Consider the following 288358-nt stretch of genomic DNA (forward strand, 5'->3'; position numbering starts at 1 on the left):
TGATTTCCACTCGTTGGGACAAGTTCTTTCCAGGAAGAGCAATTATTTCTTGTGGGTTTTCAGTGGCACTCAAACCTTAGCCAGAGGCTGATCTTATGCTTATGTGGGTGCAGATCAGACCTAGAATGAGAGGGAGGTGTGCAGGGTGGGTGCTCAAATACAAAGTTAAAATTATCTCATCTGTGCTAAGAACTGTTTTAAGAACAGCTGTTCTCATCTAGCCTCTCTCTCCATTTTCAGAAGACCAGATGAATAAAAGGGTTCAAATATTCAGAGGTTATGAAGCTTTTGAGTTTTTGGAGGTAAACCTGCAAGCTTTGTGGTTTGCTGATATCTTTTTGGACAAATGTGTATTGTGTATTATCAGATTAGAGTTGCTCAGGAAAGAGGAAAAAAAATGACAGTTTTTATTGTTGGAAATTCCAGCTAACAAGATCAAATGTTCCATAATTTTTTACTAGTTTTAGAAACAGTTCTGGCAGAGCTTGAGTTTGGCTGAACCCTGCCCCATTTTCCGCCATCTCCTCTGCCCACAGGGATGCTGCTCCCTCCCAGGATGAGCAGCAGCCTCAGGGGTTTCACTCCAAATCCAGACAAAACCTGCTTTGGAAATACTGAAATCTCCTGACAATGGGATTAACCTGTCAGCTCGGCTTCCACTGTTTGATCTATGCTAGCAAAGAGTATTTAGATAAAGGCTTTAAATTACAATTCATATTGAATCTCCACATGGCTCAGTCCCTGGGCATTGGGGAGTGCTCTCTGCTCCCCATGCTGATGTATTGAGGAAACAAACACTGCCTTGAGTCAGGTGTCCAGGCTGGACACGGCAGAGGTGCTTGGGGATGTCCCTGAGCCTTGTGTCCTTGCCAGATTCCTTTAGGGAGAGCCATGCTGGTGCCTTGAGAGGCTACCTAGAGCAGAGGCTAGACAGACTTAAAGAAATCAAGTAGGTCTTTATTAAAAGGCCTTCAAAGGATACACCTTGGGCAGAACAAGACTCTGGCCAGAGCTACACCCAAGATGGATGACAGGTCACACATTTTCACACTTTTATAAATTTCGGTCCATTTACATATTGGGGTTCATTGTCCAATTACAGCTTCAGGTTATGGAGTCCAATCTTCCAGTTTGCTCTCCTCAATTCACTGCTGTTTACACTTTTTGGGCCTGAAGCTGAAACAGTGTCCTTGGTTCTCAGGCTGGAAAAGGATTGCTTTGTCTAACTAAACCATGAGGAGAACTTGCTAACACTTCATGTGAAGTTCAGAGTTATATACTAATGCAGTACAGAATCTGGAGAATATGAAAGCTAAAGCTTAAGGTATCAATGCCAGGTCACAGCCAGTTACACTGAGAGGCTCCCAACAGGGATAAGAGTAAATAAATTAGGTTTTTCCATGTCTATGGTGGTTGTTTCTAGGCAGGCACTCTGCACCTCAAGGTCCCACAACACCTTAGAGGAAGGAGGCTGGAGCCCATTATCCATATGGAAATGCATAGGTAGCTCCTATGATGCCTTTTCATCCACAATGCTCATATAAGACTTTAGCATCATTGACCTCATTTTACAGTTGAGGGAAAACAAGGTTTGGGCCTGAAGTGAGTCTCCCCCCAAGGTCACCAATGAGCCGGTGGCAGAGGTAGAAATGTTCCCAGCTCCCTGAAACTCAAGGTGGTGTTCTGTACATGAGAGAGCATGTATTCCCCCAAAACCTTTTCATTGCAGACATACAAGCCTCCCTCATGTCTAGGCTGCAAAGGGAAAAAGGCAAACAGAGCATCTGCAAATTCCAACTTTCCATCATATCTCTCTGAGGTGTGACTTTTGTCTGCATCATTTTTCATGAAGGGATCATACTCTAATAGAAAAGAGCATTAAAGCTGATCTGAATGCTGCTGAAAGATGACAATCCAGAAACAATTAGGCATCTATCCACCCTTCTTTGTTAAAATCATGAATAGCACATGTGGGGAACATACCCAGTCAGATGACTGGAAAAATAAATTTTCTGGTTTTGCAGATCTTTTATTTAAATCTTGCAAGTAGCAAGAGAAGCTGTTTTAATAAAAAATGCAATGCACAGAAGAATTGCTGCTTTTCATCTGAGAAGTGAAGAATTTTCTTTATTTTTACTAATTTTGAATTTGATGCAGATATGATTCCAATGCTAATTATGCCCCCCACTGTCTCTATGCTCCAGTGAAATGTGACTCCCTGATGTTTCTCATTGTCTTTTGTTTACAATTATGAGAAGTTGATGGAAATCATCTGGTTTTTGCTTCTGTACTGCTGTGGGATTTGTACAGCAGCAACCTGTCAAATTAATGACCTCTAGCACGAGAAGCTGTGGCCAATTCAGGCTGCAGCCACAGCTGAAATCTTAGCATTGCACTGTTTCTCTCTCATCCCTCACATATCTATGAGGAAATAGTTCCTGCATCATGGAAGGGTGATCTCAGAATTAAAGGTAAACAGTAGGATCTTCACAAGTATTGTCCATACCCAATTTTGCTAAATGCTGCCTTGCTCAAGTCTTCTTTTCCTCAATTTTCTCCTGAAAAAAAAAAAAAAAAGAAAAGAGATAATAATGCAGATGTGTTCTGAGCATGATCTCATTAATGTTTCCAGGGCTTTGGGACAAACTGGAGACCAGAGGGTTCTCTCGGCACCTACACACTGAATGAAAATACCTATTGTATAATTTGCTGCCCCTGGCCTGCTCATGACAATTCCCAGTCTGGATGCCTGTGATTCTGGAAATGTATGGGTCTATGAGGCATCTGTGCATCAATCTTGCTTCTCAGGGACATGCAAAGCTTATGTTTTAGGAAGATAAATAATTTAATTCACCGTTGATTATATGTAACATATCTGAACATCTTGTGCATGGAAATACAATTACAATCTTTGTACTGGCAATGAAAGCATTACCAGGAAAAGCATTCTGGATTTCAGAAACCAGGAGACAAATACAGCTCACTATCTAAAGGGCTAGTTCAATTAATCCTTCAATCCCAATTGAAGTGAAATATCAGATTTCCTTCTGCGCAGAGGAACAAGAGAAGGCTCTTTTCCCTATTTCCTTGGGGGTTTTGTCCTACTTTTCCTTAAATCCCATCCTCTTTTTCTACAGTTCCCTGTTCTCCCACTGCTCCCAGTGTTGCCCTTCTCCCATCTGAGCTCTGGGCTGGGTGGTGGCCAGCAGACAGTGGTGGCACTGGTGCTGCTGATGCCATTGCTGCAGGGCCAGCAGGTGCAAGCTGGGCCAGGGGATGGCTGGCTGCTCCTCTGGAGGGAGTGGGAGCCCCAGTTACAGATGCACAATGCCAGTGGGCCTCTATTCACCTTGCTTCTGCATTCTCCCACTGACTTTCACAAAACAGTTGGGAATTTATCCCATTTTAGTATCCAAAAGCCATCTCTAAAGTTTCATCTAACATAGCTGAAAAAAGGCTAACTTTTTGGAGAGTAAATAATAGTTATAAATGTGCATCCTGACATTCAGCCTGCTAGTTCTACACTTTGTGGTATACACCAATTTATATGAAGTCCAGCAAAGGCAAAAACTGGAGGTTTGGACACCAGAATTGCTTAGTGGGAATTTGTCTCAGTTCAGCATCTTCAGCCACCCCAATGGGTCACAGTTACCTCACATAAAATATTAATAACATTTAATAATAGGAATAATCATGTCACCATCTGTATTTCATAGGTTCAGTTGGGAGTGCAGATAGCTTGGGTAACAAAGTCAAAACTGGATAAAGGTTGCAACTTACTGGAAAATCGTGGCAGTCAGCATTGAAAAGTAGACAGATATCCACATGACCCTCTGTTTTGGCATGTTCCTCCTCTAGAAGAAACCAGGGACTGAACCAACATGGCAAATGAATCACTTTAAAATGCTAGAAGGTAAATCTGAAAAGATTTGAATTTTATATTGCAACTTGCCATCACCCATACTTTTCCAGTGCTACCCTCCCTGAGACCAAAGGCACAGACCTTAAACTCTACAGTTTCAAACTGGTGGTATGAATTTTACTTCAATGTATATTTGAGACTTAAACTACTATAAATAAGAGAAAGACACACACCATCTTAAGCATACCAATGTATAAACATTTATGCTATTTTTTCCAAGGACTAATTCATGTGACAGGAATTTCTTCATAACCTGAATTTTATGTCTGCGCATTTCTGACAAATCTACACTTCTGTGCTGTTCTACTGTCATTTCAACCAGTTAAGAGTAATGAATGACCAGTTTTCTGCAACCTCTATCCAGGTAGCATCTTCCTTCCAAGCACTAAGGATGCCAATATTCCTTATTCTCCAGCTGATTCTTCTCCTCATTTTAAGGCTGCCAGAAGTGGCAGGGTGTGTGTTTCACTCATAATGCACCCTGGTCAGCAATTTGACCTTCAGAAGCCCTGTCCCACCTGTCTCTACAGCTGCTTCACCTGGAACCATGCTCAGTGAAACTCACTGTTTTGTGTCCCACAAACATGGATCTGGAGCATCTTCTGTCTTAAAGACAGTACAGCAAAACTGGGCCTCCCTGCAGTACCCAAGCATCACAAGATAGATTGTCTGCAAGGAGGGAGGTGAAATAAAAAGGCAAGTGGCAAAATCAGTTCTGTTGAACCAGGCTCCCTGCTGCTGGTAACAACTCAAAATATGTGATATTTGAGGGAAAAATGACTTCCAGTGATCAAGTGTTATCAATCCCTGCTGCTGTATCCACCTGCTGCTGCCCTCCTTCAGGCCTTTTCACCTGCTGGTGCCCTGATGCTTTATTCTGCAGTCCCCAGCACCTGCTGGCAGCTTGATGTGAACCTCTCCTACCCTGTTTGCCTTTCTTCTTGAAAAACACGGCCTGTTTTTGTTGGGAAACAACCACCTAGGAGCTGCTCACATAAGGAGGTGTGTCCAATTTCAGTTCTGAAGTCCTAACATCTTCAGGTCAAACCTTTTCAGTTTTTGGAGGCTTTCATGTTGTCCAGCACAAGCACCCAGGCAAAGCCTCCTAATACAGGCTGGGCCACAAAGGGTCACAAAGTAAATTCAATTGCAATGGGAGACAAAGCTCAGTACAATCTCTTCTGCAAATGTGTGAAGTGGTGGGGCAGTGGCTGATGAGGGAACTTAGGTCATGATCCCAGTGGGCACCTGAGCACCAGAAGTGCTCTGGGTGTCTGCTCAGGGTGTGCAGCCTGCTCCAAACAGGCACAAAGTAAGAAAGACAGTGCAGAATGAATGTTCTTTTAATTCACTCAAAATTAATTCTTAGTGAAGTCACTGAGCATCCAGGGATCCCCATTCCAGCAACTGACAATGTCTTATCTTGTGAATCTTGGGCAGGACTTGTCCACGTCTCTGTTAGCAAACATACAGTGTACAAATGGGATATTTGTAGTTCATGTGAAGCAGAATGTTTCACAAAGGACATGGAACATGATGGTTCTCACTTGACATGGGGTAAAAGAGGCCCAGAGACTTTAAACCAATCGCCCAAGGTCAAACAGGAGCCTGATGGCACATCTGGTACAGCAGATCTCCAGTCATTTAATAATCCTGTATTCACGAGATGGAATTGCCTCCCTAAAGCCAATATAATGATATTCACTAATGAGGTTGTTAGGTTTAATTAAAGCTGGTAGAGCACATTACGTAGAAGGAATGAAATTATTGTTTCATTATTGTATATTACAATAATTACAGAATAACTAGACTTATACATTAACCACAGAAAAAGCCTAGCCAAATTCTGTATCATATAAATTTTTTTGACAGATGACATAGGAATCGCAATGGACAAAAAACCTCATGTTCCCAATGTCATCCTTAAGTGCTTGCATTCTTCTGGCTTAGTAATCACTGTAATTTTTAATAAATAAAAATAAATTTTAAATTAAAAAAAATAAATTTTAAATAAATTTAGATCAAAATTAAATACTACTCACTTAAAAGGTTGATTCCCTGAATTTCCAGCTTGTTACTGATGGTCTGTTATGCTCTATCTTTTGCCACATGACAAAATATTTAGGGGTGGGAAGACTTCAAACTATTGGAATCTGAAGATTGTTTCATTCTTGAATAAGATATTCTCTTTTGTTTCCCATTCAAACTGAGACCTATCTGGAAAACACAAAAAATTTAGGGAAAAGCTGAAGATAAAATGGCTATAATTGAAATAGAGTTTTTCTAAATTACTCTATTTGGATCTGTTTAGACCTCTATTATAACTTTACAATTGCATTACTACAGAGTGATGTGTGTTCTTTTGCCAGATGGGTTTCCCCTAGGACCAGAGTTTGATCCTATACATGTACTTTCAGAGAAGATAAATATAATTTGCACAGGAAGATCTTCAGTCCTTAGCTCCTTGTCTCTGAGAAGCACCTTTTTCCACAGAAATTCTACTTGAGACCTTTTGTGCTCCTTTAAGTAGGAAAAGGTGTCAGAAACAAGTCTATAACTTACTGTCTTAACAATTTGCTCATCTTTTGCCCCTGAAACTTGATCCATCAGACAGCAACAGCAATACTCTCATTCACATATTTTCTCCCTCTCCAAAACAGTCAATGCGAGGACCATGAGCTGGGGGATCAGAAACCATCATAATGGTCATGCTTAGGTGTAGCCACAGTGTTGAAACACTGCAATGCTGCTTGAACCATCTTCAAATTCAGTGAAAAATGGCATGAAAGGGAACAGAATAGCTAGTTTAGACTCAGCAGCCTGGGGATGATACAAATAGCATCTGTTTTTCCCTTTCCTATCTCTTCCATACACAAGAAAACCAGGAGCAGGCACAACAGACGTAAGAATCTGCAGAATTGTATTGCTCAAGTCCTATTTTCCTTATGGCAGCTAACAGCACAGGCAGTCAGATGTCACTGCTGAGATGACATTGGCCCTGTGCAGTGTCAGTGCTCACACACTTCAACCCTCCAAAATAAGGCAATATCCCTAAAGCCTAAACATACTTCCCATATTCACTACCCTTATTGTTCACCTCTTTTCCTCCCATCTGTATCGACAAAACTTCCCATTTTTGTATGACTGCTCAGACTCTTCTTGGTTCTCAGTTGAGTCACAGATATTTGTGGTTTATCTCAGGACTTCTTTTTAGCAGATCCCTTAATTCTCCATGCATATTAGACAATTTCAGTCTCATGCTGACTGTGGTCAAAAACATGCAGACAGAAGCATTCACAGGCATGTGAATGAAGAAATTCATATTTCTGGGTTCACAGAATAACCGCCTGCTCGTGACAGATAAGGAAGTGTGCACTAGTGTCTACTGATGGATTTGCTAGTGCAGTCAGGAATTTGGGTGTGCAATTTCCCAGCAGCTCTCTTGAAAGACCAGATTGAAACCCAAATAACCACAGCAGAAAAATTTTAACTTTCCTGCTTAGGAATATGCTGTGTCCTCCGTTTTCTTCAGAGAACTTTGAGTTCAATGTAAATCAACACCTGGAACAGAAATGCTCCATAAATAACAAACATCTTATAGACCACTTTGCAGAAACTGTGGGAAGTCTGAGACTGTCCCTGAAAGCCACCAGGAAGCAACTAAGGAACTCTGTGTCCAACAAGTGGGTTATGTGAGGGTGCAACATTCAGGTGTGTCTCTGCAAGTTTGAGCCTAGGCTGCAAATGATGATGATTCAAGTGTCACACTGATGTTTCCATCATCTGCATACCAAAGCCGGAGTCTCAAAACCTGCCCAATGTCTCAGTACTGGGTTTTTTTCCAAGCTAATATCCTCTCCCAATTTTTTTGGCACAGATAGGGCTGGTAAACACACCCTTGGGAGGTCAAAGTTCTTCTGGAATATTGAAAAATATCTTGTACATGGTTGTTTTCCTCGGGCACACAGGATCAGGGTTTTAAACAAATGCATCTTCCCCTCCTGAGCAATGCATGCCCACAGCTTTGCACGGCTCCCTGAATTACATGGTGCTGAAGATCCAATGCCAGTTTCCCCCATCCACCTGATCAGGGAATCCACAGGAACACAGGAGAGTCAACACCTGGTGCCATGGGTGTATGAAACCCAGAGCAGACCAGTAAAAATTAGAGGGAGAGATCCTGAAAAGATCTGTCCCTTGTGAGTGGTGAGGTCAGACAAGAATTGCCTGGGAAAGGTGAGACACGTGGTGCTGGGGGCTTTGGGAGCAGATATTTGTTCCTGGAAATAGTGCTTCACAGGGGGAAAAAAGCCACAGCTTTCTGCATGAAAGGGCTGATCTAGCTCAAGGGCTGAGTTCACAGATAAGCTTCATGCCAGATCCACCCTCCTTCCTCAGCATTTTGTTTCCTACCATATAACGCTGATCTATGTCTGATCAGCGTGCTGGCATTCACAAATCTCATTCACAGCTCTTTCCATGAGTTCAGACCTCTCATGGAGCTTCTTTTCCAGTGCAAGAGGCTGTTCCTTGGGCACAGGGCAGGAGCCAGGCCACAGCACTGTGTGGCAGACAGGGTGAGAGGTAACCCCAGAGAGAGCTGCAGGGCTGGAGGAAGCTCAGCCTGACTCTTGCCAGGTCTCTGCATCCCAGCCCTGAATTCCAGAGGGCACCTGAGGTTACAGCACAGAGCCCAACCACCTGCTCCAACTAAACCCTTCTTTCTGCAGAGATCAGTATCAGCCAACACACAGCCCATATGAGTGATCCCTGCATTTAATCCTATTACCTAAACACAAGGAGTTGAGCAGTGTGTCACACTGAGCCAGGAAATGGGGGAGCTTTAACAGTTTGTGTTTGGGCAGGAAATGTTTCTGTGCCCATGGCAAATCCACATCAACCCACAACCCAAGACAAGCTTCCAAGAATGATGAAGATAACATCTTGTTAGCAGCAAATACAAAGACTTAATTAAATTATAACGTAGCAGCTTTTCAAAATGTCTGGGAAACCTTACTGGAAATTAACTACAATACAAAAGATAGAAAAACTAAATCTGTAGGTATAAAGCAGAGGAAATTCTAGGTATCCACACTTTTCTTATTCTAACTCTGTTCATCCTTCCCCTTACTTGTTCTTCTCACCTTCATCTTCTCTTGAAAGTGTTTGCACCACTATGAAGATGAAATGGAGAGAGGGGGGGAAATGGTGAGAAGGAGATAGATTCTCATAATCTGGGTTTAGCTTCATAGCAAGGTTGTTCATAACGAAAGTGTTAATCTGTGGCCTGGAGGAAAGCCTGGAAGGAAAACAGGCAAAGCAGGCAAAGAACCAGTAAAGCAGTTTGATTAAAGGTGTAAGAGAAATATCTTGAGCATTATTGCAGCTCCAAATAAACATGCATTCTCGTTCTTATGCTATTCAAGGAGTTGTTTCTGGTTCCATCCTAAGACTGAGAAGAAAACTCTTCTGTCAGATTTATACCTCAAATATTCAATATCTTGTTCTTCAGTGCTTCATATTTATAGAAGAAGAAAATATTGCAGTGGAGATACACTGTGTGGTAAGGATCCAAGAGGGAATTTAAATTCATGACAGCTGAGATACAAGAAATGTATTTTGCTTTTATAGCTGGATTTATTTTTCTCTTGAAAGGAAAAAACAAAACCAAAAAAAAAGCAGAATAAATTGCAGGCAAAAATTGCAGTTTTTCTAGAACTGGGCCACCAGTAGTTATTTCTTCCAAGCTAACCCCTCACTTACATACACTATTCAAAAGAAGCACAGAAAAAACCTTTTCTTACATTACACAATGTAACAATTTCTTGCAAATGGATTACTTTGCACATAAAACAAAATTCTTACGTCCACACCGTAAATTCTGAATAGGATTTTCTGCCCTCCTATTCTGTATTGTGGAGCTCAATGATGGCAATAATGAAGCAGAGCACAAAAATATTATGACCTTTGGTAGGGACTTGTTTTTGCAATGTGAACCACATGTGCTGTTTACAGACCAAGCTCCTGCTTGTGAAATGTCACCAGATTAATGGTATCAGTAGCAACTGGCAAAACAATGAAGGAGTCTGCTCTTCAGCATACCTGGAGGGCAGCTTCTCCAAAGCAGAGTGAAGACACATTACCAGAGCACCAGCTGGCCCAGAAAAAGCCTGCTGGGCCGTGTAGACTCAGTACCTAAAAGCTAGGGTCTTCACTCAAACACTCTGGGCAATTCAGCACAGTCTCTTGCAGAACATCTACATTTATCTAAATACATTTCTTAGACGGGTCTCTCACAGAATTGCCAGCTCTAGGTGTAATTCAGCAAGGTTTAGAATCAGATCCAAGCTTCTCTCCATCCTTATTATTTCACATTTTCACACAAGACTTCGTGATTATTGGTTTGGAACATTAAAATGCAAATGATAGAGGAAGCAATACATATTTAAATGTACAGTGTCAGCTTGGTATAAAAGCTCTTCTGGAACAGAATGACACTGTTTTCTTCAGTTACTTCTAAAAGTGGCAAAATAAAAATGAAAGGAGGGGAAAAAAACTTCAGGCCTATTTGCATTCATGCTTTATTGGTCATGCTGAAAGAAAAAGCTTAGTAAGCTTGGGGGGGAGGCGGAGGGAGAAAAACAGTCATTAGTGTAAATGCAACCAGCAGCTCTCTGAGACTTCCCAGGCAGCAGAAGGAGGAGGAGGAGAGCATGCCAGGAGCAGTAGATTTGGAACAAGGCTGACCTCCTCCCTACAGAAAAACAAAGAGGAGCTTTAAGTTACCTTGCCTCTGCCACTTCTGGAATCAATATCCTCTTCACGTAAACACAAAGGAGAAAAAGTGAAGAAAGGGCAAAACCAGGGCAGAATACAGAAAGCCTCTCTGCCTCCTATCCCATCCTTGTGGGATGCCCTGTTATTTTCTGAATTTAACTTCTGGCTAAAGAGTGACAGGAGGTCACTTATTCTCATGATGGTTTCTACAAAGCTTGTATGGTTACCAGGGCAATGAAGAATGTTTCTCATTTTACTTTTTTTAATAACACTTACCCACTGCCATATTCAGTCTTTCCTGAAGAGGCAAAGCAAGACTTTAAAAGTGTGGAAGATATTTTTCATAGTCTAAAGTGTCAGCTCACAGCTGTGTGCCTTTTCATTCCCCATTTTCACTCCAGACTCTGCATTAGGACTTCAGTGTTACATGCTGGTTTTTTGGGGGTAAAGGACTCAGGTGGCTGAGCTATCACTACAAGCAATTTCTGCCCCTCTTTACTCATGCTACCATAAAATATCCATGCACTTACCACCATGGATAGACTTCTGCTTCCCAAGGAGAGACTGCAGAATTGGGTTCTGCTTTAGGAAGAGCAGGTGTGAATACAGATTGCAGACAGTCCCAAAAGGTAGCTCTGTATTTAGTCTGCAGCTCTGTGAAGCTGAAGAGCATCTGGACACAGGCCTGGACTGGCTCTCTGTTGTGGAACAGCATGTCTTGATGAACTGACAAACTCAGCAGAAAACCTAATTCAGGCCCCTCTCCTGCGTGCACCCACACACTCAGGTACAAACAGTCCCTCTCAGGTATAGCTTAAATCAGTTCCCAGAATTTAGTCTTAACATGTCAAAAGTGTTTTTGCTGGAAGACTTGTGTCTGCATTAGCTTTTGGCAGCATAGTGAGGAGAGATGGGAAAGTAACACCCTTGGTTGAGGGAGCTAATGAGTTGGCAAAACTCCTGTCATGTGTACCAGCCTCTGGTGAGAGCACAATTAGGAGCTTTGAAACTTGTAGCCTTTGCAAGTATTTACATTTCAATTATCACAGGATTGGAAGCCAGAAGATTACAGTAAAATAGAATTGAAAGAAAAATAGAAAAACTTCCTCTCAGGGAGCTAGTCGCTCACAATTTCTTAGCTGCACTTGTTTCTAAGTTGTGGATAATCAAGTTTCAGAGTGAATTAGCTTGTTAGAACCCACTGCTAGCATTTCCCTTTATTAGCACTTAGGCTGCCTTGTGCTCACTCCAAGGATGTGGTCACTTCAGCTGGGCTGTGGCCAGCAGCTGTGGGTGGGTGCCTTGCTCTTTTCTCTGCTGTTCTTTCCCTTCAGTACATGGAAACCTGAAACCCTTTATGTCTCTTACCCTTCAAAAACTCATCTTCCGTGATGTGGATTTATTCTTTTAAATGGAAATACATTCCAAACAGCACCATCCACTCCTCTGCCTCATCCCTGCTCTGGCATTATGCAAGTGAAAGGCCAGCTGTTCCCTGCTGTCTGAGCTCCAGTCCTTTCTGCCCCCAGCTTGAGACAGGCAAAACTTGCTGCTCTGTGCCAGTACATGAATCACGCTGGAAATTATGATAAGTGTGAATTAAAATAGCCCATGAAAATGCAATAAAAACCTCCTCTTCATTAGCTGAATGCCAGCAACAGGGTAACAGTCACCAAAGGGAATCCAAGGCTACATCCCAAAGGATCCAGCCAGTTATCTAATGTCTTTCTGGAGGCGAGACTGTCCCAAAAGCAAGTCAGTCACTCATTTTTATTCCCCTCAGTAAGGGTCAAACTGGGTAATCGCCATAACTGTTTCCTTTTAAACTAATAAACCCCTTCCAAAACTTGCTTTGGTTTAGCTCGTTCTGGATATCTTTACAGTCAATTTCTGGTAATAAACTTCTTTCTGAGACATAATTACAAGCAGTACTGCCTAGACTGAAGTTTATCACCAACAGAAGAGGTTTCTCCTGCTTTCTTCATCCTAGAGCCTTCTCACCCAGTAGAGTGTATGGTGGTATTGCCCTTCATTTGTACTTGCACCTTTTTTCTTTATAAGCTGAGCTTCTTTTACATATATATATATATATATATATATATATATGCATATATGTCCATGTGACCATTATCGTTTTTACATATGCTTATATGTTTGACTTTTTTCCTGGATGTTCCATAGATGGCTGAGATGTAATGCATCTGCTCTATTGAGTGCTTCTGCAGCATTTCTCTCTTCCAGAACTCAAATCCTAGTATTTGGATTCACAACTCTTGACCTCTGTAACCACTCCATTATATCCTCTGCATCTTTTTGAAGATCTGTTTTACATTGTGTTTCCTACCTGCTGTTGTTCTTTTCAATAAATAACTAGCTTGCAGTCTACAGAGTGATGAAATTTAAAAGAATCTACCTTGTATTTAGCTAAGAAGTCTCCAGAGGTGCAGTTAGCAGCTGCGTTAGTGAAGCTAATAAAATGGAGCAAACTAGTATTGACTTGAAACACTCTGAAATCCCAGTAAGGAAGAAGACAACAAGGTTAATTGACAACCAAAATGTAAAATTGAGGTGTAGGTTGCTACACAGAGGAGCAAAGAGAGGTAGTACCAATACTGTTACATGTCCTTGTTCCAGAAAATGCCTGTTTTCACAGATATCTCATTGCAGTTACTCAGAGAGAGATACTGGTAAATCTCATCATCAGAGTACAGATCTGGTAGAAATATCATTTAGCTAATAATTAAGCTTAACCAGAATGCAAACAAGATGTTTCTCTTTAGCTTTCCAGGATATGGGATGCATAGGACATCTGAAGCTGCTGAACAAAGCACTAATTATGCAATATGCACAATAACCTGATAGACATCTAGTCACATTGCACCTTGATTTTAAAAGAAAAATATTCTAGATGTGTATATGGACTATAAAACCACTCAAAGTTACTAAAATTTGAATGTTGGGGTTTTTTTAAGCAGGAGTACACAGGTTTATGTTTCTGTGGAGAAGTTTCAATAAGAGTAGCTACAGTTCAATCACAGAGCACAGGACCTACCCCCATTGTGCCTGAATGCCAGAGGGTAAAAATGATGGTATCCTTTGTGACTGAGGACCTCCAGGCTTGGATGGAGTGGGGATTGCTTGCCTGTATTAATCATCGGTGCTGTACTTCTCTGTCTCCAGCCTCATGTGGCTGCTCTCAGGTGGCTTATGCTTCCCCTGGGAAATACACCCAAGCCCATTTTTCTTTTTCTTTCAGGATCCAGCTCTGTGTTCCCAGACATGTAGGGAATTGGCCCAGTGTGTCACAGGGAGACACATCAGCCTACACATTAGGTGAACAAACGGGTTGGCTCAGCTCCCTCTGCTTCTGCTTTAGTCAGAGGAGACACCCAGGCTCAGGGATCCCAGGATCAGTGTTCCCATGAGCCAGGGGGAGTCTGGCCCCTCAGCCAGCACACAGAGGGCTTCACCTCACCCAAATTTACCTGGCCAGAAGTGAAGTCTCTCAGCTGAACTGGTGTCTGTACCACCTCTGTAGCCAGAGGCAATGGAGGGAGGCAGCTCTTGTTGATTCATCCCTTTGTATTCCAGGTACATGGGTAGGTGGGATGAATCATTGTCTGGCACCACCTCCATTGACTGCAGAAAGAATTAGGCAACCAACTTAGGTGAGATGCTTAATTTCTAAATGAGTAAAGCGAGGTTAAATGAATCGCTCCCTGTGTTGCACTCTAATGGGGAAGGCTAATGACTGCACATTATTTGAAGAGAGAGGCTGTTCCTCACCTCAGTAAAACAAAATCACTTTGTTACTTGTCTTCAAGCTGTGCTATTTGTTCTGATGGGTGGTTCACCGCTCTCTAATATAGCAGGTAAAATGAGGGGAGAGGTCTAAATCATTGATACAATATTGCCAAGTGCTTGTATCTTCTGCTGACATCTCACAGCATGTTCTGTTTCTTGAAGCCTTAGGCATTGAAAGCAAATGAGGATACCACCTTCTTTTTTTTTAATATAAACCAGAATTTTATGCTTCTAGTCATGCAGAAAACAAGGATGAAAAAGCATGATCTCAGTATGCCATACAAAGAAAAAAGTTAAAAACAAATAAAAAGTACCAAGGATATACTAAAACTAACAACTTGCTCATTTTAACCTGTTTTCCAAGTCCAACACAAGATTGTCTTCTTTCTGCTTTCAGTAGTTTTGTTCTATAATAAAACAGAATGAACCCTACACTTTTTCGCAAACTTAGAATTAAAAAAACCCCAACAGTCTCCAGCTGGAGTATCCACTACAGCACAGTCAGTGAAAAACACCAATGACATTGGCTTTGTCACCTGTTTCTTCACCAGCTGGACCCTCCAAGAGTTTCCTTCTATTTTCTTTCACATACAGGGGCCACATGCAAAGTTCAGAGACATCTCTGGCTGTTGCTTGTTAATTGGGCTGTTGTGTGAAAGTTGAAGAGAGTTCAGAAAGGCTGGGCTGTAACAGATGCCAGCGAGGTTTCACGGGTCCCCGGTCACATGGAAAACTCACACACTTGTGGGCCAGACAAAATGCTTCTACTTCAACTTGTTATCTCATTAGCTGTCCATTCCTTCAGGCCACAGGTCTCCTATAGTCAGCTGCAGGTCAAAGCCTTTGTCCTACCCAGATCAAGAAAATCTATTCTATTTCAGCATGTAACAGGGTTCTTTCTAAATCTTGAGGAAGACAATAGAAGCAAGGCTTTAATAATGGGAATTAATGAAAAAATGCACTCTAGATATTGAAGGATAATTCAAGAAAGCACAACCAACCCCACAATGAGCAGGTTCTTCACTTGGGGATTTGGCAGAGGAAAAACACATAGAAGTGCAGTTCTCAATTTGGAAGCAATGCTGCATAAGCATGGGGATGATGGAGTAGGTGTCAAAGAGCTTTCTGTTACTATTTTTCTAACTTCTTAGTAGGGTTGTTGGTACATGTATCTTAAAATGAAATTAGGAAGGGACTCAATGCAAAAGGAGTGTTTATATCACCCAGTAGTTGGAGATTCAGGACTCAAGCCTTGGCTGTCAACTTCTGTCTTACCTGGGCAAATCACTGCTCTCTCAACCTTCATTAAGTAGCTACATTTGAAATGGACCTATTCCACTTCATCTTCCATGGATTGTGGATATTTTAAATCATCTTTGAAAAACTCTTTGAAATTCTGCAAGGCAAGGAATTATAAGCAGCGCAAAGTATGACTAATGTTTGTGTGAGTCATTGATCGTGCTACCGAAAATAGTTTTAGAGAAATGAATATGCACAAAATAAGGCTGATCCTGCAAATTTCAAAGATCTCCTGCCATGTGTAGGGTGGATGTGAGTACATCAAACAAAGTGCTGGGATTTTCCCAAGTGCCCCATGATAGCCTGCTCCAATCTGCTGCCCCGAGAGGGAAAACACTGACTGCCAAGCCAAAGCTGAGTGCTTTGGATGCCCCGCCATGACCTGTGGGAAAACAAGGAAGGCTGGAAGAGGAAAAGTGCATCTCCTCCATAAGCAGATGAAATTTTGGGAATACTGACCTAAAATGCCCTGCCTGGCCACACTGCCCGCAGAAGCACTGGTGGAGAGCTGACCCTGACGAGCCAGCCATCTGGTACACACAGCGTGCTGCAGTGGGAAGAAAGGGGTACTGTGTTCCAGCAGCACTGTGGCCAAACAACCAGCAGCAGTCAGGGAAATGGCCTTATTCTTTTGGCAAAAGCCTCTCCATGTATACATGTGTCTGTTCTCTCACCCACCCCCTGTCTGAATGAGAAATCAGGGCCTTCTTGACATGAGGCAGCACATGCCAGATGCCGAGCAGTCAACAAGACAGATGCTGCCAGGAGGACAAAAGAGGTAATCATATAAATACTTAAAAGCTCCTTTTAATCAAAATGTTCATTGTCCTTTTTAAAAGGAAGGTACTTTTTAATAGCTATTTGATTCCTTTCAAAGGCAAGGAAGGGGTGGAGGAAATATTTCTTTAAGAGGATGAGGCATGCCCTTTTTTCTCCCATAAATATAATAACTTATTTGAAACTTTCATCCTTTTCTTTTCACAGTGTTTTTTCCCCATGGGAAATTATAACAGAAGCAAACTTGGGACTACTTCTTGCACATACATATTTCAATTTTGTGTACGATATGAATGGTGTGTATTCTGAGGAAGAATGTTCTCTGGACAGGATGGGAGAGCCTTGGTAAGAACTGATCCCCCACAATGCCACCAGTCTTCTGCAACACCCAGAAACCTGCCAGTGGCATTAGGCCTGCAGAAATCTGCCTAACAGTCTCCACTCTCTTCTTTCATTGTATATATCTGTATTTCTTTCTAATACTTCTATTGACTCACAGTCCTGATTGTAAGGGCAAATAAAAGGCTTATGCCTTTCCTCAATACAGAGTAAGCATGAAATGGAAAAGCCTGCCTCAACATGAAGTGCCCAGACCATCAGCTGTCAGCATGGCCCCTGCTGTCCTAGATCCTACAGGCCAGTGCTCACTGGAGTGGGATTCTTTGGTCTCCCATACCCAGGTGCTGTTGCAGTCACTGCCTGGGCTGCCAGAGAGGACAAAGGTTTCACCAAATAAGTGGATACAAGACCTACGCTCGCTGTTCCCTCACTAGAGCACCTCCTTGCTCTGAGGAAGGCAGGGCAGCAGCTGTCTAAAAGTTCACTTTAATTTTAAAGCCCAGCTGCCCTCCTAGTCCTTGCGAATGGCATCATTGCCTTTGCCCTTTTCAGCTGTGTGGAGAAAAGGCGAAGAGGTACAGCGGCAGCAGGACGTGGCGTCTCCAGACTCCCAGAGGCTCCTTTCTCCCAGCCTCTCTGCTTCCCTCCCCTCTCCCTGTGAGGATGCTGGCATGGATCATGAACGGGCTGAGGTCCCAGGGGATGGCACCATCTGCAGTGAGGCTGATGAATTAGATTCTGCTCACCAGTGGCAGGCGGCACAGACAACACCCTGCCTACTCAGCTGAGGCAGAGGTAATGATGGGGGAAGAAACCTTGTTTTGTCATTGTGTCTCTTCCTGAACACATTCCAGACAAATGTTTCCCTACCTTTTCTCATTTGTGAAGGCAGTCTCTGCAATGACTCCCACAGCAAATTCGTTGCTAGCTTCCATCTTTAGGATCCTGCAAGTCTTAACCATGTTCTGTCACACTTTGGGTACATAAATAGCATAAGACCAGAGTCGTGTCTTTTTCTCTTATAGTCTGTCTCACTTTTAAGTACCTTTTTCATGCGTCACAAAGAATTCAGAAGTAGTTTGGTTGATAATCACAGTCATGTCCAACACAGGTGCTCTTACTCAGGTTTTACTTTGCTTTTCTCTCAGAAAGAGATGCCAGACTTTTATCTGGTGATGGATGTTGTCAAACCTGTGGAAAGCTTTGCAATGCGACCCCAGATGATTACTCAAGAGTGTGTTCCAGATGTGGCACATCTCCATGACTGATGGCTGCCAGATGGCTGCTTGGGAGAGGGCAGAAAAAGGTACCATTTTAACATATTTTTGTCTAACACCACCCCTTGATCCTCAGGAGAAGGCAGACACAAGAGGCAGTATTCCTGGAGAGGCCAGATTAAATACAGAACCTCAGGAACACCTTGTTTTGGCTCACACCACGGTCACTTTCTATGCTGTGTCCCAGATCATAGGGGCTGGTTTCCTGCATAGCTAAAAGCAGAAAAGCAGGGAGAAGAGGGAAGCCAGGTTGTTCCCATCCTGACAGGAGCTGAGTCTTTGCAGCACACAAATCCCCACAAAACCCTTTACAGAAATCTCAGTGAGATCACTGCTGGGGCAGATGCAGCCCTCGGGGGCTACACCTCTCCTCAGTGATCAGGGGATGTTCAGGTGATAGGACAAGGGTGCTGCCAGCTTGTCAGGGTCCTGACATGCAGGATGGGCATGACCCAGTGACAGGTCCAGGCTGGCCTGAAAGGCCTCAGTCACTGCAGTTCAGGTTTTCTCATAACATCCCTCAGTCTATAGGAAATGTCATTCAGGCCACTTTCACAGAGCAGAAAAATACTAGGAAAATGCCAGATGATATAAGCATGCCATATTTAACAATTGCTGTTCGATTTCACATGACACCCTCTATTCTCAGGGACAGCCCCTCCTAAACGTCTTAAATTCTACATGAAAAAAAAATGCAGAAAGTTTGGAAAAAAATTATTTGATTTCTGTTCAGACTAATTGTGATATCTAATTGTGATATTGCCATTAACAATGTCAATAATGAAAAGCAGTTTGTCTTTGTGCACAAACCTCACTACCAGCAACTCAGCTGAAGAGATCAAATCAACTTGTTCCAGTAGAGACACCATGAGTTAACAAGGGATAAACCTTCCTGTGGCAAAACTTCCTCTGCCAAGCTTTTTTCTGTGCCAGCTAAGTACACAAAGAAATATTTAATGCTCAATGAACAGCCTGGTTTGATAGAATAGCAAAGAGCTGAAAGGTGCCTGTTAATAGCAGAGAACCCTACTGTATGGAGGTAGCACAGAGCTGTTCCCACCAAACCTTCCAGAAGGGTGGTCCTTCTACCCACCCTAACCTACCTCTTTGTGCTGGGGCAGGAGAGAGCTCTCACCTCCTTTTTGCCTCCAGATCCAGGCTGCTGGTTAAGTTTCTGGGGTAGCTTCCTGCAGGGTCAGAATTCAATCCCTCTAACATGAACTGTCAGGACTAGAGCACCTTGAATTATTTACTGTTACTAATCTATACAATGAATGCAACTTTTTGTTCCCATTCATGAAGTTTCTCAAAGAGGAAGCGACTTTTCAAGCATGGGCTTTCTTACAGGAGTTTGCATTGGTTCAGGGCTTGTTTTAGAGTTAATGGCTCTGAGCATTAGAAGTCTTTTGCTGTGCAAGCTGTGACCAAAGCTGCCATCCAAGTTCTTCTTTGGTTGGGAAAATCAAGGAATTGCATTCTCTCCCACTTAAAACACGTACCATGATTTTTAGAGGTTTTTTAAAAATAGATCTAGGAGTGTTATGTGGGCACAGCTTTTTTTGACTGCTGGTATTTATGATGCTTGGTTTCTACAGTAATTCTGCAAGTCAGAACCCATTCATGCCTGTAAAAGGCAATAAAATGGACGAGAGGCACCAGCCATGTGAGTCAGCAGCTTTTATTTTTACAGGCATTTTTGAATACTGGTTGGTTGTATTAACCAAAGGGCCTCTCTTGCCAACTAAACAAAATGTGGCATGTTGTATGGTAGAGGAAATACTGTCAAAGAGGCTGTGTGCAAAACCAGCCCAAGCAGAGGGCCAAGTTAGGTGTGTACTCAAAATCTTTTGTGGTAGCTTGAGATAGCATTGCAAAGTGAGCATCCCTCCAGCCTTTCTGTCCACTACCTGAGTAATGAATGGGTCAGCAGAGGAGATCCAAAATTGCTGCTTTGCCTCATAGAGCTCTTGATGGTTGGCCACACTCCCCCATTGCTGCACACAAATGTGGAGGAGGCAGTTGGATACTTCTTCAGCAGTTGTCCTGGTAGAACTGACAGGATTCAATGCACACAATCCACAGTTCCTACTTCTTCAAACAGCACAAGTGATGTCAGTGACTCCTATAGTGTCCTGACCTGAACACTGCAAAATCCCCAATGACATCTCATTGAGTTCTGTGGAAACTGGATCAGTTCAGACTTTTCCCTGCTATCAACAGCCTTTCCCAGTTCTGAAATGCTTCTCTGAAGGCCTAATTTCAGGTGCTTTTACATTTTCAGTGTAAAAACAAAGAGACTGCAGATTGAGTGTGCCTGCAGTAGCACGTAAGATATTCAGCTCTTCCTTGCAGTAGGAGGCAGCTGATTCATGCTTCATTAACCTGAACAAAATTTGTAATCTCCCCTCTATCCCTAAGCAATAATTAACAGCTGAGTGCTGTAATGACTTCATGTTTTACTAAGACTTCATTTTTTACTAAATATAAACCAGCACATTTACTGGCACATTGAGGAGTATTACCATTAATAATTAAAAACTGAACTACAACTGTCCAAATAAATGAAAAGAGCATGTTTTATAATGCATGATTTTTGCTCCTATACTGCATTTAGTCACTTCCTAATTTGCAGCATCTACTAGTTAACTGCAAATTAATGCTATTCTGATGCACATATGTTTTAGCAATGAATTTTTAACATCTGTAGTTATTTTCTCTCTATGAAAAGTATCAGTGAATACAACTGGGAGAGAAAGTAGAAAAGAATGAAGGGTAAAGAGAACAGAAGAAACCCACAAAACACCCAGGAAATATCCTACTTTGCATTTTGTCTTTTAATCACCAGAACTCACCAGAAGATCCACTCAGCGCAAGCATGTATTTTGCTTTGCAGGATTTCTGAAATATTCACCCTGTGGAAAATCACAGCAGCTTCCTTAGGACGAGACCTGATTTTGCCCAATTATTTAGAGAGCAACACACAGATTAACATGTGGACTTGAGAGAAAAAATGAGATAGAAAAGAAGATTGATAATCGTAATTAAAGGTCTATGAGACACTTATATTTGATGCTTTGTTACTGAGGTTGGTTGTATTGTCTCGGTGCCAGTGGAACTTAACAGCAAGTCATTAAGCATCAAATCACTAATACTGATTTTAAATCAAATAATGTCTCTTTGAGATTTATCTGTAAGAGCTTGGGTGTCTGAAAAATAATGTGGTACTTAATCATTAGACCAATTAAGGGCTGCAGGTTAAATATGCTCCGCAAAAGAGAGCCAGTGTTTTCTGCAAGACAGAAAACTCTGATTCTGATTTAATTTACCAAGAGAACTCCTGCTAAGTCAAATATCTTAAGTCAGGTCTATGAGATCAGAATTAGACCCAGCCTTTCAGATTTTTACCTTTTTTTCCACCAGGAGATTAAAGACAAGACTTCATTACATGTGATGAACTTCTGAGTGTGAGAAAGAGGCAAAAACAAAGTGGATTGAATAAAAGCATGTGTCCTTCTTTTTTACCTTCTAGTATCATTTACATACACTCATCTTCCTGTTTACATTGTAAAAATAGCCAAATCAATGAAAATAAAATCACTTCCTAGCTAGAACTTTAAAGGAAAGCTTGAGCCTGGAGGAAATTTCACAGCTGAGCTGTAGACTCATGGGGATAACACCAGTGCTGCTGACACAACCTTCAGTGCAGAGATGCTGGCAGTTCTTACCATGTGTGCAAGGTCTTTTAGTTTAAGAAGTGATAAAAAAAATTGAAGGCAGCTGCTTTCAAAGGCATGACTTTAGGTCTTGCTATGAGCGGGTTGCAGTTAGGGGGATATATAATTGCAACGCATGATACCTCCCTCTCTCTTTCTCTCTCTCTGACCAAACCCTCTTTAACACTTTTTTTTCCAGACAGAATTTCTTTTGCAGTGAGGAGTAGAGAAATTCTGAACAGAGTATTATAATATATAGCTGTACAGCAAAGCCCAAATTGCCCAATATAATGGGGAGGACCATAAAAGCTGCAAACACCAGAATTAAGGAGGAAAGAGGAGTCCCAGATACAATTGCTCCTCTGCTTCCAGCATGGTAGAGATTCTCTTGCTTGCTACAACTCCATGGAAGAGTCAAATTAGGATGGCAATGCAGCCAGCTGTGTTCCTGTTCACTTGGGCCATACAGTCCCCATGCCTCCAGTGGAATGACAGTTTTTTCTAGGAGACACTGCAGCTCTCTTTCTTTGCTCAGTGGGAAAAAAAAAACAAAAACCAAACCAAACCAAACTAAACAAAACAAAAAACCAAAGGAAAAAATAAATAAATAAAAAAAAAAACAACAAAAAACCCCACTTAAATATTTTATCCCAAAGGTCAAGCCCAGGGAGAAACAGCAGAGTGAATGAGGACATGGATTTACAGATTTTCCTACTGTGGCTGCATGTGCTTTCTTACAGGGCAGCTCAGGTTAGCACAAATAAGGCACCTTTTGGTGCCTCCATAGAAATTGAAATAGCAATGATTGGCACTTCTCATGCTCTTTTCCTGGGGGTAGCTCTAAGCTGTTTAATGTCACCTCACTGAAAACCCACAGCAGTTCTCTCTCTAAGATGCATTTGGCTAACCTTTTACAGCGCTCCAGGCAGGGAGAGGGGCAGGAATTCGAGGTGGGTGGCAGGGGCACAGAAGGAATCTTACGTGATTTTACGGTGGAGGATGCAGTTGGGTCTCCATGATAAAGAGTTGCACTGCTATAATGTGTGCCAGAGTACCAGGAATGGTTCTTCCCACACCACTGCCCTGCAGCTCCAATGACAAACTGCAACACCTGCCACAGAGGGATTCCTGTTGCCCCTGGGCTAATTGGTTTAGTACTTCGGCATGAATCATCATGATTATTTCCCACTGGCACCTGCTTGTTTGTGGCATGTCCTCATGAGAAGCATAATGAAGGAAATGCACCCAACCCACAGCAGTGTGCAGCACATGGTATTAAACACACTCCCTTTAATGCCACTCGAGGGACTCTCATCAGAATACCTCGCAATACATCAGCCAGAAATATTATTCCAGGCCTTATTCTTGTTGGAAGTCTTTGAGTCTGAATAGAGAGCTGAGATTTCTGAAATTATAACTACCCACTGCCAAACCCACACTAATTTTCATGATGTGATCTCTGGGCCACATTTCTAGATTACATGTTTGTAATCTAGAAAGTAGAAATCAAACATCTCCTTACCTGTCATTTAGCCTCCAGTTTCTAAAACACTAGCTTTGGTTCTCTACCCTGTTAACTGTTTCCTCACTATTTATCTGTTACAGGACTTTTGCTGTGGGGAAACATTCATCTTTTACACCAGAATTTTGCAGAAACCAGTGTGGAGCCTTGAGGGTATGTCTGGGACACAGGCAATGTCTGCCGTGTCACTTGGTTTCACATCTCTGGGAAGTCACGAAGCGGTGAAGGCCTGAAATGGAAATGCTCTTTCCCATGCCTAGGGGTTATGACCCAATCTGCTGCCTAGGCCACTGACCTTCCACTCCATACCATGAATGCCCAGCTCTGCTGGAGCTCCTGCCTCAAGGACTTGACTGCAGATGGTCCATAGGAGCCATCCTGCTTCCTTCTCCTCTTGCCTCCATCCCTTCAGGGAGGAAACGCTGACTTTGAGCTGCAAGAAGAGTCAAGGACATGGTTCATCCTTACCTTAACTGGAAAATGCTGGAGTGACACAGCCAGCCATCTGGCTTCTCCATCAGGTTGTTGGCACTGTTTCACAGAGGAGTCTTTAAAGTCAGGAAGTGACCCTGGATCACTGGTGAGGAAAGGAAGGGGCTACCGGCCAAGCATTTCTGATTTCATCTTCTTGTGATCCCAAGAATACCAGAGATCTTTGCTGAGGGTTACAATTCAGCCCATCCGAGAGAAAATTTTTATTCAGAGACCAAAGTTACTTTAAAGATCTGGATTTTGGAAAGGAAAGAAGCAGAAGTGAAAGATTCATTCCTGTTCAGCATTTCTGTCCATCCACAAGAAGCCCAGGAGTTAGTAAATCTGTCAGAGTTGTTTTGATAACTCTCAGCTAAAGCCTAATTTGCTAAATCTGTCAATACAGAAAAGCTTTATTGCTGTAGAAAAGTAGATCCACTCAGTGCAAGCATGTATTTTGCTAAATGTGGGAGGATTGTGGACATGGATAATCTCCTACTTTTGCTGCCAGTTTATATTGTTTATTAACTGTCCTGTATTCCAGAAGTCTCTTCCCATTTGCCAGAATTTTGTAGTGTATGTGTGTAATTACACAGAGACATCTATACACACAGAGTTGCACATAAATGTGAACCTACATGGAGAGTTTTCCACATTCCTCAAAGTGCTGCCCAGGCATCTCCATGAAAAAAAAATTATATTACTTGCTGAAATCTTTCTCAGTTGTAAAACTTTCTGGCTGAATTGTGGCAGAGCTGAGCAAGTTGTTGTATCTCTCTTCTTCGTTCTGTGGCTGTAAAATTGGAAGAACAGGCCTACATATACAACTCTTTAAGGTATCTCAGGTGCTGGAAGGAGGATGGAAACTCCCAGGATAAAAATAGAGGACATGACCTGGGGCATGCTCAAGGTTACACAGAAGTTCCTGATGACTGATGCAGGCGTTTCATCAGGCTCTGCATGAGGCACCAGGCTGTCCATTTTCTGATAAGGCTAGAAAGAAAACCAGAACAGGTACACTGTTCATTGCACAGCTGCACAGTGTCCGTCCTTCCAAAGGAAGAGCTAAAGCTTCTGACAAAACAATTATGTGAGGGTGAAGTGAAAATCTGTGTTTGCATTGTGTACATGCACACATGCATGCACAGGGTTACTGGTGTAAATCTCCAAGGCCAACTCTATCACAGTCATTTCCCTGCAGCTTTGCAGCCATGAAAACCTAAATGCTCTTCTAATATTGGACTTTTGGTATGGTGTTTTATGACTTCATTTGTCATGTAGTTTTTTCTGAGATACTGCCTTTATTTTTGCTTTAAACTGGAGGATATGTTGAGAAAGGGTGATAACTTGCCCATAATAGGGGGCAGAAAGAACAATTTCTCTGCCTATTTTTGCACAAAACAGAGGCAAAATATTCAGTGTAAGAGAGTTTTGATGATACCATATCTTTCAAGTCTTTCTCATATTTTCCAGTAATGGTGCTATTATGTACCTTTGATTCTTTTTTATGATTACAGCGTGTGACATCCTAGTGCAGTGCATGAATTTATCCTTTTGCAATGATATGAAAGCTTTCATTTCCACTTCAGTGCTTCCCTTATCTACCAGCTGCCCATCATTCTCTGTCTCTTTGGCGCCTTCTCTTTTTCCTCACTCCTTACCCTCCTTCCCCTAAAAAGAAGAAATCAATTTTCCATTGAAAAATAATCTTGGTGTGATAACTTTCTGACCCTGGGTGGAAATACTTGTTATAAATGGGACCTGCTTGCCCCACATCTGTGAAGGGGAGATGAGCTAGACAGCACCTAAAATGGAGAGTGTGTAGAAGTCCCACAGACCAGCAGCAGGGATACTCCACGCGGGACTGGGAAGGTTGGAAAAATATCTGTCCCTTTGCTCACGTGGGTGCTGCAATCACAGTGGCCAAAACAGCAACGATTTCCTTTATAGCATGGTAAGGCCACAGGTGGCCTGGGAAAATGATTCTTTTGGTGATACACAGGAATGACAATGACTGATAGATCAGAGAGCTCTGATGTGTCCTAACTAAACCCATATCCCTTAACACCCAAAGAGTGCTCTGAATGCTGGGGAAGGGGAAGGGGAAGGGGAAGGTGCCATCGATGTGGCCCATGGACATGGTACTGACCTGCTTCATGATGATCACACACTCCAGCTGCAGGCAGCTAGTGGGATGAATTTGGATCTCTTTTTTTGAGGAAATCCTCTCACCTCTCTGACCATAGACAGAGTCTAGGAACAGGTCTCTAGCCTTGGCAAATAAATTAAAACACTGTGAGCATTTACTCTTTCGAACATCATTCTTCTTTCCCACATGCTGAAATTCTTTTTAGAGAAATGGTTTATTTTCATTATATGGGATTTTTATGTTTGCTTGGGGGGGTTTGTTTGTTTGGTTTGGTTTTTGTTTGGCTTTTTTGTTTGTTTGTTTTTAAAATAACATGGATAAAAAAGACTGAGGCAAGAGTCAGGCACTTCTGACGTTATGCAATGAAAGCCACTGAGAAATTTAACTCCCTGTAGGGATGTCTGCAGGCCTGAACCTCAGTCCTATAATCTGCCTGCCCTGAGCTGCAGAAAACTGCCAGTGGTGGCTGGGCTTGTGCTTCTGGGGCTGATGCCCACTGCTCCCCATTGTCACCTTGGCCAAGTCCCTGGAACACTCCCAGTGCCTCTCCTTACTGCTGTTTTACTGGACCCCGTCTGCTTCCAGGGAAGGGGAGGATGGTGCAAGCCCCAGAGGACAGAGTGACCACCACATTTCTCACCCAGGGAGGTGCCAAAGTAAAAGCAACCATGATACCCTGGCAGTGGAGCTCCTCTGCTTCTCCTCTCTCAAATAGCACTCAGCAGCCTGCAGACCACAGCCACCCCTGCTGTAAAAGGCTGCTCCATTGATCCCAGTGAGAGGATCTTCAATCCTCTCCACAGTTAATTTAACCACAGGTGTGTTTTATCTCCACATACTTCCCTGGAGTTACACAAGGCCTTCCCAGAAGCAAATTTGGTTCATTGGGTTTTATCCGTTGATATATCCCCTTATGCAAAATGTAGCTTAGAAAATATGTATTTATCATGTTCTCAGTAAAAGTAAAGAGAAAAAGCCATAATTTCTTTGGGGAAAAAAAAGAAAAAGCTGCCCAATCTTCAAAATTTCCTGGATGAAAATTAAATAATCAGCTTAAGTTCTATTTCCTATTACCTTCCCCAGAATAATATTGGTTTCTGCTTTCACAAAGCACATAGATCATCCTCAGCAGGAAGCCAGGTAGAGTACATTAAAGAAGAAATGATAGAGTGGAATAGGGTTTATGAAGAGAAGAGCAGTACCTGGTGGTCTAACCATGAAACATTGTCTGACTGAGGTAGGTTTAATCTTCTGCTACACAGACACCTTCTAAGCAACTTATCTTCTTATGGGATACTTTTAATAGCTTTTTGGAAGCAATGAATAAGGTCTTTCTCAGTGTCATGCAGTGATCCAGTATACTGCAAATAATTCTAGCTAGTAAAGATGCACAGGCCTCAGGATTTTCACATTTAAAATAAATATTTGCTCACTGAATCTTGCTGAGAGCTAGCCACAAAGCAAGGTACTAGTCCAAACCAGAACTTTGTTAATACAAGTCCAATTTACATAGATACAAAAAAAAAACCCCAAGAAAAACAAAAACAAAAAACCAAACAAACAAAAAAAAAAACAAAAAAAAAAAGAGAGAGATAAAATTTGGATTCCTGTCCAGATCAAAAGCAGACTAAATTGAATTATTTGAAGGTCCCTTTAAAAACATGCAGTAACCATATATTATAGTTCATATATAATTTCAAATAGATGGTGGAAAAAGAGAGATATTTATGTCTAATTCAGGCCTAACATTCAGATTGGCCATGTTTCTGATGAAAGGCATATCCATGTTGTAGTATGAGCTGGGAGTGTTGTGGAAGAAGAAAGCAACAACCCTTATAGCAAACCAGAGAGGTTGTCAATTAGGAAATGTCACCCTGGGCTGTGTCTCTGCTTTTCTGTCATTTACCTCCTCCAATGTAGATCTGAAGACTTGACTCCAAGAAGAAATCTGGGATACCAGCCCCTTTCATATCATGTCCCAGAAGATGATGAAGGTGCTGGGTGGATCTTGCACTTCTACCTCAGCTTGTGTGATTCACAGGGACCTTGTGCTGGTGCTGACAACACACCAGCCAGAGGTGCAAGACACTGTTGGAGAGCTACCAGCACCAAGGTGGACCACAGACACACTTGGGCCACAGCTCCCACCTGGCTGGTGAGCTGGTGGCCCCCAAGGAGCAGATCCATTTGGTTACAGGCACCAAGCACCCATGGTCACCTCGTGCAGAACTGTTACCACACAGTCAGGCCTGGAAGTGTACTTTTCTCATCAAAACTGAAAGGGGCATTTATAAAATCAGCCTTTTCTCATCTTTCTGCTGTTTTGGGCCATGATACAAAATCAACCAAAAAATTGCTGCAGTTGGATACATCTGAGTCAGCTTCCCTTAACTCTCTTTACAGCCCAGGGAGAGAAGAATCCATGTTAGGTTAGCTAAGCTTCCGCTGCTTCTGTGTGTTGCACGTTTGAAACAAACCATTGGTGACAAGCTACTGCTTTTATTGCCACCTTCAAAATGGAAAAATACTGTTGCCTGTCTCCATCTCCCAAAGGTTTCACAAGACTTAATTCATCCACTCCTCTGCTCACTCCTCTTGTAAATGGCTTTGAGATTCCTGAAGAGTGGGAAATTAGCAGATATATGTAAGGTCATTTTAGCTCACCCACCCTTTGTTATGATGTGGCTCTGTGTGATCAAGTTTAAGAGGAAATATTGTGCTCAAACCAGTGCTAAACTCAGCAGGAGAGAAAATGTTGCACTGGTTAAAAAGTAATGTTTCTCTTTTGGCATACTCTGGTATACTCATTCCTCATAAGTGTTCATGTTATCACTTCTGCTTGCTTTGAGATCTCAGCTGTAAGTAAAATCATTGCTAAAAAAAAAAACAAAAGAGCTTTCTGGACTGATCTATAATTCCATTTTTAGCGTTGCAGTCTGTGTGTGTTGAGGTGTAGAGGTTTTTCTCTGGAAGCTGATTTGGTCTGAGGAGTGCCCTTTTTCCAGCTCCGTCTTCATCTTTATGACTTGTTGTGCTCTCCCACTGCCAGCCCAGGGACTGCCTGAGTGCCAGCAACACCTCAGCAATGCTTTTGTTCTGGCAGCCTCCGAGGCCCGGTCAGCAGGGTGGCAGTGGTAGGACACATCCAGCAATGGCCCAGACAAAGTGCTATGGTCAGGAAGCATTTTCATGTTTCTTTTTTGGCTGTGGTTGGTGGTAGGGACACAGGCACTCTGGTGAGTGAAGCACCTGCTTCACTCTCTCCAGCTCCTGTACCTTTCCCTACCTCCCAGTCCAGGTGTTTCCCAATATGGGAAATGAGGCTTGAGTGGCCACACAGGAAGATGTGGGATGCCAGGGATTGCCTGCATTCCAAGAGACCCCGCAGCTGCCAGCTGTGACGTGCCAAATCCAAACCTGAACCCGAGTTCTCCCAAGGGGGCTGGCATGAGGACAACTTGTGCAAAGTGTCCAGATCCCTTGCTCCTCAAGGGCAGGTGGCTTTGCCCCAGCAGAAACCCTTCACAGAGTTTCCTTGGGTCTTGGTGAGTGGTGTGGAGTTCCTTCCTCCTTCCCAGCATTTAAAAAGAAGGAAAATAACAGCATCATGTTTTTAACTGAGGTGATTCTGCCTTGGTATCAAGTTTTACTGTCATCCCTGTTGTTGGTTCTTATGATAGAGCCACTGAGCTGGATCCTTCACTGCATGCACACACTCAGCACTGGCTTGGCTGGAGCTCTGGCTGCTGCCCTGAGCATGGGTTCTGCCAGAAACACAGCAAGGATGCAGTCACAAACCTTTACTCTTTTGCACCTCCAAGATAAGAAAAGTTTATAAAAACTATTTGAAAATGAAATGTGAACATTGTTCTATTTCTGAGAGCTTTGTTAGTCTTTTCTTCCAGCAGGTTCCACATAATGTAGTTAAACTGACATCAGGGAAACAAGAAAGCACATATAGGGTCACAAAAAAATGGCCAGGACAGGGCTCATTCGTGTTTTTCTTAGCTTTTCCTGTATGTGTGTTACAGTGCTGGTCTGAGAGCATCCATTTCTCTATGAGAGCAGATATGTACTGCTTGGCCACAACTTGCCTTTTGTAGGAGGGCACTCTGGTTCTTGGCAAAGCTCCTAGAGTTTGGCTTGCTCTGGGGAGCACTGCTAGTGCACTGAGTTATTTCTAGGAGAAAAAATCTTTTCAGCTGAAATTACCATTAGGAAACTTCTGCTGCCAGGCTATATAAGTTTATATGTACACGAATTTAAGGTACCACCAAAAGCAAATCTATTGCCATGAGGAAAATGTCCAGGGAGATTACAATGCCCACTAACAAGGACCCCATTCATTAATGGTAAGTGGCACGGGAAGGAAGGTTTGATGCGGGGCCATCTGCTCGGAGCTGCGGCAGTTCCACAGCGTGGGGCGTGCGGAGCACGGGAGCCGTGAGTAAGCAAGGGCTCCCCGCTGCCCTCTGACGCAGGTGGCCCTGGAGCTGGGAGAGGAGGGGTTTGAAGGACATGGGAGTTTGCTAATTAAAAAGATAAATCTCTTGAATTGCACTCCTATAATTACATTGTCATTACAGCAAACGCAGCTAAATTAACTTACAGGAGCACGGCTTTTGCCTTGCCCCGTTGTGTTTATGTACAAATCCCTCCATGTAGCAGCCCCTCAACTGCTTTGTTGGCTTGTTTAGTACCATATGTTTCATCCTGTACACTCCAATGGGCAAATAGAGTCATCTTAATAATCCCAGTAACTATATCACAAAATCCAGAACATTGTTTTTGGTCATATGGTGCTGAGTCTCCGCAATGACAGGAGAGTCTGACTCACTGCCTGAGTTCGGGTCACCTGTCAAAACTCATCTTTTCTCCTTAAATTGTTGCATTTGGTATTCTTCTGCCACAGCAATACACTCAGACGTTTTCTTCCTGCAGAGATCAGGCATGATTCCCCACAACTCACAGCTGTGCCTTGGGATGGCTGTGCAAGGTGGCTGTGATTTAAGTGAGGGTGATTTGCACCATGGGAGGCAACACAAGTTGGTGTTGAAGCTGAGGAGGGAGGGAAATGTTCCTATCAGGACTAGAGAAAAGGAGCAGTAATACTAAAATCCCAGGCTTTGAAATGAGAAACACAACCATGGTTAACAGTCCATTTTTTCCTCCTGTGCCATTTGGGTGATGCTGTCAGGCTGTGAACTGGCAGGAGGGCATAAGGGATATGCTGCCAGGAGCACCATGTGGGACAGAGAAAGGCAACACCTTGTAAATGTGTTTAATATCAAATGCTAGGAAATAAATGCATCTGACTTCCACAGAAAGATATACATGAGGCAAGTAACAATACAATTCCAGTCCTCTTCCCTCTAAAGATAACTTTTAAAAGCTTGATAGACTTAAACAACTGTTTATCACCACAAAAAAGGTGCTAAACTAGTATTGGCCCAAGATGGTCCTGTAAAGCAGGGTTCCATTGGAGGATGCCAAACCCACATAACCTCTGTAAGAGCTGGGTTAGCTGTGGGCTGCCTGCTCACTTAGCAGCTCACACATGCTGGGGGCAGCACTGCCTGCCCCAGCTCAGGGAGCCCACAGTGGATGAAGCCTCTACTGATGCCCAGCATGGTCCAGCTACATCCTCTGAGCCAAGAGCAGAGAGCTCCCAGCACTTGTGGAGTCACTGTGAGGGCAGAAACAAGCTCCCCAGAGGCTCCTCCACTGCCAGGCACAGTTTCAAGGGCACCAATGGATGTGCTGGCCAGAGCTGAGCTGGGAGCCAGGCAAGAGCAGAGCAGAGGTGAGCACTGCCTCCCTGGCAGCCTGAGGGCAGTGGCCACAGCTGCCTGCCACTGCTGTTGGCAGAAAATAAGAGGCCTGGGACTGAATCCTGCCTCCCCATCTCCCTTGAGTAGATTTCTGATGTAGTGGAGAGGGGAGCCACTATTCAAAGGACTTATTAAACTATCTGGGGTCACAGAACATAAAAACATGAGGGGTTAGGAGCCACATAAATTTCTAATCCCAAGATTTTTAAAAGCCTGGCACTAGAGAAGAGCCTTTCATTTTGTGTCACTTTGTGGACTAAAATGTCAGTGCAACAATAGCTTCAAGTTCCTTGCATGTCTTTGCAAATCTTTCTTCTCTGAAATGAAGCAAAACAACAGGGTGGTAATTCTCATTGTTTGGCTGGCTCAACATCCACCTACATGTCAGAAATATCCATAGGTCAGCCAAGTCACACTCGTACAGGGGAGACTCCCTCACTGTCTGCACTCTTTTATAGGCATAGGAGCTTGGTTCTAGGATGCAGGATTTTATGCCTTGCATAACATGCTGTTAGTAATCAACAAGGTCAAATGTTCCACTAGGACAGGGCTGTGGAATAATCATGGCCTTTGGTAGCCAGGTTTCAAGAGAAGTGACACTACTCTTCATCCCTTCTGCTGCCCTGCAGGAAGTGTGGGTGGGTGGAAAGGAGAGAACAGCAGGAAGGAGGACAAGGAAAGCACCAAGGTGTCATTGCTCATAAAGGATCTGAACCTGCCACACCTTTTCCAGCATTTGGCCTGCTCTGAAATGGGCAAGTTTGATTGTGCCATTCGATGGTTCAGGCTTCAGAGGATCTGAAGCTGAGAGCCAGCCTGGGAACTTCCTTCTGATAGTTTTATTTCTTCAGGTTGTTTTATTCCTAACTTCAAGATGAGAAACAAAAGCTGAGTGTTCAGCTCTGCCCCTGGTATTCGCAATGGCATTTTGTCTTGGGTCACTTTTGTCTGGTCCACTGTCTTTGAGAGCTTCCCTTTGTGTTCAGTGTTGGCAATTGCAAATAATTTCTTCTTCCATGCAGTTTTTTCCTATGGGATGCAGAGAACAGGATCATCATAAAGAAGAACAGGGAGGTCACCACCTTTCCTGTTAACTTGTGGACAAGTCTATACATTGCACACTTCATTGCCCTTCAGCGTCCATGATGAAAGTAAATAAATGAAGCTTTGCAGCACTGGAGGTGCACAGGTGCACATAAACTGGAGACTCAAAAGCACAAATTTCAGTTCCCCTGTTTCCAGGAGCCACACACAGAAATCAGACAAACGATAGCTGTGTCAGCCTCTGGCTTCATATTTCTCCTCCATAAGTGCATCCAAACAGGTTAACAACACAGCCCAGCACAAGCTTTTCAGCACTACCTGTAAATAACCTGGAATTACCAAATTGTCCTGCTATACTCATTCCTCACTTGGCAAAGCAGGGACCTTTGCAGTTCCTCACACTGCCACTATGATATATTTGTATCTCTGCATTGCCATCAGCTCTCCCCATGAATCCCACATTGTTAGCACCATATGGATATAAAATGAAAAATGATCTGGCATACAGATGAAAATAAAAGAGGCAATCACAGGTGAAAAGTCTGCAGCAAGGATAAAATAGAAATAAGAGGCTGGTCTGAAAGCAGTCACTGATGGCATTGTTCTTGCCCATTCTTCCTGCCTGCTGTGAGGCACGGGCATCACTTCTGATTCCCCCTGGGCTGCAGGGCAAATAAGATGCTATTCTGAATGAGGAAGTGCCTCAGGGGACAGTCTACTCCCTATCTGTCTCTAATCACTGGAGGACCCATTCTGCAGCTGTCCTTGGCCAGGAGGTGAGGGATTTCTCCTCTGCTCAGCCCTGCTACCAGCTCAGCAATGCTGACTGCTGTAGGCAGTGCCAACACATTATTCATGACTGCTCCAGCCTCTCCCCACCTGTGTGGCAGGCTCAGGAGCCAGGAATCAGAAAGGCAGGCATGTTCAGCACAGTCACCCTCCATGGCTTTTTCCTACATGGCAGCATGGTAGAGGCTCATGCCCTTGTCCCATCCTCATGTGATGGAGCTGCAGAAATAATCCTGGTGCCTGGCAGTTCTTATGGTGGCTGAAACCAGATTCACCCATTAGGAAACTTGTGCAAACCCCCATTGCAGACTAGGGGAAGGGAACTATTTCCTAAGGGAAGTGTCCACGTACTGTGGCATGTGTATACTTCTGTAAATACACAGGCTAGTGTTACATACATAGTTACTATCAGCCACAAAGATGGAAAAGAAAAAAAAAAAGAAAAAAAAAAGGGCAGGAGAAGAAAAGCCAAGCATTTCCATGCCCATCGCCATCCAGTGAAACAAGTCATGCATTCAAATATGGCTTCAGGCCTGGGTATTCTCAAAACAGATTTTACTTACAGCATTGCTCCATTTTTATTCTCTATTTTTGTACAGTATCCCTGGCAATGGAAGGAGGGACAAGTCCACGTTCCTATCATGCTACCTTGAGTTGTTTCAGAGATGTCCTGGAGAAAAGACTTTGTTATAAACCTTTGCTTTTAAGCATATTTTACTTCTGGTTTCTTTTTTTTCCCCCCTGAAATGTGTTTACAAATTACTCCTGAAGAATGCACTGCTGGCATGCAACAGATGTCCTTGCAGTCTGATCTGACCAGCACCAAGCAATGTGCTGCTGTATCTACACAATTACCACTGCTATGAGCTGCTCAATCCAGTCCTGGCTCAGGAATTGCACACTGAACTGTGCTGCCTGCCCCAGCCAGGTACTGCAGGAGGGCACTGGGAGCATCCCCACGCCAGACTCCTGGCCATGAGTCCTGAGAGCAGGGTTATCTCTAGTAGATGTGGCCATGGTGGCCAGGTGTGGTCACCTTTCCCTTCCCTGAGGGAGGGAAGAGCTTGTGATGTAACAGTCAGACAAGTGAAAAAGGCACACTATAATGCAGATTTCCAGCACATCCATGAGCTGCCCCTTGTGGAGACCCAACACCACTGCCAGAGCTCTTCAGCACATTGTAGGGGTCTTTGAAAAGCCCCAGGAAAGAGTTTCAAGCATGGACACAGCCCTGCCAGGAATATTGTCTGTAGTTACTGTTTGCCAAAGCACACAAAGCATCTGCCTGTCCTCAGACCTATTCAGCTCTAGTTTTCAGCCCATATGGTCACAGCTCATGAGAATATTGATAAGCTGTGGTGCCCTTCCTCATAAAGGTTTTTTAAAGACAAAATGCAAAAGTCTGGAATATGCTGGAGATGGATGCACTTGGAAATTAAAAGGCTAGCAAAAGAGCTGGTAAAGTTTCACTGTCTTAAGTTTTCAAAGGCAAAACCACATTTTCATGACTTCATTTCACTTAGTGAGCAGCAGCAGGCTGGAAAACCTTTTTTTTAAAATGTATTTGCAGCCAATGTGCAGAGCTCAATAGTTAAGAACAACACCATATTCAAGACACATCCAGCAAACCTTGATTACTATAGATGCTTCTCCTCAATTTAAACTCAGTTGAATCTATATTTAACAGGTTTTGTGCTATTGCTATTGTCATAGAAAAGTTCTTGGCAGTTGCAGGGATGGAGAGCTGGATGACTGAGAGCAGCAGGAAGGAGTTGAGCTTTTCTTTCACGTTCTCTCCTGCTAACTCTTGCTTCCTCTGTTGCCAGAAACCCACACACTTCTCTGAGAGGTAAAGTACATTAGTACTGTAGCAGCTTAATCTAGCAGAGTATATGAGGCCTTAAAAATATTTTTTAGATGTATTTTAAGCTGAACTGGTAGAATTATTTATTGTTGAGACCACTTATGCTTCATGGTATAAGCCCTTTCTGTCTGCTGCTTAAAACCTCAATAAATGCTTTAGGTCATGAAATTTTCCATGCTCCGGTGTCCTTGCCACAGTGAAGGAGAGATTCAGCAAAAAAGTCTTCTCTGTTTTTAAAAAGAACCTCCAAAACCAAAAAGAGCATAGCCAAGCAAATACCTTCCTCTAAAAAATTACCTACTTGGGGTTTGGTTTAAAGAACCCACAGCATCCTAGTTCAAAGTCAAACCCTGAAACCTGCAGCAGAGGTTGTCTTTTGTGAGGGGCAATTTCCATTTTATCATTCCCATCCAAAGCTGCCTCAATTTGACCATCATGTCAGTTTGATGACTCCCATTAAAGACTGCTGGGTCTTGGTTAGCTGTGGCAGGGTCTGGCCCAGGGAGAGCGTGACGCCCCCACTGCGGCCACTCTGTGCTCCCAGCAGCTGTGGCAGCTGTGGCAGAGCCCTGCCCTCCCCCAGAACATCTGCCTGCCTTACACCAGTGTCCTGCCCCAAGCCAAGTCCCCTCCATGTGGCCTCAGAGGGGCTGATGGGGCAGAGCTCCTGCACAGCAGGTTTTGGTGCAGAACCTCTGCACCTCAGGGACTCTGGAAGAGCTTGCAGGACCCTGTGGTGCCTCACAGACCTCAATACATCCTCGGTGCTGAGAGGGAAAGCAGATGGCTGGGCTGTGGCAGCCAACCCTTTCAAGCCTTCCTGGTGGCAGCAGGAAAACCTTTGCAGGGCAGTGCAAGCTGTGCTGCATCTCTGAGCCTCTGGCATGGGCAATGGCCCCAGGCTGCACAGCTGTAATTTCAGTGGTGCCACTGCTGAGTGTGGGCAATGTGAGGGTGCTGCCCAGCTCCAGGCAAGATGGGCAAGGAGAGTTACTTTGGAGAAGCAGGAAAGGCAGGGGAATGAGAAAGGTTGAACAAGTCACCACACCTGTTCCCCACCATACACCCTCAGTGCAGAAAAGGGGATTCAGAACACAAATTGCAGGTACTCAAGGACTAGAAGATGCCTGTATGAACCCAGTTTTTTGGTTCTGTGCTCTCATTAATAGCATACAATCTTTGGAGCCATTGATTTGACCCCTGTAGCACGCAGTATGTGGATATCTTGTGGATGCCTCACGGCCAGAGAGAGAGAGGGAGGCTCCTTTGGTGAAGAAGCTGTGTAGTGAATGAGGGAGGGAAGGCACTGCAAGAGGAGAAGGAGCAATTTCATGGTGGTTAACTGCTCTGAATGTTGCCTAGGAGCACCAGATGTCAACACTGTCTTTGCCACAAGGTTCCCACACAAAGCAAAGGTCATTGTACTTCCTTGTTTTCAATGTGCCTGACTTGAAATTTGGGCCCGGTTTGCAGCAGAGATGAGCCTTCAGAGGCACAAAGATCTCCTTTTGTTTCCTGTTCCTTATTCTCACAGAGCTGTTCTGGGAAGAATTTAATTGATGTCTGAAGTTCTCCCATGTCATACAGATGAGTCCCATAGAAAAGCCTGGAGGAAGCAAATAGCTCCCATTTGACAACAGTGCTTACACAGCAAACTGCAAATAAGGCACTGGGCCATGTGCTGCACAAAATAGCAGTCTTCCTTCTGAGACCACTCCTATCTTTTCTGTGCACTCAAGCAGGCAGGGGTGTGTAAAAGCAATTTAAAATTTCTCTTCCTTGCAATGCCTGCAGGAAATTTGACAATGATAAGGAGACTGGTTCTCTAGGATCCTGGCTTGCTTGCCAAGCTTTCCTCTTCTTCCCCTCCCTCTCATATTCAGATCCATCGCTTGCCTTTTCTACCACTTTGGGGCAGGGATGGGGCAGGAGATGGCTCTGTGCCAACAGTGGCCCCAGCTAAAAACAAGTTCCAAAGATTATTTCTGCTGTGATTCATGGGTCTGTCCTGTGTAGGGCCAGAAATTAGACTTTAGTGGGCCTTGTGGGCCACTTCCAACTCAGAACAGTCTATGATTCTATGATTCTGTGCATATCTCTAATGACTGGGATAATATAAGCATGTACACAAACCTCATGCCAATCTTCTCTCTCATGTGTAGTTTCCTCTTTGTCTCCTGTTTTCTCCCTTTGTTTCAGGGAACCTGCAGTGTTAAACTTGGATCATCTTAGCACTCTGGCTTACAGCCAGACAGGGAATAAGTTGTGATGGGAGAGATGGCAGGGAAGGGTGGGCATGGGAGCAAGAGCAGCTCCATGTGCTGCTTAAGGCAGCATGCAGGAAACCCCTGGAGTGAGATTTGAGTCTGATATCTTGACAAAGATTAAATGAGAGCCTCAGATCTTGGCCTAGTAAAACTTAACATCACTTTTTATCTTCAAAACACTTAATAAACATCAACCAGAACACCATCATAACACTACCCTGCTCAGGGTGAGGAAGTCAAAGGCTCAGTAAGGACACAGATGAAGGAGCTGGGTGCTTGTAATTGATTCCTAGGGTTTCTAAATAATTTAGTTCCTCTGAAGTGCTTCACCAAGAGTCAGATTTTGAGATGGGCACCGAATGCAGCTGCAAACCTGCAGCAAGGCTTCAGCAGTTCCTCCTTCCCTCTGCTGGAAGATACTTCTGGGACTCTTTGTCTCCAGATCAGATTTGCGCAAGGAGGCAGCACTCCCACCTCTCACAGAGACAGCTTGTCCCTTCTCAGGGACAGCTCCTAAGGCTTTCTTTTTCCTTTAGTCTTCCCCAGTTCTCAAACTGAGAGCCCTTCTGGTTCCCCCAGACGGAGGGGCATTGACCCCCCTGCCAAGCACTGCCCTGTGCTGAGCTTTATTATGCAGGAGCAGTGCTGACACCAAAAAGGCCTCTCAGCATGAAAAACGTGCCCTCTGGCCTCTGGCTCACCCTGCCCTGGTCATGGCAGCATTTCCTCTCCACCACTGAAGCTGTTGCACCAGCAGAGCAGAACCTCATTGTTCCCCCAGCTTCCTGCAGCCTGTGTGCCCTCTTGCAGAGCTTGGGCAGTGAAGGGCAGCTCCCTCCCCTTGTTCAGCCCACTGAACACAGGAGCATGCTCATGCCAGAGAGATCCAGGGCAACAAGGGCTTTGCAACCCTCCCCAGCTTGTGAAGAGGTGAGGAGAGGGCGAGTCCAGGATTTTGGCATTGGCAAGAACTATAATACCTAAATAATTTTCCATTTTGTGGAGTACATCCTGAGTGTGCAGCCCAGCTCAGGGCTCCTCATGTAACATCTGGGGCCATTATTTTCTTCCATTCTCATCCCAAGAGCCTCTCCAAAGTCCCAGAGAAACAGCCAGGGAGGCTTTTCAAGAGCCTAAGCATGCTTTTAAGTGGAAGCTACATTTTGTCTGCAGTTCCCAGAGGTTCAGTGTATGAGAGCTATTGCACTGAAGAGGAGAGTAAGCTGGGACACACAAAGAGCTGCTGGCCCTTCCCACAGAACACAGAAAGGAAAGACACCACCAGGAGGTACACCTCAGTGGGACACAGCAGGTGGGATGGGGATTTTGGGAATATTGCAACATGGGCAGGGGTACTAAGCAGAAGGGGAGAGAGCCTGCCAAGCCTCACACATCCAGTAGCAATGCATGGATCCAGCAGTGAGAGAGGCTCCCATATTTTTTGGGTTGCATACAGCGACCTATTGCAAATTTGGGAGGAATGAGACAGTCAGGCAGAGAGACCTGCCTTCCCTCCACAGAGAGACCAGGAAAACAGCAGTGGGAGGCAGGGTTCTCCCTCCCCTTGCAGGGATCTCAGTGCTCTCAAGCAACCACCTACAGACAGCTGTGCTCACTCTGCTAAGGCACCAGCTTAATTGGTGACATGGCTGTTTATCTTCAAAAATACACATTTACCCTTCCCATGCAGCCTGATGTCAGGGAGCACAACAGCTCTGACCTGACCCAGAGATTATCAACAAAAAGCCCTTCCCTTGCAGTTCCTCACTCTCTGCCTGCCTTGGTGAGCGGTTCTGTCCTGGCAAGCCAAAGCACAGTCAGCTGCACCACTCCACAGGGAAACAATCTGGCTGGCACTCATCCCAGTGCTGCACCCAGGAATCACCAAGAACTCTGACATGCCTTACATTAATGGTGCTGCTTTCACCCAGCTCAGGACTTAAGGATGGATTTTCAGAAATACAGAAATACATAAATATTGCACTTTGCAGATAAGCAGCACAAGTTTTCTTGAAAATCCACTAGGCACCTACATGCTCTAAACCCTTAGGTTTCTAAATACTTTTGGAAATACTGGCCCAGAGATGTTTAAGCAACATCCTTAATAGCTCTCCCTCCCCCTGCTACCCCAACCAGCTTCCACACATTTCTCAAACTGACCCTTGCAGCTCCCAAATGGACTGAAATGCTTTGCCCAGGCTGAGATTTCTAAGGAAACAAAACAGCAGCTGAGAACATCAGTCACAACAAAGCCTGTTTTGGCAACATAGAGAAACTCTGGGTTAGGCCATGTGCAAATGCCACATGTGATTGCTCTTTTAGTCACAAACTGAAATTTATGTGTCTCATACAAAAACAACACCACTTTCCCCCTTTGCCCAACTCAGCATTATAGGAGTTTTTAAGTTAAAACAGCAGAAGAGGAGCTGATGTGAGGAGAGTTTTCAACATGTAATTAAGTTGTGGTCCTCTCATGTGTCACATGTCTCATGTGAGAAGATGGTGAGAAGGATTACATGGCAAAAAACTCTCAAGAGGAGACCACATCCCCAAACACAGCCAGGCAAATGTGTGTGTGCATGTGTATATTTGCCTGTGCATAAAGCACTGGCAGGATCCAGCTGTGCCTGCTGATCCTCCAAGAGGAACTAGAGCAAGGTTTTTAACCAGGAAAATGACATGCCTCTAAGCCAAGGGAGAGACAGGCAGGCATGGAGGTCAGGCAGGGCAAGGGAGATCCTTTAACAGAGAGTAAAGGGAGAAAAAGGTGCTTTGCTTTCGTGTCTTTGCAGGAAGATTGGCCTTGCACAGTGCAATGTAATGAGATTCTGCACCTCTTCTCTTTTCCTTTTCAGCTTGGCTAGTTTTGCTAGTTTTTGGTAGGGAAATGGCAGGGAGCAGACAGCACTCTGCTTACAGCACAGTCTGTGATACAGCCATTACAGAGACCCTCAAGGATCCAGGGTGTGCAATGACATCTATTAAACCATTGCAGCAAATGTGAACCAAATACACACCAGAAATCTTCTTCACAAGGCTATTCCTAGCAAGTGCAACTTCTGTCTCATTGAAGTCTCATCAGTGTTCCTGCACTGTCTTCCTGCTACTCAGGAAGGGACCCTGTCTTTCCTCCCAGATGCACAGTATGGTACAGGATCATGGGAAGTGTTGAGAGGCAAGGTGGAGGAGAGAAACAGGGTGTGTTTCCAGTCCCCACAAGAGCCACTGCATGGAAAATTCATCTCTTCCAGTCCTGGCATGCAAAGGACAAAGGAACTGAACTATTCCCTAGAAAAGTGTAAGAGAAAAAATTACAAGTAAAGTCACTGCTGTCAGGACACCTCCTTAGGATGAGATTTTTGTTTCATTTTCCTTATTTATTTTTCATTATCCAGGTTTTGTTTTTATTTTACACCTGCTGTGTTGCTTCAGCAATGCCTTCCTGCTGCAGGGATCAGACTTCCAGCACCCACTCCCAGCCTCCATGGCCCCACACTTACACTTGCCCTGTGTGTCCCAGGGCTCCTGGGACACACAGCTGGCCACCAAGGATCACCAATTTTCCTGCTGGGGGTGTGGGAATCAGTCAAGTTGTGGCCCAGGACAAGCCCAAATCCAAGTGTTTAATAAGCAAAATAGAGGCTCATCAAGTATCTGATGTGAATAATTCAATACCCAGGCTGTAAACCTGCTGCTTGGATAATGATGCTCTTCCTTGCGTCTCAGACAAAACACCGCCGAAGTCTCACAGAATCAAATTACTGTCTAGTGCCCAGTTCTTCCAGTGCCCAGCTACAAAAAGATCCAAGATTGCTGGAAGGACCCAGTACTGCAGCCTATAGCTCCTTTCATTAGGAGTTATTTAGGATTTCTGCCATGTGACTCCTGACAGGAAAGCAGGCCACTTGGGCTGAAAGGTTTCCAAGCATCCAGCTCTAAGCTACAGCTCCCCTGAGGTTACATATTCAGTAGCACAGCAAAGGAAGGAGTGGTAGAATCACCAAAAGGGGACAAAAGGGTTAGAGTGGGGGTCAACATCAGAACCCTACCAGAACCTCTGCCTGGTTCTGTATTTCCCCCAGTGCCTTGTGGTAACACAGCCACCTCTTGGGCCAGGAGTAACATTCAGGTTTCAGCACTAAATTGGACTGGAATGAACCTCTGTCCTTTTAGGGGTTTAAGGTTCAATCTGCATGGGTGCCCTTAAAAGTTGTGGGAGAACAACAGACAATGCCTTGTAAAAGTCAATATATGTCACCTATTTTATGACATATAAATAGACAACGTATTTATGAAGACAACCTATTTTATGAAGATTACCCTGGGTGGGCTGCTGAGAGGATAAGCTTCAGAAAATAGATCCAAGAAGCTAAAGGACCTCTGTAGATAAAAGAAGATCAAACATGAGCTGTATCTTTCAGACCTTCAGTTTGCCACTGGCCACCAGCAGTATCATGAGAATGTGAGTCTACAGTAACAAAATGAGCTCTCTATATTGGACTGCCTTCTTCACCTCCTCTAAATTAAGGGGGAGCAATTAAATGACTGAAAAAAATCCATAAATATCAAGGAAAAGAGTAGAGGTTTCCATTTGTTCTGCTCAGTAGAAACCTCAGGGATACTTATTGCATTAGTGATGGATGAAAATGTTCTCTATTTGTCTTGGGAAAAGGGCATCACACAGCAGACAAACTTATAAGAGCAACATGTGGGAGCTTAGCATTGCCACTGCAGTGACACTGGCATGCACAGGAGAAGAAAGTCATCAGTAATTCTGCTTAAGGGGAGAAAGGCAAAATCCAGGCCAATTAGCTTCTGAGGTAGCTGAGAAAACCTGGCAGCTGCACAAGGAAAGCAAAGAAATCAAGAGAAACACCAGGCTGTGAGGGATCAGCCATGAGAAACACAAGCCAGGTCCTCAGTCCTTCTCTAAATAATAACTTTGGAACAGAGTTAATCTCTATGATACTGATCTAATGTAATACTATTGCTGCTCCTGAGCCCATAGCCAGAGATGGCACTGCATGGGACTGGAAATAGCTGATGTGAGCCCAGATTGTAACAAGGCAGAGCATGGACCAGCTCCTGGTCTGGACAACACCAAGGTGCTCCTGGGAAGAGCTGGCTCCAGAACTGGAGATGAGAAAATCAAGGCTTTGAGTTCACAGATGAAGTAAATTCTTGTCACCTGGAAGGTGGCAAGGCAGAAAAAGATCCTTGATATTCCAAAAAAATCCTTGATATTCCTCTCTGACTTTGATCTCCTAATATTCTTTTTATAGCACAGTTCAGTTACACCAAGTTTTTCTCTCACTGGACCATCACTGAGTGTAGACACCTGCGCACAGAAGGCCGCCTAGTTTTCCTGGTGGTGACACAGCCTTCCCTCCCCTTTGCTTTGCTCTCACTGTGAGTTTCCATAAAGCAGCTACAGCAGATATCACTGCAAAAAAAGAGTAAACCCTGTGAGTGATGCTCTCACTGTCAGGCAGAAAGAGCAGGGAGAGCCCTGTCCTTGCTCTGGAAGGACATTATGTGGCATTATGGAAGCCACTGCGACATTTCTCCATCACTGCAATGCTAATCATAGACAAGTTTGGCTTGAAAGGGACGTTTAGAGGTCATCTAGTCCAGTCCCACTGCAATGAGCAGGGACATAATCAACCAGATTATATTGCTTAGAGCCTAAACCTTGAATGTTTCCAGGGATGGGGAATGGGGAATCCACAACTTCTCTGAGCAACCTCTTCCAGTGTTTTACCACCCTTATTGTAAAAACCTCCCTCTTTAAATCGAATTTCAATCAACCTTCCATCAGTTTAAAACCATTACCCCTTTCCTATCACAACAAGCCCTGCCAAAAAGTTTGTCTTCATCTTTCTTTGTGAAAGGCTGCAGTAAGTTCTCCCCAGAGCCTTCTCTTCTCTAATGATGAGCTGCTGTCTGCATCTCAATCTTAAAAATACTGGATATCTTCAGTTCCTGAGTAGCTGTTATATCACTTTTATGGGTCTCACACTTGTGGGATGCTGGGCTGCAGCATCCAGCCAGAGACAGGTACTCCACACCACTTACCACCACATGTCAGAACAGGTGGTGGTGCAAGGAGATGTGACTCAGATTGAAATTGAGGTGTTTACCTTAGGGGAAACTGCAAGGAAAAAAAAACCCACCCAGATTTAGAAAGCTTTTAACACCATAAATTGAAGGTGAGCTCACCACAACAGAGCTTGGGGTAGGTGCTGGCTGTGGGAATGTCCCTGGAGGGGAGGATGGCAGGCAGGGGCAGCATTCCAGAGGACAGGTGCAGTGTTTCCCCACTCACCCCACGCAGGAAGGTGCAGGCAGGCTGCAGCTGTGAGCAGCCTCTGACTCCCAGCAGGGCTTCCTTGTCCCTGGGATGAGTAGGAAAACTGAGTAAACAGCTTCTTGGGTGGAGCAGTCTGTTAAATAGTATTTCAAATGAAGTAACTGGGGAAAGCTTTACCCTTTTTTTGCTGCTTCCAGGACATCACCAATCACAGAGCCAGAGCCTGACTTGCCGTGGTGGTGTTAGCTCTGCCCAAGGACTGTTAACTCTGCCTGTACCTCCAGCTCTGGATGATGGCAGTTCCCTCAAATGTTTCAAGGATCCTCTGAAGAGCCCCAGTCCTGCTCACCCACTCCTTGGTGCAGGGGTTAAAACAGAGAGCCTGCCATGTCCCCAGACTCTGCTGAATTAGCACTCTGCCTCATCCCTTTCCCGAGGACAATCTTTGCTGCATTTAGGAGTGCTGTTTCCTTATGAGCACAAACAGCTGCTGTGCTTTCCAGGGGAAAGCACCAAGCTGCGCCTGAAAGCTCTCAGGGGACAAGAGTCTTGTTTCACAGAGGAGAGGCAGACAAGAAAGCAAAGCTGTGAGTGACAGCCCAGCCATCAGGCCTGAGGAGGGAGGTCCCTCTGGGCCTCGCTTCAAAGAAATAGCTGAGAAAAGACCAAGTGGAGAGCAGAAGCACTGACCCAGAAGGTGCCTGGCACCTCTGCAGGGGCTGGATTGGTGGGAAGGAGAGAGCAGAAGAGCCTGAGAAGAGCTTGGGGAAAGCAGACATTTTCTCACACTGTGTTTAAATGGTGTTTGGTGCCTCTGTAGCACTGCATTTAAAATGTTCAGGACTCTACTAATGTTAATATCTTTGTCCTCTGTTAATGAGCTTCACGCTCCTGGTTATTGCAGCCTTCTCCTAGAGCTGAACAAGCACCTTTAGGAGTGGGATGTGTGCATTCCTGGTGAGTGAAGCTGTGTTGGCTTCTTGGGGCAGGTTGGGCTGGAGGAGATGGCAGCACCTGTGTGCTGTCACCATGACAGAGCAGGGGGGCAAATTTCAGGTTTGCCATCCCTGTCCCTCCCACACTGACACCTTTCCTTTCCTTAGGAGAGACTCAAAGCTTGTTCAGGGGGAACCTGGGACAAACTTAATGCTGCTGTAAGTGTCACTGCTTTCTTCTCCCAGAACCCAGCAGTTTTGTGGCTTGGTTGAGGGTCAAGGCCTGTCAGCAGCTGGAATAGCCAGGGGATAATATTCCCCTCTTTGTACATGCCTTTATATGTATATTTATGTGTATCTTCATCCCATAGTGGGTATCATTGAGATGCATTTGGCAACCAAGAGAGGGTGAGGGTTTATGCAGATGCTGAGAGAGAAGAAAGCACTGTTAGACTGAAGAAGTATAGGCAATAGTAATTTTGAAGAAAAACAATAACAATTTTAACAGTAGCTGACACTCTGTTTGAAAAGACAGCAGGAATATTTGTTATCTTTTCTGCCAGAGTGGCCAAGTCCTGCTGTATTGATATTATCTTGAAGATGACAAAAAACCATATTAATCTACTTGAAATGAAAACCTGGGCTTTGAGAACAGCCATAGACACTTTCTGAGGGGTGAAGTGATTGAAATCAATCATATTTTATGACTCACAGCAGTTTCTGTAAGCAACTTGAAGATCCAGCTACCCTGCTAGTACCAGGTTTCCATGAATGGCTCCAATCCAGCTGCCAGAAACAGCTTCTCAATTCAAGTTATCCTTGCAGTAATAGTGGCAAATGGATAGAACCATGTGACCTCTCCACACAAATGTCAGGCCAGATGTGCAGTATTGTGAAGATGCAGATCTGACTGAAGACTAAACAGAATTTTCCATCCCTAGGCCAAGGCATACAAGAAGGTACTCCTGGCACATGAAGGGTGAGCTAGAGAAAGGAGAAAAGGCTGCAAGTGGAATGGGAAGTGATAGTCCAAACAAGATAGCCATGGAGTAATTTTTTGTGGAAGGAACCTCTGGAGTTCACCCACCTCTCAAAGAGGCCAACTTCAAAGTAAGAGAAGGTTGCTTAGAGCCTTGACAAGCTGACCTCTGAACAGCTCAGTGGCAGCTGGCACAACAGAAGGAAGGGATGCCATGCAGGGGGACCTGGACAAGCTTGCAAAGTGGGTCCACATGATCCTAATGAGCTCCACCAGTCCCGGTACAAGGCACCCTACTTGGGTAGACACAGCTCCAGACAGGAGTACAGAGGGGGAGAAGAACCCATTGGGAGCAGCCCTGTGGAGAGGGACTTGAGGGCTTTTAGATGAAAAGCTGAACATGAGCCAAGAGTGTGCACTCACAGTCCATCCTGGACTGAAACAAAAGCAGCATGGACAGCAGGTTGAGGCAGGGAATTCTGATCCTCTTCTCTGCTCTGGTGAGACCCCACCTGGAGTGCTGCATTCAGCTTCAGGGTCTGCAGCACAAAAAAGAGCATGGACCTGTTGGAGGGGGTTCAGAGGAAGGCCATAAAGGTGATCACAATGCTCTCTTCCAACCCAAACCATTTTATGAATTCCACCAGAGAAGGAGGTCCAGCCTCCTCAAGGGGCAACATGTTGCAGTGACGAAACACTGTCACTGCAATTTCTTTTCATGACACTTAAACCAAATGTCCCTTGTTGCATCTTGTGATGGTTGCATCCTGTCCTTTCTGTACCTTGTAGAAGAGTCTGGCTCTTTTTTCTCTATAACTGTCCATCAACTCATGGGATCCTGTAGTTATTTCTCCATCTTAACTGCTCTTACCCAGGCTGCACAAGCCCACTGCCCGTATCATTTAGCCTCTCCTCATTTGTTATGCTCTCCAGCCCCTTAATTGTCTTCATAGTCATCTTCTGGCCTTGTCCCACTCTGTCCAAAACTGGACACTGCTTCTTATGTGCACTCAAAAGTGCCAATGTTTGGCACTTTTGAGGGCACATAAGGCACAATGTTCTCCTGAGCTGCTGCAATGCTCTTGCCCAGAGTGTGGTTGCCCTCCATCTCTGCTGGGAGGTCCTGCTGGCTGCTGCAGCCTGTGCTCACAGGGTCCCCAGTCCTCTTCCACAGAGAGGTTCCTGAGGCAGTGGGTTCCCAGCCTGTTGTATGAGCTTGTTCTGTTCTACATGCATTTCTGTGTTGGTCTTCATAAGGTTTTTATCAGCCCATTTTCTTTGATAGTTGAAGTTCCTCTGAATGACAGTCCTAAAGTCCAAGCAGGTGATCTCCCCCCACCAAGATAATTTGCTGTCATTCACATCTCTTCCAATTTCTATTTTCCTCCATGTGTAGTCTTTTACTTGGTTAGTATTGCATGTGAAGCTGGACAAAATGACTGACAGAATGTGCAAATGTATCCCAGCATCACACATTTTTCCTGCAAAGTAGCATCTCCATTTGTATGTCTGGCAGCACTGCCTGTGCAATTCCCGTCTGATTTATTAACACTATCAGCAGGAGACATCAAAAATTCCTAAGAAATACAAAAACCAAGACAGTTGTCTCAGCAGGTACCAACCTCACATGCAATGCACATACTCTCCTCTAATGCTAAAGCCAAAATGTGGCTGATTATTAGTTCTTATCAACTTATTTGCATATAGATGCACAGATGTCCCACTCAAGAGACTCAAAGAACAACATTTTTGTTTATCATACGTCCAAGGACAGCAGAAAACCACCTTCAGCTCTGAAACCCAGGGGCTGTCTAAAGCATTCAGCTCTACATGACATAGGGTCCCACAATTACACGGTCATTAATCAGTGCTTCACTATCATGGTGATGTAGGGCAGATTGAGGAGAGATAGTGGAAGATGAAAAGTGCCAATTAGTGCTAGGTGAGGTACAAGCTCCTGCCCACCACTACAGGGACTAGAGCTCCATTCCTGCTTGCCTGTTTAAAACTTTGACTCGTTTTACCCGTTCACACAACACGTGTCTTGCCGGGTCTTGGATGGGGCTGATGGCAATCTGAGCTGTCTGCTGTCACATGTACAGCCACAGCCTGAGCTGATGGATCTGATACTATACCTCTGACCCCTTCTGTCAGCAAAAAGTGACAAGGACAGCATCATGGTAAATCGAGAAGGTTAACAGAGAGATAAAACACCATTTGTGTATGTCAGCTCTTTACTGTATACACTTTCCATGTTTTTGCTTATGAAGTGCAAAGCACGAAGGTACCAAGCACAAACATCTTGTTATTTCCATAATCTTCATCTTATAAAAAGTACACCTGATTTATATTGGCTGAAATCAGAGACTTCAAGGAATTAATTTTAAGTCCACACTGTGCTCTGAATCAGTTTTGATTGAGGAAAGTCTCTTACGGCAGGCCCTCACCCTGGGTGTGCAAGGACAAATGCAGGAGTATGGGAGGGAACGAAAGCCTCCCCATGCCTGGTGCACATTCTACAGCCAGTGGGATCGAACACAACCATCTCATCAATGGTGTCTGCTTGGTTGGCTTTGAGGCAGCCCACTGGAATATCAAAATACTTGAATCAGGAGAAGGTAGGAGCAGGGAGGTGAGGAAAGTAATGAAAGCATCAGCATGCTGCTGCAGCTGCCACAGTGCCAACCTCAGCCAGCTCAAATCCACATGCCTGCTCTCATACTCAGCCTGAGAGCTCCTCTGAGCGAGAGCCACATAATTAATTAATTAGCCAAAAAATATGCACTTAGTTATTGTCTTTTGGTCACCAGTCATCATGTGGAGATATATTTACCCCATTCCACTGGAAAGATACCACCAGAAAGCCTTGACCCCACCCTATTGACAGCTGACCTCAGCAGAGATCAGGTTTAGGGACTGCTGCATACCTGTGTGACCAGCTGTTGTGCCTTTTGGGAATGGTTGAACTGATCCAAACCTTTGCTTTGAGGAGATACTTGGCTGAGACATAGGTCTGTTTTTCTTATGCAAACTGGTTACCATTTTCCTTTTGAAAAAGTTAGACCCAGCCCTTTATTTCTCATGATGTTGACAAAGGGATCCCAGAACTTCTTCATTTTCCATCAGCAGGAGTTTGGCCAAGTGGAGTTGATCACCCACTTGCCAAGTGCTCCCTTTCCCACCTGCACAGGAGTGTCAGCTCCATAGCTGATGAACCTAGGAACTTCGTATAGGATAGAAAAAACTGGTTACTTTTGTGTCCTGGTGCCTCACAACTGAGGCTGCAGTAAATAAACATTTTACTACTTCCTATTATCTTTGCCTTAAAGAATGTTGGAATATTCCATAATCCATTTTAATTTGGATAGGAACAACATGGTCCTGGAATGCAATGCTTCTCATGCTCTAATGTCCTCACTCAACTGCAATATTCAGAGAATTGAGAAAGAGCAGCAATGTATAATCCTAATACAAACTATGTAGTCGAAGGGTAATCTAAATTGTGTTTCTTAACAGGTTCTTCATTAAATTCAGGTAGGACCGAAAAGAAATTCTTGGCTTGCTGCACAATAGCCAGGCCAGAACATGGCCTTATGTGTTTTGAGTTCATTTTATCCTGAGTGAACAGGAATTTGTTGCTCTTTCCAGAGCAGCAATGGTTATCATTCGCCCTCTGTGTTTTCTGATTAATTTATTACACCCAAGGTAGCATTTTTAATATATGACTCAATTTTTTTTCCATTACTTTGTTTCTGTCTCATCAAATGGACTTGAGCATATTATTTATGGCTCAAATCCAGACAGTTTTCAGTGTGTGTTACACAGACTTGGTACACATGTAGTAATTAAGTAATTAAGTGATTGCTGTGGATGGAGCATGCCTTCAAGCATTATGCTTGGAGCACTTCTGCCCACTTTGCAAGCCTCATCATACATCAACATGCTTTGTCACACCACATTCAGAAATTGAAGATGCCTGTACAAATTTGGAAGACATATCATCTGTGCCTGTAAGCACAGCAGAGGCTTAAACTGACCACAACTCACTGGATCCAAGGCAGGAGAAATCTTTTAGCCCTGTTTGACACCAGAGCTCAAATGTGGCAGCTGCTGGGCTCCATTTGAGTCTGACCATTTATGAATCAGGTCTCTCTCCCTGCGGAGAGCCAGGCCTGGTCAGCCTGCAAAGGAAGAGCAACACAAGTGACTCATAAGAGATTATTCACTCCTGCTGAGAATACAGATGTCCTCATGGAGATGCTGCAAGTGCTGTACTGTGGAAAGCCCTTAGTTCACCAGAGGTTGTCTGGATGCTCCAAAAGAGAAACTCCAGACCTTACAGTGCATCTATATCTACAGTGTTTTCTGCCTCTGTAATCCAGGGTAGGATTGAGTCAGAGCCAAAGCACAGCTGGTCTTGTACCTGTTTAGTTTGTGCTCACCACTTCTCTCCTGAAAATAAAGGAAGGATCCCTTACCCAGGCACACTTTTTCTCACATGCCCAATTTTGTGTGTCCATTACACCAGGTGCAAAGCAGCATGGCCACCAGTGCCCTGAGAAGAGTCTCTTGCTTTTTCTTTTGGGGTATTTCAGGTTCTAAGGTGGTGTTTTAGCCTGAATCTTAATACTTTAAAACCCCTTCTTGGACCCCTGTTTCAAACACCACTGCAAATCCTACACTCTGCTCTTCCCTCTTTTACAAAGGGACCAGTGACAAGATCCAGTACAAGATAAAACTTACTGAGTTTCCTGGTGAGGCATTCCTGCTACAGCAAAAGACCTAGTCCTTGGATGCTGGCCAATCTGAGAAGAAGCACAGGGTGAGAATGTGAATAAGTCCCCACAGAGAAAGAAAACAATGTTCTGAAACAGCAAGAGAACAGAAAGAAACATTTATTAAGGTGCATGATAAATTGTACCTGTAAGGTACTCCCATTGATTATTGCTATTATCCCACTGCTATCCCTTCAGGTATTGCATGGGAAGTTACTTGAGAGATGATTATTTCTGAAGTTATCCTGCTGGTTTCATCCACTTTACCATACTGCATGCTGTCCAGTCATCTTGAAGACAACTGTTTGTGTTGTACCACAAAGTCATTAAAAATCAAATAAAAATACAGAGCCTGTCCTTAGCTACATTATTTCTGCACTTTTATCTGGCTAGCCTCCTACTGCAGGAGGCAAAGGTCCTGGGACAAACCATGTGTGACCAGACTGCTGCCTCTGGAAGCCAGCCCAGATGCCCAAACCACAACCCAGCTGCCTGGAAAGTTTGAGAGGTGTGGGCAGGGTTTAGCTCTCTCATCCTTCACCACCCCTAGCACCTGCAGGTGCTGAAACCTGCACCAAGCAATGGCCATGTTCCCTGATTTTTTGTGTTGCTGCCAACTTTGGAGAAGGTTAATGAAGGAAAACAACATCTGTAGCAGTTATAAGTGAGCTAATTCTAGAACAGAATGTGGTGGATGAAGACAAGGTATATCTGTAGATCAGCATCTCTCCAGATGCCAAATTCTAACCATCTGCTATGGGCAATTACAGAAAAATAAATCCTTAAAAAAATATAATCTCTTGTACAGGGAAACTGCAGCAGCCCAACTATATAGTTAGGTATCAGCAATCCCCAAGCTGTACTATTTATAGAAAGCTTAGGAAAATGAAGAGGAAAGCACCACACAGAACTCTTGCTTTATTTGAGTTCCTGTTTTTCCAGTACCAGAAGTAGAATGATATAAAAACCTGCCAGTAAAAAGTTACTTGGATATTTCTTTTTGAAGAAATTCAAGTCAAGCTACTGAATGTGTTGTCTTTGCTGGCATGCAAATATTATTCCAAGGCATTGCCATGTAGATTTGAATCTTTCTTACTGCAGCCCACTGGCTTTTCTCAATAGCCTTTTTTTGAGTTTTCTGCATGCCTGTGCATTAACTGCTGGGCAGCAATCCACACAAACCCTATACAGGCAGCACTCCTATGTAGGTGCTGGCAAAACTCTCAAGTGTTCTACAGGGCTTTCACTGTTGCAGAGATGTCTGAGGTCAGAGACCACAGTGCTGAACTAGAAAACTGGAGAGGAGCTCTTCAGGCTGGCAATCAAGAAGGCCAAAAAAAAAGAAAAGAGAAACAAAAGAAAAACAAAAAGGAAAATATTATTGTGAACTCTACCTCACTGAGCACTCAACAGTATTTTTAATATTTTAATAAGGGCTCCTATGACATTTGGGACAGATAGATCTTTCTTCATACCCCTCCCCCCAACACATAAAAACACACACTTTAGGACACTGGGCAGTATTTTTCTGTTGTCAGATCTCACTGAAGATTAAAACAAGCATCTTTACTAATATATTATTACTGCCATTATTCAAGCAATTCCCTCTTTAGAAGTTATGAAATATGGATAATAAATAGAATCTGAATAAGCACATATTTTCTTTGTTATGTTAATGGCCTGGCTGAAGTCCACCAGGACAGCCTTACGTGTGTGACTGATGGCTTTGTTTCAAACCTCTGGATACTTTATAGGAATGGGCTCAAAAAAGGGCACTTTGCACAGACCTGCTCATTTGGTGCTACCTCAGCCAGGAGAAGAGCCCAGTCTGAAAACTACATTTTTAACCAAGACATTCTTACAGTAATGAAAATAAATTCATAATTGGGACTTGGGAAAAAAAAATTCCTTGCAATAGGAAACAGGAGAAGTGTCTTTGGAATTCTCCTATAAAATAGTTTATTTCTTACGTTTATCAAAGCCCAATCCACGGACAAGAGATGATTCATATAGATGAGCCAGTTACCCAAAAATGTCCTAGTTTCTGGGATATGAAAACTTCACCTGACAATGAAAGTACAGTTAAAGGACAAGCTAAAGAAATGGGTATAATTCCTGGAAGGGACTAGGAATTTGGTCACTAAATTTTTTCAAGCTATGCCACCACCTTGGTTTAGAAAAAATGTTTATTTATTCCTCCAAGATTCACAGCTTTTTTTTTTTTTTTTGCTGAATTTGAATAACACAACAGTAAGAATATTCTCAGTTTTTCTGCCTCCCAGTTTGGTCCATTTCAGCCTGTCCCTGATCAGCATCCAGGTCTATAACCATGTTTTCTCAGACCTCAAGTTTTTAAGAACCTGGCAAAAGACCATCATGAACAATTTTTTCCCAAGGAGCTGGTCCAGTCATACAGCTGAGTCCTGTGCAACGTTCAAACACCTGGAAATGGAGGAGATGTATACGGCCAAAAAAATATAACTGCTCTTCAGTCTTTGAAAATTTCCAGGTGGAAGTGAGATCATTTCCTGAAGTGTTTAAATGGCAAGCTCTCTTCATCCACAAAATAATCCTGTGAGCCCTGGCAATTTGCTTTGGAATTTGCTTTGCTTTAATGAGCTGATTGCATCCAGCAGGATTAATAAGAGAAGCTACCCCAGATAATCTCTCCTGCCACGTGTGATGTTCACCTCTCTACATGCACTTACAATGAACTACTAAAAACATCTTACCAGAGCCTCCAGTTCCCACTGCTGTGTGAACTCAGGCTGGCAAACTCTCCAGCAACCTTCACTTTTGTTTTACTGACATGGACCCAGAGCCAGCCCTGACACAGCAGGACTGCACATGGTCACACAGGACATGTGGGGCCTGAGCAGAGAGAACAGAGTGAGGAACTCCCTCTCTGTGCAATGACCACACCTCATGTCTGAACTGGACAAGAACATTTGGGTTGTGTCCAAGCACATTTGGGTTGTGGCCTGTCTGTAAGTCAGCTTTTAGCCTCTCTTCCAAGACTGACAACAGAAGTGCCACTAGCATGAGTTGTGACATTGATACCTGGTAGAGGCATTTCTAGCACCTAGCTGGAGCATGAAAACATATTGCCTCACAAATCTAGGCTACCAAAACCCTGCTGCTTTCTGTGCTCCCCGAAGCTCAGGGAGGAGCACTGGAGTGGGGCAGGGAGGAGGAGGCAGGAGTGTTGCTCTTAGAATGTAAGGCACATTCAAACTCCTTGAAATCCTCCTCCTTCCCTGTCCTTTACTTTATTCTCAAGCCAGGAGTAGTTACTGTCTTTCTGAGCACAATATTAAGTCATCAAAGGTGTTGTGCCTGCCAAATTGTTCACTGAAGAGGGAGTTCCTTTGGGTGATGCTCCTCTGAAGCTGTCTCCTCAAAGCACAATGCTGACACCACAGCAAGTAACCAAATAAGAGAACTAGTTCCCAAGGATTTGCAGGTTGTGAAATCTGACTCTGCTTTTGCATCCCTGTGTAAATCAACAATAATGTCTGTGTGACCTTAGATCCCAGCTCCCAAGTGGAGACATTCCACCTCAGCTCTTAAGAAGAACAGGTACAAACCCTTGAGCTATAAAAGTGCAAGCCATTTGATGAATTTTCCCATACAAAAGTTTCAGAAGACATAAATACAGACCTGTAGTTTCCCTTCAGGCTGGACAGATCCCATGTGTCCAAAGGAGGCACCTGGAAGTAACAAGAGAGAAGGGTGAGCCCATGTTAGACTTTTCACCCAAAGCAAATGCTGTCTGTAGTGCCAAAATTGTTGTTTCACCTGCCATGTCCTGCCTGCCCTTTTCTTCTTTCAAGATCCCATGCTGGAGCTGGCGGAGACAAGTGAAACTCTCTGTCTGAGCCATCCTGTGGGTGAGAAGCTTTCTTCAAGGAAGTTATTCTACTCAGGGAATCTGGCAGTCCATAAATCACAAGACTAATGCTCGTTGTAAATTAATGCAGGATCAGCCAGGCAGAAAACTCCAGTGGCTATAACATTTCACATGATATAAATAGGAGTAGTTGCTTTGTACAACATGAAATAACCAAGAAACAATAGAACATCTCTTATATTGTGGCTGCAAAGACTCCTTCCATGTACCTGAAGAAAGTAATAGCATCATTTATTTAATGATCAATGTTTAGGCTTCAAAGGAAAAATCAGCTTCTTCTTCTTGGCTGATCTCAGGTGAAATTGAGTTTGTTGTTCACCTCCTGCACTAGAGAGAGAACAAAGCTTTATGCATTGTTCATCTTTTGTCATCATGAGAAAAAAAGAAACAACAAATTTCTATATAACTTTTACCTGGCTGCAATTCATATCAAAGTGCATTGAGCCTGTTAACAGGTTGAGGTTCAATTACAGACCAATGGAACCATCCAAATCTGACCCAGGCTTCTCCAGGGTCAAGAGAGAGCCCTAAAACTCAGGTTGGAGCAGGCTGTCAATAGAATATATGATAGGGATGGCAGTGGCTCTGGCCTGCAGAATGGTCTCTCCACCTCCTGCTCAGTTTAATACAATTTCCCCTCCCAGTTCTGGCTGTCCAGGGCTCTGGCACAGGCAGAGAAAACACTGAGACAACTCTCATTTATAGTCCATCACTACCTCAGCTTCTGCAGCTTCAGGAAGCAGAAATCAGCTGTTGAGGAAAGAGGTATAGCTTGGGGAACAAGCTGGATGTCTGGTATTAATGAGTTGTGTCACTGCTTTTTCATTCTTTACACTAATTTGGTATGCCTTTATGCACAGTGATGGTGCTTGTGTCACACCTGGCTGGGGCAATCTGCATTTCGGGTGCTCCTGGGAGGTAGCACAGCCTGCTCCACATGGGATGGGAAGCCACATGGGACCCCCAACAGGGAGGGTGCTGTGTAAAAACACATCAGGCCGGAGCTCCAGGAGGAAAAACCGAGCAGACCCTGTCATTCCCATGCTCTCCATTGCCTCCCTTTTGGGTAGCTGTCCTTGCATTCCCCTAGCCTTTACCTTCTATTTAAAAAAAAAATCTAGACATTCACAGTCAACCGCCTTGGAATCTCCCCTGACCTTCCCATGTGTGCACAACTCTTGCCAGTGCCTTAAACAATGAAGTCAACATCAGCTCAGTAAAAACCCAGATGAACACCTGCAAACAGGCAAAATGGAGGCAGTGTTTGTACTGCAGAACATCTAGAGAACAGGTGACAGTGACTCTGTGCTGAGGAAGCTGCTTTCATTGCCCAGCTGTGGCTCTCTGGGTTTTGCATCAGCTGCCAGCTTGACCCCCTATCTAAATAAGTGATGTTATTTATGAAGGACCTAAAAGGCACAGCAAACAGGGAAGTACCCAGCTCCACTACAGTCAGTGGGGGCTAGATAAGGAGGAGCAGAGAGCTCAAATGCTCTTGCTGTATCAGGTGCAATGAGGCTTCAGGATCAGCATGGGGCTCCTCAGATCTCTTAGCTGACAAATGTGAAGGAGTTACTTGTCTGGGACCACTTGGACTGTGTGGCTGCAAATGCAGCATGGGAACTGCCTGGGACCCTGCACCCTCACACAGGACAGTACCTGGAGAGGTGGAGATGGCACCTCAGTAAATCTGATAGCTCACAGATTCACAGAGCAGAGGGTTTTTTTTTATCCTTACTTGCACTCTCCTTTGAGTGTCATATTTCCCTCAGCAGTGGTGCAGTTTACTCCCAGACTGTCAATGAGCTCTTCTTGAGGCCTCAGGAGATGAAGTCACTCTGTGAAATCCTACACTCTCTAAATCTAAAAGGACATTTGATAAATTGCTAGGGATTATTATAAAATATGCATGTCTGGTCCCAAATCTGGCCATGGAAAACTCTTGTATTCCTTCTCTAAAAGATTGGAACCTGATATAGACCAGAAGTCAGGTACAGTGTGGTTCCCCATACTCAAAACAGGTCTCCTCTACCATGAGACTTTGCAATGTGCATTTGTACTTAACAACAAAATGGGTGGGGGTGGGGGAGAATGGTGAAGATTTCTGCACTAAGAACCCAAAATATTGCATTCAGGCTTCAGCTGGTTTGGTTTTCTCCTGCAGCAGTGCCTGAAACAGCTTTCTGAAAATGGGAAATGGACGTTTTCTCAGTCATAATCAAAGAAACTCATGATTTCCCAGAGACACTGTGACTGTGGCTGTCATCTGTGTGCAATGAGGCAAGCAAGAGAAACACCACGTCTTTTGCTACTTATGCTTTCAGTGTGTCAACACATTCACCCATCTGTACCTTACATCACCCTGTGTATATTGGCTCAAACACAATTATTTAGAAAATCTGTGGAAAAGTTGTGTGACGGAAAAGCTGCAATGTGGTATAATCCTAATAACTCTTCGGTAACAGCACAGAGCTCTTATCACAATCTCTTCACGCATTTGATTTTGCCACTAAATCCCTCATGCTCTCTCAGGCTAGTTATCCTTACAGGCTGGAGGTCAGGTTGCATCCAGAATGGAAGATTCTTCTCTGATAGCATGTCCAATATGAGGGAGATTCCCTGCCTTCAGCAAGTCTTTTAAATGAGATTATTGATTTCATTTTGCAAGCGAATCAAAGTAGATCACCTGACCAAGAGTGCTGGGATTTCATTAGAGGGCTAAGGACAAAAGGTGAAAGTTTTTTCTCTGAAGTGGTGAGCAGAAAGAGCAAAGAAAGACTCCTCCAGTTTTGAAACTTTCAACTCTGCTCTGGACATTTTTGCAGAAAACCAAGAGTAACAGAACCTGTGGTTCTTTTAGCATCTCGTTGAGTTGCAGTTGCTTAAAATAATGTAAGTTTTTCCTTAAGACATTCACCTTATACTAGGTTACCTTCCCTACACTGGTTATCACATCTAGGCACTGAGATGTGTAAGTTCAAAAGGGCCTTCATCTCTGAAATGGTGGAGAACATGAGAGGAAGGTGAAATCATATGAAATACAGGATAGTGCCAGAAGGAGATTCTCCTGTGAGGTTTGACAGATAAATTGATGCATCCCCTCATAAACCCATCTCTGCTACTGGAGAAATACTCATAAACCAAGAAATATTTTATAGGCTAAAAGTAGCCTTGCAAAAAGGAACTCATTTTGGAGAAACAAATATGGTGTCTTCACAGGGGATTTCACACATATTGTTTCCATAATCACTGTTGGATTATGGATCATTTGTGCCTGGCACCAGTACACTCACCTGTGGGGTAATGGGCTCTACCAGCAAAAACAAAGATGCTCTGCCCTCTGTTTTCTGGAGGTAGTGACAGAACTCAGGCTCCACAGAGCTGGGCAAGTTTTCTTGCCCCAGCACCAGTGTACATCAAAGGCTTGATGGGGTTTCCTGCCAGACTGAAGGCAGCGCTTCTTGACGCCCGTTTCTCTTTAGGGAATGTGTGCAGTTCCCTCCAGGCTCTGATGAAAGGAGACTAAACTGCAGCAGCCTGGCCTGCCCCAAGCACAGCCCCATTTTAATGTCAAAATAACTACATTCCCAGCCAAAATCTTCCATAGGTACAAATGGGAGGGAGGGTGAGCCTTAACCTCTCGACATGTTGGTGGGTGAGTCACTCCAGCCTGCTGGGATTCCAATCCCTGGCACATATCCCAGCCTGCAGCAAGGAAGCCCAGGGCATGAAGAGAGGGAGGCAGGCAGACCTGTTGCTCTTTCAGTTACTCTGGCTCTTGTGATCCTGGCTCTGTTCCCCAACACAATTTCCATTACCTTGAAGAATGATCCAAACAACTTCAGTAACATGATCAACTGAGTATGAAAAAGATGCAGAGGTGATTCAGTATGTCGGTGCTATGGAGGTACAAATGTAATGGTGTATCTCAGTAGCTCCCCTTCTCTCCAGTTCCTGCACAGCCAGAGGGACTCTCAGCACCAGCCTGCCCTGCAGTAACAGAGACAGCACAACCCCCCTGTATTTGGCTGCTGCTGATGGCTGCTGATGGCTTCCTTTGGAGAGGGAAAACCTAGAAATGCTCCATTGTTTCACAATATTGTGCATTAGAAATAACCAGAGGATTTAACTTCAACTCAACACAGAGTTGTTAGTTTTGTATATTTTTGCTTTTTGGAAAGTTTTATCTGCGGAGTGTAAAACAAAGGCGTAGGTAAAAAATCCCTAGTATTGCCTATTTTTTTGTTTGGTGGTGCTTTCTCCTTTTGCAAAAAAGCATTTTGCTTTTGCACTGTCATTTACAAACTGATCACAACAATGAATTAATTTACTTGAATCATGTAGCATATTGAGTTTCATTACAAGTATCCAGAAAGCACTTTTCCTCAGATAATCCTTTATGGCTTTAATGTTTGAGGATCAATTTGTCTCACAAGATGAAACAGAGGTCAGAAATGCAATGCAGTGTGACAACACTCTGTTATTCCACTTATTATTATGGCAACATCCTCTGGTATAACAAGTGTTAAGACTTGCATAAAAATTCCAATTTGAAATCTTATTTTGAGAGATCTGCAGCTCAGTCATAGAGATTTGCTGTAGGCAGAACTTGTCATACAAATATTCAGCCTAGAACTAATTTTCTTTAACATGTTTTAACATCTTCCAAAACAAACAAAGACTCAGCACTTTTAAAAATACAGTTCTCTGTATCTTGATCAAAACACAGGACTTGATTCAACAATGAATAGCTGTAGTTTGAAGCTAGTTTGAAGCTAATATAAAGCATAGTAAGGTTAAGTGAAGTGAATTACTCTAGAGGCAAACTAGAATAACACACTAGTAGATCAGGCTCAAAGTCACTTTGTTTATCAGATACTCTGTTAGGGCCTCCACTAGATTTTACTTTAATATCAGGTTGAATCCAGCTGAACTCTGCTCCTCAGAACAATGTGTCCAAAAAGGATAGAAAACCTGCTTTGTAGAAGCCTGTTTCCAGGTGATTGTATATCATTTACTGAGGCATCCAACAATGCTTCAAACCCGTTTCAGCTAAGATAAATTGGGTGAGTGCATCTCACATCTCCTGTTTTCATTTACTCAAAGTGAAAAATCACCTTCAAGGGATAATACCTTGTGTCAAACACAAAGCAGGCTGACTTCAAATAATTCAAACACTGATCTAGCTTGTAGCTAAAGCAGGTCAGGGTGTTTTGCATTGTGTTCAAGATCTTCATAACATTCATTTAAACATCAAAGGCAACAAAAGCAATGAAAAATTAAGAACTCCAGAAAGCATACTATAGTGCTGAACTCCACACCTGTGCTCCTTTTCTGTGCTCCTCTTGTATTGAAGGGAGAGAGAAAGGAACTGTCAGTGGGTGACTCTGGGATATCATCCAGCTGAACCACCTTCTGGAAACCCTTGTTTTCCTTCTCCAGCTGTTAAGAAAATGTACATGGTGAGTTCAGATATAGGAGGCTTCATCCAGACAGATCTTCGAGAATCTGTAGCAGAAACATGAGAGGATTGCTACCAAGCAATCTTTCTTGGATTTGCAACAAATAGCAACAGCAAGTTTGGAAACAACCTTGAACTAAAGTTTATTTTTCTTTCAGTAACCACACTCCTCTGGGGAGTTTCAGTGAATGTGCATCTCACAGAAGGTGTACATATGTGTTTTTTTATTTCAACTTCTGCCCAACACCAACATTTTTGACTATGTCTATCAAGAGTAGGTGTGCCTCTGCAGAGGTGACTTTGTGGCCACCTCCACAGATGACATCAATAGCAAAGCATCAAAGCATCTGCTTCCCTCAAACCATAGCCAGACAAACTCTCAGAGGTAACAAAAGGAAAAAAATTAAAAAGCTGCATGTCCAGAGAGCATTGAGGTTGGTGGGAAAGAGAAGGAACAGTGCAGAAACTACAGGTATGCTGCATGTCCCTGGAAAATTGGGTTAAATAACTGTCTGGTAAAGCTTCAGCTGGAATATTGTGTTCTTTTTTGGTCTCCCAGTATGAGATGGATGATAAAAACTAGAGAGAGAAGCAGAAGAGAACTGCTAAAATGGTCAGGAGCCTTAAGGAAAAAGTGGCATTTGAGAGAATTGAATTTTTTAATCTTGTTTAACCTGATAAAGAGACTAAGGGATGATTTAATAATAGTCTACAACTATTTTGGGGGTATTTACACAAATGAAACAAGACAAAATTCTGGTATTGCCAGCAAGGGGGAACATTCAAAGATTGTGGCTGGGACGGATCTTAGAAAAAACTTCCAGCTTTTGTCGGGGATAATGCAGGGTACTCAGGGAGGTTGTGGAACCTCTGTCCTTGGAGGTTTGTAAGACTTAGCTAGACAAAGCCATACCTAACGTGGTAAAATGGCAGTGCTGCTTCAGGAGGTGGGACCTGAGGACCTCCAGACACTCCTTCCAGCCAAAATTTCCGTCACAAATTTTAAGTCCTGTTAATTGACAGTAAGTGCAACAGCTTCAAAAGGAAATGTGGTTCCTCACAGGGGAGGAAAAAATATCTCTGACTGTATGAAAAATGGACTTTCAACTTTCTGAATCCATACAGACCAAATGATGTAAATGCACTTGGAAATGAAAGAGAGCATTTACTTTTCTGGAAATGTTGTCTTAGCAAGTTTAAGGTCACCAGATTATTTTAAGAGAACAAAAAGCAGCCTCATTAAAAAACAGAATTCTCCATACTTCCTGCTCAGAGTTGGAACATAAAGCCACAGCTATAAAAGGTTCGTAGAGAAGGGCATTTTTAGACAGTAGAACACTTAATACATATTGGGAGTTAAATATATTTTCAAAGGGATAGCTATTCAGCTATACAGGCCACTGCTTTGGACATAGAAAAGATACTTCATGCACTTTAAATATAGATATAGCTCCTATGGTTACCTCCAAAATAACCTAGGAACCCTGAATTTATTTGTCTGCCACTAGAAAAAGTTCTACAAAAAAGTTTGAATCATCTCATAGCTTCTGCAAAAGTTTGTTTAAAACTAAAACCATATATTAAAAAAAAAGGAACAAAAAATCATGGTTAGCCAGTGAAGATCATGAGGCCAAGAATAAGTCTTTCCTCAAAGTATGTGAAGTTTCTTGTGCCACTTTTCCCTTTAGATGACTTAATAAGACAAAGCTATTTACATTTTTTCAAGCCCACTTGATTTCCTGCATTTCCAGCTGTGATCCACAGCTTGTGCTTAGTACTGGTAACACCAGGTTGCCCAGAGTTACCATTAAATGACCACAAGGAAATGTTTCAGAAACACTTAGGTAAGTGGGAAGGACATAATCTCCTGTATTTCACAGAATACCAGGTTGGAAGTGACCACAAGGATCATCTGGTGCAACCTTTCTTGGCAAAAGCATGGTCTGGATGTGGCACCCAGTGTTAAGAGTGGGCAGTTTGAAAGGAGAACAGCCCAGGGGCTACTGCTTTACTCCAGCATGCAAGTAAGCAGCTGCAGCACATGGGCCAGATGAAGCCAGTAGAGTAAGGGGAGCAAAAGAGAGCAGGGAGCTTGCAAGCCAGCTGGGCGCTCAAAACAGGAGTGGGAGACTTGTCTGTAACAAAAGGACTCATAAAATAATCTGCAAGATGCTAGGGAAAATGGCACTTTCCTCAGGTGCCAGATGGGACCATGCAATTTAGGAAGCTGCTCAAAGCTCCACAACAGGAGCAGGAGGGAAAAAACAGCCCTCATGAGTGGGGAGGAAAGATTTGATTGTGAACATTGGGTAAAAACAACCTGTCTCCATCAGAAGACCAGAGCACCTCTGCCAGCAATTACCTTGCTCTCATCTGTATTCTGATCAAATCAAGTATTAGACACTAGACAGCCTTTTGTATTTCTGGCATATTCCCTTCAAGGAGAAGGTGCAGGTGTATCTGCAACTGTGATCTGCATCTGCATTTAGCATCAGCACAGCTTAGAATGAGCTTAGAATGCTCACTCTCATTCACACCACCAACTAATGGATTCATGCCATCAACAGTAACTGAATATCTCCATATCACTCTAAGAAGTGCAGCTTGGGTATTTCTGAGAACTGCCCTAGAGATGAAAAATAGTGATTTTTGTGGAAGGAATTTGTAGCGTTTCTTGTAAAATGTGGAGAAATCATTATTACCATATTGTACCCATTCACTGCAATGGGGTTTGCTGTACACATGCTGTGACAGAGAAACTGTGGTGTGTTCAGGAATGATAGACTGGCTGTTACATGTGCAAGCCCAGTAATTTTTCTCTTCTTCTCTCTAAGAGGATTATGATAGCATCTCTGTGACATTATAAAAACATTTTAAAAGGATGTTCCTCTGTGTTAGTCTGCAGATTGATTTCATTCTCTTTCCTTAGGTTTCTTTCAGACTCTCTTCTAGTTCATGTTTTAATTTACTAAAAAAAAACAACCAAAAACAAAACAAACCAAACCAACTGAAAAATAATCAGCAGCTGAGCAACGCTAGGATGTTCTGCAATAACGAACTAGGACAGACTGGAAAAGAAGGTACTGACACACAGTCATAGCAAGAATTCACACTTAAAAAACCCAAGGGGATTTTATGCCTGAGCCTTAATAAGGCTATTTACAGATGATGAAACTCTCCTGTCAGCATCCCTTTAAAGTTTCTCTGTATACATCAACAATCCTGCTGGACAATTGGCGAGACATTAGGAGGCTTATGGCATGCTGTGCTGTAAAGCTATCTAGTTTTAAAGAGCAAATGACTCATTTAATAGATATGGTTCTGTTGAAAGAACATTCTTCAGAGCTTAGTAAGAAGTTCAAACCACATTAACATTAGAAATCAATAAGCCAAACCACTGTGGACTACTGAGGTCACGGTTAATAAAGAACGACTTCAATTTTATTTTCATATCCTGTTTTTGGTCTAATCACTTGACCTCATTTTAAAATATGGTCTGGATGTAATTCACCATTCCACACAAAGAGACTGATTCTTTTCCCAATTTTACTCTCTTCAGTAATTTCTATTTTATTAAGTCTGATTTACACCAGAGGAACTGAATACATTTTCTGATATTTTTAAAGGAAATCAGCCTCCCAGTTTACAAAGCACAGCTGAATTTAATGGTGCCATTTGGACCATTTCTGGCTACATGATATACAGCTTCTGTTTGCTATGTGACATAAAAATATGTAGGAATGAGCCTATTGTTTACTTTCTCCTTTTGAGTGGCAGGTAACTCGATTGTCCAAGCTGCATAGACTGCAACTGATGGAATAGCATTTCCCCCACTGGAAGCAAAGCTGCCTCCGGTCTGCATACAGTCTGAAAGCAGGCTGAACATATTTGTATATTAATTAGAGCTCATGTGGAAGATCCCCTACCCATACACAAGTATTTTGGTATTTCAAACAGGCTTTGAATTGTTCAAGTATTGAGCCACCCTGAAGTTCCTTGTTAAGCCTTCTGACAGGAAAAGACACAGAAAGGAACATCAAAGGATGTTTGTACCTTTACAAAACCCTATGTATTTCCTAAAAAATGAAGACATTGCTAGTCTGAAAGAGCTTTCTGTTTTGTGCTTGTTTTTACTGAACCCCCCCTAGTGAGAAACTCAGCTTTTAGCAAACAAAAGGAAGACCAAGAATCCAGAAACTGTGTGGCAGAAGACAGACAGTCAGCCTTCAGCACAAACAGCAAAAAATTGCACTACTGCTAGGATATACTCTTGGAGCTCTGGTCTTACACACAGGAGAAACACTGCTTGTTGGAAAGACACACTGTGTCTTGGATTTGGGCAAGGAATATCCATCATCTTGAATAGAATGTCTATGCAGAGGCAGAAACACAGCACTGACAAGAATGCAGATACCTCAGGTTTCCATAAAAATCCTTCATAAAATATTATCTATCAAAGTTATGCCTGAGCTGAAAGCAAGACTATAATTTAGTGGTAACAAGAATCTCAGATGACCAGACTTCTATTTGCTACTGGACAGCCCTGGGGTCATTTATTTATTCTATTACTAACAGCTCTTGTTACTCAAATAATCATGCATTTTCATATGTTTCAAAATAGGAATCAAAGAAAAAAAGGAATGAGTTTCTAACACTTTAAATTTGTGTTCGCTATAACCCCACAGCTTAAATTCAGTCATAACTATCTGAGTTTTACAGATGTTCTCCCAGGTTTCTGGTCAGGGCTAATACATGGGTTTTCTCAAGGTAAGCTCACAATTGTTTTCTGGGTTCCAAACAGTGGATTTAGAAAACAATAAACAGGTTGTGAAAATTGCCTCTTCTTTTAAAGTTACAGTCTTTGGACATAGAGTCATCAGTCAATATATTGCCCATGATTACTACTGCTGCACTTCACACATCCCACTTTTTCACATGGCGTGGTTTTGTCTCCTTACTTTCCCATAATCACTCAGAATTATTTTAAACACATCCAGCTGATGCCTACATACATGGGCACCTGAATTGGTATCAACAGCATTTTCAGTAACTTTTAATTTTTTAAAATTTTTTAATGACTTTGTTCAGAAAATGCTCGTCTGCTGTTTTTTGGCAGCAGCTCAAGCCGTGTCTGATAGTGCACTATGAATGCATGGCTTCATGGAACAAGACATCTGGGACTCTGTCTTGGGAAAGCTGGGGTTGAACTGATAAGGAAATCTGGTCTGACTGTGTGAGGGGGATGTGTGGGAGCCAGGCAGGGCACCTGTCAGCTTCTTGGAGCCACCCTTTGGAAGCGGCTTTGGTGCCAGCAGTGCAAGTCTCTTGGGAGTGTGACTGCCAGGGAACCTCATGAATGGGTAGACTGGGATGTTTCCTTAACAATGACCTCTACTACAGTAATTCTGTGATGCTGTGTAGAAAGAAGCCTTTAAATAGCCATGGTAAGAGGAGGACAAAAAAATATGAAACAAAGGACATAATACAATTTCCTCTGAGAAGTCAATAAAATAAATGGGATTCTAACACTAATAGATTTGAAGCCTTCCTGTGATTTCTGAACTAGAAGGCTATGAGCAATTTGGTCTCTTCATTCCATTCCCTGGTCCTGCTACAACCTTTTAAGACAGTGCAAGAGCCAGAGATGTTGGTTGTCTATCTGAAATCAAAATAAAACCTAAAAAACATCCTCTCTATCCCCCTCTCCTCCCTTTATTTTTAATTGCTTCCCTGGTGAAAGTTTTGGAAATCTGCTAGATGCAGTTATTATGGAAATATGTGTGTTGGTTGTCTTACCTATGAGTCAAAAATGTCTCCAGAAAGCTACCACTGTGTAAGACAGCAATTGACTTCAGAGTCTGCAAAAGACGCAAAGATCTACCTTGGCAAGATTGGATGAATTTGGATGAAATTGGATGAAATTGTACCAGCCTTGCTTTCTGTTCTGTGGCCACTGTGGAGGTAACCCAGCAAAATACTTTGGCCCCACCACTCTATGGCTGGCCAGACCAGGCACCTAATACAGAACTTTTCCTTCTGCCATTGGATTCTCCATGAGAGAGAATAAAGGCAACATGGTGAAAGACAGAAATAAAGGAAGTGCAAAGAATCAAAGGAAAAATAGCTGTGTGCATGGAGAAAAGAGCTGAGATCAGGATTTGTATTTGCTTTTGAGTTGAAAGATATTATAGTCTTTGCTGTAGAAGAAGGAAGATGGGATGAAGAATAACTTGTTTTGGCAATAATTCATGGCTCTGATGGTTTCAAATTGTACAACACAAATTCCTGAGTTTCACTGACTTTCTTCTATATTAGAACCAGTCAGCATAGAGCTCAAGTGCTGCAACGACATAATGCACTTAGCAATTCTCTTTTTTTCCATACCAAAAAATTTTTTCCTAAACATCTGTTCTACAATTAGCTAGTTTGCATTACAAATATTCTAAACATTGTCCCACATTACTGGATTTTAGGCACAAAAAAAAATGAACTATTCTGAGAATTTACATCGACTAACACACAGAGGACTTAAATAGCTTCCATATAAAGCTTTCATATGCCTAAATCAAATACACTACCCTCTCAGGAACAAACACTTGAAATGATCCCTTATGTTTGTAATAGTGGCCTCAGAAAAAAAACTGTACATACAGTGCACATTGTGATAAATGTCTCAATAAGGATCCCTTCAATAAAGATACGCAAATAAATCTTGATATGTCACTTCTAGGGCAGAAACAGAACATTTTGTAATTTTGCCTGATTGGTGTTTTTCCCTTTTACAGAAGTAAACATCTGCATCAACTTGTATTTGATTTTGGCCCCTCAGTACTGCATAGCATGGCTTGCTGTGCTAGGAGGGCTTTGTTGATGTTTTAAATATTTCCACATTACTGTTTAAATTCAGATCCCAAACACATCTTTGAAGTCAATTTCCCAATCACCTCCACTTACTTGGCTTCAGATCATACGGAATGGTCTTAAGAGCACAGAGCCTTCAGGCAGAGCCAACCCAACATGATTTCAGCCACTAAAAGGCATCCAGTCATGGAACTGGACAAGGAAGAGCCTGAAAGATCTCCGAAATCTGAGTTAGCCACACCCTGAATTTTCCTAGTGCTCCACACTTGTTGCTCATGTAAATGTAGTCTTTGCCTTCATGTGTCTAAACCAGGCTTTTTTTGTGAGTACAATGCTTCCAAGAGGATTATTCTTAAAAACCCCAGTTAATTAAAATGTCCAATTAAACGTCCTTTACCTATGCCAAAACCATATTATGGTCTCTGATAAATATTGTATTCCCATGTCATCAAAACACTAACAGCCAGACGAAAAACTTTTCCCCATGGTGAAGGTTAATTATAGAAGAACCATGTGCCCCCAACATGGCTGCTTTTGTCAGCAAAAGAAATAGGAGCTCTGTAGACAAAGCTTTCTGTCATTTTGGAAATCAAACATTTTCAGTTGGATGGGAAAAATGGAAAAAATAACGACTGAAAGTCCTTTTTGTGTATGTAGTTATAACTGCTGGTTTTCAATAACTGAGATAAAGAACTAAAATGAATATTGGACTATAAACTCTTACACAAACCTAAGTGTTCCTTCAGAGCCAGCTTACCCTCGAGTTCATTTCCGCTAGCACAGCTTTTCGAAGGGAACAGACCAATCCTCACAGAAACGTGTTCACAGACAAATTGCCCACATTGCTCAGCACTGGTATTTGGCAAGGTCTCCAGCCAGATGGGTTTGCTAATGACTTCTGTAAGGTGCTTAAATCAGAAGCTACTGTAACACATGACTGCCATGTCTAATTACCCTGCTAATACAGCTTAGTGGATATTGTTTGGTATGTAAAAGTCAGAGTTTTTGATGAAAAATACAGTACAAAATGGTCTTTTAAATTTCAATGTAACCAAAGGCTTGATTGTTTGCCCATATACAACCTTTCCTAAGAAGAGTCTCTCAGAACAATTGTTACAGCAGTGACAGACATTTCTTCAATTTATAAAATATTTCTCAGCCAATGTACACTAACAATAGACATGGAATTTTAGTTGCATGAGTTGAATATATTTTTTAATTATTCAATAATTTTCCATAGGTTTGCCTGAACACATTCAGCAGCCAAGAGAAAACTGGGATAAAACTATGGTCTTGGACTTTTTTTTCATCAGGGTAACTCAAATGTGCTCATTAGCTTCATTTCATTTTGCAAAGGTGTCCTTTTTTTCATGTAGACTTTAAGCTCAGTACTGTACACATACTGTTACATATGTACACATATGCTAACACTGCAATCAAATCCTCAGTTGCTGGCACAAGAAGATGGCAAGTTATTTCCTGCTACAACTAACATAAAAGGAAATATGAAGAAACTAAACCTCTTTTGAGCATTTTCTCCAGGATGTGTTTGTCAGCAAAGCAGGATTTTTTTCTCCTAGGCCACTAATCAATGCCTATGACCACCCCAAACAGCTTTTGTTCAGACTGGGGAAGCCAGCTCCTGGGTTCCAGGACAGGATACACCAAAGAAATTAACTGATAATGGTGATAATGGTGGCAAGCCCTCCTTGGTAACAAGGGATCCTGACAGCTCTGAGGGGTTGAACCGCCTCTGGATGGAGAGCCCGGGGACTGAGCTGAAGAGAAACCTGAGTTGTTACTAGTAACAACGACTTCAGATAATACAAGATAAAATATTTCAGGTTTAGATTTTTAACATTTATTAAAAAAGCAGGATGTATGTTCATTTCAAATTAAACAGTTAAAAATGTTAAAGCATACAAACAAATCAATTGTGTACTAGCAGCATCCAATTGTTAGAATTTTCTAGAACTCCTCCGTACAGTCTTGGCAAGCTCAAAATATTACAACTTGCAACCAACTGACTTCACCATAGTGCAGATAAAACAAACTTTATAAAAACAACAATTTAAGGTTAAATAAGCTTAAATAAAGGTGTTAAATACAAGACACTTGATCAAAGCTTCTGTACAAAGATAAACAAATTTGGCATTGTACAACTGATTGGCTGGCTCACAGCATACATGATTTCCATAGTTAAGCAGTGTAGCTGTTTAGCTGAACATCAACTATACAAAAGTAACTGAAGTTGGGAGTGGGCTAACCCCAGTGAGCCATTTACAAGGCATGTGTATTTTTAGAAAATCAGAACACTGTTTATATTCAGGCACCATTTGTTCCTGCAAATAAATAATCTCTAATGTATCTGCATCCAAACGAGTGTTAAACACGTCAGTGCTAACATTTTATAAACACAGCTCTGTGACTATTCACTATACCTCCATTCTTATTGCTATGACAATGTGGACTGTGGAAATAAAACTACTGTACATACAAAAAAATAGAGCACCTTTTAAACATTAAAGTATATGTCTGGTTATTCTTTTTATCTTACAATACTGAAGCCCAAGCTAATTTAAATTGCTTTAACATCTTCACCAGCACACCTGAAATGCAGGAACTAAAACCCCAAATATTCCTCTTCAGGCAAGCCCCAGCCAGAGCAACTTCTAAAAATGTCTAAAATGACACTAAGAATTTTTTACATTCATCTGCACACAAACAAGTATCTGCTATTCTCTGCTTTCTTCATATGAATTTAAAGACGGGTCGCCACAGTTCTCTCTCCTTTTCAGATGAATAAAGCTGGACAGAAAATGTAGCAGAAACACCTAAAATGGATTGTGAACACAGTGAAATTATTACCCCGCTATTTCAAAGATACAGCTTTTAGGTTGTTCAGATAACTATTTTGCAGGGCCCCAGCCATTAGGATTTTTTGTCTATCGTATTAAAAAACCATTCTGTAAATTTCCTCAGTTGAGCAGCTGCTGTTTGAGACTCCTCCTGAAGTCTCATGTTATCTTGTCTCAGGTGCTGCACCTCTGCTTGGAGAACTGCCTTGTCCTGCTTTTCCTGGTTAACAAAGATACAAGTTGAGCAAAGTGAGTGGTTATGATGACAACATTTATTTTTTTGTTAACATTTCTATGTAAGTCACAACAGTTATATTTTGGTGAGCTCCCTAATTCATTCTGACAACGGTTAACTGTAAGTTAATTCCCCAAATATGCTCCAACTACCTGATTCATTCCGAGAAAATACTGCAAGCTAAAAAGAAAACTAGATGTTAGTTTAATAGAAAAATTAAAGGCATTTACACCATTTAACAAAAGAAAAATAAAATTAGGCATTAAAAGCATAAGAAGCTTTTAGCTATAATAAATCATATGTGAGAGCCCAAGTTGTAAGTAATTGATTTCAAACAAGGAAGAACAATATCTAATTTCAAAATTTTTCCTTACATGATTATTTTCCTACCAAGAGCAGCCTCATTTCTATTATCCTGGCAATATCTCCAGCTCAGAATTTTGACAGCAAATGAGGCACAAATCAAGTCGCTGCTACATGAGCAAGGCAGCACAAGGCAACAAGTATGACAAAACTGGGGTGCTAACTACTTACCAATGGTGCCCTGTCCATATCCCTATCCTATGGTAAATCCAAAGTACTATAAATAAAGATGAAGTGTTTCCTTTTTTCTGGGGTATGACTATTTGTAGGATTGTTCTGGAGTAAAGAACCATAAAATACTTTGCCTTGGGCCAATGTCCTCACATAACCATTCCCACAGGACCTTCTGCACCTCAGTGCTCCGAGCAACCAAGTCCTCCTGTCTAATTTAACTGATGTACTTCTTTCAAGCCCTTGGTGATGTCTCTGTAAAAATAAAACTACTAAAACTGGGGAACAGTGATGGTGCTTGTGGTCTCTTACCTTTCTCAGGTCAGTTTGTAGCTGCCTGAGGATGACTTCCAGCTGGTTTACTTTTCCAGTCAGAGTACTTGGAGCATGTTCCCTGTAAAGTAAACCACTACCTTCACTCTGAGTTAGTGAAAAACATCTTCTTCCCAGCTTTAGCAGAGTTACACTTTTAGTAATAGCAAAGGAAATCAATCATAGTTAGGAAAATAGAGACAAAACCAGCATTAGTTAAAGACTATTACTAGAACATAAATCCAGTCCTGCAATATCTGAAATACAGCACTGCTTCTCATGCAAATCAGGCAGAAGTAACAATGATTTTAAGAAGCAATGTTTTAGGAATGACTTGCACATACCCTCACAGTGCAAGTCACACTCACTGCTCCATGGTGTGCAGGCACATTGGTTAACAAGCTGCTTTCTGATAAGCACTAATCTCAAGCAAGATGCAGCAGCAATTACTGCAAACCAAAAGAGCTGTAAAATGTTCTTTTGTCTGCTGTGCAATAGTGTCATTTGCAGAAAAGGATAAACCTATGGCTTAATGGAGACAAATATTTTGTTTAAAGGTCAAAACATAAAATATTGCCACAGGTTAATCAAATGCATGAGGGAAAATACTGAGATAGTTTCTATTTTCTGAATGACAGTGAGTACTGTGGGAGACAGTTCCATGTACATTATAGATGCAATTAGCCGTCATGTGAGTAATTGTGTCTAAAAGAGAGCAGGTGAAGAGAGGCTTTACATTCAAAGCTGAATGAGCTGCTTCATGCAATTGCACAAATCTGACAGGTTTGCCATGGCTAAAAGGGAAACATCTTTAACAGTCTTTTGTAGTCCTTACTGATCATTAGCCTCAGGAAAGATATGGACTTAAAAGTCATTACAATAAATGTGCTTTACCATATAAGCAAGCTAATTTGTGTAAAATTGGTTCAAATTAAAATGTGATAGTCTAACAAGCAAGAAGACTTTCCCTCTATTTCCCATTCTTCCATTCCTACAACTGAAGAGCAAAACTAATCAAAGATGTGTTTTTCTTTTAAAGTGTAGTGGTGGACAGATTATACTGCTGAATCTATAACAAGAATGATCTTTAAATTAACAAGTACACTCCTTAGACCAGGATAGGTGGAGAGTCAGGGGGAAAAAAAAGCAATCATTTCTCTCACAGCACTGGGAAGAATTTGGAGAATTGGGTAGTTTGGCATAAAATCTGCAATCCTCTGTTACAGATTCTCTTGATTAATTTACCTCCGTATAAAAGAAAAATTACAGGTTTGTAAATAGCAAATACTTGCTAAGATAGGATAGACCCTGTTCCAAGGTTTGAGACATTTGCTGCCAATTAGATTATTGCATCCTACAGAGTTGAGTTCCTGTTATTAGTTCTATTAAAAAGAAAACAGAAATAAATGTAACAAATATTATTATTGTAAAGGAAGAATACAGTAAGAAATTTGATTATCTGAAATTCTGCATCTAACCTTGATCTGCATTACAGACCAATTGCAGTGAGAGAGAAGTTGATTTGAAGAAACAAAATTTTTCAAAATTAAAGAAATTATAAGTCCAGGCAACAAGTCTGCCATCAAACAGCCATGAAACATGCATACAGGCAATTTGACATGCAACATTAAGAAAAAATCTTTCCTTAAAATAAGAAAAATGAAATAAATCATGCATTTTGAAAGAAACATGCTTCCATTCTGACATACCCTGCATCCTCAAGAAAATCTTTTCCGTCTGGGGGACTCTCATCCAAAGGTAACTCCTGTGCTCCTTCCAAGCCCTGAGCTTGTGGCATATCATTCAAGGTGCAAAAAGATGCTACTCTCTGATCTGTAAAAAAGTAACATAAGGATACCTCTAAAACTGCACAAAATAAAAGTCTATATTACAGCCATTATCCTGGTTCAGTTAGCAAAAATGGATGTAGGCTTCTACATCTCAGCTCTGAAGATAATCAGCAGACGTATGCACCAACTAGTTGGCTTCCCCACACCTGCATCCAAAGGCAACCCTAAAGCAATTTTTTTATGTCTATCAGCAGTATGACAGTTTTGTCCGGACCACTTAATGCTGATATGAACAGTAAATTGGTCTTGATGAAATATGCAGAAAGCCATTACAGAATTCAGGTCCACAACCAACGACAGTAATAATTCAGCAAAAAGGTTTGCATTTTTTCCATGGACTTAAAGCCCTCAGATTCCCCATAAATCTTCACTTTTCTTTTCATATTGCTTTACTGTCTCAAGCATTTGCAGAAGCTGATGGTAATCTGCATACTTGAAAACCAATAAATTCACACTATTTTTATCAATTGAGCTTTTATTATAGGTATTACTAAAGCACTCTATTATCTGCATTGAATTTCACTAGAACATAATCTAACAAGCACAGATGCAATTACCTATGGATATACAGTGTGGTTGCCAAAATACATCAGTCACCACATAATAGAAGTATGCCATGCAGATCATCATTGCACAGAACAGGAGTAAATGATGCATTCATTAGGACTTAATTTGTCTTCTTTAAGGAAAAAAAAAACAAAACCAAACAACCAAAATCCATATTCTGTGGAGATTGATTTAGCTTATTTCTGCCAAACAAAATCCATGTCTGTAGGCTTGTATGAATTCTGGTGACAACATGCCTGCCTTGCCCTTTCTCCCCTTGCTCTACCACCCCACCAGGCCCAAAGCTTGCATTATCATGCAAACGTGCAAACATAGGAAGTATCAAAAAAAGTTTACAAAAGGCAAAAGTCATCAATCCCAGACCATCACCTAGAAACGGCGTCTGATGACAGAATGGCCCAAATTCTTCATCTGAGTCAAAACCTGGAATAAGATTTAGAATGTTCCTATAAACAACAGGGTCCATCTCCACTGGAGCAGCTGTGGCCCTTGCAGCAGTGGGATGTTCCCGCGCGGTTCCTGCTGTGCTCACTCCCAGCCTTGCCAGGCCATTTCTACTCAACACCAACATTACAGTAAGTATGAGGTGCCACACCCCACGTTTCTGATAGCAACACCCAGTGTTGTGACACAGCCTGGCAACTTGGCAGGCTACATAACAGGACAATCCTTCAAACTCTTAAAGGACACAAACAGTAAATACAGGCCTGATCTCTGCAAACAGGAAGGATAAGTTCTACCAAACAAAAATAGGAAATCACTAAAATGCTCTTTGTTGGTTTAAAAAACCCCTTCAGCACAGCATAGATCGCCAATTCATTCTACAATACAATGAACAAAAGTTGCATTTCTGATTTTGTCCAGTTTCAAAGACTGCAGCACATTTCTCCTGCTTTTAGCCTTATTTCTGACTACTGATGGATCTCAACAAATATGAAAATGACTATTCCATATGTGCTGACAAAAAGGTAAGACTATAATTTTAAACACATAATCAATGATATCATTTGCAGATTTGAAACCTACCAAGATAAATAGATTTACTTTGTACAGATAAATAAACTTCGTTTCCCAGATCAAACACAGTATGTAGCCCAGAAACAAGACAGTGTAAACAAGTAGTCTGAAGTACACAGATAATTAATTTCACCTTCACAGTATTAACATTTTCATTACAACAACTGGTTTTTATAAAGAAAAATTAACTGTATTTCTGGGTATGATGCTGTAGACCTAGATTCTGTTTCCTCCAAATTACAGATACCCTTCCTATTCAATTGAATCAAAATGTACATACTAAACAGAAGATAATACATGTAAATCTCAGAGGTCTTATTTTTAAATGAGATGTCCCTGCCAAACTCCAAAGAGAATCCACCCACAGAAAACTATTTACAAATAATATATTGGTCTTTATATCAAAAGTTTAAACAATTGACTTAGCAAGACCAAAGATGAGACAAAAATTCATGTTTAAATTTACAGTAAAAGAGTCATACAGCTGTAACCACTAAGAGTTTGAATCTGTATTATCATTGATCCAGACCACTAACAGAGGCCAGAAAAAACTCCAGGCAATTTTGATGTACTGGAAGCAGAAAAGGCTAAAATGAGTATAGTGCATGAAGCCGCTCTCTCATTGTTAAGGTAAAGTCTACCCACAAACATATACTGACATACGCACTGAAGCAAAAAGAGTTACACATGCATGCCCTAGAAATCATCAAATGTTAACTAAATATTGTTATTTTTTCTTTTTTCTAGCAGTTTAACACACTACTTTGGTTAAAATAATTATCTGTCATGCTAAATGATCCACTTCTTTCTCATTATATTATGTGTAGCATTACATTTAGCTATGAAGAATTTAAATCAAAGTATTAAAATAACATTAATTATAATAGCACAGATGTTTCTGCAAAGATAAATTTGCATTAAGAAACACTGCATTTTGATTGGCACCAATAGACATTCATAAAAATCACCTGGAAAAAAATCAGGAGTTGAAACCACCAATTTTAATGAACAGGGATGTCAAAAGGACTATCTTAGGCTTTTAATGCTCACAATACGACTTATCAAACACTAAACATTTTTTTTAAAGCATAATAAACCCACTTTGAAGTAGAACAAATAGTACAAAGTTGTACTAATAAAAATATTCAATATTTGTATTTGTGTCAGTTGTCTTTTATGATTGCAGTAGCAGGTATGGACATCCAAAAATGCTTCTCTTTTTTGTCCCCAAAACATGGAAAAGATAGAAAAAATCATCAACACATGTTGAAAGCCAGTCCTTCTTCCCTAACTTGAAGATCTATTGGAAGGATAATGCAAAAAGAGAATTGAAAAATTAATCTCTAATTTTCCCTGAGTCTTTTCTGGGATTTCTCCTTTTTCAAATTTGGCGTTCCAATTTATTCTCCCATATCTTTATCTTTACTCAGTTGAGAGTGCTTTCTTTCTTTTTGGTTCTTTAACTTCTTATTTTTCACGCCAACTGCCTTCCCTCTTTTGCTGTACAGTCACATAGAGTCCTATCTATTTTTTATTCTTTGCTCCAGGGATAGATACAGGAACATTACAACAGAGTATTTCCATCATGTGAACTCCTCCCTGGTTATGTCTCTCTGCACTTCCCAATGAAATAAGAGACGGGAACTGGAAGTAGCCTGTCCATGTATGGCAGAAATGGGAGGATTCCCCCTGCTACTGACTGGACTGATGTTAGCATACATGCCAAAGATAATCTCTGGAGAGACATCAGAATCAAAACCATGTCTTGCAAAGGAAGGAGTGCAGAGTGTTAAAATAATGCTCCACTGTGCTCCCGCCTATGGGCGCTGACCCTCCACAGAGGCAGCTCAAGCAAAGAACCCTGCAGCTTCTGGAGCTTGTGGATTTAATGCATGCACAGCTCTCCATTACACTGTGAAGACCTGTCTTAGGAATAACAGAGGATTTTCAGAAAAAGTTTGAAGTAAAATATTCAGCTCTGCACAAAGGTTTTTCTCAAGCAAATGCAGTGAAAATTAAATCCTGACAAAGAGAAAGCATTACCACCATACTTTCATTTAAAAACAAAACAAAACAATAGTAATAGCATCTTCCATCAGGATCAAGGCTTCAGCTGAATAAAAGCTAATACTAATAAACAGCCTTGTCCACTCTTCCTCTGAGGAGAGGAACAAAGTGAAAAATGAGACTACTGCTCCTGTTACAACCACACGTAAACTCTGAGTATGGATGATGGTAGCAAAAATCTTCCTACTAATTTAGTTCTTAATTCAACTGATGGCAACAATATAAGCACCTAAAAAGTCTACATCTAACATTAATCAAGATATAAATGCTTTTTAAGACAGAGATGAAAGATCATAAGGCCCACATTAGGGATGTTGAACTGATCAAATAATATAAATTGTCAACACATAATCTAGAGAGATAACAAGAAAAAAACTCTGACCTTGGAATCAGATTGGTAATCCTGATAAACTCATAGTAAGAAAAGACATTGTACAAAGAAAAAATTAAAATTAAGACCAATATCTAGGTTCTAGAAGAGAACACAATTTCAAAATATCAGGCAAAGCCAAACTAGAGAAAACTTCTAATTTCACAGATTCAGTATTAAAAAATTATTATAATTTTAGTGATCCTTTCCATTGAAAGTGGGGAGGCAGGTGTTTGTTTACTTTTTGGGTTTTTTTAATATGGTCCTATATGAAATGTGATCCCATTTTCATCCAGTTAAAAAAAAAAGATCAAAGCAGTTTTATATTCAAAAGTGGACAAACTTTAGAATCATTCACTCTCTTTTTCACATTGATGGAATGCAGAACAGTAGTTCCAAGCTGTTTTTAAAAAGAAAGTTGAAGCAGCTGCTAAGTAAACAACATTAAAATACACATGGAAACTGCACTGTTAATTCATATGCAACACATTTCTTTCCAGTGATCTTTTATGACATGCCTATCAGTTATTCTTTTTTAAATTAGTTTCAAATTGCAAGACATAGGATGAAGTTGAATAAGGGTTTAGAAATTCCATTCCTTGAAAAGGTTTCTAGTTGCAGCACTATGAATTTAGTCAAAACATTGTATAAATCATCTACCATATACACAGATGTCACTACTGTAGAGTCCTAAACAGAAAAGAATTATATTCCTTCATATAAAAATAGATTGTTATTTACTACTCAAAATCTTACAATAAACCAAAAAACATATAATAAATAGCTTCTATCTTACAACTCAGACAATCAGTTCTTCAGCATTATCTACAGATATATCTAAGTATTTGCAATTAAAACCCAACAAGTTAATACCCTTCCTCCCTAGGATACAGCACTGTGGGTTAGCTGTATTGTTCTACCTCTCATTTTCAAATTCAAATGTAATTACACTTACATAACACTTACCAAGGTGAAATTATTTTAATCATGATACTGTGTAGTAAAAAAAATGAAAATCTATTAATTTTCAAAGAAAGCTAAAAATAGAGGAGCATAGCTGGTACAGAATGATCCTTCACTCAGCTGAACTCAACATTTTTATTAGCATTTTAAAATATTCTTCAAGTACGAAGTTACAGAGCTAGTCATTTACTGATGCAAACCTTTTTTCAGTAGTTGAAGATGTCAGTAACAAATAGCAGGGTGTTCCCTGAGCAATTGAACATAGGAATGCATGGGAAGAGCTGTCAAGATTCTCAGTGTCACAGTAGTTCCTGCCAGCTACCACAGCCATGTTTGAGTAGTATTGAATAGTAATGAATGCACATCAGGTCAAGAAATAATGCAGTTCCTCAAATTCCTAATCATTGCTGTTGGTTTGGGTTTTCACAATGCCATTTAAATTAGTGCAACAAGCAGTGCTGAAGAGCTTTTGGTCAAAGTGTACTATAATCACTTCACGCTTTGGGAAGGAATCAGAAAACTGATTTCCATGGTTAAAAGAAGTTAAAGAAAAGATCCAAATCACTAACTTCACAGACATTTTCACAAAGTTAAGACCTGTATCTTACACAAGGATGACTGTGGTAACGTCATCCCTTATTCATAGATTACATTCAGTAACACAAGCAACAGCAGTTAATGAGGACAGCACTAAACAAACACCTCTCAAACAACAAAACACAAACACTCAAATGTGTATATTCATATAAACACTGAAACCAACATCTGCTTTCTCTGCTTAGACATTAAGTGTAGGTTTAGCTCGCAGAGGCAGATGAGGTTTACTTCCTTGGTTAATCTGGTTCCATAATTTAATAAAGCACACCCGGTCTGTATCCTGTACCCCAAATCCTGCTACTGCAAAATACACTGTACATTTCTACTGGTCTTCAAGGGCTCATGAAAACTGACAGGGACCACAACATCATTTGGACTACACATGCCAGTTTATAAACACAACACAACAAACTCTGTGTCATTCCCAGTTTCATTTTAAACATCTAACTTAAACTGTTTTGAATCTCTCCTTCAAAGATCTGACCTTGCAATTGATTACAGAAGAAACTTAGGCACTAAAGTGGAGGAACTGCATCTAAAATGGACATAGAGAGTATCATGAAGACCCCAAATTTTCAGTGACAATCTTCCACACTGAGAATTGATATTGCCAAAAGAACTAAAGGGCTACAGAGGCAAACACTAGATTTCTGTAATTCAAAATGTGACTAAACAATATATATTAATAAAAAAGTTTGTGTACTGAACATTGATCTTTATTCAAATTTTCCTGTTACCTTCAAACGCTCGTGCAGCATCTACCAGGTGAGACCAGTCTAGCCCTGTGGCAGTGTCTGGCAGGGGCATCAGGCCAGGATCATTGAATTTGGCTTTATCAGATAAGGACCCATCTGAGAACCAGAATTCATCTAAACAATAAACACAATAATTAGTCTTCCTATAACAGTTATGTACAATTAATTTTGAAGATACTATAATGATCTGTAAAAAATGTATAAGCAAAAAGTGCTTATCTTCATTTCCCTTGTGTTTGTCTTTTCCTGTTCAGTACTCAGTAGGGGTGGAACAATCTCTAAAGTTGGCAAAGTAAGATGGTACAGTTTTAAGGGGCATTTTTTGGTGCCACTGCACATGGCATGTCCCTCACATTTTCATATGAATGCTGTATGAGTAGGCAACATCCATTCTAAAGCATAGCATGTTAAACCTGAGTTCTGAGCAGAAAAGTTGCTAGATACACCAAGCTATATTTGTGAAGCAACATGAAAGATATTTACATGCAGAGTTTTACTCTGAAACTGTAAATATTCCTGTTCCAGAAGCAATTAAATAAACCACCTGCTTTTCTTTTAATGCATTTGTAAATTCTAGCCTATATCCAAACCTCCCTTTCACATTGAAAATATTACCCTATTAGTTTAACATCTGTAGCTGTATCTCTGAGGATGTAAGACTTGGTGAGATTTCAGAGTGAGCTGTAACACACTGTAAAAGGTACACAGATCATATATTAAATGAAATGTATACACTATAAACTGTTCAAACAAACCTCTCAGTTATGCACATTCTAGAATGTACTACAAATATACATTTTATTATAGGAGATGCTAATTTTAATAATTTTCTTGAATATCTTTACATGTTCCTAATTTGTCCATCTCCACTCCGATCAATGTGAATATGTTAAAAAAAAAACCTGAACAGACACACAGTTTCTTAAAACTGATCATAAACCAAAACTACTATTTGCAATCACATTTCATCTTAACCATAAAGCCAGCAATGGAATATAATAATTTCATCACATAGTATTGTCAGGCAAAGAGAATTTTTGTTTTAAACATATCCACTCCAATGAAACAAAAAGGTCAAAATAGTAATTTTTCCTCAAATATTTCAGGAGGAAATTTCCATCTAGTCATTCCAGTGATTTAAACTATAATACTGAAGATGAGTATTTTTTCCCCAGGAAAAGACCAAACACAAAAAACAATGAAGGAAGAAATGCATTCACACAAGTGGAAGATACATTAGCATTTAAGGAAATGGCATGCTGTTATTGTCCTGATATTAATCTCCATTTGACTTAAAGATTCTGACTTAAAAATCCAAAGAGAGTAGGCTGTTACAAACCATTCCACTGCACAGAGCAATGATGCACACATATGATATGCTCTATTCTTTGCAGAAACCTTTCTTAAAAAGAATACAAAATATGAGGAAAAAAAAGTGAAGGAGGCTTACAAGCCTCTGTCAGAAATTAGGAGTCCCTGCAGAAGAGGTTGAAATTCTCTTTACTGTGGAATTTATCTTGTTCTACACTTTTATGAAAGATGCAGTATTGTTACATTACATTTGGAAGTGGCTTGACAAAACTCTGTAGAAACGTCCTTCTCAATACCTACTCTCAGTATGTAAAAGTGGATGTTACATGAAATGGAAAATATAATATAGACATATATTCTACTCATATATCTGTACTAAGATTTTATTTTCAGTTCTGTATAAACATACGTAAAGCCTTACCTAAGGCTGCCTTTGTGCAAATACATTCAAAGCTGAAAGTCAGAGCAGCCTCTGAGATTCTGTATATGACTTGGGAATGGTGAGAACCTTATTTGTGCAAGTACAAATGTTTCATACATCCCTGTTGTGGAAAATAGACAGAATACCTTATTTGAAAGACTGGCAAGCCAGCTTTTGGTTCTAGACCAGCAGGCAGGCCTGAAGGGACAGCCCTTGCTTTTGTGTGATCAGCCTGAGAGGCTGATTGTGAAACCTGTCAGGAAGAAGCCTGCTCCCAGCGCGATGCTGCCAGCTCTCCAAATTAAAGTGTAGGAGTGATATATTCACCAGTAGTCATCCTTCATTATGCATTGTCTCTGTGAGAACCTCAGTTCACCTTAGGGTGGATCCTATTCAGTCCTGCATAAGCCCTGACAGAGCCACTCAACTGCAGAAAGCCTGCCAGGGTAGAGATTTGAATATTGATAGCTCTGAAAATGCAAGTGCTCATGCTGATGGCTGAAAGTCTAAGTGGAATAACTGAACAGGCATAAGTATACCACCACAGAATAATTCATTTTCAAGGCATAAATTGTGTTCTTCTGCAATGGGGGAGCAAAAAGAGGGGGAAGAAGAAAAAGAATAAAAATGCCAAACATGAGCTCTAATGACATAGGCCTTGATGCCTTTGAATTTCAGAGAATATTGTTTGCATTCCAGGAGTGCTCTGGGTGAGATAAATTATTTGTGGCCTCCTGTATTTGCATTTCTTCCCTGCTCCTCTTTACCTTGCTGTTGCCTTACTCTGTCTGTGTAGGACTGCCACATCAGCAGCTGTTGCCTCTTTCCCTTTTTGATTTGTGCAAAGGTGGCAAGTGATGCTTAAGCCTTCCCACCTCTCTATGTCCAGAAGGACACGCCTAATCTAATAGGCCACTACTTTGTACAAGACTGACTTTTGAAGCAACACAGTTTCCTTTGAGGAAACATTTTCAGTGTTATCTTCAGTTTTAAAGATTATTTTATTTGCTGTACTCCTTTTGGCATAAAATTATTAGTCTTGTAGTTTCCAGTCTTTTCAGTTGTGTCACTTCCTACACTTAGGAATTCTATTGATTTTTATTACTGATGCATAAAAGTATAAAGCACTATCAAGAGTCCCTATTTTTAAAATTTTGTGGTCAGTTCAGTTTCCAACACAGCTCCTGAAATTGGTGGTTATTAGTCCCACATACATCCATATACAAAAAGTAACTAGTTATGCAGAAAGAAGAAGGATTCACCTGACTTAACCTATATTACTTCCAAGACAATTATCCTGCTTCAGTTGGAACTGCTACTTTTATGCAGAGACTGTAGATAATGAAAAAATTATCATCTGCTAAGTACTCCTTGCTTCAAACTAGACACATCATTTAACAAGTAAATTCTCTCCAAAGAAGCTGCAGGTGAAGAAATATATCAAACCTCACACAAATGTAAATCCCATACTCTCTGGGATGTCTGTTTTTCTTTCCTGCAATCAGTAATTATATCTCTATAGTCCTCTCAAGCAACAAAATCTGTCTGCTGAACCCTTCCCTTCTTTAGTTTTGCCCAGGGTTACCCTGCTTCAAGGATGCCAGCCTGCTCAAAGGCTCTCATGCACATGTGCTCCTGGTAACCGCTTTTTCCTTCCCTTCTCCTACTGAAGACAGCCTCATGTTGTAGTAAGGTGAACCATTCACTGTGTGAACAGGTAACACCAAACATGCTCTCCTTCACTTGTGTGCATTAATCAACAGCCTTTATCTGCTTGCTGACAAACTGATTTCCAAACTCCTGCCACTGCACATCACCAATATACAGTGATGCTCTTTCATTTTAATACTGCTTCTTATCAAAAAGTTTAGTTTTGGATTGAAGCTAACATGGGCAGTAAGGCACTCTGAAGATAAGACTTTCATCTATGAACATAGTTGCAGAGATAGCTCCTGCACTTCTGGCATCTTTTTCCCTATGCCATGTATAATCTGAGAACTTTCAGAATTTGTCAGTATATCACTGTAAAATATTCCCTTCCTTATGAGCCTCTTCACTGCAACAATTCTGCACCTTGCTCCTTTCCTCACAGCACAGGAACATCCTGCCAGTTTATCATTTAGGGCATTTTCTTTCCCTTCTCTTTTTGTGCATCATGATAGAGTGGACCACAGTGCCTGATGTGTAAGTCAGATTGTCTCCATGTGTTTCCCTGGGTTCCCCACTTAAGTTATTACACTAGTTCAGTATCAGTGGTTCTCATTGTTTGAATTCTTTCCCTGCTCATTCACCTGCCATGAATTTGCAAGAAGGGCATAGATTTGTACCTGCAACTGCATGTTAGAATCACTCAGTAGGAACAGCACTGTCTCAGTCAGGGAATCCTTAATGTCCCCAAGGTAAAATTACAGAGTTCTTACCTACACAAATTCTCCTTTCTGGTTTCATTTAAAAATAAGATAGAATTAAGTGAATATTTCTACATTTGTGTACTGTTTGCAATCAACAGCAAGATCTGACTGGACTGTCAGATCTTGCAATTCAGGCTTTACTGAAAGCAATTTGTTTTTTCATGTCACTTCCCCAGTGATAAAACAATAACTAAAAAGCCCTAGCCCTATAACTTCACTTTTTCCATCGTTTTCTTACAGCAAACATTACACACAGATGAAGTTTCTGTTTCTTTATTTGTGTGGTCATTCTGTCTCATAATTCTGATTTCCCAGTAAACTGAAAGCCTTCAGGGTCACCTATTACTCTTTGGTTTTGGTGCTGCCTTGCTTACCACCTATTAATCACACTCTTTGCCTTGCTAGAGGGGTCTCATGAGATTTGGTGCTGCCACAGTATTCCATGCTGGATAATGTGCAAGAATATACCTTTCTAAAATTGATTTCAGCCAAAACCACGCTATTTCCACTGATATCTATAAACATTAAATATCAGTAAAATTAAAATTCTTTGAGATCATACACAAAAGACATTATCATGACAGGATATGAATCCTGATATCTGAAACCACAACCTTATGTTAAAATTATAAATGAAAAAGAAACCTCTCACATCACTGCTGTAGAATGTAAATACCTACTAGGCACTGACTACATAAAACCTTCCTAAAAAGAGCCAAATTAGTTTCTCATATGGAGATACTGACTAAACTTATTTTTGAAACATAGGTGGGCAAGCTGTGATGTGGTTTTTTTTCAGAGTAATTACAGATAAACAAATCATCCTTGAAACAAACACCACAAAAGATCCTATATAGCTGGCATTGATAAGCACTTTTAAAACACAGAACCAGAAGCAGAAAATAGAGGTTGCATATGAAAACAGCATTAATTGCCTTGGACCAGTTTTTGACTGACAGAGTACTGATTTAATGGGGTTCTTTTTTTCCAGTTACATGTATGTGTATATATAACTTTCTGTATCTAAGAAGCAGCAAGAATGAAATATTAGGTGTCTAAGACAGAACTAATACAAAAGCCACTAAAATATCACTGCTGGAGGAGCAGCATAAAGCTTGGATGTACACAGTTAATTGCCTTGTGCCAGTCTCCTGAAGAAAAGCAAGCTGAAGGTTTGATCTCATTGCATGTTTACATGCACAAGAAATGGCTCTAAAAAACAAGGCGTAACACAGAGGAAAACAAAAAAAGAAAATACAAGCAGGATGCCTGTGTACTATACAGGTCCTTCACAGACAACAAAAATCCACTGAATTAATCTCCTGTGAAACAAAATGGATCTCCATTTGCTATCCATGAAAGAAAAGGATCCTCTCAGATTAAATTTATAGTAAAGAGTTTCACTCTGATAGAAGAATATTTTTAGAATGGCAAAAGGTACACCAAGCATGCATTCCCACCTGAGGCAGGAATTTAGCACTTGTCTGAGATACCAATTTAAAATTAACCAGTGGTTAGTGACCAAAACTTGGTCTCATGGCTGAGGCCACTCTAACTAGAAAAGTGTTTTGTATATAAAGCTTATTTCTCAAAGTTAGGAGATGACTGCTAGTTCCTGAACGACATGATGAATGACAGAGCCCTTTTTATTGCTACTTCTTTTAAATCATCTGGCCACATTCTCCCTGGACATGGGCCTAAAATCTCCTTAATGCTTTCAAGAAATTCACCCACAGCTTCTTAACTACAGACTTCAGAGTCCATTTTTTAAATTGCAGTCAGCTGTGATGTAAAATTAGAGTAGCTAAAGAAAAGAGGGGTTTTTTTTCAGATTGCACATCAACTCCAGGTGTCCACTATACCTCAGCCTAAACTAACTGAAAAGCATATATATTCAGCATTTTGAAAAGACAATTCACTCTTATTAAGTAAACAAATATAGATATTTAACCTAAATATACATATCTGTCTGTGTTGATTTGGGCTTTTCATTTGATTTTTTTTTTAATTACTACAAATACTACAAACTTCATAGTTCATCCTGGAATTATTGCAAGCTAAGCATTAATAAAGGTCTCACATACAAAAACTTCACAAGTAAAAAACCACATTCATAAAATAGCTTTAACTTAGCACCTCAGACTACTCTTCTGCTGCCATTAGAAATGAAATGTCATTTATAAAGCTTTTACTAGTATGTTTAAGAAAGTACTAGCAAATTCAATTTGGAAATAGAAGTCAAAGTCAACATTTATTGCACATTTCCTTTTAAGAAGTTACTAAAGGATCATCTAAACAAAAGCTATTCCATTTAGCTATTGTTTCAAATATATTTGTGAATATTTCAATAATTCAAATGCATATAAAATAAAAAAAAAAAACCAAAACAACAAAAAACAGGCCAACTTGGCTTAATTAGGTCACCACTGGAAAATAAAATGATAACTAGAAATATCTTCAGACAAAGTTTTTTGCATATCAGTGGTCTCATGAAAATTCTTTGGGAAGTAAAGTGAATATTGTCTCCAAACATGATAAATAGGAAATAATGGCAAGCATGAGCATGTACCACTGACCAAATATTTTTTTACTAGGGTAACCAGAGCAGTGACATTTCTTAATTTCACCTTAAAAGTAAAATCTCACATAATACCTGGTGATTTGTTTGAGCATACTACAAATATTCCAGACTCAGCAATGACAGTGACAATGACTTACTTCTCAGATTTCCCATTCCAGGAGTCAGGCTCATTCTGGGAGGCAGTGTGCTGTGGTATGGTGGAGTAGTGCTGAACAAGATGTCATTTGGCAAGGCCTGGTCTATCATGGAGCTCCGAGAGCTGGCATAGGAAGATCCCCTTCGATTGCTACATATGCTTTCATCAGAGAGCGTGCGGTACAGCGTCCTCCGGGGGGAAAGGTTTCCATAACATGAAAACTAAAGATAAAAATAAGAGCATGTATTGCTGGTTGAAGTGATTCATACAATCACATCCCCATCACCAGCTCTTGGGAGTGTTTTTCTGGACAGGGCACTCTGGAATTCTTGAACTAATACAGAAGATCAGAGATTTCTTCTGCCATATCAGATCTACTGGGGCCTCAAAAGAGTTACTGAATTGGATATTCAGACTTCCTCTCAACATTTTGGAATATATCACCATGAATTCATCAGATACTGTGCTGGTTTAGTAATCACGAAATGTTAAATGAAAACTTCATAGCCTTATGACAGCAGTGTTTTACAGAAATGTATATAAGGTTACCAACTCTGGCAATATGCATGCAAGACTATACACACAACTGTTTGATTTTAATTTGAAATGACTATGCTTTACTGTTAAGCATTCTGAACTGATATATGCTGCCACATAATTCATTGGATGATAAAAATTACTTGAAGCACTGCATCTCTCTGGATATCACATAACAGGCTTAGAAAAGAGGGTAACAGGGTTCAGTGAAAACTGCTTATGCATTTCAAAAAGTTACTTAGACCACAACCCAAATATCTACAGTAAAACAAGATGCTACTGTATTGTAAAGCTGGATCATTCCACTTTGTACACTTTGTAAGTAATTCCTCTGCACTGCAAACAGTTTTCTTTACATCTATAAAGAACAGTTAATGCTTTAATTATTCTACTGGTTTATCCTGCACACAATTACATGTTTCCTTTGTGATTAACTGTGTGTTCCATGTTTCCTATGCAGAACAAATACTTAAGAGGAACAAACACTGAATATACCATAGAATCTTTTTGGAAACACTGAATATACCACAGAATCTCATATATTCATTTCTGACTTCACTGTCAAAGGTAACTGGCTCACCAATACCAAGATTATTACCCTCTATGAAGGCATAGCCACAGACTGTACACTGCCAACTCCTGTGGCTGGGGCTCCTTGTGGGTTCAGGGCCTATGGTCTCACTTACTTAACTTTTGTTTAGGTGCCTTGGAGAGGAAGGGACAGCAGTCATTTATCTCAGCCACACCTCCTCTCTCTTAGTTGATCCTTATTTAGGCAGCCAGAAACACTGGCAGTTCTTGGAATCTTCACAAAAACCCTCCAATTATTGTATCAACCATAAATCATAAAAACCTCTAGGACATGACCCACAAAAGCATGTATAATGCACACATAACATCCCTCATATTACAAAATATATATGATCTGAAATTTAAATTCAACTCTGCACTTACAAGATTCCCATATGTTACTTTTGTTCAGACATGATGATTATGCTATTTAGCATATTGTATAAACACAGTGGGTTAAGAGAGCATTGACTTAATATGGAAGTGTGACAATTATCTCAAGTAATTTAATTGCTTTGTTCTTTGTTCCACATTAAGCACAGCATTTAGAACCATTTATTTTGGGGAGCAGCAAATTTTAAGATCACTATCCACTTACTGTGAAACTATTAAGCATTACCAACTGTCTTCATACTACAAGGATAAGATCCAGGCTCTCCAGTAGCACTGACAATTATGCCTTCAGAGCAGCTGCCACTGATACCCACATGAAACTGATTTGGATTTCTAGCAAATTGTTGGTATGAGTACAGGACAGAGGAAAGTGGGCTGCTTTTATTCATGCGTTTTAATATCACACAAGATGTACAAATTTAGGTCTCCTTCCTTGAAAATGTCACTTTTAACCTTTCAAATTATAATGAAGTTGCTCAACCTACACTGGTCAAGCTAAGCAAAGACATACTTAAACAAATACTGGATTTTATAAATAATCATCAAACAAGCATTTCCCATCCTCGTGGGAAATGATATTTTGGGATTTATGGTCATCCCCATAGAATAAACTTAGCTTGTACAAAACAATATTGCACTCTGTATAGTAATTTTGGGCATACCAGAAAACCATTTCTAAGGTTACTGAAAGATTGTAACACATGGAGCCAAAGGAAGTAGCCAACCTTTCTTCTCCCTTCCTCCATAGAGAGGCTGTCTGGCAGCATCAGCTTCAGAAAATCTTCTTTGGACAAGACTTGTTGGCTTTCAACAATAGCATTCCTGACAGAAGTTTGGAGTGGACTTGATGCAGACACAGCATCAATATCATCATACACTCTGTTGAGAAAATGGATGTTTTTAGCAAGAAATTGGATTTGAAAGACTGCAATCATTTTCTGTCAAAGTGAAAATTGTTAGAATATCTCCTGACACAGCACACTGTTTAGAAAATTTTTTTGATCTCTTAACCTTTATGAAACTGTTTGTGGGTACAAAATGAAATTCTTAAACCACTGAGAAATGGAGCTTAGGAATTCTAAAGAACAATTTCAAAAAGCATAATCCTTGTTTCTCCTAGCTTGCCTCTCTCTTTTTTACACACCACACTTCTCTATCAATACAAAAGTTATATTTTTTTTCAACATTTCCAAAGGTTCATAGCAAAATATTTTAACTTTTACTTCCTTAGCAAATAAACAACCCAATATTTTATAGTACAATATTGCATCCAGCTTCACAATCTGGCAAAATTACTATGGTCATCACAGCAATGTTTGAAGTGTACTGGCAATCAATTGGCCAGTGTAAGTATATTTTATTATCAGCAATTTCATAAAGCGATTTAGATAAATTAAACAGGTGTCTTCTTTAACTATCAGCACATAAAAATCTAGTTACAGACAACAAAGGACTGTCAAACTGAATTATTAGCCTTCAGCTCCTTCCAGTGAGAAAGGAGAGACAGGGCTTTAATAGGCTGAATGTAATGGAAGGAACTGGAGATTGCAACTCACAGAGAACAGACTGGAAGCCATTGCTCTCTGCCAAGTGCAGCCTCATCAGTGACTGTCTTCAGCAGACAGAAAATAAGCTTTGCTATGGTAAGGTATAATTCTCAGTGAATTATAACCTACAGTGGCACAACATTCAGTAATTGACCTGATATTCATCATCACTGCTAATTAGAGATGCTATTTTATTTCAACATAATTATCCTCAGAGAGATATTTCCTCTCTGTGATATAGAGAGCTTTCCTAGAAAGAAAGAGGTGAGGCAATTCTGAATGCCATGGAAAAATCTGAAAATATTTTTGATATAGGAAGTGTTGTCATATTCAATTAATAGTTCTTGAACAGAACTTTCTCTTGAAGATAATTTTTCAGTTTTTAGTCTAAATACCCCAAATCATGATGCAATTTTATTTTAAGGCTGCCCTTCAAAATAAGAAGACATTGTTTCAGTGTTCATTGATTTCAAAATCCAAAAATTTGTGGGAAAACCCTGAAGCTAGCCCACTATAATTTAAATACTACTATGACCAAACAATTTATGTAATTAAAACATTAATTAGTGGGAGAGAAACAAAATCATTCCTCTGTTAACACAAAGGAACACATATAACCAGAACATCTTCTCCTTTAAGAATTATGAATGTAAGAGCTTAACTTCAGATTCATATTTCATAGCATATATATTCTAGCATTCATTTTTAAATATTACTTTTGCTATAAAGTAATGCACACGTGCAAAATTAGGTATCAGATAAAAATAACCTATTCCTATTAAACATAAAATAACCCCAATTAAACATTTGAAAATGTTACATTACATCGATTGCAAATGTTACATACATTACTGCATGTCATCTTGTCAATTTATTGAGATAGACAGTGACTGGCTATGGTTTATTGAGAAACAGCACCAAAAAAAAAAGGAATCATGGACATTATCCATGAAGATGATTTTGAAGCCAGCAGGAATTTCAAGGTCAGATTTAAACAGCAGATTCAAACATTATTTATTACAGATGTACCATTGTGAAATTATCATCTCTCTATATTTGAGGTACTGTATGTTTTCCTTTGAGTTCAAGACTTTTTCTTCTACCTAAGAACAACACATTTCTCATGGACTATTCCAATGTTAAGTAGCATTAGATATATAAAGGTACAGAAAAAAAACCCTGAGCATTTAAAGGCAAAACAGAATTTGCAATTTTTTTCCATCCTATTTTAAAATTGATTTTCACTACCCTTCTTCCCTCAATGAAGTAAAACAGAGTGCTTACTCATGACATTCTGAAACTTCAGATTCTTCAGGTGTAGGACTTCCTTCCGATTTTTTCCATCCAATGACATATTTACTCACTGCTCCTTGTCTGTGGTAAGGTTTTGAAATCGACCCAGACATCTGTTGACTGCTATTCTGTGACACTATATAAACTTTGGAGGTATCTAGGGAGCCACTCTTTTTAGAGCAGTGTGTTGATGGGCTTCCTGAATGATGTGACCCACTGGAAAAGTGAACCAAACACACAAAGGGAAAAATTAAATATGCTATGCAACAACAAATCAGAAACGCTTTGCCTGGTATGCGGCAATAATTCCCACAGTTAAGTTTTTCTGAAGGTTAAAATCAATGAAGCAAAATTGGCACAGTAATTTTCTACACACCAACTGTGTACACATTAAAGCTCTTTGAAAACAGAATTGTGATGAGTTTCTAGAATATACAATGCATGGAATTCAGCCTGCTCAAATGCCAATGCAAACTGATGTGAATCGAAACTAAAAGCCTCAATTTAATATATATATTCAATTTGTGTGTGCAATTTTAAGTAAATGTGTACACACACATTTACATAAAGAACTACATAGAGAATTACTCAAATATCTCCCTAATCATAAAACCTATGTGCTTTTCCATTTCACAATAATTTTGCCAGTTGATGCAAGATTAGGCTGTGCCTTTCAATCAGACACACTAATATTAAATTACCAGCAAATTTAACAGAAGTAAATTTCAGTTCAACAAGACAATCCTCTGGATAATTTTAACAACCCCTTTTATTATGAGTAATAGCACTAGTAGGTACTAAGACATACTTTTAGTGAAGACCCTAAAACCTATTTCAAATAAACTAAATAAACACTTCCTTGAAGAATAAATTTCTCCAGAATAACCAAAGACAAATTCACTCATGTCAAGCATATAAGTAAATCAGTACACAAGATATTATCTGGTTATTTTCCTGTACTGATTGACACTGAAAACAGGAAAATCAGAGGGAAGGAAGAACAAACAATTTCCTTCTATCCTTTACAGAGTAAAAACCTTAACACATAGACCAAAGCTTCAATTTCAAAGTCACCATAAAATGGGAACTGGAAAATAAAGGCAACCAGCTATAAAAGTGTACTTTCAACAAGCTTTACAACAGATGTATCATGCACATGTTTCATTGGTATCAAAAAGAAAAGCTGAAAATCAATCATAAATGCCATTCAACAAGCAAAACTGTACAGCATACATTAGAATAATATAAATCTGGGGGGATGGTGTGCAATGCAGTTTCTTTGTATGTAAAAATTGTCCAAATTTTTCTGATTTCCCTCAGCAAAGCAAAAGTATGTGAAATAAGTTCTAGGTGCAAATGTCCATTTTACTTAAGGATGCTTCCCAATTTTAAAAATCCTTGCAATTTTCAAGGGTCATGTATAAGGCCTCCATCAGATCTAGGAGGTCTGGCTATGCTGTCCAGGCAGACTCACCAAAAATTGCTTGAAAACTGCTCATACAGGCATTTGAATACAAAACAAAAACATCAAAATCTTTTAAGTTCAGTTTCAAAGAAGGGCAAACAGAATCAAAACAACACAGAAGCGCTACCTGTATGTTAACCCCTACTCCATAACCGCTGTTTTGTAAGAAACACACACCTGGAATGAGAGGAGATTTCGCTCAGGTCTCCCATGCTGCCCTCAGCCGTGTGGCTGGCGGAGATAGCAGAGGCGTAGCCATGGACAGCGTAGATCTTAGCTGGGTCCTCGTCGGGCCCGGGAGGCTCCGAGGGCTCCGGCCACTGCTCTGTGTGGCAGTGCACTGTGGACCTGCTGCCGGCCAGGTGCAGCGGGGCCAGCAGCGGCGCCGGCATGCAGGGCGCCGTATCAATCCCGCTGTCCGTGGAAGCTCCCTTTATGTACGTCAACCCAAGCAGCTCGGGATCCATCAGGTCTCCAGAACCAAAGTGCTTCTCATCGCTGTTGCTGGATGTGTTGCTGGATAAGGTGTTGCTGCTGGAGTGGCTGGAACAGCTTTTGTCCCCAATCTTAACAACAAGAAAACAAACCAAAAGACATCCCCCTCAAATTAAATAGTAAGAGATCTATTTTCATATAAATGACGGCATTTGTGCTATTCAAAGACCATTTTATTTTTTTTTTTTACAGTATGCTATCATATAACTGCAAAGTATGAAAAGAGCCAATTATACCACCCGTTTCTGTGAAATGAATTGCACAGCTGGCTAGACACATTAAAGGTTGATGTCACTGCAAATAAAAAGGCTCTAGTTCCATCTTCTATCACAAATCTTAAAATCAGAATTGAATTTTCTGATTATAGGAGCTGCTTAACATCCATAAAATTGCATTTCTGAACAGTTAAAATAAGCATTTGTTAAAGCTAGAAGCCTTAGTAATTATTTGTTTAAACAAGCTCTACTGCAAATCTGAAAATCACCAAAGACTGAATTATTGTTGGCTTTTTCTCAGTGTGGCTGAAATATGCAGCTCATTGGATCAAATCCAATTGGATGTGTGGCTAGTTAAATTGAAGCCAATTGTGATGTATGTGTACCAGATGAAAGTAACTCAAGTTATAAGGCCCTAAACTAAGCATGGCTATTGAACTGGAATAATTACGTCAGACTTTTATGCCAATAAAGTCCAGGGGTTTTGTTATTTACCTTTTAAAACAAATTTTACAGAGAGTTGGATTAACTTATGTCTGTGACAGTAGCCAGAATAAAGGCAGATGGACTTCTACTAGGGCAAATGGGCTTCTTTTGGGTAGGATATAAATGGGAAGGGTGACTAACTTTTTCATGAGATCCTTCCCCTAGCAGATGCTAGAACATGCTGTTGCTCACACATAAAATGTAAGTTTACAGTGTACAGACTCCTACTACATATAGCAGATTTTCCAGGTAACAAACATTATGTACTTTTCATCACTAGGCTGTTGAGGATTTGGCCATTACTGAAGACAAGCTACTAAACAAGGTAGACTAGAAAATCTGTTCAGCATTCCCAGCACACAAGTTACATTTTTATAGTGCTTATTGATAATTACATTCCATGGGTATTTCACATAAGATGAAAAGCAGTATGGTAAATATAATTTTATTTTCTTTTAAAGGGTAATTAAATACTCCACATACTAAACAAGACAGTATAAAGGAAGCTATAAATTCACAGCTGAGTAGAGACCATACTAGTTTTATCTACTCAATGCCCCAGATCCAAGCTCTCTTGGAATTCTGAGTTTGTAAACAAAGATTAAGCATATTACATTCAACCCACATGAGCATAATGTTTGCCTCCCAAAACACCCAGTGGTCTTTATAAATTACTATAAATTTAGAAAATGTATTTTTAAGATTTATTTCTGTAAGTCCAGAGTAGTTTTTTGTTGTTGCTATTTTGGGGTTTGTTTGTTTTTAGAGTTCTGAATGACATCCAAGGAAAAGACTTACATGTGAAAGCTTGTTTGGCGACTCCTTGCCACTGCCTTCCTTCTGTAAAGCTCGCTCTTTGTAGGAGCTCAGGACTTTGGTTGATGGTGCATGCCACTTGGCTTCTGCCAAAAATAATGGAGAAAGACACACCACTCAGCATCAGCTTTCAAACCTGCACATTCTGCAATCAGACACAGGTATCTTTGCAGAATGTAGTAACTTTTACTGCCACATCACACATTCTGTGTGAGTCAAACCTCCACAAGGGGAGGTGGCTGCATTTCAACAGGCACGGCATTGCAAAGAACACGTACTGGAAAGATACAGTGGGTTTTATTACCAGAATGTCTAGTTCCTTCCAGAGTTTCCTCTCGTTCTCTGCCTCCTTCACACTCCAGTGAGCCTGAACCTTGGTGATGTTCATGGAGCAAAGGGGACTGGCATCTTTTAATGTAAGCAGAAAATTAAGCTGTTAAGGTTTTTATCCTGTAAGATTAGCTACATGATGACCTACACCACTTTTTACTCTTAAAAGCAAGTATTTTGTGACTTTTAATAATAATCATAATTCCCAAACATTTCCAAACACTGCATAGAAATATTTATATGCCATTTTTTCAAAAGCACACTGCTGTATCTGAAGTGTGAACATGCCAAGAAGACACTGAACTTTAAGAAGAAATGTATTCTTGGGGCTATAAACCCAAAAGCTTTTGCAGTAATGGTAATGGTAATATATGCTTAAACTCCTTGTGATCCAAGCCCCACAGAAAGTAATCGTAGTTTTGCAGGGTTTCACACTGAGAATATTTAAGTTAGTACCAGATCCACTGCTTTGTATTACACTGCAAAAGTTTAAACATTTCACAAAGCAACAAACTAAAACATAGATTTTTATTAGAAATAACTGTGCTGGAAAAAAAATGGCACAAGATGCATTTTGATGAGCTGACTGTCAAAAAAAAAAAAAAAGAGCTACAGTTTTATTTGAATTATTACCATCTATTTAGCTGCCAGAGATTTCACTGAGTTATGTGAAATTCCTTGAAGAATCTACAAGATACTGCAAATATATCTGCTACATGGAATATCTTATCCACAATCAATCATGCCAAAGCATTAATAAGCTTCAAGGAGCAAAGCTGATGCTTTCAATATTCACATTTTTTTCTCTGAAAAGTAGCTTCTGAAAGCCACTTGGCAAGTCTGGAATGCTTTTATATTACTCTATTGTAGATACTGCCATAGCTCAATATTTTATAACAGGAGTGTTTTCAGTAGCTGTACATACACAACAAAGTCATAAATTTAAACTAGTTTAGAACAGATGTCTCACATAATATTCTTATGAGATGAGTTATATTGGGGTGGTCTTTTATATACAGACAGCTAACTTCTGAAATTTCAGTACCAAGGGATTAATAGGGATGCAAACAGACCATCTATGCACATCCTTTTAGAAAGAAAAAACCTCTGAAATTCCTACTTTTTTGAGGACATATGCTAGGGAATGGGTGTCACAAAAAAAAACATAGCAGAAAACAAAACCTTTGAAGACCATAAAGATTTTTTTTATTTAGTCAAACACCTTCCTCCTGAGGCAGGAGGAGGAAGTAGTATTCTTTTATTCTAGTTCTGAGTAACTAGCTGATTTCTGGCCTTTTACAGGGAAAATACATCTAAGAACCATTTCTCATTTACCTGAATTTAAAAATATGATCCTAAAGAGATAAATTAGGATGACTTTAAAATTGCAGTTGCATGCATCTTACATCAAAAATCAGTAAACCTCTACATCTTAAAAGATACTAACAGTGTTGGAAAAAAAATACATCTAGAAGACCCATACAAATTTTGCTTAAGAAAGAAGATGCATAGGAGCTCCTGCAAGATTTAAATAAAAGCTTTTAAAAATCACCAATACCCGTCATATCCCACTTGCTGTCTCCAGTGGCTGCTCCCGCTGGGCCCTGGGTCACTGGATGAGGACTGGTTGCTTGGAGAACTTCTGTAATGTTGATTTTAGAGTCATTAACAGTGCACTGAGGTATTTTTGGTGTTTCAGATTTGAACTGGGCTGTGCTTTTTTTATCAAATACAATCATTTTCATAAATAATACAGATGCATTATGAACAATTAGCTACATCAATTTGGGGAATTTAAAAGGCTTATCTCAGTTTCATAAAACTTTAACAAGAATTTTGAAAGTATAGTATTTATTCACAAATAAAATGTTTCAAACTGAATATATAAAAAGGCACAGAAAGAGAAAGACTAAGTGCCAAATCCTATTTTCTCTAGATCTGGCTTTAGTTCTGAATAAGTGGGATTACTTAGGAGTCAGAGCAGCTGGATTAGGTCTCTAAATTCATGTGTGGGAAGCTCTCATAGTGGATCAAAAATGATTGTTAGTTCCTTGGCACTTATTCCAATTTTAAAGCTAGTAAAATTGGAAGAGGCAATTCTAATACTTTTAAAATTTTTATTTTATTAATCCTTTGACATAGAAAAGCAACAAAAAAATTTCTTGAAGGGTATTATTTTGTACTTAATTATTTAAACTTTTAAGCCTCATGTCTTAACAATGTCTTTAAGTAGTTTTGTTAGATTTCCAGACAGTTGAAATTTAATGCTTAAATTTGGATTTGATCACATCCATTCCTTCACTTCTGTGCAAATCATTCCATAACTACAACACAATTTCCTTCAATTATCTTGACATTATCTTGAATTCAATTCCCTGTGTTTATCTTTTTTTCTTTTCTCTCCCCTCTTTTCTTTTTCACGTAGAAACGAATGTATGTACTTAGGGAGGAAATGAAGAGGTGTTTTTTTTCTTTATGCAAAATACTTTCCCAAGAATGTGACCTTTTAATAAGCAACATTACCGCTCAGCTTGAAAATTTTAAAGACAGTAGCTATTATATTTTGCTTTTTAAAGACATTAGGTGTTACATTTTGTCTAATAGCCACTGTACAATAGTGTAGTACCTTATTTTTCAGCATATCTTTCTCTGAGAAGTATTGACAGGACTGAACCTCTCTCAATTAAGTGAAGTAGTCAATAGGCTCCAGCTTAATTCAGTTCCATGAATTTGTAATTACCGCCAAGAATTATGCATTTTGTGCAAAGATTAAGTGACCCAGTATTAAGGAATGGATAAATTATGATCTCATGGGTTTCCACCCTCCAGGCTGATGTTTAGGACATTGTCCTCAAAGCCAGGATATTGCTTTGTGCTGTTCTGCGGCTGAACAAAACATGTCTACTTCCCATTTGCTGGACAAGTGTGAAGCCCTTAGCTTCGTAAACAATGAGTGGCCACAAAAGGAGAACTACAGAAATCCCATCAATGACTGCCTCACACAATTCCTTCACACAAAAATTACAACCATCTGCTCTCAGGAATGGATTCCAGACTCCAGGTGATAGGATGCATCGTCAACAAGTGTGACTCAGGGATTAAAGCACACAGAGGCTTCTTGGTGCAAAAATCAGAAGAGTGAGTTCACCTAAAGCTTTACTTAGGCACATGCTATGAGTAGCTGTCACAGAATTAGCCACTTTGCAAAAACAGAAGAGCTTAAGGATAACCTTGTATTTCTAAGTAGAGGAAACTCCTTGAACAACACCAAAATACTTGGACTGCCTTCTCAAAGCACTTAATTCTCAGGAATTGTATTAGGAGCATAATCATTCAGCTCTCAGTCTCTAATTTCCCTCCAGGGAGTGGGCACCTAAGTATTATATGTCACAGCAGTTGAATTTTTGCTGCTTAAGTCTCTTATTGTATCTAGTCCACATTTTATTTCTAAACCAAACAATTTTATTGCTGACTTCACCCTTAGCTTATTTTCAGATCTGCTGTTAAATCTTCCCTGTTTTATCAACCTGCTTCTCCCTGCTTGCACTCTTTAACCAATACTGGGTCTTTGACCCTCTAAAAATCTCTTCATCGTTTTCCTAGCCTGAGTACACTTTCACGCTTGCCGGACTACTAATAAGTACTAATGCACCTTACTTCAAACTCTTCTGTTTTAAGCTCATCTCTCTGCCAAACCATCATATGGCTCTTCCCATGTGGAAAGACTTTGCCAGTTAGGTACCTTTCTTTACATGCTTCATGACCTACAAGCCAGAATCCATAATTTTCCTCTCTTTTCATTATTTATACTCTGAATCATGTCTTCCCCAGAATACCACTTCTGCTATTGTTTTGCTTAAAAGATACAGAAATTTCTTCATGACAAGAATAGACTCAATCTAAGCATTTTTTCACATGCTTTGCTGAGTGTTATGAGAAGCGCAGCTTATATTTGTAAAGTCTTTTTGGAATTGAGTAGCATGTTAGAAAGCTTTCATTTCTTTTCTGTATCAGTATACAATATGCTTAATAAAGTTTCATAAATGATGAAGTATTTCTAGACATTTGATACATTGTCCTCTTATGTTAGATGTTATCGAGAATTTAATTAACAAGATATTTAGGTGAAGGTTAAGTTCTGTAATGGTATTTAAATGCTTACAGAAATGCACCTCTCAATTTTTCAGGGGATAAAGATGGGGGTAGAGGAGAAGGAGAACACAAATAATCAAATAGTCACAACCGGGAGTCTTCCTTCCCCAGACAATAAATGAGACTTATTTTCAAATACATACTACTATTACTTCTGTACATTTCAATGTAAAAAGTCATTAATTCTTTTCTACTAAATAAGGTAGTCAATGTAGCAATAGTGGCATTTAACAATTTCATCTAGAATTGTTTTAAACCCATTTAAGACTAGTATTAAGCATTTCAGATTTTTGTATCATTCAGATATTTTCAACATGCAATAATTATTTCCTTGGAAATTAAAATTACATCACCCCATAAAGGCATAAGCTGAAATAATTACAAACAATAAAGGACACAGTTCTGCTCAAGACATATGGCTTTCCTAAATAATTCAAAGGTCAAATGTATTTGCAAATTTTTATCTTTAAAAACGAAGTTTCAGCTTACGAAGAATTATGATTAAATTAGAACAGAGCTAACATTTAAGAGCACCATCCCATCATCTATGAGGTGTTACATATTCAAATCACAAGCTCTGCTTTGTTTAATTAAAAGCAAAGCAAAGCATAAGGGCTGGTAATGAGTTACAGAACCCTTTGAAACTATGCCAATACCTTGGCAACGAGATTAAATAATTAATTTTTAAAGGAATGAGTTCATTTTATTTACACTCATTTGTTTAAATTTACACTATTTGTTTAAATAGTCTTCTAAAAGGTGGGGAACAGGGCATTATTAAGATTCAAAAGTTATAAGGCAGTTTCCCACTTCACTGATTTGGGACTAAAGGGAAAGGTCAGCTGTCCTCAGCAGTAGGATCCTCAGTACAGCCTACTTCCAACACAAGCACCAAAAGCCACTTGTTTCAAGCAGACTGGTCCAGTGAATGATACTTAATACAACCTCAGAATTAAAAATATGCCAAAACTCAGTAAAATAAGGTTTAAAAAAGAAGACACCAAAGTTCTAGAAAGCAGAGATTTCCAAATTAATACCATTAGGAAGGTGACAGGCATTAACCAGAGAGAGCATTACCTTGCACCATCTGGCAGCTTTCTATCAAAGGAAGTGCTACGAGGAATGGCTGTCTGAGCCTGCTGGAGAAGCTGCTGGCACTGCAGTCTGTCAGATGTTCCTAGGATTGGAGAGGCACGAGAGAGAGGCTGCCCAGCGGGAGTCGGCACCCGATGCCAAGTGGTATTCCTTCTGAAAGGGGTTTTATACTCACATGGGGTGCCTTCACTGTCAAGTTTGTATTCCACCATGGGTATACGACAAAGTTCTGAACAACCCCTGTGGGACAAAGGAAAATGCTCATCAGACTCATAAGACGGAACAGAGAGAGGAATCTTGCATTCACGGTCAGAATTATATACATATTTTGATTTCAGGTGCCCAAAGGTATTCATGCAGCATTGTACTTTGAACACTTCAAAAATGTCAGGCCAAGCAGGTAGAAAACATTTCAAAATAAAAGGTTTGCTGTCATGTGCTCAAAGATCTTTGAACTGTCTCTTCATCCTTCAAAATGGGGAACATATTGAATTTTTATAAATTGATCTGCAGCTGGAATTTTACATAATAAAAACTTATAGAGACAAGGTATTTAGAAGTCATAAAGTATCAAGTTTTTCTGTATAATTTCAGAAATAGGTGTGTTGCTTTGCAGCAAGCTAAACATTTCTTGGTGGGGTTGCAATCTCTCCTTTAGAATCTCACCTTGTCCCCACCAAATGACAGAGTGCATAGACTACAATGCAAATGATTAATTGACACCTAAATATTTTTCCATGTGTTTTCAAAGTGTAATTTCTAATGTCTCTTTTCCCAGGTATTTGTAAGCCTGGATGATAAATGGGGAAGTGGAAGGAAGAGACAGATCAGAAACAGTCTGCCTTACCTCCTCTGCCTGAAGTTTGCAGTGCGGTTAAATACTAAAAGTATTCACAGATAGTGTAAAACCAGGTAAAAGTACTGGTAGTGTTCCACAAAAGATCAGTGTGCCTTTGGGATATTTGCTGTAGACTCAGACTGCACTCAAAAATTAAGTGTTACTGTTTCAGAAATTGGTTAATAGAAGCTTCACACACCCTTTAAGTCAACACCGATTATCACTGGAGGTTTTTTATAATCTCAACATTCCATCTCCATTTTTCTGATAGGCAGTGTGTACTAAATCAATATCTATGAAGAGAACACCCTAAATACTTCCAAAGCAATACATTAAGTTTAAGTAAGAAACAATGGAAATTTGCTCCTCTGTCTCAACTACAGTTCTGCTCCATTCCTTAGCTGAGTCTTGATCAAGCTTTGCTTGTGGTAAAAACTCAACATTTACCATTTGCAACTAAATTAAAATCACCTAGAGAAAGTGCAACGGAGTGTAAAGAGTTTACAGTCTTAATCCTGAAAACATCTTGGCATAAATGATGTAACAGAAATGTGCAAGTAAATTGTATAAATTCTCACACATTAAATCACTGTGCACTAAAGCTTCTGAATCAACCCTCCCAAAGCATATTTTTGTTATCTGTATTCTGGTAAACAGATTAGAAGAAAAAATATTAGACAAAAAAGCAAACTGCCTTATTCAAGGTTGTTGAAGGGAAGACCCATGAGCAACAGTAGAAATTCCATTTTAAATACTCTGTATATGCATAGTCTGATCCAGCCAAATGTTTCACTCTGCTGAATTTTTAGTAGCAAATAGTCCAGTTTATCCTGTAGCACTAAATCCCTCTCCCCGGTGGCACTCAAACACATGAAAAAGTTAAAGAACTTAAAAATATAGGTGATGAAAGTATTGAGAATGGAGATCAATAGCCAATATAGGGTGGAAGACACCTTGATGAAGATGAGCTGAAGAGCTAGAATGTTCCAAAGCAGAACTCAGAATTCTTGGTTTTTCAGTGTTACTCTTTTATCAGAAATATCATTGTAAGATGTACCAATAAAATCTGACATGTCCAACCTCTGCTCACAAATCATAGCTGGACATGCTGCAGGCATCACAAAATTTTGCAATGATTTTCTGGTTTGAGCTTCTCTAAGGAGGTAAAACCACTCTAATAATCTCTTCTCACAGACATGGAATGGTGCTACAGAGAAATCACTGTTATAAAACTATCACATCATTTCAAAGGGTCAATTTGGTAGCTCTCCAGCCTTCCCCACACCCTGAAATGCCACAGTTATTCAGAACACCACTTCAAACTGCCTCAGTCCATGTATCGATTTTTAAAACTTTTTTCACACTTCTGAGAATCACACGTTGGGCTCTTAGAATGAGGAACACCATGAAAAGAGGTCAAGTTAATTGCACAGAATTATGCAAACTCTTCTACTGCTGAAGCATATACAGAATATATTTTTCCAGAGTAATTTTCAACTGTTTATGTTCCAAGACCATGCTTCCCTTCATCCTCATTCGCTGCCTGCAAGAAAGAAGGTGTAGGAGACAACAGCCTCCAGCAATGTAACCATGATCCTTTTTTTTCTTTTTTTCTTTTTGTTTTTAACTAAGAAGTTTTACATACAAAACAAACCAATCAAAGAATGCAGAAATGGCACAGCTAGGTTAATATTAGTTTGGTGCACTGCACAACTTTTCATGTGACCAAATATACACAGTTTTGCATTATTTGATGAAGGAGTTGAACAATTATGAAGGCAAAAATTTCAGTCTCCCTTCTGCTTATTTCTTAGTATTGTTTCACTCCCTTCTTCATTCCCAACCCCTCCCCAACTTTTGTTAATAAGATATCAATTTTACAGTTCATCTCGGTAATTGAGGAAGTTATAACATGTATTGTGATATATATACATATGTGTATACTCCCCATAAAGTTCTCTAAATGCTGTAAAACAGCCACGGGTTTTAAAAGCAAAAGGGACTGTTACTACTGTTTAGTTTGACTTAGCTTGGTGACTAATTAACAAAAGCATTTTATAAAAATAGTAAACAATAAGCTTTCCCACAATGAGTAAGAACTGAAAATTTCTTATCATTTCTGTTTGTTTGCATCAGGAAAACATATTCTTCCTACAAATTTAAAAAAAATATTGAGGATACAATTCCTGCAGAAAAAGGCTTATAAAACAACCTCGTTTCAAATCAGTATGAAAATTCAACAGTGTTGCTTATGAATTCAAAACAGAGCCCTAGAATGCCTGTTTTAATTGGTTCAAAAAAGAATTTCCATGGTTTCAGATAGCTTCTTTTGTCACATAAGGCTTTTAAACCTTAATTTAAAAGTATCAAACCAATCACTCCAACATTTATATGAAAAAATATGCTTCACTGCTTCACAAGCACTGCCTAAAGAACAGATACTGCAGCATACTGAGATAGGTAAAATTGTAATTGTAGCTGCCTCCTATATCAGGAACACAGAGAAGGAATTACTTCATGCCTGCAATCCCCACCTCCATTCCCTACCATGGATCAAACTGTAAGTTATCTTGCATGAAAAAAACCCCACAAAAATAAATGCAGTTCCCTCTTAAATATGTAATTTGACCTTTATCTAACTTTAACTTATGATTTTGCTACTTATTCCACCAGTGCAAGAATACACATTGGCACTAGTATTGAATGATAGCTTTTCAATTTACATATCATATATTTCTTTTGAATTCATTTTAAAGGATACATAAAGACATATCTCTATTTTATGGTTTATAAAGATACTTAAATTTATGTTAAAAAAGTATAGGATATCAAATGTCTTTCACAATTATATCCAATATAACATTTGAAAAACAGACTCATGAAATTTAACAAGCAAATGTGACCATATCGTAACCACACATCAGAAATTATAGCACTTCCTGCCCTTCACCATAGTTTGGTATTAATTAAATCAATGCTTCAACATAAAGCACAGATTCCTACTAATACCTTTGGTTCAAGAGCCAAATTATCCTATTAAAAATTTGGTTAATAAAACCTACTCTGCAATTAAAGAGAGCATGACTCACTCTATGATACAGCTAGCAGGTCACGACAACATAATAAAATTTAAGAGTCCACTATAAAATCTGCAATATTCAAATGTTCCTGCAAGAAGCATTATGTTCTGAAAGAATTATCAAGCAGTCCATTAAATTTTTAAAACTACATTAGCCAAACCTTTCAATATCAGTTTCAGATTCCATATAAAGGTTCTGTAATAGGCCCTGTGAAGGGCCTACATTAGGCAGGGAGTCTAGGTAAGTAATAAAATATCCATCTCCACGGAAAAGATAGAAGCTTCCAAGCACCATAATCAGCACCTTGTCACCTTGATAGCTACACAGGAGCCTTCTTTTCTGCAAAATCCTAGAACAATCATCTACTGGGTACAACTTTAGTATTTGGACCCTAGGTATCTGCAGATTTCAAGCATGAAGAATTTGTTAGGGTATCAACATAAGCAGAATACCTGGTTACAATTTAACTTCCAGTTCAATGTATTGCAAGGAGATGTAGGGATAGAGAAGGAATCATTGGTGTGCATCAGTTTATTATGCTGATGAATTATCCCTTCCTATCACACTTTCAATACCAAACATCGAATCCTGCTCTAGAAAGAGCCTTTATCCAGCAGTACAATAACTGCAGTCTGCTAACTCAAACTTTGTTTTTGAAAACAATCACTTCTGTCAGAGTGCATGTTTGTCCTCACACTACAGTAGTGCCCAAAGTGACATAACGAGCCTGAGGACTCATTGTGCAACCTATTAAATTCACATAATAAAACACAGACGCATTTCATATAATTGTAGAGATTTAACTGAAAAGCACAATTTAGTTGCTTAGTTTTGATGAGACTCAGAATGTAGTTAGTTAAGACATACATAGATTTTCCCTCCCCTGACACTGTGAAGTACCTCCTGGAGGTAATATTTCAACTCCACTGACTCCTGTATCAGTCACAGCACAAGTCCAAGACACTGCATAATAATGAAATGGTCTAAGAGAATTTTGGTCCAAATGTCAAGAAAAAAAATTCCAAGTTCTGACATCTCAGAAACCTATTAACAGTGTTCATACATAATTCAAAAAAATGTTAAAAACTAAATCAATTTTATATTTAAATAATTTCATACCACAACAGATGTATAAAATTGCTTACAGCAACCTCAGACAGGCCTGCTGCCCACCCTATCACTTTGGTTTAAGGGAAGTGATGAGTCTGACAGTCCCTCTATGGAGCTAAAGAGTTGAAGCTGCCAATCCCTCCTTCCTGAAGATAAACTCATTATCCTTCTGATCTTTATTACTATTCAGTTTTAAAAAGAACCTTTGTGTTGGTGAGCTGACAAGCAATTCAGAGGCCTCCTAAAGAGCCTCTACATCTGTACTGTTACATGAAAAAGAGAAATAAAGACAGAAATTAGATGATCTTTAAGGTCCTTTCCAACCCACAATATTCTATGATTCTAATATGATTCCATGAGTAGAGAGAAGAAAGAAGAAAATAAAAAAAGGGGGGAAAAAAGAATCTGGAACTTTTCTTTGCATCTCTCCATAGAGACAAACAGTGCTTTGCCAGGCATTTAGGGATTTTTTTTTTCTGCTTGACTGTAACAACTGTACACATAATTAACTTCAGCAATTATAATTAATCTCTACTATAAGTTCATTCATAACTCAGTCAGAAAAAAAATCAAAGACTTTATTTGTATGAGAAACGCAGTTAAGAATTTTCTACATTTTTTTTGTTGGGTAGAAAGGATTAACGTTTGTAAGTAGTACAGCTTCCAGTTAGTATAATTACATTTTCATAGTGGTAGTTCTTTCAGTTACTTCTACAGAACATCACAATCCAGACATTTCTGATATTTGCATTATTCTTAGATTAGTAGCAGGGGTGGTAATTAAAAGGTTTGGTATATCCAAATTCTACTTTTATAACCAAACACTGAGTTTCAGGTTTTGCTGCTTAAACCTGCCTCAGGTGATGTTAGACTTGGCTTCTTTCTAGCTCAGGTGGTTTAATTTATTAAATAAGTAAATAAATATTAAGAATCTGAAGGCCCTATGAACTATCCCAGCAGCTTATGGCAAACACCCCTGTGACAATAATTGAATTCCACCACACAGCCTCTTCCCCTTGCTTAAAGCACTTTCCAAACATTCTATAATCTGTTGGCTATCGGTTACTTTTAAAAAGCCCCAGAAAGATGATTCTTTTAAAGAAATCATAATCATTTAAGGGGAACAAGCACCAGGACTGGAAAATAAGTCATTACATCTATTTCATTTGTAAGAAGGAGTTTGCAAGGTTCAAAAGAATAAAACAACCTCAGAAGAATTTCAGTAGTACTTAAAAATGGCCCACAGGCAGTTTCAGTCATAGTTACTAAAGTATTTCCATTTTCAGAACTACCTACAACAGTAGAAAAAGAGTCTCGCACTTGTTCAGACCAATAGAGGAAACTACTGCTCCTACAGCTCTCCAGCTTCTCTTTATAGCCAGCCCTGGAAATTTTGCTTAAATTTTTGTTTGTTTTCTAAATTTCCTAGAAATTATTTCTTAATCGGCTCTCAAGCAGTTTCTTTTTTTTATATAAAATGGTAGTTGAACTAAGACAAACACATAGGTAAAATGTAGAAGAAAAGAATCTAGCAAAATCTATAGTTTAAAATAGATTTACAAGTGCTTGAATTCCTTGATTGGACTTGGCTGATTAAGGATATACTGTCCTTGAACACTACCATAACACCACCAGCGAAAGCAAATCAGAATGAACATCGTTATTCTCTTGTTCAAAGGCACACAATCCCAAATCAACAATTCTGAAGGGACAGACCTAGCACAGAAACAAATATAACACAAGAATACTTATTCAGATCTGAAAACAATGACCAACATATTTGCTTTAATAACACTTTGTCATTTAAAGAATCTATGTTTTAAATAGCAATTTCTTCTTTCCGTCGAAATATCAGCCGGATGCCACACAAATAATTTTGATTTCTGCATTAATTTGTGCATGATTATTTAATTGCTGGAGCAAACTGAAAACAGCAGGAGCTCTGTCTCAAGTTCATTAATTTTACAGGATAGTAAATGAAAGGCCTTATTCCATGATTGCTTTTGCATATACTACTGTCAAGACTTCAGTAGAAGGATCTACATTAAGTAATGGAAGACATTTATTGAGCAGAATTTTCCTCTGTAATTTCCTAATCACTCTGTAACATTTCTTTGTAAGCACCTTCAACATTCAAATAGTTTATTTTCATGCTGAAATAAATTAATACAAGACAGTTTGCAAAAAAAAAAATCCTTGTTAATAGTTTATTGCTAATAGTTTCTTCTCAGTAGGTGCACAATTACATCTTGCTGGTTTTCTTTTAAAATCATGGATTGAAGATTATTTGTGGGTAGGCTAACAGACAAAAAAAATCAAGTCAAGAACTTGATTAAAGATCTCCACTTTGGCTGATTTTTTTTTTCAAGGGACTGCTTTGGAAACACCCCTGAACACTTGAAACCCATTTTTATTTGAAGGATACAATTCCCAAGACACTCCATGGCATTCATGTCCAATCTGTGTAAACTCACTTCAGAATTTGATCCCAGCAAGAAATGAGTGCTAGTAAGCAACTCAAAGAGAAATTCCTCATTGCTTTGTATTCATAAAACCCAGCAGACAAAGCTAAGCAGAAACTAGTCTTTCAAGAAGTGGAAATCAGCTGATTAGTTCAGAAAATGAAAGACATTAATAATATGATACATTTGGATTTTTTCAAGAAACTCTGGAATTTTTTTTGCTTAAATTTGCTTAATTTTGCTTAAATTATATTTCTATTTTTGCAAATGTATATAAATTTTTAATGCAACTCATCCTTTTTATACAAAGATGAATGTATTTTTATATCTATGCACTGTGGGCAAAATCTTAGAGGCTGAACTTGAAACCCTAGATTATGGCATTTAAATAAAAAAAAAAACCACCCCAAAACCAAAAGAACAAATCACCAGTATGTACTCTGAGAAAACAGGTTGAAATACAGAGAAGAAAAGCCTACCCAACTGCCAGAAGATCATATATACTTTGTAGGACAAGTCAAACTTTCAAGCGACTTACTTTAGCCTCCAAATGTACTTTCCTACATATGTCAGATAATCTGATGCATCATTTCCTAGCAGAAAACCTCTAAAACCATCTGTGAGCAAAAGCAATAAGTACTGGAACATAGATGTAAAGCCTTTTGCTTTTTAACCATCATTCTCCTAGACACTTCTAATGCGTGGGTCAAGGATGGATGGACCCCCAAATATGACAAGAATATCTGTATGTCTGCTTTGAATGTTATTTGATAATTATTACAGCTACTTGATACAAAAAATTTCCCTCTGGACAAGCTGTCACAGCTGCCTTAAATGTTTATCACAGGTATGTTTGCAATCACTCACAGAGGCTTGATTCTATCCATGCATGGACTCTCCATGGACAGGGACATTTCTTGTCAAGCAAAGGTGAAATAGATTTTAGTTCTCCAAATACTCCTGCTTTACATCCAAAAACACTACCTGAAAATTTCTGAGTAAACCTGATACCAGAGTACAAGAGAGACATGAACATATGGAGCAGGTCCAGCAAAGGATCAAAGACGATTAAGGGATAAGAGCATCTGAAACACAAGGAGAGACTGAGAGTGCTGGTATCATTCAGTCAGGGAAAGAAAAGGCTCAGGAGGGATTTTATCAATGTGTACAAAATATCTAATGGGGTGATTAGGGAAAAAAGATGACAAACTAAGAATTGTATCCAGTGAAAACACAGGAGGCAGGGTGCAAAATTGAAGTACAGGAAATTCCTTTAAAGGAGAGAGAAAAACTTTCTTACTGAAAGGACGACTGCATACCGAAACTGAAATACTGAATCTTTGAATCTCCTTCCTTGGAGATACACAAAACCCAGTGAACCTGTCCATGAGCAGTCTGCTCTGGCTGACCTTGCTTTGAGCAATGGGGTTGCAGTCAAGAACTTGCAGAGGTCCTTTCCAACCTCAGCTATTCTCTGTTTCTGTGACTAGAACCAGCAGAAGGCTAAGAGAAGCAACTGAGCAGTAGACAGGGAGATGGATTTGCACAGGTTTTAACTAGTAAGAAGTGGTAATAGGCTATCTTTTTTCCACAAAATTCTGATAATTTATCCCTTTCTGCCCTCTCCTTTCCCTCATTCATTAATATATTTTACAAAGTCAAAGATCATATTTGTCAACTGAAATTCTCAGACCTGTCATGCAATATCTATAACTGCTTTCTGTCTGCTCTGTTTAGATTATAAACATTGCAAAAAGGCAAGCTCAAAACCCTGCAGAGACTGGACAGTCGAAATCACTAATCATATTTTTGGGGATATACAAGTGAAAATGAACAGTTTTCTGTGGGAAATTGATATTTGAGAGAAAGAGACATTTCTTTCATATATATATACTAGATATATACTAGAAAGGTGAAGCTAAAAAAGAACTTAAACATGTTTTTTAAAAAAATTTAGAATAGACACATAGTGTTAAAAAATTCATTTCTCTTAGTAATTCGTCACAATTTTAAAGATGGTAAAAATTATAAAGAGGAGCAGCTTTTGCAGATTTTTCTCAGTGTGGTAACACTCAGTTCAAACTCCTCCTACACATACACTTGGGTGCTATGTACCACACTGATCTGGGATTTAAACATTTTATCTCTAGAAGAAGATTTATATCAAAGACAATATAAACAGTTCATACAGTACGTATTTTTCTATCAGGGCCTATAAAATACACGTTTTTACCTTCAATAGAAAAGGATCAGCTCATTAGGCTCATATTCTGTAAACAGCTTGGAAATGTATACCAAACAAGTCAGTGAAAATTCATACCCAGAAGCAGATGGTGAGAATAGCAAAGCTAAGCAAAGAGAGGCTTAATTGCAAATTTCTACCCAACTAAGCAAAACGGTGGTATTCTACATTCACAGGCATTATGTTCAGAAAGGGAGGCATCACCATGCAGGTTGAGGCAGGGGACAGCCCTTGTGTGTCATACATCAGGCCAATGACTACTTGGAGAATTGCCACCAATTAAGCAGCATTCGTATACAGCTGGCATCGACTTCACAGTGCTGCACGCTACGTAAAATTTTATTGCTTGCTCTCTTGCCAAAAGCAACACATCTAATGTTTTTTCTGTAGAATTAAAAATCAACAGGAGATTTAAAGTTGGCCTGCTAAAAGACGACAAGTAATTAAATTTACTCTGGTACAGTTCTCATTTAGAATGAGCCAAATTAATACTGACTAGACAAGGTGTGTGAGAAATAAAGTCACACTGTTACAAAGTTTCAATTTATTCCTACTTCTCTGCCTCATGATATTAAAAAACAGAGTATTCCTTTTTGTCACCAAAAAAGGAATACTGATGACAGAAAAATGCATTTAATCCCTGAAAATACTGGTACAGTGACTGTAATGATTGCTATTATAGACTTTCCCTAGGCATGAGCATGTATTTCATGTTGCAATAAGATTTTGCTGCTTTAAATGACAAAATCATTGATGCAATTCACCATTTAATGTGAATAAATTACATATCTGTAGAAAGTGAGGAGAAGTCTAAGACTCGGTACCATGTACGTCCAGAACCTACTAATTCACTATTTTCATTAAATTTCAACATAACAGAAAAAAAACCCAAAACAACCCAAATCTTTCCAATAGTCAGGAATTGGAAAAATCTCAAAGATGGACAAAGTGCAATTTCATGAAAAGGATTCTACATTTTTAAATTCAGCATTAAAACATAAAGCTCTCCTGTGGCAGGAAAGAAGTAACATCAGCTTCCAGGATGGCTCAGTCAGCATACACCAAAATTTACTTGCTACCCTTTTAAAGTCATATAAAGTAAATTTCTTGTAGGATCTTATTTTATCTTCTATAACAAGTCAATATGGGTTTTGGGGAAAAGATTGCTTTAAGAGCCTCGACAATATTATCATGCAACATGATGGACAATACCCATTTACTGAAGGCCTTCAACAGAAGAGTCATTGTTTAAGCAGGAGCAGAGGAAAAAAAACCCAGACAGACACAAATGTTACTGAGAACTGCTGCTCACTGAGAACTGTTACCTTCTGGGCGCTCCATCCTCATGTGGTTGAATAATGACCACTTTTACTGTCACCGACGTGCGCAAGAGGTCGATCATTTGCTCGTGGGTCAGAGTTGCCACAGCTACTTTACAGATCTCGACCAGGCGGCTCCCCTGCCGCAGGCCTGCTTTCCATGCAAATCCAAAGGGCTCCACGTCTGCCACTATCCCTTCAAAGTTCACGTGGAATCCCAGCTGGCCCAGCCCATTTCTCCTCAGGGTCATTTCCGTGGTTTCACATCCTCTGGTCACTATCTGAGGAAGCACCAGATTGTTACGCCATTGTCAAGGCACACAAACATTATAAAGTTATGTATGGCTTGATATTGCCTATCTTTAATATACTAACATTGAATTATCTTAACATTATGTTTGAATAAAGGTTTCTGCATAAAACAAAGTGAATGACGTGTTTCACAATGCTAAAAATCTTCCATCTCCAGGGCAGGCAGCCTGACCCATGTCAAGTTCTTCCTCCTTGTCCAATGTTAACACAATGCCATTTATATCCTACTAAAAACTTTACAGGTGGTTTAGTTTCAAAACACAAAGCAAGAAAAATGTGGCCTGCCAATTACTTCGTTCTTTTTTGGCTGACTGCAGGTGCGCAGACGTTTTATATTCAGCATTAAACACTATTAAACCTGAGATACAACATGGGTCAAATTGAGTGAAGTGCCTCAGTTCTAGCGGCTTGTTTTCCTTGAGAACATAGCAATGAAGAAAATATTAATTTATTTTGCTTCATAGGCAGATTTCTAACTACCATTATCTCCAGATGAGGATATCACTAAAATGGGATGAGAGTTTCCATGTCACTGGGAAACTTAGAAATGAAAAAAATTGCTTTCCTCATATTCAGTGAAAAGTAACTGTCATTATACAGAGCAGCCAAAATCCTTCAAATTCAGATTTTGCTAAGCAGGCTCATTTCTATATGCTGTGAAACAAGTTCTCACCAGTTTTGCCATGTAAATCATAATCATACAACAGCCTGTAAGCTGGGATACTGCGCCACACTCAGAAGACAAAATTCTAGCCTGCATTACAAGGAAGTTTGAGAGTTACCCCAGCCTTGCCTTTTGTCAGTGCCACAAAATCAGATTGTATTTAGCTTTATTAGTTCAATTAGAACAAAAGCTTAACCACTATGAAACATTATCAAAGAACAAAGTGCCACAAACCCATGAGTTATTTTAACTTTGCTGATCTGGTGTACGCTCATGCTTTTAACCTGTGAGGTAAGTAAATACAATTAGCCCTCATTCATTAAGGGATAATCTTCTGGGAACTGTGAAATATTGGAGATATTGCAAGGATCAGATATCCTGAGTATTATTGCTTGGAAATTCTGGTTCATAATCTTTCCAGTTACTTCTGAAGATGTAGGATTTCAAAGTTAAAATGTGAAACTCATTATTGAGATGTCAAAAATGCACTGAGGAGGCTTTGTTTACCAAGTCAGGTTCTGAGTTTTCATAACAAAAACAAAACAGCTATTTCCTTTGTCATTTGTCAGCTCTGAGGTTTTAGTGTAGTTTAGAAACTTTCCTTTTAAAGTAGAACTTTCTATTGTGCTTATAACTCTGCATATAGTATTAGAACTACATAGCATACTGGAAACTTTAACATACTGTTAACCTAGCTCTCTTACAACTAAATTTCACTAAGAAAAAAAACTTCCATAATTTGTAACCTAGATAAGTGAAAATGAAATTTTCAGCTCTTCATCAGCTACACTTCCATCACAAGTTTTGAAAATATAAATTTAGTCATGCAATGAAAAGAAGAACATGCTATTACAGGCAGGAGCCCAGCTGAGGGATGGAATTTTATCCTTATTAAGCTACATAATATTCTTTTTTGGGGGCTGACACCTCTTTATCATTGTGCCACAATTATAGACTACTGCAAAATGAATGCACCAGCCAAAGTATATGGATTTCTCCAACTGAGAGCATTCAAAATCTCTTCTTCAAGTTAGTTAAATATTCAAAAGTTAAAAGGTAAAAAAGATAAAGATTCCTGCCAAAGACTCTATTCCCAATGGGAAGTATTCCAGGAGATCTAGTCCTCCCCATGTGTATATTCCCTAAAAGGTAACACTGCATATTACATAGTAATGTCACATTAAACATAGTGCTGCTCCACTTCAAAACACAGCATTCTGCTGACTTGGTTGCAGCTTCACTGATCTTGTGGCCACAAATGAAATAAGAGCTGGCTTCTCTGAAAGCACTTAAAACAGATAAAAGACAGAGATCCTCTAAGTGCCATGAAGAAGATGAAGCAACACAACCCTCCAAGTCAATCTATAGCTTGCTGCTTTTTCTATTCTCTATAACTAGATCTTCTCCCCCACAAATACAGATTTGTCTAGACTGACAAGTCACAGCTCTTTTTTCAGTCCTAGACTGACTGTTTCAGTTCAAACTAAAATCATGGTCTCAGCCAGCTTTTTGCACCTTTTCTTAATCTGGATATTTAGTTGTCCTTTTTACCGGCATGATTTAAATCCAAGCAATAAAGTCTAGTTATTTCTTTGGCAATCTCATTTAGCAATTACAATGTTCTACTCACTAGTTCTCAGAAATGCTTTAACTCATGACTGAAAAGGGTTAATCATCTGGTCACTGAAGATTGATATTACATCACAATTTCAGCTTTCATGTTTAGCATCTGCTGGCACATATGGCTGTTAACCTCATCTGTGTTTTGAGTCACTTGAAAGGTTTTTAAAGTTTGCACATGAAGTGTGGTATCAGAGTTTTAAATACTTTTTAGTGGTTCTAACGGTTCTATACCAAATATATTTAAGGACTGTAGAAAGCATTTAATGTGATAAATCAACCAGGAAATAACATCAATAGGCAGCTTTCAAAAGAGAGGAAGAAGCAGGAGAAAATGAGAAAAAGATGAGGCAAGAAACATGGACAAAAAATGTTTTAAAACAAGTATTGATAGTTAACTCTTATTTAGTATGAAAGTTGGATAGGTAGCAGGGGAAGAAAAGGCAGGCAGAGTTCATGGAATAGACACTTGAAGTTAATATTCAGGTAAACTTAGTAAGAGCTGATGCTAAATTTGAGGCTTAAAATCAATTTGTCATTATTTAACCCCATATCTGGCCATAACAAAGAGGAAGTAGTAAAGTAAACATAGACAAACATTTCATTTTGTGGTTTAATAACGAAATCTTAAAGATCTGTCTTTAGGAACATGGGTTATCTCCAGGCTTTGCAAAACTGAGTAAATGCAAAATAGCAAAAAAAAAGTCACTGATGACAGCAGAACTTTTCCCTAGAACTTTAAATCTTGTTTTTCACTTGCGTTAAGAAATTTATACTGCTTGGTTAACAAGACCTAATGGGAGCACTATTTTCTAGAAGGGAAATACCTGTCTAAGGAAAGTGAAACTGAAGACATCAATTGAAAAGGATAATATAATAGTGGCAAGAAGAGTCTAAAGACATTCAGCTCTTGAAATAGCGATTGTACTTTGGAAGAAAGTTATTATTTAGAGCATGATATTAAGCAATGCTAAATGAGACTGCAGTACTAGAGAGGCCCTAAATCATCAGCTGCAATCCAACTATTCCAGTGTGAAAACTGTAAGCAGACTGAATTCTTTACAGTGCCGAGCCTTCCAACAGAAGAAACCCCTAAGACCATCTAAATCACTTAAATTAAGATCAAAGAGTGAAGTGCAACCACTAGATGCATCAACACATTTACCTTGGAGTTATTGTCATTTCATTTGGATTGACTGAAATAGCTACAGTACAGTAGTACTGACATGGTCATCAAGTGTCTGAAAAACTTTATCTCCAGTTAGCTGTTAAAAGTGGCATTAGTTGGTGTAGTTTTCTTTACTTCCTGCACTTTCTCAGTACAGAAGAACAAATCAGCAGAACAACTTACATAAAATTCTCTGCTAATATTCTCACAGGTTATTACAAAAAGTATATTTTACATACTAAGATTTTATAAATTTTTTAATTAATCGTGCTTCTGCCTACAAGGGTGTGATTTGAGAACAGGCTACAGTAAGAGGTGGCAAAAGCTTTTCAGTCCTGATTTCAACACTGGAACCATCCATGGCCTTGGGCAAGTTATTAGCTTAATGGTATCGAAAACCTTACCCCTGAAAAACAGGTTGATAACATTTATCTCCCATGCTGTTGTGAAGATTACTATTTGTAATGCTCTCTGAAGACCAAAACCACTCCTGAGCTATAAACACAGAACATTTTTAATTATATCTCAGAGGAGATGTAGACAAATAACTGTTCATAAAAAAAGTGGAATTCCAGTTTAGAAACTGTACTTACTTCAAGTCTTTGAACAATCTCTCTGATGTCTTCAGTACAATTATCTGCTGCAGACAGAAGAATACATTCTCCTCTTTCATAAAATATTTTGATGCTCATTAATCCAGATGTCCATCCAATAACATCTCTGCAGGAGCAGTTAAACACAACATTTTTTGATTCCTTTTCAATCAACATGATAAACTCATTGGAAATCCCGAGGAGACATTCAATGTCAGCAGACTGGCCAAAATCTCGGGCAATCACATTCCACATAATTGCTCCAACACTGAATAGATGTGCATCTTTCCTTGGTTTCACTTTTTCCTTCTTTTTTGCCCCTAAAGTAATAAAGCTGAACTTGGCTGAAGTATCCACTGTAGCTGTGGTCACAAAGTTTTCTGCCAGATCTTTCAAGTATTCTTGACGCGTCCTTGTGGCCATGGCTCGAAATTTTTCCGACTTATGTGCTGCATTTTCAGCATTAATAACTTTGGCTAAAAGGAAGTCCCTAAAGACTGCAGACTTGGGGAAAGTTACTCCTTTGGGAATGGGTGGACCAAATGAGGGAACATCTTTTGATCGTGAAACACCAACACTGGAAATAGAAGGAAAAAACAATGAACAAAACAATTAATTCCCTAAAAAAAAAAAAAAAATCACATGATAAGCAGAACTGTGATCTCTGCAATCCATTTACAGAACTAAGTACAGCTTTGACATGCCAATTTGCAGACATTTCAGACACATCAAAGAAAACTGATTGTCAGTTTTAGAATGGCTTTCTTCTTTTAAAGATATAAAGGACATTATGGAGGTATCTTGCTAAAACAAAAAATATAGAAGATAACTTCTTAGGGTGTCAACATCCTGAATGTAATAAATATTAAAATGAATTGTGAGAAATAAAGGAGAGAAGTATTTTTAAAAATTATTTTTATGTAAATCTGTCATTTCAGCTGTCACTCAGTTGCATCATCTTAAAACTAAGCAATGTAAAAACAGAAACAGAAAATAATTTTTATCCTCAGATCCTCTTCTACAATGAAGTTTGAATTCAATGAAAAAACATTGGTGTCAAATGTGACTATAATGAGGCATTCTCCACCTGTTTAAGCTGCCTACTCTATGCTCATAAAATTGGAAAACACAATTCTTGATCTAGACAGTTCACATCCAAATGTAAGAAAAATAGGAATTTTTCCTAATTGATACAATTGCACCTCTAATTGATTGATACAAACATAATGTATTTCAACTGAAAAATAATTTCAAAATACTGCACACAGTAGGTACAACTACTATTTCCTTGACTGAAATATAGTCAAATTTGGGATGACAGATAGTTTAATAGTAAGAAAAGTATAATTCAGGAAATGTCATGTATTAATCAACACAAAGCAGTTACTGAAATGAAATCAAGTCCTAAAAGATAGTTTAAGTTCTAGTAGACTGATAAAAGACAGTAACATGACCCACCCTCATGATGTAATTTAATTTAATTCTAAACAATGAATAAATAACATTTATAAATATAGCTCTGTAATTATACTTCATGCCTTTATCACTACTTGCACAATTGCCAATCCATTCACAAATGTGATTTCCACCTTGGATACCTTGCTAAAATTCATGATGCAGTAACTTAAATTATTTTAAACAGTTAAAAGAATCTGAAATTTATGGGTTTTTTCCATTCTCCAAAAGTCTTTGTTTATGTGCTTAAAAGCTATGACTCATCATATTGTCATACTCAGGGATTCATACAGGTTAAAGGACCTTCTGAAATGCTTTAAATCATTTTCTTTAAAAAAAGGAAACATGCAATACAAATTCTAACTTAATTTCTATTGGTGGGTCTGCAAATCTTATTTTCACTAACTTGTTATATCCCCATTCTGTGGCCATAAATCAGCAACATGGAATTCTGCACATGCCCCTTTGAGTCTACAAATTGTGCTCCATATCTCTATATGTGTGCAAGGGACACACTGGGGTTTCAAATTCACAGGAAGTGCAGCAGAAATTTTAAAATTGAGAACATAATAGCCATAAGAAATACAAAACATCCAGAAAACAGAGTTGCATTGTAGTCTAAGTAACAAACTTAAAAGGCTCTACTCACCTATAACACACATTTTCAGTGCATGGATTATGCACTTTGACAATGACAAATACATGTTGAAAGTGGGAACGAATATTTTTTGGAGTAAAAGGAAGTGCTCCTGGCTCTTGGAAGACAATGGTAACTATGTCATTTCCTATATGCCTTTTCCTTAGCAGCTAGACAAGAAACATGCATTGAAAAATTAGTTATTAAAAAATAAATTTAAAAAATCATAAATTCATCAGCTTAGGGAAAAAAAACCAAGCCAAACCAATAAAAATAAAGCATAAGTTTTCAGAAATAACTTTTATTGCATCATGGAGAACAACATGTAAAGGATGTCAGAACTGCAAAAATATAGGGAATGGAAATTAGGCTAAGTTCACAAAAATGCTAATGAATTTTCTCACATCCCCACACTAGTTCTCCATAGTTTCTGCTCATTTATATTTTACTCTACAAGAAAAATGTGTTTCTCTTATTCTTACTAATGCAGCACTTCAGTAATAAAAAAGCATTGCATCACTTGACATTTCTCACTATCCAGAAAACTGCACATCCATTCCCTCTTTACAGTGTAATATTTGTCTCTATATTAAAAATATAATATTGCTTCTATGTTTCAATAAAACTTCCTTTTCCACGTCATAACACTATTAAATATTGTCCTTAATATTATGATCTTAATTTAGAAAAAAATATTATCATGAACATCCATCACAAATGTTAACAACTGCATACTTGAGGAACAGAACCAAGACTCATGGAGAAACAACAGCTATTAGAAACTCTTAAATTAAAAATTTGTTCTTGTAATTGGTAGTTTTTATCATCAAAATATATTTAAGAACTAATTTAAAGTACTAAATCCTTGTTATAGGCTAAAATTTAATAAAAATTACAAAACATATCCAGCAATAAGGGACTACTATTCTTTCTCCCCAAAAAACCCAACAAAATAACACTGTAAAATGATGCTCATTTTCTTCATGGAAGAATATTGTAACTTTCAAATTTTGTATATTAACAAACAAAAAAAGCAGTCTACTAGGTGCTACATTTAAAATATTTACCCAAAGTCTGCAAAAGATCTTGCATCATCAACTAATAGCATTAGGCACTTGCAGCTGTACCTTAGCTCATGTGTAACCAAACAGGATTTAAGAATAAACTTACTTGGAAACTTAATGACAGAGCAAGTAAAAATTTCTCTGTGAAGGTGATTTCATGGAAAAGAATCTTTCTAATAAGAGTATTTTGTTGCATTTTTCCAGTTCCACTAAATGTTAGTATTTCAGCTACCAACAACAAAAAGCAAAGTTGCACATGGTAAAGCCTAGAATCCATAACCCTTTCATTATAACCCTCAAAATAACATAAAGGCTGATATTCTGAAGGTAGGCAGAAGGGCCAAAGCCACAATTTTAAAGCACTAAGTACATCTATATTATTTTAAACATAATCAAAATCCCAAATACAGATAAAGAGATAAGACTTCTTATGAGACTTGAAAACAGACATAAGAAGAGAAAACAATATTTGTTGTGTGGCTCAGTCAAGTTCTCAAGTTTTTAAGACTAAAATGATTATTTGAGCCATTTAAGATGCACAGACTGTTGCACACAGAAGTACACTTCAAGGAATTGATCACAGAACTAAGTGTGTCAGATATTCTTTAATTTGCTCATCTAGTGAGCCACACAATTAGATCATAGTAGGGCAGCCCAAGTTAACGTTTAGAAGTTATTGCTATCACACAGGTTGGAATTTACAACTCAGGTAAATTTGTAAGCAACCTTCCAATGATGAGGTACAAGGTGATTCATTTCTGCCCTTGTTGTACCACTGCCCAATTACTTGCTATTGCTACAGTGGTTCATGTCTATACGTTTCCATGTAGTAAATTATAAAAATGAGGATTCAATCCTCTTTAAAGGTATATTTATTTTTCAAGGTAATCACTGCTTGCAAGAATATTTTCTGCTTTTGTAGACCCATTTAGGAGGTTCTGCTTGCCATCATACATAGCATAAGCAAGAACAGCATTCACTTAATTGTAGGTAAGTTTTAGAAATGTTTGAAATTTTACTAGCTAAGACTTTTAAAAAGTATGACAGTGCCCATATCCTACCCCTAGGATATTTTTCAAGAGTGGAAACCTCTACAAGGCACAAAAAAAGAAATAGGAAGACAGGTCATTATTTTTAAGAACCTTACCAAGACTGTAGAGATCTTAGTGACTTCTTCAGTATAAAATAAAACCAGTGTAACACTTACAAATAGTTGTCATGCACAAGTGGTCAGTCAACTTCAACACAATGCAAAAGGCAAAGCACAGTTGTGGCTGTGCACAGAGGAGCATAATGCAAAGAACTTCTAAAGTGGGGAGAATTAAATTAGGGTGATCTGGAACATGGAAAGAAGTGCTCTGGATAGGATAAAGGAACAGGAAAAGAATGAAGTATTGAATGGAGAAGAAGGAAGGAACACATACCTCTCTGGGAAATGGGAGATAAGGACAGCATACTGAAAATGAAAAAGGAATTGAAGGAAACTGGAACTCAGCAAAATGATCTATAAGAAACCCTTTTCTAGTTTCCATTCTATAGCCTAGATTTTTCTACCAACTTTTGCTTCCGAGGTTGTTTGGGTGGTCTTTTCAGGTTCTCAGTTTCCCCTTCCTCTCCCATTTTGAGGTCTGTTCAGGTTTGGGGGTTTTTGGATGTTGTAAAATTATTTTTTTTTTAATCTGCCTTTCTAACATACTCTAAAGAATCTCATGCCAGTGTTGAGCATTGATGTTGACAGGAACTCTCAACTGGGTGCAGAGAATTACTTGCAGTAAAGGAGCCATCATTGTCATGTTAGAATTTGAAAATAAACCTAATCAAGTATGATAGGCAGCCAAAAGGAAATCAGTGAAGTGTTATGTAAGAATATAAGACACAAAAAGGGGACTCCAGCCAGGAAAATACGTTAGAAAAGCAGAATCCATTAGATTAAAGTTATTTGCACTAAATGATAGTTATTATATTTATTCTCAGATTTTAGTGACTCAATTCTTAATTTTCAGATATGCATCTCTGAAGGAAAAAACTGTCTTAAAACTTTACATATTAACAGCTTGTGCTCGACCTTAAAAATCTACCCACTTCAGTACGATTAATTGCTTTGTCAAACTGCAAAACAACAAGAAATTCTTGTTGAAATAGCAGTGAAATATACTCTTCATTCAATTAAATTATGAAGTGTTAAGAGTCAAATAAGAAAATCTCCAAACTTATTTTAGCACATTTCTAAAATAAGTGGTTTCAAAACTTTTATTTTCAGTTTGTTTTCTTAGCCAGTACCAAAACCAGAAATGAATGGCAAAAGCTCTTTCAACAGCTCTGATCAACTCAGTTTGGTATAACCACATGTTTTGTTACCTAACTATTTTAACAGTAGTTAAACGCAACAAGCTTATTTCATTATTGCATATCTGTTTAATTTTCAAGTTTTCATAAAACCAGGTGAAAATTGATTATTTGAACAGATTTGGATTAATCGGGTCTGACCATGTGAAGACAAGCAGACGGCAAATGTGTGAGTGGGAAACTTGCAAGGGAATGATTTGGAAAGGGACATAGCAAAGGTAAAGTTTAAAGGGGAAAGCTTTGAACTGCTTTGAAGAAAAGGCCAGTAAAGGAAAAGGAACTGGCCATACCAGGGCTGGTTGTCTTCTCCGTCCTAGGGAAGGAGCAGCTGACTTGAAAATTCCCAGCCTACGTTGCAGCCAAAATAAAAATTACCTTGCTCTTTGGATCTCCTGCTGGTTCTAAAACTAGAGGGATGTCCTGATCAGGGACCAAGCAGGGCGTAGTTATATCCTGGAAGAAGCAACAAACAGTTCTGGTGCGGCCTATTTTTGGCTCACAGGTATTTGGAGCAGAAGCAATGCTCAGTGCTTGCTCACTGAAGGTCACCATCGTGGATTAGGAGGGACTGAATACCTTGCCCAGTCATTAGCAAACAAGGGACATGGGGAAAGGATGTAACAACCGCAGCCAGTACATTCATAATATGCTAGTAGAAAATAACTATTGAATGGGGGCTTCAATCCTAACATAACCTAACAGGAAATTTACTGTGATCTCTAACTTCCCCTTACTTGGGTATGCAGTGAGCCAAACCCTGAAGAGACTTCATTATGTATATTGGAGCTAAACAGTAAGAGAAAAAAAAATAAACAGTTATTATAAATCTGTTTTGCACATTAAGGCTGGCTAAATTCTAGTAATTTGGGTGCACTTGTCACATTTCATTAAGACAGTGTACATGCTGTGCAAACACTGATAGATCTCATCACCTGAAAAATAATGTGGTGTGTCTTCAGATAGGCATACTGCTTGAACTTGGAAAACTGCCACATTATTTTGATCCCAAGAAAACCATGAATAACAATACAGTGCTTCTGCTAAATATTGAACCTTTTAAAGGGACAATGATGAGAACTTACTAAAACACTGTGGAAAGAAGAGCTTGTTGCTAGAGAAAACCATGGAGTTAAAACTGAAAGATTTTTCTGTACACAAGAATCAGCACCTGACTATAAAGAAAGACATATAAGGAAATTATAAGAATGAAAGGAAGGCACAGGAAGAAGTGAAAGGACAGTAACAGGGGGTGGCTGAGCAACACAGCAGTGAAGCTGACAGACAAACAGCAAAAAACTATGAAAATAAGTGGATCATGGCAAGAGGATATCCTTTGTTCTCACAAACAAGGAAAATTCACAAAAGACAACAAAAGTACTAAACTCCAAGTAAGGCCATATTTACTGTCAGTGCCTGTGATTTGCTACAATTTTTTTCTTTTAAGGCAAGCTCATTCAGTGTACTATATCGTCTTAGTAGGGTACAGTTTTCCCTATTTATGTCCATTTCCAGTCAAAGATTGTTAGACTGATTACAGACAGAACAAGTCCTAGTGCGTTTACTAAATTAACCCTGTTTGGTAATAAGACGCAACTGAAAGTTTAGAGAAGCAGAACAATCTGAAATCAGTAATGAAGATCCAATCCCTTGATTACTAGCTATGTCACAGTTGAGTGGCTGATGAACATTCTGTCTCCTAAAAGGCACACATTTTAGGAAGTGAGTCATCTAAACTTAGTGTTATTCATATGGTGAAAAGTTTGTCTTTTGATGCCTAATTTAGTTTCTTTAAACCACATCTAAGTACTAAGTGTAATGTCTTAACTGTTCACTTGAAACAGCTTTTCAAACTCTTCAGAGCTCTATGCACAGATTATTTCAAACACAAAACATGATATACTTCCTTCCATTGTTATTTTTATTTATCCCTTCTGATATCCCTTATCTTTTTCTTGTTGCCTTGCCACATCTCTTTCTGCTCCCACAAGACCTATTGATAGGACAGACATGAAAGATACAACTCCCATATGGTTCAACAATCAATCAGTAAGCATCTTTTGTGAGCTATTCAAAACCAAAGTGAGACAGCATCCTTATTTCATGACAACCTTCCACAATGGCTGAGATGATTGTAACTTGCATGGCAAGGTGAGAATATCCCAAAACTAACTGCAAAGTAAATCAACACTTCTGCATACCTGGAAGAACATAGAGTAGTAGCACAGAAAGTAACAAACTACCATCAGTCTGATCTGTGAGCAATTCTAGTGCTTTTCTGTTAGGCATTAATACTGATATATTATACCAAATGTGCTGTTAGGCATTAATACTGATATATTATACCAAATGTGCTTGTACATTTTAATTAAGTCACAAGAAATATCTTAGACAGGCAAGACAGAGTAACCTTACTGGTGCACTGCACACTTTGGATGCTGTGCTGGTTTTTAGCCATCCTTAATGCTTTGAAGGCATTCTGAATTATTGTATGAGCAAAGGGAATTCTCTAGAAATAAGACAAATACATTGCAATTTTCTGTTTTCACAGACACCTCGAAGGATACATTTAAAACTATTACTAAGCTCAAATGTTAATAAACATTTCAAGATCTGTAATACAAGGGTTAAGTGGAATAGTTTTAAAAATCTTATTACATGCATATTTTAACCATAAGACTATTTTCAAGATTCATTCCATTCAATGTTTAAAACATACAGAAGATGTGAATTCAGTCTAAACCAAAAATAACATATTCGCGAGAGGCAATATTGCCTTTTAATAATATAATGAAATAGGGTACATGGGATAAGTTCCTGAATTATACAGAATAAAAATCTTACAAGATTTCTAACATCTTACACTATTTCAAGAGAATAAATATAATTGAATCATATTTCTTTTAAAACAATTCCGTTTTCAACCAAAACTAATAAAAAACCCCGGCACTCAATGTCAAACATTTATAATGTAAAATACAATGAAAAGCTAAAGAGACATACCTGTTGCCTGTTACTGGGCATGTAGGGAAGCATTGTTGATACATGAAACATTAATTCATAATCTTTATAGGTAGTATAGAGGGAATGAGTTCCTGTTGAATCAGCTGAAAATTAATTTATCGCAAGAAGGTCAGTAAATTAGAATATTCATACTACTTTTTAGGACACCACTCTGCATGCTGTGATTTAAATCTATTTAAACAACTTCTATATTTTTTATAATTGAACAAAACCAGTTTCCATCAGCTAAAAATCTAGTCTTTATTTCTGTATTATGACATAGAGGGGTCCTGCAGGAAAAAACCCAAAGAGTTTGCTGTCTCTGAGACCTAAATAAACTAATTTTAAATATATTGGCATTTCAAAGTAAAAACAAAACACTACACTATTTCAGCATAGTTTTATATAACATGTATTTTCGTTACTTAAACAATAATAAGGACAATTGACTAAACCCCTACTTTATCAAAAGTGAACTGGCTATTTCAAACCTAACATTAAGAGACATGTTGCAGATCAGGCATTTTTAAAACATAAAACGTGCATACTACATATATTTGAAAATTATTTAAATAAATGTAATATATTATATGACTTAACACTTTCTTTTATTTAGAAAGTTTATTAATAGCATTTTGTGATGTTTACAGTAAATGAGTTTTATACTGTAGTCATAAGTTAATCCTTTTTATTTCTATTCTTCAATTTGTACAGACTATTTAAGTAAGTACATTGAACTTTAAAAAAGTTTAAGGTTTAACTCTACTGAACACCCTATTGAGTGAAGACAACTGCCAATTCTTCTTGTCTTTTTCCACGTTCAATTATTTTTTAGCATAATTTTATGTTATGTGTAGCAATAAATATTCTCCAGTACACTCTTTAACATGCTGTTTAAGGTTTCAGAGTTTTCATCAGTTTTAAAGAGTATAACTATCTTCCAAAAATAAATCAAAAATCAATTAGCCATGTTAGTTCTCCGGTTAAAAGTATATAAAAGTATATCAACATACACTTCTTTATCTGCAGCCCTAAATCTAAAAATATTTGTGTGTATACAATTAGGAGCACATACATATGTGAGTGTGCTGGGTGTATCAGTTATGTCTGTATGATAATTAAATTAACTTCATTTATTAAACACAGATTACAGTTGCATAAGAAATAAAAAGCATCATTTCAACTGAAGTTTGTTACTTAAGCGTTGCTAAAAGAAGGAAACCTTATTGCACTCTTCTATTTCAAAATCTTAGCTAAAAATCTAATTCCATTATAACCTTTCAGTGGCATTTTAGAGAGACAGTTTTGAAGAGATAGAAAGAGAAAATATGTTCCAACAATAAAACATTTTATCTCATTTCCAGTAGACTGATATGTTTTAAAAGATATACTAAACAAATTATATAGTATTGAATTAGTAAAATTTCATTTAATTTTCTTATTTCTTTATCTTGGGGTTTGGAACTGCATGCCACTAAAACTGCACTAAAGAAGGGCAGAAGAGAATTTCTAGTTAATACATTCCATATGTTCTGAACATTTGCACTGGGCCTGGCTTGGATGCAGCTATAATTCTTCATGGCAGCCCACACAGTGCTGTGTGCTGTCTGTGTGACCAAGGCAGTGCTGGTAACACACCAATGATTCAGCTGTGGCTCACAGTGCACCAGCGCTGCTGTGCCCCCACACCGTCCCCTGTCCCGGGAAGTGTGCTGGGCTGGCCACGGGCTTGCGAGGAGACGGGCCATCAAATGGACCAAAAACATATCCCACGCCCTATAAAGTCATGTTCTGCAGGAGAAACTGGAGCAGGGAGAGTTTTTTCATGGTAGCTGTTGCTCAGAGAATGGCTGGGCATCAGTCAGCTAATGGCAGGTGGCAAGTGATTGCCTTTGCATCAGTTGTATTGTTGCCTGATTGATGTAGTGGTGGGTTGTGCTTTCGTTGTTGATTGGGTTTTTTTGTTGTTGTTGTTTGTTTTGGAGTTTTTGTTTGTTTGGGAGGTTTTTTTGCAGGTGTTTTTTTTTCCTTTCTTCCCTTCACTCATTGATCTCAATCTCGACTCACAAACTGGAGGGTGGGTGAGCACACAAGAGGTGGGGGCTTATTTGGCAGAGAGGGCAACCTATCACAACATTCTACTTTCTCTGTTACATAAGAAATGGACTAATCACTTATCCAAATATTAAATAAACAATTTTTTAAAATAAATAAATTCTAAAAAGAGAACTTTTTAGAGAAAAACCTTACAGCTCGTCAAGCATTTGAGAATATAAAAACTTAATAAATTTTACTCCTACAAGAACTAAGCAAGATTTTTTACTGAAATATTGCGTCTACCAAAAATATAGCTCCCAGAGACTACATTATTACAATCCTCTGAACCTACAGGCAGTCAGAACAACATATAAGTCTAAATATGACACACAGTAATACTTATTGCATTGTTAAACATAACAAAAATGTGATACTTAAATGTGATACTAATGTGATACATTAAGTGATACTTAATGTACTTTACATTTAACATAATACTAAAGACTGTATCTTTTTGAATTCTTAATTCCATTTTGCCTGTTGCAAACGATGAGGACACACTATGACAGTACAATATAGTTAATGGCACAGAGACTTTGTAAAACGTTAAAATCACGTTACTGACTGATACATACACAATGCTGATCAGCAATGTAAGTTCATACTGAAGCACAGCAAATACAGAAACACATCAGCATTTGTTTTCATATGTACAACTTACTAGGTGACATTCAGTCACATTCTGATTGGGGAAAAAAAAAAGCAAGCTCAAACATCCCTTATTCCTTTTAATTTTTCATCCCTATTTATCAATGCATTCCAGAAGTCTGACATCCACAGCATGTTAATATGTATTTCTACAAATTAATTTGAAAAATGATTTGTTATTATTCTGTACTGAAATAGGATGCAATAGTCTCTAAATTAGGATGCAATAGCCTCTAGCTCGAATTATTAAAGGGAAACAAGCACGGATTTAAGCAAAAAGGCAATAACATTATTGGAAATAAGTGTGGTGCTTACACTAAGTTGAGACTATGTTTAAATGAAGTAGATGAATAACTAGATATCCTTAGATTACAGCTCATATGATCAGATGTCAAAATTCTGCTACAACATCATTAAACTAAGAATTAATTTAAGTTAAATTTAAGGGCAGCAAAACCAGTACTAATAAGGAAAAGTCTTAACATCTCATTGACTTTTTTAAACAGCAATACTACAGTTCCTATTTTGCTACAAAATCCAACCAATTTGTACAATTAAATTTTTATGCTACTGCACTTAAGGAACTGGAAAGACCTGGGGATATGGCAGTACTAACACAGCACTGAGGTAGAATAAAAATTATCAGCTGACAAATGAGGACATGCTTACTGTGCATGTGTGAGAAACCAGAAAACTTGACTGTTTGAGGGTGTTGGGTAAAAGTAAGCATGTATGTTCAGCTGAAATAAGGGAAATTACTCCATATTTTGAAATACATGTATTTTATTGCCTTTGAAAGAATAAGATGCTTGAAGTGTACCTGGGGAAATATTATTCATGTAGTATGATTTTAACTAAATTAAAACAAATGAAATAAACTGCTTTGATATTCAGTTCTACTAACGCCACAGAAAAAGTAAATGACCTTTCAGAAAAGGTTTGATACATGTTCTTACCATATGCTCCATCTTCCTCATTTACCATATAATCCTACTATTCAAAACCCAAAGTCAAGAGCAGGAAAAGACAACAAAATTTACAGAATATCAACTGGATTTTTACCCTTTGTCCCATAGCTTGAAACTTAACTTACTTTTATTATCCAGCTGAGCCCTGTATTTACTGAATCCTTTTAGCCGTACTCTCTGGCCCAGTAGATCAAGGAACTCTTCAAAAGCTGGTCCTGCCATCTCGTTGTTATACATTTCTTCTTCTGTGCTTTGGCCTGCTTTGCAGTAAAGGATACCAATCTTATGTTGAAAACTCAGCTGAAATTAAAAATTAAATAAAATAAAAAAAGGAAAATTTACAGAAGCAAAGGAAAGTCAATACTAAAATAAATATTCACAATTAAAATATAACACCGTTATAACCCCTGACAGAAGGCATCTGAAAATGAAAAAATAAGTGTTCTGATTTGGGAAATTAAATCACCACAGGACGAAAACAAAAAAGAAAAAATCCACAAAAGACACCCTCCAACTCTTGAAAGAAAACTGGATTGTCACTATTCAAACACAGATAAAAGCAGTACAAAGACTTTTCACTTTCTTATCTATAAAAGCACACTCTACTCTCTACTTCATGCCACGGTATGAAAAATTTAATTGGCAATATTTGTATATTGGTCTTTTTTTCTCAGCTTTAAAAGAAGGTGAGTTTATCTTCCCTCATTTTTACCCTTTAAAGTTCACTGTAGTTCAGTTAAAACAGGCCCTCAGAACAGTCCTTTCTATAATATGTCATCTTTTGCCATCCCCATAAAATCATGCACTGTTAAAAACTATTTGCCATTTTTAAAAGTATACTTAAAACAAGAAATTAGATTGCAGTCAAATAGTTTTGCTAAAGAGATTCTCAGTTATGGAACATTACACAAATCACATCTATTCAAAAATAAAGTACAAAAACTATAAAACATTAGTCATAAAGAGAGATCATTACTTCTTGAGCAGACGTTTTCCTCTTAGCTTTTATGCACACTTAAGCTGACAAAGAGGAAACTCCACATGGATGGATTAGTCCTATTATTCTTAACCAACACCTTCCAGAGCTTCACAAACTGACAGAGACCATCAGTCACACCCGATTCCCTTCAGGCACTTATCTATATTCATGACTCAAATCAACTCTCCAGTTGTAGACCTCTCCTAATCCAACTTCAGGATTAGTCCAAAATGCATGTTAGGCAAAAGCTGGATGTGTTTCTGTTAGAGCAAAGGTGACAACAACAGCCTGCTTCCCCTTAGTCCTAAGGGAATAAAGGCCTTGTGTAGGGGTGAGCCCTTGGGGAACCTGCTCTGGCAGAATTCCCTTGACCAGAGAGCAGTTAGGAGTGAAGGGCAGGAATAAGGAATAAGGTTTCACCTGGCCAGCCTAGAAGACCGGAGAGTCAGAAGCTGTAAGTTTGATGTGGCATGGGATGGATTACCATCCAAGATAAAAGGGGATTCTGGGTTATGGATGCACTATAGGAGATGCCTGAGTCAGACCCATGAAACCTGGAGCTACTGGTTCACTCCTGTCACTTTCCTTTTGACTGGCATTAGGTGCTATCCCCATCCAAAGCGCTTCCTTGATCCGCATTTTAAAGAGAGTTAGGTATTTAACAAAAGGTTCCAGATTGCACACTGGGGACTATTTTATTCAGCAGAAAGCTAGCATGAACAATTCATGAAGGAAACTGCAAAATAACTGGTCAAACAAACATTAGATGTCAGAAAGCAGTGCTGTTACTTGACACATCCCAGAAGACTTTAAATGATAAAGTGACCACACTGTGACCTCTATACCAGCCCTGTGTCCAATAGTTTAATTTAAACCACAGGGGATTTAAGTTGATTTCCTTGACTTCACACTAGAATTGACAAGTAAAGCTAAATGCTAAATTGAGCCACCAAAAATAGGGACAAGAACTAAGAGTAAAAAGGCACTGGCACCTGGGCAAAATATTTGGTCTAGTCACACTTTTCCATTCTGTGGATGCCAGTCATTCCTGCATAATATTCCAAACAGGATTGAAGTATATGCCTATCTTAAAGAACAATCCAATATCTCACAGTCTAAACATTGAGCTAAGAGATAGAAAATGAGGATCTGAGACTCACTAGCCCAAGATATGAACTAATCCTGGGATTTGACTTTGTGGACAAACAAGTACTGTGAACGCTATACAATTCTGAACAAAGCCAATACTATAAAAAACCACTATTGCTAAACAAGCTGCAAGCTCATTTACAGTAATCTGAACCTCCTGCCCCTGTGCTAAAGCCCTTCACAACTATGAAATTAGAACATCTGAGTAAAAGAACTCTCAGCCAAGATCATGGTGGCTGTGCAGAAGATAAAGGTACATTTAGAATGTCAGTGTCTAAAAGGGAAATAACTCAACGAGCTTTGGCAGGATCTTCTTATGTCATACATTTAACTGGCATGAAGAACTATCAGAATATTTAAAACTGATAAAGTTTGCCAGTTTTGAAATGGTACCACATGCTAGTTCAATTTTTTTTGAGAAAATAATTGCAGACGTGGTTCCAATTTCATTATTTCCAACTCACAAATTTTACATTTAGTTATATTTTACACTGAGAACAATTTAATAACATGAAACCACAAAAAACCTGCTAAACCCACTTAGCCTTGGGTATGTGATATGTATTGAAGGTGCACAGCAGTCCTTCCTCACTCAAAATGATTGTGTTCTTGTCAGAATCACTCACTACTGAATCTCGGCATCCTGTCAAATTTTTGCACAGATTATTTATCTTGTAACAAGAACTTGTTGACTTCCATCATTTGAAGATTTTAGATTCTTTTCTATCAAGGAACATCAAGAGATTAGACACGCAATTGCCACTAAATGTCACTGCAACCAATCTTAATTTCTTTGGTCCTTTTTAAACTTTATCCTACAGCTTAGAGAGAAGTGAACATCCCTAGAGGGATGTTAGGGGAACCAAAAAGCATACACAATAAACAACCATTAGCAGAAATTTGAAAGGGAAACTAGGGGGAATTGGAGAAAGCTCAAAAAAACAACAGTAGCAGATAAAATGTTGACTTTTCTTACAAATATACAGCTGAATTTAATGATGAGCATCACATGGCAGAATAAATTGGGAAAAGGCAATTTCTTAATGTATTCAAATTAGGTCAACCATCCAATTTACAACTGGTTTCTACTGCCATTTATAGAGACAAAATTTAGCCACATGTTTCCTTCATAATCAATATTAGATTTCACAGAAAAATTATCAACATGTAGAGAATGGAATCAAAACATAAAAGTAGTCTTCAGTTGGCTATGGAAATATGAAAACATTTAATACTCCATTAGACAAAATTCATATCACTCTGGTGACAGCACTAATCTTCCAGATCATAATTCATCTATTTAAATTCATGATATTTCCACCAGTCATCACCTTCACTTGCTAAGCATAACTCTTTTTGTATTTACTTGATTAATAAACTGAATGCATTAAGTACCTAAGAGGATTAAAACCAAAAATGGATCTCATGCCAGCTCTTTGCACAGCTTTCTGTCTATGTTCAAGTAATTACCTTGTAGTAAGTGGTACATAAGGTATATTAATATTACATTTTGTCAGCTGACAGCCCATTTAATAATAGGACTGAACTTCAGAACTGATCATGCAAAATAAAAGTGCTATATATACTGCTGCTTCTCCAAATGAGGAGATGATGATTAAAGAATCACTTTGGTCAGTTCAACGGGCAATCTCAATTTCCATTTTTTGGGAAATACTGTTAGTGAGTTTGAGAAATACTCAAATCAGATCAAACACCATCATACTCAATACCGCCTTGAACATATTGCCCCTCTGAAGTGAATATTATTTACTAGATTAACCTAAACTCACTCTGAAGCTCAAACAGCAGAGAGCAAGAGCACATCAGGAATTCTTGGATTCAGAATTCAGTGCCTCTGATTTCCCTGTATTGTTTTACCAGAAAAACTGACAAATACAGAAGAAAACAACAGCATTCAGCAAAATCAACACCATCCTCAGACATCAATGTGAACAAAAGTATTAAAATTAGCTTAAGTAAACAGTACTAAAGATAGCTCAACAATCCATCCATAAAAAGCCAATTCTGTTCCTCTGACTACTCATGCTTTGTTTCGAGCAATTTTTAGAGGCACAAGGAATTCTGGTAGACACCACTAGTGATTAGATGCAATCACTACATTTGAAACTGAGTCAGCAATAAAAAATTAACCATAGCACCATCATATTCAACTGGTTCAATCATTGGATTGGACTTCAATGGATAGATACTGACTTTCACCTAGAAAGTAAAATTTTCAATTTAAATGACATTTTTTAAAAACCATCACAAGTGTGTCCTTCACAAAATATTCAGAAACCATAAATTTAACTACTAGCTCTGAATGAAGCATATTCACTTTTATTGAACCTAATAGACCTTACCATTTTTTTCTCAAAATTTAAACCATTCAAATATTTTATTGCCGTGCATTTAATTCAGTAGTCTCAATCACAATTTCAGTTCTGTGAATATAGAAGTATTCTATCCTAGTTAGAATACAGCAAATTCATAAAATACAAATACGTATCATAAAATAGTATAGTAAAAAATAACCATAAATTTTAGATGCAGAGACTTAAGACACAACATGCTTTGCCTCCTTACCCACATACAATACTAATAGTGTTAGATGTATTTTCATGTGCATTCATGTGTTAGATGTATTTTCATATTGAAGTGCAAATACAGACTGTGAAAATCCCTTCTTACTGATGTTAAAACTTAATAACCTTTCACTCAGCCATTGAAAGACAATCTCCATAGACCAGTATTTATTTCCTTCAGCTGAAATGTATTTTAAGAAGTATTTGCTTAGAAAAGCAAACTTCATTTTGTCAGTGAAAAATAGGCAAGTTTCTCTAAAACCAAGAAACGGAATGGTTTGCATTACAGATCCATGTTAATTAGCACTCTCTGCAAAATATTTAATAATTTTTTTTTTCATTTATCTAAGGAATAGTCTTTAAAAAGAAGGCCATGTGCTACATACCCCTTGTTCATCCAGTTTAAGCAGCTGCTCAGGTACTTTGGGTGAGCTGGAAGCCTGTCTCAGGCACTGGATGCTCAGCTCTGGTATTACATACTCCAGCACCTCTTTGAGAGGCAGACCTCTTGCCGTGCCATGACGAGCAGTGGATGGTATAGCATCTTCTAAAATTGCTCCTCTAAGTGTAGTAAGCTGCAGTAAAGGTACAACACACAAAACATTTTTAGCTATAATACTCTAAACCCTAGAGATAAAAACTTCAAGGTTTAGCAAAAGCATGGGAAAAAAGAAATGGAAAGAAAAATATCCTCATTTTAATTTATTTTTTTGGCCAGTAAAAAAATTATTAAATAACTTTAAAAGAGCAGATAAGCTTTCAATTTCTAAGTGACAAATACAATTCGGCTTAAAGAAATTAATGAAGCATTTTAACAATTTATTACAATTGCTAAGAATATTCCTTTTCTGGGGGGAGGGGAAAGTATTAAAGACACTAGTAAACTAAAACCACTTAAATCTGCCATACTACCCTAGCAAACACAGTAATCAAGTGTGAGGCTGAACATGTGAGCCGATCACAACTTTACTTAACCCATTTACCTATTATTTTATCTATGCTATTCTATCTTCATTGGATTTGACAAAAAGAGAGTAATTTCTTAGAACTAGGTCACCTGGATCACCTTTCCACACAAACATACATGGACACCCCATTTTTGGCTATTAAAAAAAAATCTAAACTGTAAACAAAAATTATATCTACATCTATATCTATTTTTACATCTGTTTGCAAAAGCACAAGAGCCCAGTGATATCAGAAGGTCTGGCTAACACTTCTCTATAGCATAGGCAAAATAAAAATCAGTAGTTCTAAGGATTCCAAAAATTTACAGAAGTTTGCTACAATAATACCATTGTATGTTTTCATACAACTCTAAGGTAGTTGCTGTGATAAAGAAATTTTTTACCAAGAGATATTAAATTGCTTGAAATAGAAGTTATGAGACTTCGCACACAACAACCACAAGCAAATTCTTCTTTCAATTAAGACCATTATTTTATAAATATATTAATACTTCTTCTGCAAATCATCCATATAGAAGTACATAGAAACATGTCACAAAAAGCTTCTAAGAAAGTATTTTTAAACAAAATGAAAAGGTACAAATAAGTCATTATACTAGTTTTCCTATTTTACAGCTCCCTTTATCCCTACATTTCTTAATCTTTCATTTCTATAATTAGAAACATAACATCAAGCAGCCTTATCCACGCTTATCTTTAGCTGTGTTAACATCTGTTCCCTTGCTTGCACCTTGCAGTTCTCTTCAGCCAACTTACCTCCTTTTTGGGTGCTCAGCCAAAAAGACAAAATTTTTATGTGGTACAGAAAAGGAAAACTTTGTTCAGGAGCAACTACATTTACTAATGGTACAGGAAACATCCTTTCCCACTAAGAGATTTACTTTCAAAGTTGGTAATGTACTCCCAGACAAAAAAACTAGTATCCTAAGCTCTAAGTCAACTTTTCCATTGCTTTGCAGAATTATGGAATGAACATTACCTCACTTGTCCTGAAAACTATACGATAGTTGAACTGAGATCCTTCTTTCTCCTTCGCATCTTCAACCTTTTCCCTCCGGATGCTGACTGCTACAGGTCCAAGATTTTCATCTATTCCAAAGTAGTTCTGATGCTCTTTTACACAGGAATGAATGAAGAGATAAGAGTAAAGTATGAAACCCCTAGAAAATTTTCATCAAATCCCAAAAACATTTCTGCAGCAAGAAAAAGAGATCATTTTTAATTGAACCATGAGGTCTGTGAATACACCAGCTGGTGATCTTCTGAACTGTACAATAAGTGCATAAATCACAAATGCTAAGTTTGATGAGCAAAATGGTCACTCATATCACATAAATTACTGCAACTGCTGCTATTATGAAATATTTTTTCCCTTTTTTACTACAAAGTTAATATTTCTGTTTCTAGCTATAGGAAACTAGTTTGGAGAAACTGTATCTACATATAATCTTGAATAAAAGCTAGGAATCTTCAAACAAATAAGATTTATTCTTATTCTTATTTACAACTTTACATTCCAAGCAGCAACTCGGTCTCAACAAGGGAAAACTGAGTCTAGTAACTCTTCAGTGTTTGATGAATAGTTAAATTCATCCTCGAGGCAACTGGTCCAGTCTGGGAGAGTAAAGCACTATGAGCTGAAGAGAAAGATCACATCAGAGACCATTTAAGGAGACCAGACACACTCAAATCCATGTGACCAATCAGGACCTGTGCTGAGGCTCCTTTTTACCATCTTTGAAAGGTCATAGTGAGTAGTTACAGTCACCTTTAAAAAAGGGCAAGAGGGTCTGGGAAGCCATAGAACAGCCACAATAAATTTTAGTTCCCAGGGAGATTAAGGAACAAATTCTCACGGAAGACATTTCCAGGCACATGAAGGACAGAAAGATACTTGGAAACAGCTTGCATAGATTTAGAAAATGCAAATCATGCATGACCAATCCAGTTGTTTTCTGCAGTGATGTGACTGGCTTTATGGATGAGGAAGGAGCAGTGAATGTCACCCATTTGTGCCTTAGCAATGCTTTTCACACAGTCTCCCATAGTATATCTGTGTAGCTAAACTGACAAGACAAGGTCTGGACATGCAATTATAAGGTGGGCAGAAACCAGCTGGACAGTTGACTTTGTAGGACTGTGATCAGTAATACGAATTGCAATTAGTGGCCAGTTACTAACATGTTTATCAGAATTTGATGGTGGAGGTGTTATTGTTTAATAGAGTTTTTCATAATCTAAATGATGGAATGGAGTTTATCCTCAACAAGTTGCTGGCCTTGACCAAACTCTAAGAGAATAGTTCATGTATTGGAGGTTAGGACTGCAGATGGGTGCAACAGATGAAGGGGAATAACCAGCAGGCTTTTAACAAATCAGCAATATGTGCACAGGGCAGACATGGAAATGCATAATCCTTGCAGTTCTAACAAAAGCAGGCAAGGTCAAAGCCACACAAGTAGAGTCCTACAACTGTAGGATGTCTGTGCTTCACTTCTCACTCTCCTCTTCCTCTGGAGGCAGCTACTGCTGAGCTGTGACAGCTGAGCTGTATGTGAAGCACATCTTAAACCACTTGAAGTTTTCAACCTGACACTTTAAAACAATTTGGCAATCAAGAAATCACTTTGGCAATCCAAGAAAATGGACTGAAAAGGCCTTATGAAGACCAACACAGAAATGCATGTAGAACAGAACAAGCTCATACAACAGGCTGGGAACCCACTGCCTCAGGAGCCTCTCTGTGGAAGAGGACTGGGGACCCTGTGAGCACAGGCTGCAGCAGCCAGCAGGACCTCCCAGCAGAGATGGAGGGCAACCACACTCTGGGCAAGAGCATTGCAGCAGCTCAGGAGAACATTGTGCCTTTCTGTTTGGCACTTTTGAGGGCACATGAGAAGCAGTGTCCAGTTATGGACAGAGTGGGACAAGGCCAACAGACAACTATGAAGACAATTAGAGGGCTGGAGAATACAAGAGATGAGGAAAGGCTAAAAGAAATGGGCTTGTGCAGCTGAAGAAGAACAGATTAACAGGGGAAATAACTGCTGGATCCCACGAGCTGCTGGGAGGTTGTAGAGAAAGGAGAAACAGACTCTTCTAGAAGGTACAAAGTGAAAGAACAAGATGCAACCATCACAACTTGCAGCCTCTGAGTGGGGGGAATCCAACAAAAACAGGTCTCCAAGAGAGATTGTGAAGTCTCCATCTTAGATACTATAAAAAACCTAAAGCCACAGCTAAAGGGAAATAGGTTTTGAGCAACTTATTCAGAACCTACATTTAAAGGGAACTTTAAAGGGAACTTTAAATTAGACTAGATGGCCTGAAGAAATGTCTTCCAATCCAATTTATACTATAATCCCATATTTTAGATAACAATTAATTTACTAATTTCTCCTTAAAGATTGTCTGGATTAAAAAAAAAAAAAAAGCATTTTGCTAGCATTTTTGAGCTAGTTTAGTACTTTTTTTAAAGTAATGTATTTATAGAAATGTGAAAAGAAGTTTTTTCCAAAATGTTTTTCACTAAGAAGTTATCCATACTCTCGGAATTAATGCAAAAGAATGAAATAATCCCTACATAAAGGACAGTCTTAATTCTCAAATCAAGTTTAAATTAAGTTTCCAGTAGTCTTTCAAAGTCTACCTACGATGTATGTAGGTGGTTCCAATCCATCTCCTAGTGGAAGGAAAATGAGCATCACTACATTACAACTTTTTTTGGAAGGAACACCTGGAATCAACAAGGTGCAGGCATTAAATTATCTGCTCCTGCTCTCCAACTACATTCCTTTCCCAGTGTGAGAATTGTACCTGCATGGATAAATAATGTACCTTATGGACTTCCCAGGGTTAAATTAAAACTTTGAGTCTAAATGGGCAATTTTATTAAATGGAACAGGACTTTATAGAGAACACAGAGAAAGGGAGAGAGAGTTCAGACATCAAACACTTCCAATAACATAAAAGCTCCCCACAGCTGCATGACTCAGGCTTTGACATAAGGTAAACTCCTCAGTAAGAAGTCTAGAGCTTTCCATTGTGATGTAAATCTACAAAATTGTTGCACACAGTTGCTAGATTTCTTGGCTGCAGTATTACTGAGCAAAAAAATACAAGTGTGTGCAGATACCTACAAATTTCTTGTACAATATGAAAGACACAAACCCAAACACACTATTTATATTTATAAAAAATAAAATAGATAAACCAGAAAAGAAAAGTAAGGAAGCTGAATTAAATTGAATAGCATGGCTACTGATATACTGGGTTTGGGGAACACATTTGCAACTCAAGGCGTCTTTTTTTTTAATTTCAAAAAGTACAAACTCATTAAACTTATTTAAATGTGTTTATGTTGGTTTAAAAGAACCAGTAGGGGAGAAAAGAAGAAAATAAGTGCTATTTTCTAGCTGAGATCTAGAGAGATACTAAAATATTTGTAATTTTTTACTTTTTCACTTTGAGGAATAGTTGTCAATTTTTCTCCTAACACAAAAGTTTTAGTTGTACAAAACTGAGTTAATATCAATACCTTGCTAAGCCTGTACATTTCTTTTAGGACATTTTTTCAATCCCATATCAGCAGATAGTGCCAGTAACATTAAATGATTGCAAGCATCCCTCAAATAAAAAGCATAGTAATAATAAACAAGTCTCAAGTAATTATGAGTATAATTGTACAAGGGGAAATGGACAAATCAATGATAATCAAAACAATGAGATAAAAAATATATTCTAGCTTTTGCAATTCTCAACTGAAAACTGAGACAATATATTCAATAAATATAACATATTTTATATCAGTTGCAAAGGATTTGATTTTAACAATAGTTACAAAGCTTATAAATATGCAGTATAAAACTACAACTCATTTCAGAAAACACTGAATCCCAAATCTCACATTTCTTGAAAGGGAATGGAATAATTAGTACTACACATGCCAGGGTGTTTCTTCCATGCATCTTAAAACAGAAATAAAACTAGTATGCTGACAAGTGCCAATTATAAAACTGTGAACAAAATGAAATGTTCAGAAAGCAGTTTCTTTTTCATATATATTTTCCTAAAGGCAATAGAAATCAGTGATAGTATGTAAAAGTAACTATTGTTTGCTCAATTGTTGTTTCATCCTACCACAATGATTTTCACAAAATTAAACTGCACAACTAAATCTAAAAATCACCTAGGAGAGCTCACTGTCATGGAAGAGCATCACACAGACCCAGTATGAACATAAATGTAGATTTTTCTTTTCAATATTGAAGTTCAGGCCAGCAGCAAGACATCTTGGTGCCCAGTGCAAAATGTCTGGATTATTTCCTCTGTCCACACTAAGTTTTGCTTAGGTGAGAACTGTATTCAATTAGAATTAATGACATGATTCCCTACGTGCTTGATCCCTTAATAGACCAGGTATTAAAAATTAAGATTTTAGTTTCCTCTGCTTGTTTGCCCTGACTTATTGCATCATAAAAGCCATTCAATACAGATTTCTCTCATTTAGCCTCTGTTACTGCTCTATAAAAAGATAATGCAGAACAGGCCATGGCTTTCATATCATTGTAAAGGTGAGAAGGTAACAATTCATTACTGGATATTAAATGAATCATACCATATTTACTTTTGAAGAACTCTGCCTAGAGAACAATTAGTAACAACCTCAGTTTCTGAGTGTTACACTATGTGGGACAAAACTCTGAGAAACTCTGATACTATTTCAGAACAGAAGTTAATAAAAACTAATTACATTCACATCAATTTTGCAGAAAGGTCATTAGGTTTGTTCATAATATAGTATTTAAAGTGGCTTTGAGTATGCATCTGCATTTTCTTTTTATAATTTCTCTGACAAGATTTTTCTTCACAGAAGTGTTCCGCACTTCAGCACTTGTAACTCATCCAAGATAAAAGCACTTCACAAACAAGTCCTCTTTCATCTGGCTTAATTCTTGTCTCCCCCTTCCTCCTGCCCATCCTGCCACCACCTTTGTCTACTGACAGTCTTCCTTTCATTTTTGTGAATGCCAATCTTTTCTTCTCTATGCCCCTCAAAAAATGTGCCACCCTTTTGTCAAAAGTTTCACTTCATTGTCTTGCACTCTGACTCCCTCAACACTTTTTATATCCTTTACAACCTGTCTAGCTTGGAATCCATTTTGAACCTGTGAATTTACTGTCCATTCCTTGCTTAGTTGTGGGTCTTATTTTTCCTCTTCCATCACAGATCCAGATTCTTCTCTTCCTTGCCTTTTAAGCAGTTTTTTTACAGCTAATATATTCTCAGTTTCTATTGTATTGTGACCAGCACTGTACTGGATCCTCTTTTGAGTCCCTTTTAAAGGGTTACAGGAGGAAGGAGTAACAGCAACGTGCTTATTTCCTGATGTTCAAATATAGTTAGAAAGCAGAGGAAGTATGATTTCAAGAACAAGAATTGAGCTGTAACAGTTTTTTAAACAAAGAAGCAGACTTCTTCTTTTCTTTTAGTAAAAGCAAGAAGTTCTAGCTGTAATTCATAATACAGAAAGGACAGAGACAGGTATTTTGGAGTTCTCCCACAAAACCAGGGATTTCATCCACATTGCACAAGCCAGTACTTAATGCAGACTATCAAAGTTGATCACAAAGTAGAAACAGTTTATCTGAATAATGGTTAAAGCCAAGATAATTACTATGCTGACAAGAGTATCCTGGCAGTTTGCAGACTGAACACATCCTAGAAGAAAGGGCTATAAGGCTAGGAGAAAGGCATAAGACATCCTTCTGTATGCTGAAAAACTAAATAACATCAGAAGGTCTCTATTTAAGAAGTATGTACATGTGCATACAATATGAAACTATATCTAGTTGAATCTAGAAGAGAGTCAGAAGCCTCAATAATAAAACTTTCTCTTCTGGAGTCAGCTTTTAGGAAATAATTATTTCCACTCTGAGTCTCAGTATTTCCAGTGCATTTACTGGATATAAATGACATCTTTTCCTCCTGCTTATCAAGAAAGTTTGGGTTGGAGAAGTTAACTTACATGCTATTTTATAGGACCCTTCATTAAATCAGTTAATGAACTCACACAGTTATTGCATAACCATACATAACCCACTACTTTGCCCGGAGAGAGCAAAAATAACAGGCTTGATTTCAATAAAGACTTTCAAGATTCTCTGGAATACCTAGGTCTCTCCATAAAGAAGAAGGAGAACAAATTATAATCTTTAATAAACAACTTAAATCTGATGCATGGATACATCAGAACAGTTGCATTAGAAATATTTACCTTTTCCATAGAAGAACTTGCGGTAATAATATGCTCCAAGATCAATGTGTTCTATGATGTAACGCTTCACTTTCTCTCTGTGAATGGACTGGTTTTCCCTTGGTACTTCCAGTACTGAAACACCAGCATTTGTGCAATGGGAACTCAGAGAGGATTCAAAAGAACAACTTTCACCTGAAGAAAAAGATGCTGAATTTGCCCTAGAAAGCGCAATCCGTCTATCTCCTTCCCCACCAGTTTCATTCCTGAAGTAAGGGCAACTCAATACTAAATCATTGCTTTTCCCATCGCCCTCATCAGCATCCAAATTCTCTTTTGAATTGAGGTCCTCTTTGCTTCCCAAAGGAGATTCACAGTTTCCAGTCTGGCCTGCTGGCATCTGAGTTTGTGACGCAGCTGAGGCCCCAGTGGTGATATTTTTTCTTTTTCCTACATTTACTCTGGTAGCCATTGCTTCATTTATGTTAAACAAAACGCTCTGAACATCATAATGTGCAAAACATTTCTGACAGTTCCAAGAACGAACATTTCTCTCAAGTCTATCATCCAGGTCTGATGAAAACTTAAAAGTTTCGTGCTCACTTTTAACTGTTCGCAATTTTCTAAACAGAGATGTTTCTACTGCTTCTGATTTAAGTCTCCTCTTGAAAGACTTCTCCCTGTCTCGACCAATAAGTAGGGCACTATCCATATAATCCAACCCAGAAATCCTGACAAATTCTCCCCTGGAAATCTGTGCAGCAGCATGTAGACTCGGAGAAACCGTAGGATCACAGTGGAAAAACTCAGAAAATCCAAAAGGAGCAAGGGTTTTATGTTCAAAATTTTCCACTCTGTATCCTCTCAGCATTGCAAAAAAATTTTCTCCAGACAAGCCTTGTCTATCAATTGAAGAAGTACTGCCATATTCTCTGTGAAGAGCTGCTCCAGTATTTGGGTTAACAGCATTTTGGTCTAACACATCTTCAGCATCAATATCACTTATTGTCACATCACTGTTGCTTCTTTGCCTTATGGGATGAAGACCCCTTTGAGGTGAATGAACAAAAAGATCTCCAATTGAATATTTTCCCTCTGTAAATTCCAGTTCTAGCTCTTCTTGCTGTTCATCGCTTTGGTCATTTTGTCCATTTGGAAGTACGGAGCCAACACCTTCATAACTGGCTGGAGGTCTGTTTTCCCAAGCAGCTTTACTCAGCTCCTTAGAACAATCCTTTTTGGGAGGCCATTCAGATACCCTTGCTCGAACACCCATTTTAGGCACGGCTGGTGTACCATTTGTTTGATTATTTTCAGCTTTGCTAGAGGCATTTGAAGAAACAGGAGGACCCATGCTACCATTCAAGGCTTTAAGTTTCCTAGCAAAATAATCGTCAGATTGCATGCTTCTTGAAGACTCCCTGAACTTGGAGGAAGTTCTGCTAACCTTGTGCTTATCTTCTTGCAAAGACCTTTGATCACTCATGTCCAGTCAGTGGGAGGAGAACCACTACTATTGCATAAATTTACTGTTACATTTGTTATTACATCGTCTTTTATGGGCCAATAAACTGTGATATAAAAATACTGTTATAGTCTTCCCACAGGTGCAGGCAGGGACCTCAGTGTACCATTTTTGCACAATTTCTATCAGGAGAGCAATCTGAAAACATTTCCTTCAGTTCAGATGCATTCAGTTCAGTATTAGTCCAGAAAAATTTCTTAAATCTGTTCATAAGGAAAAGGAAAAAAAGTGTTAAAATGCTTATACTTAATAACAGTAAGTTTTCACCTGTTTCTTGTATACACATAACACCCCATGAAACTGGATGGACCTAAAGTGACTTGCTTTGTATTATTTTCTATCCTTGGATTCCTTAAAACCCAGCAAATGTAGTAATTCCAAGTTTTTCAAGCGATTCCACAGGATGTGAGCAGCTTGAACCTGCATCTCTCATGGGGTCTCCAGTACATGCACAAGCAGAATAGTCACAGACAATTCTCTCTGTATTCCCTGCAATGCTGACAGCAACTCAGATGCCTACTCTCCATCTGATCACTGGGGTTTGTTCACATAACATCTAAGACACTCTTTTGCAAACTTTCCTGAAAATAGTTAATGCACACAGAAGTGATGGGGCAAGACTGGTAGACGTAAGTAAAATATATGGAGCAGATAGGACCTTATAAAGAGAGATGTTTTTTGCCCCATTTAAAAGAACATTTAAAGATAAGTAATTGTTCCACTATGATTAAGTCAGTGAATTAATGTATTTCGTTTCCTTCCCCTTCTCTCTTCCCAAAGGGGAGGTTTACTTACATTCCTTTCTTTGGAGTGCAAACCACTATTTAGCTGTGTAAAACAGTTACAGTTGTTTCTGTTATATTCTATTCCTCTGGTTGGAAACCCAGACTATTAACCCCGTTATTGTGATAAAGAACATGTCTCTTTTCTTCTGTAAATAAGAAAAGATAGTAGCTCTATTGATAAGCCTTGATTTGATTACAAAATTGGAACTGTTAGGATATAAAAATACTCTTCAATAGTCCATGACTCATGCTGTGAAGATTCATATGCAGGCACAGTCCATCCATTAATCCATTGCATAAAAGCAGATTAAAGCCAGAGACAAGACAGAATGCTGTGTACTTCTTCAGATTTTATTCCTTAAACAAAAATGCCAACATAACAATCTTTTAAGATGCTGCAAATAAGGACAATATGCATTTATCAGAGACTAAAAAGAAGTCAGGTTAAATTAGCTTGGAATATGAATTCTCCCTTGATTTCAATTACAAGATGAGGCAACAAGAGGAGTTCAGAAGATGAGTGATTTTTCTCCTATATTTAATTCCTATAAAAATTCCTTGGAGGATGGGGAGGAAGGATGAGACGAGGGACAAAGGAATAATATAAATTAAAATGTGACACCTTATTTTTTTCTGCTTGTCAGAAATCAACCAAAATTGTGTTTGATATAGCAAACTTTAGAAGACTTCTGCAGTGTTGAGGTAACAAACACAAGTTAGACTTTAGCACTCCCATAATGGCTATGGTTTCTATGTGACCAGTAGTAGAAATTGCTGACAGTTTCAAAGACAATGTATCTCTGCAGCCTACTTTCACTCCATAGAAATTCCTTGCTGGCCGATGAAGACAATTAAATAGGTTCCTTACAGAAGTCCAAAAGATTACTTAAACAACTGACATATTCAGAGAAATAGCACTTGAAAAGTGGTAAGTAGGATTTTTAACACTGACTTATGAAAATACTATACAAAAAGAAAAATAGTGGTCAAAGAATCATAGAATGGTTTGGGTTGCAAGGGACCTTAAAGATCATCTAGTCCCAACTCCCTGGCACGTACAGGGACACTTTCCATTAGACCAGGTTGCTCAGAGCCCCATCCAACCTTGCCTTGAACACTTCCAGGGATGGGGGATCCACAGCTTCCCTGGACAACTTGTTGCAGTGCCTCACCACCCTCATGATGAAGAATTTCTTCCTAATATCTGATCTCTTTCAGTTTAAGACAGTTAATCATCATCCAGCCACTACATGCCCTGTAGAAGTCCCTTTCCAGCTCTCTTGTAGGCCCTTTTTAGGGCCTAAAATTCTAATTTTAGGGCCTAAAATTCTGGAAGGCCAGAATTAGGCTTCCTTGGAGCCATCTCTTTTCCAGGCTGAACAACCCCAACTCCCTCACAGTCTTTCCTGACAAGAGGTGTTCCACTCCCCGATCATTTTCATGGCCTCCTCTGGACTCACTCCAACAGGTCCAAGTCCTTCCTGTGCCGGGTATCCCAGAGCTGGATGCAGGGTTCCAGGTGGGGTCTCACCAGAGCACAGCAGAGGGGCAGAATCCCCTCCCTCACCTGCTGCCCACACTGCTTTGGATGCAGTCCAGGATGTGTTTGGCTTTCTGAGCTGCAAGCACACACTGCTGGGTCATGTCCAGCTTTTCCTTCACCAATAATAACCCAAAGAGTTCTTTGCAGAACTGCTCTCAGATATGTCAATATGCTCAACATTTTTGGAGCACAAGTAATACTGCAAAGTTAAAATAAAAGAAAGTTCCTTGCAAATTAACATGAACAGCTGAGAGCTTTTAAATCACTTCTTAGACTCTTCTTTATACCATCATAGAAGTGGAAGAAACCTTTGCTATATAAAAACTCTGAAGGAAAACTAAACTATTCCAGAATAATTTTTTCTGTTTCTGCCAGAATATAGAAGAGTGAGAACACACAGTAAGTTTAATTTCACATACTGGGAAAGATATTTAACTTCTTATTAAAGGTTAATACAATTTTCTTTGAAATGATGGTGAATTACATCTTGTAGCCTCCCTGCCCTTTTCTACATAAAAACCATTCATAGAAGTCATTAGTTTATGCATTTTAAAATTATGAAAAATCTCTGAATAATAGGAAAAAAGACATATAAGGTAAGAAAAGGCTGTCTTGCAAAAATTCCATTCTTTTCTTCTCTTGTGTTAGCCTTTTTTCTATCATAAGCATTTGCAGTGTAGCATTTTTCTATCAATCATAAGCATTTGCAAAAGTAGTGAATTGGACCAGGAGCATAATGAAGGTTGAATTGAAACTGGAGATGAGGTGGTGGGAGGCAGAAGGAAAGAGCAATAGATGGACACGACCAGCTCACTTATTTTCAATCCAAATCCATAATGTGATTTAATGTTTGACCTCACAAACATCTGCATTTGTGAAAGGCATCAGAGCCTGAAGGCCATGGGGAAGCAAGACTTTTTGTGTTTCTTCTCTGTTAGTGGTGGTAGCTTAAATACCTGATGAAGAATGGCCTGAATATTTTAACAGAGGTGCATTGCAAAAGACAGTACTTTAATAGAGAATTCATTTTCTTTACAGTGCAAAGCTGGTGTGACAGAAGACTAAAAAGTGCCTGTTTGGAAATGAAGATTGATATTTTATTGGAAATAGTAATGTTTGAAGAAGTGATGCAATATATTTAAGATACATTGTTAATTTTTTTTCTTAATCTGAAATTGGCCTAATTGAAAAAAAAGTCTGCCTGTTTTTTAACATGACAGACCCTTTCTGTAAATTCCTATAACTCAGCACAGTAGCATGTTCTGGCTCACAGTTGACTTACGCTCATGGATGGCACCATAGTCTCATGTAATCTGTGGTTAAGGATTTTCTCTCTCCACAGTAAGAATTTACCAACTTGCAAATATTGCACTGATGTTGACACTATTTATTGTAAACCTATTTTTTTTTTGTTGCTGAATTTAGTAAACTATTACTTCCACAAAGAATGATGTCAATGTAATCATGAGTACTCTTCTCTTCAGACCTGTACAGCTCTTTTGGTCAAGTTCTACACTTCCCTCTTTTCATCTCACCCTAGCATTGAAGAATAGAATCAGTGACAGATAAGGTCAAAAAAGAAAAGCTGGATGCCTACCCTGCTGTTGTGCTCCTGCCAACCCTTCCCACTAAGACTGCTGGATGTTATGCAAATAACTTAAGTTCCTTCCACACAGCTACAAAGACTTCCTTCTGAGCTCAATACAGCAGCTGGTTTGTTAGCTACAGTTACAGTTCTTTAACATGGAATGATTCCAAGTTTCCTGGGGACCTGGACACGTGCCCACAAATGTTCCTGTGCCAGTAGCGGAGCAATGAATGAGAACTGTGCTATTGGACTATCCTGTCAAAAGGAGGTTGTTTGGTAATGCTGCCTCATGTCAGCCTTGATAGATGGAAATGAATTATTTAAGAAGTCTTTCTGTGATCATTTTGTTGATCAAGACTTTGGAAATCTGCCCCTATTATTATGTAATGCTATCATCCTAAAAAAGAATGCATAATTTGGATGAAAGCATTAATCTCTACTATTTATCAAGATGACAATTCTATACACCATGACTCTCAAGCTCTACTAATCTTTAAAAAAATGTGAAGTGCAATTTGATAAAACTGGAGTACAGGCAGTAATAATATGCCAAAAGCTGAAGACCTGACATTTAATTTGCATTCAATTGGTTCTACACAGCATTTTCTGTGTCTCCCTCCAGTTAGTTTCGAGTCTTCAGAGAAACATAGCGTGGTGCAGTAGTGTTATGTACTTGGCCCATACAGCAGAGCAGCAGCTACACAATTGCCACTTCATGGGAATCTGAAGTTTGCAAGAAAATTCTGCACATGCTTTCAAGTGCAAGGAAACAGAAGAGTTCAAGGGACAAATGAACATGGTTCCTAAGCTGCCTGTATTTCCACAAGTTCTAGAAAAGATAACTCACTGAACAAATGTGTCACAAGATATGTCACAAAGATCTGTCACAAAACTAAGATCACCACTGAAAAAAGTAAATAATTTTTGAAAAATTACAAAATAGTAGAAGAAACTTTTTAAATTCAAGTTCCAACTTGTGGGTTTTTTTTTAAACAGACTATATTAGCAAGTATTTTTGGATTTATGTATTTTAATATATCTGTTAACAGCATCCATTTCTTAATGATTTCCTTAATATTCTTAATAGTTCCTAAAAGAACCATGCAATTTTCAGAAGCAAAGTGAAAGCCATGCCTGGTTTCCCAGCAATGTTATTTGTGTGTTCAATTCAGAGAACTCTGATCACACTAAACTGTGATATCATATCACATGACAGTTGATTATGATGTCACACAGGAGACTTATTACTGCAGATAGTAGTATGAAAAAGAAAAATGAAAAATTAGTTCTTCATGTTTTTGCCTTTTTTTTCATGCAAATGTCTTTAGAAAATGATGATATTTAAGCATAATTGTCTTTAAATAGAATATTTCTTTCAAAGTTTTCCATAGGGCTCAGTGAATATTAAAGAATAACGCTAAACTATAATTGAGCTACTTATTCAGATTGCAGCTGTGGAAAATGGATTGGAAATAATACAATGATCAAATTATAAGCAGAGCTCATGAAAAAAAATGGTTCAAATTACTGTACATCAAATTTACAACTAAAGCTATAACTACTACAGTATAAATGGTTACTTCAGCTATGCATATTTCAGATACTTGATTAATATGCAGACATGGAAAAGAGGCAGAAGAAAGATGGGAGGACCCTCATTTGGCAAATAGAAATACAGATGAGCTGCTCTGTAGTGAATATTTGTTGCACACTTCCTTAGCTATGCTGTATTTCTTTACATTTATAGTCTCTATGAGTGAAATTTCAAAGTAGAAAACTGAAAAAAACCCGTTGTTGAAATAACATAGTTACAAAAATGTATCCACAAACAATCACGAGGAGTGGGAGGGAGGGAAGGAGCTATACCTAAGAATGACAACAGCCTACATAATTCTCAGTGCTGGTGTAAGACCCTCACTTTTCTTAGCAAAACAGTGGAATTGCACTAATTTTGGACTGGTACAAGATTTTGGGTAAAAAAGAAATAAAAAACCATACTCTGTTTTTCAAACATAGTTCCCTCCTCAAACAAAGAAAATGGCAGACGAACATAAATACTGAGAAAGAGATGCAACAGAACTTTGAATTCCACATCTGTTTGGTGCTGTTCAGTGAAAGGTATTTTACTTTTAAGGGAGAGACCTCTCCAGCCATAACTTTCTCCTTCACCAATAGGCTGAGAAAAATCTGATGACCATCTATAGAGATAATTGTGTAAGAGGTAATAGCAAATAGACCCTTTGAAATGCTAAACTTGTTCATCTATGGTGAAGATCCCCCAGCTGTCATCTTGGCATTTCCAGAGAAAATATTTTAATAAATCTCACCTTCCAATTGCTAAATATAAAACTCAATACTATGCATCAGTTTGGTTATTTTTAAATATACTGCATCCATTCAGTGAAAAAAAACCAGCAAAAAAGGCCATTACAAAAGATGCACTTTCTTCACTGTAACTCATTATACCAAAGAATATCTATCACAAAGTTTCCACAGCTTCCCTTTAGCTTATCTTCTACTGCTTTTCCTGAATATGTGGTCCTACATATTTTCCTACATCTCAATTCATGCTTTGTTTAGTTAAAAAACACTGCTTAAATTTTTCATCCAGCAACTTAGGTTATCTTTCAGTGAACATCAGTGTTTTATACAGAGCTGTTACTGACCATAGCCTTACTGTCATTTATTTTAAACCTTGTTAGAAATCACCTTCTGTTACTAAAAACTGCATTTAGATAAATTTGTGACTGTTTCAGCACTGCAATTTCTTAGACTATTTATACCAATGTTCTGTTGTTCCATTAACACAAGACTTGACAGAGATACATTAAGGCTAATTTGATTTCCAGAACCAATTGGATATTGTCCTATTCTTACAGCTCTTATGCAGAGTTCATCTACAAAACGAACTGAAGCTGTACCTTATTCAGGTTGAACCATGTAAAGTAGCAGAGTTTAAACAATAGCAAAACTGCCACTGAAAAATACACTGAGAATATTTCATTTCCATTCTTCCAACTCAGTTCAGTTATTTTTAACTGAAATTATGAAACTTAAAATATAGTAAAACCTACAACATAAAATAATTAATGAAGTAAAAAGGAAACTTTTTAACAGGAAGTCTTAGACCAAAGAACTGTTCCAGGAAAAGGTTGAAAATACATACATAAATCTTTTATATATATGTAATTGACCACTTATTATTCCAGGGGGAAGGGACATGCACCAAACTCCTCATAGATTATTATTATTAACTGATACTATTTTTTTACAGTCCTTAATAATTGTAAATAGAAGTTATTCGACCTATCAGTCAAATTCTGGTATCAGTGAAAATTTTTTACAATTTCACATATTCTAAACTCTCTTTGTTTTCTTTCATTCTTTCCATTCAAGAATCTAGATATCAAAGGGCAGGAATAACAAAAAAAGTACCCAACTTATTGTGTATTAAATAATCTGGTTTCTTTAGAGAGACTAAAAAGACATCCAGAATGTAATTTACATAGAATCATCCAGTCTGACATACTAAGACACTGCCCTACTTTAAAGAATTTAGACATACTTATGCCTGTTCCGCCAACATTTCACAATAATTGCAATTTTCTCATAAATAGAGTCATCTTTAAAATACTAGTAAAAGCAGAATTTTAATTCTAGTTTCATCTTTGAAAATGAAGAGTCTTCAACACATAATTATATAGATGTTTCATAAACAAGATTCACACAAAAATAGCAGTCAGCAGATTAATACAAATAAATTTTGCATAATACTTTATACGTTAAGTATAGTTCAAGATTTTAGAAAGAAGGAAGCAAAAATCTGTTTGCATTACGTGTTCTTTTCCTCAGCCATAGATCCAATTCAGTAAGGAGTTCACATTAGACAAAGCAGGAATTATTCTGAAAGGGTAAGGATGACTCATTTTCAATTATAATACAGAAACACTGCATTGAAGCAAGTTCCACTCAAAAAGCAACAACAACAAAAAAACCAGTGGTCTCCTCAAACAAGCTGGACAACATCTGAAACTTCAGTGGAAAGAGAATTGTCTATAGGCTCAGAAATTGTCAAAAGTCAAACTGTCAGAGGATTGTTGAATTAGCCCTTCCTGCATGAATGTATGCATTCTCATTTAAATTGCATCATCCACAAGGCAGGGACCATTCCTTTGTCCACTGTACAGGATGCCAAACACCATGATAACCCACATGGCAAACAACAAGTGGACCAAGTCACTGTCAGAGGCAAAGCTTAGAAAGACAAAGACAGGACTCGTGCAGCTTGCTCGCATTATTCAAAGACAAAGAACAGGACAACCAATTGTATGAGCACCTGGATAACAACACCAAAAGAGAAATACAGCACCTGTAAATCATCTAGCAGAGGAGTATACAGAAAGGAGCATATTCATATTGTATGTTGAGAAAGAAACATACATGTGCTCCATTTCAAAACAAACTTTTTACCTTTGAGTTGTTAAGAAACATTTGCAACTACTACAAATGTTGTCTTTTATGCAGGTCTTATAGAATACTGGCAGAAACAAAAAGCAACTCAGTGATTTAGAAGAGTACTGCATTATTTTAAAACAAAGAAAAGAACATATTGTACACCTTTTCCCATAATTAGTCACATCAGAAATTATTTCTTCTAATTCTAGCTCAGTGCACAGAATTGAAATTCCAATTGAAAAGCACTCTGCCTAAGAGCAGACATAGAGAAAACTAGATGAAAAAACCCACAAGAAGCAACCCACTTAACATTAAGAAATGTCCATTTCATAAAAAAAAGTCACACTGTAAGAATTTTTAACAAATTGCTACAGATGGAATGATGGGATTGAAAAATTAGAAGTAGTTGAATAATATCATTATCTGAGTTATCAATCTTCAACATTTAAGGCTTTGTGAATGAAGACAGATTTTTAACTGAAAAATACGCTCAAATAAATTTCTGACAATGCACTAGCACTGTATTTTCTACAGGTTTTTTCTACAGCTTTTGGGATATATATGTCAGGCTGTTCCCACATAGTGCATACAATTGCTTTTGATTATTCTGAAAAAAATAGGAATTCTGGAGTTGGCACCTCTTTAGCTATCTGAAGAAATGGGTTTTAATTAGAAGTTGATAGGAAAGTAGAAATGTCCTAACATTTTGACTGTTGTTTCACATTCTGAGGTAGAAATTTGGAAGCAGGTTCAGAAGCTAAACTGAAGTTGAACAAGGAGTCTAGTACTGCAAAAGGAGATGTTGTTCAGAAAGAGAGAACAAGATTGCGAGCTTTGGCTTTTCAGAGTCAGTATGTCACAAAAATTTGTGAGGCAATTCCACTTTTCATAAGTCTAGTACAGTGAGGCCCAAAATAAAGCTTTTTCATCCACTCAGTGAAAAGATAAAACAATGCATCTATTAAACAGCTGAGGCTGCCTATTCCACAAAAGAGGTTTCAGATGCTGACACTACTCAAGAAAGCTTTTGAAATGTACAAAGCCATTTTTAGCCAGAACAAGAATATCTTTTACATATTTCCATTGTAACTGCATTTCACAGTAAAAATGCTGCTCAGGCAGGAGCACTGATCAAGCCTGCCACGCTCACGCCAGTGATGTCAGACCTAAGCGCTCACTTGGATTCCATGGTATGACCTTTCAGACCCAAACACTGGGCCTAGCTCCAGAGATCACCAAACCCCTCCAAACAGCAAACCACTTACAACATCAATGCTACTTCTACCAGAAATACTCGCTCCAATGGGTACCGCTTTTAAAAGAATCTCATTTTTTGAAGCAGAAAGGAAGGGCCTCCCTAAAGCAAAGACACACTCAGTACATCGGTCAATGAATGAGACAGTCAGAGACCTTGCATGGATTTTAGTCATGGCTACACAACAGCTTGAAAACTCACTATTTGACTCCAAAAATCTTCTGCTTTGACACACTACCATCAGTAAGACTTCTATTATCCAATGGGAGCCGGAATTTCAAAAGGGTTTTAGAGGTATAAAATGAAAGAACTAAATGATAAGTGATAAAAGGTTAAACTGTCATTCTCCTCATGTTCATGAGAAATATGTATGTCATCCAGCAGGTTTCCATATACTTACTCACAGCAGACCTTGGTGGCTTAAAATAACTAGATTTTTGCATTTAAACCATATGTAAAAAACATATATATTACAGATAACCTTTCAAATGTCCATCAACTGTATAAAACTTTTGGTACCAAGGAATATATGGATATGATAATTATACTCAGTGCCTAGAAAACTACAATATTTTGCTTCTTATACTATTTTAGCTAATTTCCTGTTGTACATAGAAATTTGAGAGAAAACTGCAGTGATTAAAATAAGATTTGAGAAACTTTGCTAAACACATATTTTGGTTATATATCTCCTCATATTTCACCCCCAATATTAAAGATATGTCCATTTTCTTCTTGAGTTTTCCTGTGGTAACACTTATGATGATACTTGAGTTTGTCTACCAAAGGACTTCAATTTCTGTTAGAGTCTTTCTATTAGAAAGGGTCACACCAAGCTAACACCAGTCTTTCCAACACATTGCAACACTTGGGCTAAGAGGGAATCAGAAAGTGGATAAATACAGTTTTAGAAGTTGAAGTTAATTCATTTCTAGAGGAAAAAAAAGTGCTTGAGTCCACTTCACATCTAAAGCAAAGGAGAATTTGAATAACCTCTCTCATTGCAAAAGTTCACAGCAATGAAAAACACCCAAAACCACTGTCTATGACAGCAGAGAAACACTGCCTGAGACAACTCAAAACATGCTAATGTTCTAGCTAAGAGGTCTTAACTGTTCACTAAGAAGTACAGAAGCACATGCTAAGGAAAAAAGAGAAACAAAGCTAGGATTTCTCTCATGTTTTCAAGAAAGTAAAACAGGAAGTAGGTTTCCTGTCATGTCATTTGGCAGTAGAGTGGCTCTGATACCACAGTTCTGAACTATTTTTAGTCTTAATGAAGGAAGTGGTTGATTAAAATAAAATAAGCTTCAAAAAAAAGGAAACATGAACGTGAGACATTGTTTCTTATGGAAACCAGTTTAGTTTGACCGTGATTCTTTATCAACTGGCAGGAATTGTGAGGTAGTACAAACTGATAGTATCACTGGCCAGTTTTAGAACTTCAAGCTGACTGAGGATCTGCAGTTTCAAATGTCACCACGTGATTTCTCTGGGACTTCTGCATCACTGTAGAGCTCTAAACTGTCCCTTCACATCACTGCACATCAAGACCTTTTTTTAAAATTTATGTTTTGAGAACAGAGGTTTCACTTTTTTCTATCCTTCCTCTCAGAAACAAAAGAGCAGGAGTTCCATATAGAAATCTATGGTGGCCATAACTTGATTCATACAGTCTTACTACATATAAACAATTTTGTTCTTAATTTTACACTGCAAATTTGGAAAGCAAACTTAATAATATTAACAATATACACTAAATATTTTGGCAGTCACCAAATAACTTGGTAACTTGTGTCCTCATGACATTTCCAAGCACATGCAATTGGACCTGGACCACCTGGCACTGAACAATTCAGCTTGGGCAAACAAGTGCCTCTCTGAGACAGCCACCCTCCAGGCTGGCTGGTTCCACAGCTTTGTACAGTAACAGCTCTTTTTCTGATGAATAGAATCTTTTTACATAATTCCAGATATAAACAGAAGAACAGTAGCTGGAGTGAGGGGGTTGTTAGCAGAATATTGTTCTTCATTTTTCATCAGTCCACTCAAATTTGGCACAACCTGATAGCAATAAAATGTCACTGCCATCTGTTCAGTGATCATTTGATATCCATCTAGAAACAAATTGCTATTAAGCTAAAAAACTTGTTCTCAATGAGACTAAAGAGGGCTATAATTGAAAATAATTTTGTTAAAGATTTATATCAACTTTATGGACTCCTTCTGCTTCCCCCTCAAATTTAAAAAAAAAACAAACCAAAAAAACCACAACAACAACAACAACAACAAAAAAACAAAACACAGCAAAAAACCCAACAAACAACAAAATACAAAAATAACCAAACCCACCCCAAACAATAAGATTGCATTATCATTGCTCTACAGATTTGCTTCAGTTTACTAAGTTATAGCACATGTCTGAGAACTTTCTGGAGTTGTCCAGCTGAGAAAATTTGCTATATATTTTTGCTAATATATGCTATATTTTCTAATGCTAATATATATATAATGCTAATATATATATAAAATTTGCTAATATATGCTATATTTTCATTTTAAACAGGAAAAAAAAAAACCTGTCTTCATAAATACAGTGTGGAAACACATCTTTCAAATATTCTGAGTCAGAGAGGTAAGATCTCAATTTTTCAAGATTGGAAAGAAGACACCTTGTTGTATATATGTATTTTCCAGACAAAGTCATCATCCTGACTGGGTTTAAGGAATGCAGATTCAGAGTTGTATTCTTTTATGTTACAGATACATTAGAGAAAATGTCTATAAGCCTTTCTTGATTCTTAGCTGCAAGCTACCATAAGCATGCTGATATCTTCTAAATTTACTGCTTTTTGATAAAGAGATAAAAGGCAAAAATGTTTGAAAATGAAGTCTTGCTTTAAGGTGACTTACTGACATGTTCAATTATCAATAATTTATCTTTAAACAGATCTCCAAGCACACTAAGAAATAGCACTATTTGGAACAATGAAAAACATAACTGTGGTCCACTTTTGGGAAGCATGGGGAATGTTAGTTTTAAATTCATATTCATCTGGAATGGTTTGCTTTTATAGGGCCAATTTTGTTTTAACTTTTGCTTTTAAAATTCTGATTACATAACACCCCATCCAATAAATCAGACACTGAATTTTATATTTGATTTATCAAGTTCTGCTCCTTATGTAAATGAAAACGTTCAAATAGGAGGGTATAATTAACTGATCCAAAGTGTTCACACACAGGCATAGTAATGCAGTGTAGGCATTGTAAAAAATCTGCCTCTGAATTTCATTATTGGCTTTGATTTAGCACAAAGTTTCAGGTCAGCCAACAAACTGTATATCATTTATACAGACCACACATTTCTGGAGCTGTGTTTTTACTTGCTGTCAGTGCATATCTCCCTCATTTTGAAGCATATTTGCATTATAGAAACTACAGATCTATTTCAAAATCCAAATTTAGAAAGGAACAATCACATTTGCCATGTTTCTGACTGTTAGAAAGCTCATATTAAATTACAAAAGAAACTACACATTTGACATATAAACCACCTGAATGGCATTCTCTCTCCTTCCCCATACACACTCAACTATTTACCAGTAAAATCCATAGATTCTTTTTCCCCAAAATACAGATCATTATCAAATAAATATTATTTTTTTTATAACCTAAATAAACTTTATAGCTGACTGAATATTTATCAACAAATTATGAATTGCTTACAAAGGGTCTCTCAGCTATTCGTGTCAACATTATGTATGGTCCTTTACAAAAAATATCCTTACCTAGGGCAATTTGTAACATGACTGATTTTAAATATTATTCCAGAATCTACCCAGCTAGTTTTTCTAAACTCAATAAATGTACATTAAGAAAAAAAAAAGAGCCAAGTCTTAGGCAAAAAAACCCAATGCTAATGTCTCATGAATGGCTATTTCAGCACTATTACAGCACTATTAACCAGGGGCTGTCCCTATTTCACTGGGAAGGTTTTTTAAACGCATATTTATATTTCAAAACCAAATAGCATGGGTATAGCTTTCTTTCCATTCAAGGATAGTGTACATCTGCATGCCATGTTTGGCACATAACACCAGCAATTCTTTGCCTCTTGTGATGTGGTTCCCATCCATATTTATTCCAGTGGGCTTCTTCCCTTCCTCTTTTCTCTATTTCCATATACCTGGCACCATGCATTAACCAAATCATACCAAATTCATGCAACATTTTCCATCTCAATCCATATGTCCATCATCCTCCATTCAAGGAGCACAAACCAGACAAGTCAATATATGTTAGGCCCATGACACCCTTTGGTCTGGAATGGGAGTGCTCACAGATAACCCTCACTCAGGCACAGCTGGGCAGAATGAAAACAGGCCAATAAGGTAAACTATGATGCTAGAAAAAGTTGGGATGGCAATGGTTGTCATCAACCGTTTATTTAATTTGTAGGCACTCAGAAGCCTGCAGCTTTGCTGATCACCAGTCAAAAGCTCTCACTCCATCTTCTTTCTGTTTTCCACCCAAAACAATTGCTTTCTGCTCACTGACTGCTAAAACCATCCCGAACCCAAACCCTTCACCAAAATAGTCTCTTATCAAGGAGTAATCTGCTTGGTCCTGCCAAGTTCAGACTCCTAAACCATAATGAAAAGAAAAGAAACAACCTATATCATTGTCTTAATCCAAGCCCATTTTTCCCTCTTTTATAAATATCCTTTTCCTTGTCCTTTCCACAGTTCACTAGTCTGACAAAAGTCCAGCTTTTCAACACAGCATTTAAGTTCATCTGAATCTAAAAGCATGTCTTTGCTGTAGCCTTACCTAGAAATACTCACTTTGGGGTCTATTTAATTCTGCCATTTTTCTATTCATTCTCTCTCTGAATGTTTTGTCCTCTTTGATATCACTATTACTCCTCTACTGTCACTTCCTTTATTTCAATATTTTTTCTTCTCCTTAGGTCTTTCTAAAGTTTCATAAATCCTTTCTTTTCTCCCAGGACACATCTTTTTGGTATCCACATCAGTCAGTTGAGACACTGTACAACAGTACTTGTATCAGTTACCTCAATTTCCTTTATCCTTCGTGGGAGACTAGGAAAGCTATGGGATTTCTTTTTAAATGTTCACTATGCTGTATGACTATTTAAATGCTTCTTTTTCTGTGAATAAGAAGGGTCTGTACCTAAACTCAACAGTTAATACCATGTGTTACTCTTAGGTGATAATCCATTCCTCCACCTCTTGTCAAAATGAAGGCAAAACAAATATGTACTTCAATATGTTCCTAAAGTCAGCAAATTATCTAGTTCAAACAATAGTCTAGAGAAGATTCCAATGAACAAAACCCTTCAGAGAATACTCTGTCATCAACACTGTCAATTACAAAGAATAAGTAAACAAAGAAGGTCCTAAAGATCAAAAATTATGGATTTTTAGTATAAATAAACAAACAAAGCCATAAAAAGCAAAACAGAATATATAGTAGCCTTTGTGGTCCTATATAATACTTTTTAAAATTAGAAAATTTTTTTACAATATTTTTCAGCTATTATTTTTAGAGGAAATATAACAGAAATATATAGCCTTTGCTTAAAAAAAAAAACCTGATTATTAAATACCCTCACAAACTCCTTAAAGCTGCTTGAAAGCGTTAAATTAATATCTGAGTTTAAACACAGGTTGCTATTTAAAAACTTCAAAGATACATATCAAAGCCATCAAATAAACAAAGGGAACATATATGAGGGAAAAAGCCCAAACCCACTTGGTATCCAAGATAACAAATACGTGTTCTTCAAAATATTTAATGAATGCCCAAACTCACCTTGAAGCTAAAATGAAAATGCCAGATTATTCTGCCACATCTTTCTGCAAAACTTATTTTCCCTTGGATTACCGGGGCTTCATTTTGTTCCCCATTTATGTCTTCAAGATTCACCCTGTTCTTCAGGGTACCCAAAGAACATCTGGTCTAGCTGTTAAAGACTGAGGCAAAGAAGGCATGGAATACCTCAGCTTTTTCCTCATCCTTTGTCACTATGTTTTCCCCTACTTGCAACAAAGGCTGGAGGAAGAACCTCAGTGTAAGAGTTCTTTTCACATTTGGTTCTCAAACAAGTTGTAAGGAGTATTTGCCAAACCTCTTAATTTTAAATAAATTTTAATAAACCTAGTTTTTCAAGCAGATATCAGCAACATTTGTAACTGAGTTAGAAAAAAACCACATTATTAAACAAACACACAAAAATTGAATTCAATTTGCTGATATACAATTAATTGTTCCTACACACACAATATCTCTACTTTTGAATGAGACAGGATTCAATGCATGATGCAAACTTCTTTGCACATAAAAAAAAGTTGGGTGAAACTACTATAGTAGCATATTGTGCTTAAGCTAAACAAGACAAGCATTATTTCCATTGAACTCTACAGAACCCCAGTGACAGTGTGAAGTAACTGGGGAAAGAGTACACATTAACATAAAAATTCTGAGTCCACTGGAGAAAAGCAGCTTTGTGGAAACTGTAGAACCAAAATACAAATACAGAAAGAATTATCTAATAGTGCTATACAGTATAACACAGCAAACATCCTCCTACCCTGAAATACTCAGAGAAGGATATAAATTTGAGTTTGACTTGTTTTGATTCTGTTAGGGTAGGGGTTTATGTTGGGTCTTTTTGTTTGTGGGTTAGTTGGTTTGCTTTTTTGGGGGAAAGGCTATTTTATTTTTGTTTTAAGAAAGAAGGTTATTTTATTAATTAGAAAAGAGTACAGTCTGTTCAATATACAGCTTGCCTTCCAAGCAATATCCTAAGCTATGCATTCCTGTTTTGTTGCAATATCATTTAGATTCCAGTAAGAAATAAGCTCTCACATCTCTATGTAATACCAGAAAGGAAATTAAATCTTAGTGGATTTACAAAATGGAACTTCAGCAATCAGTGTGCCTGTGAAATACTGAAACTACCAGGCAACTGGCTACTATGAAGTGGAAAGGCATCTAGAGGAAAGTTTGCCTCCTCACCCTCACCAAATACAGAAACACTTGGAAACTAAATTGTTCACATAACAGGAAAATCAAAATCTTCACAGTTGTAGCTATAATCAATATCTAAAAACTAATGACAAGACAAGAGAAGCAGATCCTGAGTCTGGGCAATGGACATGTAGGAGGCACTTTACTGGAAATGTTTGCTTCCAGAGAAGGAAGGAATACTACTTGACAGACCACATATGTGGTCAACCAAATGATTTTTTTAAAACATGAATCAGTATCAAAACCAGATGTCTTCTGATTCAATTAATAAGCATATTTCATAACAATTGAATAAAAAAAGTACCACATTACAGAATAAAGCAAGTATGAATGATATACTACAAAGACTCATCCACAGAACACATGCAGACTCTTCTGTCCTGCTTTTGTAGACATTTTTTATAAAGTGATGCAAACTAAAAGTACTTAAAAAACCCAAAAACTCAACCCCAATCCATCATACAGACAGCCTTCAAAGAGGGTATGGGATACCACTAGAGCCTTTTTCCAGAGCCTCTGTCTTTCCAGTGCTATGAAACAAGGTAATTTGACAACATTCTGTAATTTAAACATAAATAGAGAAACATCTGTTTACACTGGGCTTAGCTCTGCTTCTGCTACATAGAGAAGATGAGTGAAAAAGCATTTTAGTAAAATCTTCACTGAGAAGTGTACCCAACATACCTGGGCAGTTTCTGGGCTGAACACTTCAAGGAAATACACCATGTCAAAAGGACAAGGTGGTAACAACTGAATTTAAGAAACGAGGATTGCTGTCTGCATGCAAATCAGCATGGTTATCAAGGGTTGAAAAGAGACAGGAAGTATATTCTAGTCCAAGCTGGCACTTAGAAGTCAATAAGAGTAACTAAAAAAACTAAATCTGTTAGAAAACCTAATCTGTATGTTAACATTTGAGGTGCAGAGCTGGAAGAAGGTGGGGAAAACCTTTTGTCCCCCTAATCACCATCACTCATCCATTGATCTTATGGCCAGCACTGAGGGGTTAGTATGAGAAACTGTTTTTTCTTACAAAAGAAAGCTAAACAAATAAATAAATAACCCAACCTAGTTTAGTTAAGATTTTTTCACTCAGCACTACAGTAAAAGATGGAAGAGAAAAAATGCTAAAATAATTTCAAATCAACCAGAGGAGTAAAGCATTAATACTACATCATCCACTTCACCTTGATATTCACAAAGAAAAGAGATGAGAGACCAGGAAACCCAAAGCTTCCAACAATGAAATAATTGCTTTAGTACACAGTTCTAGAAGCGATGCACACAACCTCATAGTACAATGGAGAACTCTGTTTGAGTTTCCTGTGTGAATTTAATAACAAAAAAATACAAGGGCAACAGAAATACAAACATGGAGGTTGAAGGCAAGAGCAATCCTAATTAAATACACTTGTCAACTACAACATAAGTTCAGTACGCAGTTTGTCAATTTTTATATTTTCACAATTACTTCTTTACAGAGACACTCTGCTAACACACACACACAAAATCACTTAAAAATATCCTTCATTTTAAGCTTCTAGCTACACAAAATGTCAGTCCCAACAACTCCTTCTAGTGGTTAATAATTCTATGATAGAGCAAATTTCCTTCCTACTTCATCCAGTAATACCATATTACATCAACTTGAAATCTATCATGGTTACAAACACTAACCCATTTGAGAAAAACAAAGTATTTCAATTGTTTATTTCTAGTTCAGGAACAGTGTTTCTAAGTCAAACTATATGAAATGCAAAGTAGGAGAGAACCTAAGTTTACATTACTAAAAGTACTGTAAATACTGGCTGCCCTGGAGACAAAGTTAGTTGAAAAAAATTCAGCTGCCATATAATCCACACTCTTCCTCCTGCTCAGACAAAGCCACCAACTGCCAAATGTTATCTAATAATTACCATATGTAAAGCAAAAGGGCTGGACTATGCCCTCAGTTTATCTGTCCTTAGAAAATAGTTTTGAATTAAACCTGCAGCCCACTCCAACCTTCAAAGTTCTAAAAAGGTTTGCCAAAGAGAACAAAATAGACAAAAAAGAACCCAAATAAATCTATTTGCAGGTGTATTCTAAATTCCAAAAACGCACAGAAAGAAATTTCTAAACATTCTGCTCTTAAAAAAAAATTTAAAATCCTACTTTAAGGAAAGATGAAAATAGAGCCAAAAATCAAAGTCACATTCTTTGTATCTGGTTTCTAAATGTGATACAGCAATAACATCAATCCCTAAGTAGGAGAAGTTAAGTAAATATCTGTGAATGGTGATTTGGAGCCAACTGAAAAATAAAGAAAGGCAAAGTAGAAATAGTCTATCTAATCTGTCACTCACCCAAACATAATTAACTGTTATCATCATTAACAATAACAAAGATCACTTTTCTGTAATCTCCAAGAGACAAATGACAAAAGGAAGAATGTCACATACAGAAATATCTCAACTTCTCTTTTCTTCTAAGAAGTTAGAATATAGGCTTAACAAACAGTACATGAAATGGAAATATGTGTTCCCATCCCTCTTAGAAATAACCCCTTCAAAAAATGTTTACAAATTTAGTTTCTATTTTTGAGAAAATTTTGCTGCAGTGGACTTTGGTCTTCAGCATTTGATGGCATGTTGCCCTGCCCTTCCTGAAGCTGGCCAAAGCAGTTAATGGAACTGGTCTTAAGTATGACCAAAAAAACTTAAGAAATTTCAGGAATAATGTTTTTCTTTTTTGTTTATTTTTAAAGTATTATTTCTTTCCATCCATTTCACTTTCTCCTATTTGCAGTAAGATAAAAGAGAAACTGTATACAAGCAGACACTGGATGAAGTGGAGGACCTGGGAAAAGTTTGTATTCCTCCTTCCCTCTCCTCACAGGCTGCCATGCAAGACAAAGTACACACTCCATTCACAGGGAAGAATTTGACAAGGCAGCAAATCAGGTTACTAGGCTAAATGGCTAAAATGAGATGGCAAAACAAAAGAAAAAATTGCAAAAAGAAAAAAAGCCTAACAGCTAAGAACTACGAAGTATTTGAATGATATTCACAGCAAATGAATAGCTTTTTAGAGGACCATAAAAGATAATTAAGAGTACTTGTGGGGTTTCTATTTTTGAAACTAGATGCTTCCTTGCCTCTTGCCCCCTCCTCCCCCCTCAACTTTGCAAACAGACAGGGCTCAGAGTGTGCTGGTTAATAACCAGACCAGGTCAGCCTGCAAGAGATTATTTTAAGCTGTCTGCATTTTTTTAGATAGGAGTGGATGTGACAGGCTACCCAAGAGAAGATCAAATATAACAAGAGGTCATCTGTATCATATTATCAATATTTTAAGACTAAAATTTACTGAAAACAAAAGCTTAGGCCTTGCATAGACAGGGTAAAAAATATTACAGCACAGCCAGTTTCCATAATTCAAAGCTCTCATAGATTTCTTAGACAATCAATTTTGACCCTGAAAAATCTTCTAAAACCTCATTAAATCTTCTCCCCTCTTAATTAACTGAGCCTGAAAAATATTCTGATGTCTATTGCCCTGCTACCTAAGCTCACTAAGCAAGGAATGAACGACCTGAGCATTTTCCCTACAACTCGATTAAGAAAGAGCTGCAGGTGACCTTGACTTCATCTTTTAATTAATGGAATTTATCAATGCATTCCAGCATTTTTCTGCTTGAAAAATATACATCAGCTTCTTCCCTTCACCCGCGTTCCCAGAATCACACAGAGTCTCTTTGAGGTAGACTACTGGAGATTTTCTACCCCAACCCCCTGCTCAGACTGGGTCAGATAGATTAGCTAGAAACCATTAGATAGAAACCATGTCCAGCCAGGTTTTAAATATCTTCAAGGATGGAGACACCACCTCCCCTGTAAAACAGTTCCAGAGCCCAACCACCCTCATAGTAGAAGCCTTTTCTTATGTTCAGATGGAATTTCACATATTTCAAATTACACTCTGGCCTCTTAACCTGTCACTGGGCACCACTGAAAAGAGCGTGGTTCCATCCTCCTTTCACTCTCCTCCAAGAATTTATACACTGATGAGTTCCCTCTGATTCTCTAGGCCAAACACTTTCAGCTCACTCAGCATCTCACTGTATGAAAAACGCTCCAGTCCCTTAACCTTCTCTGTGGCCTGCACTGGATGCTCTCCAATATATCCTTATCTCTCTTGTACCAGGAAACCCAGAACTGCACACAGTATTCCAGGTGTGGCCTCACCAGTGCTGCCACAAGGACACTTTGCTGGCTTGTGTCCTGCTTGCTGTCCTCCCAGACCTCTAGGTCCTTTTCTGCAGTGCTGTTTGCAGGTGGCTGACCTCCAGTATGTGCTGGCTCTTGGGGTCATTTCTCCCCAGCTGCAGGAATTGGCATTGTCCTTTTTTGAATTAGGAATGTTCTTCTCTGCGCACTCTTCATCTTGCTGAGGGCCCTCTGGATGGCAGCCCAGCAACCTGGGATATCAAACACTCCTCCTGGTTTTGTATCATCAGGAAATTTGCAGAGGGTGTGCTCAGTCCCAGCAACAGGGTCACTGAACAAAGACATTAAACAGTGTTGAACCCAGTATCAGTCCCCAGGGTACACTACTGGCCTCCCACTGGAGCTAGTGCTGCTGATCAAAACCCTCTAAATCTGGCAGTTCAGCCAGCTTTCAGTCTATTTCACTGTCCATCTATCAAGGCCATCTCCCCTCATCCACCAACCCAGTCATTTCATCATACAAGGGTATCAGGTGGGTTAAGTAGGATTTTCCATGCTTCAATTCATGCTCACTACTCCCAGCTATTCATGCATCTGGAAATACCTTCCAAGATGACTTGTCCTATCACCTTCACAGGCACAAGCAAGGCTTATTTGTACTTCCCCAGACTCTCTGTAGACTTTTCTCCAGTCCTCAGTAACCTCTCCAAATTACATGACCTTTTGAAGAAATCAAGTGCCCTCACACTGATATCGGTCATCTCCATAGGTGCATTCTATCAAGTCCCATGGACTTCTTTATGCTCAGTTTGTTTAAATATCCCTTAATTTAATAACTCTCCACTGAGGTTAAGTCCTCCTTGCTCCACACTATCTGGGATTTCAGAAGGCCAGCCTTTACCAGGGAAGACGCAAGTGGAAACTGTGTTGAACACTTCAGTCTTTTCTGTCTGTTGTAGATCCCCTACCCCACTACCAGTGGGCTCACATCTTCCCTAGCATCTTTCCACTCCTTATGTACTTGCAACAGGTTTTTCATTGCCCTTCACATCCTTCACCAACTTTAATTCCAGAATGGTTTTGGGTCTCCCGGAACCGTTTTCAAATTTTTGAATTTTTTCATTTCTTGTTTTCCCATGTTGTTCTATGTTCTATTTCTCCAATTTTCTCTGAGGAGTCTCTCCTTCACATATGCATAACTCTTTTTTCCAACTTTATCACTTATCCTGCACAGTTCTAGTAGTAACCAAAAACAAGCTGTCCTGGGTTGACTATATGATGCTTTTATCCCCAGTCGCCTTGTTCTGTTAATGCTGAATAATAAGTTTTGCACCTTTAAGCCTTGTTCCAGAGAGTGAAGGGGGGAGAGAAGAAGCAGCAGTTTTTTTCAGACACTGCACTCCTCCTACACATTCCTGCTCCTGACTCTGTTGTCTGCGGATGGACAGACAGCGGGACAGAGCTCTCCTTTGCTTTTAGTTAGTTTAGCTAGCTGAGGCAAAGAAGTTCCCTGGACTGTGGGGTTTTTTTTTCCTTTTTTCCCTTTTCTTTGGACCTCTTGAAACCTGCTCTGGACTGAACACCCAGGGGAGCACCAGCAGCTCCACTTGCGGCCCACTGGGCCAGGCCTGGCCTGTGGCATTTCCAGCACCGCAGGGACTGATCAGAGACTGAGTGAGCTCAGCTGCAACCTGGGGAGGGGACTTTCTCAGTTTGTCATCTCTTTTGGAGTGGCAAGGGGTTTTATTTTTTAATATTGGTTAGGTTTTATTATTTAATAAACAGTTTTTTTCCACCTTTCTCCAAGGAGGTAGTTTCTCCCGGACTGGTTGTGGAGAGGGGCTGATGGAATCTGCTTTCCTACCGGAGCCCCTCTGGGGATTCTCTCCCAGGTTTGCTCTGAACCAGGACACAAGCTCATAGGACATGTTTTTGACCCATTCTGCAGTTTATCTTCAAAAGTATTTGCATTAATTCTTAATTATTTCGAATATTTTATTAGAAGCCTTTTTCTGCATGAGCCAGAAACAAAGGATTTCAATTAAGATAATTTTCTGTTAGGCTTTCACTTTGTATAAAACAATAATACCACAGCATTTTACTGAAATAAATTAGATTACATTATTTAAGGAATCAGGATGGTTTGCATCCTTTCCTCACTCCCTCCCAACAACTTCCTTTCAACTCTTTTTATTTGTTTATTAAGGCTTTTTTTTGTTTTTTTTACATCTGTTTAGTTAGCACTAGTGGTACATCAGCCTCTTCCTCAAAGAAAAAATAAATACTACTTTTGCTGAGGCCTAGGGAAAGAAAGTTTAACACTAGCTTCTCCCATTTTTTTTAAATTAGCCATCTCTTCCCCTTCAAAGATTCATCCCTCTTCAGTCAGTTCTGGTGCTAACTATCCTAACCAACCTGCCAACAGTCCTTCTTTTTTCCCCCCTATTCTCTCTCCAAAACAGCGAACCCAGAATGCATGTTAGTAAGCTCTGCCATTTTATTACCTTGCATGTTATTTTACCTTGACTTCTATTTTGGAGGACCACACTAATGCTTTTTCTTACTGTTATCTCTGTATTATTTAGAGGGATATAGCATTTGAAGAGGTGAGAGAGTCCTACTTCTTTCCAAGCTCCAGTAAGCTAAATGGGAAGATCCAAACAAACTAATAAATCTTTCCAGAACCACAAACTTAGTGTAGCACAGGGCACAGAGACATAACATAGCATAGATATTTTTTTGGCTCACTGCCTTTAGGAACCAAAATAGCCCTCTCCCTGAACTGATCAGTCCTGCCAGATTTGTGGCAGGCAGAAGGGAACCAGACTGGAAAGACCAACTCTGCAGATTGGTATTATTTTACCAACACAAACAAACAACCCATAGAATTACTAGTATTTTGTAGTATGTGACCCAATAACTTTTAAGCAAAACATTGGTTCACTTACCCTACAACCTTTCCACTCAGGTGGCAGAGCTATTAAGACTAAGGGCCATTCCAAAACTGAAGCACACACACCTTATAAGATAAAGCAGCTTGATATTTTATTTATACCTAAGAATATTTTAATTCTTCTTACAGAGGAAATAAAGAACAACAATTTGGAGATTGAAAAGGTGTATTTGAGACATCAAACACCATACAGAATTACTGAATATATTATATTGCTATTGACAAAAATGGTACGTGCCTATCAGCATTCCTAGCTAGTTATTTTTCACTTACTGGTTAGACCTAAAATTCCATCATCAGTCCCTCATCCCATCTGGAGTATTGTGTTCTGTACTCCCCCAGTACAAGAATGACACAGAAGTATAGGGACAAATCCAGAGAAGTGTCACTAAAATGACTGAGGGATTGAAGCATCTTTCACGCGAGGAACGGCTGAGGGGGCTGGGGCTGCTCATCCTGAAGAAGGGAAAGCTCAGAGAGGATCTCCCCAGTGCCTAACTGGGGGCATGAAAGGCAGCCAGACTCTGCTCATGGGTGTTCAGTGCCAGGATAAAGGGAAATAAGACAGGAAAGACATGAAACTCCACCTAAACATAGGAAAATGCCCTTTGACTGTGAAAGTCAGACAACAGAAGAGGTTGCCCAGACAGGTTGTGGAGTTTCCACACTTGAAGATATTTAAAATCCAGCAGGCCTTGACCTGTAAGCAGGGATGGTTGACTATGTGATCTCAAGAGGTGCCTCTACATTTCAGCAATTCTCTGATTTTTCTAATATAGTTTAGCCTCTGAAAACAATTTCCTTTGCACCAAATGCACACCATGTTTTCTGTGAAAAAGTTATATCATGCCATACATATATTATCAGGCCAAATTTACTGCTACGCATTTTTTGTTTGCATTAGTTTCTGAATAAATGGTATGTTTATGCCCAAACTACATTGTCCTATCTATGCCCATATCACAACTACCAACATACACAAACTGTCAATAGATGATGTTTTCATTAACTCACATAAACATGTAAGCCTTTAGATGCCAGTTCATTCCCAGATCACAAAAATACTTCCAAAATACCAAACTATAAGTTTGGATTGGTTGCCTCATGTACATGTGTCCCTATGAAATAACTATCAAAATTATTACAGAAATAGTGCCTCAGTAGCTAGTAGAGTTCAGTCTATCAGTAACTGGAGGCAAAGAGGAGTGGGTTTAGTTTTAAATTTATTTATTATTATGAAAAGGAAACATGCTACTGGATGCAAAACTAAGACTAAATGCTGCATTTAGGCTTACTGATTCTATATCTACGTCATATATTTGGACACATCCTCCCAATGAAAACATCACCCACAAAGCTGATGATGACGTAGGCAAATGTAATAAGTTTATCACTTGAATCTGACATGTGTATATTCTACATGGATGCACACCCTTGAATTTTATTATCTGTTCCTCTGCCTTAAAAGTACCTCTACAGTGTAACGTAGGCAGCTGCACAGTTGCAACAGCTGAACAACCTCATGTGAGCTATTCAAATTCCTTTTAAAATTATTGAAATTTTAAGCACTTTTCAAACATTTAGTTTTGTGTAACCAATTTTAGAATGCCTCTTAAAGAGAAACTTCAAGCATGTTTTACTTTTTAGTGTTACCATTCTTCAATAAACGGTTAACTATTTAACTTGGGAAATAAAACCACTATCAGTTTTCTACAGCTAAAATAATTTCCCATCTTCTTATGCCTGTACTTATGATAAGAAAGAGCGAATAAATTTTTATGGTCGACAAAATTACATATTTCAAAGTCCGGATTATCAAACCTGCTAATCAGTACCACTGCTACCATATGCTACCATAATTGCAAAATACATCAAAAGAACTATTTTGGCATAAAGATTTTGTCTGGATTATATGGAACAAAGATAAAAAAAAAAAAAAAAAGGCAACCAAACACAAAAAAACTGATGTGTATTTATTTCAGGGGTGAGCAAACCACAAATTTCTTCTCCTAGCTTAAACAGCAATATTCTTTGTGTTAAATACTTTTCAAATTATGAAAGAAAAGCAATGCACCTTATTAGACATCAGCGACCATCATTCTTTTTGCAGCATTATTATATTATACCTACTACTACCCTAAACCACAAAAAGAGGACCAAATATACAAATTATATTTTTCAGGCTCTTCCAAATTTCTTTAAACATCTACGATGCATTGGTCAACTTCACAGCCAAAAGATAAAGCAATTGCAATACAAAAGTGGTTAGCACACAATTCTAGACTAGAAATACTAGTGTTCTCTTTCACTACATTAGCATTATTCAGATGAAGATATTATTGACAACACACAATGCAAAATATGCTACAATATTGTCCTCTAAGTCTGACTATTTCCAAAGTCAAACACATTGTTTATATGAAAAGTAGTAGGTAAGATTTTCAGAGATATGTTCTACTCTGCCATTAATAAAGCAGAGCTTCATCAGGCTCAGTAACACAGGAGTCTTGTGATATTATTGTGTATAACAGAACTGACCATTTATTGAAAAAATAGAGTCTCAGATGAGAAGAGGGAAAAAAACTATTAACCTGATGTGAGCAAAGGGAGCCACTTAAAATCTGATAAACAACAACACAGATATTGAGCATCCACCTAGTTTAACTGCTGCAGTGCACGGAGGGCTGAGGGGCTCAGGTGGCTGAACACAAAGTTCAATCTTTTCTCCTGCATCAAAGCATGTGGCAAACATGGCAAGGAAGATCAATTATTCAGACTCTCCTAAATCTATGATTCTTTGAATAGGTTGACAAAAAACAATTATCTTACTTCATACAAATCTTTGAATGCATAATGAATTTAAGATAAAACTTATTAAAATTCTTGTTTCAGAATTTTTCCTCCTTGAAACAATATGTAGTTGGAAATGAAAGTTAAAAGTTTTACTGGTGTCAGAAATAAGATAGAAACAAAACTAGTACACTGAATGTCTTCAGATGATAGAGTGTGTTCAGCCAACATGAAGTATTTCTAGGCCTGAGCCATATCCTAGAACTAAAACCAATCCAGTTGAGCTAGATCAAGGAGTTTGTAGAGATAGGAATTTGGCTTCTCTGATGCATTACAGAACACAATAATCCTTCTGTATAGTAACAGCTGTATAGTATTGATTGTATCCTACACTTCAATATTAATGAGAGGCAATCTGCCAAGTTACAGATTTCAAAAAAAAGGCTGAACTTTCTCTAGAGACAGGTTTTTTTCAGCCTGAAGACATGGGACACCTTACAGAAGCCTTCCACTAGGCAAAGGGGGTTACAAGAGTGCCAGAGAGGGACGTTATACATGGGCATGCAGTGATAGGACAAGGGGGAATGGCTTCAAACTGAAAGAGGGTGGGTTTAGATTGGATATTAAGAAGAAATCCTGTACTGTGAGGGTGGTGAAACACTGGAACAGGTCATCCTGAGAAGCTGTGAAAGACCAGGTTGAATGGAGGCAGTGGAAAGTGTCCTGCCTATGACAGGGAGGTAGGAATGAAATGATCTTAAAGTCCCTTCCAACCCAAAGCATTCTGTGATTCTTTATTCACTTGTACACCCAGACACATAAATTATTATCTTAGGGGTTTTTAGGGTGCTTTAGGTATCCCAAGGAAATACCATTTGTGAGATGTCAAACATCAAGAAAACAGCACAATTGCATTTTTATTTAAAAGTACTACAAGCATAGTAAAAACATATTTGCCATCAGCTAGAAATTTGGCTTACCTTTGGCTAGAAGGGTTTACAAAGGATGCCAACTTCGGTCACTCTTTTTCTGATATCAACAAAATGGAGATACCTGCAAGTCAAATGAGAAAGATTTGTTGGTTTTGGTTTTGGGTGAACATGTCCCCTTATGATATTAAGGGATAAGTTAAAAAAGAACCTTCAATAAACATTAGTGTAAAATTAAAATCTACTAATTTCTACATGGAAATAAAATATCAAGAACAACTCACTGGCTTTAAAAATCAGCATAGTTTCATATGTATGTGTTGCAACAAAGAATTTAAAGGTGTTATCTGTGCAAGTTCCTGGCAATAACTGGAAAAAAACCGTTGCTAGGACAAAGGGTCATGAGCCAGTAGGTGCTGAACCATCAGACTGTTTTATTATGGCTCTGCTTCAAAGGTTATGATAAAGGGCCCACAGCTATTCCTATAACTGTACTGGAAAATGCAAGTAGCCTAATAATATTTTCAATTACAGGGATGAGGAAAAGTCATGAAGTGCCATAAAATGTTTTGAGAGAAAAGAGTAGTGAGTTGATCCAGAAGGTTTAGAAACATGCTCTGAGATTCTGTGGGACGACTTACAGCCAAGAAATTGTAAGAAATCTAAAACTGCAAAATTTACATTTGATATTTTGATATTTTATTATTAACAATTTTATATTTGCTTCTGAACAAAGGAAAATAAAAGCATATGTAAAATAAAAATATTTTAGCTAGGTCTGTCTGATTGACGTTAGAGAAAAAAATCACAAAACCATCAGCAAGGCGATTTGTCTATTTTATATCAGAGCCAACAAAGTTTCAAAAGGAGTTAGTTTTACCATGATCTCAGACAGTAAAATCTGGCTTGAAAATACACAATGTTATATTCATACTGAAAGAAAGGAAAAAGAACACACACACAGCAGGAACAGATGTTATTTCCTGTACTAAATCACCACCATAGGGACAAAAATAATTCTAATAGGTATTTTACAGAATAGTGCATACAATGGAAAAGAACACAAAGCCTCAAAATCCTACGTCAGCTGCATATCTAGGTATTATAGACACCAGTAACACAAACAAACAAAAAGCCCATACAGATGGAATGCAGGACAGTTTACTGTTATCCTCATTCTAGGTCTAGTCAAAACTATGCAACACCTTAAATCTACTTTCACCAGTATGCTCACACTAGCAAAAACAAAAAACCCAACTCCTGGTGCAGTTACAACCTAAAACTTGAGCAACCACCTTGGCTAGTGCAGTTCTCATAGAAAAGCTAAAAAAATCCCTAAACTCTATCAGTAGTAGTGTTGACCAGCATCATCAGGTAACTAATCTGTTTGCCAACAGAAGACACAATTAAAAACCCCAAGATATTAAACAGAAATTTCTCATTCCTAACCTAAAAATTACACCTGATGAAAACAAATTTCTCAGATAAACCTCAGTCTAGTAAAATCTGAAACTAAAGTCATAGTAAATACTGAAAGTCAAAAGTAAAAACATGAGAAGAAAGCAACTGCAAAATTAAAACAAATGGCTTTTTTTAGAATGGCTTAGGAGTCTGGTCCATTTTCCAACAGAAACTGCTTCCAGTTTTCTTTAAATAAAGTTAGAAGAATATTATAATTATTAGCATTGTCTTTCCCACAAAAATAAAAAAGTAATCCTATATCCAAATCACTGGAAAAAAGCAAGCTTCAAAATGTCTGTCTCAAAGAAAATTTTTAAATTGTCCATTTATTGAAGGAGAAAGTGGAATCAATTGATCCTTAGAGTAAAGTAGGATTTAGAGGATTACGTTGCTCTTTTGTGAGGCAGCCAAATGGGAAAACATCAGGCCATGTCCACATACTAATTTTTTTCTTTAATCCAAAGTTCTTATACAGAACACTGAATCAGGAAAAGAATTTAAGAATTGAGAAGAAAAATGTTATCTATTCCGAAAATAACTTATTATTTCACCAGTATTCAAAAGTTTTCTTTATAACATCTTGCCCCCACATTCATTAAGGTCTACAAATGGAAAATAACCTCAAATTTTCAAGTAATGTAGGTTCCTTTAAACTCACATAAAGTAACAAATTACAAATCAGAAATTATGATGTGCCTATTTTCTTTCATGTACTTCAAAACTTATTTGTAGTATTGGACATCATAAAGCCGCTGCAGAGTAGGTGATTATCACAGATCTGTTTGTCATCTTTTATTGCTCATGGAGTTATAATGTGGGTTGCTTTATTCTCCAGGATGCAATAATGGATTTCATTTGTTGGTTTCTTAATCTTTATCTGAATGTCCACTGGAATTGAAAACCAGTACCTTGTTTCAACAGGAATTGTCACCAAGGAAGTCAAGTTGGCCAAAGAGAAGGCAAAGAAGAGTTCACACTGAAAGATACTGAAATGCAGGCAGAAATAATTTCTGCATAGGAAAGTCAATCCTTGTTAGTAGCCCTGTTTGGCAAAAAGTCAGACATTCCTAACTGTGGTTTGCCATATACTGCACCTAATTTTCAACTGCAAAAAAAGTATTTTTCTGCATGAATATGTAGTATTATTTATGTCCCAATCTTTTAATATTTTCTATTCCTATTGTTTTTCTGTTATAGGAAAAGCAGAAAGACAGAATAATATCAGTACAAGCTCTCTAATTTTCCCTGGGCAAGTTTTCTTTCTCTACCCAAAAAGTTTTGTCTATTTAGAAGAAATTCATTCCAGAAAGAATGGGGAAAGAGGCAGAATCCTCATCGGGAAAGCCTAGTTCCAAGCAGCTTCTTAGTGCTCCAAAACACTGTACAGATGGTCACTACTGAGATAAGCTCCACAGCATGTTCAGTATGTCCAGAATATCAACCTGACACAGTCAATCTACCCAGAGAGTCCAATGTACCCTGGACACACTCAATTTACATTGTTGGAGCTGCATTTTTGGTGGGATATCCAATTTAAAAAATAAATTCCATGAAGGACCACAAAGGCTAGCTAATGCCTTGTCAAGTCACTTGTTCTCAGCTATGGGATATGACGACATTGGTGTCTTCAGCACTCCAAACTTTCAAGAAGAAACTTTACACTTCCCTCTACACCTAGACCAAGTCTCATACATGACTGCAGGAGCCCTTTTGGTAATAAGAGGCTTTATTTGTTCAAGCCCCTGCCTTGAACAAAGAATTAGAAAACTACAGAAAGAAAGCAAACAAGCAGACTGTCAATTCTGGCCCAGAAGAACAGAAATCCAAATACAGGCAGCAAAGGATTCTTTTTCTTCTGTTGGGCACATTCTCCTTTCACCAAGACATGCCAGAAGATACACCACTCTCAGCTGCCTTTTACAAACACAGATGCACATACTGCAGCCTTATTTGCCAACCTAGGCTGAAATACCCAGACATCAGGATTTCTGTGTGAGGAACTGGACCCATCACACAAGGAAAAAACCATCATTTCTTTAACAGCTAATACTGCTATTAAAGCTTTTTGTATTTAAGTATCCCTTTTGAAAAAGTGGAGTTCAGCATCTATTAAGAAAACAAGATTTTTTACTTTCTTCTTTCCCATACTTACAACTGCCTTTTCATGATATTCAAGTACTAAGAATCTTGAACTTAATATATAGAGCAAAAGAAATGACAAAAACTGATACAATACATTTCCATTTTCAAGTATGACTTAAGTACAAGAACTGCAGATAAAAGTGATACAATCAATGACAAGATTTTCCTCTACCTACTCAATTTTATTGGCAAAGCTATTGTCAGTCCTATCATCTTATACACCCAAGATTTCAAGAAAGCTATATTATTCCATAATACTTAGGCAGAGTTTAGAGTTAAATACCTCATCCACAATTCTTACTGGTGATAAAGACTCTTGCTGGTGCTACACAAGATAAATGAAAATCAAATAGCTATTCAGAGAAATTAATTTTATAACACAGGCCAGGCAATCTTTTATAAGACTGCCAGGTTCACACCAGAATTTAGTGAATATATTTCATATGTGAAGCAGAACTTTCAAAATATATACACTCTACGAGTACATTGGAAACCATCACTTCCATGAAAAATCCAATTATGACACTTGTCCAGCAAAGACAACTGTACTTCAAAGAGATCAAAACCAGATGTGCAAAAGTAACTTGAACATCTATCTAAAAGTACAAGTATCAAAACTGCTTGTTTATAAATAAAAGCCATACTGCATCAGCTCTTAGTGTAGTCTCTCTCTGATCTAGTTCTTACAGTGATCACAGGTTACACAAAGGATTTGGGATCAAACCACAGCACTCCATGTCCTACCTCCTGCTTTGATTTCAGCAGCTAATGGGGGCATCTAGCACTTTAAAGGGGCAAGACTGAAGTGATTGCATGTATTTAGCCATGTATTTCCTCTCCAAGTACTAAACTCAATTGAACTACATATAACTTTCCATATTCCCAACACAATAGACTGATCTCTGGAAAGGCCTTTTCCTTCCTTTCATACAGAAAATATCCTGTAAATAGCTTATTTCCCACTCTCTAAGTGACTCCCGTTGTTTACAGGAAGGAAAGGGAACAGAAATCTTGCCATAAAACAGTGAGAGCTAAAAAGTTCTGTTTCACTTCCTACTGTGCAGGTGTTTCATACAAAAAATCTATTTTAATTATTCATTTCAGGGAGAAAACTTGCTGCTTCTTTTTGAAATACAGACTGAGAAATAGAAAACAATAAGGTTAAGGAAGTAGCAGCATGCTTTACTGTGAAACAAAGCAAAGATATACAATAACCATTGCCATAAAACTTGTGAAATCCCTGGCTTTGGAGATGGCAATTAATTTACACATTGACTTGTAAACTGGGCTTTCCTTCTAAATCCATAAGTTCATTCTTAATTTTTTGCTGCCCAGATAAATGTGTAGAGGTCAATGTTCCAGATACCTTTGACAAAAAAAAAAAAAAAAAAATCAAACTCCAAAACAACACAAAAAACAATCAAACTCCTCCCTTTTCTGACAAGGTAGTTGATTTTAATACCAATGCTGCCCACAATGCTACAATGTCCATTTAACACCCAGAATGGAATTCCCTAGCAACAGATCCTTCTTGAAGGATCTAAACTAAAGGGACAAGGACAATGAAAAATAACTTGTGTTCATTCAAGATGCATGGCATCTCTGTACACTTGTTTTTCAGTTTCAGAAATACCAACATCCACCATAGTAAGAATCACATCCATCTCTCTAAGAGCTGTAATTCTCTATTGCCCACTGGTGTGTGGAAAACTCAAATTCTTAAAGAAGTCAAGCACGTGAGGGCACTAATCATCTTACAGGCCACACATATCACCCAGTTCAAAAGGAAATTGAGAACTTTACTACATAATATCACAGCACACCTATCACAGATGCTGTCACAATATAAAATTATATGAAATATAAAAACATTATCACAAGCTTATATTTGCCTCTCTGAGGAAGGGAGACCTTATTTGATCCAGGCTGGCTGAACCGTACCAGCTACAGGTCAGATTACAGATATTTCCCCATCACAGTAAATGCTGTTCCTAGTTCTACACACCAGTCCCTGTACAGGCAGCAAAGGAGGGATGCCTTCCCAGTGGATGCACTTCCAAACTGTTCTAGCTGAGCTGCACAGGGAACAAGATTAATTTACCAGTGAGCACACTGCCCAAACACCCATTTCCTATCTTAAAGCAACAGTAAGCCAGCTGGAAGGATTGGAGGGGCCCAAGACAGACTGAGGGTCATCAGATAAATCACCACTGTTTCAATCAAAGCGCTTCCAGTGAAACATGCAATTACTTGGAGTTTGTTAAAAGCAGCTTTCCATATTTTGTGATCGGTTACCTGGGAAAACAAATTACATCACTGCACTGTGGATACTTAAAGAAAGATTTGCTAATTAAGCACAATTAATTACACAGCAGCACTAATTTGAAAAGCAGTCTCCATTCATCTTTTGTCTGCTTAAGTCTCAGATTGACTGCTGAGAATAATTATTTATAGAAAATGCAATTTTGGATGATCCTTTCTCTGAGAAAGATAACAAAGAGCACTGGCTAAGAAACACATAAGGTGAACAGCAAATGTACACAACTGACACACTCTCTAATATAAGTAGCAGCATAAATAGATCTATCCTTAGGACATCAGAATTTTCTTACATACACTCAAATGCAACTATAGCTTCATCCTGAACATGACAAAAAATCAACTAACCCTGCTCTGACCTGAAAGGGTTCTACTACATTTAGAATATAACCCCAGGTAAAGAACATTCCTTATTACGAAAACAGAAAAGGTAAGCTTGAGATAGGTTTACCTTCTGAACTGACTTTTTAACTGGGAAAGGATCTGTGCTTAACATCAAAGTTATTTTGTCAGAAATGAACAGAACACCCCACAATGCCCATCATTTCCATAGATGTCTTTTTACTTGCAATAAATCTGCAATTAATATGGAATGTAAGTATCTTTAATAAAAGGTAATAAACATAGAGCTTGATCTTTATCATTTGTATTTTCAACATGACACTCCACACACTGCTATCCCCATACATAATGTGAACATCATCTTCATTCCCACCTTTATTTTTCTCCTATGAAACAATGTTCAGCTCCAGGCATCCTTTTCTCCCTTTGCAATACCTCATTTTGACAGCACAGCAAAAGCATGTAATAAGCAAGATCACAAAGAGAGCACGAAACAATATCCATTCTGGCACCACCACATATCAGGATTGGACCACTAATTATAGAAAATACAATAGATGAGAGAGATTAAATAGTATAGCTATTTTCAGGAATAGCTCAACATTTAGCCCAAATAGTCTTTTGTTCCTTGTTTGGTTGGGGGTTTTTTTTAGGTTTTTTTGTTTGTTTGTTTGGGGGTTTTTTTTGTTTGTTTGGTTGGTTGGTTTGGGTTTTTTTGTTTGATTTGCTTTATTTTTAACTTTGTATTATGCCAAACTTAATCACAGAAGAGATAAAGGGCTTAAATGTGAGTAGTCTGGTATAACCACAGCAAAGATGAGTACCACTCCTCACAATGAAAGAGACAGGGGCTCTTAATTTCCCTGCATTTTCAGAGTACAGCAGCAAGACAGTGCAGTGCTTTTGATACCTCCTGAATAAAAAAAATAGAAATATCATGAACATAAGTATGCTGAAAATATTAACAATAAAGGAAAATTATCACCCTGGAACTGAAGTTACTAAACAAGGCAGAAGTTATTGGCTTCATCCACAGAAAAGCAGATTAAAAAAAAATCAGCTGGATGATGAGGTAGAGCCTGACTATTTCAATTAAAGATAAGTGAAACATGGCAGCTGACTTATAGCAACAGCTTAAAAGCAGGAAAGACACAAAAATTACTCACAAGTCATAAAACGGGTGTGAAAAAACCCCATAACTATATCACAGTGTTGTGAATGCTATTCACAGAAATAGCATGAATACTTTTCTATATTGCTTCCATAGGTCTGCTTAATACTTTATTTATCATTGGCATTTCTCTGAGGTGGAAAAAATACTCTTTTGTCATTTTTGAGTAGAAAGTAACATATTAAGAACTATGCAAAAAACCAAAACATTTCTTTATCAGCTCTGTTTTCATCAAGCATGAAAAGTAAGATGATTTTCAAATACAATCAGTGGAGAGGAATTTTTTTATTATTACTGTCTCTCAAAAACAAGAGTAGAGTTTTGTGCATATCATTTGTAAATGACTACATGTTTGTAGAATATGCTTTTTCACAGTGTCACTTGCTTTTTCAAATATACACGAGCCAGTCATTTCAGATTGAGGTAATAAAAGGGCTAAAGGATGAACAAAAATCTAATCATCTTAAGTTTTGGAGTGGCTGGGAGGCACTTCTGGAAGTCATGCAGTCCAATCTTCTGCTCAGAGCAGGACTCTCATCAGAATGGAAATGGTGAGGCATGGCCAGGTCTTGCCGAGTCTTCAAGATCTCCAGGGATGGAAAATCAGCCATGTCTCCAAGGCAGTCTGTCCTGGGCCTGTACTGGCCTCCTGGCAGTGTGCTTCCTCCCTCTGACCCGAACACACCATACCAGAGTTTGGGGCCAGTCTGGGGACAGTGTTAAAAATCCACCTCTATCCTTTTGTGGAACTACTCTCAAGCAGCTATGGGATACCCTTAGGTTACTCAGGAGCTGCTGCTTTGTCAGATTGAGCAAGCCGAGCTCTGTCAGCTTCTCCTGCCATCTCATCCGCTCCAAGCAAGGCCCTTTGACCCCTTCTTGGTGCTCTTCAGTTTCTCAACATCCCTCTTGAAATGCAGGGACCAAAATTAGATATTTAGCATAAATCAAGATCTTTAACATTTCATCCAGCTCTCCTACTGAAATACCCAGTAATGTCAACAAAGTAGTTTGCAGAATTTGGAAATTAATTCTTCATTCAATTATAGCCTCCTAGTGTATTCCTTACACACTGAACCCACGCATTTGATTGAAAATCCTATTCAAAATTCTGGAATCCTCTCCCAGCCTTAACTCTGAAACAGCACTGAAAAGACTGACAATGCCCAGAACTGCATTTGAATGTCTCCCATTTCCCTCAGACTATCAGAGGCAAAAATAGCATAATTGGTCATCAAATTCATTCCAAGAATATGAGTCTTATAGTTTACTACCATTGCTTTTCATAGTCAACACTCATAACATGGTGTTTAGGCCAGATTAAACACAAACAACACAAAATGAAGAGGAATAGACAAGGCAAATACACAACAGAAGAGAAAGAATTAACAGAGATCCTTTCAATCTATACCAAGACCTGAGCTGGTATGTACACTATGACATGCTGTAACAAGAACATTACCCCTCTTAGGTCAAGTGGGGCTAATTTGGAACCAGCCCAAAACCTTCAGCATCCCAAATAACTTTCATCTGTATCCATAGATGAGCAGAATTCGGTGACAGATTTTTGGGTACACATTTAGTCTAATTCCACAGAAGTCAAAGAAAGCTTGCCATAGACTAAAATCATTTCACCCATTAAGTGAACTGGAAAAAACACCTTTTTTGAAGGTTGTAACACCAGATGTTTCAGGATATGGTAGCTGCCTCATATTAAAAAAAATGGAAGCCCATTAAAGCATAAATTTTATGTAACAACTTTGATTTGAATAAACATTTTTGGGAACTGGGAATGGGACCATAGATCTTTACATGCTCTAAAAATTACAAATTAATTCTTCTTTGATTACTTTTGACTAAGGAAACATTTTCACTATATTTTGGATTCCCATTGCAACTAGAGCCCAATATACTTACACTACAGCCCAAGTAGGGTATACTCTGTTTGCATGACCAAAAAAGAAGTTTTCCTTTTTTTGTTCACCACCCTTTCACTCATCCAAAGTTCCTGACCTGTTACTTAATAAATAATTGATATAACCTGTTGGGGGGCAGAGGAAGCTGTTGGTTTTGTTTGGGCTTTTTTGTTTTGTTGTGTTTCTCTCCCTCTCCATTCTCATCCCCCCAGGCATTGGTGCAGTGAAGTCTCCTTCACAAAGCATTTCAAATGTGGGCAATTACAATTACCACCTCTACAGCTATTTCCCAGAACTTTTTTCTTTACTGAATGGCAAAACCAAAGTTAAGTAAAAACTTTAGCTTAGTCTCTGGTCAAGATTACATCATTTTGATTCCTTTTCCATTTATATTTGACAGATACTTTTTCTCTTCTATTACAAAAAACCACCAGAGAATTTTGATTGTACAAGTTTTCCAGTTTAAATTTGTAAGGTCATTGTTCTTGCAGATGAGACTTCAGTAACTTATTTCAAATATGGCACAGTTTGTACAGTTCTGAACAAAAACCACAGTTTGTATTTCAGACATGCCTAAATATGCCAGCCTGACAATCAAACCAGAAGCCTCCCAAAGGCACTATTGCACAAGAAGAGAGATGAAGAGAGGCATGGATAGCATGATTCCTGTAAAAAAATTGCTAAGAGTCAGGTTTGTTTGCTGCACCAGAAATATGTGAAAGCAGTGTTTTTCTGGAATTTTTTTAGATTTTACTGCCTGGGGAAAAAAATTACAACATATCTAAATTATTGAATAATTACCAGGGATGAAATTTTCACTTCTCCATGTGCCACATACAGTAGTTTTTTCTCCTTCAGTAGGATAGACCCTGGGTTTGTGTATTTAAAATGGCCATCTGCTTCTGAACTTAGACAAATGCACTTCACTGTGGAGTAGTTACAGATATTCAGTATTTGAGAAATGGGAGTAATAGCCACCTATGACAGCAGTGAACAAAAAAAAGTTGGCCAGAAGACAAATCCTCTCCCCATATTTCTATACACAATTACATGGTTTAGATAACAGTACACATCAAAGAAATAAAGACAGTGTTAAAAAAAGACATTTACACTCTTAAACTTAAAATCCACCAGTTAAGATTTAACAGATTTCAACACAATTCACATACAACCTAATCTATGCCTAAATAAACCAACAGTAAGCAGATTTTGGACACATTTATTTAAGAAAATCAAAATAAAATATAAAACTAGGAGCCTCATTTGGATAATAGCAATATATTAAAATAATTTTTCTGTAAAAGAAAATTAATTACCACATTTATACAAAGAGAACAACACATTCTCTCAATGTGTGTTTTTTAAGCCACAAATTTTAATTTCCCCCCCCCAAACATTAATTACAGGCATTCTGCCACCTACTAAAGGTTGAGCAGAGCTTTGGCACCAGGCCACGCCACATCTGCCTCAAAACCAAGTCTCCCTCATTCAGCCAGCACATTGGTCTGCCATGCTGTTGTGGGCACAGGCTTTTAGTCCTGTTAAAAAATTCAGTAAATCAGAGGAATTTAATCTAACTTGAAACAAACTTTCAAGGCTGTTGAAGTTCTGGAAACAAGTCCTTATCTCAGCCATTGAATCAAAACTAAACAAAGACAAAGCTTTCTATTAGGAAGCTTCAATTGCTCCTAGGAAGAAGACTGGAGCAAAATATTGATTAACAAATACCTCAAAACTGTGTTTGCCACCACACAGTTTTATCTCAATAAAAATTACATATTTATATAACAATTTATACCCATTAAGGTTGTATGATTTATTTCATGCTGAAAAGGGCAATAAAATGAAAGAGTAATAGAAATCTGCAGGATTTCTACCAGGAATAGACATCTAGAAATAAAAAAAAATAAATTCTAAATCATAAACATCACAGACCAAGGATCAACTGTCTCCTTCTGCTGACTTATAAACCCAAGACCATCAGAAGTCTCACCAGTGCCGTGTTTCAGACCTGAGAGTTTTGCTTCTTTTGCCCTCTTGGAACAGACAATGAAACAGTCACTCATAGTTATGTCTTCTTTATCTTTCTACATTTCAGATGTGTGCACAGGCACCCAAGCATACACACCCAAGCCACTCACCCCTCTCACATGTGGCAAAGATTTCCCTGCTCCCCAGCCTAAGATCATTACTGTTGTTTTATTTCTTTCCATGCTCAAGACAGCTGTTCAGTTCCAGTATACACACTTTGCCTGTATCACAAATATCCTAAATATCACCCAGCATGTCTTCTCCCTTCCCACAAAGGGACAGGATTTCTTGTTTCAATCATGATTATCACCTGTAAGATTTTTAAGCAGCTCACGCTTTTAAAAAAAATCAGGTACACAACTGCTTTCTGCAGAAAACCAAAGTCTTTTCAAGTTAACCTACATTTAAGAAGTATAGGCAAAAAGAAACAAAGAAACAAAAGGAACATAAAATACTATCTAATATACTTTGGATATGAAGAGAGCAGAATATTTTTGCTTGAAAATTTTTTTATCCCCTGCCACATGAGAAAAATAGCATCTAGTGTTAGTTACTGAAACAAACGTACTTTGAAAACTGACCATGAACTTAGAAAACACAGAAAGGTCAGAATTCTAGACCTTGGCACTCCAATGGGACAAATGGTCAATAATCTTGCAGGCCTCAGACTCTGCTTTAGATAAAAATCAGACTAAGACAGTGGGAGTAAGTCCAGGCACAGGCTTTGTCCTCTTTGTACTGAAAGTGACAGCTGAAAAGAATCTGTATCAGGCAAGCAGGGCAGTGACAGTTCTGTACAAAGAGAGACTCACTTTGCAAGTTTTTCATTTTTTCTCGTATATCCCTCTATCACAAAAGACAGTGTTAAGTTTCAGACACATTTTTTTGTTCTGTGAAGGCTGCAAGGTTCAGGCATTCAGAGTAGTTACTCACTTGTGGACTACAAGACAAATAGACCATCATTTTGTTACAAACTGCTCACAATATAATAATGGAAAACTATTCTTGGAAAAAAATATAGGGAAATGACATACAAAGCAAGCTTGCAGTGTGCTTGGTATAAATCCCAAATTCTCAAATATTCTACTCAAAATATCAATGATCATAAAATACAGAGCTGCACTCCCATCTGTAATTATCACAGAGCAGTCAGGAAATAACTGAATGGCATTCTTTTGATACAAAGGAAAAAAAACCCAAACCCACCACCTGAATTCATCTAATCTAGTTCTTAATGTATAACAATGAAACTTGAAGTGACTTATTTTCTTTCACATGAACAATTATTTTAATCTAACAAAATTTGAGAGCATTTTGTATAAATGATTATTAACATTTTCATATTTCCCATGTGTTTTTATTCACTTGGTCTTCTCACCCCCCTCAAGAGCACCTTGAAAGCACAAATATCCACTTATTCTGCAGCCCATCAGTTTGTGGAGAGAAACTGTTGTTAATATATTAACTTCCCAGAAAACATTGCCATACACCTTATTGCCTCTTAAACATTAATGTTATCAACTCTTCTAATAAGATAATGGCATCTTTATTAACTTCATTTCTCTGTGTACTTGCATAGTGGAAGTTCTACAAATCATTCATCTTTGATTACAAACATCATATTAAAACATACCAGTGGCTATGGTAGTCACATAAAAGAGAAGAAAAGAGAAAAGTGAAGCTATTTCTGTCAAGTATATCAGAGTTATCATTAAATTTATTAACAACTACCAGAGTATATACACTAATTGTATGTTTCAGGCAAGATGTTAAAATAAGAAAAAAACCTGATTCTACACGAGACAAATTTTTTTCTGTCAAAGTATTTAAAATATTGATGACATAGAAGCTCAAGAGGTTTTCATTGCCACCATACTCAAACATCACATAGTTGTTTCATTTGATTACTTCATCTGTATGATAAAAGGTGCTAGTTCTATAGGTATTAAAGAGGAGGGAAAAATAAAAATGACAAGATTTGTATCCTGAAAAGTATTCAGGCATTTGAAGTCCATTAAATAAACAACCCCTCTCCAGCCCCCTCCTCCACCACCACCTTTGTGAACCATATACAGACTTTCTAGTCTTTGGAACTCCTGCAGAGTTTTTATTTCCTCTAACTGCTGAGATAGAAAATTATTTAAAGCCCAAGTTGTTTGAAAGGACAGAACATTCTCTATGTCTAAAAAACACTCTCCATCTACTCCTCTATGCCATGCTCCATTATTTTAAAATGCACATCTGGAAAAGGAATTTCACCAATTTGCCAATGTTCAAATGGCAGCCTGTGGTGTTGGACTACTCAGGGGCTGAGAGCACATCCTCTTGGCAGCAATAAATGGGAAACCTTGTGGGTAGGATGCAAATCTGAGCACACACTTCCCAGCCAGAAGGTGCCCAGGAGCTGACAGCCAGCTGTCTTTCACCAGGAGGTGTGCTCTGCCTCCAGCCTCCAAAGGGATAAACCACACACTGGGCCCCTTTGGGCACAGTAAACCACCCAGGGTTTCAGTGAGCTGTGCAGCTGTACCACAGGCCTACGCTTTCTAAGCAAAGAAAAGTAATTTTTTGTTCCACAAGTGGGTAATGGCAAGTCAGTAGAGGGATGTGGGAGACAGAATAGAGCACAAGTGAAGGGCATGAAAACTTTTACTGCAGAATGAAAGACTCCATGTGGGAGGAGAAAAGTATTAGAGCAGAAATTATGTCATTACAGTTTAAGGAAAAAATGCATTCTAAACAGATTTCTTGGGTTTTAATTTATTGCCAAAAAGGTAGAAGGCCATAAACATTTTATTAGAAGCTCAGATTTTAGGTTTCACAATATCTCATAACTGCAAGGTTTTATTGTGGTCAGCTCGACTATAGAATTTTTATGTTGTTGCTATAAATCAGCTGGGCTACTGGCAACTAATTGCAATTTTGTTGAAAGCTACTTTAAAAGAACAAAAAAAGCCAGTGCAGAAATAGAAAAATACAAAGCAAACATAGCAAGCTGTGTTTTTATTTTGGTGCAAGTATCCGAAACACTGGTATGTGATCAAATCTGTGAGTCAAACTACTATAGCAAGCAAAAGCCATAAAAATTAAACATTGAAAAAGTCACCATTACAAGATAGTGCTCTGTGATCATTCCAATAAGATTTTAGGTAACAGCCATGCTGCCTTCATGAGGAGAAAAGGGAGGATAGAAGAGGGGACAGCCCAAGGAATATGCACGTTTTCCAGCTCAAGCTGAACATGAAAAAAGCCTGAAAAATACCTAAAGAGCAAATTAGGTATAGCTAATGTAATGCTTTTAAACCTGCAGAACAACAGTTCTCAATCACTTTTCTTAATAGTGTGGGGGGTTTGGTGAGTTCTGTTTAATTTAAGTACCCTTCCCATTGAGTAACCATGTCTCAGATTACTCAACTCCATTTGAGTGAGCTTGACAAAATGAAGACACAATATTTTTATAATTCTGTCCAAGTCATAACAAGTTAGAGAAAATATTTACTTCCTGAATACTGAGAAATAAGTGTTTACTCCAAAAACTTTGTTTCATCTTGCTATTTGCTTTCTTCTCAAATATTCACCTTAAAATTTTGTAAAGCACATCAGCTTCAGCAGTGTTCTTTTTAGCTTCCATTTCTCAATTGCTCTGTCACACTGTGTGTGTAGCATTCAGAACTAGAAACACAGTTTATGTTACGGTCAAAATTTTATTTGAGTTAGCTTCATGAAAAATATATTTTAAATTCTCTAAAATTTCTCCGTCTTGCAAACAAAATATTGTTGAGTGAAAAGATCAGGAGATAACCCTTGAAAGCTTAGTCTTGTTCCAAAAATAAAATGCCAATGAACAGACTTTTTAAACTCACTAATGAGTTAGTTCTGAAGGTTTTAGTTTCTGAAGACACTGATCTGTACCTATTATCAGTCTTAATGCAACAGTTTTGGAGATGCATAAGTTTAATAGAATTAATGTTTTAATTCATTTTTTTGCTGAAAGTATGGTTTAAAAAGGACATCTGACTGAGCTTTTGCATGTTCTTCCATTTTCAGCAAAATAAAACCTTCAGAAGGCAAGTCTCAGCTTTCCTTGCCAATTGACAACCACTATCTATCATGGTTATTTTAACTTAAAGGAATTTTACCTTAAAGGAAATTCTTTCCATTCCCTTTCCTGTTTGTTTTGATTATCTCAGCATGTATTTGCAACCTTGTTCATACTGAAGCTGAATGTTATACAAACACCTGAAATTTTAAATACTTAATAAAGTGGTTTCTAAAAACCAAAACAGGGATCTGAAGGTCTGGCTCATGCTTTGGTAAACACAGAAATACTTAAAAGTGTAACCACTGTGAAGCTGGATGAGAAAGAGCAGGAATCATCTCAAGCTTCTGGGGTTCTGCTGGGTCTTGTTTATAGCTAATGAAACTAAGAGGTTAAGGATGAACATTTAAAAAGTGCAAACAGAAGATGTTTTCAGAACTGAACCATTTTAATTTGTATTTTCAAATACTCAAACAAATCACAGATTTTTTTTCCCCAGCCACATGGGTACCTTTAGCATGGGTTATCACAAGTTTCATCGTACTAAAATTAGTAGCCAAAGCAAAAGAACCAAATACAAATCTAAGTTTGACTTGCTGAGAGCCAATTTCAAATTCACATCCTGTTCCTTAACATTAAAACAATCTTTTGGAAGGGATCCAATGGAATTACTCAATAGAAATTCACACATTCAAATTCTAGTATTGCTAAACATGTTTTAATCAGTGACAAAGTCAGCAAAGTGTATCTGAAGCCAAACCTTAGAGGACATTCTATTGTCTTCAAGCATTTATTTTATTATTAAGTTCTAGAGTTGTAAAATATTTAACTGCCAATAATTTATTTGGGAATTCTTGTCTACTGGTTTAAACGAAGAATATACAATATGAGCCTATAATGCAAGACCGTAAGGAGTCTTGTAAAAAGATCTTCACAATATTGTAATAGAGAAATATTCTGTACAAATTCTGAAATACAATAAAGTGATATCACAGTATGCTGGAATAGCAACTGAAATTCCCAATTATCAGAGCAACTGATAACCCCAAAAAATGTTGTGATATTTCATAGATTAATTCACACTGGAAGCCACAACAGCACTGTATTCAGACTGACTTGCTTATGGCTTTGCCCAGTTTAGTCTTAAAACATATGGAAAGGATGTGGATTTGACAACCTGTGCTACCTATTCCAGCTCCTCAATGTCCTTAGGGTGAATTTTATTTGCAGGTGCCAAATCAGAACCTCACCTGTTTTAGACTGTGACAACTGTCTCTGTTCCTCCTGCCATGTACCCCTGTGAAGGGCCTGGACGTGTGTCCTTGATAACCTCTTAGGTATCACCTTGTGAGGTAAGCATCCCCTGAGCTTTCTGATGTCCAGGCTGTGCAAAGTCATTTCTCTCAGCCTCTCCTTACATGCTCTAAAGCCCTCATTTTCCTGGCTTTCCACCAAATTAGATTCAATTTACTCAATGTATTTGGGGAACCAAAACTGGATGGGGTGTATCCAAAATGATGGCCTAAAGAATACTGAGTATTGGCAACCCCCTGGCTCTGCTTCTGCTCATCCAGCCTAGCATGCTGCTGGCATTTGTCACTGGCAGTGAAGCCTGACATGCTGGCTCGTGTGTCACAATGTGCAGGTCCCTTCCCAGGACGTCACTCCCCAGCCCATCCTGGGGCAAGGGGTAGGAAGATGCATTTATCCTTGAGGAATGTCATGGGGTCCATTCCACCAGCCTCTCTCAGCTGCAGAGCACTGTCCTCAAATGTGTCAATTACTCCCACAACATGATGTCACATGTAAATTTGATGAGAATACACTTCATCTCTTCCTCCAGATCAAGGTACTAAACAAAACAGGTCCCAGTACAGTACCCCTCGTGTAACTCGTCTCCAGGTGGAATACAAACCACTAAGTGCTATGTTTTGAGCCTGACAATCATGCTTAAAGCCTGGATAAACTGAAGATAAATGATGGTCCAACTGCCATATGCAATATTAAATCTGATCTGATGGCATTTACAGTTTCAGTAGTACACAAAAAGGTCCCATGACTAAAAATAAGTATATAAAAGATGCTCAGAAACTTCACACAAGGCTATTTTAATTACTGCTTAAGGAAAAAAAGAAAACAAAACTGAACACAAAACAAACCCAACTTCAGTAGATTCCTTCCTAATAAGGAAGAAAACATATGACTAAAGAAAAATATGTTTACATATGAAACATACATGATGAATGGGTTTAAGTTTCAAAATCTGTAAATACAGTCCACGAAAATAAAAATTAATTTCATCACCCAACCAAGGAAACCTAAAGTCATTATCCACCTTATACATGAGTCATGAAATAGGAAAGTCTTCACACTGTAACAAACAAAGCAATACAAATAATTTCTTAAAATGAAGTTTAAAGTTATTTATCCATTTAATTGATTTATATTATACCTATACCACAGATACATTGACCCCTACTTACGGGATTTCTAGTTGAGCAAATCTCTACCCACAGAAAACAACACTTGCTGAGAATGGGTTATACTGCGGAGCATTTTTTCATTCTTATAACTGTGGAGGTTTTTTTTTCATTCTTATAACTGGTTGTTAAGTCACGGAGAAAAATATCTAACAGATTTTAGATATTTCTAACTATTACTTTTCCCTGCAGTGATTACTGTATCTGCCATAAAGAATACATACAACTGCACTGAGAGATTCAGTTGAGACAGCTGACATAGAAAAAAAGAAAATCTCTAACTTGCAACTTTAAACACCTCTGACGTACAGGCACACTGAGCACTGGAAAATGAGTGGATAGGAATATTGATACTGTTGGGTACAGCCTACATAAGAAAGAGAAAATCATTACTATTAAGTATCTATTTTCCTCAGGAGAAAGAATTATTATAATATATATATGTAAATATTCTATTTTAACACTCAGCCCCACAAAGCAAGGGTAGATACTCAATTAGCAATTTGTGCATACAAAGACACAGTTTGTACACCCATTACCAGGCAGAGGTACACTCTGTACCTTGATAGTTATAATGTAATCTTATATATGTAACAATACTTTAAAAAAAACAGCAATAAAATACAAAGTAAAATCAAAACACTTTTCAAATGTAGTATCTATTTGCTGCAGATCAGTATAACAGAAAGAATGGTCACCAATTTTTATTTCCTGAGGAGACAAGGCTTATGCAGTCATACAGTGCAATACCTCCCTCCACCTCCAGATTTGTTGAGCCTGACTCAGCAGAATCTGATAAAGTTTCAAGGGTAGTTATGCTCCTAGAAACTTCATTTCAAAGATCAAACAATCACAGAGAAAAAGCACAAAGCATTCCAAGTGTGAGAGAAGCAGACATTAGCAAAATTACCAAATCTGACAAGCACACAGACTAATGAAACAGACTAATGAAACTTCACTCAGAAATCTCCACCAGAGGCAATGATTTCCAGGGGTCCAGGTTAAGCAGCCTGGCTCAGAATGTCAGTAAAACCCTCTGCTCTATCAGTACAAACTTCATCTTATACAGAAAATATTTGAGCTCAGTTTATATTTGAGGTTTTTCAGTGTAGCACTCTGAGCAACCACCTGTACAGTTCTTGGCCAGTTTAGATAATCTCATCTATTCTGATCCCTTCTTGTAACAAACTGCTCAAATCCTACATTTAAAGAAGTGGAAATGAGCAAACATGCTCACACACTGTTATGGATTACATCAATCACTGTATTTACTCTACCTCATCTCAAGAACTCTAAAAATAACCTTTTGAAATGGTTTCCTATGCAAACAAGATTGTGTGATTCAAAGACATGTATGAAGATACTAAGAAAAGTTTGGGGTGAGGGGATGGAAACAGCAGAAGATCTGAGAGGAGGAAGACACTCACCTCTGGAATACCTGTTCTCAAAAAAATGGTAGCCAGACAAGGGAGAAAATGTTTTGAACACTGACAGGTTTATCCCAATAGTTTCTAATTCTGCCAGGCAGCTTCCAGGACTGAATGCAGATGCCTGTGTATCTTTGCCAAATTATTCTGTGAATGGACTGTTGTTTCAGCTGTCTGAAAAGGGAACTTGAAATAAAAGGTTACAGTTTTGATAAAAGGATTTTAAGTACCTGGACATCACTTAATTACTACTACACTTCAACCGAGATCAAAGAACTTGGATCAAGCTAAAAAATCCCTCTATAATAATAATATAAAGAGGCTATGGAACTGCCAAAATAAGTCTCATGTTTTAGCGTATTTTAGGAAATAAAACTTTTAAAATCCTCAGCTATTTAAAAGCTTTCTTCATGTGATCTTCCCTGCTGAACATCCCAACAAGTTTCCCACACCTGAACATCCCAAGAATCTAAAAGTTGAAAATACTTGCACCTCTTACATAAAATGACCATACTCAGAGAATGACTTTGTAGCTATTAAGCTTGCTGTATTTAACAACATACATTCTTTTTCTAATTTACCATGTAACAAGAACAGAACAGTAGCTCTTCAAAATGCCAACACCTCAACAGTTACTGTGTGGCTTATCAATGAACACCAACTTATCTTATGTTTTTGTCAAAAACATCACAAACTCAACCTAACAGAAACCCCAGTTGATTTCACTTGTTACCTCCAGTGTCAGACTGTAGCACACTGACACAACATAGCTTTAAACTAATTCCTACCTTGTCTCAACTCTTATCACAAGTTCCATACTGTCAAATTTCAAACATTTTTCTCTGAGCCTCAGAGGGAAGAGAACAGAAGATTAATGACAATACTGTGGAGAAAATAGGACATGGGTTTGTAAATACAATGGGTTGTTTCACATTAGTCCAATGAAGAAAAATTATTCTCACATTGGGTTTGCATTCATCAGCAATTAGAATTTTTCACAACAAACCCAGAGCATCCTGCTGAACCCAAATCACAGCTGGCAATCCTGCAGCCCAGTGAGGCAAGGCAGCCACTGCCTTTGAAAAAGCTCCCTTCATTGCTTTAAGGAAACACCAAGAGGAGCAAGAATAATAAGCTGTTGTCCTGACAACCTTACAAAATAAAACCAAGGCTTACTTTACTACAGCAGAACACTACAGACAACCTGATCACTGTAAACTGCTCCTAATTCTTCAAGAGCAGCTGGCAGTGCAATAAGCAAGACCAGCACAGCAAAATACATATGCTTACTTACACACTGTTGATGATATGCACATGAGGCATGAGAATGCATGAACAGACATAGCCACACTCTTCTGGTCTTTTTTTCTCCCCACACTTATTTTTCCACTTTGTGTCACACTAGTATTACAATGAGGTTTCAAGCTAAAACATATCAGGTATTTATTTTCAGTGCTGAGAAGCCAGAAAAACACTAGAAGCAGAGGAGTGCTCTTTTCCTTGAATGTACTTCAGGTATCTAAAAGTAGGAAGTAATCAGTTTTGAACACAAAGCCACAAATGAGAACAACCAGAGAAGAAGAATGATTAAATAACTTGCAACTCTCAGGTGGAAAAAATAATCAAAACAAACCTGGAAAAACCCTAACTGACTGAAATGTCCTATCTTCCACAAACACCTTCTTCACAAAATATAGGAAATAGAGTTGCTTTTTTGCAATTACTATTTTGCTAACTATGCATTAATTTCAGTACTTCTTTTTACTCCCCCACATGAAAGGGAAAAACCTAGCAAAAAATATTTTAACACTATGTGCATTTATAACACATACTTTAGAATGTTTCACTCCACCCTTATTCACCTTAATTGCCATTTCACTGTCACATCCCTTCACAATTCATCAGATTTGACTGAAGTGACTGTAAAAATCCAAAATGGAATACAGAGTGGCCCAGAAACGCCTTTCTGTCTCATATATATGGAACAAACAAGTGTAAAAAAGAAAAGGCAACTCAAAACAAAACACCAAAAAAATTCCAAATCACTAGAAAAATTGTATCGAGCTATTAAAAGACATTTTATTCCATTTAAATTAACCTGCATCAGAATGCCTGATGTTCTCAGAGTACCTTTCCTAAAAAAACATTTTAAGTATTGTAATCTGTTGTTCCTGTAATTTGTAAAATGGTTCTGTCATTTCATCCCAGTTTGTATCAGGTTTAAAAAAAAGTTGGTGAGGCTAAAGGGAAATAGAAGGGCAAATTGATGAGTTTTATGAGAGCTTTGTATCTTTAGTCTTTTAGGTAGTCTTTGAAGCATAGGTATTCCGCAATATGACTTTCCAGGTGTAAGTTATATGAAACTAATTTGATGGGATTTATGTTAGAGGACACATGATACACATAAACGCAGGCAGGCATTATCACAATCCACAGCCACTATGCCAGTGAGAATTCAGGCAGCCAAGGGAGAGGGGGAGGACAGAAGAAACAGCAAACAATACAGGAGCACTGCACAAATATCTGCAGAGCTGGGTATGCGGCTTTGCAGGATCTAGAACAAAAAATGAAGACATTATATAAGAAAAGACTCAAAGTCAATGGCAAAACTCCAAGTCCTGTGCTCAGAATTTTATTTAAGCTGCTGAGGGGGAGGGGAAGCCAGACAACTTCAGCTACTGCCACCTTCCAGCCTCCCAGCTACAAGAAGCCAATTTACTACTGCTCCTCTAGCCTCCTTCTAGATTCCTTCACTTTCAAAAAATAGCTATGGTATCTTTCTACATTACATGTCACAGCTTTAAAAAAACAGAAAAAGTAGTTACAGGTCTTTTTCCAAAGTAACACAGAATCCCCACTTAACAGCACTAAAATAAATGCCTACTTCATTCCAAACATCTACTATTCTTAAAATGTCTTACAAACATTGAATCCAATGAAGCTGTTTGCCTGCATGTCAAAAAAGATGGGACAGCAGCTGCTTACATTTATTGCATGTTCAGAACACTACCTCCATAAGGATTCAAGACATTTTTTAAACAAAACCTTTAATTATGTATGCACTGCTCATTATTTAAGAAATCCCAGAAAACCAGAAGAATCCACTTATAAATCCTGAGTAGCTAACTGCTGATGTAATTACAGTTTCATGATCCAAACAAGAGCCTACATATCTTCTAGTAAGAACTATGGTGCAAACTAATCACAGTGACATTTCTGCCTACTGCTGTCCTGTCTAACTAAAAACTAGAAGAGTATCACCAATTATAATAATCCTTTTCAATCTTCTGCTCATTCAATTATGCCTCAAAGTGGCTTTACTACAAAGGAAGGCAGGTTCTCTCTCATTTACTTCTGTCAGGATAAATCAGATGTTTAACATTAAGTTTGCTCTTTCACAACAAACTAAAAAAAAAAAAAAAGACAGCTATTCATGTGAAATCCTCACAATTCTTAAAAATCTAACCAGTGGTATGACATCATCACTGAATGTCATCAGGAATTAATGTTATCCTTAATGAAATTTATGTAAACAACTAGTGTTTAACAAACAAACAAACAACTGTGAAATATACTTTGCAATCTACTCAATACAAATTCCCTTATAAATTCTTCCTATTGGATTATTTGATTTGGTAGACAGTCCTCACACTCTTCTCTCAAAATTCAGGTAGAAAAACCAGGGTTGAAAAGGACTATGAGTGGCAGCCCTACCTTAAACTTCATGAACTGTCCAGATTCACAAAAGAATGAAAATTGTGCTGAAAATAAAGAGATAAACTGAAGCTGATCTCAACTTTGCAAGAGGCAACATTTTCAAGAATCAGATACGAATTATGTTACCTAATACAAAAAAAATTCTACTCTGAGGACAATATTGCAACATACAGAAAATAAACAGCCACCTCCACTTTACGGTTCCACAACCCAACTTACTGATCCACAACCCAACTTACCCAAACATTTTAAAATTGCAAAGCATTTTAAATTGCAAAGCAAAAAACGCATGGAAAAAGAGCACTTGTCAAACCCTGATTTCATTTCAAGCTGTAAAAGCTACTTTTAGTAATCTTGGATGACTAACGTGAGAAACTAGATAACCCAGTGCCCCACCCTCTTTCCACAATCTGTAACTTGTATTATCACAAGAGCATAGCTTTTCTTCTTCTATATTACCAAACTAGATCTCTCAGCAGTAAAAGGCAGGAACCTACTGAAAATATTTTAACATCCAACCATCTAAATATAATCCTAACTCCAGCCAAGGAAAGGAGAAAATACTTCCTTTCTCCTGCAGTTTGAACAGGTGATCTGCAGATAAAGAGCTTAGGTGCAATGCCTATGTCCAGTATGAAGCTGGAAGTAAAAAACAAACTGCCTAATTCAGTCACAAAAGTCAAAAGCAGCAAAAAAAAAAAAAAAAAGGGGGTGATTTTGCCATCTGTTTGACCACTGCTTTGCTTAGTTCCTCATTTGACTCTCTTAATTTGCAAGAGTATTTCACAATGCACTTGAGTAATGGCATGTCATAAATGCCTACAAAAAGAAGACCATATTATATTTCACAAAAATGAAATATAAACCTTTAAAAATACTCTGATATGTACAGTAAGCAAATACGAGCTACAAAGAACTGAGGTTTTGTTTAGTTCTAAGTTTCACATTATATCCTCGGCATATAAGAATGAAATGATCTTTAATTGATCCAACAGGATTGGTGAAACAGTCTGGCATCCTTACAAGCATTCCTTCTGATTCCATCTAAGTGCTGCATGACCTGCTAAGGTAACCCACTGGGCATGCAAAACCAAGACAATACATCCAGAGATCTCTCTAAATCTAGCTTTATATGAATGCTACATGAATTATAAATCAACTGTTGTGGACCCTAAGTGATGTTTAAATATCTATAATGCATTAGAGCTCTTGATGATTTAAACATGTTTGCATTAATAATACAAGATATTTCAAAGATCAAATTTGAAGATTTAAGTATTTCAGAGCCACCACTGAAGAAGTGAATGGAGGGCAAATAATACATTCCCACTGACAAAAGGCACAGTTTTGTAAAAACACAAGAAATACAGTAATAAGGCATCAAGTCTAGGCATTTCTATATTCAGCAGGCTGTGAAGCATTATGTTTCTGAATCCAATTCCAAAACGTTTCAGTTGAAGGTAGCTAGGTTCAGAATCTAGGGGAAAAATAGCTGAACAGACAATATTAATGCACTACAGTCCCTTTTAAAATAAATCCATCAAACTAAGTAACAACTGAGACTGAATTATTTGTTTTTCCCCATTTTCAAACATCCTGTGTTATCCAGCTGCCTTCCTTTATAGCAATGTAAATATTATGCAGAGTTACCTTCCAACTAAACAAACTTTCTTTAGATATTAGTAACACACATGTAAAATAAAGTCTAAAGAAGCAACATGAGCTAATCAAAACAACAAATTCTGTCAGCTAGTAGGCAAGTTTCAGATCTGCTCGTCTCATCGGTGCAGAACTGACCAGAAGATAGTTTACTATTCACGTGAAAAAAAAAAATAAAATAGACAAACACAGAAATAGCAGGCTGCAGAGACAGATTACATGCTTTCCTTCCCTGCAGGATAGCTGATATAAGAAAGCCATCTAGTGTTAACTTTCAGAAGTGAAAACTGCGCACAAAAGAGCTCGGGAAAATTTACATGTGCAATTCTCTTGAACTTTGCATGTCTTTTGCATCATAAAAAAAATAAAACTCGTTTCCTCTAGAAAAGTCAGGCTGAAAGCAAGTATTCAAACTACCGATGTATTAAAATAATGCAGCACCAAGCACTAAGGTAGTTTACTGACCTACTTCGTGAACCTTAACAGCCATATCTGAGATTTGTCAGCTTCGGAGTTGCCTTTGTCAAGCCTGTGTAACGCTACTTCCCCATTCGCAGGGGCTCGCACAGCGCAGCCGAGCGCTGCCGCCCAGCACACAAGGGCTGCGAAGCCACCAGCATAAAATCCGAGACAAAGTTGAGCCGAGCTGGCTGCTATGTAACGAACCGAACGTCAACTTTGGAGAACGGACCCCTGAATAGCTATGGGAGATAGCAAGATAACAAAGAGTGCAAAAGGATGCAGCCTGCGCCTTGTATCCAGCAAGCAAAAAAAAAAGGGGGGGGGGGGGGGGGGGGGTGGTTTAAATCATTTAAGGAAACTGCACGGGCTGGAGAGGCTACCCCAAGCGCTTGGCGGTCCCCGCTGCACCGTCCCCGCTCTGAGCAGCAGCTCTCCCCAGAGATGTCCGATCCGGGCAAACTTACTCCGCGATTGCCATTATCCTTGGAGTGAGACTCGGAGAGGGGAGCGGGGGGTTCGGGTGCCTCACTCGGCGGCAGAAGCGCCCCGCAGGTGACTGGCGACCCGGCGGACGCCCCCGCCGCCCCCGCGGCCATTCTCCACGGGGCGGATCGCATCGCTATTTATAAAGGTGACGTGCGGGAGCGAGTCGCCCCGGCCGCCACACGGAGCCCGCCGCGCCGGGGCGGGGTAGCTGCGGCCGGGGCGAGGACGGGGTGCCGCGAGGGACGGGGGGCCCGCGCCTCCCCGCCGCTTTCCCACCCGCCTCAGCCCTCCGTCCTGCCGCGGAGCCCGGAGAAGCCGAGCCTCCCTCCCAAAGGCACCTGAGGGAAGAAGAGATGGGTCTGCCCTCACAGCACCCCCTTCCCTGAAGTGCTCCCGAGCCCTTCCCGGGAGGGAAGGCGCTCGTACGCCCGCGGGGCACGGACGCGGTGGCGGGCGCCGCTCCTTACCTGGTGCTGCCGCGGCCGCCGCTGCTGCCCGCGCTCCGGCTGCTCCGGCCGCGGGAGCCCCATGCCCCCCGCACACACGGGCTCCGCTCCGCTCCGCTCCCTCCCGCGGGACCCGCCACCCGCGGGGCGCCGGAGCCCTGCACACAACCGGGGGCCGTGCGCTGGGGTGCTGCGGGGTGCTGCGGGGTGCTGCGGGCTGGCGTGAACGCCGCTGCTCCTCCTCTCGTTCCCCCGCCACCCCTTCCTGGCGCTCCCCCGCGCTCCGCCCGGCGCTGGGTCTGGAGTGCGGCTCCGCCGCCGGACGGGAGGGCGGGGCGGCGGTGGGAGGGCGGGGGCAGCAGCGACACTCACACCCGCGCTGCCGGCCCCGCACGCCCGCGGCCCCGCCCCGCCCGCCCGCCCCGCCTCCAGCGGCTCCGCCGGCGCGGCCCCGGGGACCGCCAGCTCCGCATTGGGCACTCGCGCTGTCGCGCATCCCAAACACCGCGCCCCGCCTGACACCGCCTCCCCCGCCGCGGCGGGGCACGGGAGGGATCCCCGGGGACGGGCGGCCAGCTCGGGATCGGAAGCGAGCAACGCGTGGGGTGCGGGACGAGGCAGAGCATGGGGGGCCCGAGAAGGGCCCTCCCCGGCAGCGAGCCGGTGAGCGCCCCGTCCTTCAGCCGGCCCGGGCCCCGCAGCTGCTGCCGTGCCCAGCCGAGCGCGGCGGAGCAGCGCCGAGGCAGAGCGGCCCGGCACCTGCCCCTGCCCCGCACGGGCACTTCTCTTCGCTTTCAAGACCCTGGACAACGCCGCCCGGCCCGGGCGCTCTCAGCCCCCGCCTTTGCCCCTCTGCCGCCCTCGGGCCCCTGAGACCACCGTCTCTCTCCCGCGGGAGATCCCGGAGTGGCGAGCAGCGGGGTGACCGGGACTCGGTGTCATTCTACAGGCTCTGCATTGCCTCCGCGAAAGTCCGTCTGAGAGCCCCTGGGCTTGCGGCGGAACTGCTCTGTCTGCACCCCTTTAGTGCTCTTACCCACATCTTGAAACCGGGGATACCTACAGAGAAGAAACACATGGCAGTGGAGTTCTCAGAATTGCCCTGTGTGCTCTTAAGTCTCCTGTGTACACTCTTAAGTTTCACGTGGGTCAGGAGTATAGAGCTTTCCCTCTGGGAAAGAGGGAGTACAGAGCTTTCCCTCTGTCTTGTACAGCCCTGACTGATTAGTTTGCCTGCCAAATAAGCCATGGCTAGATATCCACATTTCCTCCACCTCCCCCACATGTTCTGGTAAGCAAACCAAAGGCTGTTTTCAGAATTTGAATTTCCCTATTTCTGCTCTGCAGGCTAGTTCTGCAAAGAATCGTATCTGTAATCATAGGACCCACTTCTACATAGAGGTTGCAAAACAGAAGATGTTATCAGGACTGACGCGGCTGCTCCCATCTGCTACCCCAAATGATGAGGCCTGCAATACTATTGGAATAAAGTCTACTCCTACAGAAACAATCCAGGATTGTTTTATGTTTTTCCAGTCCTCTCTTGCTTTCCTTCCCCTCCGCCCATACCCACATCTCATGGGTAAGTAACTTTCTGGTTGTACCAGTTCCCTCACTCTGGCAAGCAGGCTGGATGTTGACATTTACAAGTATTCCACTGCCTAGTAAACTTCTCCTCATTGCCCACCTTTTGATGGAAGCAGAGCAGAAGACTATAGTGGAAAGGAACTGCCACGTGTATGCTAAAGATCCAAAGGCCAAGTTTTGGGTTATTGCATCTAACGGTTCCTTTAATGCACAATTTACATCAAGAAACACAGTCCACAATCATAAATGCAGGCTTAGGTTCATAGGTTCATGCGGGCTTACTAGAACAAACTTTGAGGTGTCAAGATTAAAAGCACTGGCAAGCATTACATTCATTAGTTAGGGTTTAGATGCCTGCTTGAGTGTTATTGTTTTGGTTAAAATGTTATTTTAGAATGTTACCATTTCTACCCAAAATCACTAGTCTAGTTAGGCAGCAGACTGTCTCTGTACTGACAGGACCACAGAAATAATATTATTATTGTCCTAACAAAAAGCCTCAGAAAAATGCACAAGTGAAAGTAACAGTGTATTTTTCACTTTGTCCTGTTACAGGCAGTGTCCTTCCTGGAAGGTTCACTCCTATAAAACGGAATGAAACGACAAAATGACAGAAAATATAAGTGGAAACAGAGGGAATCGGGAGAGGTGTGTGTGCACAGAGTATGGCAGGCAGTGCTTGTCTCTGATTTCCGTGCTGACCAAGTCCTCAGTGCTAGAGGGCTCTGGCTGCTTGTTCCTATGAGTCCCCCTCACTCCGAGGACAGACTCCGCAGTAGCCGCTCAATTTTCTCTCCTTGTTGTCATTCCTCTCGCACGCCGCATCTCTTGCGCCGAAGGGAAGCCGGGGGAGCAGAGCGCGGAGGGAAGCTGGGGGAGCAGCGCCGTGGCTCCCCATCCCCCGTGGGGCCGGCGCTGCGCTCCGGGAGCGCCGCCCGGCGAGAGCCGCCCTCGGCCGCCAGGTGTCCTCTAGCAGCCGCCCGGGGCCGCGCTCTCGCTCCGCTGTGCTCAACTCGCCCGTGTAGTGCCTGACCCACCTCGGCTGCGGCTGATTTTCTCCCGCCTGCACCCTCAGTGCAGCTAAATGGTTCTTTCATAAGCTTGGCTACATTTCACGTGCAAACTTAGGAAGGCGGTAGCGTACTGTACTAATAGCGGCAATATTTTGTATGCTAAGAACAATATTTGCATATACTTACTCTGTTTTCTTTTAAAGGATCATTTTATAAAGCACTTTGGATGCAAATCAGCTTCCTCCAAGAATATTTAGGTGTTTCACCTACTATCCTAAACAGCACTATGCTTGAAAAAACCTGACATCTTATCTGTAAGTCATGGCATTTCCTTATCCTCTGAAAAAATGCTACTCAGTCCTTACCGACTGCAGTGGTGAAATTAACTCCTTCCTGCACATAGGGTGCATTCACCCCTCTGCATACTGTCCTGTCTAAAGGGGCTTCATCTGGATGTGAGAAATGCTTAGGCGTTCTGCTGTGTGGTGCCTCCAAGGCTGACATCCACCATTAAAGAACAGACAAACTGTGGTAATGCCTGTGAATTAAAAAAAAAAAAAGGATTTCTCAGCTAACAGAATGTACTTCATGATGGAACTGTGATAACTGACTTACTTAACAGGTCTAACATTTACAGCCAACACACTAAATGGTGTTTAGGTTGCATTCCCAAAAATAATCATTACCTGTGTCTTGACAAGATCCAGCACACTGATATGTATTAGGGTTTTGCTGTTAGGACAGTCTGAATCTTGGTGTGATCGCTGCTTTGCTATTTTTTTCCCCCTTAATTTATTTTTTTACTTTTTTTTCCCCTCTCTGACTCCTTTTCCTTCTCTCTCACTCTTCTCTCACTCCTCCAGTATCATTCCTTTTGGCTTCCAGGCTACCATCTGTGTACCCTCAGGGAGTCAACAAGAGAAGAACAAGGGCCAGAAACCAGAACACAGGTGAAAAGAGGTAAACAGAAGCTTCTTGCAATAATAAAGGAATGTTCAAGCCTCAAAATCACAAGAGCAAATGGAGCAAGAGGAATCTCTTGCCCAAACTAAAAAACTGATAAACCTACAATTGAAATGGGTGGGGGAAAAAAGAGGACTCTGACTTTCCATTCAGGTTCTAATTCTTGCAGGATGCATGTATTTATTTGAATTACCTAAGTGAAGGACACTTACTTGCTGCAGATTTGGGATAAATCACAGCAGGACAGTTCAGCCTTTGACAATATGGATCCAGAAGGTATTATAACAGCTCAGCTACACAAATAACATACAAGCAGAAATCAGACAGAAGACATCCCACAGGCTACAGGTTGGGCAGCTCCTATTAAGATGGGTGCCAACTTTTTTTCTGCAGTACATTTTCTTCACTTCTCCTGTTCATATTTAACTTCAAAGTGCCCAGCTCAGCCACATGTAAAGCTAGTCTTCAGGCACTGTTAACACACAAGGAATTGTTCCAACATCACCTACTAACTGTTTGTTTCCAGTGACATAAAGACAACTCTAACAACAAAAGTGGACCTTTTCATTCGTTCTTAGGGAAGTGGGTCCAACTGGGATCCTTGGAAGTGGTATGGGAGGTGGAAAAGACATCCGGTAGCCACATGACAAGGCTTGTTTTGCTGATACAAGGTAAACAGAAATAGGCAAGCTGAAGAAAGTTTAGGTTTGTTTCCTCAGCCTTGGGCATAAGCCTAGAATCCAGATGAAGTAAGCGCATGCTGAGCACAAGATTTCACTGATGCATAAAGATGTCATCTCACTCACAAATCTTTTTGCTGAGATTGCTCAGTATTTCCTGATGCAGTTAACAAGGTGAGGTGCTCTGTTTGGGAATTCTGGCTAGGTCTTTGGAGCAACTTCAACTCCCTCTGGTAAACCAGAGGAAAGCTGTGAGCAGTAGCAGCAAGGCAGCTCTGGCTTCACAGGCTTCCAGTGAATCACCATGCCATCTGCAGGCAAATCCCCAGACCCCATGTTTCCACAGATCCAGCAGCCCTGGAGCCACACTTGTACAGTCTGGTGAACACAAGAGCTCCTATTCCAGTAACCACTATGATTTGGCTGTTTCTTGTACCTCAGAGTAGGCTGAGTGGATTTTGTTCTTCTAACCCCAAGCTGCCCTTTCATTTGGACATTATATGGGTGAAACCATGTACTCACACTCTGTAAAGTGCTTATTTTACATGTTGCTGTCAAAGTGCAAGCAGAGTTTACCACAATACTAATATTTCATCCCAGTAGCTTCCCTAAGATATGAGCAATTCAGTGAAACAAAGCATCCTCTGTATCCTCTGAAACTAGTTTTGAAAGCCCAGATGGTAGAAAATACCATTGATTTTAATTAGCAATATCCCTCACATGAATCCCTTATTAACCAAAAGAGCATACTATATTTCATCTCACTTCCTCTAGTTTACTTACTACTGCCTCTCTTCTCTGTGGTTTACCAGCAGGAAACCACTGGAGGGGACATACCAGATAAGATTAAACAACATAATATTATCATCTTTACTATAACCAGGCTGACAGCTTTTTTTGCTAGATGCTGAAATGAGATTCACAGCCATTTTGGCTTCCATTCACTGTGGAAAGAAACCATTCTTGTAAGTCCACAATACTTCAATAATTTCTGAACTATTTTACTTGTGACAGACTTTTTTTTTTTTTTTTTTGCACTGAAATGCACTTCAAACAGTAGTCCAGGTTCACCCTAGTTGAATGTAATAGGAAGTGGAAGCAAGGTGTCCTGGAAGTGGATGTATCTCCAAGGGTAACACTGTTACAGAGCAAGGTTGCTGTGAGCACTACTCTGCTGAGGAACTATTGGAAAGTCACCAAGTGGCTTCTTTCTAGTGGCAGTGGGACAAGAGTATGCCTGGCTCCATACATTTCTACCTCAGCTTTCCCCGGAGGTCTTTTAATGGATACAGAACCTCAAGAGTACATTTGAGAAAAAAGAGAAGCAGACAGCAGAGGAAACAAAGATGTTTTTTTCTTGCTCCATGCTAATCTCATTCTGCCTTGGATATTCCCAGTCCGAATTCTTTATGCCTTGTCATGCTGGTTAACATATAAACTCCCTGCAGCAGCATGAGTAGAGCTGCATAAAGCCCGTGACATTTCCAGCCATTGTGTACATCACTTTTCACTGAAACTGGAGCAATATTAACCAATAGCTAACATGGATAGTCACTTTCTACTTGCAAAATCTCCCACAGTTTTTTATGGGATCAGTATTGCTCTGCAGCTCTGGCAGAATGCTGCTGTGGTCTTTATCAGAAACCTTCAGTGTCTTGAAAAGACATCTCTAATCCCTTAGCTGTTCCACAGATAACAAGACCACATTAATTCCTAAGGAATTTCTCCTGCCAGGTAACAGAAAGTTCACCCACTAAGGGAATCTCCTCACTGTAAATAGGTTGCAACATCCAACTGCTAAGGAGGGAGGGGGAAAAAATGGAGTAAATTGGCATGACAAGGCGTGTGAATGAAGTCAGCCAGGGAGAAAAGACAGTCTAGGCATCAAAAGACAGGCTGCTTCAGCACATCTCCAGGGCAACTTCTGCTAGCAACTCTCTTAATGTCTGCATCTTAGGTCAGACAAACTGATAATATGCACTAAAATTCCATTATAATTATCACTGAGTTCAGTTCTTAACATGACCACTCCTCTTCTTTTTTTTTTTTTTTTTTTTTTTGGGGGGGGGGTTGGTTGTTTTGTTTTTTTTTTCCCCTGGTTGCTATTAATTTGACAAGCATGTCTTCTGGGACTGACATTTTCCAGACTTGGTATTAGCACATGACAAGTTTTGAAAGATGAAAGAAAATCAGCAGAGCAATTTAAGCATGTAAAGATTATTTTCCACATGGCCTGGGCAAAACTTTTGCACTTGATGTAGCTCCAAAAAATCTGAAGTTAGAAACAAAACAAAATTATTTTTTAAAAATAAGCTCTTAATGGAAAAATGTTCAGAGCTATTTTTTTAAGACGTTTGAAGGTTTTGGCATTTCTTAGTTGGCAGTTTTACTATGTTTGTTAAATTTTCAATTTAAGATGCTGTAATGAGATATAATTGGGTGGGTTGTTTCTCAAATAGAATAAAAGATTATACACATTTAGACTAGACTAGATTATATATATTTAGACTAGTTCTTTCAATAACTGAGGTAGGGTGAAGAAGAGAAAGCACTATGAAATCACTATTGATCTCACCACACCAAACTAATTTATTTGGGAAAGAAAAGGACAGTACTGAGAAGTATGGAAAATCCATTGATAGATAGAAAAATTGATCTTTGTTAAGGACATTCTACTGGAAGAAAATTAGTTAATACTTTTTCAATGTTCCATAAAGTCCAAGACTTTAAAGCTCCAAAGGTCCATTTTTGATAATCTACTCTGACCTCCTCTATATGACATGTCATTGAACTTCTATGAATTAATTTTTGTTTCAATTCCATTCAAACGTGTCTTCTAGAAAAATTTCCAGTCGTTATATACATATTCTCACTAAAGGAAAATTCACTGGAGTCCTTGGTACATTGTTTCAATTACTTTCAGTGTTAAAAATGTGTGCCTTATTCCTAGTTTGAACTGTCTACTTTTCAGTTAATGTATCTTGTTATACTTTTGTCCACTATACTGAAAAGTTCATTCACGCTGTGTGCTCAGTGCTGGTACTTACTGACAGCAACTGTGTTACTCCTCAGTCCCTTCTTTTATAAAGGAAATAGATACAGCAATGAGAGTTTTGTGCTATGATCTGTTTCTCATTTCCCATAATAAGTTTCATGGTTTTTCTCTGAATTGTTTTCCCTCTGAGCTTGTTCTAAATTCCTGAAATGTAGGAGAATGCAGATGCTGTACTGTCAAGAACCCCAGGGAGATGCGTTCTGCAAGCAAGGATCTTTGTTAAGTTGCTATTGAACCATTTCTGTTACTTTCAAATTGTGCCATTAGAATCTAAGCTTCTATTCCATCTCACATCTCTCAATTCTCATTTTAAAGTATTCCATTTGAAACAGCAGAAAGACAGGAAACAATCATGACTTATTTTGTGGGCCTATTATATAGCATTGTTCTGCTAATCACATTTGCAGTGGAAATACAGAATATTTTAATTCACAGAAGGAATCACAAATCTCAGAGAAGTCATTTGTTTTAGCTCACCAAACTATTTCTAGTGTAATCAAAACACAAATTCACTTACTTTTGATGGTTCTCACACGGCCCAAAGCCGTATTTAACTCTTTATCTTTGGTGTTATGTCGGTAGGTGATGAAGCCTTTCTTGGATCACGTACACATGAAACACATTTCACTAGTTAATCTGGCCCACATGAGAGAAGCAAAAGTGAATGTTCTTGAACCTGGGCCTCCTAATAACCTCAGAACTTTTACTTTTGTTCAGTGCTACAACATCCACTGATAGCACTATTTTCTACAGTTTTCTAGCAGAAAACACTTTCTGCTCCTAAAATTCACAAAGGATGCAAACTGAGGATCACAAGATAATCCATGTTTGCTTTTAATTTGGTGCCAGACACTGCTAGTATCTAATGTACCTGCTGGTGGTCTTTGGAGAAGGCACCTGCTTCTGCTCACAGCAGAAAGCAGCTGGAAAGAATGATAACTTGGATTTAATTGTTCAAATGCTTGAAGAACCAGGACACACCCTGTACCCACATAGTGTGTCTCCTGGTATTTTTTAATTGATGTATCTTGTCTTTCATCTACCCCACAAGCTGCGGGCATTTTTCACAAATTATCTCTTCTTTGTCATCCACAGCTCCATTTTCTCGTTTTGCAGCCTGCTAAATTGGTAACAGTGTAGCAGGAAAGAAAGATTTTCTGACTCATTTATCATGAGTCATCTAACAGTTTGGTGAGGTTTTGTTTTTCTGCTATGACTCTGCACCGGCACTGGGAGTAGTACAACATTACCTTTATATTTCTTCTGACACTGCATTAAAACTTGTGAATTCATTGAGCATTCTGCTCAGAAATGAACAGGACACAGAAGAAACCTTGCTAATACCCTCCAGCTTCTTTGTGTTTAAGTTGTGATTCAGACCTGATTTTCTTCTGCACCAATGAGCTGTTTGCACTACTCTGGCAACAAGGCTTGGCACCCCAGGAGAGCCAGGGCTTTGCTCAGATGTGTGTCTGTTCTGGGCACACTCTCTTTGCAGGGGCAACGACAAGCTTGAGCAGTAAAAGTCTGGGGTAGTCAGCCCAAGAGGGAACATTACAGCAGAATCATGTTATTACTCAGTTTGCTGTGTCACTTAGAGCAGCTCTGCTACCCACAGCTACTCAGGTGGCCACAGTGTGCAAAATGATCCAGCCACTAGGAGACACACACCCTCTGCCAGGCCTGGAAAAGAGGTTTTCTGGGCTGTTTGATCCTACTAGTGGGGCACCACAGACAGACACACAAGGCCTTAGCTGAGTCTGTCAGTTGTAGTTACTTGATCATTAACTACTTGGGTAATTGAGAAACTTAAGAACAAATCAACTGGTTTGGTTTTTTGGTTTTTTTTTTCCCCCTTGGTTCTATCATTTGTTGCCTTTGCTTTTTCCATTTTTTGCTAGAAGCTTATTTAATGTGGATTACTGGACTTGACAGCCTGCCACTGTGGACATTGGATAACTGGAACAGACAGACAACCACATAACCTTGCTCTTTTGGTGTGATTGAAAGCTCATTGATGTTGTAGAAATCTTTTCATTTTCCTCAGTGTGTTTTCTACTGAAGTCTTACAGCAAAATTCTGATAGATAGAAAAGGAAAGAGAGGTAAGGTACACAGCTTTCACAGCTTTTCCTCTTTGCATAAAAAATGTCACACTGGTTCAGAGCTTGGGTACATTTAAAAATCACCATGGATTTGATGTAGAGCTGGGGAGGCTGCCTGAGTGCCTTTGTGTCTGTCCTGGGCACACTCTCTTTGCAGGGGCAACGACAAGCTTGAGCAGTAAAAGTCTGGGGTAGTCAGCCCAAGAGGGAACATTACAGCAGAAGCGTTATTGCTCAGTTTGCTGTGTCACTTAGAGCAGCTCTGCTACCAACAGCTACTCAGGTGGCCACAGTGTGCAAAATGATCCAGCCACTAGGAGCTGCACCAGCCAGGTGGTGCATGACAGTACCTAGGTGAGGGGTAGGTCTGTGCAGTCTGGTAGAGCAACAATCACAGGGCTCTGGGGCTTTCAGGGCACAAAGATCCATGCAGGGCTGTATTTAGTCAAATGCATTTCTCAGAGCAAACTTGGTCAAAAGCATGCCTTTGCACGGTGCCTCAGGACAAAGCAAACATCTCCATCCGCCTTTTTTCATGGTTTTTCTGCTTTTACTTCATTTTACAAGTCCAATGCCAATTAAATGAAAAGGTCATTCATCCATTAAATAGATCTGTGAAATGGTAGCATTCACCATGGGGTTTTGCCTGTTTGACTGGTTGGTTGATAATGTAATTACTTTCAGCATAATAGCCAAAAATGAGCAGGCATGTGGATTGAGTTTCCAGTTTTCCACAGACTTGGTAAATGAAGTAGTGATACTCAGGTAATCTCCTAATTATTGTTGCTTTGAAAAGTTGGTTTTTTGGTAGATACTATCTTCTAAACATTGTTGAGCAAGAGTGACTGTATTAGGAGACTTCCTGTGGCCTACTTTCCTTTCCACGCACACTACAAAGGGATATTCTGGCTACTCAGAATATCTCCCTCAGTACAGTGAGCTGTACTGCCTCCCACCTGTCAAAACAATGTCACTCCATGATGACTTACAGAAAAGCTGTAAATTGGCTTTTGTTTTTGCACTGTGCTTTTCACTTTTCCCCAAACAGGAACTCCCACCTCATTTTGCATCTGCTCTTACTGTGGATGGAACCAAGCCCAGATACGGCAGGTGATCACCCACTCTCAGCTTCAGATTACTCTAACTTGAGAATGGTTGGGAAAACAGTTCTGAAGGACCACTGCACCACTCAGTAAAGGAACAAAGACAACTCAAAAAAGGAAAATGCATTTTAGTCTGCTTATTTATTTTGGCAGCCAAAAGCTAATTTTAATTATGCCTAATGCCTCATGAAGTGCTGTCTCACAGCCAGTTGAAACAGGTCACTGTTGAAATAATGAAGACATAGTAACATGAGATAATGCTTCTGTGCATACTCCTAAATCTGTCCTGAGCACATCCATCTTTTCTCATGCAAACTGAGGCTCACTCTAGTGAAGTGCTAAATATGGCAAACCAGGTTTAGCTCTGCCATCTCTGGCTACCTCCATGAACACATTTCCTTTCACTGGATGCAATGTGGCAGCTCAGGTGCCAGTGTGGCAGCTCAGGTGCCAATCTGCCTTGCACTGGTGAAGGAAAGACAGTAGTGTAGAGGAAGACAAAAGCACCTTTAGAGGAATAAAGCCTTCTTGCAGAATGGCTTAGCAAACCCCAGCATAGGAGATGTTAATTCTGCAATCTGCCCCTGGCTGTGTGGACTAGTCAAATTCTTGTGTTTTCAGACAGAAACATACAAAACATGCTTGCCTTCCTCAGTGCTCTGGAAGCTATTACTTAGCAGGAAATGTTTCTCTTTAAATATCACAGCTAGTCCACCCGAGACCCATTCCCTGTGAAACTAGCAGCAAAGCTCCTATCACCTCTGGTGGGAACAGGATCAAGCACAGGACACAAGTAATGTTTTGAATCTTCAATGACCCCAAAATGCAACATTTTATATTATGGTCTTCTTTTAAATGGCTACACACATATCTTGCCTGAAGTTGAAGCACAAGAGATCCATGACCAATAGATGATACCCAGGAGCATCTTTCATGTTGAGAGTGCTCTATTGTTGGGTTACAATGCACCAGCAGAGGAGAAGAGTTCTCTTCGTGAAACTATTTAATTAGGAAACCAGAAACACTTCTAGAAAAGTAAAGAGTACTATGAAAGGAAATTGGAATAAATTTTGTCCTGTATAAAACTACTTCCAGCCCATTCATAAATAGTATTACCAGTATTAGTATTATTATTATTATAGTATTTGAATGTTTTCTTGAATTTACTTTCACAATTATTCTGGAGCATGTTCTCCCTATTTTACAGATGGAAATAGTAACAGAAGATAAGGACATATTCAAGGTGACAGTCAATTCCTGACACAGCTGAGAACGGAATGTGGGTCTCCAGTGACTCACCCTGCTTCCTCCCTCTCTAAGGCTGCAGTGCTGGGACTTGGCAGGGGCTGTACAGAGGGTAGGGCTGGGCCCACAAAGCTGCAGAGCCATGATGCTCTACCCAGTGATGTTTCCTATGGGTCTAGGCAGCAGACCAGCTCTGTGCTAGCTTTTTTTTTTTTTTTTTTTTAAAGTTATGTTGTTTTCAGTAGCTAAAATAGTTTCTTGGCAATTTCTATTTCTATCATAGTGCATCTGTATGAGCAATCTCCCACAACTCTCTGCCTGCCTCACATCTGTAGGCTCTGGACACTGGAAGATCAGCCAGGACTGTGGAATCTCAAGGTGATGTAAAACCAATATGTTTTGCTTCTCTAATAGTACCTAAGTTTTACACCTGGCAACAGGTTTCATTACTGTAAGATCCCATACACAATGATTTGGAAAGGCAAAGAGCAGTGACAGAGTTGCTCCAGAGGACAGAATGTGGTGTTGAAACAGCAGACAAGACTATCAGAAAATCAAAGGGCAATAGAGAAATGAGCATGGGGAGTGAACAGAATTAAGTGTACTGAGTGAGCCTGAAAGAAGTTTACGTAAGGCTTGACAGTGACACACTTCTTCATACTTAATGTTATGTTAGCATATGTAGGATAAATTATTACTGACTTGGGGGCATCAAAATCACATCCATCAGGCTCTAGAAGTAAGAAAGCTACTGTCTGGAAACATCACCTAAAATTAACCAGTCAGTGAAACTGCTTTAGCATAGGCAAACAGGTCAATCTGCTTTGAATTTGTTAAGCAGCAATGCTTTGAAATGGCTGTGGCTGCTGCTTTTAAGAGTGATTCACAGATATGCTTTAGAGGCTATGCTTGAATTGAGAAAGAAAAGGGAACTGCATATTAAATGTATTCCAAAAGAGAGAGCACACCCAAATTTAGCTTCAAGTTTTCTTTTTAGTCATCTGGCAGCAATGGGAAGCCATGGTGGGTACAATCATCTCATGTAGCTTAAGCTGCCCAAAAAAGGAAAAGAAAAGTTAAGCAAAAGCTATGCACTGTATTTTGTCTCTAAAATATTTATAGGCAAAGCACTAATATCTAGCCATCTGCTATGTTGCTTCTGATAGTTCCTCCAGGTAAATAAAATATTTGTTCAATGAACTCAAAAAAGTTGACTCAAACCCTTTAGCAACTCTGATTATGCACCTCTGAATTTCCTGAGATGAACACTGTCTCTTTTGCCAGGAGGCTGCAAGGAGTGCAGAATAATGTGTACATGCTACATTTTGTTAAATAAGCCTCACAACCAGCACTGTGGAAAGAGGAGGATATATAAAAAAAAATTGTGGATGCAAGCTTACCAAAACTTGTTATTTCAGCAGCTCTCAGCATGAAGGAATGTACTTTACTGCAAAAGAGATTTATACTAGGACTACTAATTTATCCTCTTTTTATGGTACCTTATGCAGGTTCATAAACTGAAGTTTACCCAGAATATTTCTTTTAAATACTAATAGCAATGAATAAGCATAGATGTATTTGTGTCTGTGTTTGTGTGTTGTCAATTGCTTGATTTGAAAACTTCAAGAGCAGAGACCTACTAATTAATTCAGAAACCATTCCCAAACTAGTGAAATTGGAGTTCAAAAGGACAACTCAGATGAGAGAACATTAAAAGACTTTAGTTGGAGTGCCTGTCAGAGCAGGGGAGTGAGCACCAGGATTCCTCATCTGCATCATGGTTAAGGCATCCACTCTCCCAGACTGCGCAAGGGGGAGGATGCCAACCCACCTCGCAGCACTGGCAGCCCTCTGCTCCTCAAACAAAGCCACAAAAGCCATGTTGAAGCCAATGGTGGGCATCAGGGGAAAATCAAGAAACTTCTGTCTGCCAGACAAGATAACAACACAAGGGGAAGATGTGGAAAACATTGCTAAATGGTTGGGAATGCTCAAAGTGAAGAAATTGGGTAATTATTGACATAAGGCTTAATTGTCCTGTCATGCTGGTATTATGACAGCATAACTCTGCTGACTATGAAAGAGTTGCTTCTGATTCAGACTGAACTAAGCTGAGCGGGAATCATGATGAGAACCATGAGAAAGTCTGAGCTTGATGCTGAGCTTGGTACATCTCTGTGTATCTGAGTCATGAACTGGCATGAGAATTTGGACTTGAGGATCCTTGACTCTTCCTCACCCACTCTTCTGACTAGAGAAAACAAGCCAGTACTCAAACTGCACTCTGCAGCAGGACCAGCTGAACCCTTTCTGAGAATATTTGTGATAGAAGTCACAAATTTTCTTTTTTTATTAAAGTCTGCCAATTTTCTTTATTTTCTGTAGTGTGGAACCAAGGCCAAGGCCAGTCAGTTTCCTCATCTGTCTCCTTGCTCTCGGTGCCTCCCTTGTACCAACACCAGTATTGGGCAAGCATGTGCAAGTGACCCAGCACATAGTATTTTCAGGTGAGGCACTTTTCAGTTCCATCTGTTCTCCCATCTGACTCATCATAAATCATATCAATGTTCATGTCACCACAAAAGAGGCAGCAGCAGGCACAGGTGGTTAGTGAGGGTTATGAGATGGAACATGACCCCATGGCAGCACAAATGGCAGCACAAATGGCAGCACAGTTTATTTTGGTTTAAAGCAACCATTTAAACCAACATGCTTAGTGAAATGCAGACTTTTTGTGTTGTTTATTGTTTTTTTAATTAGCTTTTGAGAGAATATTTGTGGCTATAGTTTTACTAGTGTTCTAGAGACACAGAGAAATTCTGGTTTTTGGAAGTTCCATGGCAAGGGCATTTCTTCCTCTCCCCTCCAGGACAGCTGCTTGTATGGAGCAATAATACATACAAAATCATAGATCTAGTCAGCCAGAAAGTGCCAAATTCTATACCTACTGCAAAAATCTGAACTGATTCCTGTATTTTATAAAGGAGTTTTCTGCAGGAATTTAATATGAACTATTCTAGTCCTCTGTGTCTCTCAATCAACACCACACATTAAATAACACCTAAAACAAATGCAGTTTCAACTGAAAATTAGTGGGCACTGAATGTGTCACATATAAAAACAACTAAGATTTTAATTTTGGCTTTAAAAAGGCAGAAATCCTACGGTTTGTTTATCTTGGCATTGCAGGCACATCCTGAGGCAAATAACTCAACCCAAGGATTTCCAAGAGCCAGCTCTTATCTAGACAACAAGAAATGGAAGTGTTAATAGCACCAATGTACAGGTGTCAGTGCCACTGCAATAATTGCACTACAAGTCAGAGACTGACACTTTCATAAAAGATAGTGTCAAAACAGTAGAAATCGGGACTGTGAAATTTTCTTCACTCACGAGAAAGGTCTAAAACAGGTATTCAAATGTTCAGCTGGAATTTGCAACTACATTTAAGATGACAATTAAAACTGACCTCTTTGCACTGAAAAAAAAAAAAGCATGGAATTGTCATGTCATCATCAACATGACAGAAATAAAGGAAGTAAGTGCAGTAGGCTTATCCAGGTGAGAGGTGCTCATGGGCTGTGAGACACCAGTTCCAATGGAGGGAAGGCTCTTTCTCACTATGGGACAGATATTTCCAGTGTTTCAGGTGGAATTACTTGGAGACTAACATTTTTTGTACTAAAAAGTAAAATAAATGTAACAGTGATTGCAAAAGAGAAACATTCACATATCCATGTAAAATGCAATCTTATCAAAATGGTGTCTGTACCTCTAAGGAGATGCTCTTTGATTTTTGCCTTTTTTGTTTGTTTGTTTTCCTTTTTTAACCTTTATTGCTCTTTTTTTCGTCTGATCAGAACTGACCAGAACACTTAGGACTTATGTCTGCCATTAGTAGGTCTTTCATGAAGAACTTTTAGTTTATTTTGTGTGACAGCAAAGAAATTGATTACTCTCTACCTAAATTAAGTAGGTAGAAATTAGGATCTTAGCCCAATTTGAAGTCAAAAGTAATTATATGTGATTATCTGACTTTCTCAAGGCAAAATGGCCATGATGGACTAAGACAGATGATTTGTCTGATCATTTTCCTTGACCTTTGATGCAAATGTTGATTTCTTTATAAAAGTCTTTTGGATTCAACTCTTTCGTCTCTGCAAACTGGAATTCATAAACAATGAATTTTTTTCAATATAGAGAAATAAATCATGGGGCAGATGGGATTATCATACATGAGCAAGAGATAAAAGTGGACACGTTCTAACTCTGCAAACGTATCTGCTGAGAGCAGAGAGATTAACTTCACATTGCCTGCTTAATTCTGCTCTCTGGGGTAGCAAGCTGTGATGGCATTACAAGAGATCATGGGCATGGAGTACAAGCCCAGGGAGCACTTTGTAAGGTCAGTTTTGTGTCTTGCTCTGGTAATTGTGCTGTTCACAGAGTCCAACAGAGTTGCCAAGAGATGTCATGATGAGGTAAGCAGATTTTGAGCAGATGAGGAAGCAACTTGTGAGAATAAGGAGAAAGAGGGTGGGAAAAAGAGGGAAATAAAGGGGGATGGTGGGAGAGAAAGGTTGAACAGAGGGCCATTTGGGTCTCAGCACAGTAGAGCATGATGAAATCAGGGAGTCCCTGGCATCAGTTCAACATCCACATGGTCATGGCCCACGCCTGCCTTTGCTTCCCCCCTGCAGCTGCTGGGTGACTAAGGGCTTCTTTCTCCATGGCCTTTCATTCCACCCTTGGTTCCTTGAGTTATGAAGGCTGAAGACATATAGCAGTTACAGACCCAAGTCCTTACTTAGTGTAAAAGCACTGACTTGTGGTATGCCAGCATGAAGAAATTATTCAGAGCATTTTTGAAAAGTTCTTTGCAGCCAGGTGTCTACCTACAAAGCCTGTTTATACTACAAAAACTTCAGCACACTTACAAAACCCCTAAGTCACTGATGCAAGTCATTAGTGTGATACTCTATGTACATCACCTCCCAGAAATACTATCAAAAGTATAAACTAAATATCTGAGGAGGGTTGCTTTCCTCATTAGTCAGGCAGATGACTTTTTTCATGTATGTCTCTGGCTGGGTGTTCAGAAAAATGCAGACAACCCTCACCCCGTCACTGTTCTTTCTAGTTGAAGAGCACCTGTGGAAAAATAGCTCTCTCATTTAAGAGTCTAAAAGCCTTTGAGCACTTTCAAAAATCAAGGGAATCCTGTTGTAGGCTAATTCAGTGGGACTGGAACTAATGAGACGTCCATTTGAATTCAAATTTCACCTGTGCTATTAAAGGAATCAGTGCACAGCACTTTGATTAGTGCAGAAATGAAGCATCAGCAGCACTGTGGTGTGTTTTGCAGGTAGCAAAGGCCATTCTGGCCTCTGTAGTGGAGAACAGATTGATGCTTTGTGTGAAGGTGACACCTTCAAAAGCAGCAAGTGGAGAACTGCAAGTGTAACTCCTCATTCCCCTAACCTGGCTCTGTTACTGCACTGATGAAATAGGATTTATTTCTGGATGTATTTCTAAAATAAGAAGTTGCTCTTATATTTGAATATATATTAGAAAAGAAAGTTGTTAATGGAAAAACCTCCTTAATGTGCCCCCACACTGCAAATGGCCACTAGATTAGCTTCCAAGGATGCAATTAAATTTCAGCTCAATCTTACTTATAGCTAAAAATTCGGTCCTGAGTTTTATTTGAATTTAACATTTTTCCCAGCTCTGAATATTGCACTACATAATTCTGCAGATTAAAAAAACCTGCTGCAAATACTAAGTGCAGTTTCAAAAAAAGAAAAAAAAACCCCACAACTGAGAGGGATTTTCATAGGAGTGCAAGCAGATATTCTGTTATTCAGTATATTTATATTTGGGATTGTCTATGGATTTTACATATCTCAGCACTTCATAAGGATTAATCAATTTTTCTTCACTGAACCAAGCGATGGGCCTGTATGTTCTGATTATCCCTTACAGCAGTTTCTGCCTTCCTTCTCATTTGTTGTTTTCTGCACCTCAGCCAATGCACAATTTCAGCAGGTTCTATTTGCTATGAACAAGTTAACCCTCTGTCAACACTCCTATGAGACAGGGCAGAGTTCTTATAAGCAGTCACAGAGACACAACTTCAACATCAGAGGGACCAGGCAAAAGTTACTTTGTCTCTCTTGGATCTTGGTCCAGTGTTTTATGCACAGAACTTTGCTGCCCCAGAAAATAATCAGCACAGCAGCAAAGTGTGGAGAGAGAACAGTGTAAGTCAGCCTCCCTGAGCTGACTGTACCAGCACCTCTCAGCCAAAGGAGAATGGTATGGATGACCACACAGGCTTAGAGATTGTTTTACCCAGTGTTACAGCCCCAAAGCAATGAAACTCAGTGTATTTTTACTGCTGCATGCCTACATGAAGCTCTGCCCTAAATAAACTGGTAGTGTCAATCCAGTACAAAGTAGAGAAGTGGTCAAGGTGAAGAAACTGCTGTCACAACTGGTGCTCCCTGTCAAAGGATCACTTAAGAAGACAGGGATATATAGATTATTGGAAAGTGGAGACCAAAACCAAAGCGCCAGGATGGAGCATAGAAGCCTGCACATATGTTCCAGGACCCAGGACATCCCTCTGGCTGTCCTGAGCAGCCAAGACCCCTGCCAGGGGTCTCAGAGACCTGGCACAGAGCCCAAAATGCCTGTGGTTTTGATTATGACCCATGGAGCAAGTTACCAACCTTAGATGAAGATCTGCAAGCCATGAAAAAATTAAGTAGAATGATAGTGAATTTATCACAGGGTGAAAAAGTAGATTTTGGGGTTTTTAGAATGGGGATTCAGGGGGGCAAGATGGAGGAATCTGGGTGTGTCCAGCCTTTCTTCTTCTTCTTCTTGGCCTCCATCTTCTGCTGTGATGTTGGCACTTTTAGATTGGTTTAGAGTAGAAGCTACTGTTAAGTAATGGTAAACATTGTAAATGTAGTTTTTAGTATAAAGACATAACACCGCCCTGGGGGCGGCCAGAGTGCCTCTGACTGTCTTGCTGAGCAGACCTCAGCAGGATAAGAGAAAGAATTTTATAGATAAGATACAATAAACAACCTTGAGACCGAGAAATGAAGAGCTCTGACTCCTTCTTCAAGCGCCGGGCTGGGAAAAGAGACCTTCTAACTTCTCAGGGTCACTCGGACCAGCTAGAGACCCCGACACCTATGTGGCCAGTGTCACAGCTTTCTGTGCATAAATAAAAGATCACTATCCCAGACTAGGAAGTTAAAGTATGAAGTTCACCCCAGCAAAAGGAAAATTGAAGAATTAAAATAAACCAACCAAAGAAAGCAAGTCAAAGCCAGTGAGTGACAAAGCTGAGTGAGGTTCCCGAGAGAATTGCATGCAATGATAGTTAGGCACTAACAAAGCAAAAAAGCATTAATTTCTTAAAAATCATTAGTAAACAAATATTCTTTGATTCATAGAGTGCTTCTATCAAGACCTCTGTATAGAAAATACCCCCACTGATTTGCACACAGCTGAACGGTCACCATTTTGTCTTCCTCCAAGCAGACTATCCCAAACCTGAGCACATATCTTGAGCCCTCCAGCTTCAACGTCTTTTCCCTCTGAGATGCATGCTTTGATTTCTCATGCCCATGCTACTTTATGGTCTCTGCGTTTCCTTCCTTCTAAGCTTTGGCTTTTTTCAAATAATGTAAAAGAGGTATCATCTACAGCAGAAAAATCTTTATCTGTCTCATTCATTCCAAACCATTCCAAATGGTTAGTAATAGTTAAATCAGGATGAGACTCACTGACCTCAAGAAAGTTATGACTTATACCAGTTAAAAAGCAGTTCTGTTTCTAGACTATCAAATAGTTTCCAAATCAATGTGTCATTTAACATTTCTTACCTCAATTCAAATATTTGATCTACTCGGTCGTAGCCTGAAGGATTGCAACAGTTGAATATTTATCATGATTTTCATATAGCAATGCCCCAGGTCCTCTAGCAGAATCAGAATCCTACTTTTTTAGTGTTTTTAAATGTACAAGAAAAGGAAATGGGTCAGGAAAAGCTTACAATCAAATCAGTAGGCAATACCATTGGGCTTGTTCAAACAAGGGAACTGGGAAACTTACCAACAGCTCATGCTAAGTTGGAAACACCATTCCAGTGGGTAAAATGGAGTAGGAAACCTGCCAGCTCTTTTAAGAAATCATATGCACTTACCCAAAAAGCATAACTTTACATTCCAACTCAACTTATTGAGTGGAAAACTCATGTGTAAAAAAAAAAATTAAGATCTTTGTTCTCCCTAGAATTGTCCATTAGGTTTCTTCTGAAAAATGCTAGAGCAAAATGGTTGTAGCTCCAGATAGGAAGTCTTATTGATATGAAATATGAGGAAACAAAAGGCAAGTATTTGGATGAGAGACACACAGGTTAAGAAACTTGGCCTATTGTCTGTCAGTTTCCCCTGCCATGGTCAAAGTACCCACTGATAAACAGGCCAGTATATCACACATTGACCCTCTTTTTAAAGGTGTAAGTTAGAAGGTGCAGACAGTATCAAGAAAATCTTGCACAAAATGGTAATTCTTTTTCAGGTACTTTTCCCTGGATTCTAGGATCATCAGATACTTCTGTAGCGTTTCCTCATGACATAATAAAGCAAGCAGCTTATTTTCCTATACTTGATTTTGTACATATATGTAGCTTGATTTATGTACAGGGAAAGCAAGACCATTAAAAATAAAAATAATTGAGCACAAGGGCAACAAGGAGGAATGACATAAACTCACCCGATAGAGTGATTTTCCTCTCCTTACAATCACTTGCATGAGATTTATGAACTTGAGGATAAAATAAAACTAAGGGTGCAAAGAGACAGGCTACTGAAAAGAAGAGGAAGAAGACTTAGATCTTTATCTTAGCCTTTGCAACCAAAGGGCATAAAATCAATGATCTTATTTTTTTCATTTTCAAATGGATTTGCATTATTGCATCCTCATTATCACCTTCAGGGAAAACAATAATGCAGTGTGGATACAGCAAAGGCTTTGCACAATTTGTTTCAACAGTTTCTTCATAACAGAAGATAAAACTACCCTCTACTTACTGCTTGCAACAATCTGAAATGACTCTACCTATGATGCAGTATTTTATACATATGAGTGTTTGATAGGTTTGGGGTCAGACTGCTTTGTTCCGCAGTCTGCTTAAAGGTAAGTCATGTGTAAATCAATGAGACATAGGTTCATCAGGTAATTTCAATATATGCTTACATAACTTATCTACCTGATTTAAATAAGGGTCTCTTGAAAGAATTTTTCCTGTCACCTGCTGGCTAGAGAATATTCAGCAAAAGGACTGGGAAATTTTTAGGGAATTTTCTGTTCATAGCAGATGAAGATTGCTACCTTACTCTGTTGCAGGGATTGAGAAGGGTCTTGGGACAAGAGGTGCAGGGGTAACATTCACCTTCTTTAGCTGTAGAGGATTGCAGTGCAGACAGGTACACCTCAACTATCCCCCAACATCTACCTCAGTTAATGGACAAACAGGCTTTTGTAAGTGCAGCTCTGAACAGTCTCATCCTAAGACAGATGGTAGGACAGAGAAGATCAGTTATGACCCTTAGGCCCCTCTTTCACTGCACTCATGAAGTAGGTTATCCCAAAGGCAGCCACCTACGCTGCAGCTGTCTAACATTAGGTGAGATTAGATCCTCTCTTTCTCCCAGGAGGAAACTCTTAGACAAAGGCCTGGAATCACATTTTTATTTTCCTTGAAATAGTTTCAGATCCTACTTTTTTCTCTAGTCATCTATCCCACTTAGGGTCCTCCTTCCTGATCCTGTGTCATTAAAGATTCCAAATGTGAGCATGACACTGGCAATGTGTACTGGCCCATGCTTTCTTTTATGACACTGACACTACAAACTGCAGTAGCTGAGACCAGGTATGTCCTCAGGGCTCAGTCAGAAATTCTGCAGCTGCAAGAAAACTTGGTAAAAATTTAGAAACAAAATTTCTGTAAAATGCAATGAAGTGCAGCATCACTTGTCCCGATCTATATTCCTCAGTACCAAAAATACAAACCTGTCAATAAGTAAATAAACAAATAAATAGCCAATTGATTCCTATGTGTGACTTCTTCCTACTTAAATTCAAAGCATTTATGGAAGTGTCTATTATATTCTGAGTACATTGTATCCTGGATATTCAATTTAGTCAATTTGGTCAAACAGCACACTTTCCTTCTGAGATATGAGTCACATCCCAGGTGAAGTTACACTTAATCTAGAGCTGAAAGGAAACTAAAACCAGCCTTTGTGAGGTTCAGTGCTGCTTCTAAAATACACAGTTATCAACATGGAAGCTAAAACTCTGGCTGTAAGACTTAACTGTAAGCTGGCATCTGTGTCCAGAGATATCAAGAGGATTGTGCACAATGTCTGATACTAACTGGAGTATGAATCTGGTCAGATTGGTTCTTGGATACTCAACCCCACAAGGTTCTAGGCATTCTGGTCCTAGTCTAAAATCAAGAGAACCATTCATGTCATCTACTCTTTTCACTTAAAAAGTCATCTACTCTTTTCACTCAATAAATAAAAAAAAAATTCTGTTATTCAAGGTATAGAATGATATGCTGTGTAGTCAAAGAGTAGCTTAGAGCCCATCCTTTATATAGTAAATTTTCCTCCCACAGAATTAAAACTGAACTGTATGAAACTCAGGTGAATAAATGAGTTGCTAGCACAATGAACCATGTTCAACAATCGGGTTTTTTCCCAGAAGAAAGTATTAAGCAAGGGAATTGCATCAAGAATGCATATTTCAAAAAACATACTCTGGTATTCTTTCTGTATTGACTGAAATTATCATTCTATTCAGCACTGTGATGAGTGTTTTATGCCATAGCTGAACCAACTTTGTTAAAGAAAAGGATTTTTTACAGACAACTTATTTTTCTCCTGCCTTGGTGGGAATATTAACTTGCATCCTGCCAATTTTAACATAACTCAGCAGCTTCATGAAGTGCAAAATACATGATAATACACAGGTGCACAACTCTAAGGATGGTGACTGTGTTTAAAAAAAAAAAAAAGAGGTCAAATGCGGTCATGGGAATTTCCTTTAAAACTATATAAGGCATCAGCCATATGCAGTCTTTTGTGACAATTTTATGCTCTATCAGAATTTTTCCCATGTCTAAAAAAGCCTACAGAGAGCAGGAAACATCATGTTCTTTTAGTGCTGAGTGTGATGTTACTAGCAATTTGGTGAATTCAGGCTGATTTGTCAGTTGTATCTAATTTCAACAGCTATTCCCTCATTCTAAATCTGGAGCTGGCACTTCCTACAAACTGCAAGTATCCTCAGCTCCCCTTTGCATTCTTAGAGCTATCAAGAGTGGGATTCACCAGACCTTAAGGCATCTGTCAACATACATTTACAACTGAGCTAAGCTAAGCTAGGATCTCTTCATAAGCTTTGGAGAGAAATGGATAGTTTTAGGGAATGAGTCATCCAAGCAGTTTTGGATCCATGAAAGGAAAACACTTCTTTGACTTTAAAGAGAAGTTAAGGTTACTAACTCAGAGATGCCTACTCAGAGAAGCTCCTTCCTAACATAATTTATGAACTACACCTATTGATTTCTCATAGCCCAGCAGAAGCTGAGATTGATTCCTTAGAAGATGGAATTTACTTTCCTACAGACACATGTAAAATGATGTAGATTTAAAGAATGACAAGCATCCAATCTATATGACCAGTGGCAAACTAGATGAATCCCTGGCAAATTCAGGGGAAGTACTGGCAAATCTAGTCAAAATAACAAACAAACAACAACAAAAAAACCCAAAACTATAAAAGAAGGTCAGAAAGGCTTTCATTTTACTGCCTACTATTTCTTCCTCTCCTACTTTCAAGATCCCCCAACATGACTTTCAGGCCCTGCTTCTTCACCTTCTGATAAAGCTGAAATTTCCATAAGGTTCAAATGTGCTTTTGCCAAATACCCTCAACCTCAGCAAGAAATGGCTGTCAGAAAATGGCAGCACTTGCAGAAATTAGAAATGTTCAGGTGACACCAGAAATCAAAAGGAGCACAGGAAAGGATTTCTGCCTCCACTGCTCCCTGTGTGCATAGCTAATCTTCACTGAACAACTGTGTTGCTAAAGAAAAGTGAGATTTCAAACTGAATGTTCTTCTGGGCTTTTGTCAGTAGCTATTTCACTTTTTCATTTCTCATTTTTGACAAGGAGAATGTCAGAAATTGTATGCATAGAAAGATTCTGGGAAAAAACACCCAAAGGCAACAATAGGTTTACTCCAGGGTCCCAACATTGGTTGTGGAACTAATGAAAAAATATAAATTCTTTATATAAGTATCCAATGATGGAACCATCCTGCTGGGTCATGTACCATTCAGAATCACTGCCAAAGGCAATCAGGCCAAATACACTGTAAATGTATTTCACAGAAAGAAAAAGAAGACGTAAGTCTTGAAAATAGTTAATAAAACAAACAACCCAACTGCTGTGTGATGGAGACTGACCTCAGAAGACACTTTCTCTGTAGTCAAGGGGAGACCTGACAGCTAATAAGAAATAATCAATAACTTGGCAATAAAAGAGTTTCTGCACATTTCAGTGCAGGAACCCATGGACAGATCCAGAAGACTGGCCCCAAACAATCAGCTGCTGTGCAAAAAATACTGAATTTCTTCTACTGAAAGGTATAGATGCATTTCCCATTTGCATTTCAATTAATTCCCCTGGGTGTTCACATATGAAACACAAGGCACAGAAACTATTTTTGCAGATTTTTTTCCTAAGGTCATTCTCTAAAAGCCATCTTTCTTTTCCTCCACATTTGCCATCATTTGCCTGCAGGGAATCCAATACCGAGGCAAGTACATCTCTATGTACTCTAAGTGTGGCTGGCCTTTTTGCTCTAGTGAGTGAGCAATAAGAAAAATAAAAGAAAGAAATAAAAATAACCTGAAAAGCATCCAAATTATCAAGCCAGCAAGGACTTTCAGACTGGGACAAACATACTTCTTGTTTGCACGAAGGCATACACAAAGGAGTGCTGCCAGTGCTTTGTGGCTTTATTCCAAACTTACATCACTGTAAAATGAGAGCGAATTCTGGTGCCCAAAAAAAAGTTGAACAAAGGTGAAGCAAGCCTGAGGCTCATGTAATGTGCTGGATTGATAGAGTACTGCATTTCAGAGGCAATGTACCGAAGTGTGCCAATAATAATCAACCATCAGCAGGGAATATCCATCAACTTCAAGCTTTTAAGGCCTTGAACGGTATGACTCAGTGATGCACCACAGCTCCATTTACTTCAGTGAAATTGCACTGACTTGTGCCATCTTGCAGGTCTGGCCTTTTCTCTTTTGTTGCTGATTCTTAAATCAAGGCAGTGAAATCAGCCAAATTCCTAAGGGCAAGCAGGTTTCATATTTATCACTGGTTTCTGAATATGGCTTTAAATGTTTTTTCAAACCTTCTTGCAGTTTGGTTGGCAAGAATCAGTGTGCCTTACTCCTCAGAACAGGCTTGCTCTATACATTGTGGCAGTTTCCATTACACACTTGTACAAGGCTTGGGATGCAGAGATATACTCCTTTATCACACCCCAGAAGAGGCAAATATGCAGGTACCAGCACCCAGTCCTCAAACCATGGTCTGCCAAGGCCTTTGGGCACAGATCAATGACTGCCACCCACAGCTCAGGCACCACAGCACACTGAACTGCTCTGACTCCTGCCACTAAAGGACAAAGTGCACTGTCCCATACACCACAGTGACTAGAGACAGTACAAAGAAAAAGGCAGGCATCCTTCAGAGAAGCATCTTTGCTCTTCCAGTTTAGCTCAATACACAGTCTTCCCAAGTACAAAAAGTACCTGAAAATGACCAACAGCCATTGAAAGTCAGGAGGAAGTGAAGATCTAAAATATTCCTCACTATACATTAAAGTACACATTACTGCCACAGGATTGCTTAAGGAACAAATCACCAAACCATCCTGAATTCCTCTTCAGTGAAGCTTTTGAATGAGGCACAGAAATAGTTTTGAGTTGTGCCTATCCTGAAGAGAATGGGACTACAGATGATAAGTCTGCAGGTAACTCCTTAGAGGCATATCTAGGGGTGAGAACACCAAGCTGCTGTCAGGGCATCCCATTACTGGGACTGACAGCTTCAGGAAAAACACTTGTTTATACAACCAGATGTAAAAGTATGACTTTCAAGATTAATTTTCTTAGCATGACTCTCAGCTTGCCATCTCACCCATGGGGTGGCTCTGTATGAACCCAGATTTGGAAGTGCCTTCCCTGGAATTATTTTCACTAGGATAATGGGTTAGAGTAGTAATTCAGAGTCCACTGGAGACACACAGGTGCTGCTTTGACCTCATGATAAGTGAAAATCTCAAGCAAGCTAAGACAGGGTAGTGACAATCCTACCAATGTGGATTCAAAAGCAGCCTTGGAATTCCAGTTTCAGAGTCGGGTGTGACTGGAGGCATTGCACTCATAATGTGTTTCTTATCTGAGGATGAGCTGCAGTCCAGTGACTCATACTGAGAGTATCTGCACTACTATTTGTCTAGCAGAGAATGCTGATAGTTTGTGGGGGGAAATGGCCTTATTGCAAAGGAGTAAACTAATGGTACAACAGTAATAATAACTTCTGCAAAGTGCCTCTTATTGTAAAGAATCACTCAACAGATTATATATGTGTATATATGGGGATCAATCAGTCCCCTCTGCAGGGGACTTGGCAACCATTCTGCACCAGCAATGCTGCACAGAAGCATTTTAGAGGAGAAGTGAAGAACAGCTTCTCCAAATATGCACATAGAAAGAGGATGTTGTGCAGAAAAAAACACCAAGACACATTTATCAATATCTGTATCTTCAAACAGGAAGCTCTCTTATCTTCTCTCCTAATTCCAGGGCAATACCAGAACAAGGCTTTGTGTGAGCTTTAAAAAACACACAGGACATGAGAAAAAACCTGAGGCACAAAGGAAAACAATAACTACATACCCATTAGAGAGATGAGAACCCAGCAGCCTACCCACATTGTTACATTCAGTCTCATCCCCATGGAACTGCATCCCACAGAGCCAACCAAAAAGCCTTGCCTTGACAAAACATGAAGGTGTTGCAGTTTAGCCCCTGCTTAGTGGACCCTGTTAGATCAGACCACTAAACAAAGGGGGAACCCCATGTGCAAAAATGTGCCTTCCACCTATGCAAGGGCAGACACCAGCCCTCCCTCTCACACTTCCCCCTGGTGCTCAGCAGTGCTGGGTCTCACACAGCCATGAAGGGACAGAACTTCAGCTCCTTCAGCAGGAGATAGGGCATCTCCTCTGGACTCAGTGATTTTGTCCCAAGTTAGGCCAGCTGAGAATATTGTGTCTTAACTGTCACCCACCACCAAGGCAGGAGCCCAAGCAGGCAAGGGTCTCCTCACCCCAAGCCGCCAAGGTGCAGCCTCTGGCCTGCCCAGCAGTGCTCTCTCTTCAGCTGGAACCACTCCACTGGGGACCAGGGTCCTCTTGCACCCTCTCATGAGGTTCCCAGGCTCCTATATCCCAGAAAAGAAGTACTTGAGGTTTAGGACTGCTAAGTGAAAGGGGGTGAGCCCACCTTCATTCCCACCTCCAGAAACATCCCACTCCCTCTTCCTCTCTGCTGTTAGTGATCATCTGGCTTCAGGGCAACCAAGGGGACAGACAGATAAATAAAAAACAAACAAACAAACAAAAAAAAAAAAAAAAACCAAAAAAACAAAACCAAAAAACCCCAAACCAACCAACCAACCAAACAAACCCACAAAAACATTTGTCAACTCTTTTGGTTCCCCAACCCAATTCACAGTGCAGGGGTACTTATGCTGACACAGCACAGCCTTGGTCACCACACCCTCTGCTTTGCAGCAGATGAGCAAATCCACTTGGTTCAATTCTTAGTCACACCTGAGGAACCTGTGAGAATATCATAAGTGGGTGCAAGTCACCACTGGATAGTGGTAAGAGTGCCTCAAGGGAGGGTCATATTTTCTAGGCAAACTGCTTTCTTCTTTTCACAATAATAACTGTGCTTATTAACTCTGTATAAGGTGTTACATGAACGCTTTGCTATGCTGGTTGCCTTTCAAACCACAAAAGGGCCAGGAAAAAAGTCTCATACAATTTAGAAGTTATTCTATTCCTGACCATTACAAGTAGGCTTTAATATAATAATTGCTGTAGTTAATGTATATAAGCAACCTAAACCATAGGTTGGTCTCTGAAGACAATTCCAGCCAAGCTAACAATAGACAGCCAGTGTGGGAATTCAAAGACAACCCACAGTGATCTAATTGTTCTCCTATCAAACTCTATGGGGGTTTGGCTATTGATTTCCAATATAGCTACCGTTTGCATAAGCTGGAATTTAACAGTGGGGAAAAGACCTTTCCTTCACCTTCAGTTTTACAGATTGCCTCTTCCTGTGCATAACTGTGGAGTGCTTTTTTCATGTCAGCTCAAGAACTTTTTAATATAGGAAAGTCATAAATATTCAACCATATCAAATTTTCTCTTGGTTCAATTTGGAAGCTGGAAGCAAGGCAGAAAAACCAGTATCATAGACTCAGAAAAAAAAACCAGCAAACTTTGCAAAATCCCTCTGCAGAAAACCACATGTACTGTCTGATATGTATTCTTTACAAAGTGCTACAAGAAATTTTAATCTGGGAAGATATGAGATGGATTCATGAAATGTTTGACTTTTGGGGCAGAAAAAATAGGTAGGAGCCTGGACTGTGATGCTATAGCAGTCCAGGACCCACTGAGACCAAAATCCCATCAGATTACCAGCAGAGTTTTATGTCCAACATGCTTACACTTATGTATATGGGGCATCACACTCCAAAACCTCCCAGGAAAGCACATTATATATTTGTACAGCAGTAATGGCTCAAAACTGTTGGCCATGGTGGGATTTTTAATTTGTTCCCTGCTGATAGGAATGTCATGCTGGATGGCACATGAAAGAATTCCCCCACAACAAGTAAGAGCAAAGCCAACACACCTCAGAAGGACAAGGTGAACAAATAAACACGTGGGTACGGTATTTTTCCACCTCTCTGTACAGCACAGCTACCCACCCAACCAGAAGACACTTCTCAGATGCTATTTAGAATATGACAACAAATGCATGTTTATGTAAAAATGTTAATTGTGACCATGTAAAGGAAATCAAGATGATATTAATGATCCCCTCTGCTCTTGCTTTGACTTTGTTTTAATTTGTTTCATTGAGTTGCCTCACCGTGAGTTCCAGGGTGGCTGAGGCTTAATAGCACACATGATGGATCTCTCAGACTGAAGCACCCAGCAGCCTTTGTAGCGAAGGTCACGTCTTAAACCATTCCCTTGCTCGTAATCATGTCAGAGTCAATAAACGCTCATATCTGAATACCAAATGTAGCAGTGCTGGTGGTTTAGATTAAGGAGGGAGGAACACAGGTCAGGCAAAGAGACCACTCTATTGGTTTTCTCTGTCACAGAATCTTTGATCGATACAACTGGCATCTCTCATCACCTGTCCCAGCAAGTGAGAATATCCTACCTATCTCAGCAGAATAGCTTGCCTAAAGTCTCTTATAAAAAGAAATAAATACGTTTACTCTCTTGGTATTTTTACAGAACCTTGAAATAGGATATGTTCAGGTCTTTCTTCAAGGTGAGACCTGATCTTTTCAGCCATGAATTTGCAAAGCTAACAAAACAACTCAGACATGTTCATGAGGCCGTTTCCAATGTCACCAGGACAGATCATAAATTTCACTGCTTCTGAGAAAACCAGGAGATAAGCTCTAGGCTAAATTGCAAAGTCAGCGTAGTCAGCTCAAGGCTGAGCCCGAATGCTTCTGACACTCCTGCACATATGTTGAAGTACATGTAGTTAGCCTCTGGCTTTCAGAATTGGCATTTAAGTAGCTAAAATCTGTGCTCCTCTGGGTCTCAAATAAATTTTACTGAGTGGAAAATAGAGTATGTAAATTATTAGTCCCAAGATTTGGGTAATTAGAGATTTAGCCAATTTATATCAGCAATTGCAACAACAAACAGAATGCTTCAGCATGCCTTCTGCATCTTTCTGGACCAATTGGTACTTAACAACAGTAAAATTCAAGGTTCACTGCTGACAAGCCAGTCCTCCCAACCCTGACAGCCTGAGCACTTGTGAACTGCCTTCTGTGATTTTTCTGCCAATGCTGTGCACAGGTTGCTTGAAATCTCACCTTTGCGGGAAATTGGGGAAAATTAGGAAGTCATAACTTACTGAGTATTCTCAGACTAATTTTTTTCCAAAGCAACATCTGCTTTTAAGTGGTTCCCATCACTCATTCAGAGCAGCCACTGGAGGAATGTGTTCACTGTGGCAAAACAATAACAATTTTGGAAACATTTTCAGTACATTTCAGTAAATTTGGAATACTCTTCCATGTATTTTTCCTTAGCTCAGTTTGTTAAAGCTTGGTTGTAATAATACCAAGGTTGTGAATTCGATCCCTGTATAGGCCATTTACTTAAGTGTTGGACTCAATGATCCTTGTGGGTCCCTTGCAACTCAGAATATTCTGTGATTCTGATTTTCAGAGAAAAAGAGTAAGCTGAGTCTAAACTTCCAGCACAGTGCAGTCAGTGTCTCTGTGCAAGCTGGGTGTACCAGATCTAAAGCAAATGTTGTTGTGGCAAAGCTGAACTCTTCAGTGCCACTGGCCTTACAGAGATATTCATACCAAGGAAAACTTGTAAAAATTATTCTCCTACTTTATAACATCATACAGGATCCCTTCTGTGCTGGTAGAAATACCAACGTAAAATACAGAGCAATAGCAATCCAGACCAGTTGCTGTGATAGCTGTTCACCTGAACTCCAAACATAGCTCACCTTGACCACACACATCTCTGCTATTAATTGCTATTTACTCACAAGAGAGTCCATTCACCTTAAAGCTTGGGAAGCCCTGGGAACATGGACCAGTATTCACTCTTCCATGCTAGCAAAGACACCAATGACATCTGAAGTTATGTCTTCAGCTACCTTCAAAAATCATGCTTCATCAGGATTTGCATCTGTCCCCTCCCATTATTGGTGTTTTTTGATTTGTTATGCTCTTCAGAAAGTTCTACCCACCAGCACCATGAAGTTTGGTTAAGAAATTCTACCCCATGAAATAGACAATTTGAACACCATGGAAATTTGATATTTTCTGCCATGTTTGTAAGAGCTGCAATTAGGGGGAAAAAGAAAGGGAAAGAGGAGAAAAGAGAGAAATTAGAACTCCCTAATTGATTCACAAACCAAAAGGATCAAGAATGCTTTGGATTATTTATTCATAGTTAATGATTTATCCAGCCCTAATTACAGCCGCTAGAACATTTTCCTTGCTGCAATATTAATTATATTTCTTTCATGGCTGCTATTTATATAAGCAAAAGATGAAATATGCAATTAGGTGATCAGATGCTGCAGCGGTGTCACTGATAATTTTTTTTCACAATAGTTATTATCCTCTTAAAAGGATGGTAAAGGTTGGGTGTAATTGCTGCCCGTCATTTACCACAGAGTTCAGAGAGTTCCAGAACAGCCCTAATGGAGCTGCCAAGTGGGTCCAAGGCATCTCCTGTCCCAAGAGCAAGCCCAGGTCTCCCAAAACGAAGACACGTGTGCAGAACGCTTCCTTCAATTGCAAAGGCTTGAGTATCAATTACAAACATGAAAAGAAATAGAGAAGCTGAGGGACAAGGCTGCCAATAAACACCAGATCAGAGTCAGGACAACTCAAGGTGCACAGTCCTAAAGAAAACTAAAACAAAGAAGGTTGTGCACCTACATGCTGAGTGGAAAGGGGCTCAACACCACAGGCAAGGGTGCCAACCAGCTGGAATCCCTCTGCCATCAGAAAACCAAGACTCTGGCTTCACAGAGAAGAAGAAATTAAAAGAAACCCTTGATTCCATCACCATTTTCTCTGGCTACAGGAGCAATCTATCATGACACTTTATATTTAGCTGAATGCTTGCGTCAAAAAGGATAAAAACAGGAAGAGCACTAATATCTTGATCTTTTATGCTGCTCCATGTATACTGGCTTTCATGGGAGGTAACTTGCTATTTTAATTTTGTAGGCAGTAAAGCTGAAGTGCAAAAGAAAATAAAAATATGCTAAAGCATTACTGCATGATGTAACAGAAAAAATAATATTTCTATTATAGAAGCTACTATAAAATCTATTAAAGCAATAAGTTCTTAAAATTGCTTTTTATGGCATGCTAAAAAAAAAGAAAAAGAAAGGACAAAGAGACAGTATATTCCATAAAATCTTCGAATAAATTATCCATCTACAAAGGTAGGTATTAATATTCAACAGAACATATAGTGGCATTATATCTGTTTATTTTACATCTCATATGATTTCTTCCTATAAAGAAAAGAACAGAGGAGATGCATCCCAGGGCTTCAGTTTTCTTACTTGCAAGTGTGAGAAGGAGGGGGTTGCAGACTGGGTTTTACCCCATTCTTTCATCAAAAGTCTATTTTGGTCACTTCTGTGAACCTGGCTTCTAAGGTTAGTTGACTGTTTGCACTTTCTGTGTGGAAAATGAGAATAGTACCACAGGTTCAAGGATTTCCTTTTAGAAAGAGAAGTATAAATATAAGAGGATTATCACATTTACTATTTAAAGACCCAGTGACCTGCAGGATTTTTTTCCATGAGTGCTGTTAATTGTCACACTTCTAGGAAACAGTAAAACTTAACTAACAGAAAGGAAGCTGGTTTGCTTGTGTTTTGCTCTAACACAGAGAATCAAGCCAAGCCAGACATCAAGTTATTGCAAGCCCGCACATTTTTGAAGGCCTGAAAAGACTGCAGAAAGTAGAATGATTTTGGTCAGAGATTTATTGCTCTGGAGGGGCAGCTGTGGGGCTGAATCTCAAACTGGCGAGAGGGTGCCTTAACACTTGTCCTTTTGTAAGAAACACCAGTTCACAGAGTAATTGTGACCAGCCAGATTTTTGGTAAGAACACGCCACTGGTGATACACACTTATTACACTAGTATAGGTCAAAAAATATTTGGTGGCCAAATGTTCCTTTAGAACTTCTCCAAAAGTGGAACTCTGTAGGGGAATCCAGTGCTTTGGAACAAGTGTAATATAAGTGAAAGCTTAAATAAATTTCCACAGCATTTACATTGGCTATTCCACCCAGTTAAGATGAAACTGTTCTTGTGATGCTAAAGTGTTTACACTTACCTGATTATTTTGGCTATTTAAAATAATAAGGCATTATATTTAATAAATGACAATAAATTATTGTAATATAACCAGAATGAGATGATTAAATATTTTCCAATTATTTTTAAAGCAGGAATTTCCTTTTAAATACTTCTAAAACTTTGATTCCTATTTAGAGTGTAACTTTTCAAATACTTGATTTTCTACTTTCTAGCCAATTTTTGTCAAAGTGCCTTCTGGCACTACCTAATTTTCACTGTTTTTTTTTGTCCATTTAACAAATATCTCCTACCACTCAGAGTTCATTGCTAGAAGTGTATGTCTGTAGGGAGTTCTTTTTTATGGCCATGACACTCTTCCTTCCAAAATTTCACTTATTGAATTCCTTTTGTTTTCTTAGCTGACTTGAGCTTGCCAAGGAGAAATATGTATCTTAATATATTTGAGGCAATAAGGGCCCTCATGTAGCTGATGAAGCAGCAGCAGTGGCTAAGGTTGATGGGGAGCAACAATCCCCTTAGAACATGCTTGGTGCAGTACCATGGAAATCAAAATTATTTCACTGAGCAAAGAAGACATTTTACTTTGAACATTGCCTCCTTCAAAGCAAACTAAACTCCAGTCCCTCTCCTCAGAACCATGCACTGCTTTCTGAGGCCGAAACACATGATGGATGGCCCACATTGTTTGAAGACAAAGCTGTTTATAAATATCTCAGCTTCTGACAAAGGGCCTGATCTCACTTATAACAATTTTAGCCCAGCTTTACATTAACTTATGTGAAAGAAGATCTGTAACATATAAACTCTGGAGAGTAAAGCTCCTTCCAGAAACGTGATCTGTTTCCTGTATTTAGAAGATATTTATGCTCCCTCTGTAGCAGGCTGGAGTCTGCAGGGATTTTTTTTCCTGAGGAAAGATTGATTTATGAAGCTCTGTTCATGTTGCTATGCAGTCAGTCCCCTCTGCATTTAGGTCTTCACATTTTTACCTTCACCAGCAGGACTTATCAGCAAATACATACAGCAAAAGGGGATCACCAGGATATGGCTGTCACCTGATGACCTCAGGGCAGACATTTGTCATGCAAATTTCTGTATCTCATAACACAGACTGTGAACAATAGCAGGTATATTGATACAGTACAACCTGCCCTCATTTTAATCAACATAAGTAATTCATCTATCTTCCCAATTCCTGCTTCTATACCCTTGCAGCTCATTGCCTCCTTGCCCTCCTTTGCAGGCTTGATGAGAAATATTCACAGTTTCTCAAACATGTACCAGTCAAACTGGATTCATATGTCTGAAAACCAGTGATGAAAGCGAGCTGGAAGATTAGAGAAATGCTGCAGTAGGTCATCCAGAAGAATTGGCTCTGGAGGGGAAAGCAGAGTCCATTAGTAACAGAATTGTTTCTTTCCACTTCAGAGCTCTCAAGGTGCAAAGCTTCAGATGTGCAAGACTTGACAGGCCTGCGGCACTTACAATTAGGGTGTGCAGACTGGGGCATTTGGCACCAATGAAATGGTTTGTGGAGAGAATGTGCCATTTCAGTCATCTGAAAAAGGCTGCTTTAGACAGTTGTCACAGGCAGAAATTGGAGGGAGATGGTAGCTGAACGAGGGCGAGGACACTTGTAGCCAGGTCACTAAGAAGGCTAGAGTTTAGGCATGGGGAGAGGAGTGTCTTGGTGATCAGATACCCAGAGATGTAATGCATTGTAAGGAATGTCCCAAGGGAGCAGCAGTGCAAGAGGGGGAAGAGGGGTCAGTATGGCTGAGCCAAAATACAAGACTCCTGAGAAGCCAGAAAAAAAAGACAGTGAAGCCAAAGTTGAAAAGCAGCAAGCTCCACCAGGGCTAGATTTACAGAAGTAGGGAAATCTCATGAATTTCAAGCCAAAGTCAGGGCTCAGCTCTTCCATGAGGGAGTCTCTGAGCAGCTGCCTACAGAATGTGAAGAGCCCATGCAAAGCTTGGCTTCTGCACCCACTCCTAGGGAAGCAGTACTGGGGTTCTGTGAAAGCCAAAGGCACAGGGACAATGCCTGATTAGTATGGGACTGATGGGTCTGGTTTATCCAGTCTGAAACCCATTTATGTTAAGTTAGTGTTTACCATTTGCCAATTAAAAAAAGAAAAAAAAAAAAAACCAAAAAGGGCAGAAAATTCACACCTCAGACACAAGCAACACAATATTACTCAGCTTCCCATCCAAAATACACTATAGGACTCAAAATACTTGGGTAAAACTCACCAATACAATCCCCATAACTAAACAGAAATGAGAACACTCATTCAAAACAAAGACTTTGAAAGGGAAATTGCTTTGCTATCACAAATTATTTTCCCTTTCAGCTCATGGAGGGTTTCTTATTCCTTATTTCAGTGTGATAAGAACTTGAATTTTGGTTGTATTACTTTGTTTGTTTGTTTTGGGTTGTTTTATCTTTATAATCTCTGCAGGGCCAGATTATGATATCACTACCTACACTAAAGTTTTGTTGGCTTTGTGGGTCTACAAGCAGTAAAGTTTACTTTACAAGGGAAATCTAGCTTCATCGTGTCATTTCAGAAATATTAACAAAAGATGACTTTATCTAAGTCAGCTGTCTAGTGAAACAAAGCAAAGGAAAATAAAATATCTATATTTCTACCATTGTTTCTCCAAACCCTGGAGACCCTGAATAGGTATTTTCTCTATTATTTCTTCCTTTAGCAAAGGCTATCCTGGTAAAACCCACCTCTATTTCTGCTTTTAAGTAAACTACACCATATCAAGATTAAAAACCCATCTCTTGAATTGTTTTGAAGCACAGACTTGACTTATATCTACTCAACAATGCTTACTTTAATATATCTTGAAAGTACTTGTAAAAATATATCCTGTCTCAGGGAAAACAAACTGCAAAAGAGTAGATGTTGATTTTATCCACACTATAAGTTAATATAATATATATGGTAACTGCATATTATATACAAAAGGATTTCCTGCAGAAATGTGACTTATTTTACTACAAGAGGAAAATAAGTGAGCCTTATTAGAGCAGTCAGTGTGAGAAACATAGACTAACAATATGCTTGGCACTGAAATCACACTGGTGTAGAGCTGATTCACTTCTGATTTACATTAGTGAAAATTCAAACTGGTTGTGACTGTCTGGTTAATGTGATGGTAAAACTCTCTCTCTAGTCACTGATTCAAAGTGTTTCCCTCAAGGCAACTGTGACAGAGTGATGATTTCAAGAAGGCTGTTACCATTATGGCTCTGTCACTGTCCATAGAACAAAATGAGCCCCAGAAACCTGAACTATTCTTTAAACTAGTGCTATGCAGAACTGGAGAAAAGTACTGTATGAAGAAAACAGGATAGAAGGCCTTGCCTCTTTACACAACTGTTTTCTGAAAATAATAGAGAGTAAAAATAGGGCAGTATAAAATCAGACCTCTCCATTGGTCTATGTAATTTAGACAGTTTTCTTAACTGTCTTTCTATCTCTTCTACTGCACACTGGTGAATCACTTCCTGCACTCTTGCTACACACTCTTTAGTAATGGTGATGTAAACTACTGCTGTAAATGACAGAAAAAAAAAATCTTTCCTTTCCTTTGACAAAGAAATTGAAGTCTTCATGGAAAACGAAAAACTCTGATTATGTGGCACCTGCAGCTATGGCAACCTTCCAGAATGATTATCTAATAAAGTACAGAACACTGTTAAACCTCTGTTGCAGCCTGCCCAAATCAAATAGATTTTCAGCATAGAACAACATGTACCTAAAACTCTGCAAAATGATGTGAGATTGCAGCGGTGAGCAAAATCAGAGCAATGTGTCACAAGCAATCACACGTTCTGGCCAGTGTCCCAGAAGAAAAGCAGACATTTTATCTCTTAAGAGGGCAAAAGTAATGAAAGGGCTTAATCTATTCCTTCTGTTCTCAACAACAGGGCCCAATTCTAGCATAATATCACAAACAGCATCTGTTTCATGTTGGCAATCAGTCATTCATCAGCATTTAAACCACCATAAATTCATCAACCTGCAACACACCTAAGGGAAAACCCAAGACTGGAAAAGCAGGAATGTGGGTGAACCAGATAAAGACACAATGACAGCTCAAGTCAGGAAAAGTCCTGGGCCCCAGTTTCAGGACCCCTCCTTTTAAAGTTGTGCTACCAGAACTCATCCAAATCCCACAGGCACACATATGCAAACCATGTAAAAATCTTAGACCCTTTCCAAAACTAAGGAAAGGACCCTTTCTTATATCCAAGGAAAATATGACCTCTTCAGGCCTTGTCCAGCCTTAATGACTCTATGACTTCACTTCCTTTGCTATCTATTGCAGCAGGATAAGCAAACCTGGGAACAAGCCATAGTCCACTGCCTGTAGGCAGCACACGGCACCTCTGGCAGGGCAAGCATCCATTGCTGCCTGCCAGATTCCCTGGAGATCTTTAACCACAGCAGCAGGCACTGCTCTTGGTGCCAGGGTGCCATAGGCTGGCATAACTTTAGCCTTTACTTCTGCTGATATGAGGAAGCTGTCCAAATGCTGGAGATGAAAGGCAACAAACACACTGGCATTGCAGCAGTTTCTGTCCTTAATAAGCACTTATGAAGGCAGGGTGGCTGCACAATGGCTGCCTTTGGAGACAACTAGGTTTATATGTCAGATATATAAAGCAGCCTAAATACTACTTTACTGGGGCTAATATCAGGTACTTCCATATGAGACTGCAGATCTTAACGCACAGCAGTCAGATTGATCACTTACATTCCAAGAATGTACTACAACTCCTACTCCAATATATGTCCTACAATTCCTCCTTTTACATTGACAGCTCCCAGGAATGCTTTGCTAAAATTAAGCTGTATGTGCTCAAGGAAGTAATGGTTTCAATGCATTAAAAACATTTCAATTTTACCCAAATTTCTGATTTCTTTCTAATGTTTCCTCTGTAGCTGGCACTAAGTGCACCATGGCTGACTCCAATCACAAACACAGCTGTGAGGCAGTTAGGACTGACCTCCACCTTCCTCTGCTTCACCCTCTCCACCCAGCAAGCAGCAGGCAGCCTGGCTGGTGCAGCACAGTGCTGAATTGCAACTCTATCCCTGAAATTTAGACCTCAATACATCAGCAAATGCTTTTAGAAACATACTACTTATCATCTGCACTCCTCACAATTGAATTTTATAGGAAGCCAAACATGGTGCTACTGAATGAAAGTCTTTAAAGGTTTGCTTCACTTCAAAGATTTGTCTGCCCTCTTCCTCTGCCACAGAAAACCTAACATTTCCCCATATATTTGTCATTCTCAAGCAAAAATGCAGATTTGGTGCACTCACAATATTTGATTAAGAATTCATATGTATAAAAATTAACTGAAACACCATTTGCTTTTACAGCTCTTTTTAGTACAAGAAAAAAATACTGCTATTAGGCAGGATGGCAAATGGTTAGAAAGAGAATTCCACAGGTGCTATAATGCCATTTCTTTGACTCAAACAGCAAGCTTTGGATTTTTTCTGTTGAGGTGAGATATAAAGGATTGGATATATCTAGCACCATTTCAGACTTCCTAGGACATCTAAGCCACATCTGATGCAGGGTTTCTAAGAGACCATTGCTCAGTGGAGAGGGAGGTAGGAAGTTAAGCAGGATACTGTTAGAACATCTCAAAGATGGAAAATTGCTGAATTGTTTCACATATCTTGTTTCTTGCATTGAAGAAAAGTAGGCAGTTCTCCTAGCTGTCAAAATCTCTACTAACCATCCCAGGAAACTCCTTTCCAACCCCTCTCTCCATCAGCTTCATTTTAAAGCCAATTTTACAGTAGGGACAGAAGAACATTTCCTTAGCTGCTAAGTTCATTTGTGTGTTCAAAAACCTGGAAACGCCTCAGTTAATATGATTTAGTTCTGAGCTGCCACTGAGTTCTTCACCTTCAGAAGAAAATTAAAAATCTTAGCAACCTCAAATAGACAATTGATTATAAATGTACCTTCTCAGATTTATGGATGCATGTGAAAGAGCTCTGATAAGTTTTGGATGCCTCAATATAAAACAGGCAAGGCCACTTAGAAATAGACATTTGCCAAAAATATTTAAGGATGTTCCAGTATATTGAGCAGTAGCCTCATATATCCAGCTATTTTTACTATTAAAAAAGCTCTGTTGAAGCTGAGGGCAAACGTTTAACTTTCATAAGCTGACGGCTCCTGGATCTGAAACTCACTTATTCACAGTAATTAACATTTCTCAGACTAAGAGTAGATTACTAAGAGTACAACAATGTCAATGTAACAATGTGTAACAACTCACAAACCAATTTCAGTGCAGCATTTATAATGATGGATTGTTACCAGTTTTAAAATACTTGTCATACTTCCTTATGTCTGGAGTTAGGAGGTATCATCTCAGGCTCCTTGACTAATTCAACAAAACACAGACCTTACTAGAGCTGCCCCTGAGTCACTGAACAGACAGTAGAGCAAAGGAACACGTGCAGGGCACGATGTTCCTGTCCTGAAATGGGTGCCAGGACAGGGCAAAAAACCTGGCAAAGAGCCATAAAAGAGACTATTTCTCCCCTCAACAATAACAGGTGGGCAGGGTGATCAGCCTAGCCCACAGAGACTTTCACATGCAGCAAGAACACTCCACTGGGAGTGCCTGTGCCTTCATTTTGGTAATAGCCCCAGGTGCTATGATAGATTGAAAGGGGAGATACACAAGCAGAAGGCCAAGGGCTTGGCCTAGATTATCTAACACATGTTAAAGAATCACCACTCTTCACATAGATTTTCTTCTTTTTGAAGATGAGAAAGTGTGTATCATTACTTTTTAAATGTAGGTCCTTTTCCACGGCTGACGAGGACAGCCGTGGATGAGCAGTTACACTGAAACACAGGCAGACATCCTGTAGGCAAGGCTGGGATGTTTGTAAACAGGAAAACAACTTTGATTTATGCTGTTCAGGAGAAATGCCTTTGTCTTTATTACTGGAAGTACAGCTCTTCATAAAGTCAAAATTTCTGTGGGTACAAGTAATTTTTCACTTTTTCATTAGACACAGAAATGAAATGCCTTTGAATCATGTCAGTCTTGATAGAAATGTCTCAGATGAATTTGTGGAGTGTCAGCTCAACACTAAGCTGTGTCCACTTGAATTGCTGCAGTGCTGCACACAAGGCTGCAGCACAACTAAGAGAATAAGTATTCTCTTGGGGGAACTCTCTCATGCTGCCCCTTTGGCTGAAGCATTACACACAGATGGGCAGTGCATGGCTGTGGTGTGGTCAAGTAGGTTCAATGCAATCAAAACACTCAGACTGGGGAGAAACGGTGAAAGCAGAGGAGCTGGAAGGAAGAGTCCCACAAGACTCATATTCTCTGCCTCCTGGACACATTGAAGCTAAAAAAACCAACCAAACAAAAGACTAAAAGAAGCATTTTATTTCAGTTAAACAAGGGGTACAACTAAATGTGAGACTGGAAATTTGGGACTTCCCTAAACCATCTCAACTTTCCAGTTCAAGTAACAGAGAAGAAAAGTTAGAAGCATCAGAGTTTTTCATAGGATGAGAACCTTGGTCTTATGCCCACCCACAAGAATGACCTCAGGTTTTCTGCATTTAAGATGGATGTGGATAGGAAGTGAAAAAAGCAGCTTTTTCTTTCTCAGTATTAGTATTTCAATTTGTCAGTGCTTTAGGAAGAACAGAGTCAACTGATAGACATTCAGAGGCAGCTTTTTCAAAATAAAAATAGGCAATTTTTTTTTTTAGATTAAAAATTATATTTAGCAGAAAATAAAAGCGATATCCTACATATTTCTAGGAGCTATAATTATAGTTCATCTCTTTTCAAAATAAATTAAATCCATTACTAACTAATGCTTTTGCTAAGAACCAAAATGGTATTTAGACCGTCCTGTGCCACAAACCTCTTTCTTATCTTGTGTACATTTCTAAAGATGAGACTCTTTCACACATGAAAGATCCCTTGGAGGACATGTGTTTATAACTGAAGTGACAATGACAAGTTGATTATATTCATGTTAATTTAACAAATAATGTAAAATCCTTTAACAGCAATTATCTTAAATTATAAAATATTATCATATTTTTTTCTTTGATTTTGAAACAGCCCAAATAGAGCTGTTACTTTAAATTGATGCTTCAGGCAGTCTCATACAGTCCCTGATCACCTTAATATTTTATGTACAGGTGCCATGCACATTTACTTGCACTACATGCCCAAGGGTGAAAGTATGGTGCAGGCTGTCCAATTAGAGTTATCAAATATTTATGCAGATTTATAACTCTGCTGGATATGCTTTAAGTGCTCCAATGCAAGAAACAAAAGGTGTGTGGAGAAAAACAATCTGCACAAAGATGATCCATATACAACAGTTGCTGGGAACTTTGTTCAAATAATACTACCCACCTTCTGCTTTTTTTAACCCAGGCTGTCAAAGAAATGGTGTAACTGAAAAACAATGGAAGTAGCAGATTCTGGATTTCTGACTCAATTCACTCCTTTCTAAACATTTATACTCTTAAGTGGCAATACTTTTCTTCTAATTCATACTGTTGCAACTTGATAAAGATTGTACATACAGAGACAAGGTATTTAAAAATGTACTGGCCTTGATCATAGGTAACTTCATAAGTCTTTCCAAATGGCAATAGGTGTCCCCCTCTGGGATCCAAAGTCAGACATAGTTATTTCCAGATAATTTACAAAACGATTTTATAGTCTCAGGTTCCCAAATTAAGGTGTGATGAGGTGGGGGAGATCTATGTGCTATCATAGCTTTTTGTGATAACTAGCCTTCAAAGGAGTGTTAGATAAAATGGTCAGATCTGTATTTTACCTGCATTGGTCTCTGGGATCTATCCCCAACTCCCCAAGTCTGGAAGAAAGCAATGGGCAATTTACTTGTAAAAAGTATTCAGTGGCAGAAATTAATGCCTGGCTAAGGGGCTTTCAAGGGGCACCTCATCATGTAGTGGCTGGCAGCCTGGGATCTGCAGACATGGGGCACATAAGGTGACCACGAGAAAAGGTTAAGGAAAAGAAGACTATTAAAGAAAGAGGGTTATGTACCTCAGTACATCTACTGGAGGATGTGTCTGGGCCATTAAATCAGAATTAAGATTACTCAGCCTACTCTAAGTCAGTGTGTAGAACAGTTCCATCTTATACAGTAAAGTAGAAGGATTGCCTCCAGAAGATTAGAAAAGAAAAGACATTTAATTACAGTTGTTTCTAACACATTCTCTGGAATAACATCGATCTCATCTTTCAGATTGCATACCATTCATTGCACTGTCATCTTGCTGCTGTTTTCATTCCAGAATTAACTGTGCAAATTTACTCTGTCATGAGAAGCAATGGATGTTTAATTTTGGTGTATGGCTGTGAAGGTCAAGATTTTCACATAAGTGAGAGTCACAGATCCTTTTGACCTTGCACAGCTGAGTTTGTAATCAGTAGCTAGAGTTCTTTGCAACTACTTTGTCTGCCATAATCTTCAATATTATGACAACCACTTTATTTTGTAAAGGGCACAGTGACTGATCACTGGCTATATTTTAAAACCTCCCAGACCCTCATCAACTGAATACATTTTCTGGGCTCTCTGCATACATGATTGAATTCTGCATCCCTCCCTTGAATTTTTGCTTACTTGTATTCAAGGTCATTGCCCACCTGGCTGTCTGCAGGCAAATGCAAAAGCCTAAGGACATACTGGCTCTGGGAGTTACCACTCCTGAGGAGCTGTGTTTGAGAAGGATCTTTGCACCCCTTAAGAGCAGGCTACTTGGTGTAATCAGGTCAGAGGGGCAAAGCTCTGCTTGGGACTTCTCACAGTCACAGCTGGATGGAGCAGGGGACTGGTATGGGATAGAAACCTTCTTCCACATCACCTCTATTTCCCTTCTCTCTCATGGGGAGCAGAATGGGAGTTGTTATCTCTATTAATAACTAATAAGCCCAAGGTATCACTGAAAAAGTATCACACCCAGCTCTGGTGTAACCCACTTGTAACCGCTTCAGCTCGGGCTTGCACCAAAACTGGCTCTCACATATGTCCATAGGACTTGTGCCTGAGAATCAGAACTGAAGTGCTACACGTATCTTTTGGAAGACTCAACACTTGCCAGAGTATCCAGAAATGTGCTTCTCTGTCAGAAGTTATACAGCACCAGCTTGAACCAAAAATTCCTTGTTGCTATGGTTGCCACTTGTTCTAAATCTTTTTACTGCTCCTCGTCGAAAAGCAGCAAAGGAGAATAAAAACATACACAACAATTGTAATTGCCTGGTGTGTATCGTAACATTTCTCTTTGGTGGCTGCTTTAAATTATTCAGTAACATTGCTGGCATGTTTCTCCACTCCCTCTTCCCTAAGAGAATACATTTTACAGTGGTGAAATTGGACACTGGGTGCAAGAATCACAAATTTGAATAATTTTTTCAGGACTAGACGTGTCACACACAATGTATTAAAACTCAGGCTGTAAAAATTAAGTGGCATTTGCATTCATTAAGCATACATGAAATTTAATTCCATTAAGTCCAGCAGCATTAAGGTCTGTCTGTTGCTGCTGATGTTACAGCTTAAGGACATTATATCTTCTGGCTAGATACTATTTCATAACCTAATAAAGCCAGGAATTACATCCTGGCTCCATGCCTTTGTAAATCCAGCTCAGTGAACATACAACATGAAAGCAGTCAATGTAAATTATTTATATTCATCATTTTCCAAAATATTAATTTATAAAAAAGGTTTAACAGATTAAGAAGACTACAGGCACTGTGCCCACAGCAGAACTAATTTAAAAGACAACAGTATGATTTCCTCAAAAAAACCCTAACATCTAATCTTCCCACTTTTTTACAGATACAATTCAGAAGAACTGTGAACATTTCAATGAGGCCGTTTAAGGAATCAAAAGCTTACATTACATTTCAGTCTACTTCCCAGAAATTTTGATCAGCACAATCTCCCAGGAAAATCTTTAGATTTTGACATTCTTAGCTGATATAAAAACTAGGTAAAGGGAGGCAAAATATGAAAATAATTGAATTGCAGCTCTTTTAATTTGTTCTGCTGAAAGAATATTTTGGATTCAGTACAAGCCCAAACATAGCAAATAAACTTATGAGGACAATTTTTCTCTGCATGAAGTTTCATAGAAGACATCATGACTGGGAACACAAGACTGCCTCCTAACTACTCCCAGATAAAATCAATCATTAAAAAGCATGAATGAAATTTTTATTGGCAATTTATGTGAGATGAATACAGGTGCCAGCATAAGTTTTCATTAACAGTCCTTAACTCCCAACTATCAAATTAGCAAGGATTCATGAAGTAAAAGTTCCTACCTTCCAGTCTTTGATTTCTTCTCTGATTGTTACTAGCACCATCCGGCTAATCCTCCTGGTCGAAGTACCAGCAAAATGTTTCTTTCTAATGATCTGAACAACAAGCCTATTTCCATGGAGATGTGAGAAACAGGAAGTGTTTACTTAATTATGCCTTATTTTCCTGTAAGTAACTTTCTAGTGGTCTAAGATGTTAATTATTTCAGAAATCATTGTCATTTCAATGTCATACAATGGCATTTCAATGGCATGAATGTTTACCATAGGCATGAGACAATATTTTTTTCCTTTTCAAGGACATTTTGTGGGGGAAAAAAAATTAAAGCATGCTAAGTTTATAAATAGTATTTGCATATCGTTTATTAATATATACATCAAAATTAAAATATAATATTTATATTTTATACATATACTTTTATACTTTATGTAGCTATGCTTCCATTTCAAAACTATTCTGTCATCTCTTAAAAAAACATGTCTCAAGCTACCAAAATTGTCTTTGAAATTCTTTAGCTCTAAGTCACTAAGCTTTTTGCATAGTCAATGGAGAGAGATAACAACCCTCAGAAAACAAATTTTATCTTAAAATAGGTGTCTTAGATAAAGGACCTAAGCCATTTTGGAGTTTGCCCGGTAGGCAAGTATGCACTGGACAGCTTAGAAGAGTAACTCTTAGAAAGCTCAGTTTAACTGAGATGTCACTTGTTATCTGCTTCAACTGGAATCCACTTCCAGACCACAGTCTCAGCAATATGTTTTCTATTACTTTACTGCAATTTTAGGGGAAGAAGCTAAGAAGCAATATATCTCTATTTATGAGTCAACATAAACTATTTCATCCACAGGAAAAAAAACACACGGGGGATGACTTAGCAACAAATGGTCCAGACAGCATTGTATCCAACTCCAGGAAAAAGCCATAATGTAAAGTCTCGGGCCCACTAAGGAAGAAACTAAGTAAATAAATTTTTGTGAAGTTAAAAAAAAAATCTTTATTTCATTTTCTGTTTTCTATTTGTCATGTTTTCACATTGGTGTCTGTCAGGAACTTGACAGACCACAAAATATGGATCTGTTTCTCTGACACTTAAATCTGGAGAAATGCAAAAGGCTGTGATCAGAAGCTTTGCACAGAAGTGATACAAAATGTGCAGATAAAGCCCTTTAGGGAAAGCTCATTTTGCTCCTGTCTACAGCTCCTCTGTATGGTTAATCTGCAGCAGCTCATCCTGACCTTTTCTCCACAGCAGTTTGTGTCACACCTGCGTAACAACATTCACCTCGGTGTGGTGACTCAGCTGGGAGACATTTCAGGCCAGGTTGTACTGGAGAGGAGGGTGATTTTTCCTGGGTACTCACAATTCAACTTACTTACAAAACTGCCCCTCATTTACAGAGTGCACTTACCTTTCTTCTCCTTCCCTCTCTAGCCCAGCATAGAGCTCCCATCTGCAACAAGAGAAGCATGTTTTATGTAAATCACTTCCCAGCAGAGTCACTCATTATTATTGTAGACTCTCTCTCTAAAGAGAGAAACCCATGGCATTTACCAGTAAAAACTGTTAATGAAAATGTCATTAAATAAGTCAATCTGCAAGTCCCAAAAGGGCCTATTTACCTTTTCTCTTTTCCTGTCTTCAACATTTCTGCATCTCTGGGTACATTTCACTCAAGTCAATCTTTTTTAGCACCAAGTTACAGCTTTCCCTGGAAAGGAGCACCCCTTTCTGGCAAACTAGTCATATTTGAGAGGAGGTGCTATTTAAACATTGGGGAAATGTGTCAGAAACACACTGGGTAGGTATGGGGCTAAACAGCAAGGCCAAGGAAGAGGAGACTACAATCCCTGCTGGCTGTAGTGAGGCAATTTCCAGCAGCAGTCATCTGTAAAGTACAATGTGGGCCCTGCTTTGCTATGCATTTTGCAGAGTTCATGAGTGAGCCTCTCATTTAGAACTTGCAAGGTCCTCAAGTTTGTAATTCACGTTGTTCCCTGGAGTATCTTTCTGGTCACATGTACATTCTTAGGATCTACTTTGCTGATTCAAAAAGCCTAATCCAACAATTTTGCTAAAAATTTCCATACTCCTTCAGACCATTTATATCTCATCATAATGGACTATATTAACCCAAAGCAACTGCCTGATAAACGGACTTGGATTGGCAGTAGTGTCCCTTTTTAATTTATTTCCTGAGGCCTTTCCATTTCCACATCTGAACATTAAGAGTTTTCCTTGGAAAAAGGAGCTGTTGGTATCAGGGAGAGGTCACTCTTGACTGGGTGCACATGGCTCACATTCCTAAGTTATAAAGGAATTCACCTTTCTCCTTAATTCTGAGAGCTATCGGGATCTGTATTGTACATATGTGTCTATATTAAGCCCAAAAAATTGTGTGGACAAAGTCAGTATCTTTTATTAAAACATCTACCATATTTATAAAAATACCTATGATTTTAGGTGCACAGAATGTGATGAAAGCGTGCGTCTGTTCAAAGCTCTGGCCATTTTTTTTTTTCTAACATAATTGGTCTAATAAAAAGTAAAACTCCTCTACTCACAAATCTTTTCTCCCTTCTGACCTGAAAAAGTTATGGCTATAACAACCTGAAGTCCATAAGCACAGGGTCATAGAAAGGTTGAGGCTGGAACGTCACCTAGTTCAAACCCCCTGCTCAGGCAGGACCACCTAGAACTGATTGCCCAGGACCATGCCCAGATGGCTTTTGAATATCTTCAAGCATGGAGACTCCACTACCTCCCTGGGCAAACTGTGCCAGCACTTAGTCATTCTCACATTAAAAAGTCTTTCCTGATGTCCAGACAGAAACTCATGTTTAAATATACTGTTTAACGGGTACATTGACTCTTATTTGTGCTCAGTATACACCATCCTGGTTGGACAGTACATTCCTTTCACATCAACTTGGAAACAGATTCAGACTTCTACACTTTTGTATTACAGCCCAGCCATAGCCAAAAGGAAAATTATTAATCTGCTTTTTCTCAGCATAGAGCAGCAAAAGAAAGAAGCACAATTCCCCCATTTTGCAAAGAAGTGGAGGCACAGAGAGATTGCACAGAGAGAACAGCCTAAGCTTGTTCCTCCTTCCCTGTTACTTGGCAAGAAGAAGGAAAGAGTACTGAAAATATTCACACCAGGCAATAATAGACAGCCAGCGATGGGCAGGGAAGAGCAAAGCAAAGCTGTTTCTTGCTGAAGTGTTAAGAAATAAATGAAAAGTCCAAGAAACAGAAAAAACATAACCAGCATTTCAGGACACCACTCCTTTTGCCTTTGAAAACTTGCACCCATTTTGGCAGCTGGCACAGGGGAAGGCCACTAGCACATCCTGACTACTGTGGGATTCCCATGGGACAGAGAGCAGTGCTGTGTGACAGCCATAGTGACTTGCAATGGACTCTCCCGGTATCCAGCTGCTATTTATTGTGCAGAACACATATAACATTTTGTCTTGGCAAATGTATTTCACTGTCATGCCTAATCAAAAATGTTGCCTTGGAGCAATCTTAGCTTGAGAGAACCCCAAGCAGTTTTATAAGCAAGCAGTCACCCCAAGGTGACACTTGAGAGGAACAGCATTAAAGTGTACTCATCTCTCTTGTGTCCCTGGCTACTTCAGAAGCTCACAAACAAAGCCTAGCTCCCCTAGCTAGTATTCAGAAGGGGAAAGAACCCTTATGCCCTCGTTCATGATGTATCAGCACTTCCTAAGTAGAAAACTAACTAAAAATGCTGACTCTAGTCATGACCACTAGAGTTTTTAGTAAAGATAGCTAAGTGAAAGATTTATTTTAAGGATATTTAAGTAAAGACAAAAACATGTAAACCAGCTCACACAAGCTCACTCTTTCTCAAACCCAAGAAGAAACCAACAGCACAGAAATGACACTTCACATGTGATCTCCAGGCACAAAATAGTTTAATTACACACAGAATAGACATATACCCATAAATGCATTCAGGCAATTCCCCTAAGCAATGCAAGCTGCAGTCCCCCAAGGATTTTCCTTCAACCCCAAGGAAATGCCAAGGTATGAAGCAGAGATGCCTGAGCTAGCTTCAGAGCCAGCAAAAGCACAGGGAGCACAGCATCTGCTAAAACACCTGGCAGACACAAGCCAAGTGCATGTCTCCCAGATGCAGGACTGAGGCACCATCTCTTCACCACCCTGCCCAGAGACAGTCTTAGTGTGGGGAGAAGGAAATGCTCTCCCCTTGAATCTGCTGGATGAAGGCAGTCCTTCTGAATATCCTTCTGGTCAGCACTGCTGAGACCACACTTTCTTGCTCCTTGATCCAGCCTGCCTACATCCTCACTGTTCCACTTAAACTGATTTCGCCCCCATTGGCACAGCATCCACAAGCACACAGGCAGATTAAATTCTCTTAAAGTTTTCTCTTGCTAGGCTTATTCATAAAAGTAAGACTCAAGCAGCATCTTATAGCCCTCAGTCAGCTCTGCATTGAAATCAGGAACACAAATCCCGATAATGGGCTGCAGCCAGCAGCCAAAAATGGGTTAAGTGAGTCTCTTGGGCAAAATGAAAAATGCCACTTCTCAGTAACTGAGATAGGATTTGTCTTGAGCAAAAACACTTGGGATGGGGCTGCCAGTGTTATTTATGTCCTCAGTATGACAAAGACTTGAAGGGAAGGATTTGCTAAAGACTCATCAACCTTTCTCATTTGTTTAAGAGCTGGGAAATCATAGAAAGGAGTCCTCTAAGCAGACCTCTGCTGAAGGCAGAGGAGAACTCTTGGGGGAGAAAACAAGAGAGCCAGTTTGCTTAGAAGCAAAAACACCTCCATTTTTTCAGATGGTATCAATTTTCTCCTTTCCCAACCAGGTCAGCTGAAGAATTCCTGGTATATGCTGTGCCAGAGGTCATCACAGACACTAGAACAGCCTCTCTGCTTTTACAGTTGATGGAATTTTTATATCTGCCCACATGAATCCCAGTAAAGACAACAAAATTATGCTTTGTAATCAGCCAGCCCAAATGCTTCTACGGCATCAAATACTCTATTAAATTTCTCTTAATTCTATTTAAAAGGGGAGAAAATACCTATTTCCTCTCATTTTTCATCCACATGGAAGTGTAAATCTCTCATAGAGAAATTTAGAAATTTAATTTCTTTTTACTACACAGTGCACCAGGGTTTTGTGTTCCAAAGTCCTCTGAAAAGCTAAGATATCAAAAATGCATATCAAATACTAGTAAGCCATATAAAATGGACCACCCTGGAAAAAAAAAGGGTATTTGGAAATATACCAAAAGACTTCAGTCTAAAATACAGGAAAATTAACTTCATTTTTCTGAAAACTTTGAAAGCCCAATGTTGTTAAACACCTAGAGATAGTTCATAAAGTTTTTCAATGAAATGTTTTTTCATCAGAAAAAGTGGCAAGTGACTGAAACAAGTGTGCATTCTGCAGGCAAACAGAGCAGCATTGCCAAGACTTTTGTCAGAAAAGATTTTTCATCTCTAGGGTGTGATTTATGATCAAAACCCAAGAGAGGCTTAGAATCAACAATAGCCTAAAGTCCTGGGCTCTCACGGACCTGAACTTAGGACCCCTGTGTACTAGGCAGGCACTATAAATTACCAAGCTATCAACCACCTACCAAAGCCAGCCTCTTACTTTCACAGGTTGGCACCATTCCATTTCGCATTAAGAAAAAAAAAAAAAAAAAGAAAGAAAAGAAAAAAAAAAGACAGAAAAGATTCTGAAGGATATCCTTAATATTTCTGTGGTCAGAGAATGTTTCTGGAATGTGGGAGGCTGGCAATGTTGAATCTTTTTCACCTGATGTGAGCTGATTAATGAACTGTTGGCTGTGCTTACTGAGGATCTTTCTTTCTTCATTTTTTTTTCCATATAGAAGGAACTTGGTTTCAGCCCCATGTGGAACAAAGAAGGGCTTGGGGATTTTTTAAACCTCAAAGTTGTGTACAAGTAGAAAATCCTCTCTCACCTAGCTGTCAGAGATGACTCATCCCTGTGAGATGGCCATAATTTTCTTTTGGGAACACCTGATAACTTCCAAATGAGCAGCAGTGTAGCACATAATGGACATGGCCTGAACTGGAGGGGCTTCTAAATCAAGCCCAGACTAAATGAAGCTTCTTGGAGTTTGGGAAGAGAGATACACTTTTAAGATGGACATAGAGGGAGAGAGCTGTACCAGCTGAGAAGTTGCAGGGTTTTTGCTTAGTCTTTTTACCGGGGCTCTTCTGCTTCATGTGCAACCAGGATCTGGATTCAGGAACAAGGCAGGTTTTTAAGGCAGCCTGCTTTGGATATGAGAAATGAAATAAAACATTTGTTGTAGAGCAAGCACACAGTTTTGCAGTTGGGGCGAATCTAGGTGCCATTTTAGCTTTAAATCAACCTTAGGATATAACAGTTCATTCTAGTCCAGTGCCCCTGCATTCACCTTACCACAGGTTAACTGGGGGCCATCACACAACCAGTTATTATTTCATGTAACCTGCAGTAAAACTACCTGTCTGGATCACTGCACACTTATATATCAATGATAGGACATGATTTAGGAGTCCTTGGTCCTGCCGTTTCAGATATGAAACCTCAATGAAGCATACCCACCATGTCAAAAGCTGCTCTTAGGGCCAGCATTTGGGCAAAGTTGCGTTTACCCAGAAGACTCGAGCTTCACATATCCAAACCAGCTGTTTCAGAGTTGTGGCATTGCAAATACAGTCTGCATACATACATACATACATACATACATATGTGCACATCCAGCCAAGTAATGCGGGAACAACTGCCTGCTGCCTGGAATTTTTACCTGTGAGCATCCCAGGATGAGCAAAAGAAGCAGGCTACCTTCCACAGGGCACCAAGGTATATGTGCAGCCCAGTTTGCTGTGGTTTCCCTCTAGAGCAGAGCTGGAGGACTGTGTAGCCTTACACTTCTCATATCTCTTCCCAGATTATCTGAAATCTCCTCCTTCTCCCTGAGCCCAGGCAAACCTCTCCCCCCACAGGCCCTGAGCAAGATGCCTATGGTCAAGTCTCATTCCATCATCTCCATGAGGGAAATGTCACTTCTCTTGCAACCACTTGGCAGGCATAAGGACATTTAATGCCTGGATGTATACTGTTACTGCTCTCCCTTCACTCTTTTACACCTTTTAAATCTTTTCTCAAGCAGTCTAAGACAGGGGAAAAAAAAACAAACCAGCAGCTTTATTAAAACTATATTAAAACTATCTGCTTCACCTGTAGCAGGAGTATATTCTACTGAGGATGTATTCTCTTTGCAGCTGCACAATTCTATAGGATAGAATAAAATCAAGTCCCCTTCAAGCAAAAATGTACCTAGGTGTCAAGGGATCTCCTGAAAATCTCCAGCTTATCACAGCACTGAAACAGGTGGAGAGCTGAGAGAAAACAAAATGAAAGTAGATGCTAATCTACCTTTCCCAGTCAGTGCCCACCTACATCAGCCCCACAGAAGAGCATGCAGCTGCCCTAGCATTCCTCTAGCAATTACTTATTCTTTTCTTGAAGACTTCAAAAGGCTGAAGGCACACACCATGCCTTTGAAAATCTAGTGATAGTTGTCCTTCCCCTTTTATTCTTCCAAAATAACAGTTTTAGACTGGCTCCCAAAACCACAAAATACCATTTTTCTTCTGAAAACTTCTAAATAACTCCTAAGACCTGGGAGTTGGGCAGAAATTCTCTGGGATGTAAATGGTGCTGCCTCTATTTCAAGTGTGCTGGATGACAGCTGACACGTACAGACAGCAAACATGAAATAATACAACTATGATTACCTGCACATAGTATTTAGCTTGTGGCCATCATCACAGTAGATGAAGCTCTCAAGTCCTATTTGGAGAGACAGGTAAATAGATTTAGCTTAAAACATGAATACCAAGCATATATAATATTTCTTGTGTGACAGATTGTATATGGTTGTGCATATGTGTATGACAGACAGTACTGGAATATTTTAAACACTGAACTGCTGCATACAGTGATTGGTAAATTAAATAGTCATTCATTAGTTACCATAGTGATGCAGGTGCAAGGAAGGAATGGGGTGGGACAGACACAGACACACACAGAACAAACGCTGACAGAAGCACAGCCCTGCACTGATTTTTGTTAATATACTTTTATCTACTAAATTCCCCTAGGTGCAAGATCTTTTTCTATATTCATTGCTGTTTCACCTGCCTGCAAAGGGAAGTGACACATGCTCTGATACAGCCTCATAGAGTCAAATCCTGAGCTGCAGCAAATTGATGTAGCTCTATTGACTTTGGCAGAGAGCAGCCAGGTTACAACAGCTGGTGAATCTGGCAAAAAAAGAGCACCTAATTCTCTTTAGCTTCTGCAGCAGCTAAATACTACTGCATCCTCTGCTACTTTATAACTTCTTGCAGCAGGGCTCTCCAGTAAACAGACAGAGGGAAGCTGGCATTCCCAAAGCCAGCTGGCAGGTTTAGGCGTGCAAGTGTCATTGATTTCAGCTCTACAGCTCAGTCTTGAGAATCTCATCAATAATCCCTTTGCTGCTGATAAGAGACACTGCATGGGGTTAAGAATATCACAGAATCATAGAATTCTATAGCTTGGATATTACCCTAAAGATAATTTAGCTCCAACACTCCTGCATGGGCAGGGACATCTTTCCACTAGACCAGGTTGCTCAGAGCTCCATCCATCCTGTCCTTAAACACTTCCCAGGAGGGGATATCCACAGCTTCTCTGTTCCAGTGCCTGCTCAGGTCAGGTTTTAGCAGATGTGCCACCTTGCCCAGGCCCTGAGTCCTCCTGCTCCCAGGTAGCACTGCACTCACGTGTGCTTCCTGCAGCAGCCATGCAGGAAAGCTGAAGCGTCTATATCTGTAGGAGGCTGAATGAGAGAGAAAGATGACTCTGCCTTCCTTTGGGTCACTGAAAAACATGTCCATGGTCACCTGCCTGACAACACTGCTAAGTGACCAGCCTTCTAAAAGACCCATTAAAACTTCCCAAATTATTTTTGCACATGTATTTGGGTAGAAGAGAAAGAACAAGTAGAGTGAAACTGTGCTGAGGCTAATGTTAACACCTGGGCCAGAGATCTTCCCCAAACCAGGACAAACTGCCCCAGCCCTGCCCTTTGCCATAAATCCCCTTGCCCCAGCCAGTGGCAGTAGGCACTGAGCACCTGAGTAGATGAGCACCTGGCCTGCTACCTGCACAGGAAAGCAGCAGTGAATGGCAGCTCACACTGAAACCCCAACACGAGCACCTGAGTGCTTACAGATCTCTTGGTTTACGCCACCACCACTTGCCGGTGATGTCCTGTGACAGAGGAATGGGGCTGATGACTGGGACAGTAACAGCTCAGATGAAGCAAACGCAAGGACACTAGAGCACGTTTGTCAGAAATGGAGTGGCCTTAGAACTAATCTCCACCACATCCTGAGTTTGTTGCTTTTTTTTGGAATGGATTGGCCCTGGTCTGGACTGAACACCCAGAAGAACACCGGGAGCTCACGCCTGTGGCCCACAGGGGCCCGGGACATGGCATTTTCCAGTGGAAGAGGGACTGATAAGAGACTGAGCGAGCCAAGTTACACACCATGACAAGGACTTTCTGAATTTGCCATCTCTTCAGAACAGATAGTTTTATTGTTTAATAATATTACTAATTTTTTATGCTTGTGAATACTTTGCTTGTTAGATAAACAGGTTTTTTCCACTTTTCTCCAAGGAAATATTTTCCTGAACCAGCAGGGAGAGGGGCAGCTTGAATCTGCTTTCTGGAGTGACCCCTTTGGAAGTTTCCTCCCAAATTTGCCCTAAACCAGGAGACACAATACCTCAATATTTCTATCCTAAGTGATTGTCAGTGACTAGTACCTCAGCTATCACTAACCATAGGGCAAAATAAGCACATTGTGGGAACAAAGCTGGGCATCTTCCTCTGAGCTGCATTGTCCAGATCCCCACAGTGAGATCAGGCATTCTCCAAAATGTAGGAAGGAAGGAAGACAGGTTGAGATATATTCTCCCAGGTCCAATTCCTTGCTGTAAGGAAGGAAAGGACCACAGAAGCATAAAGGAAGCCCCAAAATATCCAGTGGCTATCCCTACTACCAATGGCGTGAGAGGCAGCTGTAAGTACCCTCATGTCCCCCTAGTAGGCACTTTCAGACAAGCCCCAAGCCAGAGGTGTGACATTCTGCACAGTTCAACAAAGCCTGTTGGAGTACAGCTGAGGAAGGGACACTATTTGAAGGGACACTATTTTCTAGCAGCATGAGCTAGACACTGAGAGCAAAGCAGTCTTGCTGCACTTTGGATATCAATTCAATCCCTGTTCTTTCTCTATTAGCCTAAGACATTTGCTCAGTAATGTCTTAAATCCCTTAGCATCTCATAGATTTCATTTAAAGACCCAGCATTCTCCAGCCCCTTAGGTAAGATATTAAATCTGCTTAGACATCTTCAGTACAGTAAATAGTCACCATCTTTATACAGAAACTGTTTTGATGGGGTCTTATCTGGAGGTAAAATAATCAGTATTAAGTTTTTTCCTACTTTAGTGAAAAAAATAACCATTGCAACATTGTGAGCTGCAAGAAGAGAAAGTATTATTACAAATAATATTTTTGTTACATTTTAAATGATTATAAAGACTCTACATATAGTCAGACTCTATATACAGGCAGACCTTTTGCAGCCCAGTCTAAAGTCTGCATTTTTTAATTTCTGCTTTATGTGCCAGTGGCTAACAGCCTCAAAACTATCTCTTTGCATTCACAGCACTCAGAAAAGCACAAACCCTGAAAACATAGTTTCTCCTCTCTCACTTCCACAGGTACTAACTGGCAGTAGCACTGCTGAATACAAGAGGAAAGAAGTGTCTCCCATACACAGCTGCAGCCGCTCTGCCCACGCTGCCCTTGGGACACCATCGCTCCCTAGGAATATGGGGCCTTGTGGGCCTTTTACTAGGACTCACATCTCAGGCAGAAAATCTTCCTTCCCCCACAGCAATTGAGCAGCAGCAGATTAAGTGGCCTCCTGTTTCCCTTTGTAGCAAAGCAAGTGCCTCTCCACAGCCAGGCTCCATCCATAGGAGTTGCTGTTCTCCAGTGTGCTGTGAACATTCCTCCCCCTTTGCAATGTGTCCTGTGCTCTAACCCTGCCATGCTGGATAATGGAAGCACATCTGGGGAGCACACTGACCTTGCTATGGTTAATGACACAACCACAGAAAGCATGTTTTACACACACATGTAATAATAATTGTTTGAGAGAACAACACAAGCAACATATTACAAATTGGCCTTCTGTGTGCTTCAGCAAGGTTGCTGTCACCATCCTGTCCAGGCAGCAGCACATGATCTCTGATCCTGAGGGATGCAATGCTTTCCACAGACAGTCTCTGTACATAACTGTTGATCACACTTAAGACAACATGCTCTACAGCTGACTGCAAACCCTAGGGCACTGCTAGCTGCCCCCCCTGCAGTTTTGCAGCATTCAGGGAAGGGAGTGATGTGGTTTCAGCATGGCATGTGTCTTGCCTTTGACTTCCCAGCCAAATGGTGAGCTACTAATTGCAGGTGTTTGGCAGCAAGAGGCCTTCATGTGAACCAAGTGAGGCATTAACTGCTGAAGAGGCATAAAAAATAAAAAGTGACTAAAACAAGAGATTTCTCTTCCCATTCAAAACCCAAAGGAGGTGGTAGGGCACTTCTTGACATCTTTACTTGTTAGTCCTGTTTCTGGATCTTTTCAGTAGCGGTCACGACTTTTTAATGGTTTTTTGTGATGAAAGCCTTTGACAAGATCATGTGTCACAGAAAGTGCAGTGGTGAGCCATGGCTTTCATATATATGTTAACCAGCCTTTATAGCATCACAGAGCCTGGGTGACAGAAGAGTAATTCAGTTAAGCTGCAGCAAAGCACATGAATTCTGTACTGTACATCAGAAGGCAGAGGAGCATGGATCTGAAAGGTGAACAGCCATGGAACAGCCAGCTCCAGGGTGTCCCATAGCACCCAGTTAATATGGAAATGCCTGTGTTGGAAACACATGGGACACGTGCTGCTGGGACCACTGTGTTGGGAAAGCATGCTGTGAAGAAAAGCCTTTCCAGCCAGACGAGTGTTTATGCACAACTTAAAGTTGAAATGAGAATTTGGGACAGCTTGGGGCACTGAAGAATATCAAGTTTCAGATAGTCAGATTTGCCCACAAGCAAAATTCACTCAGAGACAATATACAAAGTGAATTTGCCTATCCTTCTGATAACGTCCTTCCCACTGCCCCCTCCCCCTCCATGTAAGAGGAATCTCTGACAGGTGTAAATCTGCCTTTGAATGAAAGTCACTCCTCTAAACTCCTCAGGAGTTATTTTGAAAATCTTTCTTTAAAAGTCCTGGTATTCACCAAGATAACAGTTATCTTATTTGAAAATGGCAATAGACTCAGTATCTGTTCACATTTGCAGTCTCTAAGAAGAGCTACTGAATAAATGCAAGTACTCTTTCTTAGTGTTTTAGTTTAGTGCTTTCTACAGTGGTTTAAAAAGAATCATCTACTCTAACATGGAATTTTGAGATCAACAGAATAGAACAGTGTAAAATCAAACATTTCTGAGCCATTTATTTGACTTCTATTTCTAGGCCTCAATTAGGGGAACATAATTTGTAAAATGGCGAACAGGTAATCAAATTGTAATCAGCAAATCTTCTTTAAAAAAAAGGAGACTAAGAAAAGATTTAAACAACAAGCATTAATGATAGGAGAAGAAAAGAAATTCACATCTACAGCCCCATGGGAAAAATGCAGATGTAATCAATTCATGTGAAAATTTAATTAAAACACTGAGCAATGGGATGGGGGACAAAATACAGGTATATAGGAAATCTTTGAGAAATACTTCAGCAAGAACACAGTAAGGTTATTATTATTCTGCTCATACATCTCTAAGTAATTTGTATACATGCATCATACCACTAATGGGGAGAAAAATAATTTTGTCCTGCTACCCAAGCAACTCCCAGCTTAGAGGTGTTAAAAGAGCATAACAGCTTCTTGATAACATTCCAAATATTTCTGTGCCTATACCCAAAATAGTAGCTGGTTTATCAGTTCTGCCTTATTTAAATCTTAACTCCTCACTGTCCTGTCACAATAATTTTGTTTGAAAACAACCTAGAAATTATAAAGATAATTACAAAAGAGGGGGAGAAAGACAATGGACATTCGAAGTTTTCTTTAATTAAATCCTGCTATTGAGCTCCACAGAAAGAAAACCAATTAAGTAAGGCACATAATTCATTATTAAAGACAATCTTGTAACTCATAAGGAACATTAAGTTAATGTACAGTACAAATAGCAAGGTATGTAAAACTGCATCAACTCTTATATACCTATTAAGCTCTCATAGAAAATACTTGGGAAATGCCAGCCACTGAAACATAGTGTGAGGAAAAGACATGAAACACAACAAAAATGGAAAAGAGTCTGATGTCATCCAGAAACTGTTATATTTTATTCAAAAAGCATGCAAAAATCAAGCATAAAATGCCAAGAAATAAATTACTTAAACCCTTCATTGTAAAGCACAGATTATATACTGCAATTCATTTATTGGACTCTTTCTGCCAGGACACTGCAGCACATGATGGTCCAGATCCTCAGCCAGTCATAGCTGCTACAAACCTGTGGCTCAAGTCAAAAACTGGCACTGCACACAGGAATGCTGAGAGTGGACCAAGCAACACATAAACAGCCCTACACCAAGAGCATGTGGAGCAGGTACAAAAGGAACCTGCTGGGTGGGACAGATATCTCCAGACATCTGAAAAGAGCACACATCACCTTTGAGGCAATGCTCCAAGTTCAGAGGATGGCCAAGCAAAAAAATTAAATGCTTCAAATTTTCACCCCAGCAGAGAACATTTTGTCAGGAGACTAAATGTACATTTTGTCACTTGTAGTAGGGAGAGTGAGAATGTGCAGGAAGATTTTCACAAGGCTGGCTGATTCTGCCAACTGTGTGAGGTCACTCACAGCATGCTACTCCCTGGGGACTCTTCCAAAGCAGAAACAAGTACAGCCAGTGGTCTCAGGCCTCTACACAGTGGATTTCTGTGGTCACTGGCCAAAATATAAATAGCTCCTCTCCATCACTACCACTCCTGCAGATCACTAGCTCCTCAGGGTATGACTTCCCTATCCTCTCCTGGTATGTCTGTGCCTTTACAGAGGCCTCCAAATCAAACGTAGTGTGCAGTCACAGGAGGAGGGAATTTATGGATGAAATTCATACCCCTGCCCACATCAAACCCATTTTCAAGATAAATAAAGAGCTGTCTAAAGAGTAGCCACCAAGATTTTCAGATAAACTAGGAAAAAAAACATCCCAATCCTAATTTCAAAATAGCTTTGGTGCTGTACACCTGTGATTTCTCCACATGCACTGGAGTTCTGCACCTCTATGATTAAAACTGGCCTGTGCCTTTATTGTACAAGGACAGGGAGCTTGTTTATGGGCTGGGGGCAAGCCTTGAGTCTAGGCAGTGAGAAAGCTGTCAGAATGAGGAAGTAAAAGTGGAAAACAAAGAGAAATCTATCTCCCTAAACTCTCAGTGAGTTCCTTGCTGTCTTTGTAACACTTGGAGGTAAAACATTTCAGGCAGAAGTGTAGATTTTTGAGTTGGGATGTTCCTTCAAAACTCTGTGTTATGATGATAATGAAGCGTCTCCTGTTTGTGCTTTCTTGGCAAAGGCTTCCAACATTCAGAAGGGAAATGAGAGACTTTGTAGAAGACAGATGAAAATGTCTCTCATTGATAGATAGATGCAAGGAAGGCATTGTTCTGTTTCATTAAAATGGCCTCTATAAGATGTTCATCGCCCATCAAATGATGTATTAATTATTGATAGGGGAAAACCAGCAGGCAGCACTGCACTCAGTTTGACTGGGGGGGGCAAACATCCTGGCTGGTAACACCACATGCAGAAAGTGCCTGATTCACAGGAAGCTGTTCCAAAGGCGAAATCATTTTTAAGGAGAAATTTCTACATGAAAGGATTACACTTGTAAGAATAAATCCTGCTGCTCTCTCACTCCCACTTTCTCTGAGTAAATGTATATGCTAAAGGGCTTTTACTTCAGCTGAAATGGTGTATCACATTAGCATGGTTTTAAAGCTTGTATTCTAATTGCTAGGAAAACACAAGTAAAAAGTTAAAAACAATAAAAAAAGAACAGCAAAAACTCTAACAGTTAACAAGAGTTATATTATAAAGCAGAAGAAATACATATAAAATGTAAATATATCAAATATTTGCTGGAAACTAGCTGGAATTATGGACGTGGTGGAAAACCCACTGTCAGATTTTGCTTAAAATCAGATTACAGTTCAGTGTGTTATGGGTTGTGTGTAACAGAAATGTCCTAAGAATTTAGGCCTAAATATAAAAAACTCATTACACCAGATATATATTGGAAATTTCACCAGTGTGGCAAGAAGTTCAGCTGAATAAAAAGTTGAGGTGTATGCTCTGTGTGTTGTGGATAACCAGTGCACACTGCCCAAACTGAGATGTGTTTTGAAGCTCACTCCCAAGACAACATTGGGGATGGTGTTTTTTTCAACCTAGAAACGCCTTCTATCGATTTTCTTCTTCCATTTAAAGCAACCACTTACCTACCACATTTCAAAGGAAAGGGTCCCTCCTGCAAAAATTCTTGGTTTTGTGCTGTTGCTTTCCCTGGGTCTCAGTAGGGGTGCAGCTACACACTTGAATGTGTATACAGCAGGCCAGCACATTGCTCATCCACTGTAGAGACAAAATCCCTGCAGGCAGGCAGGCTGGTCTTACTGCTAACAGCCACTGCAGAATAAAAGATTCCAAAGTGCTAATGAAAACCCTGCTGAAGAAACCAAAGAACTTTTCAGACCCTATTAGAAAGTAATCTGTAATCAGATGTATAATTACACATCAGGGCTCACTTAAGAAGTCCTACCAACCTCTGGCCTTCCTGTCCTTCTCTTCACCCTAAAATCTTTCTTTTTTTTTCCTTTCTCTTTTCTTCTTTTCCTACACAAACTGTGCTCTTGGCTCTTTGAGTAGATTTACAAGATCTACTCCTGACCTACTTTTCCATTGTTAGTCCTGCAGCTCTTGTCAAGAAACTTGGCAGAACCTTTATACATCCCATTACAGCATCAGGGCTCTAGTGGCAAAGCAGCGAAGTCCCCTAATGAGCTACACCAGTGAGCAAACCTTCCCTAGCCTCACCCTGCCCTTGTCTCAGTTCCTTTGTTATTCAGGTCAGGAGCAAACTCTCAAAGGAAGAAGCCTGATCTCCCTCATGGAGTAAAGACTCCGGAACTAAGCTCTTGAATTTAACCAGAACAGTGGTCCAAAGAGGACCCTAGGAGCAAGCAAGGGCATTTTTAACTTTTAGGGAAGAAACCAAACTAATTTGTCTCATTTGGAAACTTACTACTTTGAGCAGAAATGTCTGATTTTGGGTACCACTCTTAGAAGCTGATAACACAACAAAACCTAAGAATAAATGCAAAGATACAAATATAATCAAGGACAAGAAAAAAAAAAAAAAGACCAAAATGTGCAGTTTTGAATTTTCTTCTACTCATTTACTTTTTGCATCTGGCAGAAATTCATTGCTTTTCACTCTTTCAACTCTCAGCTGTTCTCCATCCCTGCAAGACAACCCATACATCAGGTGCACACATGTGCATACAGCTCTCCTGGGGCTCTGACTGGCCTGTACACCAGCACAAAGAAGCAACCTATCAGCCAGGAGGCAGGATTTGCAGCATGATTAATATGTTTCACCCTTGATGAAAAGGTCCTTAACAAAGCTCCACTGACCTCTACCATTCCTAACTAATAAAGAGAGGAAAAAGAACTAAGAAAACGAAAGGAATTTTAACAAGAGAAGCCAATGCATGCTCTTGTTTTACAGGGTGTTATACTACACATGGAAATCTTTTTGCAACTTAAAAAGCAGCTAGACAGGAAGCATAACCAACACCAACACTTCTCACACTGGGGAAGCTTTAGCTCCAGATCTGGAGCTTTACTCTGCCTCTAGCCTTTACACATCCCATTACAGCATCAGGGCTCTAGAAGGTGCAACCACTGGCACAATAAAAATAAAAGTATTGGTTGACTGGGCAAAGTTGAGATTTCCAGCCTCCCTACTATTCTTGCTAGGTTACAATTTTAGGTACTGTTCAGGAAAGAGAAGCCTTTTATTATTAACTGTAGAGCACAGCTTATTTTCTTCAAGCAAACACACAGTAAGTGGCTGAAATTATTGCTGTAAAAGCTAAAGTATATTTTCATCCACAGTATAAGTAGAGCCACTGACACCATAACCAGCTCTTGGTACCTAAAATATACCATTAGGTATCTTGATCCTTGACACAAAAGGAGAACCTGCCAGTGACACACAAAATTTTTGGCGAAGAGTCTATTATAATAACTTAGATTGGTCTCCTGAACAGTGCTGGCAATGTCCATTCATCCTTTCAAGAGTTCCAGCAGAGGAACCAATTAATTTTGTTTGTGGCAGAAGTAACTGTTTGCAGAATGGCACCTCTCAACTATTAAGGACTTCAGCAGCCCCTTTTCTCTGGGGCCAAGCCCTTCAAGCCCTTCTTTCTTTGGTACCAAAAGAAGACATTGGATACAAGTGATGGAACTACAGAGCCACACACAAACCTGTGAATAACAGCTGAAAATCTCTGTAGGTAATTACTGGTTCCCTGTGGGATCCAACATGTTAGTGACAGAAAATTATAGCCAACATGTTTTCTATTAGGTGGCTCTAAGTACCTGCAAACTGTGATTTCCTTTTCTAGTAATATCATATATTCATGGAGCTGTTAAGCTGATAGCATCTTTAATTCAAGTTAATATTGTCTCCTTTTTGCCTGTGTGATTTCAGAGGAGTTTCCAACACACCTCTATTGGCACCTCACTGCATCTATACAAATATCCTGCCACAAATTATATTGATGATATATTATCCAGCTTGCAGATCAGATAAGATCACAGCACATTGTTTACAGATCGGCCTTTGTGTGTTACACAGTGACTGTGCCAATCAGCAGTACCTTGCAAAGCAAAGCCTTTGTTTATTAAAGGAAAAATAACCTCCTACTGAAATTTTTTGTACACAGGAAATCATAAGAGTAAAATTAGAGCAATACAGTTTAATAATTAAGGCTGGCATTTTTCTCGAACAATACACTTTTTCCTGATCCCCTTTATCTTTTTTTCACAGAAATTTAAGACAAAAGATTTTACTTCATGTTGGGTCAATTAAGGGCATAAACATGGTCACTGAGAGATGCAAGGTTCATCACTGTGCCTTGAGGTATCAGCATCCATCAGCTGTCTGTGCTTGTTTGCATGCACAGGGCTGAGCTAATCACCAGATTTGGAACTGGGAAGCAACCCCCTTTCAGATTAGCTCAACAGGGACTGCTGGTTTTGTTTATCTTTCTCTGCAGCACAGTGCAGGGTCCAGAAGCATCTGCAAATGTCACCCAGCAAATTTCCTGCTACCCGGGAGGACTTAGAAGTGCCCTTCATCTCTCCTGTTCTCCTCCTGCAACACAATTATTGTGGCATTTTGTCTTCTAGCACAGACTTGGAGTCTGTTGTGAGAAGCCTGGAAATGTACAGCATCCCGGAGTGATATGAGCTACAGAGCACATGACTGCACATCTGCAGCATGCCTTTCTGCATTTGGAGAGGCACTGACTGGACAGCTTGGGTGGTGCCATTCAGTCCTATGTCTTCAGTTTATCTCTGTGGCTCATCCCTTGCTCTGGAAAAACTGCCATGGAGAGACCTCTGCAGGGATGCACATAACTGCCCCTGAGCTATTAGCTATGGGTTCACTTATAGTAAATAGCAACAAGTCAAACAGAATTTTTCAGGGTTCATCTCTATTCATCTCTGTGTTCAGCCTGCATTTGGTCAGGCAAGCTCCACCTGCAATAACTGTACCATTTCAGGCTCCACCTCTAACTCTCAGCATCAATGTGCTTGGTTTTGCTTTACGCTCTGGTTGTGAAAAATACTCTTAAAATCTAGTGCAAGAAAAATAGAGCAACTGACTGCTCTGTTTGTCTGCCAACTTCACCAAAGATCAAAGTGTAGACTTCAAAAAGACCCCGCCCAATTGCAGATATTTAACCAAGGCAGCTAAGCACATCTTGGTTCCTGTACAACCAACACACAGCAGGAGACTACTCAGAGAGGCAGTCTGCTAATCTGAAGCCCTGACACTTCTGGAAGAGCCTCTCATCCCTTACAGCAGAGGGCCAATGTGGCCAGGTTGCCTCTACTAAGTAGGATGAATGCAGGCCTTAGAGCAGAGATGAACAAACGGGGTAGGCATGCAAATGAGAGGAGCAGAGAGTGAAATGAAAGCTACTGCAAAGTTGACATCTGTTTTGTGCAGTGTTTTCCACACACAGATTAGAGGTACAGGGGTTTTGGTCTGCTCATCGCTTGCTAAGAATTATACACAGCCATCGCCTCTCTTGCTGTCCCACCACAGCCAGGCACTCATTACAGGTCACAGCACCACCTGCCCAGTGCACTCAGCAGAATGAGCCTTTTCCTGATTAAGATCAGCCTACAGAAGCACAGCTGAGTTTTCAGAAAGTGTTTTATTCACTCCTGCTTGCAACGATACAGACAGCTTTCAACAGAAGTGAGAAGGTATTAGGGGGAAGGAATCTTCCTCTGAGAATTTCCAGTGTTAAGGCCTTCATGAAAGATGTCATTATAAGGAAATGAATGACTACATTTGTCACCCTCTGGGAGGTCTCAGAATGGCTTCTATTTTTATCTCTTCTTACCCCTTGAAGGAACTGAGAACTAATATTTGTGATTCCTGACTGAGGATATTAATGTTTTAAAAAGCTGCTATTCCTTCCAAGGCAGTAAAGTGAATAACCTCTTTGCATTTTTCACTAGTTTGCCTCTTGAAATGAAATTTTGGTGACTGTGTTTCTAGTAAGATGTGTCTGCACAACCATCCAAACCTATTCCTGTCTATTTATCTGGGATTGAATCTTAACAAATCTGAAAGATGTATGATCAGAAAGGATGCTTTCAGAACGGAAAAATCTCACGGGTAACTGTTATATTGGTACTAAACCCTCTGAGTGTAATGATCTGCCTGCCTGGAGCAGAAACATTCTTATTTATAGTCAGCACAGTGATAAATCATTAGTCCAGTTACCAGTACAGTCATGCCTTGAACAAGTGTCCACAAATATAAGAAGGCTTTTTGAAAAACCTTCACCCACTACTGCAAGACTGGATGAGACTTATCTAAAAGACTGTTGATGTTGCATTTGAGGAAGCAGATGGGTCACTGCTGAGCACACACTATTACCTTGCCAGCAGGTGGGTCTGTGGTCAGAGCAACACTTTTGGCCTCCACTGGCCCAAACAGCAAAGGATCAGTGCAGAAATCGAGACTGGAGATCCCATCAAAAGGAGATGGCAAGGACCTTGCTTCATAAGGTTATGGAGCAAAGATTTCATATATATTTTCATTCACTGCATTTCAAATTTCACTCTCACATGAAACCATTACCAGCCTAGTCACATGTTCGTCTCAGGATTTAGCATGGAGGACAGGTTACTGCACCTCTGAGTGACCTAGTACAGAAACACAGCAGGCCTACATTTTTCAGAACTTTTTCTTCTTGATTATTTCCCCTGCAAAATTAAAATAAGCAATTTAAAAGCAAATTTAAATTAGCATATTGAGGACAGTTTATTATTTATGAGATGGAAATCACAATCTTGGATGACTGAACTCATTAAAGACACTTTGGAACAGTTCCCATGTATTTCTTCCATGGTACCCACACAACAAATAATTCACACAGTAATTAATGCCACGTCTTCCCAAACAATACATGCTTCCGACAGGAACTATTGAAAAAGGAAATGCAAGAAACTGCACCAAAATAGCAAGAAGCTTAAAATACATATCAGCAAAACCAGGAAGTTTTGTGTTAGGGCAATACAGATGCTTTAGCTGAACTTACTGGGCCAAGGACATCCCTGAATAAGTTCACAAAAGGTCAGTGGAGCTAGCAAGGAGGGAGTTTGGCCAGCCAGGCCTCTGCACTGGCACAGCTTTTGTCTGACCTTGTGTCAGGGGCTTACAACAGACAGCACTCTGACATCCTGACACACAGACTACACAGCATACAGCAAGAGAAAGAAGTCTGTTTTCCTTCCTAGCTGTAGCCGACAGGGCTATTTGCATTTCAGTGAATTAAATACTTTTCCAGCACTGTGACAACCTGTAAAAAGTCCCCAGAGGCACAGTTACACTCTGCACCGGAGCGCAGCACTGGGATCCCCAGCCGGGGCCAGCGGAGGAAGCGGCAGCGGTGCAGCTGTGTCAGCACAGCGCCGTGCCCGGCCCAGCCCTCCCAGGAGCTGGGGAAATAATCAGCTCAGGCAGGCTGCCACATTTTCAGTGCCTAAGAACTCTGCATGGCAACACGGGGAACCTCGCCGATGCACCGGCCTCTCAGTGGCTCCCCGTGTGCTGCAGTGTCCCTTCTGAAACGCCAGACAGATCTGGGCGGGTCTTGCAATAAGGAATTGCTCGCTTCCATCTGCTCTTCGCCGCTGCTGAAGGGCTGGTGGCCTCACCACTGTGCTGTGGTACTGCATTTCAGGGGCAAGCAAAACAATCCAGATGTTAGCCACTTGCCATCACTGGCAAGGGAAAGGAGCCTGCGGGGTGGGCAGGGATGCTGTGTTCTCAGCAAATCAGATATTTATTCCCTTATTCACTCAGCACCTCTGTGAAACACTGGTCATGTTTTCTAAGAGGAATTCAAGCACAGAGAAACTAAATCTTCCCAAGAAGATCTATGTCAGAAGAGAAAATTGCAGCAAGATTTACAGATTCCTACATTTATCATCCTAAAATACAGTTTATTTTTTTCTTTCTGATCAATAAAGCCATGTAATGGGCCATGATTTTTCCCTGTCCATACATTTAAGTTTCACATCACAGCCACTACCGTGGCTGCAAGTTACAGACATTAGCAGGACACCAGAGGGAAGTACTCCACACTTGCTGCCTGGCAGAGCAAGAGCAAGGACAGAAGCTAGAAAGAATGAAGCATGAGGGAGGGACACCACTGTTGAGACCCCTGGAACATGTTAGCCCAGAAAAGAACCTAACCTTTCGACCGAAAATCCAACTGTAGGCAAGCCAGGGATAAACATTCAGGACAGAGCCATCTCTCTCACAATCCACCTTACTGAACCATGGGGTTTCCATCATGTCTCCTTGGAAAACAAGAAAGGAGATGAAAAATACAGGGCATATTGGCTCTTCTTTCTGAAACCTCAACAAGCAGCTTCTTAAGTCCAAATAAGTGGGATGGAATTTTTCTACCCCCCTCCCACCAGGCACAGGCAACTGGATATAACTCAGCCTCATGCACATCCAGTGAGGAGGATCTGGTCTGGCTCTGCACATGCCTGTCTCTTTTTATTTTTGTCTCTCTAAAGGAGAGTTCTCAAAACAGTCCAATTGGTTTTAAGTTGTTTTTAAAGGGACAAAGGGAAACATCAGATGTTGAAAATGCACAGCGAACGAAACAGCTGTACTGTAAAAAAACCTCTGAAAAAACATACTTTACAATGGTAATTATGACAGATTAAACAATGAGTGTCATCAGTGTGATGGTACAAAGCACACAATACTGTTTCCTACTCAAATATTTGCAGACATCTCTGATTTTTTATTTTAATGAAATCTCATCTAAGTATTGAATTGGTTTTAAGAACCATCCTGAGGCTCACAAGAGCTTTCGCTGTCAGAAGCCCTGTCAGATATTTGAACTGCAATTTGTCTCAAATGGTTCCCAGCTTGAGCTGGAGAAATGCTGTAAACATATCCTTTTTAAGAGGTGACGAGTCTGAAAAATCACTGCCTGCAAAGACCACATCTCTGAGAGGAGCTGAGGACCTCTCCGGCCATACAGTTACAACAGGAATTTTAAGGATCCCCACACCTTGACAGAAACTTTTGCTGCAGATTTTCTGTGCTTCTCAAACATATCCAGGAACTGCTCTGTTTTGTGATTAAGCTGTCCTCTTCGGATGGCTAAGCACCTGGAATCCACTCCTCATTCACTACATATGTGCATGACAAGTATGGGCTGCAACCATGAAGACAAAGGAAATAAATCAAATCCTTCTGAGGACTTTTGAGAGCTTCACAGCTATTGGATGGGAAGTAACACAGTTTAAACAATGATACATTAATTAATTATAAATGACAGCATGTGAACCCCTGGATTTTCTGCTAATACCAAATGAGTTTGTGATGGTTTATATAAAATAAGAAACTGATAGAAAAGCCTCCATGTGATAATAACACCCAGATATTTAAGGAAATTGGCTTTGAAGGTTGCTGGGCATAATACAAAGAATATTCAATGAACTGAATCCTGAGGTTGACCCTTCACTATTATTTTGTTTCAAGCAAAAATGTCTATTTGCTTTAATAAGAACTCTTTTCAAATAAAGCAAATCACCTCAGATGCGACCCCTGTGGATATGTCTCACTGTCATGTTCAATATAGTTGTCTGAACTCCTGTATTTGTGACAACCTGCTTCCTGTTGGCTCTCACAGTACTTGCCAGATTTTTCCTTGTTTCCTTTAGGTGTCTATTTGGACTGAGTTTCGCTGCACCTAAGAAAGATGATGATGACTGCTCAGTACAGAAGGAGAAGCTGTGCTTTGCCGCAGTCCCATTAATCCCTGAAGAAATTTGGAATCAGAAGACAACCTGGCATGGGTTGTATTTCTAAGCTGGCTGTGAAAACCACATGCATTTCAAAGGCCAGCCATTTCCCCCACCAATCCTGTGTGCCACCCCTGCTGACTTGGAAGAAGTAGCTCTGCCATAAGCCCCAAGTCTCACCACTCTGAAAAAGTAAAATACTAAGGAAAGCGATGAAATCATTAAAAAGACAGGAAACAGACGGGTGTTTGCCAAATGGAGAAGGGCCACATGACTAGGCAAAGAATGTTTATTTTAGCACTCCCAAAGTCGGCTAAAGATAGCAGAGAGTGAAAATAAACGTGAGAGCTATCACACTGAAGTAAGAGGAGTTCACAAGCATCTTTAGGGTAGCAACACAAGGGAGGAATTTTGGAGCTGTATGTCTGAGTAGGTTCTGTACCAGCTGCTCTGACCACCCAAACAATGGGGCACTTTGTGGACAGGCAGGTACCTACTGAGAAGTGGGGCAAAACCACAGTATCCTTCATTTTGATGGATAACAAAATGTCTATGCCAATAATACCATTGCAACTGTTCCTAGACTGCTCCATACATCACTAGATCTGGGGCAGCACAAAATTAAGGATCGTGAAGTAGAATATGGACACAGAAAAGTTCCCTGCAAGACTCTAAACAATATACTGAAACATATGCAAATAGCAACAGAATAGATTCAGCTTTCTTATTTGACCTTATTTCTTTTCAAAATTTCTTCTAGATTCTTCAAGAGAGAAACCTAAATACATTGCAAAAACCTCAAATGCTTTGCTCATGTATTTTTTAAATTTTCATATTTTTTCTGAACTGATGAAGAGAGTTATTGAAGACTGCCATGCTAATTCCTGAATTTCTTCCTGTTTATTGCCCTTTCACAAGTGGCTGACTCAACAGACAACTGAGAAAAGACTAAATAAGTTTTCTCTGGGTGGCATTTTAAGCTGGAGTATTTTAAGAACTGCTGTTATGTTGCAGCTGAATATTCCAGCAGACTGTCTGACTCCTTTCTGAATCAGAGTGCCACCAGGCCAAATATTTGCACGAATTCCATGCATTGCCCTGTACAATCTGCACAGAGAAGAGCAATTTAATATGCAGGTAAACAGTGGCTCTTTATGCCAGCATTTGATCCCTAAAAAAATACAATCTTTAGAACAACACCAGAATAGGCAGATTAAATTGTGAATCTAGCAAAATCCACGCTTTCTCAAGAACTTTTTCTAATGTCCTATGTCTCAATCCACAGACGGACATATAATTCTATAGACAGATCTTTTTGTGAAGAGAGATCAATAAATCTGAAATTGTACAGGAATTAAAGGTGAAAAAAGATATCTCAAAGCCTTCAAAACATAGATTTGAACTAAAGTTGCTGAGTTGCTGTTAATGATACCAATTGTCTGGGTTGGAATTTTTTGAGACAGAAAGTTGGTACAAACATCCAAACAAGGTCACTGAAAGATTTCACTGAATCAGCAAAATTCCTCAATCTTCCAGTCTTTTAGAAAAAAGCCAGAAAATTTGAAGTCTATTTATAAGAAAGGAGAACAGAGAAGAAGCAGAGCTATTCTAAAAAGATTACTAAATGTAACTAATGTAGATTTGAACATGTACCTTGGAGTGGTAGAGGTAATGGAACTTGGCTCCATAATCCTACTTCTGCAGCATGACTGTTTTCTAAATCACTCTTCAGTGATATGCAATCTAAAGAAGTCTTATCACAAGTCTTATCTCCTTTAAATGGTGGCTAGTAGAAACTAAGACTATTTAGAAGAAAAATACTTTTTTTTTCCTAACTTGCAATTCAAAACCACAATGTTGTTTTCTGTTTATTTTGAATAGAAATATGCTCTCATGACCAGTGGATTGACTTAATAAAACACACCAACTGCAATGAACTTAAAATTCCTTACTCCTTTCTGTTTAAATAATTGTTTTGTCACCAGCTTGCTGACTGATCTTACACAGCTTATTAACACCTATAGTTTTCAAAAGTATTCTGTACTTTTTATTTATATTGTCTGTGCAGAACAAAATACAGGAATTGTCTGATTTTCAGGGCCATGAAACTGAAAACTTCAATGTGCAGAGATTCAGCATCTTAAAAAAAGAATATGGTTTGTCCATAATTCACCCCCAAACTCCAGTTGCAGTTACCACGCAGAAAGATGCATCCTCCTCTACAAAGATGGCAAGTTTCAAATATAAGAGAATAGAAATAATGGACTAAATCTCATAGTCACAGTAACATCCATCTATAAAATAGGAAAAATGCTGATCCATTTTTTAACCATCTCCTGTTGGTTTCTACTTTTCTAAAAAATTGTGAATTGACACCAGAATGAAAGTGATTAAAAGAGAAGGAAATAACCAGAGAGGGGATTGGTTTTTCTTTCAGTTACTTTGCTGCTGGTAAATGGTGAGCGTGTACTGTAATTTTAAACCAACATCCTCAGTTAAGGAGACATTATTTTAGTCAACTTACTAATTGAACACAATTTTCTATCTCAGCAAGTATTCCTTGTGCCTGTGGCAAGGAGACTGTGGTGTAAGGGAAGGATGGCCAGAGAGGGAAGGGCACTCTCTTTGCCAGGCAGCAGGCTGAGGAATGAAATTCTTCTCATGTGTGTTCACTTCAACTCCCACTTTACATGCAGACAGGAGATAAAATATGAGTTTATCAATGCATATCCAAGATACTGTGGAAAGACTCTTTAGTATATAGCCCTTGACACAGACCCCCATGTTCCTTTGGAGCGGGAACAGGCTGCAACTATGGATAGGACAAGAGCACAAAGTCTTAAGCTGTGCCAAGAGAGGTTTAGATGGACATTAGAAAGAATTCCTTAACAGAAAGTGTGATTAGATATTGGGATGGGCTGCCCAGGGAGGTGATGGAGTCACCATCCCTGGAGGTGTTTAAGGCGAGTGGACATGGCACTGACAGCCATGGTCTGGTTGACATCGTGGTATTCCGTCAAAGACTAGACTTAATGATCTCAGAGGTCTTTTCCAACCCAACTGATTCAGTGAGTTTGTGAATGTGAAAACAGTTTAAGGTCCCTCAATGCCCCCACAAACACCACTCCTGCTGCCTGATGGAGCACAGGGCCCATCCCAACCCGCTCCTGTCTCTTGAGAACTACAGTGGGGATCACACGAAACTACAGTGGGGAACACACGACCAGGGTGTTCAGAGCCGAGGGCAGGAGCACGACGGCTGCTGCCACCACACACCAGGCGCTTCTGCTCAGCACTTAAGGGAGCACTTATTTCCGTGAGCAACGACCGCTGCCCCCCAGCCAGCCACCAGGGCAGGCGACCAACATGGTTGCAGGAGTGACACTGGAGCCGCTGGAGGTACACCCCCCCGCCGGTGGGACCCGGGGCCGAGCAGCCCTGAAGGCCCCGGGCCCGAGTCCCCTGCCGGCTGGGAGCCCGCGGCCCCCGGGATGCGCCGCGCAGGCAGCGAGGCTGGGACACGACTCTCGCGAGAGAGCGGCCGGCCTCGCCTGCAACTCGCACACACACGGGCCTCTCGCGAGAGCGGGGCCCGCGGGCGGCATGGAGCGGCTGTTCGCGCTGGAACTGCTGGTGGAGGCGCTGCGGGTGGCGGAGCCCCAGGGGCCCGTGGAGCTCCCGGGGCCCGCGGAACACCCGGCCGTGGCGCTGCGCCTCTTGGACTTCCCTACCCTCGTGCTACGCCCCGCCGCCGCCGCGCCGCCCCTGCGGCCAGGGAAGCCCTTCCCCTTCGGCCGCGGCAAGCGCTGCCTGTTCCGCTGGCGACCGGACGCGCTTTTCGCCGCGCTCCGCCGCCGCCCGCTCCGCGCCCTGCTCCTAGCGCTGCCCGCCGGGCTCGCCCCGGGACCGCCCCGCCTCCTGGGCAGCTGCGCCGTGTCCTTGGCCCCCGCCGCCGAGCTGCTGCAGCGGCCCGGGGCGCCCTCCTCCTGCGGCCGCCGCGGCCGCTTCGCGCTGCGGGACAGCGCGGGCCGGCCCGTCGGGGAGCTGGTCCTGCGCTACCGCCTCAGCAGCCTGGAGGCCGGTGGGGCGCGTCCCGCCAGCCCCCGCACTGCCACACCGCCTGCCACCACCCCGGAACCGCGAGACGAGGAGGAGGAGAAGGAGGAGGAGGAGAAGGAAGAGGAGGAGGGTGAGCAGCTGGAAGGCAACGTCTTTTGCCCTCCGCTGCTCTATTACAGCCGTGAGCCGGCTGAGCATCAGCGGCCGCCAGCAGCAGTAAGGCAGTGGGAGCATGTCGAGCCGCAGAGACCGCAGGAGAAGGACAAGGGCCACAGCCCACCGCGTCCCAGTGCTGGGCCCTCGCTGCTGCACCCCGCCACCCCTCGAGAGCCCCAGCACGCCCCGGTGCAGCTGCCACTGCTCAGCGCCTTGCTGGCAGAGCTGTCGGTGCTCACCCGCAGCGCTGTGCCTGCTCCTGCTGTCCACCCCCATCTTGCCTGGCTCTACCAGCCCCCAGGGAGTGGGGACACGGCCTCACAGCCTCCCAGTCACTCTGCTGCCCTGAGGCCTGCAGAGACACCTGTGGGGCCTAGCAGGAGCAGTGAAGTCCCGAGCCCTCCGTTCAAACAAGGCAGTCAAAAGGCCACCTCCCCAGAGTCTTCTGGGGTTGGGAGACGACCCAAGAAAGCTGTACCTGAGGAACAGGCAGCCTGTGAAAGGAGCTGCAAAGCTAAGGAGAACAGACCTCCCAGAAAGAAATTGTTGTATGGGCTGACAAATACGCTGAGGCTACGGCTACAGAAGACCAACCCGGATAAGCTGATAATTCATGAAAGGAGGGAGCAGTACAGAAAAAAGCAAATGGAGATGCTGAACGGGAGAAGCCCCTTACCCAAGAGAAAACTGGTCAGAAATACTGAAGAACAGCATGTGGTGTCCTGCAGGCATTGTAGCACAGGAGGCAGTTCAAAGCGGAATAATCAGTTGGATAAAATTGTTCAAACTTCATTAGAAAACAGTGCTCTCTCAGAGTCAATTTCTGTGACAGGAGATAAATCCCCTGGCCTGCAGAAACAGTCTATTGCAAGTCTATCCAAGAATGATTCAATAATTACAGCCCCCTTACCAGAGGAAACTCTGTTAAAATCTGCTCATGAGGAAAAGTCTGCAAAAGCTCAACTCCCAGCAGCATTCCCATCAGATGCTAATGCAAAAGGAAGTTACAACGATGCAATAAACTTAATCCATCATAAAACTACGGAGCATGATGATGTATCTATTGTGAGGGGTCATAAACTGAGCCCCAGCAGGAGTGTTGAAAACAACTCTGAATTCATATATTCTGATGACTTTGTTGCTAGTCCAGAGAACACAGTTTGTTCAGAAGATTTCACCAATGCTGAGAGTACAGGTAGAGACTCCAAAGTTTGTGACAGCAGTCCTGAGCCTCTGTGGCTTGAAAGACCAAAGCAAGATAGGTCAGATACAGAGTCAGAATCCAGAAGATCCCGAATTTCAAAGACAAGTCAAAGAGCTCAAAGTACTTCAGATCTTGTGCCAGTTCCTTCAGCTTCATCTCCAGTCCAGTCTTTCAGGAGAAACTGTGACTTTAAAACCAGCATGGGAACTAGTGCTGAATCTGCTGATTCACTTAACCTTGCTGAGATGGAGGCATCATTATTAGAAGATGAAGAGCAGAAAGCCCAACAGATGAGTACGGAAGAGAACAGGGGTGATCGACACATTAAAGAAATATCTTCACCGAGAAGCAAACAAGTTAAATCTGATACTGATCTGAATACAGGAAAGGGGCAGACCTCTGCAGGACAAAAGCAGTCAGTAACTCAAGTTAGCTCTTACTTGCCATCTAACATGTCTGATCTTGAATTTAGTGTTCTGGAAAACAGTAGGTCAGACGAAGAAGATGATTTTCTGGAAAAACTACATGGCCCTAATCAGTACAAAGACATCAGTGAACTTGTAATAAACAAACTCCCAGGATATACAATGTAATTATAAGTTTTCACTATCTGGATTAAGATACAATATTTGAACTTTATAAATCCTGTTACATTTAGTTACACTAAATTTAAGATTTTATCATGTACATTTATTACCAGTGAATTTAGTTATGAGATTTTTAAAATAAATTACTATTTGAATCTCTAACAAATGGTGTCTACAGCCTGATTTGAGTGTCAGTATCTTAACACAAAAATAATCCAAAGAGCACATGAAGCATAAATTTCTGTCAAAGGAGAAATTAAGACAGAAGCAGCAAAAGCAGCCAGTACCAACAAAAGTAGTCCAGGGTAGATGTAATATCATGATACCAGGACAGCCAAGTACAAAATTCATTCCTAACCAAACAGAAGGTTTTATTCCTCCTAAAAATTTCCAAGCTTCCTTTTCATTAGAATTAGTTACTTAGAACATATAGTCACAGCCAGTAGCATCACAGAATTTTATCAGCTAGTCAGTATAATGATGTGTTTGTTTCCCTTTTCCATCACTAAATACAGTAACCAGAACTGGATGAGTCCTTTTAGAGTTTCTTAGGTTGAAGTTTCATTTAAGCCAGATTTTCACAATTTATTATTGAATAGTGTAAGAATTATTGGTGATAGTGAATCTATATAATCTGGGCAAGCTTTAAGAGGTGGATGGAATTCACTTGACCTTGAAGACTAAGGGTATGCAAGGAGTAGGGAAGAGCATAGTAAATCTTCAATGCTTCACAACTCCCTGATTGCATTCTCTGACTCTAGGGAAAGAGGTGGGGTCAGCACCCACAGTCCAGAAACTTGGAACAAATGAGCATATTATGTCATGATGTAAAGATGTGAGGTAATGAGAAATTTGCCATGTCTCCTTTGCCATTAAAATAGTTGAACTGATGTCTGCTTTTGATTTCAGGTTTGCTTTTTATGGCTTCCAGTTTGATCATTGAACTTAATGTCTTCTGTTTAACTACAGAGGTTTTTCTAGAGTCCGTGTGCTGATCCTAAATTTTAGAGGTGCTTTTTGACTTGAATTCCTGCCTTAGTTTTTAGTCTCATGTACCCCCCCCCCCTTTTCCCCTCTTTGAGTAGTTCATCTCCTATGTCAGCTTTACATTGCTAACTATCTCCTCAATTAGGACAGTTATCCTCAGGGTTAAATGACAGACTTTTCCACTCTCCTTTTCTTTATAATTTACAATCTGACTTTTTTACACAACTTTTTCATTTCTCACTGTAATTTTCCATGTACTTTATTACAAGAGCCAGTATTTACACTTTAACATCTTGGAGGAGCTTTTTCCTTTACCTCCTACTATGTGTTTATTTTGTAGGAATGACAGCACCTCTCCTATTTAAAGCATGAACATCTGTGAGGATTATTGAAGTATCTAGTGTTGACTTTCTAAAAACCACTAGTAATATTTTTAATCTAAAGGTAAGCAGCTGAAATTACCTATATACCAAAGGAATCTCTGGCCAGAGCAATTCCTAAATCTTATTTAGGGTTTCTTTCATCAGCTACAATTTTAGAACAATTTTTTTTTCCTTTTTCTTCCAATGCCATGGACTTCTTTGATAAACATGGATTCCGACTGTCATTTATACATGGCAGTTATTCTGATTTTATTGATGCAGTAATGTCTTGCACTTCTCATGAGCAAAACTGTCATTAAAATACAATGCTGACCAACCATTTTTACTGTGTGGCTATTTAAATGAGGTGCTAATGCTACAAGTGCACAATTTGAAGAACATTTTTAAAGAAAATTTTATTTCAAAAATAAAAGTTTATTTTCAGCTCCAAGCAGGTTGAAACTCAAGGGCAAATTTCCAGTCTTTTTTCTATCCCCTATTCCATCTTCAATTTTCAATTTCCAGAAGCAAATATGGTCGGACAATATTTCTTTTGTTTAAATAATGAAATTAATCTCTTTTCAGCTGATTTTATTTGGAATAACATTTCTAATGTTTACTGTGTAATAGCATTTATAATTTTATCAGGAGAACAATGAAAATGACAAAAAATGCATACTAGGAAGACAATAGAAGACATTACACTAGAACAAAACTGCACCATCATGCTTGCATGGCTTAGCTTGTTTGTTTCTTTTCAAATATATACTCCAGGTAGTGATTATTGCATGAAGAGATTAGCAGGTAGTTTCTGCCCCCAGGGATAATAGTCTTTTCAGATGTTACTATCTTGTTGTGAGAGTAAATTAATTTTTACTTAACATTCAAACAGCAACTCTCAGTCAACAAAAATGGGAAAGAACTTTATTATTGAAAACTCATAAACCATTATCTTAGCAAGAAATAGCTGCTAATGACAAGAGGATTTTATGTCAACACAACAGAACAAAACAGAGATATTAATTACCAATATAAAATATTTTTAAATGGCCGCAGCAAACTCCCTTTTGTACAATTCCTATAGTAATCTACACCTCCCTTTTGTACAATTCCTATAGTAATCTACTCCTAGCTAGCCAGTTTTGTTATTATAACTTGCAGCCTGTACCCCTGTTATCAAGTAGTTAAGATCAGAGTTTTAATAAGAGATGTCTCTAATGGAGGTATTACACCATTCTTTCATAGTTTCTAAACTGTAAGGGCTGAATTGCACAGATGATGTTTGTGCAGGGGATATGACAATATGCTGGGAGAAGCAAATAATAGCATATACATTGCAATTCTTGCACAGCTGTCCCAGAAGTAACATAAATACTTAAGGATACATGGTCTCATTGACTCATTACATCTAAAAATTTCCGTGCTGCACACTTTTAAACAGTAAACTACAGTTACTTTAAGTTTTATGTTGTTGTAAACGTTAAACTTTACTACAGCAAAATTAAAAGGTGAGAAGTAATTATCTAAACTTATAGATCCTCACTAAACAAAGCCACCTGACTTCTTACTTTAGACTTGTTACTTTAACAAGATTGCTTGAAATCTGCATGATATTTTAGAGATATGTTAGATGGGTGTTTAAAAACATAGTTTCATTGCTTAAGTTTAGGGTGGTTAAATCTGCCCAAATAAAATTGAATTCATGTTTTACAACAAGACCCAAAACAAGAAATAAACACTTAGTTCTACACATTAATTCAGATTTTATGGTTGTTGCTGTAACTGTTTTTTTAACAGTTATTTCAGCATACTATTTACTAAATCAAATCTAGATAGCCACTACTATGTAACTGATAATGCGATGGGAAAAGCAGAATACTAAATACCGATAGCTTCTGGCACTCTTCCCTTTCTATTGTAATATTTTCCTGCTACCAGTACTTCTTACAGATCTTATTACTTGATGGCCAAGAACAGTGCTAAGAAATCCCAGCCAGGTAGGTTTCCTCCGCTCCATTTTTTTTTATTCCTCAGCACTCTGATTAGATGACACAGATTCTTCTCTGTGATTTCTATGATGACACTTCCTACCACCTATTTTACTACTTGTAATCCTTTCATCATTTTGGAAATCCTTTTCCTCAGTTCTCTGAAATTCCATCCAGCCTTGGTAACAGTGCAATTGAACTTTTGACTTGCTCTTACTTATTTCATTCTTCTAGGTCCCAGTATTTTGTGATGCCTGGTATTGTAGTAATTTTATTTCTCTTTGTGTAAGTGCTGGTCAGTCATTATTTAGATGTTAGTCATTGTTTAGAAATCTTTATAACTTTGCTTCCTTTTTCTTAGCATTTGTCATCAGCATTTACTACTTGCTTGTCTTTGACTGTCTAAAAAGAAGTCAAAGAATTGAACCCTGTATTTAGACCTTTAAAAGGTTTCATTTAAAGACTTCTACCTGCAAGACCTTCACCAGTGGCTGTGTAACGCCACTCATTCAGAGCTGTAGAATGTCCATTTAGGACTGCGAACATTTGCCCATAGTTATCTTTTGCCATGGCAGACAGCAAGCTTCTCTAACTCTACCAAACCCTGCCTTTTAAGCCTTTTCTAAAGTTTTGATTTCCAAATTAACATTTCTTTTAAGATGACAGAGGCCATCTCTGTGAGAACAGATGTTGGCTTTAATTTAGCATGCATTTAGAGCTAATGGCAATCACATCTGCTATAGCTAATGTTTGCTACCAGATAGCTGCTTGCATTTTCCATCCTCTCTTTCAGTCAGTATACTGCTGAATTTTAATTTCATTTTTGTTCACACTGGGGTTCTTCCCTCATGTTTAATCCCTTGTAGGCATGCAGGTATGTTGAAGTCACCAAGACAAGCTGCAACTTCACTGTCTTTTCCTTGTTTGGCATTGACATTCACCTGCATTAAACTGTCTTTGCTTTCGTCTGGCTTTTATGATTTCACTTGTCTGAATTTTATATGGCAATTGTAATGTAAACCTCCCCTGACTTAACAGAATTGCTTGCATATTCCCAGAAGTATATTCTATGTTCTCTATTGTTTTCTAGAGGATAAATTTGAGTGTCTCATGCTGGAGAAAGCAGTATTAATCTTCAGTTCTGCAGAGACCTCTGCAAGTGATTCATTTACCAATTGTTTAAAATAACATGGCTTGGTAGAGGAAGTGATTAAATAACATCTGAGATACATATTACTCCTAACTAAATGAACATTTAAAGATTGATTCAGGTACAGAGAATAAAAAACCCCAAAGCCAAAAAAACCTACCTTTCCTCCTGAAACAACACAAAATCCCTATAAAATTAAAATGTTAACTAAAACAATTTCAGATGCCTATTATATATTTTTATTCCAATTATAGACATTTTACAAACATTTTGGTTATTAGCCTGAAAATTTCATGCTTTTATGTTCTCTCTGTACCTATTAGCAGAAGGTAGCAGGTTTTTAAAAGGAAGTAAAGGTATTTAAATTGTCAAATCCTCTGAAATTGCATGAGAATTAGTCACCTCAAAAATGGTTGTGGAATGGAAACCCATGCAGAGGACTCTAACAGTATTATCACTTGGAATGCAAAAATGTTTTTGAAAGAAGATAAGTCATGCTTCAACAAATATTTGCAGAGGGATTTGGAAAGTTTAGTGGTATCATGATTGAAAGAAACTCCCTTGGCGTCAAAGATATTCCAGCCCTTTTTCTTTTGTCTTTAACTGTTGGCAGATTCAGTATTTTTCCTGTCCCTTATGCTTATGTAGAGAGTACTTAACCTTTGACTCCTCCCTAAATTTCTATGCCAACTTGATGTCCAGAACCTTATTTCAGAGATATCTTCTTCTACTCTCCTATCATGCCTTTCATCTTAATGCCTAGCCTGTTCCAGTTTCTCATCACATATTTCATGCCATCTTTAAAATTCATCTTGCCCTACTTATCATTAAGAAAAACTCCTAACACTTCTCAGATACTTTCACTGATTTGTTCTCATCCTTGATATCACACTAAAGTTCTGACCATCGTCTGCTGGACTCTGCATGGTTTATCCCCTTCCTGCCTCTATGAACCTGTTTCCTTCTCTGTATCCTTTTCCATGTAACTCTACCTTCATTCAATAAAAAAAATAAAATATGGAAATTGCTGTACATCTGTGTTTCCTTCTCATCACCCCTGATCATCCTCTCCATGGGTACCTCTATTGCCTAGAGTTCTTGTCCACAGGAACATGCCAGACATAACAGTTTAGATAGAAGCCATCAGATCATGTTTGATCTTCTCTACATTACAGTCCTCAACATTTTGTTTGCTTACTCCTGACAGCTGGTGTCAACATTAGGATAAGACTAAGGTAATGATCAAAATTTAATGGCATATGTAGGGAAGGAAACTCTTCAGGATGTATTGTCAAACCTTGCTAACATCAAACACAGTATGAGGGAAGCTCTGATGTACCATGGCATGCAGTTTTGATTTTCTTATTCATAACTCTAATAAGAGTCAGCAATGGAATTACTGTATGTATGAAAATCTGTTAACAGTCTTTTGACTGTTGCAGGTCTCTCATCTCCTGCTGCCTCTGTGGTGTTACTCTACAGCCCTCCAAACATTGTGTGGCTTTATTTGTAAAGTGGAATACATGTATAGGGCTTCTTCAAAACAACCTTCAAAACAGCCTTCACAGGGCTCAATGAAAAGACAAGAACACAAATTCAAGGTACTTCAGTACATTTCCTACATACCCATTTTTAATAACAAAATATTGGAGCACATTCACCATTATCAAAACCTTTTATCAGCAGGGGATTTGGTTAATTTTCAGTGAGAGCAGCAGATTTGCTAACCTGATACTTCCCTGGTATTCATCACTGTTACAACACCACTTCTTATTTGCATCCTTTTTTTCAAATTTTTAGCTGTTGATTAAATTCTGTTAAATTACACACATGCCATGTGAATTTAGTAAGGCTTGATACAGTCAAGGTCTTTATCAAGGAAAGCACTAATTGCAACAAGAGTCCTAACTGAAATTTGCTTTTTGTTTATCTGATACCTTACAGCAGCACATTAGTCAGCCAAAGAAGCATCCCTTGCCAGCTGCTGATCGCATTTACATGTCCAGAATATATGTCCAGAACAGTGAGTCATGGCCAAACTGAAAGTGTGTCAAGTTGGGGGGTAAGTTCCAGATGTTCCTCTGAATTTTTCTTTGCTTCTTTTGAAGCCTTAACATGGAACTGAAATTTTGTTTCCCCAGCCTCTATAGGATTTCTAACAAATAAAAGGGAAGACAAAACTATTTTTCTAGGAAATGTCCCTATCTTCTTAAACACTCATCAACCTTAGACACAGGAAAGTTATTCAAGGAATGTTTACAGAAACTATTCAAGAAATACTTCCAAGCACTTTCCCATTCTACTTAATATCCCAAATAATTTGAGAACAATGTCCTTCACTGTAGTTATTACTTCTACTTCTGATCTCAACAGGAAGAACTGTGAAGATACACATTTTGTTTTGGTTTGAGTTTAGCAGTAGTGTAGATCCCAGCAGTCCTGCTTTTACTGGAGCCATTTCACACAGGTCTGCCAACAGTTCTGCAACTAGAGTAAATACCAAAGTTATGGATCAGATGTACAGCAGAAAGCAGGCTAAAGCTGTATTGATGCAATAGTAACAGGAGTTTGATCCCTGCACTCCAGGTCAAAGAAAGTATGTGTTTCTGGAACAGCTCCACAGGCCCTGCATTTTGACCCATGGGACGTTAAAATGAAGACAGACAATAAAAGGAAGGAGGAAGTAAGTTTTGTAGGGATAGGAGGAAGTAAGTTTTATAGGGATGAGTGCCTCTTGGATGGAGCCATTTGCTTCTCCCTTGGCTAATGTAAGCATCTCAACTGGTGTCTCAATCAGCTTCCTGATTGTACAAGGAAGAATTTGTCATTTAAGACAATCTGAATAAAAATTGCTAATATATCAGAAATGCCATTTTGACTGTTCCTGCACAACACACCACAACTTGCTGATCTTTTTTTTTCTTTTCAGTCTGGAAGTTGTTCTGCATAACAACAAGCAGTACACACAGAAACACACATTTCACCACATAGCCTTTGATACCCCAATTTAAGACAACAGAGTAAAGCAAAAACAACCAAAGAAGCAAAAAGGAAATCCCTGCCACTCAAAGTCTAGAAATTGCTAGAAAGTCACCAGTGGTGACAGGGATTCCTTGTTCTTTCTTTTTTCATCATTTTCCTGACAGCATTGGGGAATATCAGCAAGAGTTTCAGGCACATTTAGAGGTTAAGTGCAAAAAATATCTCTTGAAGCAAATGTATCAGCTAGGAAACCTCCTGTCCCCATTCAAGGAAGTGGTCAGGAAATCCATCAATCACCACATCATCTATTATTACACTCTATTTTTCAAAAGCTGTCTTTGTGATTGTCCTCAGTTCATATGCCTAAGAGGGCAGGTGGTTCTGTCTTTCAGTATCATGCTTGTTGATTGTGAAGAGACCAAAATAATTTTGTCCATTTCTGCATGACAGGTTCCTCTTCCCATTTACTCAGAGCAGCCCAGATGTCTGCTCTTACAAGAAACTTCTGCAACCACTTTATCTTCTCCTCTTTCATTATTTCACATATGGTCACAGAACCAGCTACAAGAAAAAAGGCCAACCTACCACTTCATGTGCACAACCAAAAAGGAACCAAGGACACAGGCAGGCAGAGAAGCAGGGTCCTCTATTTCTGCCAAGGATAGGCCTGGAGCTCATGACACACACTTCTAAGCCCAGCACAGTGAGTGTATTTCTGGGCCCAAAAGGTCCTAAGCATGAGTTCCAGAAGTATGAAGTGTATTGATGCACATCCTCTCAGTGTGAATCCTTTCTTACCTTTCATAAACCTGCTATACTCAGCAATTTCCTTCATTTTTTTGTCCTGTTAACATCTACTCTAACTTCCCAGTTTGGGTATCCTATCCCCTATTGTGGAAAGCATTTGCCTCGGGATAATTGTTACTTATGTTACACATACTGATATGACAAGACACTGTGACTTGAATTACCACCCTGATTGGATTATAGCTTTTACAATCTCTGAAATTCTGATTCTTTAATAAGTTTATTGAAGTTTAAAAGCTGTTTGGGTCTCATGGAAATCTATTACTTTACATGGATTAATAGTGAAGTGAGTCTTTTTACATTATTTAAACACTAAGATATTCGTATTAAACATTTGCAAAGTACGTATAGCAATTGTCCCAGCAACATTAGCACAAACATCATCTGCTGCAATCCAGCACAAAATATGTGGACATAACTATTAGGAACCATCTGGTGACCTGGCACTTGCTGGTACAGGAATGAAATTTTAATTAAGTTTTATAATCAGAAAGTGTAAGTGACAGCTCCCACTTGAAACCTCAGAGCCAGTAAACTGTCCACATAAAGAGAAGGATGTCACCCATTTAATGGGTTGGATCACACTGCTTGATGACATACTTTGTAAGTAATGTGCTCCTTCCCTATGTTCTTGGGCATAAATTGCTTGTGCAGTCAGAATTTTAAGAGGAACTGACCATATGGCAGGTAAATTGGGAATCACACTGCAATTTACTGAGAACAAGGCAATACAATAGATGAGCCACTCATTCCCCAGGTTTGGCTAGGATTGCATCTTGTGCAAGATAAAAGCCCAAAGGAAAGACTGTATTGTAACAATAAGACTATTCCAGCTACCACTGCCGCTGCATTCAGGTTTACCTGGAGCTGTGAAACAAAGCTCAGAAGTAAGAAAACTTCTCTTCTGCCCCAGCACTCACTATCAGACAGTGATTCATTCAGGTGTTGGTCTTCAGGGTCCCAAAATAGCAGCCCATCAGCACCAGATGAACAAGCCCTAAATTTCCTGTCTTCTCTCAGCCATTGGTAACTATTACTGCTATCTTTAACATTTAGTATATAACACTAAGGGTCTATAAAAAAACCACCTCATCCAAAAATGGTTCATCTTTTCTATATTACAGTTGAGTTATAATTCTAGTTCCACTAAAGGCATTGGCTCTGCAGGTACTGACCCATGAAAGTTATTAAAGATCTCAATTTTGCAGTCAATAAACCAATTTGTGATTCAATCACAAGCACCTGGAGAAGGTCTGTTCTGCTACTACCATCTCCAGTTGTCTAAACCATAATCAGAATTTGCAAATAAGAAAATTAAATCCAGATTGTGACCCTTTGCACTTTGGGCTAATCCAAGAAAAATCCAGAGATCCACACTGCTGAAGAGTTAAAGGTTCAATCTTTGGAGAATTTCTCCAGTGCACTTCCACAAATATGCAGATACACTTGACTTTGCAATATTAACCTTGAAGTGTCCATCAGCTCAAGAAGTAGAGGATTTCTCTACATTCATTTTTAAAGCTTCAGCAATTCTCTTTTAGCAAATTGACTGCACAGACAGAAATCACTGCCATCCTCTGCACGACCAAACAATCACAGCCTTTAGATTAAGCTTTATGGCACAAATATAATGTTGGTTAGTGTTTATATTTATGCTTTTGGGGAATTTGATGTTAAATAATCTATTTTTCACTCAAAATTATTTCTTTTAGGCCCTATGTTTAGTAAGGCAGCAAGCTTTGTACAAACAGAAACTACTGTCAATGTTGAAAAACCCTAACATAAATTGACTCTACTCCTAAATTCAGGCAAACATCAGTAGCATAATCCTTTTCTCAGAGTAGGCTCTGCTTGGAAACTAAATAGCCAAAGTGCTCCCAAGGGCAGCAATTAGTATTTTAGCCAGTGGATTCATTTGAGGAGACTTGTAAATTTAATGAATTCCCCAGTAGTCAATCCATCATAGTCACTAATATGCTGGCAATCTTGCTACTGATAATGTTGCCAATACATTATAAGCCCTCATTTATTGCCTTAAATTTTAATTCAATGAATTCTGCATGTGAACTCTTTTCAGTAGTACTTTGTGCTAATGCAGCCATAGATGGGCCATTTGGGAGCATAACAACACTGAACTCAGTACACTTGGCAGGACATCACTGGAAAAGCAAGACATTTCTCACCCAAGATTCTTTATCTCTTACCTCCCTAATACTTGTGCCTCTAAACTAAAACATAATTAGATCTACCCCTTCTGGGCTTCATTTTATGGATTAGAGGAAAGCACAGGGGAGAGGTCTGAGTGAAAACTCAGGCTTCCCTATATATTTAGCCAGATTTCAGACATGAATATGGAAGTGCTGAATTCAGCAGTGACATAGAACTGTAGGCAATAGTGCTTGAAGAAATCAAGAATTCATCTAACCCATCCCCCTTGCCCTAAGGCAAGAATCAGCTTGTAACTATATCAGTCCTGACAGATTTTTGTCTAGCTCTTTTTTAGAAAAAAAAAAAAAAAATCAGTAAGAGAGATTATGCATCTTCCCCAGGCAGCATGTTCCTGTGCTTAATTATCTTGAATGTTAAAAGGTTTTCCCTGGGTCAAATATCAGTGTCCTCTGATAAAATTTAAGTCCACAAATAAAATTATTTTCACTCTTATATGCCACAGACAAAAAGAGCAAATTTTTACCTTCCTCTTAAAGAGAGCTTTCTGCATACTTATGACTTGTCTCTCGTCTTGTTTTTCCTCTGGACCTAGCAACCACAACTCTTTCAGCCTTCCCTCACAGGCCACTGGTCGTTCTTCTTGCTTTCCAATAAGCACCATACACACATTCCTTGGGATACAGTATCCTAAGCTATACACTGACACTCCAGTGAAAGTTTCTCTAGGACTTCATAGGACCTCACACACCTTTCAGTCTCCCTGTTTAGTATTACCTGTAAATATAATACCCATGCTCTCTCTTCTATAAATTAATTTCTAATGAAAAGATGGAGTATGCCCAGAGTCATAGTAGACCCTTGCAATGCCTCACTACTGCTTACCACCATTTGATCAGTGACCCATGGAGAACTATGCACTAAGAACATAAAACCAGCCACATGAGAAATATCACATCCACAGCATGTTTCCCCAGCTTAGCTGCAAGAATGTGAGAGCATTCTAATGTCAGGGCTTGTGACATCTATTGATTCTCCCCAACAAAACAGCCTGTCAATATGGTCATAGAAAAAATAGATATAAAAAAAATAGAAAAAAAACCTGATATCATTTCTTCTTGACAAATCCATGCTGACTATTATTCCTTTCCTTGTCAACTTCCAAGCACTACTACAATGTTTATGTGATTATTTGTTACGGCATTTTCCCTCGTAGATTTCGAAAGGGAAACAGGCAACATGCAGGTAATTGGTAGTAAGGACATACTGTCCAGAAAAACAAATGATCAGTAAAGGAACAAAACATACCTCAGAGGCTTATGTCTATAAGCAGCCAAAACTCTAATAGAAGTAAATGCAGTTGAATGGAAAAAAACCCCAAAACCTTTAAGTGAGACTAAAGAAATCCTTTATGTTTCTTACTCATCCTTAGTCATTGTTAAGGTAGACCCACCAGAACACACAAAAACTTAATAATGATAACATTAAACCATAGCAGTATGATCAGATCCCTTCAAATCCCTGAACTTTGCCTTGACAGGATAACTTAACTGCTGTCAAACTACACACTAACAACACACACAGTTCAAGAGGCTCTAAAGAGAAGTAAATAAAGTTGCATTTCCAGTAAATAGAAAATGCATTTCTATGTAGGCTGGAAATTACTTACAGTACAGATTTCTTACCATCAATGTTTAGAAAGAAATTTCCTTCCAGGTGTAATCAGAAAGAGCATCAAGCATCAGCTCTTGCTGGCAACAGAGGAACTCAAACCAGAAAGGAATTCAAATGCTTATGGTGACATAGTACCTGAGATATGTCAAAAATAAGAAACTAATCAGGCCCAGGGCATGGACCTGTGCAGCTGTGCTGTTTAACAGCTTGCAGCTCACCAGCTGGGCTTTTAGTTGCAGCCAGCAGCTCTAACCCACATGTGCAGGCTTGGGTTGGGGGACAGCATGGTCTGGGGCCAGCTCCCAGGAAACAGACCACATAAAAGTGTCCCTGTCTAGAAGAAAAAGAATGTGAAGATGTTGAAATGGTTGCAACTCTTCCACTTGACGATGGGCTGGAAGGTAAACACAGCCTGCTGTATTTACTATTAGATATGTAGCCTTGGAAACCAGACTGGAAACAGAAAAGGCTTCCCAAAGTGGTATAAAGCACCCTACTGAGAATTTGGGACAAGCTCAGAGCATGTATCTACCCAGTCCCTCAGTGCCATCTCAATGCTGTTTTTTGGTTTAGGCTGGAAGTAGCTTGCTCTCTGCTCACCACACCAAAAGGACAGGCTAGGCATCCAATGGTTCATTTAGAAAGGGCAGGGAAAAGGACCCAAATCCCTACAGGCCTTGCCCACAGATCCAAGTGCATGCCTGTGTATAGCCGTATACCTCCCTTTTTTTCCCCATTCAAGAACTGCATTTTCCTGTTATGGCAGGTTCCAAGCCACAGTCTAGGAGAGATTGGTATAAGCCTGTTTTCCCTACGGAAAGGCATAATCTCAAATTTATCTTTCCTCCTCAAAGGACAGGGCCCCTCCAAATCCCAGCTTTTGTGATAGAGAGTCTTCAATGTAGCTGGAAGGGCAGACATTGCAGCTCTTCACATGAACTTCAAAATAAAGCAGAAATTTTCATGCTTACAGATCCCACTGTCTCCACTCTTTACCTTTTTGGATCTGAGACCTCCAGAACTCCTCTTCATTCAATCCAGTAGAACCAATTCACTTAATCATTGAATTGAACCTTCCTCAACTATTTATTTTCATTTGTGTATTCCTTGATTACCTTTTGCCTTCTTATCAACATTTAAGCATTCTCTTTTCAAAACTGTACCAGCTCTTTCACAGCTGGACTCAGATTATATTTTCCCCAAATAAAAATGCTGCAACATCCTTCTTTAATTTTTAAAACTGTTTTGATTCAAGACACCACTGTGTCCCACACTTCACACAAAAGACAGATAGTTTTGCAGAACTTTTGAGTTTTCTATTCATTTATTTTGACCATTCAGTTGGTATTTTCATGCCTAGAAAATAATTCTTAAGGAGAACATTTTCAATTTATTGTTATCTGAAAAACAACTGTGTATTAAGCACCAGTGTGAATAAAGCTGAATGACAGCTTGATTAAAGTCAAAAGTTAGGTTTTATGTCTCTGTAAACACTGGTGGAATCTATAAAATCAAAATAAGATCCTTTAGAGGGCAAGAAAAGAGTATTTCAAGATTTTTTTTAAAATAAATGAACATTTAAATAATAATATTGTTAAGAAAAGCATATGGCAAACAACAGATGGACTGACATCTGCATTTCAGTAAAGAAAGAGAGCTTTAAAAGTTAGGAACTTTAAAACCAGCAGCAGAATTTGCAAAGCTAAAACAAAGCTACAGCATGCCTTCCTTCATTGCTTATGCATGACTCCAGCTTTAGTGGGCTTAATAAATCATTCTGAGCCTTGTATTCATAGTGAATTTTTAAAAATATCTGTCAAATAGATACTTAACTTCTGCGTTTAGAATTCATTTTGCTTTAAATATCCAAAATATATTATTTAAATACACACTTAAACATGTAATGATTAGAATAGGAACTGCAGTTTTTAACTTTAAATTTGCCCCACAACAATTTTAGTCCATTCCTACTTCACAAGGGAAAAAGACAGCACCACCTGTAAATGTACTTTGCATTTTGTGATTCAATTTGAGTTCACTGTTCATGGATAATCCTTAGATGTGATACAAGAGCTTCCTATGTTTTTTCTTAATACTTTCCCTACAGAAAGCTATTCCATAGTGACTGGGTTAACATAGAATACATTTGTGTGATATGCTCTTTATTCTATGGCACATCATAAGAAATTAACTTTTGACTCTGAACTTTGTTTCTGTTCTCAAAAGAATAAAGTAGAATGAGCCAAATCTGTAGCAGACTTGCTCAGATGGTTTGGGATTTCAATAACTATTGCTTTAAGCATGGATATAGAGTTTATAATACAGTTCCTTTTACATTATTCAGGCTTGAATCTAGTACAGAAAAAAAATTTTTTTACTTGTAAACAAAAGAAAAAAAATTATTTACTAAGTCAGATTTCACCAGCTCTTGGACTGGAGGCTTATTGGCAACAACAAGAGCTTTGCCTTCTGTGTTACTCTCCCTTAGGCAAAAAGAGATGGGTTGCCTGCTTTTACAGAGTGAAGATACATTCATTTGATGTTGACTCTTAGCTGGAACCTATCAGATTTAACAACAGAAGCAACTTGGAATTCCAGGAGCAAGTCCTTATTTAGTACAAGCAAGGAGGTGGGGAGATGCAGATTGGCAAAAATATGGGGAATCTGTCAACTCTCTAATGCATTTAATAGGCATATTTTTTGAGTCAGCTATTCTTAGATTAATTTCCTTTGGGTGCACCACATTTAAAGGTGTTAGCCCTCAGAGCATACAAATTCAAGAGTAAGAAGCTGTAAATTATGGAACAGATTTCCCTTCAACAGAGGACAAACTGGAGAAGTTATCACAGAGCCAGAGCACAATTAAGCCTGTCTTTCAAAGATAAGCTGAAAAGACCTTTCCACTGGGAACTAACTAACTTGGTTAAATAATGATAAGCCAAGTTTTAGAAGCTGTTTTAGCTAGGACTTTATAAAGTAGGCTGTATTAGGTATAACTAAAGGTCCAGTAAAAACTCTAAGAAAAGGTCACATGTTCAATAGCCTTTCCTCAGTGTACTTGCAGTCCTTGCTGGATGCATTGGCCCCGTGACGCAACCTTGACAACACGCTGATGATCCCTGCAGTGCTAAAGTAATCATTTCAGCCAGCTGCACCCCAGACACCCTTGCTCCATCCTTTTATCCTGTGGGAAAGCACTCATGGGATTCTCTCAGATCCTTCTGACTTTATTTTTGAAGGGCCTGTGGTGGAAACACAGCCCTTCTTGCAAGAGAGATGGCAAAAGCAAAGGATAATTAACAACACACACTTTAGTTTTACTTTTGGAAAATAAATTAGATCAGGCTAACTACATTTGAAGCACTGGAGATATTTTCAGGCTGACCTGATGGTTGCGATATCCCAGATCAACTATGAAGGATTAAGTTTAAATTAGGTTCCTCTAAATTATAGTAATTGTTCCCAGCAATTGACACAAACCATTAGTCAGCCTTTATTTCCAGCACTACTGTGATGAACTTTGGGTCTTGAGATGAATGCTGGATTAACACAAAGATAGGTTGGGAGCCTGCAAGTAGCATCCTTTTCTGCTTTCTGGGCTGATCATGAAGGGCACTGTCCATCTCTTGGGTGCCAAAAGCATTGGGCACTCAGTTAATGGTATTCTTATGAATGACTGATTCTTTTCCTAAGTTCCTACACTGGCAATGGCAATGATCTATAAGCCAAAGGAAAAGTTGCTCCTCCGCAAGCTCAGTTGAAAATGCTCTCTTTAAAGGAAGAGGGGCTCATTTATATGGATGAGCCCAGCAAATGAAGAGATGGGGTTACTGAGTGCAGAGTGCTGGAAGAGCTCTGGTTTTGGAATAGCTGCTGGCAACATGAAGGCTCAGCGATCAGACACCTCCATCCCAACCTTCCCACAATGCCCTAACCTACTATTAAGTTGTGAAAGGCTATGAAACACTGCAAAACTACCTGAAGGGGAAAAGACATCACTGGCCCTTTAAAATCTTCTGTAGTTTATCACTGGTTCTACAAATAGGCAGAATATATAGTTTCTGCCAGTCTCTTTTAGTCCCCTGAGAGCCCCTTTCTATAAAAAGACATTTATTTTCCTCTTAGATATCTCTGAGTTCAGAAACAATACAAGTTATTCATCATTGTCAAGTTTTGAACTTTTTCCTCTTCACAATAGATTTTTGAATAATAAATATTCATTTATTGACCTAGAAAATCTGACTTTTTGCAGGCTTTTTTATTCATGGCAACACAATCAAATACTGCATTTTCATCTGCATATTCTCCACCCTCAAGTACCCATCCTCCTCTAAAAATACTACAGGTAACAATAGTAATAACACAAAAGTAGTCTCAAAAATAATTCAAACCCTTAAGGAACCACAACAAATCAAGGCTGAAGGGGTTTTGTGAGAAAGGCATTAGACCATGAGGGACCAAAACGAGGGTGATGATAAACCTCTTGGTCAGCCCACATGGTTACTGAGTCACAAGGGTTTAATTCTTAATTTATATCTGGGGAAAAAAAGTTTCCTAGAGAATTTAGTCTTCAGGTAAACAGAGCAGCAGAAACCCGACACTAATAACTTTTATCCAAACCCAAACCAGCCAAGTAGCTGTGAGAGATCAGCTCCAGTCTAATTCCCTTAATTCTCCTGTAGTTCTCTCAGTAGGCAGAAATAAACAGCCTAAGACCTACAGAAACATCCACTGAATCTCCACTCCATGATTCTATGTTCACTCAAAGCAGTGACTCCTTCCCTGGACACTGTCACCAAGGGACAAGCTAGGGCATGGGCCTACCTCAACAGGGTCATGGAGACCAGCACTGCTGCAACACGACTAGAGCAGGGACTGACAACCCCAGGGATTGAAAAGGGGCTCTGGATCATGGGCAGGGTGGTCCCAGGTAAGACTTACCAGGGCCATGAAGACCTGTGTGTGCCTCCAGGTCTATGCCACTCTTCTTCCACCTTCCTTTATCCAGTACAACATAAATCTTCCCACTGAAGCAATAGTTGGTGTGAAATTCAGAGCCACACTTTGGTGTACATTTCCTACTGCCTTTCAAAATGAGATTGCTTAAGAGTCTCAGGTGTTTAGCCTAATCCACACAACTCTTCCCAGTAAGAGATGCCCTCAGTCGTGCAATGGGAGCAGCTGTAGATACTTCTTCCCCATCCAAACCTACCTGTGGCTGCATTGACTCCTGGTCTTCCCTTGCCAGGACACAAATCCCCCTTAATTCCTCCCCCACTGCCCAGAATAGAGGGTGATGTAGCACATCAGCTACAGGCACTTGTAAATGTACAACAGGTCTAACCCTTGGAATAACCTCTCTGCAGATTAACACTCTGCTTCATCCCCACAGCATTTGGCATACTTTATCAGCTCTTCTTTTTTCCCATAGCTTCTCACAAACCCAAGCAAGGGAACACTAGTGACAGTAGCCATTTGCCATCTCATGGCACAGGGGGGTTTCCTGCAAATACAGTTTACCTAAATGCCATCTGCTCTCCCACACAGTCAGGAATGTTTTTCTTGGGTAAGGAGTTGTCCTGGATATAGTTTATGTAACCCTCTGAGGCATGTTAAGCCCAATGCCTAATTGTTTTCAAGTTGAAGATATATTGTTTAGACAATCAGGGGCTAAAATGATGTGCCCTGAAGTCTAGTTGTGGTTAATTATAAAAAGGAGTAAGAAAACAAAAAATCTCTTGTTTTCTTCTTTGCCTTCTGACTGAACTCCCCCAATTTGTTTGTGCTAGCTGCCTTGTTTATAGCCAGTGTGGATCTCACACTGAGCTGTCCTGAGATGCATTAATGGTTTCAAAGCACTCTGTTCCTCTGTGCATTCCTCACCCTTGCTACACGAGTATTATTAATCACCTACAAGTCCCATATGTCCAAACTGAAGAGCCCATCAGTCCCTCCAGAAGCATGTTCCTAAAGTCTCACAGCCTGCCCATCCTCCCTGTGCCTTCCTCTGCTGACCCCTGAGCATGTACAAATTCTGCTGACTTTTCAAAAGAAATGACTGCAGGTGCCTCATTCTTTGTTTATTCTGGCAAGGCTGAAAATAGAAACTGCTAACAAATATTTTGCCCTTCACAAGGCTTCTCACAGAGATGCAGCTGTTATCTCATCTACTAAAAGTGCCAACCCTAAGGGTAAAACAGGCACTTAATTAGGTTAGGATAAGCATCAAAAAGATGACTATCTAAAATTATTACCCATAATGCTGTGTGGGCTCAGATTCTTACACCAAATTCTCACTTGTGTGGTAGGGAAAAATTATTTCAATCATTTTGTTTCCCATACTTGTGTCTCATGGATTGATGGTTCTGTTTAATCATCAAAAGCAGCAAGTAAGATGAAAAAGCATGGCTTTTTCCAGAGGTGGACAGACACCTGGGACATAACATTAAGCTTTCAGAAATATATCACCAAATATTTCTGAATTTAAAATTCTGCCAAGGCAAGATGCATTCATGAGGAGTCCACTGCAGATTTTACAGTGAGACCACTGTGTTATGCAGAGTTCTGGGATTTTTGTCTGCATCCTGTGAAAATCCACACAACAAATGGTGGAACCTGGGACACCTTTTCCCCAGTAAACTTTAGCACCCTAAAACAAGGAACTTCC

General features: G+C 39.4%; 2 protein-coding genes across 10 annotated transcripts; one reads left to right on the forward strand and one right to left on the reverse strand.

Moving 5' to 3' along the window:
• Positions 1–68914: 68914 nt before the first annotated feature.
• On the reverse strand, positions 68915–195562 carry SIPA1L2 (signal induced proliferation associated 1 like 2). Of its 9 annotated transcripts, none has more exons than XM_071431841.1 (24): positions 195222–195561; positions 169154–169226; positions 140037–141743; positions 133739–133872; positions 132178–132366; positions 127204–127378; positions 123366–123469; positions 120741–120818; positions 116968–117125; positions 114864–115440; positions 110513–110787; positions 99438–99695; positions 95767–95850; positions 94183–94286; positions 93861–93964; positions 92044–92432; positions 90393–90617; positions 88287–88440; positions 86063–86282; positions 79184–79315; positions 73802–73855; positions 72725–72848; positions 71016–71097; positions 68915–70154 (listed from the first exon to the last, which is right to left on the reverse strand). In XM_071431841.1, exons 3-24 carry the CDS (start codon positions 141499–141501, stop codon positions 70008–70010), a joined length of 5232 nt encoding a protein of 1743 aa, XP_071287942.1. In that variant the 5' UTR covers positions 141502–141743; positions 169154–169226; positions 195222–195561; the 3' UTR covers positions 68915–70007. The 9 variants fall into 9 exon arrangements, with proteins under 9 accessions (XP_071287942.1, XP_071287931.1, XP_071287977.1 ...); XM_071431830.1 differs by having other exon boundaries at positions 73769–73855; XM_071431876.1 differs by lacking the exon at positions 79184–79315 and having other exon boundaries at positions 73769–73855; positions 195222–195562.
• Positions 195563–267162: 71600 nt separating this feature from the next.
• Positions 267163–270465, forward strand: MAP10 (microtubule associated protein 10). The gene has a single exon (XM_071431921.1). The coding sequence runs from the start codon at positions 267173–267175 to the stop codon at positions 269579–269581; it is 2409 nt and encodes an 802-aa protein (XP_071288022.1). The 5' UTR covers positions 267163–267172; the 3' UTR covers positions 269582–270465.
• The last annotated feature ends 17893 nt before the right edge of the window (positions 270466–288358 follow it).

The sequence above is a fragment of the Agelaius tricolor genome, unplaced genomic scaffold (genome assembly GCF_023055355.1).
Source record: "Agelaius tricolor isolate 1412-34295 unplaced genomic scaffold, bAgeTri1.0.p SCAF_1, whole genome shotgun sequence".
Taxonomy (NCBI): domain Eukaryota; kingdom Metazoa; phylum Chordata; class Aves; order Passeriformes; family Icteridae; genus Agelaius; species Agelaius tricolor.

Coding starts and splice junctions, on each gene's coding strand:
- SIPA1L2 (XM_071431830.1), bottom strand. CDS start 141,501: ATGAGTGATCAAAGGTCTTTGCAAGAAGATAAGCACAAGGTTAGCAGA. Junction 94,287..95,766: donor CAGCAAGTGGGATATGACGG/GTATTGGTGATT, acceptor TTACATTAAAAG/ATGCCAGTCCCCTTTGCTCC. Junction 70,155..71,015: donor TACAAACTGACCTGAGAAAG/GTAAGAGACCAC, acceptor TTTGTTAACCAG/GAAAAGCAGGACAAGGCAGT.
- MAP10 (XM_071431921.1), top strand. CDS start 267,173: ATGGAGCGGCTGTTCGCGCTGGAACTGCTGGTGGAGGCGCTGCGGGTG.